Genomic DNA, 268,640 nt, shown 5'->3' on the forward strand with positions numbered 1-268,640 from the left:
GTCTCACTATCCTATGCTCCCACATAGGAGTTAATGCTGGCAGCAAGCCAAGCTGATCAGCATTGCAGGTAATTCAAGTCATTTAAATTCTGCTAGAGAATTTTTCGTCATCCTATCTATGATGCTGTATCTTAGCAACATATATAGGCCAGAGCAGTCAAAGAAAAGGAGGTGTTCTGTTAGGGGACAAAGTATGATATTTCAGTCCTGTTCTTACATTTCTTCTCAACTTACATTTAAGTCATTAGTAACGTGAGAAAACTGAAAGAGGAGGTGCCTGAGACCTCTACTCATCTTGGTGAGGGTTATGTTTTTTGGGATGGGATTTTTTGTCTGGTTAGTTGGGTTTTAATATTAATGACATCAATTAAGCTACTAAAAGTTCTCCAGGAAAAACTGGATAAAACTCACTGCCTGGAAGACTGCTGCCTGATGTAAAGCCAAACTGCTGCACCAGGGAGGCAGCAAGGTACTGGGGTTTTTTGTTGAAAATCATTCCTTATTGTACACATTGTTACCAGTTTCTAGCCAAGAGAGGTTCTAAGAGTGGCTTTAAAGAGGGCCTCATATTTCTGGAAGTCTGACATGTTGTGTCCCACCCTAGGTCACCTGCAAAGAGCCCCCAGACTGCTGTTCATAACTTTCCCAAATGGCAGCTGAGTAAGACTGACTAATAGTCAAAACAGGCAAGCTTTCACTATTGTATCTTGAGCAGGCTGGAGGTCTGCTGTGTGGGAGAAAGAAGCCTCTGTTTGCATTTACTTTTTATTTGGATGACCTTTGAGATGCTTAGCTTTTATGCGACAGCCTGGACTGAGCAGAAAAACACAGCTCAGGCACTTCCAGGTAGTTTGGATCCTACTACAGGAGTTTTAATTTTTCAATTCTGTCTGTTCCTGGCCACCTGCTTGCCAACAGAACCTGCCTATTTATTTTTACATCATTATTTTCTGCTAATAAAGTTGATTTTAAAACTATGAGAACCTAAAGTAATAGCTATAATAGCAGATTGGACTCTAACTGTCCCCCTCCTCCTGAAGTTTGCCTTTCAAATGTACAGAACTACAAACCACATCCAAGGCATGGCTGGATATTTATTACAGCATGCAAATGATCACTGATTCCAGGGCTGCATACAAGCTCAATGAAAAATTATTACTCATTTGCAATTATTCCAGGAAATCTTGAGTAGCTGCCAAAATAATAGAACAGCTGGATGAGAAGAGGGATAGGATCAGTTTAAGCTGGCACTCAGGCTAAAGAAACCCATGCAGTCACAGCCATGGGTGTCTAGAGGACTCAGCTTTATCCCACTGTGGAGCTGGTGCACAACAACACACATTGTTACATGCTAACAACATCTGCCCTGAAAATTAGTTACTCCTCCAGTCTCCATTGTAGAACACCAAGTGTTCTCCATTCTCATCATTCCACAGATGAGCAAAAACACCACCACATCAAAATCAGAACCATGATAGGTTTGTTAATCAAGACACTGTTGTTGATACTAACCCAGGTTAGAAATTATGTAAGTGGAGTTTATTACAAATGCTGTGACTGCACAAATAGATGTGGAGAGAGCTAAGGCTTAAGTCATAACTTATGATGCCTTAGGATCTCCCTGCATAAATCCTTTTTTCCTCATGCCTTTGCTCATTGATCTTTACCTTCTGGACCACCAAACTTTCATCTCCAGGTGTGTTATCAGCTAGCAGGTAATAGTAGGAGTGATTAAATAGGAGGTTGAAAAACTCATGTGAAACTTGCTCACTTCTAATGAACAACAGAGAAATAATTTGAGCTGTATTTAAGTGGTACAAAAGAAAAGTGCTTCTAAGGTAAGCATTAGAATCAAAATTACACCTAAGAGCAAAGCTCCTGGCTTAGCATTATAAAGCACATGCCAATAGACCAGGGAAACCTCTTTTCTTAAACTTCATCATAGGTCTATTAAGTTGCCTCTTCTGCTTTTAAAAGTGCATTCCATGGGCTCACTGGTCTGTGCATATTCCCAAAGTCTGGTGCTGTTGCTGGCAAAGCTTTATTATATTCCTACATTACATAGAGCACTGCGCAAATGCTAAACAAAAGAAAATGACATCCAACTGCTAACAAAGACATGTTTGGTATTCAGATTTCCCTCCTTTCCCATAGCCAAAGTGGCAGTCAGACAAAGGCTTCCTCTTAATCCCTGCGCATTGTGTGAAGCACAATTCAAACAATCACCAAATGGCATTAATCATGGCCTTCCATAGCTCTTTAACTAATATCTTTAAAGTTATCCTGCATGCTAAGTATAATTTTCAGCAGCTGAGAACTGTGAAACTGATACAGCCCTCGTCAGAATGCTAAAGGTACTGGCATTGCATTAAAACGACCTCCATACTCAATTTAACAGTTTCTATGCACAGACATCTTCAAGAAAAGTCAGAGGATTTCATGTTTTAATAGCTATGGCAGTACTTTATTCCCTCTGAAAAAAAAAAATATTAGTGTTCATGTTTATTAATGCCCAATACTCAAGGTCAAGAAGAACATTCATATGCCAGAAGCATTGCTTTGCAAGAGATCAAGATGCCAGAAAGTTATACTTGATCAACAGCAAGTGCCCAAGGGATTTGAATGGAAACATTTGGAAGTATTAAATCAATAGCTGTCAGGATTCCTCTATCTATAAATGCAGTTGGTTTTAGTAAACATGTGTTGAGTGGTTTTAATTCACCTAAGGAAAATATGTTGGAATTACAGTTTTTTATGTGTTTCTGGGACATGAGCTCACAAATTGCCAAAGAACTTTGGCACAATTAAAAGGAGCGAGAGTCAGACAGACACTTCAAACACTAGTCAGGGCAAACTTTGAATGTTTGCCAAGTGAAATGCAATTGATCAGGGTCTGTGCACTATTTACTACTGAGAGATGACAAAAATCTGTCTAAGGAATAATTACCGCAAGAGACAGCTGTGGGGTGGGACACAGCATTGGCCTCATATGATCTGCATACAAGAAGTCATTAATATAGAATTACATCTGAGATGCAGTATAGTCATAAGACTGAGGGACCTTCTCTCAGAGTTCCTTTTCTCCATCAAAATGAAACACAGAATGCTTCTATTATTCCAGAGGGTCAAAGTTATTCCCAAGGGCAAGAGCTAGTCAGCTATGTCATATTCTCCCTAGGGGTGCTGTGGAAACCCCTCAGGCTTGATGCAGACAAAGGAAAAAACAGAGAACAGTCCAGCATTGGCTGGTAGGTTGAGTAGATGATCTGACAGGTCTTTTCCATCTATAGTTTTCTTCTGTGGCTTCAATACTGAAGGCCCTGTGGACATCCACAGTGCTCTTGCTTTCCTGGAAGATTTAATAAAGATCTGGTTTTGAACTCAGAAATACAACTAATACAACTGAGCAAATTATTCTAGTATGGGGTGAGAGGCAACAAGAATGCCAGTGGGAACATGTCCCATCATGCTAGTTGGGTTTATTCTGGCCCTTAACACCAGGATCCCCTGAAGCACTTGCATCAATACATTCTAATTGCAATGGTTGTCAGCATGCTGCTTTACTTCAATGCAGGAAAACCCTGGTGCATTACCAGTTATTGTACTGTTTACTCAAGACAGTGTTTGGATTTATAAGTTCATGTGCCTGGCCTGGTCCTGAGACTTAGGTTCATTAGGAGATGCAGAAACTAATCTAGATATCCTCACTCAGCCACAAATGTGTCAGTATTTCTTCCCTACTCTTCACCTAGTCTGTGCCTACCAAAAACCTCTTCTCTATAGCACACCCACTTGGAAAGTTGATACAAGCTCACATAAGCTTCCTTGTCAGATTTATTCATCAGTCCAAAGACCAGACTTCCTACATTACCCGGTTTCCACTGGAACTTAAGGGGCAAACACAATTCCAATTCTACCTCAGAGTACAGCAGGAAGATTCACAATCTCTCCTGTCACCCAAAACTTGGTCACTTGCTTCTCCAGGGCAGATCCACCATAAGCTCTACGGCAGAACCACTTTGTGAGCAGTTTCTGACAGTCCCTGGAGCCGAGTTCCTCAGCCAGCAGTCAGATTTCCAACAGTTTGCAAAGCCAAAAGATATTTTCCCAATACAGTAACTAGATGAAATATAGTAGCATGTAGCCTACAGCAACCCAGATCTGAATCTAGAAATCTGGCCTTTGGAGGACTGGTGGTACCAGAGGAATATTCTGACTCAGCTGGAGCAGCTTCTCAGATCTGAAGGAAACTTTGCCCAGTGGGAACTCGGAGCAGGTCACAGCTCAGTTTCTCATGAGACTGGCCACATCTGTTCTCTTTTATGCAAGAGAAACACTTCATTAGGGGCCTATGTAACCTTCTGTTGGGCAATACTGGGCACTCCTGGTTCATCAAAAGATGAATCAGTGGGTTCCATTATTGCTTCATACCTCAACAGTAAAGTTTTGGGTGGGTTCTTGGACAAGGATCTTGGCTCTGAAAGACATGTTTGATATGGTAGCCTTGGACACAAACCATACAATAATTCAAGCACTTCTTACAAAGTGCATGTGTTTACTTACATCAATAAGCAAAAAATGAAAGCCAACACTTCTGCTATTGTATAAAATAAAATACCTCAACATTATTATATCTCTTGGAATTCAGAGGCACCTAGGCAGACAAACATACCCCTGCTAAGTGACTTAGGAAAATGTCTTAAAATCCAGACCTTTCCACACGCTGCGGAATGGCCCGGTGGAGAAACCTCCTCCAGAGCTGAAAGCTCTGTCAGGGTCCACCACAGGCCAGTATCCCTCATATTCAGTGAATCATACTGCACACACATGGAAGGCAGAACAGAATCTGGCACTTAGTAGCATTTAAGTTCCTCTTTTAAAAGGACATGTTGGTACCTTTTTGAATGTCTCTTATGAATTTAGCACTTTATTTCTTGGCTCTGTCACAATCCAGTTTACTCTCCAGAGTAAATTTGAAGTCTGAATGAGCAGCATTCTATTACCAATCAGTCACTCACTACAGTGAAAAGTTCTTGGTGCTGAAGTGGTTTTGTTTGTTCCCATTCTTGCCTTAATGTAATATAGCTGCTATGTTTTGTGCCCCAGAAAGCACCAAAGACTGTGGCTTCGCAGCTCTCTTTCCACTGAATGTCTCACACAGATGACACACCCTAGCAGTGCTGGGCCTGAGCTTGGGAACATCTGCCTTTTCCTAACCCCAGAGTTCCCACATAACTACATAATTCCCTGCTATCAAGTTACTGGGCTAGCCACAAATTGACTAATGCAATAGTCATCAAAGATCGGGAGGTTGGAGCATGAGTGCTTAAATTTCAGGGAAGGGTGATTTGTCCTTTAGTATCACTAGCACTTTATCAACACACAAATGAGAAAAAATCCCCATCTGCCAGCCATGAACAGTACAAAAAGAAAAGGGAATCTACATAGAGCCTTTAATTTGCAGTGAGGTACCCTAGACAGGGCCTTCCAAAATCCCCAGGTGTCTGTACCATGGGTGCTTCCCCAGCTGTGGGGAAAGGCCAAGAAGAGAAGAGCAGCTGGGCCTTGGCATTGCAGAGCTTTTCCTGCCTTACTGTGACTGAGGAATATCATCCTCAGAATGGATATCACCCCCTCTCCCTTAGTGTTTTCAGCATACAAACTAAACAGCAACAGCAGTCAAGAGCAATTCCTTTCCCCCCACATACCTCACTGATAAAATTAAACTTTCTTGAGAAATCTATTTAGTCTTAGAAAACGAAATTAGTCTTTTTCTAAGCGAGAAGGATCTTCTGAGTTGCTCCTTAAGCTTCACATGACTCTGGTTATTTCTCATAGTCTTTTAGTAACCAAACCAGCCCTAACCCACAAAGACAGACTGTGCTCCATCTATAACAACAGGTTAGATTAGAGGAAAACAGAACTTCTGACTTCAGTAGTTTAAAATCCTGGACACACTGATCATGCTCTTTTCACCGACTCCAAACACTCAGGAAGCAGGGGAATGAGAACAGGCTATAATTATTGGCTGCAGCTGTTTGCACCAGCCAGTCTCCTACCTTTAATTGCCACAGAATCATAGAATGCTTTGGGTTAGAAATTTAAAGATTGCCTAGTTCAAACCCCCTGCCATGGCCAAAGACACCTTCCACTAGACCAGGTTGCTCAGTGCCCCATCCAAAATTCCTCTGGGCAATGGTGTATACACCAGCATGAATATCTGGCAATAATCTGCAAACCACTGCAGAATAAAAGACAGTCTGAATTCATTAATGGGAAACTAGTGGGGAGAGTTCATTGAAAGTCTGCCTATGCTCTGCTAGAGCTGCTAATCCACTCTGTAGTAATCTGTTTTCTGAAAAGAGTTTTCTAAATGTTAAACCACAACATCTAAGCTAGAAAGTTATTTTACAATAGTTCATCCTTCTCTGGATATTGCAATACCAGCAGTCATTCATAATATTTGATTTGCATAGTAATCAGTGAGGAATGTAGTCCAAGAACTGTTTTTTCTCCAGCTAGCTGTTGTATCCACTACATTATTTTATCTTTTTCATATGAAAATGCTTATGATTTCATCTAGAATGAATTTATTGAGTCTGCAACCAAAACTCATCTTACTGGCACAGGTAAAAAAATTAATTTTGGAAGAGGTAATTATTTAACATCATTGGACTGCCACTCTCTGGGACAGAGAGGGTTTTTTTGCTTGAGGTGAGCAAATAAAGACATTAAGCTTCCCAAATCAGGCAGAGACAATACAACTACAAAGGTTTCATGTACTTACTGTGGACTTCATCGAATACGTTTTTCTTTTTAATCCTTCACTGTCTCATAGCTTGCAACCTCTAGCTTCTGAGCTACCACCAAGATACATTTCATATATCTGTTTACAAACCATTTAGTTATTTCAGCTCCTCGAGCTCCCAGTGCCACAAGCATAGCTCACCTTTTCCCACCCACGTATATATCCACCGATGGTAACTGTTCTGTCTTAATGCCTTGAAGATGAGACTAGAAAGGTAAACCAAGTTACAAAACATATTGTAGACACATAGTCTTCTTCTGCCAGCTCTGCAGAAGAGAATAAGCAAGGGCTGTTTGTTTTGTGCTTGTACCTGAACATGCAGTACAGAATTAATAAATTAGTTTACATTCCCATAATTCCTGAAAAGAAATTTGTCTTCATGCCACCTGCTTCTTCTGACCTGAAGGGACCAGATCCTGGGGGAAAGTGTGAAGGAATTCACATGCTAAGCTATGTGACATAGTTTTGGGCACTGTTTCATTCCTTACAGCATTGATTCTGATGCCATGTACTGTCAGGAATCTCTGAAATGACTGTAAAAGTCAGAAGGAAACTCTGTACATTCAAAGGAGGAAAAGGGGAAAAAAAAATACTGGGTTGATTTTCAGAATCCAACCTGATATGTATTTGGCTCTAAGTAAAAACCTCTATGGTATCACACCACAAAGTGGTTGAAGGACTTTTTTTTTTTTTTTTAAGAGATCTTTACAGCACTTTAGGGTGGGAATAAAGTAAGAAACAATTTTTCTAATTAGCTTCTATAATGAAAGGGAGGAGTGGAAAGCAACCTCTCATACAGCATTGAGATTGAAATTGTGTCAAGTCCTGTTCAGTGGAACTTTCTCCAGTGACTATTAGCCATGAGCTAACTTTAATACTCACTGTTGCTTTCTCTGTGTATGTACTTAAATGTCTTCTAGTAAAAGTGCAAAGCCCAAAGCCAGTGATCAGCATCAGCCAGACTGAAGCAAGAGCTAAATGTCAACCAGCTGCTGAGCTCATAAATGCCTTTCAGGAAAGAAGGCAGAGAAGGAGAGGCTGGATTAGTTACCACCCAAATGAAAACAAGCAGGATGAGCTTCACCTGTATTAGACTGCAGCAAATAGGAAGGAGCTGCTACTGAATGTCCTTGTGGGGCTTAGACCTGACTAAACCTTAGCTCTTCCTAGACACAAAAGTCTTGCCTTTAGGGTGCCAGACTGCTCTTATTTCAGATTTGAACTCCCACCCCAATGTTAGCATTGAAAGAGCTCTGTATATCAGAAATCCCACAGCACAGTTTAGAGATGAGCTCACATGTGATCAGTGGGAGGGCAACTCTAAAGTAGCTGTCAAAGAAAAAAATGTTGTTTAAATAAAAAAACTGGGAAAACCTTTCAGTCAGCTTAGCAAATAGAAAGGTATAGGAGAGTTGGCAAAACAAGAAACCAGTGGAATAGCTCTTACATAACAGCAATTAACTTCTTTAGTTGATCTTAATTGCTAATTTATGCAGGTAGATGGCAAAATATTGTCACTAGAGATCATGTGTGCAGGGGCGATAAGAAAGTGTAAGAGCAGGAGGCAGATAAATGGTTGTAAAAGAGTTGGAGAAAATATGACAGTGCCAGGCCCAGCTAATGAAACTGCCTGAATTTATAGCTGGATAAAATATGTTGTTATGGGTAATTTGGGTTCTCAAGTGACAGGTCAGGTCTGTGGAGTGGCAAGCACAGCATCATTATTGAAATAAGCATTGGCAAACTAGTCTGCCCTTATGTTCAATAACATTTAATTTTGTAAGCAATTCTAAATGACAGCAAGTGGCTGTTCAGTCAATTAAATGCACACACAGAAGTGACTCTGGAGGCTGGATTACAGGCACCGGGTCGAGGCATTACTGGGTGGGTGGGACATCTCTCTATCTCCATACATAAAAAAAAATTATTTTTGTGTTACTTATGCTCTGACCCTCCGGAAGCTCAGAGCAAAACTCCACTGACCTATGAAATTCTGCTTCTGAGCCAAAGTATCTGCACAGCACCTATCTCACACCCAGGCCTGTCGATACTGCCAAGTAATATTCTCATATCTATCTGAGTGCATCCATCTGAGCAGGACACAGGCTCAGCTAAGGAAGCACCAGGGCTCTTCTCTGCTCTTTGTTTTCCTCTCCTCTGCTGGAGCTGTGGATGGCTGTGTTGAACATGGGTGAGATCCCAGGGGCACTTTGAGGATTCAGGGTAAAATCTTGTTCCAGAGAAATCAATGGGAGTTTTGCCATTGACTTTGGTGGGGCCGGACTTCATTCATAAAGTGTTGACTGTTTTAATAGATTTACCAGCCCTGCAGGCAGCCCATGCAGAAGTGTAATAGATCTTGCACTCTTCCTTCTAGAAATGAATCCCCTGGCTCAGGCCAAGGTCTGCAGAGAGCGGCTTCCCTGTGCCAAGCCCTTCATCTGGGAAACCTACCAAGCCAGTAAGTTTACAGCTGAGTGGGACTGACTTGTGCGTCCACCACAGGAGCATGCTGCCCAGCTCTAGGAAAAGCCAGAAGTCCCACGGACATGTAGCCCAGGTGGTTCTGCCTCGCAGTGGGCTGGGCCCTCAAGCAGTAGCAGCAAGGGTGGACTTTGCCAGCTTGCACCGTGGCCAAGCTGGCCCTCAGCAGCCTCAGCACTAAGCTGGCTGAAGCCACCATCCAAGCCAGCAGATGCACAAGCGAAGGGATGGAGCCTGGCTTGTTCCAGGGCCAGGCCCCTGCTGCAGCAGCCATCACTGACCCTGTGCTAAAGCTGCAGAGAGGACTGTGGTCTGAGTGCTGCCTGCCATGTGTACTGCCCTGGCACGATGGCCACTTTATTTGAAAAGGAAAGAAGGAGAGAGGGAATCCTGCTCCATTGTCCTACTGCAAGTGGAAAAGGGCTGAACTAATTCAAACCAAACTCCCAAGAGAAACTCCTCCCAAGCAAAGACATTTTTCTGTCAAGTTTCAGCCCTGGGAGAATTTTTACAGCTGAGCTGTAAACTCTTGAAACAGAGGTTAAGGCCCTCACTGGCTCCAGGCTTCTAAAACAAGGAGCAGCAAAGAGCAATGGGCACTCTTTAATGTGTCAGAATGTGTCAGACTGATGGGAGGCTGGATGTACTGGGGAAAGGAGTGGGTTAATTACCATAATTGCCCAACAAACATTTCCTAATATTGTCACTTTTTACCCACAAGTTACAATTTCTGTTACTATAGAAGCAAGATGTTGATACTGGATTCATTTTCTGGGTTTTATTCCTTTTTGTCATTTTTCCCATGAACTAATAAGCCACAGTGGATTTGAGAGTATGAGCAAATGTGAACACTATACAAAGCACTTTTATGTTCTATTGACATTTTCTTCCCACCCTAATAATTTAGAGCTGTTAACAAAAAAAAAAAAAAAAAAAAAAGATCATCACTTTCATTTCCCATGTTTATGAAGGAAGAATTGTGAGTAATTTCCCATAGTTATTGTTTGCAGCACAACACATGGTCTCAATTACTGGGATAAGAAATATAGAGAGGGTATTGGTGAGGATAAATTATTTATCTGTGTGTTTCATTCAAAATTCATTTTCCATGCCATAGTTTATATTACTTTGATCAACATCATCTTTCTTATTTGACTTTATAAACATAATTCAACTGCTCTGATCAGGACCCTGGGTCATGAGAGATCAGTTTGCTGACATATCTCTGGATATAAGCACAGTGATCCTCCACCAAACCTACTTTCTGATAAAGGTATCTACCCAAGAAGGGCAGATGTGGACAAATCTAGAGTAATGGAACACAAAATCACCCTTGGATTTAACTTTTGTTCTCATTTCCAAATAAATAAAAAGTGACGACAGCTTGTGTCAGGATCCATCCCCACAAAGAACATAATTCCATGCAGTAATATCTATTTGATTTCTGGCCCTTGGAAGTCCTTCACTCGCCTTTGCATTACTGCCTTGAAAATGCCACTTCTGCATTAATGACCTGAGTGGTTGCAGGCCAGGGCTGAAGTCTCTGCATGGCAGCTGTGTCCAGGCAGCCTTGGGGCACTTGGCTCCTGCTGCTCAAGCAGAGACAGGTACCATAGACATGTGACTGTGCTGAACCAGCACATGCTATAAAGAGGCAGCTTTGGCACAGATCACAGCAGTTTGGGTGTGGCAGAATAAGTGGATTTATCATTCAGGGCTTGATTGTTGCAGTAGATTTGAAGAGTGTGTCTGGCTGGGACGGGCTGGTGGCACTGCTGAGACTGGCAGCAAATGATGTTTGGTTAATTGCAGATTTTGCAGGGTGGGGGTTCAACTGACACCAAAGACAGCATTACTTTCTTATTCTTTCACCCTGCCTTCCCAGCTCGTGCTCAAAGACAATGTTCAGCTGCTTCTCTTGTAGGACTGCACTTTGTTATACATGATACAGGACATGAGATATTTAATGCCAAGGGGGGTTGATGGGGAGGTCCCCCTGCATAAATCCTTGACCAGTTCTCTGTTTTTTAAATAAATTCCAGGCTGGTCTGTGGGGAACTCAAGACTGAGCTGTTCGTTAGCACAAATGAGCCCAACACAAATAGTTGGTCTTTTTGACCAGAGGGTTGTGCAACTCCACCAGACTTGGCCTTCAACCCAGGCCTGGCAGTCACATTGGGACCCACAATTTCCTCCATGGTTTTATCTGTGCTGCAGAAAACAATTCTGTTCCAGCATATTTTGGGATATAGAAGTGTGGAGTTTGCCTATGTATGGGTCACAACACAATCTGTAGTAAATTCAGTCTCCTAAATGACATAATCATATTATAGCACAAATGTGTAACAGAAAAATTCACACAGCTGGTTTTGTTGAAGAGTGAACTTTTGAATTACAGTTCTGCTTCCTGGTTCCTTACTATTGCCCTGAGCATATGTGTAGTGGGTTTTCTCAGCCTTTTTTTCCTCCCTTCCATTGCTGGGAGCTGCTTTCAGTCTTAAACCACGAAACACACAGATGGTACATGGTTTAAAGATGAAGACCAGATCTCTTCAGGACCTCCAGCCATGCTTCACTGAAACTCCTCCATGCCATACAGCAGCTCTCATGGCCTGAGACTCCACCTGGGATTCTCTAGATCTGGCCTCAGTTGTATCATGCCATAGTTGTACCCCAACAGTGGTAACTGTTGCTGATCTAAGACACAGCAGCATCTCACTTCTGTAGAGCTTTGATGGCAGAGTTCTACCAACAGAGGATCTCTGAGCTTTCCATCCTTTGTTCTGGCTACTTCTCCCCAGTACTGTGAGGACACTGAGATCTTGAAAAGGTACTGGGACATCTTTCTGGAAGCATATTTGAAAAACGGAGGCAAAAACATTATAGCAAAAAGCTTTCTGTGAAGGGGGTTTATGCCTTTGGCAAATACAATTAAACATATGGAGTGGGAAATCTGTTAAATTCTGTCTTGATCAGTTACCTTTTTATTTTCGATTCGGTAAATAAGGAATTATCTTTAAGGGCCTGTTAATCTGCACACAACCCTTGCTAAAGTCTCATTATTATCTGGATGTGATGGGCCTTCCTTGAGTTTTTCTCTTTGGTCCATTTGGTAACTTCTAACCAGCGAAAGCCCCGTGTACTGCTTTGCAGTCATTCCCAAAGTGCTGGTTGGCTCAGCAGCATCAGCCCCGGGGAAGCTTTGCATTAAGGCTGGCAGCCTTGTGCAGCTGAACAGCACAAAGGCAGATGGCTGGTGATGCACATCACAAAGTCTTCTGAGCAGCTGCCCTGCAGAGCCAGTGCTACTGCGTTGCTCATTCCCCTTCTCCTCTTCCAGTTTCCAGTTGTTTAAGCTTTGCACTGATGTGAATACAGACTGGTCCCTCCATATTCCTTGTCTGCTCTGCACTGACACCTTCCTCCTCTCTTTCTGCCCATCCCTTCTATCACAGGTTTCTCAAAGCAGCAGCAACTTGTGCTATCACTTCTTCTCTGGACACACCACTTATATTCTCAGTTCATATTCTGCCTGATTGTTGACTCGAGCTCCTGCTCAAATATTTTCCATCTACAGTTTATGTTTGATGCAAAATGAATTTTGTGATAAAGGAGTTTAGTTATGATACTTTTTTAATTTAAAGGCGACTTTGTATCAGAAGATTCCTTTTGTTTTTATGGTCTAAAGTCAAAACCAAAGTGAAACTCAGCCAAAGTGCCAAGATTTCCTGGTTACAGGTTGAAACCAGAGAAAGAGTCCATGGTGGGTATGGTTTCAACCTAAAACCATAAATCATTTTTATTCACCTAAAGTTCATTCCAAATTTACTCAAAACCTGGCCTAGATTTGTCTGAAACTTGGCCTATTATTGCTTGAAACTGAGCCCAGCTTCAGAGAGGTTCATGAACCTCCACAAACCTGGCCCAAGTCCTGAGTTTGTAATGAAACCCAAAACCAGGGGAGTTTCACCTGATTTGGGTTGGGTCATAGACATTTCTCACAGCTTTAGTATTTATTATGATTATAATAACAACACATTTATACAGAGCTGCAAGCATATGAAGAGAAGTCCAGACAGCTTTCCTACCTGTCCGAGCTCACCAGCTCAATCATGTACTGGACTGGAGCTACAGTCAAACTCAGCCCCAGATGGGCTGCTTAAAAAAATAATTTCTCCTGGGTTGTCAAAGACCCCCCCAAAAAAATCCCCCTGAAGCACCTCACACAGAAATGACAGGGATAAACAATCAACTTCCAAAGAAAACTAAGCAGTAGCCCTGTTTTCTGGGTTGGGTCATCCAGCAGCCTAAGAGATAAGCCAGGCAGGCTGGCAGAGCCCAGGTCCTGCTCACCAGCAGTGTCACTTTTGACTATCTCCATGCAGCCTGCTGGCCTGTATACTTACCCCAAATCTGTCTTGCAGTAAATTACCAAGAACTGACACTTTTTTTTCGTTTTTTTGTTTTTTTAAACTGGTGCGGCTGCACCTGCAGTGGCAGCATCCTGGGTGGGGTACCTATGGGAAGAGACTCTCCAAGGGCTCTGTGACAGGGCACAGGGTCATGCTCCTGGCCTTCTGAAGAGTGTGGGGAGTGGCCAGGGCTCCAGCAGGCTCCACCTGAGATGCATTTTAGTGTAGAGGGGCAGTTCCCATGGCTTTATGCCAGCTGGGGATGTCATGGCTGATGAGGCCCTGTGGCTTCTCGTCCTCTCCAGGGGACACCTCAGTACTTTGGAGTTGCTCCGGGCAGAATGATCATTGCCTGTGAGCTCTCCCAAACCAAAACATCTGGTTCTCAGTTCCTGTCCTGTAAAACAAGGATGACAAACACATCCCAACCTCACAAGGGTGTAGTGAGGAACATCCTGCAGCCCTGGGAGCCATAGCGAAGCTCATAAACAAACAAACCTGCAGATGTGAGAGCCAGGCCAGGGAGAGGCTGGGCCAGCACTGCTGCCACATGGAAAGGAAAGACCCCAAGAAGGGGGAAAAGCCCTCCCTGGGCACTTAACAAGGACTTAACCACAGCATGACTTTGGCCTGGAAGTACTGAGACACAGCATCTGTCTAGACTCTTCAGACAAAACCACTGACATTCTATGTGCACATAAGGGCACGCGTCTAAGCAGGCTGAGGACTCGGCTGCACACGAGCAAGCAGCAATGGCACACGCTGGACTGGCTGGCACCAGCACGGGGCTGCAGCCCAGCTTTGCCAGCACACTCCCACTGGTCAGGCAGCCTGGGCCTCCACACACACTTCCCATCACACAGCACAATAAAAATAATAAAGAGAGCCCAAAATACAAAAGCAAACACTTTGTTGACCTCTCTGGCCCCAAGGTTCCTCTCCTGACCTCAATGGGAAGCTCATAACTGAGAAATTGGCTGGGGCGTGATATTCCTCAAAAGCATTTGGTATGAGGGTGTGAAATACTTGGCAAGTTTTAAGGACAACAGAAGCACATTGTTGGAATTTATCAGAGCTGAAGTCATCGACATCTTCAATGTTTTTGCTGCTCAGAAAGAGGGTCTCATCTTCAGGCAAAGCAGAACACACAGCCTGCTCCAGAGGGATCAGACTTCAGTCTCCAGGAGCAGCACCAGCCTTGGTGAAGTGCTCACTGAATGGGGCTGCAAACAGAACCAGCCTGGCACCAGCAGTGCCTCTGCCTGCTCTGAGAACAGCCTGGGCACATTCCCTCTGCGGGGACAGCTGCTGACCCCTGCAGCACCCGCCTGGGGACCTGCAAGGGACAATTCAGAGGCACAAAGCACCAGGGCTCGTGCAGGACCAGCAGATGTTAATGAAGGAAAACATGCATTGGGATGCTTTGGGCCACTGAATTACTGCAGCATTCCGCCCTCTCCCTATTGCTTTTCCTCCTGTTCCTGCTCCACAATCATCCACATTTTCATTGGTGCAATTGATGGCATATTTTGCCCCAAATCACACCTGTCTGCTTGCTCTGCTTGAAGTTTTTATGGCATCCTGAAGCAGGACAATCCTGGAGGTTAATGTGACATCCCAGACCTGTGGTGCTGATGGGGTTTGCACACAGAGCCCTCCATGCACCTCTGTGTAACCACAGGAGCTCACACAGGGGCTGCACAGGTCTCTGCAGGCATCCAACACACTCAGGCCACAGGCAACAACTAGAAGCTGTGGGATTTTCTGAACACAAGGGGTTTAGCCAACTGCTATTGTGCCAAGATTGTGATAACATGAGGGCTTACTCTGGGCAAATACTCTGGTAGGACATTGCCAGCACAGATTTACTGGATTAATCTGGTGTACATCACATCTTGGCCTTAGCTTCTGGCCACTCCTGCAAGCAGAAAAGCTGCAAGATTTGCTCTTGGGAGAGAGTGAAGTAGCCAAGATCCTGGGCTCAGATATCCCAGTTTTTTTGAAGCTGGTGCGTCCCATTAGCTCCTGTCCTACCTGGCAAAAGGCAGCTGGGGGGCACTGAGATGGGTGCTCAGCTCCTGCAGCTCCAGCCTCATTCAATGCTGAACTCTGGCTTCCCTTCTGTAACTGCAAAGATAAGATTTTTTTCTCATCACAGTGAAGTAAGAGCAGCTCTCTCCTCTTCATCTGGTGCCCGCTCAGAAAGAAGCAGCACAACAGAAGCTGTTAACCCTGCTAATCTGGGCAGAGACCGTCAGATCCACAAGAGTACTGTGAGGCTTTAATGGTTCACATGGCCATTCCTTCACAGCCAACATCAACTTTTGAAAGTGGTGAGAAAGCTTTTGCAATGCCAGTGCCACCACCCCCAGCCTGGCCTAGAGCAGCAGGTTTGGTGCCTTGTGATGCACTTACCTGTCGTGGTGCTGCTGGCAGAGACTGGCAGTGCCAAGCCTGGGCCCAGGAAGGGACAGGCAGCTGCTGGACACAAACCGTGGCGTCTTGCTCTCCAAACAGCTCAGGCCTGTCTGTGCTGAGGAGTCTTGACCTGATTAGCTCTTCCAAAGCACAAAGCTGGACTTGAATCACAGCATAGAATATTTATCTTAGAGAAAACCTGAGTATGACCCTTCAAGACCTGCCATAAGAAAGCAAATACTTGGGGTTCTTTGAAAGCCAGCTTAAAAGAGAGACTGTGGAAACAGTGGTGTTCTGCCAAAATACACGTGGGCTGTCAAGTTTACAAGATACTGTTACAACACACAATAAGAGAATGATTTGCTGTGTACAGTAACAAGCCATCTTTGTTAAACTCTGTTAACCAAAAATTAGATTTATTATCCATGCAATCATCTATGCAGTCATATGCACAATCGCAGCGCAGGGAAGCCACACTTATTTCAAATAATTAAGCATTTTGCTATTTCCTTGAATTTGAAAAATATCCTTTAATTGCAAAAGGATACACATTTAGAAAGATCTCTACTTCAGTCTGTCTAGTGCTTAGAGTCATTCTGGGGTCCCACTATCAAATGAAATACAGCAGATTACTTCAAAATCACACTGGAAGTTAAAAGCCACTTTTAAATTGCAGGTTTCATGCTAGGTTATTGTGCAACCTTTGTGCTTCACTGAGACCCCAAGGAAGCTGCAGAAATTCAAACTAATGGAAATGATCATACACATACAGAAACTAAAACCAAGATGCAAAAATTGTATATTGGTTAAAAGGCACTGCTGCAAAGAGATAGATGAATAATGTACAAAAAGAGGATTTTTATGCGCAGATTGGGACAGCAAGACTGGGTTTTCCATTTTAAAATGACTAAAAGAGCTACTGTCAAAATTTCTTGTTTCTCAAGCATAAAAAAGGCAATTTGCAGAACTGTGTGGGCAACACTGGGGCTGCTGGAACACAGTCAAATAACCTTTGGCATCATAAGGTGTTACACAGAGCTTAAATGTAAACCAAATCTACTGGATAGACTCCTGTCAGGTCTTTCTGAAATCACCTTTCTCAGTTTCTCTCACTGTTTAGGGGCTGAGAAAAAATACTTAAATTGTGCACTTACCTATAAACTATACAATCATGCACACTGGCACTAAAAATCATTCCCAACATGCTGATATAAGAATGCCATTTACAACTGTAAAGTTCTGATTATATCTTGCCATAGTTATGCAACATGTGGAAAAAATACACTGTTCAACATTTTGGCACACTAATAAATAAAATCCAGACATGGTCTATTAAAAATATCAAAGTAATCCTGTGCACAAGCTTCTTTTTTATATAGTTATATTTGTTATGCAGAAGAAATCACAGAGAGCAATAATACAATTTGGGGTGAATTATAGGAGTACATTTCCCTTCCAAAGCTATTATAGCTCAATATATGTTCCCTCTATCATTTACAGCGCTGTCCCAGCAGCAGTTTAGCGCTTCTTTCTTCCAGATTTTATAGCATCACACCTCAGTACAATGTTCTGCTGCTGCTAAAAGATACACCATGGCATTTGCATATACAAGAACACCCACATCACTGAATAATTCACTTGATATTAAAATCCATCTACGACTTGTGATGGTTTCTGGTATTGGATTATTCCTCTGTTATCAGTCTTGGGTTATGTGACAGTAACTGCGGAATGGAGGTAAAAGAAAGGAGTACCTTAAGGCAGTTTTAGCAAACAAGACTTTACGCTTAACTGTGTTTTCTGTATAACAATTTAACGTCCACTTCTGCATGTTTTGGCTATCAGATTACTTATTGACAGGACTATTCAGGTCATGTCATTGGAAATGTTTTCATTTCCTTTCTGCAACCACACAGTTACTTGAGAGAAGTCCACTGCTGTTTGGATTTGTGAAGGTTTCTGTACTTCTTCTGTTCTGTCCTTGCATGAAGAATGAACAGCAGCAGGTCCTTCAAGGAGGAATCACCTGGACATACACACAGACACAAAGACAACCCTACTGACAACGCCTGAAGTGTAAGAATGAAGTTTATCACACTTTTAGCAAGAACACAAGGCCACAGAATAAACTAAAAAAAACCAAACTGTTTTATTGTGACATTTATGACATTGAACCCTTGTTGATATGAATGACTATGGGTACTCTTGACATGTTACAATATGTCATGGTGTAGGATGGCACTGATTGTCATCTGACTTTTGAGAATGTTTAATGGTCCCTACTGACCTCAGTGCATTTTGGCAAGTCACAGAAACTTTATCATCAGGTTTGTGTATACAGTTAAAAAGTAGTTGGTCTTATAAGCACCATTACAAACCCTCACATTAAGGGTATTATTAATCTAGTTTACAAATGCTTCATTGATAAAAATAGCATGATTACAGTATACACACACTTAATTTACATGTAATGTATTATAGGCATAACTGAGATAAACTACTGAGCTAACTTTGGTTGATTGAAGTATTTAGACTGAATAATGGCAATTTTGGCTTCTAAGTTGTGTAAATATTACAGTGCATTTATAAATCTAGGTTGAAAATTTACTAGCACCAAATGGATATCATAAATGGCTGACCTAGTAAGTTGTAGTTGGAGAAGCGAAGTTTAAGAATTACAAAAATAGAGCTGTCCATCAGTTGAAAGCACATTCTTGTACCTCTGCTGAAATGATGACGTGTCTCAGCATCAGTGGCCAACTTCCAATGATAAAAGTCCCAGTTTTCAAGATTCAGCATATCAGGTAGCTCAGCTACACATAAAAGCCTGAGAAAGTGGTAGTTTTGAGCTCATGTATTCATCCTGTACCTTGTTTATGTAATGATATGATAGTGCTCGTTCATACAAATGTACTCATGTAAGATTGTACCTATGATATGGAGAATCTGATTGGGAGAAATATTCAGTCCTACCTATCTATCTTTGGTTTAATTATTTGGTCTTTGGTTGATGAATTAATGAAGCAATATCTGAATTTTCATTTTCAGGTTATCTCCCAGCTCACCACTGAGGTAGTCTTTGTCATGTTTCGCTTCAAGCTGGTTAAGTTCCTTCTTTTTATAGAGTGGAATACTACTGATTTGTAATGAATAATTTCCAGGCACTGGCTTCTTCTTTGTGAAATGAAGGTAACTTATCCCGTCCTTCTTATTGATTCTAAAGAAACCATCTTCATTTCCGGAGTCAATTAAATATCGGTTATGGTTTGTCAGTGTTGTGAGGGCAGGGAGCAGTTCCAGGATTCGATCTTTGTTGCTGAGATCCGAGATGTTGATGGAGAAGATTGCTGCTTTCTCAATATCCCAGCTGGCAAGGCTGATTGGCGGCTCCAGCTCTTGCTGATCCTGCACAAGAACAAAGGATATCAGTTGGCTTTGTCAGAGAGCGTTTCAACACGTGTATGTGTTTCCTGCCCAGGTCCTTCATTGCTAATTAGACAATTTTAAAAACGAAGTTCTGTAACATCGTCTATCAAATTCACTCTTATGGGCCTAGGACTCCTCAGGATCAAGTACAGATTTTGTTACCACCCCTGTGTGGGTAAGAGGAGCCCAAGACAAGTGCTGGAAATTTCTGTGCACGGGCCTTACTGCCTGACAGATGAAGCCCCTCCATGCTGGGAGCCTGTGAGCAGCCTCCTGCAAAGAGAGCAAACAAGGCACACTCCTCCTGTCCGCCAAGGGAGCCACAGGCTGAGAGAACAACTGTGAAGGAGAGCAGGGTCTGTGAGGGAGCAACTGCATTTCAATGGGGATTTTCTGCTCTGCAGGATTCTCTTGGGTTAAGCATGGAGCCAGGGCAGCCTGCAGGTGCAGCAGAGTGCTGGAAAAGCAGCCTCACCCTTCACCTCTGACTGGCTGGTAACATTTCAGACAGCAGCACCAGCTGTAACATTTTCATTTGAAAAGCAAGGGAAGTTCTACATCACTTCTGAGGCAAAAACACTGCCTGACATCCAAACCTAGCTTTGGTCTACTTTAGGGTGTAGATATTTCCTGAGGGATTCTCTTGGGACACATCCTTCTGAGTCCAGCTTTCACAAGACAGTCACAAACTCTTTCCTCCCCAGAAAGGGTCAATTACCTCTGCTTCATTTGCAGTTTCATTAGTGCTCCTGCGCTTCCTTCCTCTCTTGGGATAGCCATTGATTTTACATTCATAACAAGCTTCTGGAGAGAGGGAGTTGTCATCTACTTCTCCACTGAGTGAAAGCTCTTGTCCTTGACCTCTGCCTAGCCCCACTCCAGAAACACAGTGTCTGAGGAAGGAAGAAATTCAAAATTAACTCCAGCGAGACATAGATCTTATCAAAAGCTGCATTTGGGGGACTGTAAGTACAAATAATTAAGCAATTATGTTGCATTCATTTCCTAGGAAAAATTTCTGCTAAAGTCAACAGACAAAATTCTCACTGAATCACAATGAGGCCAGTCTTTATTTCAAGAATCTGCCTTCATGGTTTTTTGCCCAAGAGAGACCCGCCAATATTTAACAGTCTTAAAAACACAGGCTTAAGCTCTGAGTTGTTGTTAGCAATTTCTGTTATCCAGCCTGGAACACATTTAAAGAGACCAATTTTCAACAACTGCTGAAAAATCTGAAAAGTAAGGTCTTTCATAATGCATCCCAAAGCTTTTAGTCACTTACAAAATTTAAACCACAATCTTTCTGCTTTCCATTTGGGTTTCTTGGTCCTATATGATGTACAGCCCTAACATGCCCACTGGGGCAAGGAAAAGTTGGTTTTATTGATAAAGTAGACATTTATTTTAAAAATAATAATTCAAAACATGGAATAATATGGAACATACAAGAACCTAAGAGCATGCAGAGTTGTTATTCCAACCAGCAGGTGAAACCACTTGTATAATGTGATTTCTTTTTGCAGCTGGCAGGGGGTGTTATTATGAATGTTTGTTTTGCTCTTCTTTAAGGAGACAAGTGAATTACAGAAAGGAGTGTGAGCTCCCAAGTGCCACACTCAGAGGACTTGGCAGGCTGCTGGGGTGTGCAGGAGAGGTGAAAGCAGTAGCTCAAAGTAGAGGATTGGGCCTGGTAGCCCTGGCCAACTTTCAGTTTCAAGCAATAAACCCCTCCCTTTCCATGGTTACATTCCCCGACCCCCCAAATCTCCAAAATCAGTAGGTGCATCCAACTCTTGAGCACCATCCCAACCCTATCCCTCTTTAATTGCTGACAATCCCCTGGTTCTGCTACTCCACGCTGCAAAGAAAGGAGTGGACTATGTTCCCTTGGTATCTGTTAGTTTAAAATGAGAATCCCTTACCCTTGTCCTATTCTGAAGTAACCAGGTGGACATCCACAGACGTAGCCACCTTCAGTGTTTGAACAACCGTAACTGCATGGGGCTTGTGCAGAACCGCATTCATTGATATCTTGGCAACCTCCACTAAACTGCTCATACTGAAATCCAGTAGGGCACATACATTTATAGCTTCCCAAAGTATTGTGGCAGGATGCTCCTCCACAAATGTGTGCACTGAGACATTCGTTTTCATCTGGAAAAGAAGCAGAATATACCATGTTAACTTTTACCCAGGTACAGTCCAGCCTATCCCTTGTACAGATCATGTCTGGCTGTGTGCGCTGTCACCTCAGATGGACACAGACAACTGGGCTTGTCCTTCCCTCTGGCTGGGGGAGTGGTCCCTGGGAGATGACTACAACCACACAACAGCAACACTGGGGCTACTCTACAGAGGGTGTTTCATGCTATGTCAGCTCATGCTCTGGAGAGCAGCAAAACAGAGAAATAACTTTTTTTCCAGAAATAACTGAGAAGAATTAAACTTTTTACAGCCAACAATCTGGTCCAGTAATCCCTTGTTCATAGTGCTATTCAACTTTAAAGGAGAAGGAGTAAGGAATCAAGCTCTGACACTTTTTCCAGGCAGCGAAAATTCCTCCCTACACACTTACATTTAAATATTAGACATAGGTAAGATATGGGAAGTAGTATAGTAAAAATAAAAGCAGCTGTAGATATAAAAGACTACTATATCCTGAACCAGTCCTTTTCCAAACTTCCTAAGGGTGGCACTGTAGGAGTTTGAGGTCAGTTCTGGCTTATTTACTGAAAATGGCCACTTTTTGAAATGAACCTGGTCTGATTTTTGATGTCTGATGTGGCAAATTGCTTTTAAAAGTTCTGAATATTATTGTTCCCTATTTTCTGTGATAAATGCATATGTACATTGTGGGTGTGTGCACACATAAGAAACTCCATTTGGGAAGTCCAGGGCAGCATCTCTGACCTCAACATCCAGGTTATAGGAGAATAAGTAGTAAGTCAGAGCATTATTGTCTTTTTCCAAACAATGTGGCTCTTTGTTCTTTGTTTAAAAGCAATGTCTCTGCTTCTTGCAGCCTGATTCACGATGTGGTGTACTGTGGAAGTGCCTGGCCAGGGGATGCAGTCACAGACAGCACAAGACATGGGAGGAACCAAAGCATTCTTCAGTGATTATCTAAATGTGTTGCAGCAACAAAAAAAAATCCCTGAACGATTCATTAAATAGGCTAAAAAAGACACAAACTGTTTGCAGAGTCGGGACTGCCAAGGAATATGAAGGAATTGTCACGGAAAAAGCTAGTACACGGATTCTTCCCCTGTGGTACACCCAGGAGATCCACATAAATATATTAAGAATATACAGTTACATACAGTACAATGTGAACATGTGGAGACCACCAGGTATTAAAACCTGGAGCTGAATTCTGTGTTCCCAGAGCCTGTAAGGGTTGCCATTAACTCAGAGTGATGTCTCAGTGTTTATCACACTTCACATCAACTATACCAACATCACAAACGCTTGTTTGGGCCACTGGAAGTTACTGCACCAAGAGCAGATATGCTCACTTCACCATGCTCCACAGCAGCAAGAAAGGGGACACTAGTGAGATTAGTTCCCAAATTTTGGGTGAGTGTCAGAAGAAAAAAAATATGAAGGAAAAAAAAAAACTTTTGGGACCCTCAGACTGCACAAGCACCTTTACACAGACAGCAGCAGGTTTGCTCAAATAGGACCTTTGTCCAAGCAGAGACCATTGCAGAGCTGAGTAAGATTTCCTTTGTTCAGATCACAAAATACATAAGTAACATGAATTTCCTCAAAGTCAATACAATCTCTAGCACCCTCAAGGAGAGTTTTGTCATTAAACACTTCTTGAACCAGGACATGGGCTACTGTGGGCTTCATATCCACTCTGCATTCACAGGAGACAACACATGTAATGAAACTCTGCTGAACTTTGCAAACCATAATCAGAAAAAGAAAGCATGGCAAAGTGCACCATTGCCCTTCACTTCTTGCTGCTAACAAAAGTAACATGCATTTTAAAGTATGAATTTACAAAAGTGACTTGCCAACACATTGGTTCCACTGGTAATGCTGGAGATATCCTTGTGGGCAGCTGCACCTGTATCCCCCGATTATATTTTGGCAGCCATGCTGACACCGGTGGTTGCCATCACATTCATCAACATCTAAAAGGGTGAAACAAACATTAAGTTTTTGGAGAGAAGCTTAAATTATGCTGTATTTGGAAAACACGTTACAAATCATCATATATATTTGTTTATCATATATATAGGTATATTTCAGGATCTTCCAAAAACCTGACCGCTTTGAGATTTGGATTTGTGGCTTCACAGCAAGTAATATAGGGCTGAAAACCATGTAAAGCTCTCACATTCAGCAAAAATTTTCAGTTTTTGCATTCTGCTATGCAGCAGACAGCAGAAAGCCATTTGTATAAGGGATCCCTAATGCCCTCCTAAAAGTCCCAGCTCCACAGCAGACAGACCTTTGCTTTTACCCAGACATCCAACCCCAAAATCCCAGGATACCTCTTTTCAAAACAACCCAAACTCTGTCCCAGGAGAAAGCTCTAAGGATCCAGAGGAATAAGTCTACAGCCCTTGAACTCTCTCTTTGGTAGGTCGCCTTGGAGATGCAAAACTTCCTGTCCTTGACTTCCTCAGAAATCCATGCAGGACTCAAAAGAGGTTCACTGAACTTAGGATATTTAAACTAAAAGATTCCAGGCTACATCTCCTCAGAAAATATCTGTCCGGCTCTTTAGAATCACATAATACATCCATTTTTTCTGGCCCATGGAGAGGAATACTGCCTTGTTGCTAAATTTCTGTAGCCCCCGCCTTGCTTCAACCTACACATGCTTACTCCTGTAGATTTTGGTGCTTACTCCATAGGTCCTTCCTTGGGTGACAGTATGGCTGAAAGAAGATTAAGGAAGAAAGAGAAGGCCAAGTTAAATGCACTGTGTTGTACCCACCTTCACAGCTCTGCCCAGTTTGATCAAGTGAGAAGCCACGCTGACACTCACAAACAAAACTTCCTGGTGTATTCTGGCAAATGCCCTTTGCCCCACAAATATTGATCTCAGTAGCACACTCGTTGTTGTCTGAGGGAAACCAAAGCTCAGTGTTAGTTTGTAGTTGTCACTTCAAAGCTGATGCTAATCATGGAAGGGTTGTGGCAGGAAGTAAAGGCACATCAGTAACACAAGTGCCCCATTGCCCTCCCAGGTTCTCCTTTGCATTACAGGACAGTTCAAATTCCCTCTTTTGAATTTGGAAACATAAAAGTAATAGGAATGGAAACTATTTTTTCACCAAGAATATGGAGTTTAATGTTTTGGTCTCCAAAAACCTCCAAATTCACACCAATACCATGGGATCATCAAAATGACACAGAAACAGGACCCAGCTTGCAGAGCAGAAAGTGTGATTTGCAGGAGGAAGCAGTTTAGTTTCACATTTCCATGTACCCAATGGGTATGTGTCCAGAGAACAACTGCAGAAATGTGTATTTCATAGCTGTTTCAAGAAGCCTTGACATGATTTCAATGAGCTACAAAAAGAGAAATAGAACTATTCTTTTGCTCAATGCCTAAGAAAGGGTAAGGCAAGAATTACAAAGTGGTGTTTTTACTGGCTGGTTCTTGTAAGTGAAAAACTCAAAGACAGATGATGAAAGCAAGGGAAGGCAGGAGGAAGGAGCCTCTTTGCATTTCTGGTGAGATTAGGATCAGAATCTGGCCTATTTCCACTTGGTTCCTCAGGAAGATGATTTTTCCTCCTTGCTACTTTGCTTCTGGAGAAAGGGTCAATAATAAATCCCAAATCTGTGTCTACCTTCCCACACCACCTACCAATGCAGGCTGTATGGTGCTGAGTGAATCCAGGAGGACATTTGCAAGTGAATCCCCCAATAGTGTTGACACAAAGGAACTGGCAGTTGTGCTGCTTTGTTGCACATTCATCAAGATCTAAAAAAAACCAAGAAAACATTTTCACTTATGCTCCCTGGACTCAGAAAGAAGTGGTTACAAATAAATAACAGCGAACAAACCCTTTAGAATTTACATCTCACTTTCCATGCTGGTTTCCAGTTCCTCTTACACGAAGCCCCACATTTAATGAATGGGAGTTTGGAGCAACACAGTGTCCATGCTCGCACTGAATTGCAGACACCACTCTCATCTGTCTGAAAGTTGCTGAGGTATAATAAATGCCTGCTCAGCCAATAAATGGGAAGTCACCATCTTCATGAGACCTGGCAGACTGGAAAATGGCCTTGCACTGAAGAACACTATTACTCCAGAAAAAATATTGAAATGCTAACAACAAAGTACGCTGTCGTTCTCCATGCCAAATTTGGAACTGCTGCTCTAACTTGTCAAATCTTAGTTACCAAGACACATAAATGCATGGAATTCTAATGAATATTCCAAAATCTCTCCTGCACTGATTTGCCTTATCCAGCATGCTGCAAAAGCAGTAAGTAAAAATTCTGTTGATGGTGTGCAATGCACTGCAGACCATGGTCATCTTTGCATCCAATAGGATTCATTTATCATTGAATTATACAGTTTAAACCAACAGGCTTACCAAAACAAGAACAATCATATATATTATTAATTATGAAATCTTTTAAGATCAGCTGCCATCCACCTGCAAAAATTCCTGCCCATCTGTTGTTCATCCAAATTAACAAGGAATTAACTGAAATATCAGCTCCATCCTGTGCAGGCCACTTCCACCGTCTTTAGTGGAAATACTCACACGAATCAAGGAGGCAGATTTGCATCATTTAAATGCCCTTGCAATTATTTTTGCCAGCGAAACACAGTTTCTGCACTAAATTCTTGTATTGATTCTTACCTTTGCAGCTTCTCCCATCTTCTTGCAGGATGTATCCTTTTGGACATGAACACTGGTAGCTCCCTTCTGTGTTTTTGCAGATGAAATTGCAAGGTTTTGGAGACTCATTGCATTCATTCAGATCTACAAGAAGCAAAACCAGATACCTCAGTGCTGGTAATCAAGATTTGTGATAATATTTTACAAAATGTTCAGGGTAGATCAGAAGGAAATCCAAATTCCCAAAGTATTAACGAGTGACATTTTATTTTCTCATTTCTCAAAATCTTTCTATTTCCTTCTTCAAGTCCACTCTTAGTAATAAACTTTATATACAAAGACTTCAATGAAAAACCTACCAATGCAAAGAGTGCCAGTGACATCTGTAGTATAGCCCAGATTGCAAAGACAATGATAAGTTCCCCTCTCATTGATGCACTCCCCATTGCGGCAGACGTCATGAATAACCTTGCACTCATCAATATCTGCAATTAAACGAGGGTTAGTTCTCAGTGGAACAAAACTGATTTTGTACAGCTTCAATAGATTCTTGTGACCTGACACAGAACCCACACCATACATAAAATACTTACATAAAATAGAGAAATATTGCATAGATTTAAGGAGAAATACTAGGTGGACATTACAGTGTTCAAATATGCAAAAAGGGAGTTTATAGTTTATCACTTAATTTGGCTTTGTGTAAGAGTTCATTTAATGAAAAGTACCTGCTCCACTGGATGTGTATCCTCGGCCATGAGGGCAAAGCTTCTTGAAGGCCACGGTGCCGGGGAAGGGACAGACCTCACAGTTCTGTCCCCAGCCTCGGCCACCGTCACAGCAGCATTCAGACTTGGTGACAGCATTCCTGTTGCTCGATCCGATTTGGCACATACTTTGTAAGACTTCAGTGAAGCAGTAGCCCTCCCTGTTGTCTGGAAGACAAATTGTGCATTACAGAGAATTCTTATGGTGAATTCCAGAGCGTCGTGAGATGTTGGGAATTTAGTCAGAAATGTAGCAGAAAGGGCATACTTCACCCTGAGACTGCAGAACTGAGAGTGAAAGACTACCAGCAGTAAGAACGAGAGAATGACATCTAAGGGAAACAAAGACAAGAAATTTAGCAAAAGGTAGAAGACAAGAAGTTACAATTTACTTATAAAAATGTATGTTTCTGTTTAAACCTAGAGAAAAATGACTGGCTGAAAATCAGGACCAAAGAAATGTCAGAGCAGTTCCTGGCTGACTGAAACCATGGAACAGTCAGCTTACACAACAAGTTACCCCAGCTGGACTGAGGCAGGGACATGGTGAGGATGGGAAAAAGGAACTTGCAAGAGGACACCCACATATGAAAGCCCCTTCCCAAAGGCAAGTAAATTCAAGAGTGTGCTTTCTCACCATACATTTCTAAGTTAAATTTCAGCCCTCATTGCTGCTACGCAAGTGACAGCTCATTCAGGCGTACACGGGGACTTACCAAGGCACTCGTCCTGGGTGTCGCTGACTGTGAATCCCTCATTGCACTCACACCTGTAACTCCCCACCGTGTTCACACAGCGGCCGTTCTCACAGAGCCCAGGTTTGGTCTGACATTCATTCTCATCTGCATTTTTGAAATTTTATGACAAAAATAAAGTCCATTATTAGATTAATGTAGGTAAGAGGTTGGTATGGAGTCCTTATGCTGTGCATTCTGCCTGGTTAAACTTCAGTTTTTTTCTTTTTCTTATATTTTTAAGTTTCCTTTATTCAATTCTCAGAGCAAAGATGGCCATCTAGCTCACAATTGTTACATATATTATATCTGCAGTACATTCCTCACTGGTTTTCAAAATTTTTCATAGTTACAGCTGCACTTCTGAATGCCATCCAAGGTTTAAAAAACATCAGATCTACTCTCATTCGTGCTAGCGGAGATAAACACCCTACAGCAACCAACCCAAATCGTCACCTTCTTCCCTCAGAGCCTTCAGCAGCAGTAGCAGCACAAACTGATTGGAAAGACACCCACACCCAGATTTTCTACTTACTGCCCACAGATGTGTACACTTGAACAGCAAAACCAAGTGTGTGCAGCACCAATAGATCCATTACACAAGCAGTTGTGCAATTCTACCCCTGAGTTTCTTAACACCTCATTAAATGCAATATTTTTAGCCCTGCTGAGGAACTGTGTATTTCAAGAGCTTCAACACTTCAGTGTCACCTACCTATACAGCCTTCCCCGTCTGGTCTGCGCTGATAACCAGGCCCACAGATACACATGTAGGTGCCAATTAGGTTTTTGCATTCCATCTGTTTTGAGTCACAGTCGTGAATTCCTTCTTCACACTCATTCTGATCTAAAACACAAGGTTTAGACTTTATTATATAGGGACATGATCCTGGAAATTCAGAATAGTTAAATTCTGACTTTGGAATCTCAATCATAATCAAACCCTACACATACATTTATTGTTCTAAACCAACCATAAAATATACTAGCCTTGAGCAAATTGATTTCTCCCAAATGCTCATTTTTAGGGCAAGACAAAACCACATCATCTGATATGACCTCACTTTAGGCAGATGTATAAATTTACTGGCAGGACGGGCCTAGTACAATCAAGTGCATAATGCAAACCATAGAATTTCATCCCGAATTCCTTCTGACTCAGTTACTTCCTGGGATTAAAACTCTGGCCCAATAGCGCAGTGAGTCAGAGCCCTGCCCCTGCAGGAACTGAAATCATTATCTCCTAACTGTGAGAGTCTGGTGGGAGCTTTACCTCTGCACATTCTCCGGTCCTCCCGCAGCACGTACCCCCCGGGGCACTTGCACTCGTAGGATCCAAAAGTGTTCACGCAGCGGAAGGCGCAGAGCAGAGGGTTCTGAATGCACTCATTGACATCTGCATTTGGAGCGACAAAGACCACGGGGGAAGGGAAACACTTGTGTAAAATTCAGCAGAACTGAGTGCACACGTTTTAGGTACAGGCAATGCCACAGATCTCAGTTTACTGAGGACTAGATTTTAATAGTTGGGGACCCTTGTTTCTACTCTTCATGAATTTCTGTAGAGAAGCAGGCACCAGACGCGCCAGGATGTTTGCACAGCTACCTGAAGTTTCAGTAAGTTCAACAGCAAGCAGCCAATGGAAATAATTTCCAGATCCAAGCTGCCAAAATACTTGCTCAGTTAAACTGTATCTTTTCCACAGCTAGGTTCAGGGGGTTTTGATTGGTTATTTAAATTTTACGTGCACAAATTCAGCTTCTTCATAAACTGAATTCCATAAAACAACTAGAAACATTATTTTGAAGTGCATTTACATACGGCCTGGACTACTTGAGTAATTACTGCTATACAGTGATGTTTTTGCACTCTGCTAGCTCCTCCTCTGCAATTTGAGCTTTTACCCAAATTCTACAAGGAAGTGAATGAAGCTCTAACTGTCTGTAAAAATAATGCAATCTGATGCAAAAATAGAAGCATTCTTTTGCATGGGCTTGCAAAGAAATAGATTGTAGCAGATAATTTAGGAACAGCTGTGTCAAGTCAGAGGACAGTGTCAGAACGTCCTAGGACATTCTCCTCACCCTGGATGTTACAGGAGGAGATGAATATTAAAAACCTCATACCATGTATGCAGAGATCCTTCCCCCAGTACAGCCTCTCAGTTTAAGGACTTCCACAGCCAAAAGCCACAACCAAACTATCAAGCTTAATCATCACTGATGGACTCCTACCTCAATTTGTACAATCTCTTTCTGGGTCAATTCACACTTGTGGCCTCTCTAATACTCTGCAGCAAAGGGTTCCACAACTTAAATAAGTACCATGCATATAATTATGTTTACTTTGGTTTGTTTAACATGGTCCCTCTATTTTTGGTCCTTTTACCACTTGTGGCTTTATAAAATCATATATCTCTTCAACCACATTTTCCACACTGAAAATTTCCAATTTATTTTCTGAGTGTCCTTTCTATACCTCTGATCTTCCTTACTTCTCTTTGTTCATTTTCAAATTTTAATTTTTGAAATGGGACACCAAAGCATGAAAAATATTCAACGTAGGGGTACCATGGTAATTGTTGAATACTGTATTTGTATTTCCTCATTTGTTCCCTGTTTCTTCCCTAACTCACTCAAGCAGCCCATTTCCTATCTTCATCATCCACAGTGAGTCCCTTCACTCAAGGAGGTAGGCAAAAACCACACACAGTAAGCAGCACTTCTGGGAACTGTTCTGAAGAGACTTCACCCCAACATGCTCCTCTCTGGGCAGTCCCTCAGTAGATACCACCTGAAAGTCTGGTCACCCCAGCTCCAGTCAGAAGAACATACTACAGTTTAAGGTGGATACAGGAAGGAGGAGCGCATTTTCCCATTTCAGATAAAGAGGTATTGTTCCAAGTGTCCATATTTTACTTTTAAAGCTGCTTTACTCCCCTCAGCAATTTTCAAAATCAGGGAACACCACTACAACAACAGCCCTTAGCACATGGGAGTCTCACCTTCACAGGTCATCATTGGCCCAGGCTCAAATCCTTCTACACACGTGCATTCAAAGCCTCCTATCACATTCCGGCAAGTTCCATTTCCACATGGGTTTCCAACAGCACATTCATCAGTATCTGAAAATTGTTAGACCAAGGCAAGAATACATGCTTATACTCAACCAAAATGATCAAAAATCTATGTTGTTGATGTACAACCAGAAAAACAGAAAATGCAAGAACTCACTTAAAGTACTGAATTAGAACCACAGACTCCCAGAATCATTTGGGATTGCTAGAGGTTATCTGGGTCAAACTCTCAGCCAGAGCAGGGCCAACTTGGAGCAGATTGCTCAGATACTGCCCTGGCAGGTTTTAAGCCCTAGCAGGGATGAAGACTCCACAATGTTACACTAAAACAACCCCACTGCTCCTTAATGCCATGCTTAGCAACTCAGGAGAACCCTTAAAATGGAAGCTGGAACAGCTATACTTACCCACGCATTCTGCTCCTTGTAGGATGTAACCATACGGACACTCACAGCGGAAAGACCCATCTGTGTTGATACACTGCCCAAATTTACAGTTATCAGGATCAAGGCACTCATCCACATCTTAACCAGAAATACAAACAACACAGTAAGTGCAACTGGCTTCATGTGCTTTTAGACTTCTCTCAAAGAACAAGTGTTCTGGCAAGAAATAATTCTTAGATCACAAAAAATACTAATATTTAAATTCTGACATATCAGGACTAGGGCACAGAATTTGTTTTGCAGGTCAGCTTTCAGAATGCAGAAAAGAAACTGATTCTAAATGTCAGATATAAACCTCTCTGACTGGGGCTACAGGGAGAGCAGCAGATATGAAAAGCAGTAGTCATCCAGTGCTCCTTAAATGCAAACTTTTGCCAATAAGACTGAAGTGCTGTTTGTCTTGGGAGAGAACAGAATGTACTGAAGTGATCTGGGAAACTGTGGTTTGCACTTCTGGAGGATTAAAACCATTTACTGTAAACAGGCTACACATATTGTAGAAGAAAAGACAAGCATGCTACGTGACATTAGATCCATTCTCTAGATCCTACGTAAGTTTCCTAGCTCTAACAGAAGTCTAATTTCTGATATTTGAGATATTCAAGCTGGAATTTGACATCAGTATGAAAAATTGGGGAAAAGGCTAGAAGTTCGTACAATTCATGGCTTTGGGAAACCTGCAGAGGTGCTATTCTCAATTGAAATGGAGAATGGCTTAATGGTGGAAAAGGAACACTGATGCAAAAGTGGCATCATGTGGTTCAGGCACTTACCCAGCCTTGCATCACCAGGTCCAACAAGGATGCCAATTCCAAATGGACAAATCTGTCTGAACGCCTCTGAAAAAAACCCATAAAAGTCAAACCATATGTTAAATTCTATCTGGGCAATCAGCATTCCACACAAACTACACAAAACCACTGCTTCCAGTTCATCCTCCTCATGTTCAGGTTCAGAAAAAAAGCATGCAAATGTATAAATTTATCACTTTACATTCATGCAAAAACTGTATGTTTGCTTTACATTTCATCCAATTGCCTGTAGGCTTATGTATAAAATCCCGTGAATAATTAGCAGTATTTAACTTCCTTAAGAAACAAATTAATGCATCTTTTCTATTTTAGGAGTATCAGTAGCAGTGACTGCATTTTTTTCTGTTGTAACAATAAAATTTCCTGCATTTTCTGAAGAAGGTATAATTTAATCCAGATTCGGCTATCTTAAAGCTATTTCTTTTTTAAAAGATGAGAAAAAGGGCCTTGATATCCTTCGGGAGAGTTTGGACTGTGAAAAATACATGTGCTGACACGTAAAGGAAATGCTGCAACATAAGCGGTGCTTTCCAACTGACTTTGGTTCACATGGTCCATGTCAATGGAATGAAACATGCACAGGCAATAGGCCTAGGAGGAATATTGCAACTGGCACTTCTAATTCTCTTTTCTAACCTCGGCTTTTGTGAGGATTTTCTGCAAAGCATCTACATGACTAATGAATGAAATGAACTGCAATCGTGTATTGCTGAAACCAGTAATGCTGTTAACCGCATTTGTCAGCACGAATTAAAGTCCGTTCAGCAAATTGCACGACGATGCTACAGAGGCCTGTTGAGTTGCTTGATGTCAAGTTACTCAGTCTTAAAAAGGATACTAACAGAGGAAAGTGTTTCTTTAGCAATGGTCCAGGCAAGCTTTCCTTCCTCAAGGCCTGCATTTTGTTATGTTCGCAAGTCATTCACATTGGTAAGCCTGCAAATTTACATTATCTTAATAACAAAATTCAGATGCAGATTTAGTTTAACTGTTTTATTTTAATTAGATTTCATGTTTATGGCACCTCTTCCTATACCTATTTACTATTAGAAGAATTCCGTCTTGTCTTGCAGTAATTGCTACTCAGAGCCTATCAAGGACCTACTTTGCTGCTTTCCACTTTCTGTATGTGATACCTCCATAGCAAAACAGCAAAACCCCAGCACCTAAACACTGTAAGAAATCTAAAAGCAAAGAAGGAATATGTTTGATATCTGACTTCCCAAGGGATGTGGATTTTAGACTGCAATGGTATCTACTTTACAGAGACCTATGACAATTACTAGGGTTAAACATCTTCAGAAAATTATTTTTCAAAATTCTTTCTAATAAGAATCCCAATCTCCCTTCAGGTCAGAGAGGCAGTACGGTAAGCTAGTCAATAACCCACCATCTGCTTCCTCTGGGCAGAGCTCACAGGGATCTCCCCATCCCTGCCCCTTTAAGGCACAGCAACATTCTTGTTTGGAATGGTTTCGGGACTTTGGCACAGAACACTTCCCATCTTCAAACTTGGTAAAGCAGTAGCTGACTCTCAGATCTGCATAGAGAAAAAAACTTGTTATGAGTAGTTAGGGTATCCTTGGCACAATTTTCACTTAGTGGTGTAAACTGCAAAATTACAGGATACCCCCCACCAAAACACCCAACTTCCATCTAGCTCTGTTAATAGGGAGTCTCATTGTCTCTGACTGTGGAAGGTTTGAATAAGGAGGGAAGCTCCCTACCACAGCAAAGAAAAGCTATGGGACAGTTTCCTTCTTCAGATATGGCAAAGCAAGGGTTTTTCTCTTTGGTCCAGCAGAAATGGAAGGGCTGTACTGTCCTCTTATCCTCACTCCTCTCTGAAAAAACTGAATATTGCTGCATGAATTTGTATTCTATTACTAGTTAGAATCACTCAAGTTAAGAGATTTTCATCAACTTGCAATGACAATATTGTGTAGTGCTAAAATGAGAGGCAATTCTCAACAGCCCTTTCTTTCCTCATTCTTCTGGAGGTACACACAAACAAAGCCAACTCTCCCTGTGGCACTACATTTTATTCCCTGAAGCCGGGTAACCAGGATGCTGGACAGAGCGAAGACCACGGACCACAAGCATCCAGGAGGCAGGGGGAGCTGGCAGCGGGACAGCAGCAGGGCAGTTACGGTCCACATGGAGCAGCTGCTCCGGCTGCAGCATAAATGCTGGGCAATGTCCAGGTTTTAACAAAGTCCTAGGTAATGGGAAGTTCTAAAAAACACTTTGTTTGGCCTGAGATACTCGAAAAAAGAACAGTCCTCTTTAGGGCATGGAGAGAAGCCCTTTTGAAGTTCATACACAAGTGTGCATTTTCCTCTGACATTGTGTGGAACAGTGGCCTACATTAAAAAAGTAGAAGACTGGGATGCATTCTTTTTTAGGATTTTGTTTCTTGGTGGGTTTTTGTGATTTTTTTTTTCTTTGTACCTGAAGAAAAGAAAACCCTCAGATTGAAGAAAGTACATTTATACAAGCAACATAAACACAGCTAAAACATGCTTTCTTGATGTTGGGTGAAGAAACTGTGCCAAAATGCATGGTGGTTTGAAGACTTGGATGAATGTTTACTGCAGGTTGGATTCATTTTTACCAAAACCACAATTTCATTTAGCCCACTGTGAAGTGAAGAACTCACTATGGTGTCAACAAGCATAACTGCTCTCTGCCAAGCAAAACTACAGAGGTCCTTATAAAGGTCTTACTCACCAGTGGTTCCCACTGTGCACAGTGTATAGGACATTTAATGCTGGATCTATTTCATCATTTCCAAAGCCTTTAAAGTAACTCTCTCCCCAGTTTGTTGCGCTTGTTCTTTATACACAAAATAAACTAACCTGTGGCTTTTAATTACTAGATATTCAGCTTTTAGTGCCCTTGTTTGGGCTCTGAACTGTGTATGCAGTAATCTGGAAGCCAAAAGACACTTCAGATTTCCCTAAGCAGATGGGTGCTTATTGTCAACACAAAACTGCTTGCAAATTTTTTCCAACAGTCTTTTTTTCCACCCACATTTGCAGAGAGGATCAGCATATAACAAGTGTTATGGTGAACATGGTAAGTTTTAAGCAGAGGCTTAAAACCAGAAATGCTGCCTTTAGTCTCCTGCCTGTAGTCATGCTCCATCTCTGTGTCTTGTTGCTGTCTACAAAGAGTCCAGGTAGCCCCAACATTTCTTCCAGGGGTGCAAGAAAGGATTTCAGGACAACATAATTTCTTTGCTTAACCTGGTGCATTTAACATTAACTTCAACGCTTTTATTGCAGTGTTCTGTATAATGAAAAACAGATGTTAGGGCAAGACAGAACCCGGCCCCAGCTACAGAATTATCATGTTTTCCCTATGAAAAACACTGTTTGAGTCCAGAGCCTTCTTGCTGTATTAGAAACAGCTTGCTAAAAAGGCTTCTATGAAACAGCAAACAAATTTTGAAATGCCAGAAAATAGGAATGAACTTACCTTGGCATCTCCTTCCTGTGGAAGACAGTACAAAGCCTTCTGGACACAGACATTTGAAACTGCCTGGAGTGTTGCTGCATGTGCCCAGGGCACAAATTTCTGGCTGTTCCACACACTCATCAATGTCTGTAAGAAAAGTAATTAAAGAGATGAGAAATAATAATATTTACACTGGCAGCTGTTCTACATAAAGGGCAATTTTATATCATCACTGACATCTATCATATTTGACAAAAAAGCCTAGAAAAAGAACAGAAAGAGGAAGAAGTAATCTAAGTGAAAAATCCACAGTTAGTTTTCAAATCCTCAGGCAGTGGGCAAACTTCAGCAATGTACCACCAAGGAAATAGCCTGAGATTATATTTTTCTAAGGTTCAGAGCAAGCAGTTCTGGTTCAAACAAAATTTGGTGAGACCTTTTCTAGGAAGTGAGAGACTTACTAGTGGCTACAGTTCAGAACTGTAGACTGCCACAAAAGTTTGAACATTACTCACATTTAAATGCAAAGGAAATAGGTAACAATTGTGAGCAGCTAAGAAAGAGACAGGAGGATTGTTCTGTACACACCTTCACACTTGTCATTCTGCAGGATGTATCCAGGAGGACAGATACATCTGAATGAGCCATCCAAGTTCTGACATGTGCCTGGTGAGCATTTTCCAGGCTCCAGTGCACACTCATTTATATCTAGAAGAAAAGAAAGAATTTATTTGAGGTAATTGCTGTTATCTCAATAAATCTCTGACTGAGACAACTTTAATTTTGATTCCATCAAACTGAAAGTGGAACTTTTCAGGTGCGGGAGAGGAGTCATCTTCTTGTCCTCTTATCATTGTTTCATTCTGGTAGGTACAATGATAGCAGTGTGACAGTTCTCTCTGACCCTACTGTTCCACTTACCATATCTGCTCAAAGTCTGTAATTTTTTTCAACCCTAAAAGAAAGCACTCACCAACACAAGTCCTTCCATCCAGAGCCACCTCATAGCCATCATTGCAGAGACACTGGAAGGACCCAATGGTGTTCACACACTGACCATTTCTGCAGAGCATTCCATTTCCACTTGCACACTCATCCACGTCTAAGAAAAATAACATTGAAATATGTCAGAAACATCGGCAACAATGGAAACCGGGTAGGTGAGATTTCTGTTTCCACCGTATCAACAAAGTAACTGATAACACAATCCCATTTCAAAAGCAAGTGAGAGGAAATTACTACATTATAAAATTGTCGGAGCAGGAGTAAAACCCAAATGCTCCTGTATCTTGCGCCAACATTCAAGCGGCTCTAGAAAAGTGAGCAGCGCATAATCAAAGAGGCCTTTTGAGAGTGACAAAATAGGCTTTTGTCTTTAATCACACAGATCATGCAAAAGAGAAGATGCTACTAATTATTAGAAGATGGTACTTTTATTAGGAGTAGAAAGTCTCAGGAGCACATGCCTGGGCTCAGCACTCCTCACCTATGCAGTCGTTGTTGTGGGAGAGGATGAAGCCCAGGTTGCAGCGGCAGTTGAAGGAGCCTATGGTGTTCCTGCAGGTTCCATTGCCGCAGGCATCTCTCTCGCACTCATTAATGTCTGCGAGGGAAGAGGAGAGAAATAATCCACTGCCAACAGACTGAATAGAAGGGAAAAGGATTGCCCTGTCTCCCAAAAAGAAGATTTTTCATAGGTTTACACTCTTGATATTGACATGTACAAAAATAATCAAGGGTCCAACAGTCATTTACTTTACTGTGGCTCCTATATCACCCTTCCCAAAGTAATTGTAAGCTAGCTTTAATTGTAAGCATTCTGAAATCTCAATTTGTTCATACAAGACACAACTGACAGCTGTAAATGGGTTAAATACAAAATTCCCTTGTTAATGAAGATGACTGCTTCTGAAAAAGGGTTTTTTCTGGCAAGAAATCTACCCTTCACTCACTCTATTAACAAGTAGGCCTTATACAACTGCTGCATTGCAATATTGATCTATTAAATTTCTAGCTGAAGGCAATAAGACAAGATGCTCCAGAAAATTCTAAGAAGAATGAAATATTTTCTTCAAAAATTAAAGCATTAGCAGTTCATCAGATAGAACATGTAATTTTAAAGGTTCACTCTACTTTAATGAGATGGTTTTCATTCAGTATCACCTTTTTATTATCTCTAATGACCAATTTTGCACCTTTGTCTTGTAAATAGCTCACAATCTCAGATATTGTAATGCAACTCCTCATTACAGAGAGGACAGACTTAGTAACTATTTTAATGGGAGCCTAAGTTCTGTTTAATTTGATATACTTGCCTATACACATTGTCCTGTCATCATTGGTTTTGAATCCATTGTGACAAATGCAGTAGAAACTTCCAACAGTGTCAATACATTGCCCATGGCTGCAGATATTGGGAATTTCTTGACATTCATTCCGATCTGAAAACAAAGAGGTGCAGTGAAAATTAAGGCTTCTAAACTACAAGGCTGGAAAGATGTATTAGCAGTAACCAAGACAGTATCCAGTGGATGGCCTAACTTAAAATAGTATTTTTAATTTATTAGTAACAAAAACATTACCAAGTAAATCCCAGAAAAGGGGCTTATTTGCATGTAAATTACCTCCTCCAGTATTTGTGGACCTGGAAAAAAATTTGCATAAAAATGATATTTAGAAAACTCAAATTCTTCCTGGAGGGAAAGCGTATCACCATGGCTTTGAAAAACAGAATTAATGACACGAGACTGGAAAGGGTCTGAGGGCTCTATGCTGACTGCAGGAGTTATGAAAGAGGCATATGAAGTACAGTTTGCATTCTTCTCATGAAAGCATCTGATTACATTTATCCACATTTGATTGTAACACAAATTGCATGATGAACTCATGGAAATCAACAGAACAGAAAGGGAGATGAACACCACACTTTCCTCACTAGGCTTACAGAGAGACAAAAGGCACTGGATTTATCAGCTCATCATGCAGAGAGAAAACAGGCACACGTAACATGTGTTGCTATATGGAGTCAGGGGATATTTTGTGTAATTCTGCAGAGGAGGAGAGCTCCCCTGCCAGCATGTGATTGCTGCCTTACAATAGCAGGGCATCTCTTATACTTGTTCAACAGCCAACTGCTTCCTGCTACTCTCGCTAGAAATGTTTTCAGGCAGAACCCAGGATTCTATAAATAGTAAATGAAATAAAATGTTAACAAACAAAATGTTTGCTCTCTGGCAAAGTTTTTTCCATGACAAATCAGAAACATCAGATGAGGTGTTTCTGTTGACCTCATCACCACCAAGAGCCGGTTTGATTCAACATCCTTCCTTCCTTCCTATGCTGCAGCTCCAAAATATGAGAACTGAGATGCTTGTATTAAAATTGATTAGGCTCTAGTACTCAGTAGTTTTCTTTTATATGAAATGTAAACCAAGCAGATGCGGTTTCTCAGCAAACCATCCGCGGGTCAGTGCAAAAGTCAGAGTCAAATTGTTCCTAATTGCAAAGAACTTCATGTATTAAATTTCTTTTTCCTGCCTCTCTTCTGCACTGTACTTGGCACAGGGACAATCAGCACATGAACAGTCCCGATAGCCCCATCCCCAGGACCTCTGTGCATCATGTGGGGCCCTGAGTAACTCTGGATGGGAGTGCGTTGAGGATCAAGCTCTCCCAATGTTATTGATGAAAGCACTGCTCATTGCAGTCTGAAGGAGGCAGAAGGAAAGTCAATGTTGTCTTAAGAACTCCTAGAGAGTCCAGAGACAAAAGAAAAACTGTGACTCTTCTGGTGCTTTGTGGGCAAATGAGAAATCATGTGAAAAACTAATTTTTGGGGAAAATTATTTCTTTTACCACAATAGAGAGCACCAGAAGAATGTTATCTTGGAGGTAAGATAAATGCAGTACTCCTATACTAGTGGCTGTGATAGATTGGGTTTGACTCAATAGCACATGAACTACCAGGGTGTGATCATTTTCTGTGCAGTAGCATGGCTGACCCAATCCTGCAAGGTGCTTGCCACTCCCTGCTCCCAGCAGAGTGGTTGGGAATTTCCTTCCTTTGCTGGATCACATACTTTATCAACCGCTTTTATTTTTACTCTAATTGTGTGACTTTATTTTCACCAAATATAAAGTAAGAGCAAAATACAGGGAAGTATTACTGCTTGTGCCAATTCATCTTTGGAATTGTAACCCATATCAGAACCTTCCCTTGCTCTTCCTGTACTGCTGTACTGAACCCTTAACAACAACAATTACATTAGGAACATATTGAATATTTACATGCCCCACTGCATAGCTTAACAAAGCAAAGTGTTAGTTCTCATAGTAGTGTTCTGATTTCCCCTACACCCTTTTCCCACAAGGATCACATGAAACAATGAAAAACTGCACTGCAGGGAAAAGTGCACTTCCTAAAGCTCAAGTACTCAGAAGCAAAAACCCAATGTTACTAACTTCCGTTGTAATTCTTATTTTGTTCAGAAATGTATCTAGTACATAATATTTACAGCAACTTGGCCCACTGCAGTCTTTAAAATCTCAGCAATTCTTCAAGTGAGCAGGATAACATGAATGTCTCTCTGGACTAAGATATCGTAAAAAAAGCAAAGAGATTAGAAAACAGCAGTCTGACTCACTGAGCATTTAAAAATAATGTTATGGGCCCTGTTTAAATCTCTATCAAGGTTAGGAAATTCAGCAATAAGTTTTTCAAGTTAGTTTCTGTATAAAAGCAAGCAGATATCAACAGAGGCTCCAGCAGCAAGCAGAGAATTATTTGTAAAAATAGAAGTGGAAAATAAATTGCTAAAACACATATAGAAAATCATAATGAAAATCAGGAAATACAGAAAGCTAGTGCATCAAATGGTCTTCCCTTCCTAGACATGACAAGGGCTAAAGAAAAATGCATGCATTTGGTGGGATAAAGTAAAAGACAAACACCTACTTAGGTTTTTAACTCCCACTTATACGTCCATGGGATGGGCCTGGAATTACCTCAATGTTTATGGGATGCCCTACAAGACTTTAAGAGAAGAGTTGTTGAAGCTCAGCTCTTCTCCTGAAATGCCAACTTTCTGGAGAGGAGAGATGTTTTTCCAAGCCCTTCAAGGTCCCCTGCTGCCTGCAGCCCTGGCAGGCACTCACCAGTGCAGCGCCCCGTGGACGTGAACCTGTAGCCGGGTTTGCAGTCACAGCGGTAGCTCCCGGCTGTGTTCACACACTCCGCGTTCTGCTGGCAAACAGGCCCATTCTGGCATTCATCAATATCTGTCAAGACAAAAGAGGAATTTGATTTTTATGGTAAGCTGGCAGTGGAAAGATCCCAAAACCGTATTTTTTTAGCCTAAAGGTATTAATAGCTTTCAACCACAAAGCTTTAGCAAAAAAAAATTTGACCAATTTTCCTTACTTCAGGTGCTGCAAAAGCAGAACTTTATCTCCCCAGAAATGTAACTGGTTTTCACTTAGAAGCAGCACATAAAGAAGCTTTCACTCAAAGCTCTCAATGCCTTGCCTGCAGCACCCATGTTGTCAGCAGTCATAACACACACTAGAGAATGATAGCAACTCATATGCTATCTTCAGTTTCTTCATTAAACTGACTAAGACAATGTTAGGCAATGTTTGAACTACAAAAAAACCCCATCTGTTTATATTTCTTACAAAAATACTTGTTCCATTAGAAAAAAAGTATTTTGGAATTTTAAAAATTGCGCTCATGATCTGACTCAAGACTACTATTTTTTTCTTGGCTTTACTGTCAATTGTGGAAAAAAAAACCAAAACAACAACATTTCTTCCCATGACTGCTGACTCATACGCCTTCAAGGCCTTAGATGTCTGACAGAAAATGTGGTATTTTCAATGCAAAAGAATTCAAAATGTCTGAATTAACTCAGACTTATTACACTGATACCAGTGTTTTCCCCTCATTAAGGATGCCTGCAAGGCTCTGATTTGGCAGTGTCTGAGTTGCCAGCTGGTGAAACACCATTCCTCTGAATAAGAGGAGCACTCTACCTTCGCAGATCAGGAGCTTGTCATTGTAGAAGAAACCCACAGGACACTCGCATCGGAAGCTGCCAACCATGTTTATACAGATCCCATTTTCACACACTCCAGGAATCTCTCTGCATTCATCAATATCTGCAAGAATAATTTACATTTTAATACTTGTATTGAGCACTTCATGGAATTTTCTGCTACAAAGTATGTCCTTATGCATTTAACCTTTAAGATAATTATCAAACCTGTAATGCAAGCATCAGAACATTCTCAACTGAACAGTGAGCGAGTCATTCCAGACTGTAGAAATTTAGGTGTTTCCTGCTTTCTCAGGTTCTGACTTTTCTCTGTACTGAAGCTATATTCTGCTACAGAGGAATACAGAGGAAGACACTCCTTCCTCCTGTCTCCCACCCACAGCCCTGATGAGCCTCATCACGTTCCCAAGTACCACAGTGGAGTCATCAGGAAGAGCCAAACAGAGAGACAATGGAAGTGTCTTTGGTTTAATGCAGAAGAGCATGACTGAGTGCAAACACTTATCAGACTTAGTTTTGCACTCTTTTACCCTAGTTAATCTGAAAAGACTTTCAGAGACTTATGTAACAGTTTGAAAGTGCCAGTGACAGGTAACATCTGAAGTGCTGCCAACATGCTATTAATTTGATTAAGCCAGGCAGCCAGGGTTTGCCAATGCTTTATATACACTCCAGTTAAGTAACTGATTTTGGCAGCAAAAAACCCAGCTGCTATTACAATTACATGTCTTGCGTATTAGGTCCATACACATCTTAATATTCTGACATGAGAGAGTTCAGAGACTCCTCCAAAGCCTCTGCCTTCAGTAAACATTGACACATGCACTTAGGTACACAGTCATAGAATATGGTGGGAAATCATCAGCTAATAGGAGTTTCCATCAGATAATGAATTTTTGTTTGTTTTGGTTTTTTGCGGTTTTTTTTTTGTTTTGTTTTGTTGTTTTGGTTTGTTTTTTTTTTTTTTTTTGGTTTGCTGCTGGATCCCACCCTTAATTTTCTACATTAGATTCTGTAATTTTGAGTCCTCTGATATACAGGATGAGTAAAACAGAACTAGTTCTGTTTCTGAAAAAAAACACCTGGAGTAACTATATGGAACTTTAATCCCAATAGAGAGTAACATCATTGGACTGTAGGCAAATATTAGAGGGTACAGAGAGCACTGGCCCTGCAGAGGGCTCTCCCTTGATCCTGTACCTGCAGGTGTAAGGGACATGAGTAACCCCTGTGCAAAGCAGCAGGCTGAGTGCTACAGCTTCTATCCCAAAGCAGCAGGGAGAGCTGTGATTTGCACTGCTGTGAGAAGCTCTGCGTGCATCAGTCTCAGCACAGGCCTGCACGCCCTGGCTGCACTGGTGGGCTCTGTGGGATGGCCCTTGTGTTTCCATTGGCTCCTGAACAGCACAGCTCTGCGCTGTGGCGGTGCAGACAGAGCAGCCTGCAACACCCCTGCACAAATGTCAAACACTGCAGCTGCAGCTTCTACCTGTGCATGTTATCAAGATCCAAGGGCTCCCTGCTGATGCTGATGAAGGGCCTAATTAGCTTGAGCAGACTCTGCAACAATCTGGACTAATGCTAATAGCTAGAAGGTGAAACTTTGTTCCAGTAAAAGACCTCATAAATAATAAATATTGTGCATTTCTGTAACCTCTTTAAAAATTACATTCTCCACTCTACTATTTTCATCTAACTAGCTAAACACTGCACCACAGCAACAGCTTCATGCTAAAGCATCTGATTACTGCCTATATGCCATCTCTGTTTGTTACAGGGTATATTATCTGCTTTTCATTTGCATTTTAGAGTAAATGAAAACAAAAGGGAGTCCCTTTAGGGATTTACTCAATTCCTTGTCCTAAAATTCCTCCTCCTCTCCCTCCTCTTGTTTTGCAATTTGTTACTCACAATTCAAATGTAACACACAATAACATATGTGAGAAATATTCCAGCTGAGCAGAAAAAAGGATTTTTGTGTCAAACCAATACCCAGGGGGACTGATGTGAAATGTCAGACTAAATCTTGCTTTAGTTTGAAGGAAAGACTCCCAGTTCCTCTCAGACCAAATACTGGTTGGCCTTACTCCCAGACCTCTCATTCCCAGTATCTGTGCCCTGTTCATGTAGGCCTGATCACAGTTTCTTTGGAGCTCTGTGTTGCCTTGATTACAAGCAGCTGTCACTGCTGCCAGCTAGGAGTAGCCAGGCACAAAGTTTGCACTTAAGTTGGACTTAAACAGAGGGCTGAACTCCATTACACTGTTTAATTGTTATTCCTCCCATGAAAAAAAACAACTGGGAAAACAAACCTCCCCTCTTCCCTGGGCAGAGGTAGCATGGAATTTAGTTCAAAACATAAATTACAGCTCACCAACTGGTAATCCTGTATAAATGTCAATGAAGAAGCCAGGCCTTTGACTTCCACAAAGTGTGGAGAATTCATCTGCAACAGGAAAGCAAAGCAATGATTAAAGCATTTGGAATTAATCAACAGTCAAAAATTCATCATATGCTCCGGCCAAGAAAGTTCTTCTACTCTTTCAGCACCTGCAGGGCCCACAGAGGTAGGCAGCCCCTTTCCCAAACCCATCATGTGAGTTCCCTTGGGTTCTCATCCAGTTGGGATCACACGCTTATTTTGCTCTGCTTATGCCTATCCCTTTGCATTACAGTGCTTGCACACAATTTCAGATCTGACTCTTAAAAACCTGAACTACAAGTTGGAAGTTAATCAAGTGTCTAGGAAGTTGTTCTTTAAGCAAACCACCTCAAACCAGAGTGGGATGTCCTGCAGTCTTACCCAGTGTGGAAGAGTCATGTATGCCCATACAATTAGCAGAGACACCCCTACATCTTACATTTGGCTGCTCAACACAAATCATTCTCAGAGCACACCAAGGTATCTCTGTAAGGCCCTGGCTGGCACAAAGGCCATTCATGGCAAACAGCAATCGAGGCAAAGCAGACCAGACCCCATATTTGTTAGAGCAATACCAATGAAATCTTGGTCAGTGCCTCAACCCTGGATCAACAAGCAGTTGCAAAGAGATGACTTAATTGATATAGAGCATGAAATCTCTGAGACAGTGAAACTGGCACGAGGTAGGCAAAACCCAGCAGCATGGACACAAACCACTCCACATACACCTTCATCGTGACTAAGGCTGATTATCTCCAGGACAAAGAGACAACTTATCCCTTCATTTTAGACACCCGAGAGCACAAAAAGACATAGCATCTCTAATAGTGTTACACTCCCTAATAGTAATTATGATGTTACCAAGGCCTTCAGATAGCTTTGCAATGCAAAAATGTACCTGTGCTCGGGATAGGACACTGTTCACAAGGCTTATTCCATGCACGTCCAATGTTGTAGGAACAGCAGCACATTTTCTTGGTCATATTGAAGAGCAGCTCACCATCACAGGTTTGATTGTCAGCATAGTAATTTCTATAACACAGACTTCTTCTCATATCTGTGAAAATGAAGAAAACCTCAGGCCAATGCAGTAGGCAGCTCTTAGGGAAGATGATCTCCCTGGCCCAATGCACTAAGATAAAGCTTTAAAGAAACCCCAGCACATACCCATGCAGTTGTTTCCTCCATTGACTTGCATGTAATCAGGAGGGCAGATGCAGGTGTAGTTCCCAACAGTATTGTAACACGTGCCAGGCCCACAAATGCCAGGTGTCTCACACTCATTCACATCTAGAAGAGAACAAACAGGCAGTGAGTGAGTGGCCACTGAAGCTTTCTTGCTGTGTTTCTGAGAACAAAAATGTCTCAGGAATGCCTGAGGTAGGAAGATACTGGTGGAGAAGAGCTGAAGGGGCTCTGAGGAAGGTCATGGTGGAGTGAAGCCACACAGAGAAGGAAGTGGCAGCACAAGTGGCCATGGAAAGCTCAGCTGTGAAGCAAACACGGGAGCCCTGATATGTCTGGATAGCTCCGAAACAGCAATTTGGATTTTGCATCTGTTGCACAAAAATAGTATTTGAGGATCTCCTCCATTCTGGATTCTTAGATCTGGAAAAGAACAAAAGCGGTTCCCTGTGGAGCTCTGACTGAGCATTGCCTGACTGGGGAAAGAGAACCACTTTCTCAACACAAGATGTCATATTTACTTCATCAAGAGACTAATTTAAAAAAATCTAACCAAAACCAACACAACGCCATCACCAAAACAGCTCAGTACCCAAAAGTTCAAAAATATTTCCCCAGCCTTAAAATTTTAGAGTATCTTTGACACACCACTCAGCATGTTGAGCAACATAGGCATAATGTGGATGAAGCACTTTGGTTTAGCCTTAATTTAGGGCCTGAATGTTTTGTATTTCCGCAGTGTTATGCACCTTACAGGCACTACATTAACATTATGAACAATCTGGAAGACTGAAGACAGCCTGGACAACAGGAAATTTTAGAATTTGATGGGTTGCTTAAGGTTTTATATCCAGTACACCTTGAGTGTGGCACACATACTTCTGACTGTGCTATGGAAAGGAAAATGTTTTGCAGTACAACCAGTATTTTCAGTTGACCATTGAATCAGCAGGAGTGAAAAAAGCAGTGGAAAAATACATGGACACACCTGTCCACCAGATTCATGGGGAAAGTTTGCTCTTTTATCTGACTGCTTATTCAATGCCTATTAGCAAACAGCTCTTTTTTTTAAAGCCAGTTAGCAAATTATGTTTTACTTATACAAAGAAATTGTTGGGTTTTCAGGTTTTGATCAAAATATGGAATTTTTTAAAAAAACTTGCATATATTTCAACATGGTCAAGAAGGAATTTTCGTACTCTTAATGCAAGATTGCAACTAGTTCAATTTTCCCACCCTAGAGCTTTAGACTCTTAGTCTGGTTATGCTCCTTTTAAAGAAAAGATTCATTCTCTGTATATTGATCTGTCATTATTTCCAAAGAATAAAGCAGAAGACTAGTTCAGGGAAAGTTCCATACCATCACACACTCGAGTCTCTTCATTCAAGTAGTATCCTGATGGACACTGACACTGGAAGCTACCAAATGTATTAATACACTTCCCTCCTTGGCAAAGTCCAGGTAGTTCTTGACATTCATCAATATCTGTCCAAACACATAAACATTTCATTAATATTTTTGATGGGAAAAAAAATACCCTCACTACAGAGTTTCACAATTTCAGACATGTAAATATAGGCAATTGCAAACATTACCTTCTAATATAACTGTAATAGGGTTTGGTCGGAATCCTTCTCCTCCAGGGCAAAGAACCTTATATTCAGCTGAAAACAAAACAGATTTATGAGCATATGACAGTAGAAACATTTTCAGCACAGTTGTTTTTGAAAACTGAACAGATTATTACAGATAATTTAAACGTAAATTTACAAACTAACCAGCTAGAGATGTTAGGTTTTACCCTGTAATATCATCTGTTATTCCATTTCATAATGTAGTTTTCAGTGTAACAGCAAACTCGCTCAGAAGAGATAATAATATTCTGACTAAATAATCTTTCTGAAAGACTAGTAAAGTTTTTGGTGAAGACCAGTGGAAGCCTGTCCCTTACATGTCCACAATAAATGCACACCAGTATTTGAGCTACCTGGCTAAATTAGGAAAAAACCCACCAAACACATTGCTGTGTTTAAGCCAGGAAATGCAGACTTACTTGTGTTCACCAGTGGGCAGTGCTCACAGGGAACTCCCCAGGCTTTGCCCAGGGAGCAGCAACAGGAGGCCTTGGAAACACCCACTCCAATCTCATTGCTGCAGAAGGTGCCACCATTATCTCCCCGAGTTTTGATGTCCAGGTAACAGTTGCCAGATCGTGTATCTGTTCACAACGCACATAATGACAAACACATCTTAACAGAGAGCAAAGCACAGCACATCCTCACAGAGTGAGGGATACTTACAGATGGTTCCTATTTCTTGCAGGACACCAGAGCAAGTAAGCTGTGTTACCCAGGGGGACCAAGCACTTCCCACTTAGATCGGTTGTTGATGCCCCATTCCTTGGCTTTTTTGGACTTTTCACAAAGTAGGAAATTTACTCATCAAGTCCAAGGGCATGTCAGCCAGGTTTTTTCTCATTTTCACTCACATTTTCCCTCACATTTGTACATGTTTCCAGTTCCAGATATCCACTGTTTTCTCCTCTACTTGAGATTTACAAGCAGGAAAGCATCTACTAAATGTTAGGAATTTCAAACACATTAAAATTTGAGAAGCATCCCTACACCCTCTTAAACAAACAAAACCAAAAAATATTAGGATTACTAAGCAGCTGGAGCCTAATACAAGAGCATTTCCATTGGTCATAAAGCTGCACCTAGCCAAATGCACTCAGTGCTCCAAGAGCATGGGTGGCTTCATGCCACAACTTCATTTGCCTGCCATCTTGGGGCCAACTGGATGCGGAATTAGGTTTGTTGAATTTTAAAATTGTCTCCTGCTTGCTGTAAACTATGGACAGCTCTAAGAAGCCCCAAGGGGTTGGTTCTGGCAGCGGGTCACTGCTGGCATGCTGCATCAGCTCTGGACATGCTCCTGCTGCCCTATTACAGCTGCTGAGCCAGGGGCAGTGGGATGGGAACTGAAGAGCCTGATTAAGCCCTTTCCCATGATCTGAGACTTTACTCCTACGCAGTCAGGAACTTCACTTGTAAATAGCACAGGGAACCAATGCATCGAACTTACCAACGCATCCAACTCGGGTGGGATTCAGCTCGAAATCAGGAGGGCACTCACAGGTGTAACTGCCAGCAGTGTTGATACACGTGCCACTGATGCAGGTTGTGGGATCTGCACATTCATTAACATCTGCAAGAAAAAAAACAGCATGTGGTGAGCAAATACTCAAGGATACTAAAAACCATTGATATATCATGTACCATATGCTGACTATCACAAATCCATTAGTTATAAGATACTGGTCTCCAGAAAGTTCTAAAGAATAAACAGGCATTCTAGAAGAACAGTAGTCTGAGATGAATTCATCATTTCATAGGGCAAAGAAAAAAAAGCACTTTTCCTGAAAAAATCAATCTATGAACAAGATTCACATAAAGTACTAAACAAAATACCTAAGGGGAAAATACAAGACAAGGCCATAGCTTACCATCCAGCACTGTACAAGGCACAACACATCTCTGCCAGAGGGGCTCTCTCTGATCTGTTTTTCCCCCTCTCAAGGGGATATCAGAGGTGAACAAAGAACAGTAAAGAGGAGCATAAAAAAGAATCCTGTGTTATACAGTCGGGAAGTCTGTATTTTCCTATATCCAGTTTGATTTGTAGAGCTTCTTAAAAGAATTTCCTAAGGAGCTGACTATGAAGATCACTGACAGAAGATCAAAAAGCATGTTCAAAGTCTTACCTGTGCAGTTACCACCACTTCTGTCCAGCTCATAGCCCACCTCACACTCGCATCGGAAGAGTCCAGGGAGGTTGTGACAAGTACCGTAGACACAGATGTTAGGAAGTGAGCACTCATCAATATCTGATTAAGGAACAGGAGGGGAAAAATAAGAGGTTTCCTTATCTTCTTGAGACACAGAGAACTGCAAACATTTTCAGCAGCATGGATCTGGAAGACAACAGCCTCCGCACACCATGTAAGACAAGAAAAAGTAACATGAAAGATTTATGTTGGAGCCATGGAATCTAATCCTTAATGATTTTTTTGGGAAAAAGGCTCCTTCCAATCCCTCTGGAATCTATGCCAGAAACTCTCCTAGCTTATTAGTGGGCTAATCTGACAAGCAGCAATATTAAACATAGCAGAAGACATGCCTTAATAAAATGAAGTTCATTACAAATCAGCAGTCATCTGCAGAAAGCTGGACACCAACAAGAGAAAAGCTTGTGCCCAAAGGTGAACTTCATGCTCATCTTTGGATTTCTGCATTTGACAGATGTAAAGTTTGGCAAGCAGACACTTCTGTGCCTTTTCTCCAAATCATGGAGTCACAATCAGTATTTACTGAATGCCACATGCACGACACAAAGAACAACTACTTTGATACAATAAAAAAGTGTGTGTTTACAAAGGACCTTAAAATACTGCACTTAGTGTACACATCTGAGACATGAAGGCAAGTCTGTTTTAGCAACAGGAGCTAGCCTCTAAAAAAGCTATTTAAACCTAGGTAAAAGGTTTGAAAGTAAATTGTTCCATGAAACATTATGAAACCTAATATTGATTTCGTTTAAGGAAAAACCCACTCTCAAATTATTTCACTTGGTAGATTTCTAAAAAAATACACAGAACACTTTTCAAGGGGAAAAAATCCTTTTTAAAGTGATGTACTTATGAACTCCATTAAATACCGGTTGCTATGAGTTATTACTATGTCAGATGATAAGGCTGCATCTTCTTGACTGACTTAACTGATTAGTGTTATATCAAATGAGGATTTCAAATGTTCAAATCAAGTATGTGACCTTAGTCATATTGGTAACATTTATTGTCTGATTGTCTTGAATCTTTGCACATGGAAAGTTCTCATGAACGAGTTGTAAACTGCTAACTGACAGCTGACTTTTGAAACTAAGCAAATAGTCACAAAGGATTTTATTTTATGTGTGGTCATATGGACTTTCTGCAAGGCTTCACACTCTGATTCTGCACCTCACAGGACCCTTCAAAGCATACTGGCTACCAGATCACTGTTTTTCAGCTTCATACACACCAATGTGAATGAAGTGAATGAAACCACTTTTTCTGTTGAATTGTTTTGAATAAAATGAAGAACTGGATATCAATGATCATGAAGAAATGGCAGCTATCAGTGCCATTTGGATCACAAATCAGACGCCAAAATAATGTATCATAAAATAGGCTTTGAAAAGCTATTCTTTTTATATACAGCAGGTAGATGAACATCTAGAGGTACATAATAAATCTATGAAGTGCAAAAAAAGCAAATACTATTAAAAAATTTCATGCAGTTCTCAATACAACCACAACGGCAAATAACTGTAAAAAATTGGAACATAAAATACTATTAAGGCAGAATCTGTTGAGTGTTGTTTAAAGCTTACAAAAAATTACCTTCACATGCTTTCCCATCTACACTTGGCAAAAATCCCATATCACATTCACAGCGATACCCTCCAGGGGCATTGAGGCACTGCCCATTTTCACAGAGATTCAAGTTTTCTGAGCATTCATCAAGGTCTGTAAAAGGAAGGGATATTGCAAGTTAGCAATAAAGATGGTTTTTTCACCAGCAATTGAGCTGAAGCATTCAGTGTTCCAAGCATTTTAAATATTCCACTATATCTGAACACGTGCAGAAGACCCTGCAATCTAGTTATGTGCAGAGGTTACTACATGTAACAGCTCTGTATATTCCTGAGATGTTGCAAATACAGTTTCTAATCAAAAGGAAAATCACAGGCACAGACTCCTAGAGTAGCTCCAGTTAATAACAATGGGAGGTAGTCACAGGGTCAAATTTAGACTCAGAATGAGCACGTGAAATTTATTATAGTTATTGTTTCTACTACAGCAAAGTCTAGAGGCAGTAATTGGGGAAAAAAAAAAAAAAGGAGGTTTACTAAGCAGTGAGCCAACATGGTAAGAGGCAGTTCTCCATGCCAAACATCAAAACACTGACAATAAGTGGCATGAAAAAAACTTCATCAAAACTAAACTGCAGGTTAACAGCTGATGAGAAAAACAGCCTGGCTACTGGACTTCACTCACCTTCAGACAGACCACAGCCCTTAGTCTCTAGATGAAATGTTACACATCACAAAAACACCTCCTTATTGCAACAGAGTCTGGCTGGCAGCGTGAATTTTGAAAAGTCCATGACTGGTAAATCAAAAATTGCCTACCCGGGGGAATGCTGCATACTGCATATTTTGGCAGAGGGCTTACAGAACATTTGAGTGCTCTAGTTTGAGTTTGAGACACCTTTTGAATTCACAAACAATAAGGTATCCAAATAAAAAGAAAAGTTCTACTGAATGCATAAACTCTGTAAGCACTCCATCTGAATGATGTAGCTTACAGACTCCTGGAAATCATCAGACAGGAAATTAACAAAGAGCACTGGGTTAGGAAGGCCACTGAGGAAACTGAATCAGATTCAAGATGAAATTATACTGAGAGAATTAAACAGAATTCCAAGGTCTGCTTAGAGTTTGGAATTATTCAAATTCAGCCTTAAACCTGATAATCGAGATTCTCAGATGCTCTAAAAACCTGCTGTAGTTGATAGAGTGCTGCTGATTTGCCCCAGCTGAAAACCTGGCCCACCAGCTGTGTGACATGGCTGTGCTCCAAACAGCGTCACCCTCTGCCGAGCATCCCCAGCCACACTGCAATCCTCAGTGCAGAAGCAGGGCTCCTCATGACTAAGCACACATGAGCTAATCTGTTCTTCAAAGCAGAAGACTGAAGTGTGGGTGGGAAACATCTCTCTAGCAAAGTTTTATAATCTCATTTACAGTTTATAAAATGAGGTTTCAGAAGCAGCTACTTCCTTCATTCTACATGCCAGCACTGCATCCTGACAGTAGCTCTCAGGATGATGGAGTAAAGAAGACAGACATCACACACTCACTTGTGGAAAGGACAAACATTTTTAGGCAATTTTGTGAAGTAATTTTGATGCATATGCCCTATTATTTAAGTATTAAGGTGAGTAGCAAATGGATTAGTTTACTAACTAGTCAAATTACATAATCAAACATTGTTTTAATAATTTTGCCATTCATTTCAACTAACAAGAAAAGCTTAATGAAAAACTGCATTTTATCAAGGGAAAAAAGGTGATTGATTTAGACTATGAAAAATATATAGTATTTCTTTTAATCTACGGCAACGTAGGCAAAAGAGAAGACAATCAATGGTGACATGTTAATGAAAATTTCAGATGTTTAAAAGCAGTTTTTGTGCATTGGATCACAGACTAACTTAGGCTGCATGGCACCACTGGAGTTCATCCTTTGCTCTCCTTAGACAGCTCACCTGTGCAAGTGAAACCATCCCCAGTGTAACCTTCTTTACACAGGCAGCGATAAGAGCCCATCGTGTTCTTGCAGTCAGCATGTGGGCTGCACATGTGGGTTCCATTGGAGCACTCATCCAGATCTTTAAAATAATAAACAAGGGGGAAAAACACAAACAAACAAACAAAAAAATAGTTGAAAGACCACACAAGAATACAAATTTTCAACAGTGTATGGCACACACAAGCTCCACTTTAAATAGTCTTCCATAATAAAGCCCACACATACGTGTGGCCATCTGACTGAAAAAGTGGGGTGGGGAACAGCTTATTTGCAGCCCATCAAAGAAGTCTGACAAGGGAACTGTGACTGAGGAAGCTCCAGGGCACTCAGTACTAAGGCCTGTACCTTGTTTTCACAGGGAGCACCAGGAGGTCCCTCACTGCCTCCCATCAACTGCCCTCAAGCACAAAGCATCTCTCTCCATGGTCCAGACTGTTCTCATTGTTTCAGAAGCCAAACACGAGATAATGCTGATTTCACAGTTACCATGGTGGAGAATTTGTCCTCCAACAGATCAAGTCAAATCAACCTAAAAAGTTCAATAACCATTTGCCTTCTCATTTTAAAGGTGCAGTATTGTTTTTTTCAGAATTGCCAGAATCCCACTGTGGTCTGACCTTACAAATAAATACAAATGCATAAGATCCTCACCTGTGCACTTGATGCCATTTCCAATCCAGCCAGGGCTGCAGCTACATTTGAAGCTTCCTGCTGTGTTTGTACATATGGCGTGTCTGTCGCAGTTATGGGCTCCAATTTCACACTCATTGATATCTGTAAACAGAGATGTTTGAGGAGCTCATGGAACACACTTTCTCATATCCAGATAACTGACACTAGAATTCTCAAGAAAGGCAACGTGAACATGAAAGCAAGCCTGCATTTCTTTACAACATGACACTTACAAAGGAAGCTGAAGACAAAATCACAAGCAGGAAAAGCAAAGAAAAGCAAAGAAAAGCAAAGAAGCATGTAGGACATTTCAAATATGCTGCCCCACTACCTGTTCCTCTGATAGGCATAAGAAGCAGTGCTTCTGCAGTTCACTCTAAAGTCTGTATTAAAGAAGGAAAACAGTAACTCAGAAGGGCCATCCTGCAGAGATGTGCAGAGTTTGCAGAGAGGGACTATATTGGTGGCTCCACATTGCAGAGTTTGCTAAAAAGTCTCAGAGGAAACTCTACTGCCCTGGGACTCCTGGAATGCAGCACTCCCACAGCCCCCAGTATCCGCACAGATGCTGATAAACACCAGCCAGGCACCACCAGCCAGCTGCCCCTAGGACTGTCCCCAGGCAGGGAATGAAGCAGGTTCAGCTTGGTCAGAGGCTGTGGGCAAGGTGAGGGACAGACAGTGCCACTGTGTTTACCAAGACAGCTGAGGAGCTCATCAGGCAGGCAGTTTATTAGGAACTCAGGAAACCTAATACAATGGGAAGAAGTCAGCATCCTTGGAGACACCAGGCAGCAAGTCATCCAATCTTCAACATACATGGTCATATCAGCACATTCTATTTCAGTACTTGCTATTTTCCCCTTATTTTCATTTTTGGGCATTCTCTGGAAATGTCAAGATATATACACTGCAAAATCCAAATTGAACTCCATATTTTCCGTCTCACAAAACTTTATTAATGCTCCATATAAGTAGTTGCAGAATGTATAAACTAAATGGCAAAGTTTTTAGAAATTACTACTGGTAACTGAAACAAAACTGGCAGGAATTTTCTTGCCTATCTGAGCTTTGGCTTTTACAGTATTTTCTGTAACTGAGCTATCAAACTGCATTTTACTTCCATGCAGGATGTAACTTACCTAGGGTTCACATCAAACCACTTAAAACTGATACCCATTTTTTTAGCCCTCCCAGGTGTCTTTGATGTTGCTGTAAGCCAAATCATCTCACTCTGTAGAACAGCTGATGGAAAGGGAAAACAAGCTCACAACTCTACATGATTCCACAGAAAAAAACCCAGCTCAGATCCTTCTCAAGAAGTTGATCAGGAAAAGCCATCAGCCATTAAATATGTAACAGCCTTTGGGATTTTCAGCCCCAAAATCATAGACTTGAATTTCCCTATGGTTTTACCTAAAAACAATTAGCTCCTTAAAGAGGGCAAGGTTGTGGAGCTAATGCAGAAACTGTGAAAATGCTTAACAGTTTCCTTTACAACACTTTCTTATGTTTTTCTGTCCACACTTCTATAGACAAAAGGCTGTGTCCTTTCACTGTGCCTTCTACACGTATTTTGCCTTTTCACAAAGGCAACGCATGACTTCAAGAAGTAGACGATGTCTGTCTATTATCCCCAAATGAAATACTCATGGCCAGAAAAGACCCAAACTGACTGCTGGTTGTGAGGGACGGGGTGTTCGTTTGGTAAGTTTTATGCTTGCTTGGGGTTTTTTGTTCTTGAGATTTTGGAGGGGTGGGAAGAGTCCATGTGATTTGGTTTTGAGGTGTTTTGTTTTGTTTAGTTTGTTTGTTGGTGGGTTGGCTTTTAATTTTTTGGAGTTTTTTTTAGTCTGTTGAAGTGGAATTTAATCCAATCTTACTTTTCTCAGTCTCTTTCTAGGCGAGGCATTGCTTTGACTCAAAACCCCAGACAAGAATATTGCCATAATCTGAATGCTGACTTCGAGATATGAATCTAAATCTGACAGCTGGAATCTACCATTAATGAATTTAAACTCCACCAACAGGCCTGAAAACATGCAAACGGACACTTTTTAAAACTTAAAAAAAGGGTCAGGAACAAATAATCTCAGAGCAGTGTTGCCTTAGCATGTGCAGAAACTCATATGAAGATAACATCACCCTAAACAGGAAACTTGTGTCTGTCAAAAAATCTTAAGGGTGGCCTGAAAAAAAAAGCAACTCATTTTGGCTTGGGGAAAGACTGGAAGGAATTTAGAGAGGTCAGCTACAGTATACACTGACATAAAAAAGCTGAGGCAAACACTCCCTATTTTAACCTTTACACGATTTTAAACCCCAAACTGTTAAACCACTGCTCACATTAAGACTCCACCGTATTTGATTTTTTGATGCTTTGAAACTTACAATCACAAGTTTCCTTATACCCTGCAGAGCACAACAAATCACCACAAAAAACCCCATCACCAGCAGAGAGGTTTCTGCCAAGAATTTTTTTAAACCACCAGCAAACACAAACAGAAACTTGCATGCAACAGCTACACCGCAATGAAGTCATGCTCAGGCTCAAATTTAAGAAAACCCAAGCCAAATTTTCCACTCTCCATAAAGTGACTGAGGACTCCATCCCTCCATGCACTGACCCACTGACACACTGTACCTGAGAATCCCCACTAACACCTCCCAGCGGAACAGCAGCACCACAACACTGGGGCCCTTGCAGTGGACATTTGTTCCCCATCAGCTGTTTGACACACACCCTAAAAAGCTTAGAAACTTTTTTGGGATGAAAGCTGGAAGAATGAATCTATATCCAAACACCAGTATTTATAATGGGATCAACTTTCTCAGCCATCAGCCTCTGAAATGTCATTCTACTTGCTTTGAATAAAAAAAAAAAAAAAAAGCTTTTCTCCAGTAAAACATTTCAATAGATTTCAATACTATTTTACCTGGGTAAAGATCAAATAGGGAATGCAACCTGTATTCTCTAATACCACCTCCCTTTAAAGGGACATTGCAGGGCTTATTTCCATGATGCATGGAAAGGTTTTTCAGATACTTAAATGAAAGCTGATTGAGGCATATGAAATACCATCACTGGCTTCATGCCAGATTTTACTTCTTTTCCCCTGTGTTTAACTCAGATGTTGTTTTGCTATAATCCCCATTCTCTCCTTTCATTGCACAGCTGAGTTATAAGTCTACATTTATTGCACTGCAATTATTTCCAAGGCAAAAGAGATCTCAGACCAAAAATGGTCCTGTGTTAATGGTGCACTGAAATCAGTGGAATTTATGCCTGCTTATACTGGAGCTTAATATGGATTTATGTTGCCATAAGTATTGAATTATGGCTTCACAGAATGAAACAGAAAGGAGAAGCTGAGCTCTGTAGGGGAAAAATTAACTCAATATCTTTAATAAAAGCACGAGTCCAGCCTGTTCTGTCTGCATGGCAGTACAAACAGTACTATACTCATCAAATACTCCAGCTATTTTCATTAAATTGTCTGAAGACAAAGGCATTACTCGGTCTGAGTAAAGGTATCATGACCCAAAGAGCACCCACGAGGACACTACTGAAGTCAGGGTTTCACACAATGATGGCCTATTCCCACTGACTTCATGGGGATTTTCACTAAAGAGTAAAGGAGTGAGTCACTGATTTATATCAACCTTCTCCTTCTGCCTCCAGCACGAGTCCGTGACAAGCCAAGGAAAATAAAGACATTCCAGTCAGAGACTGACACTGCATCCTCAGCCGGTCCCACTGTGCCCCAGTGCTGCTGCACACATGTTCTCAGCTTTGCAATTGCACAACTCCCATTTATACTAAGAGAGTTGTCTGCCTACAACAGATGAGAACACGCACGATAAATAATATGCAGGTCTGACATCATAACAATCCTAACCACTCTGGGGGAAAAAACCTGTCAGTCACCCTATTTTGTTGGCTCCTTCAGTTCTCTTCTTTGGACAAATATTATTTCTCTCAGGTCTTTAGCAATTAATAAAGTGCCTCTCCGATTAATCACAGTGGCACAAATTTTTAGGGCTCTCAATGTGTGTGCAGCAAAAATACACATCATATATACCTGTCACCCTTTGCACTATGCTTGCAAAATGTGGCAACCAAAGGGAAGAAACTGCTAGCCAATATCTGCACAACACATCCCTACTCAGTCTGTAAGCGGATCATTGAAGTTGGCCAGAGAGAAGAGTGGGAATAAGTCACTGTTTCCTCGCCTGTACTCTAGAAATATTCCTCTGCATTTGAACAGAATAAGAGTTGATAATTCACGTGTTCATTGCTGGGCATGAAATCCTCTAGGCACTCTGTGTACCTAGAGGTTAGGTACACTGGACTTCAATGGTCTATAAGGATCCTTAGCAAACCATAAATTTAATTCAGATTCCACCTATAAATCAGTACTGTTTGTCAGGAATTATGCAAATCCCTTAAGCATTTTCTGACTTTTACATTTTTTTGGCAGTCTCTGCATATCTGTGCATTTTATCGCACTGACGTTTCACTGGTATTTCAAGCCTGGGTCCCGCTCCCCAAGGGCCAGTCGTCTGGTGGAAGTCACAAGGCATTTCCTCCTCCTGGGTTGCTGCCCATGTAATCAGGCAGGAAAAACTAAGGCTTTTCAGAGGGAAAACACTGTGAATTTCAACGTGTAGCTCATACAAGTAAAAAAATATATGGAAAAAGTCCTCTATTCTGATCTTCCTAGATGTAAAATTGTTTTCTCTTTTGGAATCACTCTCAGATTTTATTCAGCATACTGTACTCTTGGAGTTTCACATGGGACAGTTCAGCTCTTGCCTGCTGTCCATCCTTACATCATCAGCACACTGAGGCACAGCGTGTTACTGCTGGACAGATGCCCACTGCCAATACACTCCTCCTGTAACACCCTCCTTTGGTGGGCAGCATCTCATTATCATTATCTTCTGGTATTTGGCCTGACACAGCCAGCTCCCAGATTCATGATGGCAAACATATGTTTCACTGGTACCAGAACTCTTTTGTGCCATCAAGCGTGAAGTACAATGTATTATTAATGGCCAGAAGCCATTAAAAATGGAGAGGAGAGCACATTATACAAGTCACAAAATATTATGGCTCTATTTTGGAGGGCAAATGACAGGCTCACCTCTTCCTTTCCCTATATCAGATGTCTAACCTCTCTAGAACCAAGTTCTTGTCAGCCATGCAGGTACACAGTGTGCACTCACTCCTCCTGTATCCACTAACACCATCATCACTGGAGACGTTCCACACCAAACCCTCCAAGCTCACAGCCCACACCAAGGCTGCAGCTGAATACCTTCCACCAGCCTTCCTCCACATGGCAACAGCACGGCCCTTGTGGAGTCAGAGCCTGGTCTCAGCCTTCCAGCTCCCTGAGCCTGCTGTGGGGAAATTCAGCTGACTTGTAACATACTTAGTTTTGATCTGTTGGCCACGTTGGGCAATTACTGCCCAAGTTCACCTCTTTCAGTTTGACTCTGTGAAGAGCACCCTAAACTTGTGCAAGCCCCCCTTCACCAAGAACCACCAGAGGGGCTGCACACATAGCCATAACTGCAAGGATGGATGGGAAAGAGTCAGAGAAGATTTTTTTTTTTCTCCATGAAAATATCAAAGCAAGTTTAAGGCTCTACATCAACAGTGAAATATTGCAGATTTACAGGCAGTAATTCAGAGTGGTGATGAATCACAAAATACAAATGCAAGTGCCAAAGCAGGATTTCATTTCTGCACAAGTACATGTATGCTTTATTGACAGAAAAAGTAGAGACAAGGTATTTGCCATAAAGCTGGGTGATCTGGAACTTGGGCAGGGGAAAATGCAGCAATCTTCTCTCCAGTGACTGCATATCATTGCCTGCCTAGGAAAATCTAAAATGAGCTGTTCTAAAGCCAGTATTATCACAGTTCGCCTTGTGAATGGAAATTAAACCATTCACAGCATTTAATGTCGGAAAGCTGCATCTACCACCTGTATTTTTGCATGGTATTTTAAAAATAGTATTTTTGTTACTAAACCCTGCCACATTCTTACTGAGAACCAAGGAGAGGGGAGAACTAGGGGAGCTAACATCTGTGTGGGATGGGAATGTAAGTGGGTGGATTCTGAATACTGTTAAATGATTGGGGGGAAAAAAACAAGTTTATTTGTTAAAATGGAAACACTCAGTAATGACAAGGGAGCTGAAATATTTAGACAAAATTGGAATAGAACCCAAAGGACATGATTTAGTTGTTCTCATGAAACAGAGGATCTCCCATTCAAAGTGCTGTACATGTTTTTGTAACTTTTTTTTTTTCTATGGGAATTCCTAAAAACTGTGGATGCTTTTGATCTGTCTGTAAGACAAGAACTGAATTCTGGGGTCAAGGTGCTGTTGGCAAGGTCCTTCCAGAAGAAGTATTGAAGGACACTCTCACAGTATGCAGTACCTGAGCTTGAAAACTTCAACTCTGCTCTAGTACAGTGCAAACAAGAAATGGGGAATTCAAGTTCTCCAGCAGTAAATCACACATTTTAAAAACCACAATGTGAGAACCTGCACAATGTAGTCACTATGGGATCTGTATCCAGTTTTTTCATTATGAAACCTAGAATCTAGAAATTTCCTGCTCTGCTTCCTGCTTTCTTATTTAAATTAAAAAAAATAATAAATTCATTATTTGAGTATGGTCCCATCTCAGTTGTATCAGCATAGCTGATACTTCACCTTTTTGTCTTAGACCACTGGGCTCTTTCATATTACTGAGTCTCTTTATAGTATCTGTTGGAATTAAGGTGTTCTGCTGTTTTTCCTGGTGAGTGTTCTGGAATACTGGCATGCAGACAAAAGCAACAGGAAAATTTAAAAATGTGTAAGGAGGTGGGAAGAGCCCTCAAGACAGACAGTGTCCATCCACAGGTCAGGGCTTGGCTGGGACAAGACTTAGACAGAGGGATTTCCTGGCCTCTCCTTTAACAAAAAAATATTGCTTGGGACATTTGCCACTACCTTGAATCACATGATGCCAAAATGGTGGCTATTCCCAGGCACTTCTCCAGAAGCCATACCTCAGATTCCTCCCCTGCCTCCACAACCTGTCTCTGTCTCTTGACTTCAACTCACTGCTTCGTCTTCCCTGCCTGCTCCTTAGGCTGGGACTGATAGCTGCACCATGTGTAACTGATCAGTGTGAGGGCTTTCAGGTCTGAAGTTCTGGATATCTTCATCTAATTTAGTACAGAAACAAAGAACACTGAAATGTTGGTCTACGGAGTACAATTAGGGATTTCTTGGATTTAGATCAGTTCCTATGTAGTCAAAGGCAGCTGTTACTAATGCACAATTCTTCATCCATAGTCCAATATGCAAAATACAACCCCAGCTCTCAGATTTTTCTGTGAGAGCTGTAAAAAACCAGCTTCATATATTTGGGGCACTAAAAAATAATATTATTAAATCTGTACAATAAGGGCAGACTAAGAATAAAAGTGTGTCTCAATGACATTGCCAGAAATGTGTTTACCCTATGTCTACATTTAAAATTATATTAAACATATGTTTGCATTCATATTTGGGCAAAGACTAAGAGTCTCAACACCTTGGCTTGAGACTCCAGCACTTGGATTATTAATATCATGCCCTCAGAGCCTGTATATTTGAATCTCATTTCTGTTTGCTGGCAATACATGAAATAAAGCAAATTCTGATACAGCTGATAGAATGTAGTTGTGCAACTGTAGTCGACACTTTGCAAAAACTGCAAATATATTTTAGCACATATTTCAAGCCATCTGTGTTTGCCAAATAATACTTTGAACAGATACCTGTTATTTGCTTGCATAGTATACAATTAACTAATCCACTGAGGTCCTCAGGAGTCTGTCAAGTTACAGAGAATGGCATTTGCTGTTCTCTTAGATGAGCAACTGTGCAGTAACACACCCAGTTCTCATCCCAATCTATACTCCACTCCTTTCAGAAGCAGCAGAATCAGGCTGAATGCTCTACCATGGAAGTTTAGCAGAACACAAGCTCAGCAGATTTGGATGAGAGGTAAAATAAGAGCACAAGTAAGTGAAAAGAAGCACAGTGAGAGGAGGTTCTAAACACCAGAAAAGCAGACAGAGTTTAAGTAAAAATTAATAATTAAGCTTTAAAACTTACCTGTGCAACCAGTTGTGCCTTTCTTGCCTGAATATCCCATATCACAGTGACAGATAAATGAGCCTTTTGTATTCTCACAGGTTCCACTCAGACAGATGTTTGGATGCAGATCACACTCATTAACATCTAAAAAAACACATTAATTAAGATTTATTAAATACAATTCTTAGAAAGTAACTGGAAAAATCTCTTTATATACGAATTTTGATACAAAAATAGGTCTAGATATGCAAAGGAAAAGCTGCTTATAGTAGTTATTCTTTACTTAGCACACAAGCACATATTTTGAGATCGGGTGTAACAGTGTTATATTACCATATCTGCATTAACATACCTTTAATGCCAACTTTTCCTAAAAATAGACACTAAGGTGCAGTACATTATCCAAAGAATGACTATACTATGATTATTGATAATTTCTACACCTATGTGTCTGTATATATTTATATACGCATGCATGCATGCATGATCTAGTTTTGTCAGACATTTCTCTCGAAATACACTCAAGATTTTAAATTAAAATGTGAAAATGTGGGTTTGGAGATACATTGTTTCACAACTCTGATCTACCAAGGTACAACACTTCAACATAGTTTTGTCTCAGAGACAAGTTTAAATCAGCACTAGTGATTTATCTTGCTAGAATTTTTCCGCAGCACCATCCACTTCCTTTCTGCAGGCACTCTTTTATCTAAGCTGCGTAAAAACCTCACTGGAAGAGGACCTAAAGATGCAATGCTATAGATCATGTCTGCACCCCAATCTACAGGGATATACAGAAGATTACATTTGCATTTGTGCAATAGGGCTGCTTCTCTGGTCAGGTGACAAAAATTAGGAGATAAGAGCAATACTCTTCAAATGTCATTGTCTGTCTACTTGGAAAGAGTGCCTTAATGAATATTTTTTCCGTGTTTAATGCAGATTGGAATATATGTACTTTCACTTACCTATGCAAGTCTTCATGTCTTCAGATGCCATGAATCCATCATAGCAGAGACACCTGTATTCTCCTGGGATGTTTGTACACTGGCCTCCATCACAGATGTTAGGATTGTCTTCACACTCATCAATATCTACAGGGGAAAATCAGATTAAAATATTTTACCTTTATCCAATTCAATGAACCATCATCATGCCAAGTAAGCATTTTCATTCTCTGATAAACATTGTGAAGATTGAATCCTTGTAAATAACTGAGCAGTACATTGCAAAATTGTCCTGATGAGTAAGCTCCTTGTCTCCAGCTAAAATCAGTGGCAAAACATTCCCTTCTGACTGACTCAAGTGGGAGGAACAGGAATCAACTTTTCCTTCAGAGAAAAGAACTCCAATGGAACCTTTGTCACACCACAAGGCCACATATTATTGGGCATTCTTGGATACAATCCATCATTGTTGAAATCAAGGGAAGCTCTGAAGTCAAATTCAGTGACAAAAATATCAAACTTTACAGATCTTAAAAAAGCCATCATACATGCAAAACACTTCCAGAGATCTCAAGGGTGGTGACAAACTGGAAACAGTTCAACTAATGATATGAATAATTACAGTACATACATTTATTTCACTAAGAGATTTTTATGGTCTTATTTAGCATTTCAGCTGACTGGCCAGGCCAGCCATATAGTTATATCCTCTAGGATGAAAAGTTGTTTTCTCAATAGATAAAATTGCCATCACTGATTGGAGCCAAGCTGCAGAAGCAGATACTTTATTATATTAAGGCAACCATGCTAAATTATGGAATCTTTCAGAGCCCCTGGGATTATGCTAGTGCTCCTTGTAAAAATCTCTAGAATCTTCCTGTGTCAGCACCAACACAGACCAACAAGAGCAAAAATCAGAATCTCTGCCTAGTGATACCATGGGAAAAAAATCAGCACAAAAAGGACAAGATTCAGGAATCCTCTCCAAGAGAAAGGGTGTAACTCATTATCAGAGCAGTCTATTGTGGATTGCAGTAATTATGCAGCTGCAGAAAATGAAGTCACATTAATTTAAAATATTTTGTTCATTATTCTTCTGTATTTCTAGCAGCTAGTGCTTGTGTGGATGCAGAATTTCTGCAAGGAAGAAGGCTGACCAGTCCCTGTTTATCTTAACAAGCAAATAATGCTGGCATGGACATAAGCCTGAAAATGTTAATTTGGAATGGAATTTGAATTAACATGCAAATTTAAGCTCTAGAAATGGGAATAATAACGACAGAAATAAAGAACTTTATTTACAAACCTGCCACTGTACCGATTTCACAGTTGAGGGAAAATCAGCTGACAAAGAACCTGTTGTTCCTCCTAATTGAGCTGATTATTTATGCATAACCTCACCAATTCAAACATGACCTACTACTGAACTGCAGAGCATTCTTACCAGGTCAATTATCAGGAAATACATTCTGTGATGGCTTCCAGCTTTGTGTGATGTTAAAGGTAAAAGACATGTTCACACACAGAGAAAACTGAAAATGTAAAATAGGTGTTTCACAATTGAAGGCCACAGTTCTATTTAATCCTGGACCATGCACAAACATCTAACAGTGTAAAACCAGGTATTTAGTGCCATGAAAGCAAACGTCACAAATTATTTTTATTCTTACTCCTTTGGGCAGAGGCAAATCTTTAGTATGTGGATTTTGAATCTTCACCAGAGGTTTACATACACAAATAACATCTTTTCAAGAGCAAGAAACAGTGTTTTCAATACTAATAGGGTAGTGAAGGTGACCCCTCACATCTCTGGATATTTTCTTAGATTTGACTTGACATCCAAAGACGTCTGGTGTTTCTGCTATTTAAACCTTTTTATATGTGGCTATAGCACTCTAGTCCTTATTAGAGGAGAGTATGAAAATGAATAGCTAATAGTTATTACAGCTGGCCTGTGAAGGAAATTCTATTTTTCAGAGTCAAGGCTGGATATGTAGAAATAGATATGGAGAAATTCACAAGTAAAGTAAGATTTGACTACAAATTTCTTTGGACGTGTTTAGGGTCAGGTTAACGTGTGGACAAACCACAGAGAATCCATCCCCTCCTCACAGCAAAGGCAGATGCTTGCATTTTGACTTTGAGAAAGAAAGATGATAGTTTCCCATTCCAAAATTTTAGTTTAACATGCAGGAAGATGTTGTAAATGAACGGTTCTGGGGTTAGAGATGTGTTTGGGTAGCAAAGGATAAGGGGGAGTAAAGACAGAACTGTTTCAAGCCAGCAGACTTGAGATCCCAAAGACTGTCCAAGTGCACATTTGGGTCATTTGGTCAGAGTCAAATCAAGAAGATGAAAACAGAGAAGTGACTCAGAGGCTCTGCTTCCCCCCTCCTCCCTTCCCTCTCATGTCACTCTAATCCTCTCACTGGGTTTAGATTCTGGCTGAGGCACAATTTCAATCAACTGGCTTTATTTTTGCATTAAAAAAGTGCCCCAAACATCAGTGTTTGGGCAGGTTTTTGTAAAAGCTTGCCTTTTCTAGAAACTTGAGCTAAAGCAAACTACTTCTAATCTAAATATTTTAGGTTTTCAGGGTCAATCAAATCTGCACTTTTTCTAGTTGAATTCTTTCTTTGAATGAGGGTCTGATACTTGCTGAAGGCTGGCTACTTTACACTTTTCTGATGGGGGAAAACTACATTTTGCTGTGCTTTAGGGCTCTTTTGTCTTCTGGAATGGTAGTGAGTAGCCTTAGGGTAATTGAGACCCTGGTTCAAGGTCTATAAATATTTACAAATTCTAAATGTGAGCACTCTATTAATCCAGTATAGAAAACTCTCCATTTGTTCAACTATAAAGGCAATTCTATTCCAAGGGATTAACCCTGTTATAATTCTCATGCTCTTCAAGGAGCTCTTGGATGGAATTGGCAAACAGCTGGCAAATATTCACATCTCATCAGACCAGTGGTTGTGAAGCAAGGAAGAGAAAAGTAGGGTAGAATTATCTTTCCAGTAACCTATGTGGAAATCACCAAGTACAATTCACTTCCTGGGATTATGACTCCCAGACTCCCAAAGGAGAACACCCGGCCATAAGAGAGCTCTGAAAATTTTCTCACAAACCCTTTTAAGAGTGCAAAAGACCTGTTTCCTAAGAATGATTCACACTATTCAGATTTTAATTTCTCTGCAACTCATTCAGCTCTGAATTAATGCAGCATACTTGCACTTGACTAAACAAAGAATTAAAAATAGGAATTTTCTTGCTAGCTTAAGAGCAGATACCACAAAACCACAGAACAGAGCAATCAGCTTCTTTTCTAGTGTCTCTGTATATCCTCTCTCCAACCTAACCATACAATACACACGCACAGTATTTTCGCTTCTGTTCATGATAGTTTTTTTAATGGTCTTCAACCTGTTTTGGATTTGGATCTACTATAATATCTTAAGGGGGAAAATTTATCTCCTACTGAAAAAAACAGAGATTTTTTTTATTAAAATCAGAATCAACTTGTACACTTTCCGAAATTATCAAGAACCAATTCCCTTCAAAGCACTTCTTTCTGCAGTTGCCCAATTCTGATATTTTGGAGATATTTACTTCAGAAAAAAGAACTTTGCTTTCCATTTATTTTCTCTTTTTAATAGTGTATTTATTACAATAGCTTTAACCTTTAAAAGAAGGTTCATTTTTAAACTATTGAAATGAACCCTTTAAGCAGAAAAGTTCCCAAAGTCTCCCTTACCAGTGCATGTCCTGTGGTCTGGCATGAGTGCAAAGCCTTGTTTACAGCTACATTCATAGCTGCCCTCCGAGTTTGTACAGAAGTCCTCACAGCCACCATTCATTATCTGGCACTCATCAATATCTAAAAAGGAGAAAATGACAGTTAAAACCCACAATACCTTTTACTTTAAAGCACACTTCAAGGACACACTTTGTGTCAGCTTTCCAGTACACCATCAATCCAGAATCTACACTTGGCGTTTGCACACTAACATTCAAGTGTTTGCAAAGGCAGGCACTGGGATGGATTCAGGCAAACCAGGGATGGAAAGAGATGATACCTGACTGCATACACAAATACTTCTGTGCTTCTCCTTCTACATATAGAAATAGCACTGAGTTACTACAGCATGAGGAGGGGCAACAAAGTTTTTGTAAAGATCAAGGTAAAAAACTTACTTGACAGAATTAAAGCCAGTGGATTTTTCCATGGCACAGTAGAAGGAAAGTATGCAATTGAACCACATGATTCTATTTCATGGTCCAGCAGGAATGATGATTTTAACTACATATATAACTAATCTAACAATTTACTCTCTCTTAATCATCAAGGTCTGAAGTCTTGGGACATTTAAAATAGTATGTGATTTTATGCATCATGATTGATTTGCTAGAGAAAATAATCTGTTACTCAGCTAAGTGTAGCACTGCCGTCACTTTATTCATTGCTCTCAAAAAAGGATGTGAGGGTTTTGGAGATTTTGCATACTATTTTGACAAACTGTAACAGGTTTTTTCATTCATGCTTAAAGATGACTTTGTATATCAACTAAACTGAAACAATTCTGTGTGTTTTATCTTCCCTGTTTGCTAGAGCTCTCGTGTAGATTTTGTCCTTACCGATACAGTATAGCTTGTCTGGTGTGGACTGATATCCAGGGTTGCAAGCACACTGATACTTTCCAATCAGGTTGACACAACGGCCATTTCGGCACAGGTTGGTGCTCAGCTCACATTCATTAATGTCTGTTGCAAAAGAAAAAGAGAAACACATTTTCCTCCTGAAAATGATACTAAAGCGAACACTGTAAATGCACAGCACAAGAGAGGTACAAAATGCTGCGCACAATCTTGATTTTGCCTGCTTGTCTCACCTACACATGCAGAGATATTTGGTGATATCTGATGGCCTGGAGGGCAATCACACCGAAAACTTCCCTCTGTGTTGATGCAGGTGCCACCTCGGCAGAGAAGGGGATTGCGCTGACACTCGTCGATGTCTGTGGGGAGAAAGGGAGACAAATCAGTGCAGGGCCAGCACGTCCTCACCACAGCACCATCTGCCTTCATCGACCCTGTAGCCTGTCCTAGAGCCACTCATCCCTTGCACCATAATACAGTTAGAGAAAGAAAATAAACTCAAAAAGGCTTCTTCTAAATTTTAATTTACCTTAACTTCAAAGTTCAGGGTGGAGTCCCACTTAGCAAAATGGGGACTGTGGGGACAAATTTAACATCCTAAATTCCTGTACCTTGCTTATATATGCTTATATATTGCAGAAGCAGCAAATTCACATTTAAGTTAGCTTTAATAGGGCTCACAAAATGAGAGACTTAAATCCAAGCACAATCAAACTTCCAAAAAAAAAAAACCCAAACCCAAAATAAACTATGCATAGCATACTAGCACACAGCATACATCTCAGGTCTATAAAAAAACATACCCATGCAGTTTTTCATCATCATAAATCCACTTTCATAGCCTTCAAAACATTCACACTCAAAGTCTCCAGGAGTATTGACACAGATGCCTTGGCCACAAAGATCAGGAGAGATGCGGCACTCATCGATATCTGTAAGACAAAACACATTCACAGCATTTTCAGAGGAGTTTCATTTTCCCTTTTCAATTCAAAGCTATGAGGGAGATATCCATGCAGATTACCTGTGCAGTTCCTCTCTTCAGAATCGAGGGCAAATCCACTGTCACATCTACACTTAAAACTGCCAATGGTATTTCTGCATTTTCCATGGGTACAAAGGCTGGGGAACATTTTGCATTCATTGATGTCTGAAAATGAGATAGTGTGGACATATGATGTTACCATTGCATACAAAAACAGAGCACAAAAGAGCAATACTGACATCAGAGCTCATCCTTTTTCATGGCGGTGACCCCTCCTTGTGGGAAAATCAGACTACACTACATAAACTGATACTGACTTCCCCCTAGCCAACAGTGTAGACACTCTGTGCTGTAACTGCCAAAAACACTTTCTGCTACAGAATGGTATTAGTCTCCCCTGTGTCCTGCAGGATCTGATCTGCAGCTCAGGAAGATTTCAGTGGACAGAGGATCAAGGCAAAAACAACCTTCAAAAGAAGCACTCTGTCTTCTGATTTCTGAGAAAGAAATGTGACTTCTATGAGTCACAGAAAATATAATGAGCATAAATAAAAGCATATGTCACTTTTCTTCATGGATAATTAATATCTTATTAACTGTTTATAAAAAAAAGGCTGAAACTAGCAACGGCAACTGTTGGACTCATATATTCCCCTCATTTCAGACTTCATAATGATTCGTTTTTGGGTAACTGCTAACATCGTCCAGCTTAACCTCACTGGTAATCCTGGAAAGACAGCTTTCAGCACATGGTTCTGGGATGTCACTGTGTGATTCCCATTTAATGCTGGAAGTTTACCAACCAGAGTCATAACACAACTTGGTTTACTGTAAATAAAATTCTCTGATTTGAGCCATCATCCTGGAAGCTATTTGCTCTACTCCAAGTAACTTCACAAGAAATTCCCCAAATTAATTACCATTTCTTTGTTGTATCACATTAGAATTAAAGCTATTGCACCCTTCACAAGTAAGGATTGCTCTTTCAATACATCCAAAGCTGACTGCACAGTCTGTTCCAGTTCTTGTACTATGAGATGCCAGGAAGCAAAGTCAGGCACAATTTAACCTCTCTAGTGAGAGACACAAATTCTGCGTTTTGAGGCTGCAGTATTATACGGTATTTAATGGTCTCTAACACAAACTAAATTGTCTTGTATTTTACTTGGGCTTCAGCTGCCATGTAATCTAATTGGATTTTCAAACGTGCCTTAGGGTGATTGAAGTGCCTATCACCAGAATTTTCAAATCCAGAGAAGCTGTCTGATGGAAGAGTAAAAGTAGAAGCCATCAGGATTTGCCAGCAATTAACCACAAATGGATGACATACCTTTAGAGAAAGGCTTCCCACTTATCTCTATCTTCGTGGAGAAGCCAGGTCCCCTTGGGCAAAGAGCTTCAAACTCAGGAGTTCCCCTGAGAGGACACTCCTCGCACTCGTAGCCCCAGGCTGCCCCCACAGAGCAGCAGCAGGCGTCCATGCGGTGCCGGCCGGGGATCTGGGCTGTGCACTGCTCGTCCTCGTGCTGCAGGTAGCAGCTCTCCAAGCGAATGTCTGTTGGACAATTTAACAGCATGTTGAGAAAGAAAGACAAAATGTAGTTTGCTGCAGGGGAATTTTTTTTTTTTCCAAAATCCCTTCACAGGACAGCTCGCTCCACGTATTTGTGGACTCAGAGGAGCATTCCAAGCTTACCGCGTAATTCCTAACAGTAAAATATCAATGCTGAACTCAGAAATTAACAGTTGAAGCAAGTTTAAAACTCCTGAAAAATGGTGCTCAACACCTGAAGTAAATTTTGGACCAGGAAAGGATTTTAAACATTCCAGCTTGCCATACTTACATAAGGCCTTTTAATTACTACAACTTATGCCCTGTTCAGAGGCAAATCTTGGGCATTACTGTCACAAATGGACAAGGGTGCTTTGGGTGGCAGCATACTAAACTTGGATATTCTGTTGCACACTCCATCAAGGGGCATGGTATGGCCAAGTCCCAGCCCACAACAGTGTGGCCTCCACTATTCCAGCCTTTGTGGAAGGCGGTTTCAGTGGGGCTGCAGATGAAGAGTGCTAAGAGCATGGATGATCCCTAGGGACTTGTCAGATGAACAATCAGGAACTAAACTGCTTTCACCAGCTAGCAGATGGTGATGGGCTTTAGCTACTGCCATTGGAACCTGCTCCTATTCCAGGTGAATTAAGTTCATGCCCCTGACTAATTCCATTTGAAAAATGGGCAAACATAATTGTCCTTTCTTGTTAGAAAACACGCAGTTCAACCACTGGTCACTGCATAGATCTGCTCTTCCCCAGGACACCTGTAAATGGGATTAACACCTACCAAGACAAGTCCGTCCAGAAGCATCTAAAGTCATTCCATTGGGGCACTGGCAAACAAATGACCCCAAGGTATTGACACACTGCCCATTTGTACAGACTCCAGGAAACACCTCACATTCATTAACATCTATTAAAGAAAAAAAACAGAAGTGAGTAAGAGTAATCACTAGCATGGTAGACATGAACAAATTAGCAAAAATATGATATGAAAAATAATAACATTGTAGTGTTTTTAGGATAAAATAAAAGAACACAGCAGTCTACGTGGTCTGGAAAAATTCAAAACATTTACAATTCACAAAGCAAGTCAGCCAGATCCAATGAATTACAGAAAACAACTGATGATCAGAAATAATACATGCTGCTATTAGCTATTCCTACATATACTGAATTTAAATTCAAAAGTAACAGAAAAGGGAGGGGTGTTTAAAAACTATACCCATTTCCATACTCACTGTGGGCCAGATATTTGAAGCAAATGGGCAAAGAAAGATTAAGGTAAGTTCAAAATGACATTATGCATTATTCCAACTAGATTCAGTATTTTTTTTAAGATTTTTGAAAATTTTCCCTATCTGCATGTCTGGAAACTACAATACAATTTGAAATCTGGCCCTATGTCCTTGTCAGCAATTAGCAACTTTATATATATTAAAATAACCTCCTTACAACTACACACAGAGTTTAATTGTGTTAAGTAAAAACTGTATTTCTATATGTAAAAGACAAATTTAGCATTTTTGGGTAAGGATAAATTGATTATATGCATTAGCTTGGCTTGAGCTTAAATAAATGTTTAGTAATCTAAGTGTGAGGTCGTCCCACCCATGTCATTTGTGGAAAGCATATGCTTCACAACTGCCTTTGGGAAAAAGCTTCCAACATTAAACATGCTCCAAGATGAAGCGTGACAATTTTTAGGACAGGAGAGGATAAAAACAAGAAATGGGAAAAAATGACTGGAAATCTGTAGGTGACTACTCATGTATAGAGTAACCAACAAGTGGGAAGGTTGGGCTGGTTAGGCCTCCAGACAAAACTCCTGGTGCAAAGAGACTGCATCTCTCAAACCTCATGGAGCACGATGGAGGATAAATGCTGGGGGGCAAATCAGTGGCCTCTGCCCTTGAACAGATATTGTAAATTGACTGGAAGGTATGAAGTAAAGCCAGTGGATTATTAGAAACCACTGAAACACTGTTCACAGCCTGTGAGCAATATTGCAGCTGACAACTCCAGGGCTCACCCATAAACGAGAGGAATGCTGCCAATTTCGTTTGCTTATTTCCTTGCACAAGATCTATTACTCATTTTACATGGGCTGTGTATGGGAGAACTGACTATCACCTTTTGGGAACTAAACTTACTTCTGTCTCTAACTTGCCAGTAAATTTCCTAGAGACCTTTCCCTGTCTTGAAAAATGCTTACATTGGTTGAAAACCAAGTAAGGCTTCAATAAGGTTACAAGGAAGGGAAACTACTCTGAAAAACCTGGGACTATCCAGGTCCCATAGAAATGAGAAAGATTAAAGCATGTAATAGATGTAATCTGATGTGCTGGAAAAGGAAATGCTGAAAACAATTATGTCTCTATCTTGGAAGGATAAACTTTCCATCCCGGTAGTGTTGAAAATGTTCTAAGACTTTCCTTGCAAAGAGAGATAGGTGGGCCCATTATTTTTTTTCTTTTCTTTCACTTAAGCACTTCACAAAGTGTTGCTGAGGTCAGATAAGTTATGTACAGTGGGTCTGCAGCACAGACGTGCCAAGGTATTCAGTCATCATTTGGAAAGCAAAGAGTATGTGTGAGGGTGTTCCTCTTTTTTTTTTTTTTAAGGGAAAAAAAACAATGTTTCTTTATGGAAGCTACATATGGGAGTAATTTTTAAAAAATATTTTAACTGCAGTGTCATGTCAGATGTTGTCAGTCAGGATGACCCACAGCAGTTTGAGACTCTCTGAGCTTCTGCATATTATGTAAATATGCAGTACTTTTCCAGGGGTTCAAATAATTCAAATAGAGATGAAATAGGGTGGGACCTTCAATTCTCACAGAATAGTATAGAGTCATCTCATACCAAGCAAAAACCTACATATTTAAAATATTAACCTTTTCTTTAACCAAAGTATAACTGTGTCCTGATGTTTTTGTGTTTGTTTGGTTTTTTATAGGACAGTGAAAATATGCTTTGGAATATGTAGGATTTCATATAATGTCGTATGGGAGAAAGCCAAGGTTAAGGAAAAAAAAAGAAAACTACTGTGAATGACAGCCTTCGAACATTCTTTTGCTAAAGCATTGTAATGGTTTATCACATCACTGTATTACTTATGCCATGTTTTGTAGTAGATATGACACATAATTTGTAAAAACAGGTTAGTCAGAATTTGAAAGGAGAGAGAGCCACCTCCTTATACTGGTAGACACTGTATTTGCAAGTATGTACTTTGAGATAAACTGTGAGTATGCAGGAATGTTAAACAAACTGAAACCAAATTCATCCCTGACGTAACTCTAATCAAGTCAATGAAACAACACAAGGTAAGAACTTGGCAGTGTTCCTCTATGCTAAATTAACCACTTAAATCAAAACACTGGCATCTTTTTATTCAAGCTCTGATTTATGTTAAGGCAATAATAAATACCTTCACACAATGTTCCTCTTATTCTTGAATATCCCTTTTGACATATTGGGTCTGTAAAACAAACAAAAGTGAAGTTTCAGAATACTACAGTCCAAAACTCACCATTAATTTATTGTGCAAAACTGATCATGTGAAACATTAACTAGTTTATTGCTTTGAGAAGCCTGAGTGCTTAGACAGCATCCCAGTATTTTCTGAGATAATAAAGAGATAAGATGAGGCAACTACATAAACTATATAGAGTGCGAGCCTTTATCCTCTTTTGCTTCCCATGTGTCTCAGCTAGCTAGCCTAAAAGTGGTTATGATTTCTGTTTCATTTGAACCAATTAATTCATTTCACTTGATCACAGCACATTACAGACCTATTTATCATGGATGAATGAGGATGAAATCTGTTAAGATACACAGAATGAAATTAACCAAAGATTTGAGCAAACTAGCAGCTTTAAACATATAGAAATAACAACCCACACACATTTCTGCATTCATCAGCTCATCTCTGGGTTCCCAGCTCAGTAAAATTATCAAACAAATATGCAGCGACCTCAACTCATTTTTTGATCAACTGTATGATTCTCCAGGTCATCAGTTAATCTACAGAGTATAATAACAAGGGCTACTCCCTCTCCTCCCTTTATTACCACACCAAAGATCCATTTGTTTCTAACATTTCCTTGGGATCTCTGGGGAACATTTATTGCTGCATTTATTGCTACATCGTTAGGAACTCCAAATCACTAATTATGACAAACCATGCTAAAGTTAAGGATGTCCCTTACAGACTGTAGGTGTGGTCCTTTCCCTTCAGTGCTTAAACTTGTAAAATATTTACTGTAAAATCCAGTTAGGATCTTCTGTAGCTACCTGCTACCTCTCAAAGATTAAGACTTCTCTTTTCTGGGACTGAATAAGGAATGACTGCTTGACAACAGAACAAGTAAAGTTATTTGTCTAGCCTGTGCCCAACTTCTACGACAATAATCTGGACCAACCTCAGAGGAGGAAAAGTCCCAGGTTCCTGAGGAAAATAAAGAGCATTACCTCGTTCACACGGTGTACATGGGCTTCCCCAAGCAGCACCTAGTGAGGAACAGCACTGGGACTTCAGAGTTGCTCCATTGATATTTATTTCACACCTTCCATTGACTATGTTCTGCCAACAGGTACCCTTGACAGTTTCTGTTCGGAAAAAACCAATATGTTTTCATGTAGATTCTCTAGCATTATGCATTACTGTATTTACAAACACATGTGAATTTAACCATAAAAAGAATCATCCTTTCATTATAATTTACCACATCAGAGCTAAATTTATTTTAAAAATTAATTTAACCTTCTCTATGCCGGACTATAGCCTGAAATCATCCCAGCACAGAGCTCTTGCAAATCCTAGTTTATACTTATTGTCCTTAACAGGGAGTATGTCAGTACCATTTAAGATTCGAGGCCCTGTATTGATTATGACTCAGATTAGGGGCACATGCAGAAGAATAGAGTAGATACGAACTCTTGCTCCATCTTCCATTATTTTACTAGATCCCCCAGTTGGGATATCTTCCCATATGGGGAGTGGCAGGAGATAGCTAAGGATCAGACAGCTGTAGTCCTACAGTTTTCCTCACTGACTAGAAAAGAGCTATAAATTACTGTCCAAACAGAACAGGCAAGAAAGGAAATTATGAGCCCACAGAGTATCTGAGGCACAGCATTGTCCATGGATGTTCTTGAGCTGGTCTGGACTGTGCATAACTTGTTCATGCTCCATCTCAAATACAAAATTCTTTCCAGAGAGCAGATCCTAATTAGAACACGTTCACCTTATTACAGGAGAAATTAAGAAGGTGAGCACAGACCTAGCATTTCTGTGTTGGTTAGAAAAAATTTTTAACCCTCTTTCAAATTTGACATGAAAGCACCCCAAGCTCCCAAGTGCACTTTATGCCTCTGTGGTAATGGCAAAACCAAGCACTTTGTAATGTTGATTCTGTTATGTTTTCCACTAAATTAATCTACGCAAGTTATTTTAAAGGATTTTCTTAAGCCCGTGTACAATGTTCCCATGTCATTGGACATTTTTAACCAGCAAATATAAAATCTTCAGAGGAATAAATACCTATGCAGATGGTTCTGGTTGGATCCAAAGTACTTTCAGGAGAACATTCACAAACAAAAGAACCTGGTGTGTTTTTGCACACTCCATTAACACAGGGGTTGGATTCACATTCATCAATATCTAGAAAAGAAACACACTGCTATTAGTCCCATAAACACATTGATACGTTAGAACAGTCTGTGGCTCAAAAAGAGCTCAAACCAGGAGCCCCTTTGGCTCTGTTCCTCACACAACAGACTTGTAAAGCTTGGTTCTTCTCACCCTTGGCACAGTGTGGGCTCACTGCCAGTAGTAAATAGGGAGAGAAAATACAGGCTATTCCATTAGGTTATCTAATCATTTCATTTTGGCTTTGTCCCTCCTTCCTCATTCTCCTTCTCCCCCGCAGAATTTATTTATGGTGATTTTTTTTTAGTTTTACACATTATATCCTCATGAAGGTTCAAAGTATTTCTGGCACAATCTGAGAACAATCCAAACGAATAAAACTAGGATGAAATGGTGTGTTGCCAATTACCTTCACATGTTTTTAGATCAGGAGTGTATACAAATCCCTTTGGACAGGTGCAGGTGAAACTTCCAGGGGTATTTCTGCATTGCCCATTGTCACAAAGCAGCATATTCAGTGCACATTCATCAATATCTACAATGAAAATAAAGAACTTTTTAAGAAATAAAACATTTCTGGAATAGAAGTCAGGACAGAATTTGCCTCCCAACAGCCACTTTTCAGAGGAGACAAATAGGGCAGGGGGATGTGGTGTGTGTGGAATATGAATACTGGATTTTTTTTGTAGAAACAGGTTTGCACAAGAGCTTGTACTTTCTTTCCTCACACATTCATAGTAAGTGACAGTCACATCACAGCTCAAAATAAAGCTGGGAATCACACTTTCATCCTGTCTTTCTTGTGGATTAGGTCTATGCAGTCTCTGAGTTGCTGCACAGCAGCACCCACAGCCATGAAAGAAACAAGGAGAGGATTGGTTTGAAAAGGTTTGCTGGTCATCCTAGTCTTTAAATCACCATTTTTTCCAAGCTAGCTCTTAACTGTCTTAGATGTTATAGTTAACAAGGCTAATGTAAGTCTACACTTGCTTCAGAGATGAAAAATTTAAATAGAATTGCTAGTGCTAAATTCAAGAACCCTGAGGAAATCTTTGGAAGAACTGTGGTCATTAGGCAGAAGTTGCAAGAAGGTGGCAATGGGCCATGAAGAGCAGGTGAAGACCAGGAGAGACCCAAAGAGCAGACGGGAACAATTGGCTAAGTCAGAGAGGCTTCAAAAAGTGTTGAGAGAAGTTGGGAAGACTCAGAGGGTCAGTGCAGCAGCTGGGAACAGCAAAAGTGCTAGGAAAAGAAGGGAGACTTGCAGAATAAAACAGACCATGTGGGAAGCTTCACAGGAGTTCAGAAAAATTGAGAGAGGGCCAGGTGGAACATTACGGGAGAATGGGAAACAGCTGTGATGCAGCATGGATGTGGGCTACAGCAGGGTGGGCTGGGGAGCATCTGGAAAACTCACAGATGGACTGGGAGAGAAGATGCCATCAGCTACAAGCAAACACTGGAATACGACATGGATAATTAAAGCCAAAGAAGCAAAAGGGAAAATGGAATTAATTACAGTGTGATTTTTATCTAAGAAAGATCAACTTTTTTTTTTTTTTTTTAAGATAGTGGATGGATAGTTTAGACTGGGATAACACCCATGACTTAAGCTATTTAGGCTTAAGTAGAGAATACAGAACCCAAATAAAATTATTACGTCAGCTGGAGATAATAGAAAGGAATTTAATAATTTTAAGGTGGTTCCAGAGCTGGATGAAAGAGAGACTGCAACTGGATATATTAAAAAAGAGAAAAATCATGATGAAGTGAGCATATTAGAAATGCTTTCGGGGATCAGACTTGGGACTGGTCCTATAAAATATTCTTTTTAATGCTGAAGTAAAAAAAATGAATTGAATCAAAAACTTTGGACAACACTAAGCTGTAAGTTATTACCAATACAAAGAATCAGGCAAGGCTAAATTAATCTTGACAACATAAACAAGAAAAATAAGATGAAATATAATCACTAATTTTCAAAACTTTGCAATTAGGGACCAATAACAATAACATGCTAGAAACCAGAACTCATCAGCTGAAGGCTAGTGAGCAAACTCTGGATGTAACTCCCAATTAGAGGTTGACTTTGATCCCACAGTATAACACATATTTGAGAAAAGACTAATGCACTCTAGAATCAGTTTAGGCAGGATATTCCATGGGGAAATGGAGAATTTCTGGCATGACTGTACAAGGCACTGGTCAGACTTCATCAGAACACTGTACACTGGACAGATCAGTCATGTTCAAGGGAAGGCTGCAGCCTCTTTTTACGAAAAGAATGGAAGTATAGATTCGGATAGTTCAGCCAACAGAGTTTGAGAAAGGATATGATGATTCTTTATAAATTTTGAGGATAAGACATTTCATACCAATGCAGTTTTTCCCAGTTGAGTCTACTTCATATCCAGGGTCACAATAACATTTGTATGTTCCATGCAGATTCTCGCACCTCCCATTTGGACAGAGATCAGGATCCAATAAGCACTCATTAATATCTACATAAACGTAAAAAAACCCAAACATCAGAGCAGCAGTTGTTGAGGGCTTGTAGGGGTTAATTCTCCAAACTAGAAAAACACAGCTTCAATACATTAACACTGGCTGCTCCATATTTATAATTATGTAGTTCTGATTATGAAATTCACACCTAAATATTCACAACTCAAGAAAAAAAAAGCATCTGTTTATCATTGGTTTACCTCTAGCCCATGGTCATTTAGGAAACTTTCAACTGGAGGCAAGAACTGGGATTTTAAACCAGAGATCAGAGATTAGATTTAGAGAGGCCCATGTACTAATACTCCCCGTATCTCCTGATTCATAGCATTTCCAGATGGCATCACTTGCCAAAGCATTAATATCCCTCCTTTCTGAGTGCTTTTCCCTATCTACTGCCAGCAATTCTACTAGTGAGCATTGGCTGACTTAAGAGTTTGCTGTTTCACAGTTCTGTGACTGCAAAAGTGTAATCATTTCCTCCTTCTCTGTGGTTAAACAAACCCTGACCTATTTTGACAGATGAAAACATGAGTAAGCTCAGTTTTCAATATGGCTTTATTCTTCAGGATGATTTCACCTGAAATATGCAAATATGACTTGCACAGAAAGTCATGTAGGTAACGACACTTCCCATAAATTTGTCATTATTTTATAATGGCACTTAGATACACTCCATCATGTAAACCACAGAGGCCCCACTGGTGAAATGGCATGATTCTGAAACTCCATGCTCCATTCCTTTTACCCTAAGCCCTTCTCACATTCTCTTCTGTCACCATCCTCACCAGCACCGCTAAAAAATCAAAGATATCAAGGTAACGTTTTCAGACAAAAGTGTTACATATAAATTTGAATTACATTAGGTGATCTTACCATTTCCTCCTGCAGTCATGCCAGTTCCACTGCTACACAGAGCCTGATATTCAGCTGGAAAGAATATTAAAAAACTTACTGGAATATTCTTTCTTAGCTCATTGCTTTCAGCATCACCATTTACAGTATGGCAATTAATTATTCGAAAGAAGTAACATGCCTTCCAATTCTTATGAAAACATTAATAACCTCACAGTATTCTGAACCTGTGAAATATTTTAGCAGATTCAGGGTCTGAATCTGTTCATGAAGATGGATGAGTAAAAATTTCACATGATGAACCGTGGCATTTAAGAATAGACATAAATTTCATGCTGGTCCTCCTACACAAATGAACCATAACGTATTCATAGCAAGATTCTCCAGAACTTTACGTCCAAGTCCTTGCCCAAGGTACATGTTCAAAGAGATCAGGAAACAGAACATTTTTTCCTATAAATCTGCCCCATATTTAACTCCATTTAGCAGGAGTGTCTTCATGAGTCCACAGTAGATCAAGGATATCTTATTCTTAAAAGTAAATAAAATTAAAATATGTGTCTAAGCTTCTCAAATTTCCCACTTTCTGCTGGGTTCAAGTTTTTCCTTTGAGTTCAGGACAATTAATAGCATGAACTGAGAGCCAGCTCAGCATTAATTATTGCCATATTCATTAATTAAACTAAACTGCACATTTGTCTGTGCATTGACTACCCAAAGGTAAGCTACCTCAGGTCACTTGAAGGGTATAGCAGTCATGCAGCAAACATCTGACTGGCAGGTGTACATAAGGATTTGAACCTATAAATTAATCAAGATTTTTCCATTAAAAACTGGAGTTAAAAATTGTATTTTTTGTTATCTACATCTACCAAAATATGGTTTGTTGTCTGAAAATGTCCTGTTTGTTTTTAATGTGCATAAAAAATCTGGGGTCAGATATTGTAATTTACTGTTCCTTTAAAAAATTATCTCCTGTAGTCTTAAAACACATAAAAAATAAAAGATTGCTCAAAATATGTTACATATTATACAACAATGTAACCTCCTGATTTAAGTTGCAATGCTAATATAAAACTTTCTCCTACCTTTCTAAAAATATTTTATCAACAGAATTCCTAAAGGAGAAGATTTACCAATGAACACGCCATACCTGAGTTTTGTGCTGGGCAGGGCTGGCAAGGCTCTCCAAAGGCATAGTCCGTGCTGGCACAGCAGCATTCTGACTTGGTAACTGCACCTGTTAATGGTCTCACACATTGTCCTCTCTTGTAGCCACCGTAGCACGTGCTGCGCATATGTGTATCTGAGGGAAGAAATCTCTCTTAATCCTGCCATAGCCAACTATCCTGCCATAAATTATAACAAGTATTAAATGTAGCTCGGGTGTCATAAACACCATAAAACGGCTGCCAAAACAAAGTATCTTTCACTGTTTCCCTCTGCTTTGCAGCCACCTATACACCCCCCTCTACTTGGGACAGGAAGTTCTTCTTCCTCACTCTCCCAAGAATTAAGGCATACAAACTGCATTTAATAACTCAACATGCATTGGTGACCTACTAGGCAAACAGTCAGTTCCTAATCTTGAGAAGCTGTGGGGAAAATGGACAAAGTCTTTGCTCTTTCTCTGCTTGTAAAAAACCCAAGGAAAAGTAATTAATGCTATGCCAGTACACAAGACTTCATATGTTTCTGTTTTCAGGTCCTGGGGTGATTTTTCTCTTTAAGATCTGGCCCATAAATGGCTTTCACAAATATTAGTATTTTCTAATCAAACACTGAGCTTGTACAGAAATGGGCAGAAAATTGGGTACATCCCACATTAAAAAGAGGTGACAGAGTAATAACATCTTTAAGCTCAGTGAAAAATGAAGAATTTTACATTGACAGAAACAGGGCAAATTCTCACCAACTCAGAACTGATGCAGCACTAGGCACCTCTGCTCTGTACAGTCTACCTGACCTTGTGATTTGACCCACACTTTTTTTCTCTTTAAATAAAAAGAAAATTAACACAGAGCAAAATGGGCTATTATAGTAAATATTCCAGAGCTATTAGTATCCACCATAATTACTACCCACCATTCCACAAAAAAATGGTGAATTCTACATTCAGACTTGATCTGTCCATCAGTCTAGCAGTAATGTCTTAACCTTGGTTAACTGAGACTCCATTAAGTTTGTCTTACCAACACAGACACGTCCATCCAGTCCTACTGCAAGGCCAGGGAAGCATTCACATCTGAAGGAACCATCAGTGTTCACACAGCGCCCGTTCATGCATATTCCATCTGTCTCACACTCATTGATGTCTGTTGGAGAATAGAATGAGTTTTATTAGAAGTTAAACTACAAAGTGTTCAATGCCTGGCTGAAACTTGCATTTGTGCAGTTTATTTTCAATATATTCTATAGAAAAATATCAAGGTAAATGGAGAATAGTTCAAGTAAAGATTTTGTTAGGAATAATGATGAATTCGTTCTTTGCAATAGAATAAGAAAATGCCAAATTCAGGATAAATAAACAGAACAAAATTATTTTGCTCTCCTTGGTGAATAAAAGGGACTACATTTTCCTAACTGGTTCCCAAGAGGTACATGTTCCAATTTAGGAGTCATTCAGGCAAAATCATAATTGGAGGAAGAAGGAAACTGTGGCTGCTAAGACAAAGGACTTATGTAGTATATAACAGGGCATTCTCTTTCCCTATTACCAGTTCATGCTGTAAGAAATCAGTCCAAATAGCAAATTCAATCTTTCATCTCCCCACAAGGTGCCTTCACAGGCCACCAAAGAATTTCCTTTCCACCTGCTGCACATCTGAACCTCCCTAGTCAGCCCCTGACCGCAGTCGCTGTCTCTCTGGTGATCTGCATGACAATTGCGTTTTCCTATCAGATGCTCATTACAGCCCATTTAATAAACTTTCATTGAACAGACTGCACTCCAGCCTTGAAAAGAATTCATTAATGATTGGAGCCCTGAGCAATTGCCTGGCACAAGCAATCTTTACCCATCTTTACCCAACAATGGCACATTGGACAAAAAGGCCCAGAGCAATGAAACACAGGAATGAAACGTTATAATAAGCTATCACAAAGAGATGTTCAATTCATAAAAAAACTATATAGGCTGTGTATCCTGCTAATAGTAAGATCATTCTCTAGATGCAGACAGCATAGTATCATTTTAGAAGTGATAAAGAAAAGGAGTGTTATAAATATTGTTTGGAAGTATGTATAACCTCTATAAAATAATTACTTCGTAACAATTCTCCATACTATATACAGGAGATGGTGTGTGTGAAAATTTCCTTTTTTCTGACCTTAAAAGGGCAAATTGAGAGTGAAACACCTCTGTGTTTTACTTAGTTTGTGTTGTTTGGCATAAAAAACGGCTTGTATGATCCAAGATTCCTTTTTCAAACTGCATTTTAAAATAAAAGCTATATTTAAGTACATGGGCTCAAATAATTTTTACTTCATCCTGCAATTTCTTTTGGTCTGTTTCAGACACATCTTAAATGTTTTTCCATTTTTCCCACTTTAAATTTAGACCTTACTCAGTGCAGGTAAAAACGGAGTTGGGATTCAAAATAAGTCCATGCTATTTAATGGTGTAGACAGTTATTTTGGTAAACAACACTGAACTCCTATGAGCAAAAAAAAAAAGGAAAAAAGCTTTCCTTTTTTAAGGTTATTTATAGAAACAGAAAGGGAAAATTACTTCTTTCCCATTTCCTGTAGTTCATATTTTAGAAAAGATTTTGTAAGCTAGTAAAGGGTGAAATGTTTTTGAAATGAAATCTGTTTTCTTTTGTACTGAGTTATACATGTGTTGGAAGTACTGGATTTTTTAAAGCTAAAGTGGGTGGTGGCACTTAAAATCGTGCAAGTTAGCTGAAAACCTGGTTCCTGTAAAGATGGGTAACAAGCCTCTGCTTTTACCAGGCTTGAGATTTCACAGAGTAAATCAGCTTCACCCATAGGAATAAAGTCCATATTTCTAACCTTGAGAAAGCTCTGCTGTCTTCTGTGGTAAAAGTCACCATTTGGACAATTCAAAATATACTCAACCTGGTTCTGGAAAACTAATGGATTAATTCTCCATGTTCAGTGAGTTTTGCCTTTTCTGCTTAGCTTGCTTAGTATGCTAGCTGGGTACACAAAGTCCTCTAATTTTAAGCAGGAAAAATTTACTCAGACTACTAAACTACCATTTTCAATTGTCTTGCAATGGCTTTTAATTTGGGGAATTCCTGTTTGATCTAAAGATTAAACAATATATGGAACAGAAATAATGCTTCAAACTTCTGTATGCCTGAGAGAAATGTTTCTGAAAAATCAAGCAAATCATCATTGAAAGAAGCTAATGGTGAATAAATTTAGCATGTCTTGTATTTCAGGGAATATACAAGACTATGGTGTAACTTTTTTTTTTTGGCATGTTACTTCAGAAAGTGTAAGTGGAATTTTTTACCAGACAGCCAAGCATATGCCCTGTACTTATACTTAAATTCCAATTTTATGGAACTAAGCGTTAATTATATTATCCCCATCTTTGGGTTAGAAGCCTTCTTAACAGCTGAAAACTCAGAGTGCATCAAATGAGACAGTCACAGAAGCAAAGAGTTGCACTTTTCCATTCCTTTGTTGACCCCCTAGTTAGGCAAAAACACATGTTCAACTCCCTATCAAAATTGCTCAGGCAGGAAACAAATTTGCTGCAGAAATGCCAGTTTGTGCATTCACTCCCTGCACATCCAACCACTGCCTTAGAGTTTTTTAGCAATGGGAAACAAAGATACGTGGACCTCCTTCTTGCTCGCTCCAAATATCACTTATTGCAACAAACCGAGTCTTTTTATGCTCTAAACCTCACCAAAACAGGCAGGCACTGGCTGTCTGTCACTGTGGTGTGGCTGTTCACACATCCCTTTACCCAGCCAGCTCCTGACCACGTGCTGTCCTCACATCTTGCCAATCCCTGCCCATGCACGAGGTGACCACACACCAGCCATGCAACCCATTCTCTGCTTATATGACCTGGTTTCTACCTCGCTGTGAGCTGAACCTTCCCCAGAGTGCTTTCTGTTGCTTACCAGAAGTGAACAGGATTTCTTATCTAGCACAGAGTTTCAGCCTGCGTAAGATATTAATGCGTACACTTGACAAACAAATTCAGGATATGCAGTGTCAACAATGAGTGTTTCAAAGACTTGTAGTTCTGTAGGACACAAGTTATATACTCTGCATATTTGGCACGTACAAAAAGGACTCAATAAGTACAAACATCAAAATGTACAGGAGAAGACATTATTAAAGATCAAATTTTTAAAAATTTAGTAACATGACTGGAGAGAACTGTGTTCCTCTAAATACTGAAGACCTGGGAATTGTTTCATGATACTTTGGGCAAATGGAAGAAAGGAGACAAATATGAAGATAGTAAAAAGCGTAATTTGGATGTCCAGGTTTCAAAATCTGGTTTGATTTTGACCCAGTAATAACTTTAACATGTAATAAATGTTAGCTTGCTCATCCATAAAGAACAAGGTTTACTGTAAGTGCTGAAAAGCAGTGGGAGAAATCCTCCTTTTTACTATAAGATTTGTTCCAACTTTCAGTAGGAATCAGTTGAGTTCTCTGCAATTTTGGATATTTTTCAAATATTCCTCCTTTGATGCAGAGAAGTAACATTTCTCTAGGGCCAGAAACTCCTTTTTCACTGCATCTGTACTCCTAGCCAGAAGGCACATAACAGAGGCCAAACATATTTGTGTTTTAAGTAGTCAGGTAGAGTTACCATCTTCTTGAATGGCATTTCAGGGAACAGACTGATGTAGTTCTCAAAAAATTAAAAAGATAGATAGATATATATATATATAGATATAGATATATATATAGATATAGATATAGATATATAGATATATAGATATATAGATATATTCAAGGCAAAAATCAAGAGAAGCACTTGGGCTCAGCTGAGCTTGCCTCCATGAGTCACATCCCTGTTAATGACACAGAGAGCAGCCAGTGATCTCTGGGAACACAACTGGCTGATGTGCCATGACCTGATGGGCATTGAAGTCTCACTAACATCCCACACAGAGCAGGTGGAAAATAAGCTTTGGCAAAGCAGACACATCCCATTTGGAAAACAGGTAAGATTGGAAATAAATGCCATTGCTTTAAGTGTGTGAAGGCTGCAGCCAACACAGCCAGCAGCTGTTAGGCTAAGGAGACACTTGTGTGGTAATGCACAATATTTCATTTGTGAAACTAAAGAACATCCCAACCAAAGCAACCCTTTCACAAAGCCAGAATGGGATCATCTCTTTAAATTTACCTTATTCCCTCACCTGAAGGCTGGGTAGCACTGTCCTGCATCCCAAGTGCAAAAAGTATTAAATTCAAGAGGTTTCAGATATTTTACATGTTTTATTGTCCTGATTTTGATCTATAATCTGTTTTAGACTGGTACAGTGTTCAATAAGCAAAAGGATTCAAACTAATTCACCTTTCATGCCACTAACTCTCAAAACCAAATTATTCAAACATTTACTTTTGGTATTGGTCCACAAGATGTGACGTTTTTTAAAAATTTGCTGAAGTGTAATGAAGCACTTCTTCTGCCTTGATTCAAAGAGCTAAAAGATTTTTAATTTTTCAAAAGAAAAACACAAGTAACTTGGCCCACCACTTGTTTATTCTTTGACTTCTGCCTTGTGCCCTGTAAAATGTGTTAAACCATGAAGATTTATATAGACAAAATTTCCATTTCCTGATGGGACAGAAGAAAACTCTAATGACATAACTAGCAACCAGGAGGCTGCAGTGTCTCCCACAGGAGTTATTGCTGAGCTAGTGCAGCAAATGGAAAAGACAATCTTGCTGTGGTGGTCAAGTCTGCATCTTGGTCATACCAAGTGCTGGGCACGCCTCAGAGATACTGTATTGACTAGGAGCACTCAGACAGGAATGGGGGAAAAGCCCAAAAAACGCAACAAGCCAGGATGTTTGGGTGGCCAAAGGCAGAACTTTCAAAGGTCAAACACAAAACGTGAGATATACTGGAACCAATCTGCAGAAGACACCATAGGCAAAAAACCCCTGAGTTTAAGTAGGTCAGTTCATGTAGTCCTTGTTCAAGAATATTTCCCACTGGCTGGTTGGGGTGGTTGCTCAACAATGTGGAGAAGACTGAGTACCGTCTTTCACAATGACAAATAATTCCAGCTGATTAAAAAAGTCTATCTGCTCAGAATTCTGCCTAGTGTTCCCAAAAATCACTGTAAAGAAATAAGGTTATTCTTGAAGCTACCCAGAGAGACAGGACTCCCAAGTTCTGGGAACCCATAATTTATTGTGCTTACCTGTGCAATAGCGTCCATCAGATGCTAATTGGAACCCTGGTTTACAAATGCATTTAAAACTGCCATCTTCATTGATGCACATCCCATTGAGGCAAATGTTCCTGATGCTGCATTCATCCATATCTGAAAATGTACGTGATAGACATAATGCTCATAAAGTTCAAGCAGAAGAACTCTTACTGGTTATAACCAAAAGACAAACCTTAATTTTTCTTTTAGTTGCCAGAGCTATAATGATAATCAGAAACATATGATGGGACATACTGCACTGTCCTAGAGGATGTGTCAAAGCAGTGACTCCATTTTTCATAATGAATCATTAACATAAAAAGGAATAAATCCAAAAAAAGCAAAGAGAACAAAAAACTGATGAGAAACTGGACAGCTTTAGAACTTCCATTTGGTAAAAGCCATCAAGAAGCGGGAAAGGATGTAATTAAAGAGGGTTTGCAATCTTAATCTAAATAGAAGCTAGGTTAGAAGCAGCCTCCTGTTTGGAATGTAAATACAATTTTATGTTACTACGAAGACCTGAAGGGAGAGGAGTGAACATTTGGGTTTGGAGCGAAAACTTTTGTAACCTCCAGTGGAGAAGTCTAAGATTTATAGTATGGGAGAACTCTCAGCATTGTGCTCAAGCATGAATTCTGTGGGCACTACCAACCTCAACTTCCATTTAAAATAAAACCTGCCCCTTTCCTGCATTCAGCATGACAGGCCATAGAGGAGGGTATTTACTAATTAGAGCTTCATAAAAGCATTATTCAGCCTCTGACCTAACGGGATATCATGCAGAATTCAAATAGGAAAAGTAGGAAAAGGTGGAGGTCTCAGACAATGTTATTCTGAACCCTGCACAGTTACTCACAAAACGGGAAAGAAAGGAAAAAAAAAAAAAAAGGGCAAGTACAGAGAATTGAATTCTGTGCTTTTATATCCTCTCAGTCTTTACTTTGTCCTGGCACAGAGAGAGCAGTTTCGGATGTTACATCCAAAAAAAAAATCAGTAGTATTTACCACTTCCATCTGAAGAACTACACACAGTTACATTAAGATATGGCACAATGCCATGGTCTTTACTGATTAGTGTGTGTGCCTACAACACAATGCATTACAATTTCAGAGATGAAACTGTTTCATAAGTGGATGCAACAGACATTCTGGCAGCACACGCAATGGAATTAAAAATGTTATACCAGACTGCCGATGTCCTGGTTTTTATTACTATTAGCACATGGTATTTGGTGGGAAAGGAAGAAATCAGAATAGGGAGTTTTTTCCTGAATAGTCTAATATCCAAATATATTTAGTCAATGTACTTCCACAATAAGATATTTTAAAAGCAGCTTATGGTGCTAAACTGTATCTAAAAAAGAGTCAGGAAAAATAGTCTTAAAATGTCTGTCTCTACCAAGGATTAACAGAATCACTACTAGCACATAAAATCACTGGATCATAATGACATTACAATATATTCAGAATCGTGCTATTTTCCTTAATATTGCAGCTGTCTTGGACAGAAATTACACTTCTAGACATAGTGTGTTTTCTTTTTACTTACAGGCTAAGTCAGACAAAAATAATTTATGATTTTTAAAAAAAAATCATGTATCTATCCCAACCAGGAATTTTGGCATTGAGTCTTTGAGCTGAATCACTGAGATAATATTCTGCCAAAAATGTTTCTAAGAACAGTGCTTGAAATTCTTTTAACGTATGAATATATCATTGGAAACCCTCCCAAGGGCCTTGGGAAGCATGATAAAGAACATTCTTCTTTTTTTCCCCTTTACTAAAGGTCTGGGAGGTAGGAACACATCAATTATGTTTACAAATTTTTGTTAAAACTATTTTTATAGGTCAGACCAGCCTGCATCTACGTAAACCACATTGCTAGTCACCCAGTAAGATCCCATAAAGCATGCTGTTAAACACACAGTAAAATCAGGCAGCATGTGACTTGTGCTATGTTTTAAAAAGTACCACTCCCATCAAAGAAACTGCATTTGGTGATAGTGGTATGTGCTATTTCTCCTGCTGGACAGACATCCCATTGAGGATTGCCAAGCCAAGGCTCCAGAACTGGCTGCAAAAGACATTTTACTTGCCCTCCCAGATACAGCAAAAGGTATTTGGACATCCGACTCCTTGTTCCTTCCCCTCCCCCCTCCAGGGGGTCTTTTCTTTTTCATTGATGTGAATAACCTCTTGCAACTGTAGTTACTGATATGGAATAACTTCAGAAAAGTCTTACCTTCACAGTTTTTCCCATCAACTGCCACTTGAAAACCAGCATTACACACACAGTGAAAACTGCCATCAGTATTTATGCATCGTCCATTATTGCAGATACGACCATTCTGTAAGCATTCATCGATGTCTGAAAGACAACCGGAAAGCAAAATAACATTTTGGGGGATTCTTTTTTGTACTCAGGAGGCATTTTCCCATTTTCCCTTCCTCTAGTTTTTTAAATTTACATGGAAACTGTATTCACCTGAAAAATTATGTATTTTGATTTCTGTAACTGAACATTATGGGGGAAGAAAATGCTTGAAATTTCAAGTTGCTGTGAAAGAATTTCAGTGAACATTACAATGCAGCTTTCTCAAACAAGAATCAAAACTTTTGGTGGTTTTTTTTTCATTTCTTGCTCATCATGAAAATATTTTTATTGAACTTTAGCTTGACAGTACCTAACTACTTCAGGAAAGATGGGGAAAAGCTTGGCTTTTGCCACTGCTTTGTAAGGTAACAGGAAAGTTTAAGACTTTCCCACCTCAGAAGAATTTCTCCTGCTTACTTTGTATTTGAAACATCAGATCCTCATTCCCCTCTCTCTGCAGGAGGTTCTTGGCAAGTGCTTTGGAGGACCTGAAGAGTGATATCACACGAAGCTGGCAGCTCTCCCTCTCCTCCAAAGGAGGGGAGAGGAGATGCTGAGACAGACTGTCTAGACATTTTTCAGATTGCTCAGTATTCTCCATCAAGGCCTGGACCATCTCCCAGAGATTCCTGCACACAGGGGACTCTGCTCATAGAGAGCACAACCAGCCCATGCAGACCTGCCTATCCTGCACCCACGCTTCCCAAATACCCTGGGAGTGCCCTTTCCCAAGCCCTTTCTGTGGAAATGCATTGCTGCACTTTAGGAAGAAGTGGAGCACAGGGTGTCCTCCCAAATGCCCCTGCTCTCTGGACACTTAGGCTGGGGGAGCTGATGTGTCTTGAAATTGTGAACCTTTACTAGCCTTCTTATAGCAGCATGGTAGTCCTGTGAAGAGTCTAAGAAATCCCTGAAAATCAGTGTTTTGCAAGCAAGCAACCAGGCCAGCAGAGGCACGAGCCACTCGGTGACCAGCCACTGCAGCAGCAGCAGCAGCTTGCAGCCCTCCACCAAAAGCTTGATAAACCTCATTTGATAAACAAGCATCATCAAGTAGCAATGCATAAATGTGAGTTTCCTCTCTGCTCAGTCTCTTTTCCAGCCCTTGAGTGCACCCATGTCTGGCTTCACCTACTCCACCAGCTTTCTTCCTTAGGACAGGCAGAAATGCATCTCAAGGCCTTTTAATTTTTAGAGCTCATTAGGTTTTGCATGTTTATGCACCTGACTCTATTTAAATGTGTTGAAAATTATTAGTGAATCTTACTCTTCTGTACACAGACACTGCTGATCAGAGTCCCACCACTAGTCTGACATTTCTAATTTTCAAATGAAATAGTATCACCATTTTTTTCTTCCCAGAGAAACTTGCAAAAAATCAAAGCCCTCTCTCTCAATGAAATATCCAAAACTGCTGTCATCTCCCTGTAAGACCGGACCTCCTCTCGTCAGAAATGCTGAGCAGATTACAGTAAGCATGTAGCTATTAAAGCACACATTCATAGCTAATCATCATAAAATTTCACCTTTTTTTGAGGTCCATTTCATATCCTCTCTTCGGCAATTGAGACTCATTTTCTGTTCAGATCATTAATCACAATGTGACTTTATTCACCTATGTCTCCAATTAAGATATTAAATCAGCCAAGCTCCTACTAGAATTATAAGGAATCCTAAGAAGGGATGAATCAGTAGCTTGCAATACAGACTGCAATGTTTAGTCACCACAGTCATAATGCAGAGAAATCCCTCCCCTGGAACCTCAGAGCAAGGAACAGATAAACATCTGGTCATTATGGAGACTCCGTTTTTCAAGGGGAGACGTAAGGAATATGTTTCCAAAAGCACATCAGCACAGACACATTTGTGCATGCAAAAAAATAAAATCTCAACATCCAAAACAGTCATGCAAAGTAATTCTACAGCAAATGCTGATTTTGGCAGGCACCAGTGCTATATGTACATTTTGCCAAATACACCCCTCTAACCTTGTTCTTTTCCCTACACTCATCCTAAAAATTCCTTTAGAAAACCAAGATTCTGCACATCACAGCACTTTCTGCTCTGGCTGTCAAGCAAGCACAGCTCCCATAGATTGGAAAGGAACTGCTAAGTGACCACACTTAAATGCCATTAAGCTACTGGGCTTCTGACAACCATGTGTTTGTGTAATGAATCAGTCAAATTAAAAGCGTGTGACAAAAATGACTCATGAGTGAATTCATCACGGCTGAGACTCCCCTTCAGCACTCCCTCACCACCAGTCAGCTGAACTATGAAGATGCTTCCACAACACAGCTGCTTGGCAGCAGTTAGATCAAATACTCCCCAGCAACATGCAGCAGTGGTGCTGGCTGTGCATGACCTCCTGGACTGGAGAGCAAGCTTCTATACCACAAACACCTTTCTGATTCACAAAAGGAAGGAAAGAAATGCACACTAAGGTAACTTTCTTCTGGCTTTTTAGAAACTTTCTGATTCAGACTGAGTGCATGTTCTGCACCCTGCACTCAGTGCAGGAAGCAAAATATGACTCTGAGCATTCAAACATCCTGTTTCATTTAAATGCTTCATTTCTTATGGAATATCAAAGCAATCATCTATTCTTCTGCCAGAAATCTCTCATTATGCCTTAATTATAAAGGACTGCATCCATCTACCTTGACAGTTGAATCCCTACCCCAATCTGGGAGTGACAAAACCCTGACAGAGGGTTTGATGACTGCTGAGGAGTTATATGGTCCCACTCCCATAGGAAGACAAGATGAAGACCATCAGGACTGCAGTCGAGTCAGATATTCAAAATAGCTACAATGAGAATTCTGAGGCTCCCCCATCTAGACTTACCCAGTGCTCCACTCACTACTTTTCCATATCTAACTTTTCATTGCTGTAATTTAAGTTTAGTTCTTTCTCTGGCAGTGAGTAGAGACAACACTCTGGGAGTGTAACCTTATATTTACCCACTGGAAGTTTTATCTTTCCCCCCAACTTCCTTAGTCTTATAAACACAAAGGGTTTCTCCAAAGAGGGATGTTTAATTGTCCTGGAGATCTTCAAGAAGCAACAGAAAACAATGTCTTAATATAAAAAAAAAAAAAAAACCACAACCACAACAAAACATACCTCTTCTATTTCAAAGCCATAAATAGTGCCAAGATCATTTTAGCACAAGGCAAAATGTCTTTTCTCATAACCCAGACTGTGAACAGCCAGCTCCTGCAGGTCAGTCATTTCTAGTGCTCTATCTGAATTCTTTTTTTTTTTTCCAACTCTTATATTTGACTCATCCGTTAAATTTGGCTTGAAAACTATTCTCCCTCCTGATATGTAGACAACAGCAAATGTGGCTATATGCCCATTACCTCGGCACTCCGTTCTGGTCGCTGTGCTCTGATACCCAATACGACACTGGCAGATGTAGGACCCTTGGGTGTTCACACAGTCTCCACCAATGCATGGATTCCTTTCACATTCATCAATATCTGTGGAACACAGACAATACAATTTTATTACCACACCGGGGGAAAGTTATTTTTGCCTGCAGGAGTATTTCATAATTCTGTACTTGGAGAAATAGTGCCCTTCAATCCGTGAGAAAAGGGGACATCATTGAGATCCCACAAAAAGATCCCATGTTTTAAGATAAACAGGAGCTGGGAAAAATGAATTTTCAGTAAGATATTGCACGTGTGAGAGGTAGAGACCTTAATACCACATCTCCGCATTCCTAGCTCCACTGAAGATTTTAATAGAACCAAAGTCTTGCCTGTAAGAGACAGTTAATCCTTGCTTCTATCATTGAGCTCTTGCTGAGTTCCAAACTTAAAGGTCTCAAGAGTCCTACAAGATACTGCTCATGAGCTTAGAGAATAACTGTAGATCTTACTAAGCCTAAGTTTATGATTTTTTTTTAACAATAGGACATTGCATACTCAAAAAGCTGGTAGTATTTTAAAGAGGTCGTTTTCAATAACAAATAAACACATTACAGTCAGAGGTTAGCAAAATAAGAAATCCTTGCTTCTGTATAATTTTGTTATAATACTTGTTAAATACTGTTTTAAAGGCAAAATTGTTGTAAAAATAAGTTTGCCATTGAAATCAATCAGTTCTTCAAAGTCTCTTTACTGGGGTTTTGTTTTTTGGAGGTGGGGCTCTTCTATTTAAGAACTCAGTTATTACATTGTGTGGAGAAGAATGCTTTTTTTCTCCAAAATGAAATTCCCCTCTGTGATTTACAGCAGAAAACCACATACCAAGGCATTCCTCTCTACCATGCAGTTGGAATCCTTTGTTGCACTCGCAGCGGTAGCTCCCGGGAGTGGGAATACAACGTCCATTACGGCAGAGATGTCGGAATGCTTGGCAATAGTCAGTTAAGTTCACCGGCAAGATCGCTGAAATAACAGCAGTTGGAAAAATATTTTAATAGTTCATCATAATAGCTTCTGATAATCTACAACTTGAGCAGGATTTTCCATTAAAAATCAACATTTACCTTCTATTGTACTGTGAATTACACAGTGAATTGGGAGAGAGAAAATGGCACTTCGACTCTTAGAGATTTGTTTGAAAACAGCTAACAACCACAGAAATTTTCATTGAGGCAAGTCTGGTTGTGTTTTTATCTTTTGTCCTGCCAAAAAGGACCATGTCTGCTCATACCAAGAAGTAAAGTGGGTGTGTGGCACTGCAGGGACTCTACTAAAAGCCTGGAGTAGCAAAGCGCAGGCAGACTGGGTCATTATTTTCACTTTCCCAGATAGCAGTGAGGAGGGCAGGGATAACCCTGGGAATATGCCTATACTGTCTTTGGCAGGCAGGCATGAGCTGGCTCTGTCCCTGCTACCAGCTGACCAGAAGCTGTGCAGCTACGTCAGTGCAGTGTCAGCCTGAGCTAAAATACTTTGCCTCTTAGACTTATTAGCTCAGCTTGGTGCTGAATCAAGACTAAATAGTTTCAGCTGGTGCCAGCGCAAGCAGAGACTGCTTGCATCTGCATGGAGCTTGGGCAAAATCAGCTCCTGTTTACTAGTAAAAAAGTATGTGGCTATGCCAAATGATTTTAGGTGGCACATGCCTACTCCAGAGGACATGGGCATGTAGTAAATTCTCTGAGCAAAGACAGAAAAAGGACTATATTATATTGGTAATCCGCTCTGGCTTCTTTCTTATTTTAGCGAAAACTAACCCATCCATGTGTATCACTAAAATAGTTCTTTCTGAGCCCTGGGTCAGTCTCAGTGTCCAGCAGAGTAGTTTTTTGATCAGTACATTTCCTACCTGGCCAATTGCAAGTGAGGAAAACGACCTGAAAGAAGTTGCTTTCTCTCAGACAAGCTCTTTAATGTAAATATCTTTCACAACCTAGTCAAAGAGCCATTCATACTGCGCAGTGCTGACATGTAGCAAAGTTCACAACAGCCTTAAAATAACAGCAATATAACTACTATAATACATGAGCCACAGTACAGACAATGAGACTGGAATTTTTGAAACCTATCTTCAGAGAAAACACTACTAATGAGATAGGTATCTTGCCATAAGGTACATGGTAGGCAGGCTCTGATTAAAGGGATATCCAGCACCTCCATATCCACATAAAGTAAGTAAAAGACACCAACATCTGAAGGGAGCACACTGCTCCTGCTAAATTCATGTTTTTAAAGAAGCTAAATGCATATGGTGCAAGGAGAGGTTATTTCTTTCTCTCTTACGATGAATCGGTGGAGCCCGAGATGGATAGATGATTTCTGGATGTGGAGGAGGGAAAACTCCAGGAATGTGTGGTGGAGGGATGATGTCAGGACGGGCCGGAGGAAGGTCAGGTCTTGCTGGCAGCATAGCAGCTATTGTGCACAGTTTACGATACTCATCTGAAACATGAAAACATGAATGCTGTTTTAGACTCTTGCAGCCTGTTCTATTTAATCCAACTCTCCCCCTATTTGCAGTGTTTCAGATTAGCAAGAACAAACCTTAAATAATCTGGAAAATGTGAGCCTATATGTTTTCTTCATAGTAACAAGCTTTGTTCTCTGAATTGAGTCATTAATCCGCAGAATCTCAACACTACTTGTCAGAAGACTGCCAGTAAAAGGTAACAGAACTGACATTCTAGACATAAAATTGAACAGTGAGGTAGGGACCTGATCCTAATCTACGTAGTCCTCTTTCAAGCAAAAATCTTTGGTGAACTTAGTGTGAAGTTTACCTAAAGAAGGACTTCTGGATTTGATCCCAAGTTAATTTAATAGAAAGCTTGCCACAGAGTTAGAAAAATACTGAACAGGGAAAAAAGCCCAGTTTCAACTGGGTTTTTTAAAGGTTAACCTCCTAAAACAAAGAAATACAAATATAAGCAATGAGGCAAAACCAATTAGAGAATGAATACACTAACACTATTTCCCTGTGAAAATTACATTTGCCAGTAAAAGCAGAAACCAAATAAGGTGCAGTCTAAGCAGTGTAGCCAAAGAGAAACCAATTCAGATTCACAGATATTCATCCTTTTCCAGATGATGTGAAAATGATCTATTTTGCTGTAAGCACAGTCTATGCTGAGTGTGTTGCATTCTCCTATTTTTATTAGTGGCATCTGCCCTACTGCCCCACTTTTCCTCCTGCCCACGGCTCTTTTGTCTTTAGAGTGTGGGTTTGGAACTTGCGATCCAAAAAATGCACACAGAGTATCACAATTAAAGACCACATTCCAGCTGACCTAATTCATGTTCACAATTTGTGTGCACACAAGTAGTTATTTGTGCAGCCAGTATCTTTGAACTCCAAAATTTGAAGTCTGTGGAACAACAGGGAAGAGGAATTATATTGGGGGGGGGAGGGGGGGGAATCTAGAGAGTAATGAATTCCTGAAAAAAATATCAAAAATGAGAACAGAAAAATAAAGCAAATGTTGGGAGAACTAAACTGGATATTTCAGCCTTCAACACTTTCATCATATCTGCTTCCACCTGTAAAACATATTAGAAGTTCTTCCTGAATCACAGAGGATTTGTTAAACAAACATCATAGCCTAAAGTTCTGCTTTTTTTGATTATAATGTTTGCATTTATTGAATGCTGTTGGGTGATCAGTTTGTATCATGTGTCACTGCATTTCACTCTATTGTTCCTTCTAGTCCTTAAATAGTGTCAACGGTAAACCCTGTTATTCCACATAAACAATTCCCGCTGTGGTAGAAAAAAATACAGTGCAAGCCTTTTTTATTGCAACTTTAATTTCCATGTGTAATTTCTAGCAATTTTGTAGCTACAATTTTGTAGTAGCAACTGGGTCTTCTGCTGACATTTAAAATGCAACTACTAAGTTACATTATACAGCTAGTGCTCCCCTTTACATTGCAGTAAATTTCCATTTCAGAGTTAAAGACGCTTTGGGCCACTGACAGCTCTAAATTCCTTGTCTTGTTTTCTCAGGATACGCTAAGTAAGGAATAACTGAACTTGATTAAACAATGACAGCAATACCTTAAACGCATGTAAAGCTTTTCAAAGAAATTCAAAGCACTTTTTAAAAGAGTAATTTATAGTCTCAATTTATATCTCAGGTCAGAAGCAAAACCAAAAAAGAAGTGGCATGTAACCATGATCTGGAAGACCTTGCATGGATTTATGAGTCAGGAAGTCCTGGGTTCTAGCTCCTTCTCCATGACGTCTCAGTCTGCAACTTTGGCCAAATTACTTTACTTTTCCACCCAGTTTATTCACCAGTTAGATATGAATAATTAGAAAGTATTTGAAGAAAGCAAGAACTGTGTTAAGACTGAAAAATTTCTCCTTGTCTTCCTATTTCAGATGGTTATCAATAGAGTGCACTGTGTTTTTAGCATTATTCCAGCCAGTTTTAAACTTCCAACATGCTTAAATATTATTAATAAGACAGTGACAGAAACAGAAAGTCTTCCAACAGTTTGGATTCTAGATTTCTGGTCCAGTATTATGCAGTTTCACTCAAAGGATTAAAAACAAGAATAATAAAAACTCCCATATATGAGCTCTGACAATTTCTTCAGAGTTACACTGCTATAGTGTTACAATCCCATTCCTTCATAAACTCTGCACCTCCCTTAACCTCCTCCCATAAATTCTTAAATTTCTTGTATTCTCCTTTTCTAAAGCATTTTATTAAGTCCCCAGTCCTAAACAACCTCAAAATCATCTTCCCTCCACTCCCTCATACTTAGTTTAACAGTCTGCTCACCATCTTCTCTCAATTCAAGTGATACATTATCTGAGGATTTCAATACACAAGGAGGCAATAAAGAAAAGCACATTTTGGTAGCAGAGAGAAATCATCTGTGTCAAATGTCAGGAAATATATGGCACCTCAGCAAGCTTGTCATGAGGAAGGAAATCCCAGTTTCCCAATGAGAATAAAAATGCAGATGCAATAGGGATGTATTAGAAGGGTCTAGAGAAAGTAATTTGATCTTGAAGAGGATGTTGAAAACAGGAGCAGGTTAAATCAGAATAACTTGGCTACAAAACACTAATTAGCAACAAATAATTCTTTCTGTCTGCTCGCCCTCCTGAGGTCGTGAGCAATTTTCCTTAGGAGTCTTTTAGCAGGGGAGTTGGACTAAACAATCTGCCAAGGTGCCCTTCAGCCTCAACTGTTCTGTGTAGTTCTTTAATGAAAACATTACAGCTAAAAAAACAATGAAAAGAAATCACTGCTAATTCAGTGTTCAGGCATGCTGATAGGAGTTCAGGTGGGTCCATACCGGTGGATCTGATGGGGCACATTTCCGGAGCAGCAGTGGGAGCCGGAGCCCAGCAGCGGCCGCTGTCACAGCAGCACTGCATCTTGGACTGAGGCTGCGGCAGCTGATTGCCACAGCGCCCGTTGCTCAGCGTGGAGAAGCAGAATCCAGGGCGCACGTCTGCCAAGAGAAGGAAATGGATGGGTGACCATCAGTTTGATGAGGAATGTGAAAAGGTCCCATTTTTCTGGAGTGATTTGCATTATCAATGATACAGCCCTTGCAGCACTACAAGAATCAGAAAAATAAAAAATCTACACAATATCTGGGCTGCTTTGGACTCAGATGCAACGTTTGAGAAAGCCACAGTGAAATCCGGAGCAGCAATGCATTAACAGAGGCAAAATGCAGTCAAAACATATATTCAGTATATAACAACATATGCTTCCATGGCCCTAAAGAAAAATTGCAGTGGCATCTCTATTAAAGATAGTACAAGATTAATTAAGTCTTGATTTGAAAGCACTGAGGCACAGCAATAAATTCACAGCATTGCAGCTCACAAAGCATTAGTTCATTTTCCATTAGTCATGGCTTCCTCAGCTGAAGCACATAGTGATTTGACAAGATATAGGCTTGCAGGCAAGAAAGAGCAACACAATTTTAACTGGTGCAATCACATTGTTGTTTATGGAGATCTGTTGGCTTCCAGTCTGAAAAGGGTAAGCATGTGTTGTACAAAGAATGTCCTGTACCCAGATTTTATATACTCAACTCTGTGTTATGTTGTTAGACATAGCTCAGCTTAGAGGAGGACAAGAAAATGTGGATGGGATTAAAAAAAATCATAAAAAATAATCTCGGGATACCATCTGAAGCTTTGAGGAATTGTTTCACAATATGTCACATCATGTCAAACTCAATATAAGCTGTAATGTGATTTGACACTGCATGATAAACCAGACCAAGTTTGTTTCTAAAATATACAAATACTTGCTGTCAAAATGTAGTGGAAAAAGTTGCAGATCTAGTCTTACAAGAGCAGACATCATTCCCTAAAGAAACAGTACCTCAATTATCCAGGATATCCACCAGGGCATGGTGGATTCATCTGTCTAGTGTCAGTGCTTTTCAGAATTTACTAGCTACAGAAGTGGACATAAAAAAAAGCAGGTGAGTTTCTTACTATTTTGAGGAAATTGACATATAGTGATTTGTTGTGAGAGTCTGTGATAGTTCTGCCTTATATTAGCTGGAACCCTAAACATGGATATTACTGACAGTACAGCTAAAAGACTCAGTTGGCCTTTATTCTCAAACTTTATCTACATCACTCATACTATCATATGATGGAAATCTGAAACAGAGAACAAAACTGGTTCTCCATTTTCTCCTGGTGCCCAGCTAAACTGCCACACATATTTACTCCTTGATCTAACCTCTTAAAAATCAAATAGAACTCCTTGGAGTTGAAACTGTTCTCAGTACCCCTGGAGAGATTTTCAGTTGCTTGGTGTGATGGTGGGGTGTATGGGAAGAAGGAAGTAATCTAACAGACCTTATCATCATCTTTCATAATTCATCTTTCTTCATTTTGGTCAGTACCAAGTTTTGAAACATTTAAGAGCAGTAATGGAAAGTGGAAAAGGAATCTACATGGGATCTGTGCAAGTACACAATGTGCCATGAAGAGATAAGCACATAGAAAACAGCTTTATCTACCTACAGGCATAAGAGTGCATTCAGAAGCCACATCATTTTCAGAAAAAAAAAAGCCGGTGAGTTTATGAGAAAAATACCAGATCTTTCCATATTCTCAATCAGAAGTTATTATTTTTACTTTTTTCTCCCCTTTCCTTTTCTGTTCCAAATGGTAAAAAAACACCAAGCAGGACAAGAAGAGCAGGAAATAACTTTTATCTGTTTCAGTTTTTAGTATTTATTGTTTTTACTAAAAATTACAGTCTTCTGAAAAGGCAAAAATTCACTGGGAGAATAAATTTCAATAGAAATGTGTCTCTCAAAAGGAAAAAATGTAAAAAAAAAAGGCCATCAAGAAGCAACACAGACCAAACAAATTTATGCCAGTTGGAAGTATGGGCTAGGAACTTTCTTCACTGTACTCTTCATGCTCTTGGGATGAAATGCCCTGCTCTTGTTTCTGCTCTTCAGTTCTAGGAGATACTATCTTTGCTTTGCCTATTCTTATTTTTAAAGTTTGTAATAATGGAGCTCCTGGTACATCCTTTGGATATTTGGCCCCAGTGCTGCTGAGTTTGAGTCCCCTAAGGGATACATTTCTCAGAAGCATTTCCTCCTCTCTAACACAGCAGACACGTCCAGCTAACACTTTTCACTTAAGACAGGCATGTTGTAATTAAATCAAGATTAAATGTTTTGCCCAGCACTACCACAGATCTGGGCTCTGTCCCTGTGAATATGGCAAGTATGAGTCTGCATGTTAGACAAGAATTCAAAGTATCTGCAGACAATTGATAGTGCTTCCCATCTAGCACATTTTGCCTTGAACACAAAGCCAAAATTTCAATGGTGGCTCATAGTCTGGCATATTGTTTATCATACCTTGTCATCACTTAAAACTCCAATTCTTTAGCTGAATTACTTCAGCCTACAAATACAGGGGGTAAAAATGCTGAGAAACTGCAGAAATATGACATGGGTGTGAATGTTGGGCAGTCCTGACTGAGTGGTGACCATAAAAAGTAAAAAGCAAGTTGTGCATGTCTAGAAAATTTTTATTACAGAAAGGTAAATCTTGCTCACAAATATTAAGTATGGGCAGCAATCAATGATTTAACGATCCATAGCAATTTAGAAGCTGTTAATCTGAAGCAATAGAGGCAATTCCTATTGGCATTTTAAGTGTACAGTATGTATCAAATCTACAGAAAAGTTATTCTTGATGATAGAAGAAAAGCAGTTTATTTCTTACAACCTGCAGAAATTGAATGGCACCATTCAAAATGAATCATAACCTGAACTACTTCCAGATCTCTTGGGAAAGTTAGTATTATTTGGTACTGATCTCTGTGAAGTTTGTGATTCCTTCCAATTTTTTTCCAAAATTATTTCCTACCAAAGGCACTAAACACAGGATGTTGTCTTGGTTCCTAGTGCTGGCACTATGTAAGAGCCTTTAAAAAAATATGCTAAAACTGAGGAAATAAACCTTTCATTTGATTTTTGCCCAAAATTCAGCACTGGCACTGAAAAAAATAAATTACCGCACAAAAACGAGAAAAAAATTAATTAACTACTAGACCTGCCCCGGAGCAGGCTGTATGCTTCCGAGAAGCATTAACTTCACTGTTCTTTCAGGGCCTTGGCACTACAGTGGCAATCATTTCATTCACAAAGTTCTTTGGTTCTCGCTCCAGCCTTTGGAAGATGGGCTCTGCTCTACCACAGTGAAAGCCTGAGAGAACAGCTCTGCCAAATCATCAACATCATAAAAGCACAAAAAAAGTCCCATACTCAGTTTATTACATTACTTCCTTTAATGACAAAGACCTGCATTAAGGTTATAGCAGTTGGAATGTGAATATGCTTTTCTAAATGAGTGCTGAATATTAAATGAACTAAATTAAAGACAAACATGAGAGCAACAATACCAAGGAGACCTTTAAACAAGTTCTAAGTCAACAAATATGACATAACAAAAAAACTGCAGTAGAAAAAGAAAAGAGAAGGTCTCAATGAAGAAGCAAAGAAGAAATATCCTGCAAATGGAAAATTCATTTCAGAATACATATACAGGCACGTGATGTGCTTCTATATAAAAGAAGGATTTCAAGTCCACAAGTTGAAATACCTTTCTGACATATTGTTACCCATTTTAGATAGTCATAAATTTTTATAACACCTATTGTCCTATTATTCACAGGACTCTACTTACCTATGCATTTTAAGCCATCGGGAGCTGTATAAAACCCTGGAGGACACTTGCAGAAGTAACTGCTAACTGTGTTTGAACACTCTCCTCCATCACAAATTCCAGGAATGGTGCTACATTCATCGATATCTTTAAGACAAAAAGAGATGCAGGGGCAGGTTGGCTAAATTAGTTTTGGCACAAGAAAAGGTATTTTATAATTAGTAGTAATATTCAAATTCAGGGCATAATCAGTAGTTTTGAATTAGCGTCTTTCATTAGGCATCTTTTAAACAGAATGAAAGCGAACCTAAAAAATATTTTATCTGCAAATTGAAAACACAGTATCTGTAAATTGCAAAAGTTTTACTGCTTAATAATGATGGATGAAAATCTTAAAACTGCGGAGATTTACTAACTCTAAGAAAATTGTAACTCATCCAGTCTGAATTCTGTGTACTAGAATCAAGAAAACTGTGTTGGGACCTGAGTGCAAACTGTATAATGACCACAGTGACCAGGAGCTTAACTGTTATCTCCAGCAGCAGAGCATCTCGTGGTACCACACTGAGGCACTGGCTCAATACAGACTCACAGGGACATGTACCACCCACTGAACTGCCTGATCTTCTTATTGCCCTCGGGTTTTTCCCCACACAAAAGCACTGAGCAACTAGGTATTGTTCAGCTAATGCAACCTGACAGGATTACAGCTCATACCACAATGACTGCAGGTAACAAATATTATCTTTCCTGACTTTCTCCACTAAATCAGTGTTCTGAAGTTTCAACAGGTTTCTAGAGTGTAACCAAAATATCCGCTGCAGAAACCAGGCAGCATCTATAATTCCCCCTACATTTTGTCAGTGATTTTAAAATAAAGTTTCGATACCATGATTATCTTCACTAACAAATCTCAATTCATATACTGAATCATCATCATAGATACAATGTAGAAAATTTTTCAAAGTCTGCAGGAAAAAACACCAAATTCTTACAACTCATCAGAGCTGCACAGAGGGAACTTGAAGGGTTTCTTCCACAGCTAGTTTATATAATCTACAGCTATGTGAATAACGACCTATGTCAGCCCCAAGTGTTCCTTAATTACCACCAGTAGCCTGCCTGTGATGTGTAGTTACTTCCCCCTTGGTTTCCAGTGACTGTCTTAAGGCAGCTGTATTTAATTAGCACTGCCCACATCTCCTAGGAACCTGAATTTCTGCTGGGCTTAAAATCAGCTAACTCTTTTCCACAGTACCTACAAGAAGAATCAGCCAAACAGAGCAGAAATGGAGGTTATTCTCTAGACTGATCAATGACATCTGCTTGTCACGGCCACCTACAATCACCCAGTTGCTCTCCTGACAGGGAGCATCCAGTTAGAAATAACAGCATCACAGGACTCTACCCAACCTCTCCTCCAGAGATCTACGAAAAGACAGACACATGACTGTAATAATGATTTCACCAACCACAAAAATTTCTGAGATGAAATACTGCAACACCACCCAACACACTAAGGCAAGGAGTGCATAATACTGTAGTCATTAAAAAGGACTGGAAGAGTTTAAATGTAACGCCTAAACTGGAATTTGGCCCCAACAGATGGGGGAACACCCAAAGTCTCACAGGACCGTTAAGGAGCATTTTAGCAAGCAGAAAGGATCTCAGTTCTACTTCTTCTGTGAAGACAGTAATATAAAAACTAACAACTCCTGGTCTCCTAGGTACAGCATGGGATGCTCTAATATTTTGTGGCCCCTTGCCTTTGCAGGAAAGTAGTGGAGAGACTGAGATGGCACACAGATAACCCAAGTTTGCAGACTCAGCCATCCTAAGTGGAGCAGGGCCCTGTGTCCCCTGTGCACACATTGTTCCCCAGCATCTTGCTAGTTGTCCTGATGTGGGTCACATTCCACACTTGGGTGTGTGAGAGGGGTGTGACTTTTTGTTCACTGCTACTTCGAGAATGTTGCCAGAGCCTCAAGTCCGAGTGCCCTGGGAGCACTGCTAAGAGACTTCTGGCTTCTGCTCCAAGATTATACACCACAGGAGTCCCACAAGCCTCAGTGACAAAAAATGTGGAAATTGAATTTTGGTCTGAATAAAGCCCTTAATTAACAGAGAAAAATGCAATCGTAAATGGATCCGATTCAAGCATTTTCTGACTCAAATTCACCAATGTTTATCTTAAAGTCAGTGTTGCCACTGTTTATATAGAGTCCGACCTTTTTAAAAGCAAAATCATCACTCTTTATTATAAGGTTGAGCCTAACCCAAACAGTATTTCACTGTTTATATCAGTGTTGACATCCATATAAGCAACACTGTCGTTAAGTATGCGAGTTTTACAAAGGTAAGTATACTTGAAGTACTCGCAGACTTAAATGTCACTCCAGGAAAAATTACTCCCCCAGTCACCACAAAGAATAGAATTTACCTCAGCACTAATGCAAATAGAAAAGAAGTGCTTATATCAAGCAGTGAAATAAAGCAGCAGTTAAAATACAGATTTCCACTTGCTATGGTAACAAGAGAACCTTGGCCAACCTCCCTCATTTTCCATCTTGTTGACGGTCTACCTGTCCTTGGTGATTGCTATTATGTTCTTACTTTAATAGAGATCCCCTGAAAAAACAGTACTGGTAATTCAGCAGGTAGCTTCCAGTTAAGCTAAGTCAGTGACCAAGGACATTTTACAACTGCTAGAAGTCCTACTTGCTAAATAGGAAGCTAAACCAAGCAAACAATCCAATGCTATTCACTATGTATCAGAATTAACTACAGTTAATTACTGTAAACCAAACAACTAGTCTTATATTGTCATATAAAATTCAAAAGATAATTTAGAAAGAACAAGATGGGTAGGCTGTTGTAGCATGATCATGCTCTTAAATGTTATGTTTCTATCTTATTTCACTGGTATAAAGGTGGTATTTTTCATTCTCTGAATTGTATTAATACCTACACATCTTCAACTATAATTGCTTGGTACATACATTCAAAAATCAACAGGTATGAATTTGAAGAAGGAAAAATGCATCTCATCTTTGCAGCCAGATGATCAGTGCAAAGGGATTTCACAAATGGGGCAGGAAATTTGTGGCAGGATTTGGGAACACAGCAGCTTATACCAGGCTCTTGAGTCTAGTTCCTTAACTGTTAGCAAGTGCAGGCTCTGGTGGTGGTGGTTGTTTGGGGCTTTTTGTTCTTTGGTTGTTGTTTGGAGTTTGTTTTTCAAATGATTCAGCAATTGAATAATACCATCAAAATGTTTATGACATGTAGCCTACAGCTCTCAGCTTTTCATGTATTAATACTTAACAAGGCACATGTTCAGTCTCTCCTATTCACCACATTCCTGGTACTTCATCCACAGAAGGAAACACTTGCAATGTTGTTCTATTCTAAATGTAGGTTACATTCTGCCAAAATCATTGGCAGGCAATATGTAAACCATGCTGTGTACAAGCTCTTCTGAAATTGCTCTCCCTAACCTGCAAATAAATTATGAAGTTTTGCCTAAAATAGCAATTTTTCCTTTGAAAGAGTAATTCATAATGCTTCTAAAATGACTAAAAAGTTTTGAGTGCTTCTTAAACAGCACTTGATGCAAGAAAGGATGGTGAATGCACACCTTTCTCTCACAAATACTTCTATTGTACTGAAAGTTAGCACCTCAAAATCACTAGCCATTCTGAAATCACATGAAACTTGTCTACTCAAGTTAATTTCAGTTTAATGACTGCAAGTAGAATCAGTAGCAAGAGTTCAAACATTATCTAGACTTCACTGTAAACACAAATAATAATGTGCAACTAACACATTTTAGTACTATGTTCCTTATGCACTCAAAATTCTCTTAAAGCAAAGGAGACATCTATGCTTGATTATTATATTAGAAAAAAAAAAAACACTATCAAATGACAGTAAAAAAATCATGATTCCATAATTACACACTGCAAATTTCCACAGTAATATCTAGCACCTGCTGTACCCTCAAGTTAGGACGAATAACAAGTGAAGATAAAATGTTTGTCCTTCTGTAACACATGCAACTGTAATGTAAACTGAATCGAGAGCACAATCCAGCAGTCTTCACACAGCAGTGTCAAACTCCCACTTATGTCAAATACGGTTCACCTGAGTAGGTAGGAATGTATTGAATCTCCCAGTCATACACTCCTTTTGGTCAAAAGATTCACAAAGAAACATGTGCTTCAAGCATTTCTAAAGCAACATATCAGTTAGAAAGTATTTTTAATGTTCTAATGCTTAATGTTAGATGTACCTTCAAGTCTGAAATGTTACGTGAAAGAAAAGGCTATAGAAGTTGCAGGGCCAATATTTAACGTTCTCTGGTTTGGGAGAAAGGGCCCCTATTTCTATTTGTTGTGAATAATGCTACCTGCACACTCAAGGCAAAAGAGACAATAAGTTTGTTACAAACTCTTAAACAAAGTTGCTCCTCCAAAAGAAGAATCTCCCCCTTCTACTTCCAGCAGAAAGTTCTACAAGTTCTTACCGTCACATTTTTGTGTTACTTCATTAAACTTGTGTCCAGCTGGGCATTTGCACTCAAAAGATCCAACAGTATTAATGCAATTTCCCCCTTGACAGATCCCAGGGATGGCTTGGCATTCATCCACATCTACGATATAAAAAAGGAAAACACATCCACTTCTATTTCATTTCTCAAGAACAGCCATAATAATTTGTCTACACAGAAATCAAATATGCCTAAATCCGTTCACCCACCATAATATTATGATACTTGCTTGGGAAGACAGACACTAATTTTGTAATTACTCTATGCAAAGTATGATTAAGTACAGTACTCTAAATATTTTCTGCAAGAAATCACATGGTTATTATTGTTACAGACATTAAATATCAAACTGCTATTGCTTTGTTTTTCCAAAACATCTGGGGAATGGTGTGCAGAAGACACAGCCTGCCAGAACTCAAGTTTCTTTGAAGTGTCTAAAGCTGGTCACCCAAAATCACTTGCCCCGTCAAAAATCTTGGCAACTCCATACAGTGCTTAGGCCACCATCACAGAGGAGCAGTTGCACTGTGCATGGAGGGGGCCTCACGGAGAGACACAGCAACTGCAGAGTCATTTCTGATGGAAATCATTAACTTGACACTCCAGCAAGATCAGCACCAATGACATTAGACTGTGGCTGGGATTTGACTCAAAAAGTGTCATAGCCATATTTGATGTCTCAGGAGGAATTATTAATGACCTGCTTAGACACACATAAATTTGAGAAGTTTCTCCCTTTTATTTTTCTTTCTTTGTCTTTCATTCTCTCACCGAGGAAAATGAAACAACAAAGATGATATCACTGGCTAGGTAGTAAGCTCAAGACAAACATTTTCAAGAGGCCCCAGTTTCTGGCCTCACAATTATTTTAGCACAACAACATGTGTGTCGTCACTTAGCTGCAGAAGTGTTGCTATGGCTTAATAACAGCTAGAGAAAAGAGGCTGAAGAAGGCGGAGGAGTGGCATTGCAACAGGACACTGGGGAAGTCTGGCTCACAGTCCCCAGGGGCAGCCCTGTCTCTGCTGCTCAGGGATTCCCTCAGAAGCACAGAGTACTCCGCTCTCCAATCCAAATGCTCATGCTACCCCCATCTCCTCAGGAGAACCAGCTGCTGGCTGCTAAAAACTGGTTGCTTGAGTTCTTGGGCCGCACACTGACATAGGTTTCAATGCAGGGACACAAGCTGAAGGAGATGATGCCTTCCAATCTCTCTTTATAAATCCCAGAGAGACAGTTGTAATGTGTCTTAAAGTCTGAAAAGCAAAGTATTATGTCTGTACAAAAGGCTAAGAGGCAATTTTCCTGGGAGACACAGGTAGGAAGTCTCAGGAATGCCAAGAAGCATATCCGCACCACATGGCAAAGTGTTATGTAAAGATCCTGGGGTGAACCAATCCAGGTTGGGGGTGCAGCAGCAGCAGCAAGGCAGAGCTGCCCCTGAGGGAACCGCTGTGCTGGGAGGTCACAGAACCAGCACAGCCTCAGCAGCCTCGACTCAGCCACATTGCTGCTGGGACTCGAGCTACAGCAATGGGCTCTGCTTTAGTAACAGCAATCAGCCAGACTTCACGGCACTGCACTGATGTAAAAAAACTTCAAAAACTCAAGAAACAGAAGTCATGCTTCTGAGTCACAGTGTCTGTTTCAAAATCCTACCTTTTCGGTTTATTTTTCTTCTTTGTATCTTTAAAAATCTCAGCTGTGATATTAATTTAACTTTCAGCCAAAGTCAAACTTTGGGCAGTGATACACTATTTACTTCTGAAAATAACCTTACCCTCACTATTTCTTTACTTTTTTTAGTTCACAACACAATAATAATGATCCTCTTTCCTCTTCAGAGAACATGGATTTTTTTTTAACCTGTTTTCCTTTATTTAGATTGAATACGGATATGAAATCCCTGAAATGTCTTCAATCTGAATGGATGTTACCTGATTTCAAAAGGAATTAGTACAATTGCATGAAAAATAAAGCTAATTTGTGATTCCATAAAAGATCTGTTGAAATTAGAAATACAATACTTAAGAAGGGAAAACTGGAAAACGCAAATCAAACATACTGGGTCAAAACTGCCTTGGCACCACATACAGATCAGCATCAATGTAGCTGCTTGCTAAGAAATGTGCAGTAAGCAGAAATATCCTTATTCCAACTGCACAAACCCATTGGAGAGTTCACTACAGCTTTCCCATGACACAAACAGGAGGGATATAACTAGGTGTGGCATAAGTTCAGGGGTGTGGGCCACATATTTATGTACACAAGCTTTCAAAAGTGTCCAGAACCTCAGTTCAGATTCCTGCACAATTTAGTCCTGACCTTTACAGTGAGAGGGGGAACAGAATCACTGAGGTCAAAATATGGGCACATCATACAGTGCACACAACCATGTTGTCCATCTTGAAGTTCATCATGTCTGTCTGCAGACACCAGCCATGACTTGGCCTGTAACAGAGGGTATCTACATTTTTAATGCAATGGAATGCCTTGAAGTCCCTTCATAGGAATTTCATGATTATATAAAATTACTCATAGATTTTTAATCTTTATCTTCCCTATTTTCAAAAATATTGTAACCTAGTAGAAAATGTTAGACAGATTGAAATAAACTGGCCCCAAAGATATGGTGCTGGGAATGTATAATCCACATCAGTTTAATACATAGCTGCCCCTGTTAACTTTCTCCTGTTTCCTGCCAGACATCCAGACAATAAAAGAATTTATACAGCTGGAAGTATTAGAATAAAAGCCAAAAGCAGTGTAAGGACTTTCTATGGTGAGGCATTCTCTGAAAGAAGTAAGCGACATCTGGGTGGATTTTATGATTTGAAACAAATGCAAACGCATTTCCAAAATTGTATAAAACATATAATAAGGCATTACAAATGGCACGACAGGCACTTTTCTCCAGGTCAAAGCAGTGTAGCTCAAGAGGTAAGACATCCAAGATGAACCCAAATTACACAACTTTTAGCTAAAAAATCTCACACCAGATAACTGGGGCATTATTGCCACAGACTGATGTTTTGAGTACTCTCTGAGAGCAGAACAAATTCCTCCACGGAACGATCGAGTGGTACACTCAGAAAAACACCATTACAGAACCAAGGGAAAGCGCTGCTGGCAGTGAGAAATTCATTAAGATGCTGGCTGCTCTCACATGACCTGAGTTACTAATGTACTCACTTGAACATCAGGCACTCACTGAATCATGAAGTAATGCATCTGACAGTGTTTTTCCATTCTTCACACATATAGCTGAGAATGGCTTAGGACAGGTTACTCACAGCAGTGTAACCCAATTAAGATTAATCCAGTAACAATTTCAGCAGCTTTTGGGGAAGCTTTGCTGCTAACTTACCTTGACAGGCCCCCGTTCGAATGTTCGGAATGAAGCCTCGGCGGCAGGGATGCGGCTGGGCAGGACACATTTCACAGGGATGCCCCCACGCTCTCCCAACAGTGGCACAGCACAGGGTTTTTGTGCACACAATTCCACTGAGCTGGCCCTGGCACATCTGGTTGGTTACCAAAGTGAAGCAAGGGCCGGTCCTGTAATCTGTGCCAAAAACAGGAAATCTGATCAGCATCACCATAAAAATACACAACAAAACTCTTAATAAAGCAAAACAACAGCACATTTAGGCAATTCTTTTTCAGACAAATTGCCCACCGACCCAACAATTTATGTTAGAAACGTTCTACGGGGGATTTTTTTTCTCTCTCTTTAATTCAAATCCACTGGAAACAAATTGTGACTATTTTTCCAGGAATATTAGATCTGTAGGTCCCCTTTGCTGCTTCATTTAATCACTCATAATATTCTTCCCAGGGTCTTTTCATCAGTTTCTTTTAACTATTCAGTGCATTATTTAAAAGAATACTGATAAAAGAGTTAGGATGTTTATTTCCACAAGTTGGATGGTCGTTCTCAAATGAGGCTCAAGGGAAGCAAATACAGACTACAGAAAGCTTTCTGAGGACAGTTTTCACTGCTATTCAGGCATATGCCATACCAGATACGTGGGCAAGCTTTGCCTACAGCTCAGTGGAGGGCATGTGGAACACATCTGCTTTGATTTGTTTACGGTAGGACAGGCCACAGCCAACAGATAGAATCAAACTAAGATGTTAATAAAACACTACTAGGCTTCCTTTTGTTCCATCCTCCAAGGGCAAAAAACAAACAGTGGTACTGCCAACTCCTGCTGTCTCCTGTACATCCGGGATGCACACTCCAGTTAATTCTTCACAAGCAATTCTAAAAAGCTTTTTTTGTTACGGTGCACCAGGACAGAGTCCAGCATCCTGTAAGCACAGCCAGCAAATTATGAACCTGTTGTTTGTTTGTGCTGAAGTGGTTACCAGCTACCTCATCCAAGGTCACTAAGTAGTCCACACTGCCTTAGAGTCATGTCATTATAAATTCCTCCAATTTTCATGCCACATCCAAACTTGGTTAACAATAATAGGCTTTCACTAAACCAGTGTTAAATAAGGCAGAAGTGAGAATGGATATCTTTCCCACCTGCTCTATCTCCCCACACCAGATGCACCCTGAAAGCCTATCGTGTAATTAATCTTTGTGCCAGCCAGAGATGCTGTGTCCATATGCTGTAATTCTAATAAGTTATCAAGCCATTCTGATACAATTAATAAAATGGCTTACAGAAAGCCTGTAAGGCAAACAATAATGCTATACTGCTACTGTTATCTTCATCAATTAACATGATGGTATCAGAAAGGATATTGAGTTAGATCGAAGGACCTTTCTCTGATGAACTTGTACTAAATGACACCAAATGCCATTTATTCTTCAATACCTAGGTATCACTCCAGTAACTGCCATTCTATCTTTTGTCTGTTTAACACACCTATAATCACTCAGATATTCTCTCTTCCTTTTAAAATACTGGATCAACAACAACTTTCTTTCAGCCTCTGGAAACTTGTCTTGTATTTCCAGCTCCATGGCAAATTAACCTGTTAATTCATTAGCTAATTGAACTCATTAGCTATTTTCAGGCTCCCTGGTTAGCTGGACTAGCTGTACAAAAATACGTAAATCCAATTCCTGCTATTTAATTTCAGCCTTAAAGATTTCAAGTACAAAATTCCTGTCCTATCCCCTCCAAACAGTACAGCTACATTTACCAAACAGTTCTCCCACCCTTCTCTAGCAGTTCCATCAGCCTCATCATGAAATGAGTCAGAATCTCTGATAACATCTCTCTTGCCCTGGATTACTTAATTCCTTATCATTGTCTTAACTTTCTTTGGCTTGGTATTTCTTATTGCGTCCCTTCATTTCCCATACGAATTTTCTACACTACAGCTTCTATTAGGTTTTTCTCTATTTTAAAGCTTTTCTGTAACTGCTTGAATTTTCCCAGGTTTTTGTCAATACCTACATTGCCTTCTTCCTCATTTCTCATTCAAGAAATGCAGCTTTGGAAACATGCAGTATAAATGCAATTATTACCAGCTTTATCTTATTCCTTCAACGCAGAAGTTAATAGAAATAAATCATGATCAATTATACCTACCAAAGTAAAAAATTATTTCCCAGATCAGTTTTTCATCCTCGATCAAAATAAGAATATGTGCTTTACTCTATGCAAAACTCCCAATGTTGTAATTCCAAATATCAAAATGAGACAACAATTTCCTTAGAAATGCCATAGTTTTATGTTGGCAACAGGAAATCTTCCGAGTACCTCCCCAGAATGAAATCCCCCATTGTAGATTGTCCCTCTGCTGTTTATATATAGATGGTTTTAAAAGGAGTCATTTTGTTCTCCGTCGCAGTGGGAGCACACGTCAGACAGTAGTGAATAACCCATCTTGTGTTTTATGGTAGGACATGAATGGATCAGCATTTACAATTGTTTACTTTCAAGCTATAAATGACTTAGCAGTGGCTAATATGTCTTAGAAATATGGTGAACCCAATGAAGTTAACTTCATAATCGTGCAAATCCTTCCACAAGGTCTCAGTAACAAGGCGTGGGTCAAATAGGCAGTCAAGTTCAGCTCCTATTTGTTATTATTCAAGTTCATAACACTTTATTATGGTGAATTACAGACTCTATTTTCACCAAATATTTCACCTTGATAAATTTTATTCTTAAAACTCTGTTTTCTTCTAAATACAGCTTTGCTTCTATTTTCTCAAATACAGTCATCCATATTTGCACAAGATTTTTTCTTCTCTGCTCTTAATGGAAAATTCTGAAAGTCAGAAAATCCATATGAAAAAGATCATTTGAATGTACACGCCAGCCTAAGGCCACAGAGAAATCCACACATCAATCCCTTTTTTTTATACAGAGCCCAAATAAAAAGAGCTTTAAAATTGAAGTGTTTTAAACAGTGAGTATACGATTTTTTTTATTTATTCCAAGATGAAGGCCTACAAGAAGAAGATGAAATTCTACTAACATGGTGACAAAATGGAAAGAGGATATGAGCTTAAAACCCCAATCGTTCTTTTGTAGCATCAAAGTTTCCTTATACATTCATGTTATTTGTGATTATTCAAACTACTTCAATAAGTAAAGCTCAAACACAAGGTACCAGTGACCAGTCAGGAGGTGGGAAGAGAGAAAGAAGGAAAATATACCCCGAAAAGCTATTACACAATTTGTTTCGGTTGTTTGGGGTTTTGGGTTTTTTTCTCAGGGATAACTTCAGTTTAACTGAAGAATGTTGAGGGTTGAAAGTATTTTAGTAAAATTGTTCAAGATATGTGACTGGTAATTCAAGTCTTTTGAGTCACTCTTGATGCAAATTTCAGCATGTGCAACTGGCCTTCAGTAAGGCAGTAGCCACCATTATCCAACAATTTGATCTGCTTCTTTGCATACTTCTTAGCTATTTTGATAAGGAATAATTCCACAGGGAGCTTAAGACAACTCAGAAGATGGTAGAAACTGTAAAACCACACTAAGTTCCTATACTGTCAAGAAGAGCAAGAGGGCAATAGAATGACACCGGTTTACACCACGCAACAATTCATCTTATTATTCCACAGGAAAGAATCAAGCTGCATTTTGATCTAGAGCTCATTCCTGTTTCAGTCAAAATCATCAAGTAATTTCAGTTATCTTCTCAAAAGATCCTTTATATTCCTAAAAGCAGCAGAGAGGCTACTGAAATATGTAGTCCTGGCAGGCTTTGATCAAAACCAAGCACAGCAATAAACAAAAATTGTTCCAAATAATTCTGAACAGCACCAAAGAGACTACAAGCACCAGCATAGTGCAAGACTTCTGACCCCAGACACACATCTTAAGCTCCTAGTTCACAATAACTTCTGCTTAGTTTCAAGCACAATATAGTTCTTAACGTAAAAATGAAGTTTAAAAACATTGCAAACTAATGGAACCAGGATTAAACAATTATGCTAGTGCAAGGAGGCAGGATAAAATTTGGTCCCTCGATCCTCTAGGATTCACTATAAATATCTTAAAAAGAGTTCTTGATGTTTCAAATTAACAGCCTGATTTTGCAAACTGATAACCACCTGTTAAGGGAGGTTGACAGACTCCTTCACCTCTCTTAAAATAAATGACAATTGAACGAGTGCAAAGGTCAAAGCACGAGACTAGCAAGCCAGCATTTATCTGATCATGATCAAGATCTCATTACAGAAAACAGGAAAAAGCCATCTCTTGCCATCACAGAAAAATGGCTAATGATAAAATGAGCAGAGCAAAGTTTTTCCAGCTCTCTGCACACAGCATGCACAGCTTACACAATACCCTGGGCTGCAGCACTGCCTGAGCAGCACATCCAGCTCCTCTGAGCTGTTAGCACCTCACAGGGGAAAATTCATCATGAACCCCCAAACACAGCCAAGACTGCTGTGCAACTGAAACCCCCTCGGCAACCCAAACCAGCAACTTCCCCTTTCTTGACTACAGGAGCAAAGGAAAGGGAAAGAAAGGAATATTCCATTATCATATAAATAATGAAAGAAAGGTCAGAAAGGGCTCTAAGGCAAGTGAAGTACCTTAAAGCTGATCATTAGTACAACATTTTCCTGCCTAGCAGCACTTTTGTTTCTGCTGTTTGGAGGCTTGTTTGAGTTTTTTCACCAGCTGGGGATAAAAGAGGAACATTGGAAGAGAGACTGCACAAGGCAGAAACACCATCTCATCTCTGCACAGTGCTCGGCTGCCCAGGTGTGACCCACTGCACTTGGCAGCCTATGCCACACATCAGGAAAGGGAGTCACAGTCACTTGAACCTGAGAATGCTCCTTTGGAACCTGATCCCACACAGCCAAGGAACACACAAACAACTCCACTGTCAATGGAAACATACAGCATCCATCACTGTACGTTTCACTGTACTTCAGTCATTTCACTCTCTTCACAGAAGGTAGCAATACACTTGAAGATGATGGAGAAAACTCACAAAGTGCCTCATTTCAGAAGGCAGGATGTGCTGTGTGTGAAATGAGACTTTTTGCAGTAAAATTCAAAGAATTGCAAAGAGTCTTGGCACCGACAGAAGAAAACAGCATGACCAAGGTAACCGTAGCAGTGAGCATCACCATAGCACACAGTTACAGAACACAAAGGTTTAGCAATTCAGGTGTAATTTCAAAATCAAAGTGATTCTAGGCATTTTAGGACAGACAAAAATCTCCTGTTAAGGACAGAGAGATCAAACAGAAGGCTCTACATACATGAACCTCATAAAAAATTAATGCAAATTTCTGTGTGTCACTGTACAAAGGAAATAGGCAACAGCAATGAGCTTGTAACTCCATCTTCACTTGCAAAATTTTCCTGTCAGTTGCTTGTAGACTTGAAATTATATTGAAATTATATTTTGCATACAAGACCTTATGACGTTCAAGTGCTGGTAGAAAAGTAAATGACCATGCTCAGGGATGACCATGGGGTAACTACCATTTGCTTCCATCTTTTCTAATAGAGAACACGCCTCACATCTCAATTCACAGACCAAATCAAGACCAGACCCCGACGCATTCCCAAGTTAGTTCAATAAACTGACTTACAACTATTTAAAAACTCAGACACAATAATGCTCTGTCCACAGGTGACGCTGAAAGGCCAGTTGATAAATGCATTCAATCACAACACACTTTTCTTTCCACACAGGCCATTTCCTTAAATAATTACTCACTGTTAAGCACTCCCTGTCCTCTCCTCCCCCCAGCCAGACACCATTACTCACCCCAGTCAGATCCCAATGTGTCATCACTGGAAAGTACATGGCAAAGATATCAGAGGGCGTTCAGAAGGAAAGAAAACAAAACTCTGTAAATATTTAAAAACTTATTTCCTATGATGTCTGACACTTCTTACCAATGAGGTTTGGTAAGTTTGGACGTGGTATGTGAAGAAATTATCATCATGCCACTTCTGTCTGCTCCCTTCCAGTGCCAGAGATGGTTTCACATATAAGCAAGACCATTTCCCAGCTGCTTCAGTGCACAGTGCAGCACTGAGCTTAAATAGCTGAGATTTAACACTGGCTAGTGCTAAGATGTCACTGGAACTAGGGACTCGGAATGCAACATTCAGGCACTGTTTCTGGCAGGGATATAAACCTGGCAGCAGAAATGTCTCAAACTACTACAGCTGTGCTGTGGACAGATCACAGCTCCAAGTTGCTTCTCACTATTTTCACAAGAGTAAAAAATATCCATGGAAGCATATCTAACATTGGTACCATAACTCTTTATTCTGTATTAGGCAGCCAAAAAGTTAGTTACTGCCCCATACAACCCAACCCCAGGAATATTACCCTTTAATTCATTAATCTGATGACCCCATTTCTTCATGTCTTCCTCACCTTTGCTTGTTGCAAATTGTTCTCATATATTGACTTGCTGGCAGACTTCAGCCTAAATTTATTTTCCATTCTGTAAGCTGCTTCACAAATCCATTTCTGCACAGATGATTTGTTTAACACATCTATCTAGCAAATATTATCTAGTCTTCCTAGGATACTGGTTAAAGAACAGGACTTTGAATTCATAGCTTACTAATAGTATGAGACTAACATTATCACTTACATTTCATGCACAGAACAATTCAGGCTATTTTATAAAGTATGTTGGCAATCTATTTTCCAGAACAAATATACAACTATTTTCATGCCAATTTTGTTCTTGCAACTGACCCAGTTCTCAAAGTCTGTAGCTGAAAAGTAATAACATTACAGTAATAAAATAAAAAAATAGTGCTCAAAAATTATTATTACAGAATTGGAGTGATTTGTTGCACACATTTTAATCCAACACGCAGACTAAGCATTTCACCAAAATCAAAGCCTTAGCTCTGTTGTTCCCAATTATGTGCAGCAGCAATCCAAATACAGAAAATTGTTACCACATTTTATTCTTTTCCATGATGAAGAAAACAGTAAGCAACGCAGCTAAATGTAGAATAACTTCTCATTTCTGAATAGTCAGTTACCTGACAAACTCTAGTCTACCCTACTTTGCTATATAAGCTACAAATGACCATGTCTTTGCAGATTTTAATTTTTTCCAATTTCTTTCACAGGCTAGCAATAATTAAATAAAATTCTGACTTGATTTTCATCTCCCTTTTAGCTAAAAAGTACCTAGTCTTAGAGACATATTTCTTGTCAAGACCAGATGATTATTAAGGAGAATGGATTCAACTACAGAACTTTGCAAGTTTCACTTAAAAAGAACAAGTTGGCTGAAGTTTATCACTATTTTTTCAAGAGTGTTCTTAGGAGTGCCACATTGTAGAAACTCTCTTTACATACCACTAAGTATTAACTATTAACAGGCAAAGCTAGTAGACGAGCTCCGGGTATTTTTTTTCTCTTTGGCCTCAAAAGCCACTGACTAAAGTAACTAAGACTATCCAAAAGTAGTGCAAACTGTTTAAGAAAAATAGATCCTAATGACTTACAGAATATTACATAGAGCAGCATCCAAAGAGAGGGAAAAATGCTTTCAGACAATGCAATATGTACAATTTAAAGAGATACTGCTCACATTTACAAATGAGACAGAGTGGTACAATACACTAGAAATAACATTTTCTTTTCTAAAATATAAATGCTCCTCTGCAGTGCCACAAAACAGAACGCAATTGCAGAGTACTGGAATGAAACTCACCCCAGAACTGAAAACTGGTTATAAATAAAAAGGGGAGGTGTGAGGGAGAGGGGGAACTGATTTTCAGTGCTGAAGCTCAGTGAAACCCAGCAGAAGTAAAGATACAGCAGGAATGAAGTCGACTTGCTTTCAGTGTGGGAAGGGAGTAAATGTAGTAATGATGGTTTGGGTGTTGCAATGACATGTTAACTTAATGACACATACACAAATAGTTTTGGTGGTCCTAACCGAACTCTGAAGTCCTTGCAGCTCTTTAACAAGGTGATTAGAACAATCAATATCTTACTCCTTTACAGGAATCATTGAACTTGTCTGAAGCAAGTTCCCTTTTTCCCCATAATCAAAAAAGATCAGCAGTCCTGAGAAACTATAATGGTGAAAACCTTCCACTGAATGAAAGGAAGAGGCAAACAGATTGTATCCTTGTAAAGACTCTTCTCCACATGGCAGACAGCTCCCTGGCCAAATTTCTTCAACCAGACACTCACTCAAGTTTTTGTACTCTCATATACATGTATTTTTGTGACATGATTTTAGTTACAATAGACTTGATATGATGTCAATCATTTTTTTTTTACTAGCCTAAAGACTTCAGAATAACTAATACTGTTCTTCTTGCATAAGGCTGTAACACAGAGTTTTATATTTTATACAGGAAGCTAAAAAGACATGAAAACTATTTGAAAAACAGTGACAACACAGAGTATTTGATTTTTACAGAAATATTTTAACAATTATTTCATTTCATGGTTGCACAATAACCCACCAAAAAATCTCAGGAAGTGTTAAAAGTGTAAGTCAACAATGTACAAAAATTGCTTCAGACACTAATACCTCACCTCTAACTCTATGGTGAAACACATCAACTACTTAATGGAAATACCAGGCAACCTTCTGTGTTACAGGAACAGATTCCTCCCTCAATGAAACTGTGGCATAACTGTGTGTAGACCAGTGTAATCATGATCAGAATCTGGATCATTTTGCATAACCACATATATGGGATTTGCATTAAGACTGTGGTCCAAAAATAAACACAGCAGTAACATGCACTATTTAACTCTGAATAAGCTTGAGGTATCTCTGTTGAAATGTTATAGAATACATGCCATAACTCTAGAATTATCAAATGTAATCAATTTCTATTACTAGAAGTAAAAAACCAAGAAGATAAATGATCCAATCTTGATTCACAAGTTTTCAACTAAGCAAGTGTAATTTTATTAAATGTTATACCCACCAATATGAAGTATATGAGATGCTAATACATGTGTTTCATTACTCAAATTATTGTTTAAGGCCTTCTGCTGTCATTCCCGTCTTCACTGATCACTTGGTTGAAGGAACCTTCTTTGCTTAGCACTAATGGGTGGATGTCCCTCAGGGTCAGTAAACGATCAGCCTCAAGTGACTGAGGACCATCACATCTTTAATCTAAGATTACTGAAAATATTTATGACAACTGTCAGTTGAACTCTTTGTAAAACCAAATCGAAAGTCTGATTTTTCCAAGCAGCGAGAGAGTACAGAATAATAAGTATCTTAAAATGGGAAGGATGGGGAGGGGAAGGGATATTAATCCACAGACAATTCTCAAACTGAGGGTCAAGTTCTCTTCTTGCTGCAGCAGGAGAGAAGAGCAAAAGGTCTTTACTGACTCCTGTTAGTAATGAAGAGCACTTTTTGGTTCTTTAACTTAAGGTATTAGTTAAGAACAACTACAGGTTTTTCCAAAAGACTTTGAATTACCATGAATACTCTAGATAAAAAGCTTTGTGCATTTACTGAAATTGTAAGCAACTCCACATTCTCAGCATATTGTTTAACACTTTTAAAGTTTTTAATAGCATCTGTGTTGATGCCTTTGGCCTTTTTTCACTCATCACACTTGCTCTGTATACACCATTTTAGTCTAATAGATATTGCAAATCTATTTTTACTTCAGCACTGGAAACTGGCATCTCTTCTACTTGTTCAAGTGAATGTCAGGTCCTAAGATTTCATTTGCCTCCACATGTGGGACAAATCATTAAAACTTGGAAACAGTCACCAGTCTGTCTTCAACAAGAACATTCAAGATCTAAGACCACTGTCCTAGCGGGTTTTTTTTCCTCTCTGTTAGACAGAACTGCTTGGTGCTGTGGGTGCACAGACATGACATCCAGTATGAAGCCCAGGTGCCAGTTACAAGGGAAAGGTTAGAGTCACTGACTTTGATGAGAGAACCATCGTTCAGTGGGGGAATCCCATTGTCTGTGACAGCACAAACACTCCCTCAGATAGAAAACAGCCAGTGTTTGGGGGGTATTGGGGAAGACAGAACCCATCCAGCTTCAGAGGCCTCTTGTCAAAAGCTGGGCCACAGTGGCTCAACTGAAAGTGACACTCTCCAGTTGCATTTTACTAATTATGTGCTTACAAGGAACAGCATGAGAATCCTGGAAACTGTCACGTGTACGGAATGGTCCATTACACTCATCACCAATTTGAGTAATTTCTCATCATTTATTTTAGAAAACAAGGTCTCTCTCACCTTCATGCTGCATAAATCCCACCAAAGTTCATTTTTTTTCCATGGCAATCACTGAAATTTATCTGTGTAAATGCACACAACATCCGGGATTAATGGTTTCAAATAATGGAAGTCATAAAGAGGTGCTGCAGAACATACATGGGGCCAGTGAGAACTAGGTAAGCAATTTTTATTTGGGGGATGTGAGAGAAAGGAACCAGGAGTTCAGCAAAACAAGCCAGGTGTCTGCGAATTACTAATTAGTGTACTGAGGGGAACAAACAAGCTCTGGCCTGTTCTTTGTAGACTACCACACACTAATGCTGATTTCATGCCCAAAATGGGAGACCCCAGTTGAAGAAGGGGGATGGTTATATATGCACATATATTCACCCATAGTTGCACTTCTTTTATCCTCTTCCATTCAGGGTACAGATTCAAGCTGAAGTTTTGTTACACTCTGGCTACACAGAGATGTTCCAAAAGATAAGCAAATACTCCACATAATAGGAATCACTCAGATTTAGGTCAGCAAACTGCAAGCCTCACTAACTCCCAACACAGAAATACTTAACCTTTGCATAACACTGGAGTGTTAGCCTGTCATGCGACCCGAGCCTCCCTCTCTGAGCTTACACCGCATGGTGCAACACCCTGCACAGCCTGGCCAGGCCACGCATCACTGCTAATGCAGCATGATGGATGAGTAGCACCAGAATCTAAAACATATGAAAATCACAGCGCCACAGACAACAGAAGGCCTTTAAACACATTTTTCCATTCTTAAAAATCATTGAAATGTCCTGAATAGAAGTACAGTCTTTATAAATTTAATTAACTATGTTATTTATCGATAAAACAGTAATTTATGTAAATTTTACAAAGCCCTAACAGGCTTTGCTTCTGTTTACAGATAAAAGTATCTGCAGAAACTGCTGCTGATCCAGATGCCTGTCTAATACATAATACTTCACAGCCTTGCAAAATGCTGTGTATTAAAGGTTGGAAACTGCTTTTTGGCCTACTTTCTACACTGACATACTGAAAAGGAGGGAGAGTCTTGTGGTTGAGACAGTTGGCTGGGACTGAGATGACCTGGGTTCAGTTTCAGACTCTGCTACAGACTCCCAGTACATCCTTACACAAGTGACCTAATCTCCCTGTATATTAGCTCCCCACATGGAACGTGGGGCTGCCAATACTTCTGGATGCTGGTGGGGCTTTTTCCTCTTCAGACTACACAAGCTTTGGGATACAGACTTGTATGTTTTCTGAATGATAAAGGAAGCCTTAAGCTGAGTTCAGGCCTCTTGGCATTACTCTAATAAAATGAGAAAAAAAATCCTTCATGTAAAGTTTTTGTGTTATGACTCTTCAAGTTTTCATGGTTGGTTGGGTTTGGAGTTTTTTTCTTTTTTGGAGGGGGGATGTTGTGGTGTTTTATGGGGATTTTTAATGTTCAATTAATTGTCAGTTTCTAGTAAAAGATGAGAGGAATTCAGTCCTGAGATCTTCTGTGCTGGGTGAGTGCAACAGCAGCAGAACACATTCCATGGAGGAACTCATGCACAATCAATTAGGTCGTCTAATTAATTTTCCAACTCAATAAATGCTATGAACTTTTTTTTTCAGAAATATATCTATACACAAGTGTAAAAGCAATCCAAAAACTTTAAAAAATCTTAGAATAGAAGGACTGATGATATTCACTTGAAGGGAATGGGCTGCTACATGGGAGCAATGTCCTCTCACAGGGGATTCATATTTCTTTCATGAAAGGAGAAAACACATATGGGGGGTTTAAGAGTATTTTCCCATTGACAAGATTGTGTAGTTACCATTAGAGACTGACTTGTTAATCAGTATTTAGAGTAATTTATAATATTAGTTTAGCCCATAATTAGGGAGAATAAAAACATGTGGAGAGAAAAAGACACATCTAAAAATAGGTTTGAATCAAATAGAGACAAAAAATGTAGCTATTTACAGGGGGTTTACCACATATTACATCAGGTGTGCTACAGCATCTAACAACAGGTATTCTCTAGTTTTAACTCAGATAAAACTTAAATCAGCATCATCTAGAACCATGTCTGAATAAGGACTCTGGAACAAAGACTGAAACAAGCAGGAGAAGAATAGCCACAGAATTTTTTGCCTTCTCTCACAGGGTCTTACAGCAGCAAATTTTCAACAGCCATGAATTTTCTCTGCACTTCCTTTCCCACCATTGTGATCACCCAGAAGTCCTTATTCCACACTAACATAATGAAGTGTTTGTGGGACCAGAGTTATAATTGTGATGTCTGGATTAAAACAGTGAGTTGTGACATTTCTAAGAGTCCTAAGGGAGATGACAGTGAATTATAGAGAATACACAGATACTTGATAATCCACAGTTATGGGAAAAAAAGGCACAGAGGCACAACAAAGTGCTTCAGCTGGGGTTTTACTATGGGAGTTTCTATGGAAGCACAGACTAGATTTATACAGAACTTATAAAACTACCCATAATAAATAAAAAGTGATAAACATTACAGTTTGTCCAACCCGTAACACAATTCAGAGTTCTGTTAGTAACTGTTTCAAACAATATGGCTGCTAGATCAGATGAACAGACAGGAGACAGCAAGCTCTGGGAAAGATACATACTGCTTGTAGGTAGGGGAAAGCAGGAGCAAAAAGCCTTCAGGGAACAAGTATGAAGGAAACAAGGATACAAAGAAGCAAAACAGTGAAAGACCAGAGGGAGGAAAAACAGGAAGGCAGCAAAGACAGTATGGATCAAAGCAAATCTAAGAAATGAGTGGGAGGCACAGAGACAAGGAGAGATGAACAGTGGAAGCCAGCAGACACCATGTGTAAGAAGGAGAGAAAAGGGAAGGGAAGGGAAGGGAAAGGAAAGGCTGGCCAGCCCGAGAGCTTCACCAGCAGACCAGGAGAGGGAAGTTTGCCAGGACAGGCCAGCCAGCTAACTAGGTAAAAATGAGGGCCAGAGAGCAGTCAGGCAGCCAAAGGCATCCAGGAGAGGACCCTGTGTGTGGAGCAGGGTGGGTGCAGTCCCAGCTGCACCCAGGAGCTGGGCTACCCTCAGCAAGCACCACACGTGGCAGGGGGAACGGGCAGGAGCAGCACTCAGCCCTGTGCTCCAAGAACAGCAGTGAGCAAGAAGCAAAAAGACGCCTGAGAACATCCCAGTGATACAGTGAGCATCTCACTGACACATCTGGCTATGCACTCTGAAATACTATCCACTAGGATCTCTGGGTGGCCAAATGTGAATAAAAAATGACTACACAAATTGCAGGTATTAACCATCCATTTTCCCAAAAGGCATTTTCCCCACATTTGTGGAGCTGATGTCCGTATTTTTTTTCTACTTTGATACTTACAAGACGACAAAGTACAAATTATGTACCCCAACATCATTTTTATAACTAAATGTCATAATCCTAAATCAAGAAAAACAAACACCAGGCCAGTGATTAATGAGAATACAATATAAAAAAGGTGCTACAAACCACACAAAGAATGGCCTAATCTAGCAGTGACAACATACTGCTTATCTGTTCAATTAGGCAGCTCCTATCTATCCATCTCAAAGAATTAAAATTAACTGTATTGAATAAGAAAAATATTGGAAGCTGTTACTAAAGGATTTCTATTAGATAGCGAAAAACCTTGTGCTATCTTTGAAGGTTTTTTTTTTACACTGAAAGAACAATAATTGAAGAACTGAGTGGATTAGAATAAACCATGATAAGGTCTAACTGTGTTCCTATCTTCAGAGCTAAAATTTATTTTTTAAAAAAAAGAGCAGTAATGTGTGTGTGTGCATGTACATATATATATATATGTATATATTTTTTCATATATATGTGTGTATATATTTTATACATATACACACATGTGAATGTATATATATATATATATGGAAATTATTTCTGAGAAGAACAAGCTTCATTTCACAGTCAAAACAAACAGTTAAGTGCATCCTGTTCATTTTTTTCTCCCCGAAAAGTTTTCCTGGTGTAACTCAGCATCATACAAAGCAGGTACTTAAACCAACGAGTGATCCTGTCAAGGGATCAGGACTCAGAGAAAGAACGGAAGGAGCTGATCGAGGTGTAGGCAGTGTCTCAAAGTTTACCTTACCTTCTGGAGATAGGACCTGCTCCAACCACCAAAAGTCCTGAGTATGTTTTTCCCTTTAACTTCAATGGGCTTTGAATGAAGTATCAAGCCATCAGGAAGCCAGTGATCCATTTAATTCCCTTACCCTCAAACCAAAAGAGATTCACAGCTGAGACAAGATGATACTTTAGGTATTAAAAATCAAATTCTGCTTGGGACCAAGTGCAAGAGAGCAGTACCTGCCAGGGAGCACCTTGGGCTTCTCACAACTGGTAAGAGGAGGGAGGGGAAGGGAAGCAAGGAGGGAAGAGGGAGCACTCTTCTACTGCTGGGGAACAGTGAAGAGTTACAAGGGGGAAGCATACAGAGTGCAGCATAATGCAGCTTAAAGTTCCTCTGCAGGAGCTCTGGCATCTGCCTAAGCTTCAAGGTTTAGCAATTGCAATGTCAATTTAAATTTGTATCTAAAAATATAGGTAATATTTTCATTTTTAGCAGAATGGGCACATGTAGCAATCTAGGTGGTCATCAATACATCTGTGATTCTCTTCCAGTAATGTTAGTGGAACAACAGACTGTTCTTCATGGTGTCTAAAGTTTCAGCTGCTTGTAAACCAGTACTGTGGGAAAATTTTTAGGTGGCTTTAAAAAAATTCTCGTAAAACAGTAGAAAGCTCATAATTTAAGACACTTCAGTGGAAGAGAAAACTTCCTCCTGATTATCAGAAATATTTTGCACTATATCCAAAAGGCAAGTAGGATTTCCTCCAGAAATGTCTTTTATCCACATCATTCTCATCAGGAAAGTGTCTGAATATCTGTTTTAATAATTAAGTTTCAGGTTTCAACTACCCTTGTGATAAATAACATTCATTGGAGAAAAATGTTTTCAGAGCATCAAATAGTTTAGTCTTATAAAATAGAATAAGCTTGTGGTGGTTAAACTACCCTTACATAAGAACATTTTATTAGTGTGTGAATATACGATTAGCTTAAGTCATAAAGATCTTTAGCCCACAAGTGTGAAATGAGATAACCACTGGATTGGAACTCTTGCCTGGCAGCATGCTGATCTCTTTCTTCCTCCCATTTCATTTAATTAGAAACTTGAAATTGGATCAGCAACTTTTAAACAGCTGATTAAAAGCCCTGTTCACAAAAGCGATCTTGGTTATTTTTCACATGAGCATCAGGCTCTGCAGGGCAGTAAATCTGTTGTGATATCATTCCTCTTTGGAAGAGGTGTGGAGAATCACTGGCATCTTGGGTAGGGCATCTGCACCTCTGCATCAACATCCCCCAACGCAAACCACACACAATACTGACTATTTGAATAAAAACAACAAACATAAGAAAAAAATACACAAGGACATCATCTCAGCAAAAAAGGGAGGTCCAAGACTCTTCCACATCTGCTCAAAATTGAGTATAACCTAAATCCTACTAAAATGCAAACATCTTCTTTAGATTTAAAAGGGCTACTTATGCTTCATCAGAGGTTACTGAAGGACACATATACAAATATGTCTAGGTGTTAATGAATGTTCATTAACACACTTGCATTCTAAAAGCACTTCAGAAATGAAAATATCACATGAAAGACTGTGTATGTAGCACATAAGCCCAAAAGGAACAGTGTATTGTAAAACTGAAAGAGGCTGTACTGATTTTCATTGCTATTTACTAGAATATTTCTCATTTATCATCTTGAAATCCCTAGCTGCAGTTAAATAAACACCATTACATATAACGGTATTTTCTATCCACTATAACAACAATCTTCACTAAAACATTATTCATATTTGTGGCTTATGCATGTAAGCACTTTTATCCAAAATCACTGATCAATAGTATTGTGCAGTAGCACAGAACAGATCTAATGGTTTTCTCAACAACCTTATTGAAATTGGCTGACAAGATCTGATCAGGTCTCTCTGACTCCTGATTCAAAGCCACTTAGGTCTTTGGGCATCTGTTTATTTTATGGGAGAATGTTTTGGATCACTTCAAGAGTGACCGTGAAGTTTCATCCAGTTTCCATTTCATTCACTTCTCCAAACAATGTCAAGTCTTCTACCTTTGGATTTAAAGTACTGCCTGAATGTCTGAATATAAAACTCATCCAGGCGTAAGGGGGTGTGTGTGTGTGTGTCTGTGTCTGTGTCTGTGTGTGTGTGAAATGCATGTATAATCTACCCTCTGGACATAGCAGAGCTGGCTGTAGAATAAACACAAGCCAATTCCCACAACAGTTTTGGCAATAGTTTACACTAAGTGGCAAATCATTACTACTTTAGATGTTCATTGAAATGCCAGCCATCTTGAACTTTTTTGGTATTTCTTGGGATGCAACGGGCAGTTGCCTAGAAATTTTGTATGTGGTATTTGATGCCAAATCATCGTGTAACATTTTGTAAGATTACCTAAATATTTGTGAACAAAGAATAAAAATTATATATGCATATGCACAAGCCCCATCTAATTTGTTTAAATAATTTCAGACACTAAAAAACTCAACTCTCATATCAAGAATTCCTTCAGCAGACAAACATGATGCAGTCTCTCAGTAGTGGGAGATGTCAAAAGGAGCTCCTGTAAGCCGCACTCCACACAACTCCCACTGAAGTGTCAAAACTGTCTTAAGTCTTCTCAGTAAATCTCTCCTCCATTATGCTGAATTCAAAGGAAGTGTATCTATTCATTCACTAATTTCAAAGAGGACCAGGATACCAGTCCTACTGTTTGAGGGATAGTCAAATCATAGATGCAAAGGCTTGCTGCTGCTGCAGAGTAACAAAGAGAAATTCCTCCCAGCTTGAACTGAAATGGACATCAACAACGTAGGCTGCAGGAAGTTGTTATTTCTACTCAAAATTCTAAACAGCTGTTTTCAAGGCAGCCTAAAAGATTTTTCAATGTTTGGATTCAACTCAAGAGTTTTATCTAATGCATACTTTGTATTTGAGTATTTGTTGAATTAGAAATTTAATAGAGCAGCTGAGTATTTTAAAATCTTTTGGAAGATGTGAAAAAGGGATGTGAACTCTAGCACGCCCTGTAAAACATAAATTTCTTACCAAAAGAATATGTTATTCATGTGCTCTGTACATTAGGTCAATTATTACTCACTTTCTTTGGAGAATCACCAAATGCCTCCACCCTTTATAACAGAGCACTGTAATCAACTGTAGTAAGAATAGCAGAATTATTTTAATACACACCGGTGGCTCCGGCCTGAGCTCAAGAAGTCTTGAACAGTAAGAGATTAAGATGGATTTGCCACCACCTTTCCTTTTTAAGAGGGAAAGAAATTAATGTTTCGTTGTACACCTTTGCAAATAATTTCAATAGCACATAAATAGGGAAAAAATTATAAAAACGAATGCTTTAAATTTTGCCTCCAGTTTAAACACTTCTGTTATTTAATGACAAATTCCATAAACAATATGATACCAAAACTTCTTCCACAGCACTTCTTTCATTTCCGCTAGCCCAGTTTAACCTTTCATCTTCCTTGCACTCAGCAGCTGTACAAAGCACTTTTTTTGTACTGACATCAGCAAGTGACTGAAGTGCTAGTGCTAGATTTAAAATGCCTTCTAAAACCAGGACTTTTTGTATTGAATTTGGAACCAAGTTTGATACAACTTGTACTGTTAGTTTAACATAGTATCACCTTTCACGGAGCCCTATCTGTTGGGTTCCTGCTGGGACTTGAGAACTGAAATAGCACAAGGTTTAATGCATGGCACTTCATTTTGTCTAGCCTGGCTCAGGCCAAGAGAAGCATTTCAAATTATTTAGATAACCACACAGATTAAATACTCAGCAAGATAGCTTGCTAAGTCATTCATCATTTGCCATTCCTGGCCTGTGCTTGTGTCTAGCAATGTTTTTACTAGAAGAGCCATTCAGATGAATGGAATGCACATCTCCACTGGGTCTCCCCTGCCCAAGCAGCAGTCTAAACATCTCAACCTGCCTCCAAAGCTCCTTTCCCAAGATATGTGAAAACTGTCTGGCTAGATCCTCTCTGTCTTCATCTTCCTGCCTGTCTTCCCTTCTCACCTGTTTCTCTTGCTGTTGCTTTATGAGCCCCTATAACTCTACCAAATTTCAGTGTATTAAAACATTACCCTCTTCTTAATTCAATGCCCCCAAAAGTTCACAAATCGTCCTCTTATTACTCTTCAACTCAACTCTAGAATCAAGTAACTGGAATTAGTTCACACCATGTGGTGTAATTCAATTTCAGACATAACATCTGCATCATTGAGCTATATCTTATCTTAAAGGTTATTATAGCTGAAGTAACTTAACATCAACTCCCCTTTCACAGAGATGGCTCACTCACCTTTTTTTTCACTGCAGATCTTCTGGCCTTTGAAGCTTGTGGCTTGGAAGTAATTTTTGACCCTGTGGCTTCTTCTGAAGCCTGTACTAATCCAACTGTAAAGTTGCCATACTTGCATTTTACAAATCTCTCCAAGTTACCACCCATACTGTCCCACCAGGACATGGAGATTCTCATAAAGGCTTTCATCATATCCCAGCAGGACAATTATACTTCATTGCTTGCTGGTTTTACTATTACCTCTTATAAACATTTCAAGTCCAAGCAGCGATCTGTCACTGTGCTGCTCAACTGAGCTAAGACATCTGGACAATCCAGCTGAGAGACCAGTCCAATGGCTCTTGAAGAAACAGTTCAAGGTGTGTCTCACTTTAAGAGTCACCTTAATTGCACTTTGAAGAAAGTGCACAGCATGCTCTTTCCACTGTATGTTTACCACTTTTTTTCTAGCTGCAGTTCTCAAAAACACAAGCAAACAGGAGCTGTTGAGGTTCTAAAATCTCCCCTCACTGAGAGACCCAGCTGCTCCCTAAATCAGGTGAAATTAACAAGTACTTAATAGGTCTCCCCAGCTTTTTGTATTAACTGACAAGCAGGTAACGACAATTAGTGTCAAGTGCAAACAGGAAAACTCCCCTGACAGTGTGTCTGTAGTTATTAGTATTACTCGGATTTAAAACCATTCCCTATTCCACAGCCCACGAACCACCATGGTTTTGTCAGCTTATTCTTTATTTTTAAACCAACTGTCCCATTTTTAAAATTTTATCAGGCAAGTACATTAGAAATCATTAGCATAACGTGTGCTTCCATTTCACAGCCTCAATCAATCACTGTCACATGACAAACACTCTCTGGATATCAGAACACACAAATAAGAAAAAAACGCAGAAGATCAGGAATTATGAACACTTTTACAACGTTAGCACCGGATCTTCATTAAATAGCTAATAGATCTGAATGGTACAGCTGGAGGTGTTACAAATCACAGACTAAGTGACATTTTAGCACATTTTCCAGAGACTGACGGAACACAGTCCTGGGCAATCTGCTTCAACTGATCCTGCTTGAGCAGGGGAGTTGGACTAGGGGATCTCAAGAGGTCCCTTCCACCCTAAGCAATTCTGTAAGCTGAAATACAGTTAGAAATTACCCTCTCTCTCTCCCTGTAATTCTTACAGTTCTATTTTTAAAATAATGTAAATATACCGTTTGATAGGTAGGAGTTACCCCACTAATCAGCAGATATGCATTTTGGTGTGCTGTCTGTTTTTGCTGGAGACAAACTGACTTTCCAAACCTTGCTGAAAATTCAGCTATCAGTAGATTCAATGGAGCAATTGTAAGTAATGGGACACAAGATAAAAGGACCTAGAGCAAAAACTGAGGGCTTAATCTTGAGACCAAAGAGGACTATGAGGTCCCTCTGCATACAGAAATAAGGAATATGATTAGTCTAGTAAAATATCACTGAACTTATAACCACTGCTACAGTGCCAGCAAGGTCACCTCTGGCTTTGTCCCATGCTGTGTGCAGTGGTGCAGGATGAAAGCATCAGCCACCACTTCCCCGAGGAGGCAACAACTGTGAGCATATAGGTTTCTCCTCAGCTCCTGCTTCCCTCTGACTGTCAGCACCTCTGTGTCAGAATAAAAAGCCCTAGAGGGTCACAGAAGACCATTCATACCAAGGAATAAGGAGCAAACCAGGACACTTGGCAATCACTGGGTAAACTTTGCAAAAAACATAAACATTGGGGGGGATCATTATAAAACATGACCCAGATCACTTGGTAAGCCAGGCTTAGTCGAGTTAAATGCTTTTTAAAAATTGAGTCACACACTAAATTAAACATTCAGGGATAAGTAAAACAGAGCAGAGACCACTCTTTCAGAATGGGAGACCTGTAATTTGAAATACACCACCATGGAAAGAAATGAAGGCTATGGCACAGCAGACTCAGCTCCATTACCCTACCTGTGCTAGTTTAGCTTGGGTAATGCCTGCAACAGATACAAAATAAATGTATAAGATCACAATCAAAACTCAGCGGCTTAAAAGGGTTCACATTCTTAAAAATATAAACCCACATGTATATATGTGCAAACACACATGCACTTTTAATAACTTTCGTGCTTTTTAAAAATTACTTATCCCTAGCCTTTGCACGTCTTCTTCCTACAGGGAAGGGAAAGACTGAATCTTGGTTTCTTTATGTAGCAAAATTTCACCTTTTTCCAAAAGAAATTTCTTCTGGATAAAGAATGCAAAGCCAGGCTCTATTTTACAGCATAGCAGAATCTGGAGAGTGATATTTCTCTCAGGGCTCCTTTCTTTTCAGACCTTATTTAGGCCTCTTTTCTTTTCCTACAGCATTTCTCTAAAGCGCCAAACTGTACAAGCTATCACGAAAAAAAAAATAAAAACTACTCAGTCATTATTCATGAACCTCTCAAGGGCAACTGGAAGTGAGAATGTGCCTGTCCTTAGAGCAGCTCTTAGGTAGCTGTTTCCCACAATTTTTTGCAGCTTTTATGCTGATACAGGGTAGATCTCTTTATAAATCTAACAGTTTACTTTAGAAAAGTTTTCTTTTTACAGAGATTTCAACAACTCTGTTACAAATACCTAGCAAAAAAAGTACATGTGTCAAAACAGTTACCGTGACCACTTTGAGCACCTCTGCTCAAGATGCATTTTCATTAGGATTTTGCAACTGACCTACATAAAAGAATTGTTTTACTTGGAAATGCCTTTGTCAGTTTGTCCTTTCATTAGGTTAGATCTATGTTTTAAAATAGATTTATTTTCTTTGTTAGAGCTGGCCATCAAGAAAGCTTTAGATCATTTGTAAAAACAAAGAAAAAAAAGGAAGTCACAAACTCAACTGAGGCATCATGCATACTGATACTTGTTTCTGTGGCAACTCTAATAAAAATTCTCAGCTTACCAGCCCAACAAGAAAAAAAAAGCTATGAATGGGTGATTCATAAGGAAAACATTTGTTTTCACTGTAACAAATGAGAGGATTTCAGGTAGCAGTGCTTTCTTATATCAAAACATATTGCAGCCCAGGAAAGAAGGAGTAGTTTTCTCCATAAACAGCTAAACAGGCATTGTTAGGCAAGTTCTCAGCTGCATTTACTCATTCCCTATATTATGTCCAACCCCAGGAGTCACCATTTCAAAGCCACCTTTTCTTTGGAAAGTTCCCTGAGAAATCAGTTGTGCCCAGCTTTTTTTTTTTTTCCCCTTAAGTTTGGGCTGAAATTAGAAAAATGGACCTGGTACAATGGTACAAAAAGGGGAAGACCAGACCTAGGACGTGCATTCTCAAGGCCTCAAGTGTCACACCATGCTGCAATGACAAGCAATATCAAAAAATGCTGATTCAACCTTTCAGCACGCACACACACAAAAAAAATTTGACTCTTGTGATACAACACATGAGAGGGATTCTTTCCAATTCTCCCTGGAACACTGCAGAGCACAGATCTGGCAGTGCAGGCCATTCAGGGAAGCTACAGCTTTCAACTGTCTGCACTGTATAGAACTTATAGAACTTGTAGATATATATCTAAGTTATGTCTGTATGATCTGCATGTAACACCCCATAATCAAACAAACACAGGTATCTCTCTGTGTAGACATCTCTCATCATCTTCTACAAAGCCTCTCCTCCACAGATCTCCACTCTTCATTTCTCAAGACACTGCAAGGCAGATGGCAAGAACCACATGCAGGCAAAGCCAGTACAAGGTCCAGCCTGGCTGCAGGGAGAGCTGAACCCGATTTCTTGCACAGCAAACAGGAGACAGAGGCTGCCAGCAAAGGTGGAGGTAGGAGTCAGGTTCAACAATAAAGCTGTTTGCAGTACCAGAATCATCTTGTGACCCTCCTGTGAGCTCTTTCAATGTCCTACATACAGGAATCAAATCTTACAGACTAGAACAATGGAGCTATTTCATTCAAATGTTTTTATAATTTATACCAAATCTAGATTCCATAATTTGTGATTAAATTTGTATGCATCTCCACCGCTAGACCAAAATCAAAGCAAAGTCCAAACAATACTTTACTGCACATCTAAAGGTCAGTGTCCTTAGCAGCCAATCAGGAAGGCATGGAAATATAAAAAGGTCTGCCAAATAGCTGAATGAAAACTTTAGACTTGTTCGACTGAAATCAAAAATCAATTTGGAACAAAACATAAATGTTCAGCTTCATGTACAAAAGCTGGAGTCCTCACATCTCACAAGAGACCTAAGCCATATGTACTTAATCATTTATGGATCTTGATTAAGCTTATAAGCATATATCTGAAGAAACGTTTTAAAACTTGCTATGTGATATTTTAAGACACACAAAGCATAGAGCAAGCAACAAAGGACCAGTTATGGGGTGTACATGCAAGTACCAGAACAATGGATAAAAGCCTTCCTATACACAAGACCCCTAAAAATGCTTTTTGGCATCCAGTAACAGACTGAGCTGAGTCCTGAGTTCTGATCCAGAGATTCTATTGATTATATTGCTGAGCTGCAAAAAAAGCTGCGGCTTATTTTAAGAATTGAAAACCTCATCCGGTTATCTCAACCTCTTTTATACAAAAGATAATCCAAATGAATTTCTGTTCTAAAACTGAAAGACATCAAGGGTGACAATGTATACTGAAATTATTTTAAAGTCAGTAAAACATCACTCTGTGACTAAATATATTGATCTTCAGTCTGAAGCCATTTTTCATAACTTTTCAGGGGGGAAAAATATGTGCAAAAGTCCTTATGGCAGGCCTTCAAGTTTAGCCATCCTTCAGTTTGCTGTTGTAACATGGTACATGCATTCATGTTACAGGGCTGCAGAAACTACATGTCTATGTCAACAGATGTGTTTCTTGGAAGAAAGCAACAGAAATCAAGTTTATTCAAATGTTTGCCAGCTACCATATGCTGCAATACTACTTTAAATGCAACATAAGGCATTGGGAACATACTTTTACTGCTATCTACACTTTGTTATTTACTTTCCATTTAGACTAAATACCAGAGACGGGGCACACTAAGGGGTGCAGTGTCCTCTTTGTAAAAACATTCTACCCGTTGTAGTATTTAGAAAGAAAAAAAAATATACAGAGCCCTACATTACTCTTGACCGCTTTCAGCAGCTGCACTTTCATAGGGAGGCTCTGGGAAAGATATTTTTACATATGGCATTAATTCTGGGAACTTTTAATAATGGCCAAATATAATTAAAAATTATGCAAAAATTCCTGCCATGAAGAGAGCAGTACAGAAACGACTCTGTTTGAAGAAAAAGCAATCATTTGCTCATATAAAAAAAACAAAACAAACGTGGTAAATTTTTAATATTTGAACTACATCAGGCCCAATTCTGCTCCTACGTGAAGCGAGTGGCAAAACTCCAGAATGCAGCAGGATTGAGCCCCTGATGTTGTCACAAGCATTCAAATAAACAAACAGGGCTGTAACACATTCTAAGCTTCCACTGTGCTCCTCTAAATGACTCCAGACAAAAAAAGAAAAGCACATTTCATTGCATTTCTGCAATACAAGGATAACAACAATGTACAGCCTTCTATTATATAGAATTCATCCTCTTAAAGTATTATCACCTAAATGTCTAAAGAGAAACAGTTTCAAAGAGTCAAGAAAGTCTTTGTGTACAAATTTGTAGACAGCTCTACCAAATCTGATAGGGTTCTTTGATCTTCCTGAGCTCCTAACATCAATTTTTCCTCTGGATTTTCATAAAGTGCAGGATACAGGGATGTTTTCACATAACCCAAACGTGGGCATCTCCCACAGCCAGCTAAATCCCCTAGGCTCTTTTACAGACGATAGAAAGAACTGTTGATGTTCTGAATCATCCTCAGGGGAACATAAGCTAAGTCTCTGCTCTCAGTCTCTTCAGCAACTTTAAAAGAAACTGCAGAATCTGTAACTCACTCAAGTTATTCAGCATTAACACTAAAATGGCATAAAGATGGCATCCAGTTTTTAACCAGTGGGAGAAATTTTGCTTTGCTCACATCTTCATTTTCTGCTACCTGTGATTTCATTAATAATATGACTACTGATAAACTAAAAGCTGAGTGCACCTCTCAGATCTTAACTGACTCTGAAAGCTTAGGCCAAAATCCAGCAAGGCCCTTAAGCACTCACATAATTTGAGGCATATTGACATCCTGGGTTTGAATTTAAAGGAATGTCAAAGCTCATCACTGGCCCACTGCCAGAGAACTCAGCACCTTCCTAAAAGAAGTCCCTGAAGTTCAATTTTTAACTGAGACAATATCTGTAAAACATTTTCCTTCCTGGACTGTGTATTTCAAATGTGTCTTAATGGCTGTAGGAAGCATTCCCAACTCAACTACACTTTTCCTGTTGAGTTTCTGTCAAGTCCACCTTTTTGAACACTACTCCACAGAAAAGCCAGGTCTGTTGTTTTATGACACGGCTGCATATACTTGACAGTACGTCCAGGCAGCTTCTCCCACTCTGGAAAGGAGCCAAACACCGCACACAACAGCTCAGGAGTCCATGATACATCCGTACCACTTGCAGCACAACAAAGTTATCAATCCAGCTCTGGTGAAGCCTGTCTCTCCAGTGACATGGCATACACTCCCACGACATGAAGAAGAGCTCCACGGATAAAAGTGAATCTCAAAATTGCTTATGCTCATGTTTATAGTGCTTTACACTAAGATTAACACTTCTAAGACATATAAAAAAGCAATTTCTGTCCCAAAACTGTCCAAGGCCCACTGCTACCCTCTCAAACAATGACTGAATAAATACATAGAAATATTCATGCCACAAATTTGATGGAGTTTGCTGCACTGTGGAAGCAGTGGGTCTTTCACCAGATAAAGCCCTTGACTACACAGAAGTCTTGCAGATCTTCACTAACACTCACATGGATGACATTTACTGAGGTAATGTATGGAAAAACTACTTAAAACAGTGGACATAGAATTACAAAACTTGTCTCTGCGTCTTAAAAACTGAATCCAATTTTGTTCCAACCACCTGCAATATTTTACGTGTTTTCCCTGTCGGATTACTAGAATAACCCCACATGTTCGGTTGCCTCGACACTGTTTTATTCAAGTCAGTTCTAAGTTATGACATGTGCAGGAAAGGCTGGAATATTCTTTGGTGTGTGACATATGTGCCACAAACACTCTTTGACTGTTACTGTTAGTTGATGCTTGTAAGAAAAGCACTGGGTGATACACAGCAGTAAATTACTTCCATAACTGCTAGTTTGTGGGATGGCATAACCTAGAAGTCAAACCACAGCCAAACAGATGGAGAATGTGTATGCCACAAAACTGTATCACTTCTCATTACGTTTATATCCAGAAATGGTGTTTTCAAAACAATCTGCTTCTCCTGCTTCTGCCAGAAATGGCACAGTTGAAGACACTATTTCTCTTGAGTATTTTCCTTTCCTCCCCTCCATGCACCGAGATCCTTTGGTTTTGTTGTTTTGTTTCCTCCCCTCTTTCTTTTCTTTCTAATAAACACACAATTTTACTCTACAAGGCATGAATCTTGTCAATTTACTGGCTAACATCCACTCACGTGTACATCAGAAGCCCACCAGGGAGTGTCAAATCCACAGAACTTTCCAAAGCTAGATTCAAAATATGGACCTCTTACTTAGCTGACAGCTGTGTAAAATCACAAGCAGCCAGACAACTCCCCAGTGACTACACAGGTGCATGTGCTGAACAAGGCAAGTTATTCTAAAACCAAGATTAGTTTATACTTGAAAAGTTATCTTCAGAAAAATTTTTTCTCATGGCATAATGTGATTCCGAGACTAAAAACCACCACACCCTTTTTAAGAGGAGGGGAACATATTAGCTCAACTAGGTAGAGAGGCTGCAGGGAATCTGTGAAAGCAGCCAAATTTCAGAAGTTTTCTGGGAAGATATGACAATCATTTGGCCTCAGCACAGCAAGCAAGCATTAACCACGAATACTACAGCTCACTAATGTCTATTTTCTCTTTTATTGATAACTTTTATTGTTTAAATCAAACACGTGTTTTAAGTAAAAAACTGCCATGGACAAGGCATGTAAGTTACAGATTTCCACCTCAATTGTGCTCAACAGCATGCATGTAATTTCAGCACAGCTTGACTTGGCTCAAATGGCTCTGTGCCACCAGTTTCTCACTCCACCCACCACCAGGAAGGAGCCCTGAGGGACAGGACTGAAGCTGTTCAGCCTAGAAACTTGCTCTAATGATGTGGAGTCAAACTGGTCTCAGATCAGGCAACACAGAAATAGCACTGAACAATCTGAACAATCTTCTTCTGAACTTACACTTTACACCTCCTCACCAGACTGGAGGCTCAAAAGCTTCACCCATGAAGAACAAGCAGTAATTTCTTGGAATTCCAAATCTTTGCAGTAATATTCCATGCATTCTCACCTATAAGTATTTACTCTTTACAAACTTAGGAACTTAAACCTAATTGCCCATTCCTCTTACTCCTCTCCAGCAGTGAGATCCCATGACTCAGAATTGAGCTACTTTTCAATCCTTGGACAAAACTCAACATTGGTCTGAACTACTTTTATAACATCTGAGTGGACAACTGGCAAGACTTCACACAGTGCCAATACAGCAATTTTATCTGCTGTAGAGAGTGCAGGAAATACCTGATTCACCCTACCATCAGTTTAAGCACAGGAAAAAAAAAACCAAACCTTTAGTCTCCTCAGAGTTGTTCTTTATCACCACCTATGCTGCCCACATAAAAAAGCCAACTGTTACCGCTCCAGGTGCAGCACTGACAGCAGAGATAACTGACAACACTCACTGACAGAAATTTCATGTGCTAAGCTCATCCTCTGCATGGAAGCCCAAAATCAGATTAGTAATGTCTATTCTGTCCCAGGTTCATAGACATGTAACACAACCTGTTCTATGAACAGAATGTATGAATTTCCCACTACACAAACCAATTGCTCTGAAAAATTAAAATTTTTTTTTGCATTTTTATAAAACTCAACAGGATTATACCTAAACATCGTCCACTATACTGCTCAAAAATGAGACAGTAAATTGGTTTAATAACCCTGAAAAAATCCACATACCATATAAGGCAGCTGGTATCATTGTGTTTTAATTTGAAGATTATCACTATGGATATACAACTAAAAAGCTAAAATTGAAAACAATAAATCTGTACAAAATGGAAAAGAGTATTGAATAAACTCTGCAAAAGAAAACATAGCAAAGACAGAGGCAAGATGCTACTTATCACATATATCAAATTTAAAGACCTTTTCTGATGACTTAGAAACTGAAGCTTGAGCAAAAGCACACAAACTTTCCTTTGCCACCTCTTCCACTGGAGTGTTTTCATGACCAAAAAAGTAAACAGTTCTATCTGTGTTTCATCCTGGCCTCTATCCTTAATAAGTTCACATACTTCTAAAAATGCCACTTAAAATTTATTTTCCATCTTGAGACCAACAAAAACAAACACAACCAATTCAGCTATACAATACAACAGGTAATGGCCCAACAACCCTCTGGTTAGAGGTGCTGGAACACAGTCATTCCCCCTGATTTAGAGCACATACCTCTCTCACACTGGGGTCCAGTGAAGCCATACGTGCATGCACATCGATTTGGAGCTACGCATCTCCCTCCGTTTAGACATCCATTTTCACAGACAGCTGGATCAAAGGGAAGGCAAGAGTGATCATTATTGAGCAGTTCTCAGAAACACATGAAGGTACGTATCTGGCCAACTCAGGAATACTGGTAAAAATGGTAAACATAACAAGATACCAAACTCTTTTCCTAGAATCTACTTAATGACTTTTTACTACTTCCTGGCCTCACTAGTACCATGATCTTATCTTTTCAAGGGAGCATAACACAAATACAGGAACAACCACAGCTCTTCTGACCTCTCAGAGCCTTCCTCTTCGGGATAGCTGGATAAACCCATAACTTCAAAAAATACCTTTCAAACTTGAAACAAATAAACACTGATAGAAATTGCAGACAGAAGATGCAGAGGAGTATTTCATCTCTAAATCTTCAACTGTATTTGTTCCTCCTGTAATAATCCAGTATTAAAAGGTTGTTTGCTGGTGTTAAATAAATAATGCTATTAACTAGGATAGCAAAATTTAATCAATATCAATTCCATATTAATTCAATATACTCTTCCTCTGTATCATGTTGTCACTAGCTTAAGAACTCAGATTTTTAATAATAAACTCCGAAAGAAATTACTCTCAGAAATAATCAGAAAATGCAACATGCACACGAGAAAGGAGATTTTAAATACAATTTGATGTTCATTGAGTAATGTTATTCTTTGTTCCATTTCACATTCACTTCAGTAGAAAGAAGATTTCCATTTATCCACTTTTATCCACTTGATATTTCACAGTGAAGGCAGAAATACAATTCTTAATCCTTTCACCATGTGATCCTCCTCCAGATTATTAGGGTAAATTCCTGGTCCTACTGAAGTTCATGTAAAGTGTGCCATTGATTTTGACAGAGCACAAAAGGTTTTCATTAAATGAGCTAAACACATTTTCTGTGTCAGACCAATACTTCACTAGATAGCAACATGACAGCCTTGGTTAAAAGCAGTGTCTATATCCTTATTTGAATTACTTCACAGCATTCCAGCCAAGAAGAACAAGAGAGCACCAGAGTCAATTTGGGAGAGATTTCAAGCAGCAGATCCAGGAATGCTTTTGGCTAAGGACTGATTGAGGAAATAAAAAAATCTGTCGATCGACTCTAATAAGACAACATCAAAATTTCTAAAGCATACTATCTGTGTCTGATGCAAACACTGAAATGAAGACTTTGGATTAAAAATCCTAATTTTTTCTATAAAATGAAAACTGAATGCCATGTAAAATTGAGATGTATGACCCACTGCTCTAGCAGGTGAGAAGTCCTGGAGGTCAACGGGAATCATGGCAGTGTGAGAACTACAGGATCAAGTTATATCCAATTATTATGAAGTCACATGATGTTTATTTTAATCTTGATCAGTAAGAATTCATTCAGCAATCATTACAAAGTCATGTGTTTTTCTGTAAATTTCACTATGCCTGATCAAAAACAAGCTCAACAGCAGCTGAAATTTAGTGCTAAAGAGTGTCCAATCCACACATCCCAGAATCACTTCACAGTATCTACATTCCTAGAAGTGTACTCACGCTGTCCACAGTGTGTTCCTGTGTATCCCTTCTGACAGAGGCAATGGTCATCACTGCAGCTACCTCCATTCATGCACCGGATGTTACAGTGTTGGACTTGAAAGGAAAAAAAGATTTTCCTCAGTTAAATCAAACCAGTCAGAAACACTACTGTTTGCTAAAATACTTTTTTTTTTTTTTTTTTTTTTTTTTTTTTTGCGGGGGCATTGATTCTGTGAACCAGAAAGTATCAGAAGTCAAGAATGCACATTTAGGACAGATACTTAAAATGGCACTACAAAACACAATATAGATTTACAGTTCCTAAGGAATGTAAGACATGGTGCGGAATTTGATGCACCCTCTCATTCACAAGAAGTCAAAGGCATTTCATATGAGCATAAATCCTCAAGATTCCTTTCCTGGTTTGCAATTACAAGAAAAAAGCCTTCAACAAGGGAAAAGAACTGAACTTCTAGCAGACAGCACCATTAGAAGAAGAGTCTTATCATCTGGGAAGTGGGGGAGGGAAGTATTAAAAGGAAGCATATAGGGAAGCTCCTGAAGACAGCCATGTTCTGCCAACACAAGCAACACCAGAAGCTGACCTAGCCAAGCAGGACTTCTTGCACAACAAGGAGAAATAACAGAGTGATTTCTTTCTGTGTGCCAACTGTGGGCTCACCCTACCAGTAGAGCTGCTGTGCTTGGGCGCTGCAGAGCTCACAGACAGCACTTCCCCAGAGCCAACAACCTCTCGTTCCCAAGGCCAGAGGCAGAGGAGCAGCACACTCTCCTCCAGCTGCAGCCCTGCCACTTATAATGGTTAACAGGCAGCTTGAGCCCCATGACAGTAAAACATGTCTCTGATACATTTTTCTAGTAATAAGGATAAATATATTTCTTAAGTAGATGTTGGGAGCACCCAAAAGTATGTCAGGCTCTTCATCAGGCATAGAGAAGCGGGCAAGTCTCCCAACAAAGCCAAGTCCTTACAGGTCCTGCTGTCCAACACAGCTGTGAACTGGGGCCTGCACTCCAGTAAGCAGCTGGGAAATGGTTTTCCTCTTAACAGGAACCACATGAAAGGCTCCTCCCCAGATAGGATTACAGTCTGATCAGCATTTCAGTAGATTGTGATGGAGCACTGGATACCTACACCATGCTGACTGAAAAATGGAAACTGCATGTCCCATCAGAGCCTGCAGCTAACAGGTGCCATGCCAAACAAAGAATTTTTCATCTCACACAAAACCCTTAGGCATCATTTGGCTTTTACTCAGAAGTATGTGAATAGATTTTTTTTTTCAAGAAGAAATAATAATTTTAACTGTACTGCTTTCTATGAATCCACAAAACAGAAGTAAAACATACACCTGGAGAAAGAATTTAAAGCAATCTGCATTTAAAACACTACTAACCATAATTCTTCAATTATAAAAGCAAAAATTGTGTATTACATTTCTCATGTGTCTAATAGTTATCTTTGTTCTGCTTTGGATGTACTTCAGTACTTCAAGCAACAAAAATGTACCAACATTCCTCAATAAAAAGTAAAATTGTCTGCAAATACAGAGTGAGTATCTGGTGAAGATTTTTGGACAATGTCCTAAGTAGGTCAGAAAAAGGTGTGTAGTTACTTTAAAATGTGTAGTTCAACTCAGCTTTATACAATCTTAGAAAAACAGAGGGGATTACAAAAAGCATAGGAAATGATATCATCTGTCAAGCAGGGAAGGAACTTAAAAACCACAAACTGATTTCAATTAGAGCAAGCTATGCCAAGAGCTAATTTCCATTCCCACATGAAGACCAAAGCCATTTAAGTAGTTTGAACTACATTTGAGATAAAAAGGTTAACAGTAGCTTAAATGATGATTTTCATATTATCTGTTCATGTACAAATAAAGTATATTTCCTCATTTTGGGATACACACACAAATGTTCCATAACTAGTCCTACTGCTTCTTAAAAGAACTTCTCTAAGGTAAAATATTTCTTCCTCCTTTTAAAACTGAAATCATTATGGGAGACTGCTGGAACACCCAGTCATCCTTACTAAAATGAGCCACTTAAATCAGTGAACATTCTCACCCATTACCAGGCAAGAGGATCACTGACATACAGTCAGTAAACTAATTACTTATTTTCTGCTCTCTTTTGTGGGAATGTTGAAAAGAGCACTTCCAAAATCATACAGACTATTCTGTAATATTATCCTTCCAAAAGTTTACAGAAACACATTCAAAGGCTGTCTGGAGCTCAGATGATGATTTTAAAAATGCATTTTTGAAAACTAGCACAATACTGCAGGTCCAGGTTCTCTTTTCCCAGCTATATCAACAATTCCATTAATGTCAGTGGAGATATTCCGGTAAATGAAACAACCTGTTCCAGGATACCACACTGACAGAGATTTAAAAAAAAAAGGCACAGGAATTACCATAAGGCTGGTAAACGAATGCATGTAGCTTTGCCTTATCTTGGCATGCAGAGGAAATGTTAACATTAATAAAGGGTTGCTTTTAATCAATTATTGTTCCTTTTCACATCCAATGTGTAAACTGTCTGCACTGGAAACGTCTGAAGTCAAAACAGGAATAACTGCAGGAACACAGCTTCATAAGCCTGCAAAAGAGCCAGCAAGACCATACATATCCACACAGGCTTTATGTGTGGGCGATAGTCGTGTTTTTTTATCAAAGTGCTGCCCTCTTAAGCATTACAGATCCTGACTCTTTAAATAAATACCCAGCAAAACTGAGTAAAGACTTCATCACACCCAGAGCACTACCACAACCACAACCGCTCATGAAACGTGCAGGAGCTCACCAAGCAGACGAAAGGTAGCACACGTGCTATCTACTCTGCGATCCCAAACCACGAAATGGGAGGTGTGAGGGTCTGCAATCCTCGGGTGGGAAAACCAGCGGAGCCGCTGGCCCGGCGGCCCAGGCTGAGGCGCGGCAGGGCAGCCAGCGGGCACCGCGGGAGAGGCCGGCTCTGGCCTCGGTGCCCCTGCCGAGGAAACGCGCCCAGCCCCGGCCGTGCATGACGCAGGGCTTTGCCTTCCAGGAGCTGTAAACAAGGAATGACGGCCTCATCGCATCCCAGATGCTCGGCGTGCTTTCTCTGTCAAGTGACTGACTCAGGAGACAGATGGCAGCTAGGGCCAAGGCAGGACACGAGCCTGCTGCCCCACAACCCCGCACAAGGCATAGACAAAACCCCCAGTACCCTCAAAAACTCTGGGAACATTCGAAATTCAAGACCTTATACCACCTCTGACAGTAGCAGAATATAAGGCAAGGGGCTGAGCTCCAGTTTTTATTGCCATTGAGCAGACACCTCCCACTGCACCAGCGTGGGGTCCCAGGGCACGGAGCCCAGGCCCAGGCCCAGGCCCAGGCCCAGACCACAGGCAAGTCTCCGAGGAAGACTCCGGGCGGGAAGTGTCTGAGGGAGGAGCGCAGTGCTCGGCCATGCCTCTGATGCCGCTGGCAGGGAGCGGAGCAGGCCCTGCTCTGGACACCAACACTTGTCTCCACAGCCCTCAACCTGAGCACCCACCACAGCTGCCTCTGTCACACCTCGCTTCCTTCAGGGACAGCCCCATCAGCAAATGCCTTCCCCGTCTCAGCCAGCCAAAACCATTCTGACTACCGGAGCAAAACCAGGGGCTCGGCTCAGAGACAGACCTGACCCATAACCCTGGGGACAGCCTGACACCCTCCTCCTTGTTGCCCCCTGCTCCCACAGGGGCAGAGCAGCAGCTCCAACACTGGGCAGGATCACAAAGCATGAATGGAGCACAAAGCAGAGCCAGGCTGCAGCACCGACAGACACAGAGGCAGCAGGCACAGCCCGGGTGCTGTGGGGACGGCAGTGAAGCCGCTGCCGCCGCAGAGCTGGCAGAGCACAGAGCACATCTCCCACAGCACGGAGTGCTGCACATCTCCACACAGGTGCAGCCGCCGCATCAGAGCACCCACGCACTACAGCCAGCAGCAGGGAGGCCTCCACACTTGGCAATCGTATCTCAAGCCTGCTGTAAGCACACCCCAAAATTCTCTAATTACACAGAAACAACCACTACTCAGCCAGCAAGTTTACTGATGTCACTAAAATCCGTGCTGAGAAAACCACCGGTTGATCTTTTCAACCACAAATCAGATTCCTAAAGCTGACTCTTAACCAGAAAAGCTACAGCAACTGACCTGCATAAGAATCAAACTTGGAGGCTTTGTTCTGCTCTCAAATCCACATGCTTTCCAATCTGCATCAAATACTTTATTTCATGAGACAACCAGAGTATAAGAGTCACTGTCAATTCAGTTTCTGCCTATGAATGTACCTGCTAGAAAATCCATGCCCACTACTGAGCCTTTAAGTACTAAAGACACACATAGCTTAAAATATACAAAGGACATCTCAGACACATCTCATATATCAGAAGATATACACTTAATTCTGAGAAATGGCATTTTCACTCATATCTGCTATTTTTATTTTGCATGGAACAAACTTATCATTTACATTTGATTTTTAATAATTTTAATTAGTTTTTTCTTATTTTTAAAATACATAATTAAAATAAGGTTTAATGAAAAGAAAAAAATTATGTAAGGCCCACTCGTTCCTGCCAATGGTGCCAAAACATGTAACAGATACAGGGATGTATCTCTCTTTCTGTGCCCTGAAGGGTACTTGGGAGAAGGTCATACCTTCCTTTACTGGCTTACAGGACTATGGCATAAGCACCTGGTAAAACAGTAGCTGCAAACCCAGGCGGGAACACACCACCACACACATTTGTGCAGCATTTTGCACCCTTCCCTTCCTCCAGTACTTTCTGGGAACTCCACAGTTCCACATCTTCCTCATGCTGTTCTCTCCCTAACATACATCACAGGAGCATGAGATGAGTTGAACTACAAAGAACAATATTTACCATTTTAGTACATGCCATTCCATTACGTTCTGCAGTTGCTAATGTTTTTCCACTGTTACTGCATAAAAAGGATGCTAAAACCACAAACTGAAATAGTCAGTTATGTCGGAAAACGCTTATCAACCAGGAAAGCAAAAAAAATGGCAAAGTAAAAATACAGAAGCAAAGCAGACCACACACTGAGTCTCAAAAGATATTCAGAACTAAAAGGATGACCACTTTGCATAATATTACAGACCTCAGCTGACTGCTAAAGTCTGTAATATTATGCAAAATTCTCATCCCCCCCGACTTCTGTTAATACGTTGTTCAGATAGTTACAGGCATTTGTGGGAATCAGTCTCCCCCAAATTTCTTTCCAGAAACTTCACATGTCATTAAAAACCTTAATCTTTTATATTCTAAGAGACAAAAACCGTGTTCAAATGAGAACACAGAGTACTTTACAGTTGGCATCTCAGATATAAATCCTACTCTATATCAAACACTCAACTGATGTTTAGCCACTGAGTTCTCTGTTCACTGAATGAATTTAATTTTACTTATTTTTCCCTGGTTCTGAGGAACCTTCCCTGAAAACCTGAAATACAAACATTTCCAGGAAAAGTCATCTCTCTGAAAAGTTTCATTTTCAAAGCATCTTTGTTTTCCTGATGAAAAGCTGTTCCACTTAAAAACTTCGAGCAACTCTGTACCTCTAGTACCTACAGAAGTGTCACCTGAAGAAAGTCAGCAGTATTAGATTCAGAAGATATGTACTGAGCCTGGCAAGGAAATGCTCTAAAGCACGTAGGCCTAGATATTAACATACAGCATACATAATGTCTGGTTTATCTGAAGAAAATTCCAAAGCATGTCAAGTTCAGCCAATTGTCAAGAGTTGTCTCTCTATCATTACAACTTTTGTGGTATACGTGCTCATGTCTATCAGTGAACAGAGATAAGGTATTTTCCAGAAAACAAGGAAGACTGGAATTAGTGTTACAAAGTGGCAAATTAAAATAGCTTCCAATAAGACTGATTTGGGTTTGATTTGGCAAAAAGAAAAGCATCTCCAATAGCCAGTCTCTGAGTCATTCTTCAGTTTCATCACAGAAAGCTACACTTCTCTTCCTGTGGTAAAAGTATGTCTGGTGACTCAGAGGTTATTTGTCTAAAATACTGACCACTGAACTATTTTACATACCTTAGTAGCTTCACAGACTCAAAAGAGCAATATCAGAGCTACAGAAGAAATACTTACTTGATTTTGAACCACAGGAGGGGGCTATCTGACCATTTGGGCATGTGCACATGTTTGGTCTAGAGCAAAATCCATCCCCACAGGAATGTCTGCAGATTGCTATTAAGAAAACATAAATGTCTTTAAAATATGTCTCAAAAACCTCAAACATAAAAAAACACCTGATAGAAAATTCAGTACCATAACATAAATACCCACAAACTCATTAAACTGCATACAACAGATCCCAAAACTGTTCCTCCTGTTCATCTTCCTCTTTATAGGGAGCAGCTAAAACCTAGACCTTCTCCATTTGCTACGAAAAGAACATGTCACAGGCCACACTAGATATGGGGAGATTTCCTTGGAAAAGTCAAACTATTGTCCATTTTACCAGACCTTCTTGGAGGAAGGATGGCACTGAGGTAGCAACATAATGCTTCATTTATTTCTGCACCACACAGAGACAAGAGCAATAATTCCCATCTGACAGCAGGCTGCTGCAGGATCTCTGGAGGGATTCTTATCAGCATTGGGCAAAGTGCCTTTAGGAGTTATTTCTGGTACACTATTCTACTGCACATGAATATGTATATAGCACTATGATGTATGCATATATTTATATCCCTGCGTATATCTTTCAGGGGTATGGTCCAAAGAAGTGGAGAAAATGCACTTGCTGGCCTGATGCTGTTGCCTCCTTCCATTAACTTAAATAGATTAACATATTCCACTCCTTCCCGAGAGTTCACACACCCCTTGGAACCCTTTACCACAGACTTAAACAGAACACGTGGATGAGATTAATCTTTTGTTAAATACTGGCATCACGTCACTGTGTTGTAGCCCATGAAACTTTGTATATTAGCTTAATATATTTGAAATGGTAAAGCAATCATGTACAGCTACTACTGAAAACATACAGAAACACATTTCAGTTCTGGTATACGATTAAAAACCATCCTGAGACATGGAACGACAAAGATAAACATCAATCGTAACACACTAGAATAACTTACGGACTATGCATTGGTTTCCACCAGGTAACGTTTTCCATCCAGGGCAGCAGTAGGCATTGTAACGGGATCCACACACATTTGGTCTGGGGAAAAAAAAAAAAAAAGGATAAGGATGAATTATTATTTTTTTTGTGTTTTAACAGTATATTTAGTATGTTTTAACAGTAGAGGCATAAAATGGAAAAGGTAAATCACTGCAATTTGGTTTCAATAATTAAATTTAGAAGTGTTGCATGTTTTTCACCTGTAGTTGTTGGGGTTTTTAGGTAACATACACGGTTTTAAATTAAAGATTACCTTACAAGCACAAAATCAAATCAGTAACATCTGAACAACAGGAATAGAATGGGGAAACCTTGTCTCGCAACACTCCATACCTGAAGAAGTAACCATCCAGGTTTTTTGAGCAAAACTCACACTTAAAGAAAAAAAATGAGAGATTCCATCCAGCATCATTACTAAGCACAAATTAAATCTAGTGCTCTTTGAGTGGTAATTTTTAATCTTCCTGTTGCTTTCTCTTCTTTACTCTAAAGCACTATTACTGTTCCCTGTTTTGTCCATGAACAAAACTATGTAAGTGTGAGTGAAACATGCCAACAAGAACATCAGCTAAATAAATGAGTCAAAATATGTTAAATCTTCATTAGGAAAAATTACTTACTACCAACAATAAACAAGGATGTGGGTGCATGTAGTGACAGGGTCCTATGAAATGAGTCTGAGGGGCCTACTGCCCTCCTTAAATGATGTATCAACAGGAATTTTTCTTTCCAACTCATTCCTCTCATCTACATTTACCCTGTCAAATAAGTTTATTACTAGAGTTTACAATGAAAGCTGACAGGACATGACACTATTCCTATCATGACTTTATTGATAAAAATAGAAAAGTTGAAATTATTCTATTCCTCATACATAATAGATTTTTTAAATCTACCTCGTCCTATTTATTTAATGCATCTATCCATGCAAATAAAGCTAGTAAGAATACCTTCAAAAATGGGAACATGTGCCTTCTTTTGTTTTACTCTTCATAATCTTAGCAGAGGAAAATTTTACAAGCTCTATTAATATTGTGAGCAATTACTCAATAGATTAATGCAGCTAGAAACTTCCTAGGAACTTCTATATTTAAATATTGTATACAGATTAGAGACAGATTTAAATATTCACTGGTTTAGGAAGGGTTCTTAATTATTATTTTGTCCTTGGTCTTTCAGAAAGTTCTTCATTGCTAGTATTGCAGTGTCTAAGTAAACAATAGTTACTTCATATGGTGAGGCAACTTAAGACAAACAATCTCAATATATATAAACATTTCTTTATGCATGTTTTCTAACTAACAGAAGTTATATACTGTATTTGTTTAGGGATATACATTACTAGTGCAATTTCAAGTATTCTGATTACACCAATTTCAGTGACACTTATTCTTTCCAACCACGGCCAGAAACTACTTAAGTCAAAGCAACCACTACCATTACCTTCCACTGGTTCTGGATAATTACAAAATACTAACTGAGGTGAATGTAAGCAACACAATTGGACTTGTTGCAGGGTCATTTTCGCTTCCTGCAACTGGTGTTACAGACTCAAAGCCTTATTCATTTAATTCCAATGTATTCAGTTTTAGTAATGTCAGCTACTTCCCTGCAGGGCTATAAGCATGTAACTTTCCTAGAGTTCCCTATTCATCAATGCCAAATGTTGCTCCACAATCATCTGCCAAGTAAGACTGGCAAGCAGACAAGTGGGATTGCTTTTCACCTTCTCCAGTCAGAAGAAATAATGGAACTTATTAAGACAGATAGAATGGGTTTGTTGCTACCTGTTACAACCTACGGGCATAAACCACCCATTTCCGATTCCAGTTGGTGATGATCTATAGAAGGCTGACCATAAAGTGATGTTTATATACTCTGTCAAAGTTCAATCTCAGCAAGTATGTGGCTTTGGGGACCATCTGGTCCACGTTAAGAGCCAGGAGCAGATTTCTGTGTCACAGAGAAACCTGGTTTTAAAAATCTTCTTCCAAAATGGGACTCCAGGAAACCTAGATGTGCCAGCAATCAGGAAGTCAGAGACCCTGAGAGGCTTGAAGCTGTCCACAGGCTAAGCTAAGTCACACACCCAGGAGGCTCCAACTCTGGTGCAGCGTGCTTAGCTTTTAAAAAAAAAAAAAAAAAAAAGTCATCAAACTGTACTTCCATGGAACAGTTTGAGGCTGACAAGTGCATTTTCCAGTGGAACACTTTTTCGTCAGAAAGCTGATGTCTAACTTATAAAAGAAACCTATATTAAAGCCTGAATGCTGCTTCTTTGAGACAGAGGGAGGGTTCTTAAATCATGCATATTTGTAAAATGACTTTGAAAATAATTAATTTTGAAGGTTAAATTCATTGATATTTATAAGGTGATCAGACACTATAGTAATAAATCCTCATAAATAAATAAAGTATCCAAGGCAATAATAAATAAGTTACCTCATGTAAAATCATGGAAACCATCAATCAAATTGTAAAGGCTCTATCAGGGCATTTATTTTAAACAGTTACCCACTTTGTGTTAAATATGGTACATTTTTCTGCTGATATTATAAGCTATGAATACTAAAGAAGTGTTTTATATTCTTATAAAACTTTTTTCCTGAACAGCACTAGAAACAGAATTCAGTTATAAAATCTGTTTTTTAATGATAGAACAAGCAAAAAAGTATCTATACACCCTCAAACCACCTAGAGTACCTTCCTTTCACTCCAAAGCCCAGAGAAGGAATAGAGAATCTCAGAACAAAGCTGTTACCATTGCAATTAAAAATAAAAAAAATCTTTCATTTCATTTTAGAGATTTTAGAGTCACTTAACAAATTTGTAAAGTATAGAAGGATTTCTGCAATGGTATGGTGCTCAGAGACAGGATGGCTGATGCCCAGAGTTTCACCAAAGATGTCCAAAGTAAACAAAATATTATGTCTTTGATTAATGATACGCAAGTAGAAATTCAGTAGCAAAGTGAGTTGAATTATCAAAAGTCATTAGACATGAGTCATCAACTAGAAAAATCTTGGAGCAGCAGAGAGAAAACGGTTCATCTGGAAATTCCAATAACTAACATTTGAGAGGGACAGATTTGCATAGATATTGACAGCACCTGCATGCACCAAAGTAGAAGATTCTTCTTCAGACGCAGCCACAGGGGCCCTGCACCCCGTGCCGAAGTAAAGCCGTGCCCGGTCCTTTCCCAGCGCGTGGGGAATGAGCCGGGCAGAGCTGCGGCCTCGGCTCCCAGAGGTGGCCACGCGTGGTCCTGCGCCGGTCAGCGCGGCGCTGCAGCACAGCCGCCGACTGTCACAGCCTCTCCTTTCTCCAGGGGCAAAACCGATGTCACCCATGGAAAGGACAGACTGGGTCTGCCCCTCCCTGCCTTCCAGAGCCCTGACTCAGCAGGGATGTGTGGCTGCCCGCCTCCCCCGACCTGCGGCCATTCCCCAGGTACTGCGGGTGGGTTGGTGGAGCGGGCACACAGAGGTAAAAAAATGAGAAGCAAATCATGCTAAGCTTGGCAGACTCTTCTCATCAGGAAACGAGGGTACGTGACAGCCAGAGAAGTGAGGGAGACGTTCAAAAGCCCTGTGTGAAGGCGGGCAGCAGCGAACACCCAGCCCGGGAATGGCAGGGACACCGCTGGCATAGGGACTGTCCTGTCCGGGGTGCCGGCAGAGGCACGATCGGAGCCCCGTGCTGCAGCCTGCCAGGGGGGAGGGCTAACTCTCTCCATCCCCACTCTGCCCTGACTGTGACCCCTCGAGGAAGTTACAGCCCTCTCCGGAAGAAAGCATTGCCCATCTGCAACTCCCATGGGAGGAAGAGTTTCTGGCACTGCTGTGAGCGACGCTTCAGGCAGAAATTTTGTCAGCAGCGCTGCCATGCACCGGCCAACGCTGGCGTAATCCGCGCTGAATCAAACCCAAAGCACGGGTCTCAAATAAATTAGACAGAGACCAGACAGAGTGGGCAGAGAGCAGCTGAGAGAGCAAGAGAAACAGCTGACCACCAATTAGAGAGCTGGCATGCAGGGATACTGGAAAGGGTTTCTCATCGCTCCCCCAACTCGTTTTTCCTCTCCCTAGGAAAACACAGGGGGATTCCTCCTTGCAAGAGAACGTTTCATGGACAAGTTCTATTAACTATTTGGCTACGGTGGTTAGCATATGACCCAGTTTTCTGGCAGAAAAATACAATTTAAAGCAATATCATCAGCCAGTGGTTGTTTATAGAGAAAGCTTTGCCTATTTTTCTTCTTATGTGGGTAACTCTGGTAGCTGCTAAAACTGTACCCAGAACTATTTGCTGATCATTTCCACATAAAATTGGAGTGATGTTTCCATGCTTGCACTGGGGAGTTAGAAAGAATGACAAACTGCACCTGAAAAAATGGAAGACTGGTCTTTAAAATGTGCTTTTTAAGGCTCCAGAATGTGGTGATGAATAGATTTTACAAGTAGGTTTCAAGAGAGACAAAATCAGATCTACACTTTTTGCTGTAAATCAGCTTTATGTACCTACCTAAACTTCTCAGTGTCTCAGAATAAATACTAAATGCACAGACTGGCACAGCTCTGCTGACTCCACTGGAGTTTTACTCAGCTTTTCCACAGAATCAAGAACTTCCATCGCCAGATATAGTCCAAACTTTAGTGGACACAGCCATGAGCAACCTGATTTAAGTTCACCCTGCTCTGAGTGGGGGTTGGACCATATGGCCTTCCAAGATCCCCTCCCCGCTTAAATGACAGAAGCCAAGTATGCATAAATTAGAAGTCGGTATCTAAAGCACCTCCTTTAGCTGTGCTGGCACTTACTCCCTCCTCCAAGCAGTGAGCAAAGCAGAGCTGGGAAGGGAAGATCTGGAAGTGGGATGCAGCAGTAACAGCTGCAGCACATGACGGGCAGCAACCCTGACACACCACGGTGCGTCAAGCCCCAAGGAAGAAGCCTGGTTATGCTTCCAACTGACCACTTTCAGCAAGTACACCCACAAATTGAAAAACTTAATTGTACATCAGATAGAGCCAAAAACACAGACACAGGTCTGCATTTAGCATGCATAAGGCTCATTTCCAGTTATCTCAAGTAGTTTAAACGGGGGTTTATTTTCTGTTGTTTAGCTAGATATTACAAAAATGGAATGTTTTTATCACTGCGCCCCTTTTAACCATTCAGTGAAGATCATGAAGAGAAATCCTGAAGCTACTTATTTCAATTATATAAAAGGAAAACCTACGAAACTACACTAGACTCTGGGACAAACACAAAATTTAGCTTCTATTATACTAAGAAGCATGCACTTTTTAGCAAAGTATATTTTTTTTACATGCAAAGGATTGCATCTGATGTACTCATTTTTACACTGCAATAAGTAAGCCTGTGCCATGCAGAGAGCCTAATATGATAACTATTTCTCACTCTGACAGTAAGGATACCGCTGTCCCAAAATCCTGGCTCAGTTCAACTAAAAAAATAACACGCTGAGCAGCTCTACGGGTATCTTTGGCTCTGGCCTATGTGCAAGTCAAGAGTTCAAAATGACATGCAAGTTTCCTGCAGCAACATTGAACACTTTTCTAACCCTAACCTCCATCACACTGTGACAGCGAAATACAGCAATCCAACAACAGCATTGACATTAAGAGAATTCTTCCGCACTTGCTCTGAAAATCCAGCCCTGTCTTTTGCAGGGACACGCTCATCTAACCTGACAGCCAGGCATTGTTCTCATTCATAGCCAGGGACAGACGCGTTTCTGGCATGTTCTCCTTCATTGTTCCACTTGAGAATGTCAACGGGTCCAGTTCAAAACCCATCTACATGGCTGTATAAGACACATAAAGTACAAGTACGTCACCACAAGGAACTGTCTGCCGGGCCAGACAAGTGCAGTGGATAAACAGGAAGGATCCATCAGGTACTTTTTTTTAAAACACACACACACACAAAAAACCAAACTAAAAGGATATATTCAGAGGACAAGAAGTCTTTTCTGTCTGGCAGCACTAAAAACATCCCATGGGAAATGGATGTAACTGTGGGCTAAGGCAATGCTTAACGGTCCAGATGTCACTTCCAAGAGGGGAACGGGGAAAGATCATTTCACATCTCCAGGTCTACTCCCCACACTCACCACATGCCCACTAATGGTTACTGAGGAGGCAAACCTCTAACAGTTTCCCAAGGGAAAGCACCCAGGGAGCTCAGGACTTCCACCAGCCCATGCCCAAGCTGAACAGCAGCACAAGGGCTGGTGTGGGGCACGCTGGCTAAACAAACCCAAGGCCAGCCAGCTCCTTGTTGAGGCTTCTCTGGAGGCTGCAGGCTGTGCTGGTGCCAGCCACCATCCTCCCCATGGAGGACACCCAGTCCTTTAGGGAATCTCTTGTACCTGACACTTGCATTAATACCATCGGAGAATGCCCTTAGGTGTTAAGCAATGCTATTAATTTGTGTATTAAGTGCTCTCCCTTAGGCTATAGAAGATTTATTTTAGGAAAGTTATCAGTATTTCTCCTTCTCCCTTCACTACACACTATTCTACCCTTCCAGTCTCTACTTGCTGTGACAGTGATTCCACATTTTCAAAAGGCCAGTTACCTGCACATCTGCCATAAGGAAAGAAGAAAACCCTGTTGATATAGATCCCACTGTTTAAGTTCAACTTGTCCCTAGCAGACATTGGTAATTGACTCTGTACACAGGGAAGAGAAAAAGATGAATTATTAGTGGGAAAAACAAAGAAGAGACAGGAAAATAATATTCCTGAAAGGAAACAAATTTTAGTTTGCAATCTCAGCTGAACATCACTGGATATTCTGATGTCCTCCAGCAAAATATGAGAGAGAGGGAAGCTTGAAAAAGAGGATGAAAATGATTAAGACAGTAGACAAAAGAACTGTGGCTTTCATTTGGTATTTCTGAGGCTATAATGGTCATGAATCATTTCATAAAATGAGAAGTAGAAAGGAAAACAACAGATTCTCCAGCAAGTCAACATTGAAAATATTTTTCCAGATAAAAGCTAGACCTCCTTCATACTTCAGTGAAGATCTATAAGCAAAACCAGAAGGCAGAGGTTTTAATTTAACAGGCTATATTTTACATCCCAATGTACCTTCCAAAGAAGAGCCCAACTTTACTGAACTGTCACAAAAAACCAAACGATTTTCCTCATGCTTCTATCTGCACACCAGCCTTAGCATGAATGAGGCTGTTCAGTAGGTCTGAAATCCTTTTAAAAAGGTTACATAAATAAAACTAGGTGGGAAAGTCAGAATGGATGAGAAAACAACCAAAGGAGAAATGTAAGACTGAAAAGCTACAAATATATTTCCCAGCACAGTGCAATGGTTAATCAGAAACACTCCAGGCCACAATTGCTCCATTCTACAAAAATATTTACTGAGTCTGGGGAGCAAGACCAAAGTGACAGACATGCCTCTATATTCTCTTCATCTTTAGGGTTCAGCAGAGAGATGAAGAAGAAGAATGAGATGGGAGTCACTCTTATTGCAAAACAAAAAAGTTAATGATTCATTTCTTACTAATTTCATATCTGCACATTCAAAGATCTCAGGGTCCTAAAATCTTATTTGAGATGGCCAGTGGCAGACACTATTACCCAGTGTCTACCACATTTCTACCAAGAGGAAATTTTCCTAGTGATTCATACAGCTAAATATTTGGGGTCTTTTATTTTGGGTAATACTGTTCTAACGATCACGGGTTGCTCAGTCCATGAACATATTTAAAGTGACCCTTGTCAAAAACTGTATTGAAGTTCATACACTAAATATTCAAGTTTGCAGGATGAAAGAGGAATGACAGAGACTGTCCCAAGTGAGCAGCAATGCTGAGCAACACACCACGGGAAAGAAAAACAAACATACAGGGAAACAGAAGCTGTAATCTTATTTGATAAGGACAATTGTAAGTGAAGCTGACAGATGGACTGTTCCTGCCAAGCTCTGACCCAGAGATTCTCCCTTTGCTCCAAGATCAACTGAGAGCAGCCCTATGCTTACTTCAAGCCTGCATCCTCAAGCACAGCTCCAAAGGTTCTGACACCAGTTGTGACACTGCACATAGAGCAGAACTTATCCAGTGACCAAGGCGAACAGACCCAGGTGATACAGAATCTGATGAACAACTTGTGGAACCACCACTGAACACAAAATGTATCCTGTGCTGGCTAACAACAGGGGAGAAGTCTACTTTTTTAAAACTTAAGTAGGTTCTTGATTGAGGAGAGTGCAGCTATGCCTATCCAGAGTTTCTTCTGTCTCCTTGATACAATTCTCTCAGGAAACCTGCACTGCAAACTGCAAATTACTGCACCCTGCTCCAAGAAGACACACTTTCTGCAGGTGCTGTTCTTTCCCCAACCCTTTACGCCTCCAGTTTCTCAAGACAGCACACCCCTGTCAATAAAAGTTCAATTAAACAAACTGAAATCAGAAAGTCTCCAGAAAGACACCACCACACACAAGATTAGACAACTGCATAACAAATCCACAGAAGAAAATGATTACTGGGAACACAAAGAAAGAAACAAAGTACTATCCATGACATCCCTTGTGCTCTGAGTAAAGACTGTGGGATTAATCTGCTTCTAACCTGCCAAGCAATTAAGTCATAGCAACAATCAGCCTTAAAAGACCCCTCAGGATGTACCTTCCTGCAACAGGACACAAAGTGACAATCCTGATGTGAAATACACAAAGTGAAATACACCACAGGCCAGCTGCGACTGGTCCTGCAGCATCTGGGGCAATGTATCAGGCCAGTCTGATACAGACAAAAGCTAAGCAGACAAAAATGAATAAATAGATAAATGAGGAAAGGAATTACATCCAGTCTTGCCTTCCTGTTCAACATGTCACCTTGGCACAGTGATGCAGGGTCACTGGAAATCTGCTTCATCTTAAGTCTCCCAGGCTGATTTTACATTTCCAAAACAATCTTGTTTCACACAGTACATCAAGAATGCTGCTACCTGTTTATTGCAGCCTTTTTCCTCTGCTTGCTCTGTTTATGACCTATTACCATCAAATGGCAAGAAAGTAATTATCTAATGTATTTTAGGAGAGGCACATGGCACTTCAAAACCATTTGTGTCCTGCTACAATATACTATGAAAAAGATCACAGAGAGGAAGACTGGCTAAGCTGTCAGTAAGAGAATCACATGAGCCTCAGAGCCTCCTACTGAAAGGGAGACTCCAACAATATTCACCAAGAGTTTTAACCACAGGTTGCACTGACATGCCCAAAATGAATAAAGTCCTAATTCTGCCCTACAAACTACACAGGCTCAGAAGTCTATCCCCAAAACTAATAAACCAAAATTCGGATTAAGGCTGTGCCTTCTGTCCAAATGACATAATTTTGATATCTAAATGGAGACTACAAGGCTACAAAGCCCTGAAGATTATTTACTTTTTTCTGTTTTTCTCCTGCTCCACAAAGTCACACCTACATCAAATCACATCATACCAAAAGAGAGGAAACACATATAGGAGACACAGTGCCACTATCTATGAACTTATTTCACCCCAGAACTAGATTTCCAAGGATTATATAATAACAAAAGAACAGCACCACAATCACTGGCAAATACATTCAGAGAGGTGCAGAACATTAACACTATGTGTAGTTGCCAAGGACAACCTCAGTTGTCCACACTAGGATATGCTGGAAGAGAAGTTCTTCATCCTCCATGTAAGTTTTACCCCACAGGCACAGAGGACTGGAAGGAAGCCAGCCATGCCACCTGGAAGCCAGGTGAGTGCTCCAGCACATCAGATATTACAGCAACCTGCATGTATTTTTAATTAAGTTTTTTATTTCCAAGTACTCAGGCTGCCTCCTGCTTGCAGAGTGGCATTGACAAGGTGCGGCAACAGCAGCTGCCCAGAGGTGTGCAGGCCACAAGTGGCAAGAAAAATCTTTGAGGTTTCTCAGTATAAACAAATATTTACCAGTACAGAAAGTCTGCTTTTCTTCAGCAGGCTTTTAGTGGTAAAGATTGATTTAAAACAAAAACCAGAAGCCCTAATTATATAGCTAAACACTAGAATTAAGTTATAGATTTATAAGATTATTCTATTTCAGGGAGCACTGATGCATAAAAAAGGGTCCAACCTTTAAAAATGCAGCCAAGTTTACTCAAGGAAGTGTATCAGTAAACCTGTGGTCTTCATTTGAGATAACCAAAAGAAGTTGGTCCAAAAAGCTCAATCCTCTCTTGAATACCTTTAATCCAAGACTTTTTTGAATCCTTTTGTAGCCAACTATGCTGTTCTGCAATATTTGCTATCATTTCAACTTAATAAAAGCAAAGAAATTAAATCATTCTTGCACAAATACATTTAATTAGTCTCCTAATTAGAAACATGTCAGAATTCAGCTATCTTGAAGAAATTTCAGTTCTTTCAAAATTTCTGCTATTTGTTAAGCAAATCATTGCATTCCCTGGCCATTATACTGAGAAGAGAATGATAAACATGACAAACATTGCTTAAAATGTTATTAAGAACTGACTGATACTCATTAGTGTTTGAAGTCATCTAGCATCATCAGAAAATGAGAAATCCTAAGTAATTTTAAGATCCCAGCACATAAATACACACTGAATTAGGCCAAACACAGATGGCATTAAAAGGACTTCACCTCTTATGTCTCCAAAGCAGGATTGATTCGAACTACATGAGCAGCAAGTGTAACGTCTTAAAATGAGAACCTAAGAGGCACCTTCAAATAATTTATAATTATTAAAATCAAAATATGCTTCTAGAATCACATTATACATTCAGACAGCTCATTGCCATAAACAATGAGGCAAAGGTCACACAAATGAAAGCAAACATCTCCTGCAGTCAACAGCTTGCAGTAAAAAATGTTAAGTAGAAAAAATCATGAGAACTGTAACAGATCTTAAGCTTCTTCGTTTTAACATACAAGACCAGTATTCACACACAGACTAACCTCAATACTTTCCAATACTAGAAGACTTCCAATAGTCATTATAATCAAACACACAAAATGACTAAAGTGTAAAAGAGTTTTCTCTAAAAATGTATCCCCGTGTGCCTTACAATCAGAGCAAGAGTTCATTTCAAAATGAAAAGAAAGTCAACTGCAATAACATGGAAATAAAGTTTCCCAGCATCTGTTATGACTTGTATTACAATTAACAGATTCCCAAATGTATTTGTACTGATGAACAAGTTAAAAAAATACTATGTCTTCTTGTAAAATCATATTTTTAGTGCTTTAGTCCTCCAATTACAATGAATAATGTATGTACAGTTCCTGTACATTCAAAATATGTTTTCCATCTGTCTTTCCAAATTCGTTCCAACCTTGTCTGTTAAAATGACAATTATTTTTATTCACATTGTATAGTACTGTACCACACCTAAGAAAGTGCTCACAACTTCTAAACTGGAAATATCCAGCAGGATTCACCCAATCATGATCAAAATTACTGTCCTCCAAGCAATTTGGGGACTCTATACTCAACCTCAAATCAGGGTTGCAAAAGAAGGTCTAACAAGAAACCAAACTAATAATTTATTTTGTTTTTTTCTCGGTTCATCTGGCAAATTATTACATCCTTGTTAAGAATCAGCTTTCCAGGAGCACTCATTCATATCGGTAATATTCAAAAAAACTGACCAAGATACAGAATAACTAAAATTTATGTTGACATTATCTCTAGATTTGCAGATTACTAAGCAGATCCATAACTCATAGATAATATACAATAAAAAGAAGAATTATTGCAAAGGACATAAAATATGGTAGGCTTCTGTCACATATAAGAATTAACTCATAAGATTAAAAACTTACCCAACCCCTTTTAGATTCCAAAAACAATTAACACTTGAAATACCATCCTTGGATGTATTATTATTATGTCTAAACAGCACAGTTTAGAGTGACAGTTACACACACCAAAGAAATTCTATCCTCAGCTAACGAGCCTCGAACTTCCACCAGGTCAGCACAGTGTGCTAGATGGCATATTCTGTGGAAATGTGGGCAAAAAATGGTGTTCATCAGTTTGATATTAACTCAGAATCCTATAACAACAAAGATTATTAAAGCACCCTAAAGAATACAGGCACTTTCCAATAAATGTTTTTCCTCATCATCTTTTATTGCTTGCAATTGATCCCTCAAGCTTTACTGCACATCCTTCTCTCCTCCTAGATTTTGTCACATCTACTTTGGATCTGCTTTGTCCAACTATTTCTTTTGTGAAAAAGGTATAAGGAAATTAAATAAGAGAGTTTGAGCCTATAAAATCAGATCCATGAGAAATAATGCTGACAGCTTGCATCCAATTTTACAGCACATAGATCTAAAAACATAAACCTTTATCAATCAGGCAAGCATTAAAAAACCCAAGATTCTAAATCCAAATATAGGTAAAAAGTACTACAGAATTACGAGGAAGTTAGCAAGAAATTAAAGCATATTCATCAAGGCCTCTAACAATAAAGTTGTAATAGCTCCTTTTTGAGAAAATGGGGGGCAAAAAAAGCAAATATCTTGCATCCCATTCCAGAAGCATAACTATTTTAACAGAATTTTTGTTACATTTCTCCGATGTCTGACAACAAAAAATGTGGCTATGGGCTGAAAAGGCACATTGGATCACCTGAGAAAGGAAACTTCTTTTTTATTACTTTATTACAAACTTTTCACCTTCAATGAACTAGATTTTCAACTGCACATGCACGCAATGCCTTTCAGCTGACTTCACAACTATTTTTGCACTGGAAAGGTGTTCCATTAGAATGGGGAAAAGTTTGCCTGACACAGATTTAGCCTTTTAAAAAGACCTCTCCCCTAAGCATGCACCACAATGTTTTCTAAGAAATTAAACTCTTGCATGCTTGGGCTCACTCATACTAGTACTACACAGACAGTCCATATGAGAGCAAGACGGACATCACAAAAGGCTCAAGGTGGAGATGAGAGAGGACAGCTGATGGAAAGGGCATGCTGTGGGCTCCAGGCACCGCCGTTATTCTGCTTTATGCAAAGCAGAAGCGCGGGATGCGGGAGGAATGCACAAGCCCGCAGTGCGCCTTTATCTAAGGCCTTCCTAGGAGATAAATTAGCGACCTCCGCGCTGCTGGGGCTCATCCTCACGAAGCATCGCCCACCCAGAGGTGAAGCGGGGCTGGAGGTCGCAGAGGGCCCAGCACCCAGCCCGGCGGGGGGAGCTGGGAGGGTGCCGGGGCTCCCTCGGCGCGCCCCCAGCCCTGCGGAGCTGCAAGCGGCGTGCGGCGCCCCCCAGCCCGAAGCGTTCCTAGTATGGGCAGCCCCAAGGGGGCTCGGGGAGGTCCCGCACCCCCAGAGCTCGCCCCGCCAAGGGGTTCTGGCTATAGACACACACACAAACGCGGGCAGATGTGCTCCGGCTGCCCGGCCCGAGCCGCGGCAGCCCGGGAGGGGCCGGGGCCGGCCCCACACCTACCCTTTGAGCGCGTCGTGCCCGCCGCCGTGCCCTCGCCTCTTGGCCCGGCTGGACCGGCTCTCCTTGGCGCTCACCCCCTCGGTGTGCCCGGCGGCGGCGGCACTACCAGCCTGGGACGCCCACAGCACGGCAACTCCCAGGGCGATCCCCAGCAGCCGCCCCCGCCACATCGCGTCCCCCGAGCCCTCGGGCTGCGAGCGGCCGCTGCCTCCTCTCCGCTGCCGAAGACTGCCGGTCCCCGGCGCCCTGTCTCCGACCGGCCTCTCCAATGGGAGCTGCGAGGGAGAAATGAGGACGAAGGGGAGTTAGTGACCGAGGAAAAGCGGCCGCGGCCACCCCGCGCCCCCCGCCGCCTGCCCCCGCGCCCCGGCGCCGTCGGCCCCCGGCCAGCCCGGCGCTATCGCGCCGGCGAGAGGCGGCGGCCGCGGGGGATGGCGAGGGGCTGCCCGGGGCCGCGCGGGCTCTGCCTCCCCTTCAGCAGCATCCGCGGGGGCTCCCGCACCAGCCGCGGACAGACCGCGGCCGCCGCCACCGCTCCCGAAGCCGCTCCGGGGCTGGAAGTATCCCCTGGGCACGAACCCTCCCGGCTCCCCGAGCCGGGCACCGCTAGAGCCGCAGCGGCCGGAGCGCCGCGGGCAGGAGCCCCGCGCCCAGCCCGCCCGCCCCGGGAGAACCCGCTGCGAGGGACGCGCACCCGCTGGAGCCGCCGCCGCCGGCTGCCGTTCCCGCTGCTGTTCCAGCTGCGGCCGCTGCACCCGCCGCTAATCCAGCTGCGGTTCCAGCTGCCCCCTCCCTCCTCCTCCTCCTTTTTCCCCTCCTCTCTCCCCCCCCTCTGCTCTTCAAGTATCGCCCGCCCAACCCTTTCTCGCGAGAGAGAGGGGAATAAAAATGTTCCCCCCACCCCCGAGCCGCCAACCGGGGGCTCCCGGCGGTGTCCGAGTGGCTCCTGGCCATCCGCGCCGTGGGTCACCTGCGGCCGGCCCGGGGCTGGCGGGATTCTCGGCCCCGAGAGGCTTCCCGGGAGCCGCGGGAAGCGTGCGGTGCTGCCCGGGAGGACGCGGCGCTGCCGCTCCCTCCGCTCCGGAGGCAGCTGCGGCCAGGCAGCGCTGCCAGCTCCGGTTACCCCGCGGGTCCCCGGCTCACACGGCGGCAGAGGCATCAGCGGCTGGGGCAGCCTTAACGCTGAGCCAAGTGTGTCAGACAGGAGTGGAGAGAACCGAAGAAGTGCACGACTCTGCCTCCGTCTAAATGCATATAGATATGTATATGTAGAGGTATCTACTGCCTAGAGGTGCAGCATATTGCATCTGTAGCTTATGAAAAAATAACATAAAGGTATCTGTTTCCCTTATAAGGAAAAATAGCATCGATGGTGGCTTTACTGGAGAGGCAGCTGCAGAATGAATAATGTGCTTTCTAGTAACTAACATGGCACAGACACCAAGGCACCGAACTCTTCTGTACCTACTCCTAAATCTCCACAGCCAGCTCCAGAACAAATGCCTGCCTCATCCTTCTCAAGGAAAGAAAGCCTTACAGTATTTGTGGTTTAAATCAAAAACAGCAAACCACCACCAGCATCTGAAAAGTAGAAAGTTTTTATACTGAAATAATTGAGCAGGGAACACAACACAGTTAACAGGGTTCAAGCCCAGATTCTGTATGCTCCTATCAAGTAACTCTCTGTATCAGGATTTTCCTATTTCAACATACACAGGAAATAAAATTTAAAAAAAAAAATAAAAACACCACCGCCACCAATTAGACTGAAAGTAAATTATACGCATGCATTCTTCTGCTGCTCACATATAAATACTTTGGCAGAAATGTTGGATTTCATAATTTGCAGGTATTTTCCTTTTTTTGTTAGTTTCAGGCAGGCACTGATGGTTAGTGGTTCTGTATTATTACATTGATGTTGCCTATGCTCAGCTGCACAGTTTCATAAGCAAGCAGCTGACCAGGCACAGCAGCTGCCAAACCACCCTGCCCAAAGATAAATGCATAGTGTATTCTGCCACTAAAACAGTATCAGGAAAAAAAGGAAGCAGTGTGTGAGATTTCCTGGTACCAATCTGCTTACAGCTGAACTGCAATGGTGACACAAGATATGACAGATGCTAGTTGAAATATACAGCTTGAATCAGTTTAGAGTAGTTTACATATAACATATATAAATATACATTGTCCTTCTAAACATACATAGAAGCATTTAAACTATGTACTAATCACAATAGCAGCTTTCTAATCCTTTTGGCTGATTTTTATCATCAAGAAAAGTATTAAATTCTGCAAATTACAAAACAGTCGTTTGATTTTGACCATTTCAATGTCACTTAACAGTTTAGTGTTAAGACTTCCAGGTAGTGAGTATATGGTAAAATGTTGATGTGAAATACTATGAGATACTGGCCCAAGAAAGAAGTAATGGGTTAGACAGTATGCCATTTCAGTGTGCCTGAACAAGGCTCAAGACAGTAGCAGCCCACACTTTATACAACTATTTTGTAACTTGTACAAAATGAACTAATTAACTTCAATTCTGCAAGCAAAGTATTACTGATTTGCAGTTTCCACCACAGAAATAGAAGTTAGGGGTTGTGATTAATGAGAAAGGTTGATTTTTCTGTTACAATCCAGTTGGATAAATAGGAATTTGATTTTTCAAATTTTTTTTTGTCTGACACATAAGCATAGAAAGATTAAGTACTTTTTATGGCTATGCTGGTTGAAGAGACAATATAGCATTGCCTAAAGACTTTCTTTTGCAGTGTCAAATAAAAATTTGCTCAAAACCAAAAAGAGATGAGGATAAAGGTGGTAGTAATTATTCCTTCTATTAAGAAATTCAGGACATACAGTACATTGATATCCAGACCTCTTCCTTCACTATCATCCATCCATACAGCAAAATCTGAACATTTAGTTAACATAGAAGTTAAAGTGAACCTGCAAAAATGTCACCAGATATTTACTAGTTATGTTTATAACGTGAAGACAGAATTCACCAGTAAACAAAAGTGAGTTATGAAAGGAATTCTGTCCAACATTCCTTTGGTTTCAACATTTTCTGTTTCAACCGCTTTAATTTCGTGGATGAGCTACCAGAAAAATATCTAGTCTGTGTCACAGGTTAATGGGGTGACTTTCTCATATCTTCTAGCCCATTTTATGATGTATTTTTTGGTATCTTGCATGGTTGCAGAAATGTGGATTACACTATATGAAGTAATGTTACATGATATGTGGGCTGGAAGTTCATTAATCTAGTGAAATATGTAGCGCATCATCAACTTCTGGTGTGTCATTTTAAAGAATATGCTTATACATTAGAAGTACTTACATTGTTGACAACTTTAAAATGGTGCCCACCTTGGTTCTCAAACCACTAGAAAAATACACTGTCACAAGCCAAAGACCTAAAACAACTGCTCTCTGCTGCTGAACAGAGCTACTAATAAGGGTCATCCACACTCTTTCCCACAGCCACTTGAGTCTCTGCAAACATTTGGACTTTGAAGAACATCTAGCAAAATAGATTTCTATATGGCCTCCAAAACACTTGTCAGCCACTTAAAGTTTCACTTAAGGAGAAAAAAAAAACAAGGCAACTAAGGAGCAATTCTGATGATCCAGCTGATCACCATTTCCTGGGACAAACAGAAAGATGAACTCTCAGATTAACCAAGATCCAGAAACCCAATGATATTTGAGTTCCTTGATCAAACCATGGAATCAAACCCAAAAATAAAAGACACCAGGAACAAGACATACAACATCATTGCTACATGCATAGTGGAATTTTCCTTAACATTTAAGCAACTTCTTTTCCACAATGCTCATTCTTCCAGGTGATTTTGAGCATCTTACAGGTGTATTTTGGAGGATATAGATGGCATGGATTGTGGTGGCAGAGCCCAAAATCAGGCCAGGATAATTACAGGTAGATTGATTATAAGTAGGAGAGATAGAAAAGACAAAGACTACACTTTTCAGTTGGGTATCACCTGGGAAACAATGACCCTCAATATTTACATAACTTCACACACACTTTAAATCAAGTCCACCACATTCCTGTAGTAAGACATCCTACTTGCTACCCATGCCTTAGTGCACCTCCCTGTGCTTATCACCATCATGTACATAAATCATTTTACACGGTGCCCAAACTATTAACATGTAACTGATCCTCAGAGACAGACTTACTTGTCCTGCTGTTTGGTTCACATAAAAACACTGAACTGAAATTTTCATTGCTGGTGATCTTTGTGCTCAGCAGCAGAGATGCAAAGCACAGATGTCCCTCCTTGCTGGCCTTTGGCTGGCCAGTCCTCTTCATCTTACTCAAACACTCCTTCGTCTCCTCCTGAAGGACAATTAGCAGAACAGCCATATTTCAGGCAAACTATAAAAAATCTTCAGGCAAATAAAAAAATCTTATCACAGAAATACTATGATAAGTTGGGAGGTCATTTCATAAACTTTTTCTTTATTTCAATTTGTATGAACTTCTGCAATAATTGCATTTTTTAATCTGTACATTTACTCTAACCCAAGTGAGCAAAAATAAGTATGTCCATCTTACATATTTCTTTATTAAGAGGACCTTTATTATGCCAATGAAAACAAATAGTGTGGGAAAGTTTTGGTGTGTGTATTTTTTTAAGTACATTAGAAGCACAAACAGTAATTATATCCAGACAACCAATTAACTGGTTTAAATCTAAAAAAATAAAATAAAAAAACTAGGTAACTCAAAATAAAGCACATCAATTTTTCTTAATGCTGTTGGGTCAGACAAGCTGTGATCAGTAGCTGTGGAATCCATTATTAATAGATTAGGGGACATGTTTCACCCAAGACTTTTACTTAATTATTACAAATGGCTTAATTGAAGTTTTCATCTGTCAGCAGAGTTTACAGTGATATAGAAGGAAATCCAACCTACATTAACATATAATTTCATAATTTGTGATACTGTGCAAAGTGTGGTTATAAGAAATATGAAAGGAAATAAAAAGTTCTTTCTTGGCTTAGACATTAGGGGCCTATTGTGCTTCTGTGGATATTAAAATATTTTATCTCAGTTGTATTACATTCAGAACACATCTCTCCTATTTATGCCTCTATGGAACATTTTAACACAGATCTTACGTTGTTCTAAACAAAATAACACCTTTAATTTACAAGAAGAAGGCAAATTTTTATATCGCCCAATGAAAAACCATACATTTCTTTTTACTAAGATCTGAATGAAACAGATATTCCTTCTACTCTAAAGTACCTGGATTCCTCAGTATCAGTGACAAAGAAAGTACAAGGAAATTCAAGAGAGGCCCTAAATCAGACATCCCCTTCTCAGTATTTTTCTTAGCAATGTTCTCTACCCCATTCAAAGTTGTTTTTGTTTCTAAAACTAGATCTCATTATAAATCAATCCTTACCCAGTAAGGGTGAAACTTATCACACATCTCCATTTGCTGAAGGCAGATCCATTATCAGAGTTATTCCTTAGGGGGTCCTAAAGAAAAGAACTAAACCAGAAGAAATCCGATGACTTCTATTCTATCTTCCAGGTAGGGGCAGCACAATCTATTTTTGTAAGACTAGTGTTGAATCAAAATACAACTAAAATACAATGGAATTTTATTTTGAATCCCAATCTAATATACATACAGTGATGTATTTAATTCTACGTGTACTGCTAGAAAACCTATCTTAACAATAGCAATTGCTTCTTGGATTTAAAAATAAGAATTTTAATCCACCCTCTGTGCAAGAAAAGGAAATACTACTACTTTCTGTCAGCCAATAACCCTGTCAAATTTAATGGGAATTTTGCCACAGTAACAGTTGCAAGCCGAGCTTCCTCAGTCTTACATTTGTCCCCAATGACCTCTTAAATCCCACCTGTAAATTCAGAAGCAAAGTGAAACAGCTTTCATGGCTTAGCATGAAATGCCAACTGATGGGTGAATTTTCAGGCTAAAACGTTGAGCAAAATGGATATAGCTTTTTGATCCAAATTAATACATTCCAAGTGGGTGGAAATCAGTAACCAAGAGCCTCTTCTTGAAACTGATTTATGCAGAGCTCCCTACTGACTCCAACAAAGACAGCTGAATCAGGCCCTACATTCCTTCAAACACTGTCAGCAAGGGATTGGGTGTCTCTGCCTCTGTTTTCCATCCTAGTGTTCCTCTGGTTATGTGATGTCTCGGTTGATAGGGAGTTGCCCCATGATGCAGTTGAAATAATAAAATAGGTAATAAGAGACCAGGGATTAAACTCTGAACCCACCACATTCCATTTGCAAGGCCCTTCCTTTGAGAAATAACACTATGAGAGCATTGCGTACAGCTCTCATACAATCAATGATGAGTTTAAATAGGAAGGGGCTTGTGAAAGTCCTTCAGTCCAGTTCCCTGTTCAGAGCAGGACCAACTTAAGAACGGGCTGGTCAGGGTCTATGCAGATGAGTTCCGAATATCTCCAAGGATGGACACCCCACTTTTCTGGAGTGACCTACTCCATTGTTTCACAACCCTTGCTGTGAAAAATTTTTCTTAACACTTAGTAGGAATTTCCCTTCCCTGAAATTTGTGCCTGCTCTTCATCCTACCACTGCTCATCACCCACAGGAGTTGGGCTCTATCTCCTCTGTACCCTGAAGACAGCAGGAAGATCCTCTCTAACCTGTGCTTTTTAAGTTTGGATGAACCCTCTGCTCAGAGAGCATTGCTTTAGCCCCTCACCATGTTGGTGTCCTCTGCCAGGCTTGCTCCAGGTGTCACTGGCTTTTGGGTTTAGGGGTGAATGTGGATTTTCTGTGCCAGGGTGCCCAGAGTTGGATACAGTAGTGCAGATGCAGTTTCTAAAGTACCAAGAGAGGTAAAGGATCACTTCCCTGCATCGCCTGGTTGCACTCCCATAACACAGCCCATGTGCAGTTGGCCGCCTCTGCTGCAAGAGCACCACTGACTCACGGAGGAAAGGGATGAGTCTGTGGCCAGTAAAGAGTTCGGAACAGCTCTGATCTGCACTTTCCTTTATTCAGTAACTTTCAAAAGGCTGACTTCATTTCCTCAGGTTTTCTAGATACCAGTAAACTGAGACAAACTCATCTAGAGTCTGTGATTTCTTACCGGGTATAAAATCATTTGGGGATTTCCCTCCCACTTCATCTGTTGGAAGTATTAAAATGCACTTACTGAAGATCACTGGGCATTATTTTATCAGGTTCACAAGTTTCAGCAGCCAGCCTGCATTGCCTCAAAATGTCCATCCAGATGGAAGGTCTTTATACACCACACTGGATAGAAAATGATCCATTTATTAATACATACATCTTTAATATATTGCATTGTGCACTTCCAGTGTAGTTACTTGGGTAAATTCAGCCCAGAGACATCAATGGGAAACTTCCTATTAACTCACAGAGTATTCTGTTTCAGTTTTAGCCCCTTCTCATTTACATATTGGCTCAGCTCATGGCAAACTGATCAATTTGCGGTATATAGATGCTTCATAGCTATTTTTTAGGATAAAATCAGGTTGCCTTTACTTATAAGGAAATAGGAAATAAAAATTACAGTTAATTAAAAAATATATTCATTTTACCAGCAGCCAAATTAAGTAAAAGAAGCTATTTGAGGAGGAAGTTGCAATAGATTCCACATACTGTGGCTCAAAGTGGGAATGAGAAGGGACAAGAAGAAAGCTCTGTATGTTTTTTGGAGTTGAAAACCCTTTTTTTCTCTCCTACAGAAAATTAAGAAACAGGGATAGAGTTAAAATCTATTCCTTAGAACACTTGAAATGAGAGTAATTTTTACTAGCTTCTAGGACAAATTATTCAGATTATGTTTAAATGGGGGAAGAAATTCCAACAATAAAAAATTTTTTTTCAGCTTTTTTTGAAAAACAGAATTACTGCCTCTAGAATGTCCCTAATGGTTTACAAATTATCAACACCAGGTCCACCCAAAATTGTTATTACTGTGCTGAATGGGGTGGAGTTCAGAAGAGATTGTGCTGCTACATTTCTTTTTTAAAGAGTCAGATTTTGACACTTTACAAATTTGAAATAAAGATGTTGAACACTTTTTCTAGCTTTGTGAACTCCTTTCATTACCAAGAAAAATACCACATAACTTCAGACAAATAAGAATGAAGGTTGAACAGGCACAGAGTCAGCAGAGGAAATGTCATTTGAAACCCATGAGGGAGAGCCATGGAAAAATACAGAAGATGCTTGGGAAAAAGGACATCTCTATCTATCTATCTATAGATATATGGTTATATATTAAGGCTGACTTTTCCCACTCCTGTTCATCAGTAAAAGGAAGGAAGTGTAATTTTATGGCTGAAAACTGGATGATGTAAATAAGGAGATTCATGGTGCCTTTTCAAGATAAGGAAATCTTTCAGAGGCTCCAGTCTGGACACATTTTATGATAAACTATTGGGAAAACAGAGTTTCCCTGCGCTGCAATGATCTGGAGAAGCTTCCCTTGGCACCACAAGCCTAGTTCAAGCCCAAGATATCTTTTTTTCCTCTCCACTTACTTCAGTGGAGCTCACAGCATGCCCTGACTTCAGTGTGGTGAATGCTATTCCATCAGTTAAGCTAAGCTAGAGCAGTGAAATTTCTGAAAAGAGCCTATTACATGGATTTGAAAGCTTTATGGAGAACAAGAAACAATTCCTTCCATACAACTGGCTACAAAGTCTTTCCTCCTCTTCAAAGTATTCAATCCTCTGCATTCATTGGTCTGTACATGAGGCTCTTTACCTACTTAGGCTTTTGTCACAAACAGTGAACTAACAACAAAAAGCCTGTACAGTCTTGCTGACTAAATATTCAGAGTCCTGCAGAGTGAAAATACAAAGCGAAATTCCAGAAGTGTTCTCTAAACCAAGGAATAACTGCTTTTTGAATTTACTCAAACTTGTAAAAAGTAAGTCTTCAGAATTCACATATGTGTCATGTTCTAATACACATGTTCAGGAGTGTCAAATTCAGAGCTAAATGTCTTATAAAAACAACTGTACCATTATATCAGTTCAGCGGATCACTGATATGCATGTGCCAACAATAGTCACTCCCCACGGAATCCTGAAAAAGTTGTTTCTTCTAGGGCAGCTCAGCATTTGAAATCTAACTATTATTTTCTGTGTTATTTCTTTTTGTTTGGCTTCCACCTTTCCCCCTATCACAAACTCCATGTTAAGGACAGTTGACTTAGGCAAGCCTGGTAGCTACTTACCCTGCTTTGACAGGTTTGTTTCACAAGCTGTCCTTCCCCTTCCTGCAGTCAAAAACTATATAATACCATTTGCAAGTAAAAAATAAAGGAAAGAATAAAGTTTAAACATTTTAAATTGAATATTATCAATTATGCCACCGGCCTTGCCCATAATATGGGAGATGTTAGTCCTGTGCTTGAACAAATCCCATGCTGCATAAGAGAGTTCTTCTAGCACATTTGGAACTAAATTGTGTTAACTGTGATTGAAGGACCAGAGTAGAAAGAAAACCTGAGGAATTTCTTCCATTCATGAAGAATGCAGGTGGGATGTAGCCCAGGAAGATGCTGCAGAGTACAAGAGAGTGTTAATCTGCAAATCCCAGCTATAAACCCATTGGAATCTGCACTGCTCAGCCCTGCTCCTGAGCTATCAGCAGACAGCTGCTGGGTGTAGAACCTGCTGTTCTTCAGATAATCAGCAAAATACGTTCCACAGTTACCAGCACTTCTGCAAGAATGCATTCAGCAGTGTGGTGATTTAATTTATAAGGTTGTTCATACTCCAGAAGCTCTCGGAAAGCCCCAGTAGGACTGCCCTATTGCAGTGTGTGAACAGGACAGAAAGCAAGCTCCAGACATCTGGTCACTGCCTTTGACACCAGGTCTAGGCAAGGTGCAGCAGCACTGGAAAGTCATTTGGACAGCAAGGCAGAAACATGTGCAGGAAGAAGCCCATCTCTTGGGTTACTCCAGAACTTCATTTGCCAAAACAGGATCTTACAGCTTTAGGATAGGGCCTCTTACACAGTTATTTTAAGACCTGTTTTCCTTATCAACAGTCTCATTCTTCTCAAACTACAAAAAGGGAAGAGAGTAATTATTAAGGATGGCAAAATGTGTCTCATGATTAGGGATTTTAGCAAGTATTTATCAGTTATATTCAGAGATTTGTGGAGGTCACTGAGCACTGGAACTGTTGTGCCATAGAGGTTGTGGAGTTGCCATTCTTGGAGATATTCCAAATCCTGGGCACCTGGCTCTAGGTGACTCTGCTTATTCAGTGCATGTGGGACCAGAAGACCTCCAGAGCTCCAGATTCCACTGGAATCTATTCAATCACTCCTCTTTGATACTTCTATGGGGCACAGCGTTTCAATAGATTTTCTGTTTCGGAAACCCACAGTCACTGAGTTTGAATTCATACTGGCCAAGTTCCCTGTTCTCCTAAGCACACGAACCCTGCAGTCCTACTTTGACTCACGTGTTAAGCTGTGTTAAGCTCTTAAATAACTACATCTGCTCCTTGGAGGAAGGTACTAGAGCATATGCCTGGAATTTCAATGTTATGGGACTACTACACAGACTGGATGCAGAGAGCTAACAAATGGAACCCACAAAGAATAACAGCCACACCACCAAAGGAGGCAGGGAAAGGTGTCAGTGTGCTGAAGCTGCAGTGCTGGGTTGGGCCCACGTGCAGAGCTGGCAGGTGACAGGCAGGGTGCCCAAGCAGCAGCAGATCCTGCCCTCCTCAGGCCCACACACTGCCCGAGGAAGGCCCTGCCAGCTCATCGAGTAAAGCAACTTCTGCACCAGCTGCCTGCCTGTGTGCTTTTTACAGCTATACAGATGATTTTATTTCAACACTGCATGTCTTACCTGCTTCCTACATGTGTCTATGTGAATGATTTTGATTTAGTTTGACTGTTGACACTGCTGTTCAAGAGAAGAGTTAAGAACAAGTTAAAGTCCCTGGCTGATGAATTGGTCACAGCTTCCCACAGGGACTGCTCAGACATCCGCAATGATAAATAGAGTCAAAGCCTCTACTGGCTCAGCTCATGTTTATTAGAACTATCTGCTAATGACCTAAAGGGAACAATCTTGAGAAGTGTAGGAAATACTTTCCCCAGCTATTGGTTACTGTAGCATGCACCGCTGACACAGGCAAATAATCTCGTGTAAGAGCACTGCAGGAAGACAGGAGTTACGTTTTATGAAGGATTTTACTTTTCACATTTGGTTTCCTTCCAGTTTGGAAGGAAACAGAGATACTTAAGTTTTCCACAAAAGAAAAATCACGTGGAAAAAAGGCCGGATTTGGATCTCCTAAACTGTTTCATTTCAATTTTGACTTTTTAGAGCTGCAGAAGTTGACAAACCAAGGCTCATTTTAAAACAAAAGGTTCCAGTCAAAGAGTGTTAAAATGTTTTGATTCTTGGAATGTTTCCATTTTTCTCCCATAACTAAGTATGAAGACAAACACAATTCTGTGAAGTACTTTAGAAGAACGGTATTTTTTCAAATGGAAAATTGACAATATTTTCTTTATTGGCACTATACTAATTTTATTCCCTTTTATTTTCTTCAAAATATTAATCCAAAGCATTCTAGAAGAAAACAGAAATGCTTCTTGTGGGAAGTTTGAAAAGAGCAACTAACTTCTGAAAAGTGAATCCTCTATCTGCATTTTTCTTTATACCCTCTGCCTAAGCAGAAACAGATGATAAGTCTCTTAGTAGTTACCCTATCTTCTCCAAGGACATTAACAAGTAATTTCTGTTTAAAATACAGACTCCAGGAAGCAAAGGAAGAGTTAGACACGAACACTACCCATTAACTGTTGCTAAATGTAGCTTGTGCTGCACACCTGGATTACAACATCAGTAACTTGAGCAACAAACCAGGGATATACAGGGAAAGAAAAAGTTTCCGTTCTGATCCTGTAGGTTCTTGCCTGTTTTCCACCTCGTGAAATCTGCATAGTATGCAAAATGGCCAACTGGCAAGTTTAAAGGAGGAACCCAGTCATCTGACAGGCTCCTTATGTCCCACAGTTCCACAGACCCAAACACTGTTAGACACACACCAAAACCTGGCATGTGCCACAGAACACACAGAGAGCAGCACTGCAGTTAGGACTGGGCTCTGCTGCTGTTTCTACAGACCTGGCTGCAGTTTAAGTCACTATGACATTGACACCAACACCCCCTGTGAATGCCTTTGAGGGCAGAGAAAAGAAACCTTTACTACATAGCTTTGAGATTTTTCTGCACATACAGGTTTTAAAGCTGAGGGTACAGTTTGGCCTTCAATTAAAGTCAACATATAAAGAACAATTTCACTTAGAGAGCTACATTGGCAAGAACCCCAATCCCTGAAGAGGTTTCTCTATAGAAAGAGAAGAGGAGCAAAAAGAAGGAGAAGTTACCAGAAGACTTTTGTTTTTTACAGAATACTAACAACTGTCCTTAAACGTATGGTGATGAAGTGTTACATAAACGTACGTGTGGTATGAGACCACTAGAGGGGAGTAAAGTAACTTACAAGTGAATGTTTCCTCTACTCGGTTTTGCTGTACAAATTGCATTTGCACATGGTAATTAACAGCTATAGTAAAGCCAGAGTATTAAAGAATTGCATTTGCTTAACATTCTAAGCAAAGTTGATTAGATAATTACAGGATTTCTGTACCATTGTCCCCTCTCACTAGGCTGCAGGCTGACAGGGAACATTCATCATCTGGATGAAGCCAGAACACCAGGGATGGAATTCAGCCAGAACATTTGGCAATAGACATGGATTTCTTTACTTGTATTCAGATTTTAAAAGAAGCAATGTTACGTGATGGAAACAGACTCATTTTATCAAGTGTGAAAAAGGCATTGGGCTCAAAAGCTTGCTTGGTAGGTAAGCATGTACAAGAAAGAAATGAAGAACCTTGGTTCTCACACAGATCACCATCAAAGTCTACACAAGAGTGAAATATTTACCCAAGCAACAAGAAGAGAGAGGAGCATGATTAATTTGGAAGTGCAGAGTACTCTGCATCAGAATGCTGGGTGAAATGTCACTACAGCTGCAAGTAATGTGCTCCTGTATCACTGCCAGGTTGCCATCGTCTCCATTGTAAGCCATCCACACTGTGGGAGACAGGACTGCAGTGAATCTGCACAAAAGAGAAAAATAAATTTCAATGGGAAATCTTAGCAACTCCCACAGAACAAAGGGAAACATGAGAACAGAGTTCCAACAGCAGAAGAATAACTTTGACAGCAATTTTAAGGATGAATGACTGAAATATATATATATATATGTGTGTGTGTGTGTGACTGTGTATCTCAATACTTCCGGGAAGTGTAGCCAGCTTGAGACTTTATGGGAAAAGGGACATGATACAGTAGTAAGTAGACCTTGAAACGTCAGAGGAAAGTTCCAACTATAAAGTAAAGTAAGAGTTAGGGGCCAAAGGAGATTTGAAATTGCAAAGGTGGTAAGTAAAGCCTGGGAATGCAAGCAAGCCAGAGACCTTGTTAGTTGCATATCCACAGGTTACACTTAGGGAACTTGAATTTAATCACAGCAGTCTTGAAAGGCTTTCACAATCTGATAAGAGTATTTTGCAAAGATTGTAGTTATTCTGCAGAACAGACAACTGGCTGAACCAGACTGAAAACCATCAAGCATTGTAAGACCAATCTGTTTGGTCTAATTCCTTTCTATTTATCATTTGCTGTCCTGTATTAAAACTGCAAGATAAATCAGACAAAGGAAATCTAGGGAACAAAAATACAGCAAAGAAAAGAATACCAGTAGCATTCTGCTACTTTGGGGTGTTGCTAAAGAAAGTTTAAGTTAAATAGTTCCAAACTGCAACATTACTAGAATTAATTAATTGCTTCATTCTTTCCTACTGACATTGGAAGGAGGAGGGCTGAGGAACACTTTTGACTAGGAGCTGTTGATTCTTGGGCTAAAGATCATCTTGCACCTTAAACTTTACTCACCAGGGAATGATTGCTGCTGTTTTGATGTAGATCTTTGCTCTTGGCCTCTACTGCTGATTTTCATTAAGCAAAACCTAAAATCCTTGGCAGCTCTGGAGCTCTCTGGAGTTGTCACTGCAACAAGACACACAGTAAGCATTAGGCGAGCAAGTATTTAACTGAATCTTTACCTACCTTCACATTCTCACATACATTTCAGTTTTGGTCCCTGAAGTCGCCCAATTGGACACAACTGAAACAGCAAGACAAGAGTAGTCAGTCAAGTGGAAGGTCCCTCCTCATCGGTGTGGCCCCAGCTTCTAAATTAAACATGTAGGATCAGTAAATATTTCACTCTGCATTGAAAACACTGAGCTTTTAAACACAGGGAATTTGTTAAAAGCTGTGGAAATTGACAGTAAGGGTTACGCACACAACACTGGACAAGGCAACAGAAATAAAATGTGCTGCAAAGAGTTACGTTGTCAAATTTTAAAAGCAGTTTGCACATTATCACTGAGTGTGGCATTTGGGGGAGCAACTACAGAGAAGCTCTTGAACCCATCTCAGATGGAATATTTGGAAAAGTTCCATTTGGTCCACAGCAATGAGATGATGGGCCCTCAGCTGCTGCCTGAATGGTCAGGGATGTCCTACAGGATAGCTGGATGTTTACTTCTACAGATCAAATCTGTAAGCTGCGTTGGCTTCTGAACTTGTCCAAGGATTGAATCAATCTGATGTATTGGCCTAAACACTTGTATAAGTACCTCTCACACAGGACTAAATGCGCTTTTTTTCACCCTGTGGAATTCGGGAAAATGTTTAAGCTAACCAGAAACAGCCACTCATCATCGGAAAAAAAAAAAAGGAAAAAATCCTCCACTTGGGGCTTAGAGGACAGCTAGTAAAAACTTTCCTTTGCAGACAAGGCCACAGCTATTTCCTCAGCTAAGAGCTTGGAATTTGGCCCTTGAACTTAACCACGGCCCGTGTTTGTTTAGGCACCAGCGGTCTCTCATGGCCTCGGTTTGCTCCCACCGACGATGACAAACCCCACCTCACTAAAGAGGAAGTGGGGTTGGATTTATGGGCAACATGAAAGCCACCAAGAAATTCAGAAGTCTCTCAATTAGAGTGCCTGTGAAAGTCGCAAGTCACCACCCAGGCCTGCGTACCAAGAGCTGAAATGCATTCTACCTGGCCAGTTGTCCTGGAATATAAACACGCAGGACATTTTTGTAAAGGAAGTTAAACACATTTGTCTTCAGAATCTGTACTATTTTCCTCTTACAATTCAAAAGATTCTCAAGCTGAACTGTGATGTTCAACTCCAAAAGACCAAATAGGCAACCTTAACAAATAAGCAGTTCCATGTTACATATGAAAGGCATACAAAACGTCCTTGAGAGCACAGTCAGACTTTCTTCTTCTAGCATCACAGAACAATAGCAAGCAAAACCTTTTTGCTCACAACTCCCATATTACTGTGGCTGTGAATTGCTGGCCCATAACTATTAAGTGCAACAAGTAGGATTTAATCATCCCCTGCCTAAGCAAACAGCAAAATCCTCTGCTTGTCACAGGATCGCTGGAAATGAAATGCCATCCCAAAGAAAGGAAAAAGTCTAGGAAAACAGATACATTTTGAAATTCTCTTTAAAATGTGAGCAGGCCTTTAAAATAGGAGATTTCTAAGCATCAGCAGGGCAAATTACTACATCTTCAGTTTACCCTGATAACCTATACTAATTAAGAAACACCTACAGAATATGGTCATTCTAATTGATACCTTTCTTATGCCCAGTATGAGCTATTTTTTTGCTGCATCAAAGGAAAGAATAATTGAAATGTAATTTGATATGATAATTTAATGGAAAAATGCAAGCATATTTGCTTTTGTTGTGGGAACACAAACAGAGGGTTACAGGAGGTCCCTCAAAACGGAAAAGTCAATTAACATACTAACTTCAAACAAACCCCAAAACATCTCTCATTACACTCTGAAGGAATTTTGATAACCATTTAAAAAATGACAAGTTACAGTAGCTTGGTTTTAGATAAACACTGCACACTAAATTGAATATAAAAATAGATTCTATTTAATAAATTTGTATCTAGTGCACTATAAACATTTATGAAAGTGTTATTACAAAGGTAAATAAAAGTCTGCAGTAACATTTCATACGACTTGATAAAACTTGTTAGTGTAACATTGATCACAAAATGGACACAGTAAAAGAGGTTTTCCTCAATCATCAAACTTTTATTTAAACATCAAGTTAATTTTTTTCCTTCAAAAAAGGACTGCTTGTATTGGTTCAAGTTAGAGCGGACTAATTAAAAACCACTATCTTGCTGAGAATGGGGATCCCACACCATTTTTCTCCGAGCATTTGTTGCAGCATTTTCCTACATTTGAATTTGATGTTGCATTGAGTTGTGGGACAGATGACTTTGATTTGTCAAGAGTTGAGGAATGAAGTATGCTCTGGGTTTGTAATCTTCTGGCCTCTACTGTAAACTTTCGTGCTGCTTTTTGTACTGAGAATCTTGCCACTGCCAGTAGAAATGTCTCTCCAAGAACTAGCATTTTCATCTGCAGGGGAAAATGACCTGATGTGAGAAAACTCTTCACAGTACACAGTCTCTGCTTGAACATGAGTGTTGGCTTTTTGTCGAGGATAAAAGAGAGGCATTTCACCACAATCCAGAAGCAAGCTTCCATTCCCAGAACTCCATTCACTGCTGCTTCCTTCATCTCTTTCTGGAGTGTCCTTAAAATCAAATTCCTGAGTTCTCTTAGTTTTCCATTTCCCACATGATTGGATACATTTATCTTCTTTCAAGCCTGTTCCGCCATTCTTGCTCTTCAGCATATGATGAGTTGGCCCAGAGCTTGTGTGGCCACTTGTAACACTGGGTACTTGCATATTTTGTAGTGTTCCTTGGCCAGCAGAGGGAGGACCAACACCAATACTTGCAGCACACCAAGGTCCTTTGTCTATATTTGCAACGGGGCCATATTTTTCTCTTCTTCCATCTTCATTTGGATAACATTCTGGTAGAACACCTCTAGAAGCACCATCCAGATTTTGAGAATTATTCCTGTTCTGAATATCTGAAATTACTGTATCACAAAGCCCAAGTTGAGGTTTGGTCCGTGTTGCATCAAACTGCTGTCTTAAGTCACGTGGAACACACTTCTGGACAACTTTATCAGTGGCTTTTTCAGTACTGCTCACACAACATGATTTGCCTTCCATCTGGTGTGACCTAGTCCGAAGCACACAATCTCTTTGGGAGCACTCACCTCCAGGATCAGAATTTAAACGTAGAGCTAGGAGAGAAGGGAAAGAGATAGATAATTGGAGATAATGTTAATACTGGAAGAAAAGCATTTTCATTACTACATGCATTAATTAAATCAATATGATCAAGAAGGACCACAAAATCCAGCACACCTGGGCGGGCAGATTTGCGCTGAGGAACGTGTCGAAGAGGCGTTTCCAGTCCTTTAGCCATTGTAGCAAGTTTACTGGCAGCATCCATTATTTTCTTTTCAGCTCTGTCAAGAATTGTAGAACACGGGGGGGAAAAAAACCGAAACAAAACCAAAAACAAGTTTAAGGGTAATTCAACTCTACATTTTACTTCAAGGCAATGTTACTGAGAGTCAGAGAATACTGAAAGGACAGCGTGCCAGGCAGCTCAGCAGTGACCTGGCACCAAAACGTGCAGCCTGGCAAGACTTCAGGCCAGACATTGTTTGCTCCAAGGTGGACAAACACCAGACTAATATCCACACACCTCTTGCACAGCCACCAGTCATTTCCAAACATACTAGAACTCACCCTTCATGTTTGCCATTATCAGTGAGCAGTTGTTGAAGGCATGTCAAGTAGTATTTGCGCATTTTCCGTGCTGTCTCTTGGCGCTCTCTTAAAACCTCCACTTTAATCATTTCAGCAGCTCGTTCCTTGCTTTCACGGATGTAACAAAGCATATCACCTAAAACACACACTTCATTAGTACCAGTTCTTCCCCACAGGGAGGAAAAAGCCAACACCACAAACTGGGATTGTCTAGCAGACCTGGAACAAGTCGGCATGGACATGGATTTACCTGCCAACATTCCACCAAATCCTCATGCCAGTTGTTGCCTACTGGATGAATGTCAGGGCAAACCACAGCAGGTCAATATGAAGCATCAGAGAGGAATTCACTCATCTAATTCTGCATCTTAAGCAGCCACAGGAATTTGAGAGGAATGTTAGCTGGTAAAATATGGGTCTAGAAACTTTTCAATGGCCATGCAACTAGAATTACCTGCTGCACTCAGGTAAGACCTGGTGCTACACTTAATCCTTTCTCCTCACCCAGAAGGTTGCTGACTAAGCCAGAAGGCAGGATACAGCACAAGAGAAAAGCAGATTTTCTCTCAGGACAAGCTGCAGGCTAGGTAGGTTTTCTTCTGGAGAAACAAGATCAGTTCTCAAAATACACTTTACCACTTTAAAAGACATACTACAGTACAACAAAGCAAGGATGGTAAAACAAGGTTTGGCCAACACAATTACATGTTAAATTTAGGGCGACAATTCCATTTCTCACAGTCACTCTAGTAAGATGGAAAAATTTACTTCTCATGTGATTTGATTGTCAAGATTCCTGTCCAAGCTGGCTAAAGGAAGAAGCAACAAATTAATTTGCTTTCCTCCCCTAAATTTTTAGCTAAGACTTTAGTACTTACATTTAATCTTGCTCAAAGCTTTAATGTAGTGAGCACGCATTTCTTCCAGACCTTTCACAGAGTCAGAGGATGCACAAGGTTTTGAGATGCCTCCCCTTGACAGTGACCTGAAATACATACACATCACACTGCAAAAAAAAAAAAAAGCAACTTATGTCTTCCCAAATAAGAAATCATTTTATTTAGTTTTTTAAATACCTTGGTGATGATCCCTGGTCTTTCAGTTTGGTCTTCACCTCAGAGTTTTCTGCAATTAGAGCTCCTGGAACCATTTCATTTTCTATTAAAAAAAGATGAACCATAATTCACTCCATTTCTCTAAATTCAAGTTCAAGACATGTTTATGTAATAACTGCTCCCTCTGGTACAAGAGCTCAATGTCCCAAGACATCATTAGTTGCAGTAACAAGCAGATAGGAATCGATCCCAACACACTCAATGAAGTCTGAATATAAAAATCATCTCATACAGCAATTAAATAAGCTTAAAGCCCGCATATGCCATCACTAACACTAAACTGAGATATCAAGCACATTTGGAGAGAAAGGACAGGATGAAAAATAACAAGGGTGGTTTTGACAAACATTGAAAAAGAATTATTAATTTGTGGGTTAGCAACCATGCCTTCAAGATATAAAGGCATGGTTGGTTTTGTTGTTCTGTTGTGGTGAGGGGGTTTTTTTGTTTGTTTTGAGGTTAATAACCAAAACCCCAGTCTCCACTGAAAATTAAAAGATCAAACAGATAAGAGAATCAAAGTTGTCTTTAGGTGATTAACAATCCTGACCTTGGATTTGCTCTGACTTAGTTTCATATTCCTACACAGCAAGCTGAAGATGTTTGTGGGCCATCTCCAGCTCTTTTCAAGTCCTGGCACACAGTCTCTCTTTTTTCAAGCTCCTGGCAGCAGCATTTGCAGCACAAATCTTCCTGAGACACAAGCTTGCTTTTTGTACATTTCTGACTTGCAACAGTAATTGCTAGAAGTTATACATCAAAATGGGACCAAAAAAAAGAATCAAGCCCAAACTATTTTCAGTGTTCCACTCAGTTCTCTTCTCACTGGAAAGTGTGCAATATTTTACCCCAATTAAGCTAATCACAAGAGGCTGTTCCAGAAGGTGCAGCAGCATCTATCAACTCATACAGCCCTCACAGCCTCAATGCACTTCCATCACTGATGATCTGAGTTCTCCAGTCAGCAAAAAGACTTGCAGGTTAAATGCTTTTAAAATTTTCTTAGGGGTTTTTTTTTTAAACAAACTGCCAAGCAGGGTCTTTTGAAGTCAGCTGAAGGAAACTGTCCCAGCTGGAAAGCCTCACACATGTCTGAGCCTGGTTAAGGGACACACAAAGACTGGGCTCCTTCCAGGACAGCGATGGCTGCTCCCCACAGCCAGGCCAGGGCGCTCTAGAGACAGGAGCACTGCAGTGCTGCTATTGTTCTGTGTTAATAGACTGTTCGTTATGTTGGTGTTGAAGAAATTCAAGCCACACTACAGGCACAGAGCCAAAAACTCTCTTGGGTTTTGTTGCTTTATGTTTTTCAGTTGCGCAAGAACTCAAACTAAACAGAAAGCCCCAGAGACATCTGTCCCTCCCATGAAGTTTTCTCCCATCTACACTGGCTCCAGTTTTGCCATAGTACACACGACAGCCTTGGGAAGAGCTACAGTGCTAAAGTACATACCAGGCACAGGGACTGGGGGGAAAGGGAAGAAGGAGAAAAACAAAAAAGGAGAGAAACACCACCCAGGGATTCACATTTTTTTCAACTACATTCTTGACCAAAAGAACCAGAGAAGACGACTACCATGCCAGGTCAAGCAAGTTCTTAAAACAATAGTATCTTTTACATGAATGCAGGACTCCTTGTCTTGTGCAATGCCAAGAGCAAGCAGTATAATTCAATCTTCGAAGCTCCAATCTAGTATTACCCACTTACAAAACATAGTTTAGACCATGCCCTGCATATCATGGCCAACACTGCCTTGCATGTGAACTGTTACATACTCCAAAAGTTTTACTGCTAACAACCCCTAAAGAATACACACACCTCTAGCAGATGAGACAGCTATTTCTTTCCTCCTGAAGAATGGCTTTAAAAACCAGAAAGCCACTAGCATTTGATAAAATTAACCCTCAAAGCCTAGCATTAAATCAGTAAACTGGAGACCAGTGCCATTTGTTGCAGTTTGTGACTTTAACTTAGTTTATGCAATATTAAACAACCTTGCAGTCAGAAGAACTCTATCTTCCTCTATCATCCAAATATTTACTAATCAACTAACTTTGCATTGGGGTTATCAATAGGACATTGACTATTAAACACTGCTACTAACAAGCTTAATTTGATGATATGCAATCTGCCAGATTAAGATCAAACCCAACACCTTTGTTTGTTCCAGCTTCCTGCAAGGGTGTCTGTCTTCTCAGTCTCCTTTGTACTTCTGCTTGGTGTCCAACATTGCACACAGGGGATCTTGCCACATCCCCAGTGTTTCCTGCACCATGTTGTGGGTAAGGGCATGATTCTTCATTTGCATTACTGACTAGCTCTTCGTATTTCTGCAATGGAAAAACACATCCTGAAAACCCAACACAGCAAAGTAAGTCTTCCACACCACAACCAACCCTGGCCACCAAGTAGCTTTAGAAATTTTAACACAGGCACTTTTAAACCTGCAGTAGAACTACAGATTACAAGTCAAATCGTGAAGAAAACATCTATTCCATGATAGAGAAGTTTTATTTAGCATAAATCATTGCAACAGCGCTGCCTGATTATCTTGAGTATTGTTTGGAAACGTCAGTAGCCCTTAACGTTGCAGAACTATACCCTGTCTTTGAAAAGCTGAAGATAACTGGCTTTTTAAAGAGAAAAAAACATTGCTAGGAAATTAAAAATAATGCACTAGATAGGGTGGTTCAGGCCAACCAGTGTTTTGAGATTCAAAGGCATATTAAACAGTTTACCAAGAGACATTTCATTTCCGCTGCAGAAGGTGCATAAGGCACAGGAATGAAGCTCCTGATTCTCTTTGCCATTGTGGATATGACTTGTGACATGAAAACATTTAAGGCCCACTTGCTGAGCAGAAATACATTGGCACTAAAGAAATGGTAACATCCCATCTTCTCTGTCCTATTCTCAGATAATTCCCCAGCTACTAAATGCTGGTTGGCAGTGGCATTTCCGGTGGAATGCTCCCCACAACAAAAAACTTATTACAAGCATAAGCACTGCAAGAAGAGGAATCTGCTAAAACAACAGAAACAAAGGCTTTGGGACACAATTTGACTCAGCCCCAAACTCCTCTAGAAGAGGGTAAGACATCTTTCCTCATTTGGGCAGGCACACTGAAAAAGATTTCCTAGAGGCACAATAAAATAGGCAAGACTCTTATTCCCAGGACAGAACTGACTAACTGACAAACTGACCTACTGCAGGCAATTTGCAAAAAGGATTTACTGGTTTCATCTTTATTTGTATAAAGACAAGGGGAAAAAAAGCATAACATGATCCACAATCACTATCCAATCACAACTGCAGACTGGATTTTGCAGCTATGCAAAAATCTGAGGCGGGCTCTGTCATTACAGCCCATCTAAGAGATTACAAGGATCCTTCAACAGGCTCCCAATCTTAAGCAGGTGGATAAATCTCCTTAATTTACAAGTCTTTGCATAAATGACATTCCTAACCTTTCTCTTCTTTAAAGACTGAAGATGTCAAAGCTACATCCTTTCCCTTTTCACTTGCTCATAGTAAATTTAGCCTCCTTTTAGTTTTGGAGTACACTTATCAAAGAACACAACTGTTGAATTTTCTGTTTCTCACAGTTACATGGGTATTTCACAGGAGAAAGCAGGCCTGACTGACTTCTCAAGTCCCTTGTCTGATTGGCAGTTAGAATTTACGGAACTATTACCTCTTTCCATTCTTGCTCTTTCTTTTCCAGAATTGTGCAGATTGTGGTTCTATAGGCCTTTTGTAAACAAGCCTTTAGTTTGCCTTTGCCTTGACTGGCTAATTGAACACGAGAGTCAAAACACTTGTCCTTCCAACAATGTTTACTCTGTGTGCACTTGACTAGTTCTTCATGAATTTCACTCAACAAATACTCCAGCTCAACCAGAATCTTCTCCTCATATTGATTAATTTCATCCTGCAGTCTCTTGGCTTCCTGAGCCTCCCATTCTCGCTGCTTTTGATCTAGTAACATCTTTATTTCTGCTTCTTTCTGAATGGAGAGATCATTCTTCTGCTTTGCAAGGTCCTCCTTTGCTGTTGCAAGGACCTCCTTAATTCTGTTTCTATGATCATCTAAGAACAACTGGTAGTCTCTCTCATTCTGCTCTTGTATCTGCAGAATTTCTTCTTGCTTTTCTTTGTTCCACTGCATGCGGGCCTTTGCTACTTCTGCTTTGACAGCTGCAGGGATTTCTTCTTTCTTTAGCTCCAATTCCCTCCTCAGAGAAATTATCTGTTCTTCAAGTTCTTTAACTCTTAGTCCAGATCTCTCTGTGCTTTCATATTCTTTCTTCCATTTCTCTTCGGCTGCTGAGAGAACCAGCGCTAACTGGCAAAAACACAACACAGTCATTAGAAATATATACACACATTCACAGATACACAAAATATAATTCTGAGTCATTATAAATCTATTGGAGATCTTTCCAATTTTTTAAATAAAAATTAAACCTATATAGGCGAAAAAAAAGGGTGTGGAGCAGAGTACACAAGAAAGTGTGACTCCTTAGTGACTCCCTGTGCCTATGTCTACGTTCATTCCTCAGTAATATATGGGATTTGGAAGACTTAACTGTTTATCAACACACATATAGTAGTATTTAGGGCTACCTGCTTTGCTGTAGTCTTTTGGTGTTCCTTTTCCCATTTTTCTTTTTCTATCTTTAAATTTAGTTTGTACTCCTGCAGCCACTTGGCATGAGCCTGGGTTAAAGCTGAGTCTACCTTTAAACAGATAAAAAATCTGCTTCAGTAGGTAGGTACACTGAATACATTGTTATTATTACTTTCACGTAACAGTGCAAGAACAAACTTCAGTTTGGATTGCCTGCATTTACAGAAATCAAAAGAATCAGACCAGCGGCAATTCATGCATTTCTTGATGCAAAAATTATGCCAAAATTAAAAATACTAAATTTATTTTTAACAAAATGGTATAAAATCTGAATCAGTGTTGCTCAGTTCTGTTCAAAACTCCTGCAAAACTTATTTAACAGTGTGAAAAACAAACCATATGCTACAGTTTTTTCAGAACTTTTTTAAGAATTCTATTTCTAATACAGCAAATAATACTGAACTTAAGAGGAAGTTAGTGGAGGAGTCCACTTTTTTTTTTTTTTTTTTTTAAGGTGACTAAATTGGACACAGCAGTTTCACAGACTCCAGGCAGACAGAACAATTATTTGTTACCTGGCTGGCAAGATTTTTACAGTATTTATTTTCCAGTTCTAATTCAAATTCTTTTAAGGCCTCTTCAGAGGCTGTATTTTCTTTCAGAGCCTTCTGGATCTGCAGCCTCTGGTCTTCAATAGTCCCTTCTAACTCTTGGGTTGAAACTTCATCCACAACTGTAACTTGGTCAGTTTGGCAGCTGCAGTCATTACATTCAACTACAGTTCTTCTCATTTCTTCCAGCCTACTTTGCCACTCTCTTTCTAATTTGGCAAAGACTTGTTCTTTATTCTAAGGGAAAAAATATTTTTTAAGAAAATCTCCCCAGTGTCTAAATAAATAGATTTCATTTGTGTTTAGCAAATGAAACATTGTTCACACCAATGATCCTCCTTAACAGAAGAACAAAACCATGCACAGAGAGGAGTTTGGTGGCTCTTCAGAGCTTTTTTTCTACGGTATAGGATACACAAAGGATTTCTATATGATACCTGAGTGAAACAACAGAAAGCATAACCTTCACTCAAGCATCAAGGTGGAAAACTCCAGCATATTACCAGCTGTGACATTCAGGGTATTCTCTTTGTTACTTTGCAAGATCTAGGTTTTGGGTTTCTTTAAAAATATGGAACATATATAATACCTAATGACTTCTTCAGAGGCTTTTAAATGACAGATCCTTAACAGCCACTTCCAATGGCAGAATAACAGCACATAAATCTAAAGTTCTGTTTCTGAAAATAAACAAAACAAATTGAAATTCCCTGATCTAAGTTTCACACCTCTTTTTCTTCCTTTTCCCAGTGAACTCTGGCTAATGCAACTTCCTCTTGAACTTGCTGGGTTTTTTCTTCCAGCCACTGCTTCCTTGCTTCTATCATAGACCTGATGTGTTCCTCTTCAAGCTCAGTCCTCAGAAGTTTAAGGGAGGCTTCTTTTTCTTCTAGTAGCTGTTTCTTGAGCTAGACCAAAAATAAATAAATAAACAACAACTGCTCTGGTACAAAGTGATGAGAACGCACGAGACACATGATTAACTCTCTAGAGGCTGTGCACTGATCTTACTGACGACACCTAGACAAGAGATTCAACTCTCAACAAAGATGTTTCAAGATATTATGTCAGAGGTTATTATGGGCTATTGCTGTAAGTTTTTGTATCAAGCATCTTTACTCCCCTCATACTTTGAGCTGCACCTCTTTACTGTACTTGCTTACCCAGATAGTTGATCTACTTCAGTCATTGCACACTGATATCTTCAGAAATGCAAAGTTTTTAATCAAATCAGTCTGAATTCATTACTATAAAAAAACACAGTATTTTTTGGATCAGTTTTATATAGGGACAAGCAAACTTGTACCATCATTCAGGGTTTTTTGAAAAGGTCTGTGAATGCAAAAGCTCATACTACTGACTAAGCATCCTCAGAAGTCAGAATTATGGAAGTTCACTACATGAAAACAAACAGCTATTGGAAAGTGTTACTTCTACAATATTTTAAAGCCCAGGAGACAACACCAGCTTAATTTGAAAACCATTAAGGCATATGCATGAGCTTTCTGATACAGCTGGCATCCCTTCCAAGTAGGTTCTGCAAACATTTACATAATTAAACACACTTATTAACATTGCATCTTGAAAACAGTGTGAAATTATGTGGTTTAAAGGCATTTCCATTTGTACCTTCTCTTCCTTCAGCTGCTGCTCTTGTTGAAATTTCTGTCTTAAAGTAGTTTCCAAGGTGTCCTTCTCCCGACAAACTCCAATGTAACATTCCTTCACCACAGTAATCTCTTTGTTCAGCTCCTCTATATTATCCCTTCAAAGGACAGATTAGTTATTATCAGTTGGCCTCATAAGACAGCAAGCCAGTCTTAAAATAAGCGTAACTAGCAGTGAAGGTCAGACAGGAAACATGAAAGTTTCAGTAAAAATGGAAATAATGGTAAGTCTTACTTTAACTGCGAGATTGTCTCTTCAGAAGTTTGAACAAGCTGCTGCTTTTCCACAGCAAACCTCTCCATCAGCTCTTTCTCAAAGTGCGCTTTGGTGTCCTCATGATGTTGCTGATAAGTTCTTTCACACCTACAATTCCAAGAAAGGAAAAATAACTACTTGATTTCAACTACCTAGGTTCAACTTTTCTATAAGAAAATACCTTTCTAACATTGACCTCCTCTTGTACCTGATAGCTGGAACAAGATTATGTGTGCAGGATGAAAACCCACAAATAAAACTAAGTGAACAGACTCACCTGTCAATGGCTTCTTGCTTATCATGATCAAAATCCTGAACCATCTTTCTCATCTGACAACAGAGGTCTTGATTTAAGCTTTTCAGTTTTTCCTCATTTTCCTTCAGTTCCTCAATGGTTGAAGCATGGGCCTGCACAAACAAGGGTCAAGTAATATGGGGGTATAAGAACCTTTTCTAATCACAGGTTTTAGCACAGGGTGGGGCTTTTTTGTGATTTTTTTTTTTGTCCTGTAGTGGTAAGCAGCATCTCTATCTTACCTCAGCTTCACGTATCAAAGCTTCGTTGGCCTTTTTGAGTCTCAGAACTTCTTCCTTTAGATTATCAGAAGCATCCTTCAAATTTGTGATGGGCTAAAAATAAATAAAATTAAAGATTATATCTTGAAAGATATAAATGATTTAGCAGTTAATGCTTTAAAAAGTTAAGAGTTGTTGAATAAAAATTGTACTTAAAAAAATAAAAAAGCCAGAAAATTATTGCACTGCAAGATCATAGTATCACTGCTATTCTAGATGAATTCTTGAAACTCAGTATGATGAAACTTTGGAGAAGCACACGCTCAGTGTTGTGTTTGCAAGCTGAGTGACAACAGTCATCCAACAGAGAGCACACTTCTCCCATACAGTGCATGCCTATCCCACACCCAGGTCACCATTTACAGATACTGCAAGTGTGATCAGAGTAGAGAGGAAAGGCAATAATGGGGTGAAGAGAGACGCAATATCAAGGAGAGTCCTTGCTGATCAAATTACACTGTGAAGGCTTTCTGAAGGCAATCTGTTAAATGTCCTGTTTGTATAATCTAATGGTACTATCAGCCCTCCTGGAGAAATTACAAGGCCTGTTTGGCTAAAGAAAAGCATCTTTTTCCAATGAAATTTACTTCTAACAAAAGTAGGACAGACACTAAGCACTTTCAAGCATATTAAGTCATCATATTAGGACTCACTTAATAATTCACATGCTGCTCAGATTCTGCTATTCACTTCTTTTCAACCAAAGATACAAATCCAGAGTTGCTATGAATACTCAGCTATGCAAAAATTTTTATCTATTCCCATAAGAAGTTTAAATGTTGGTTTTGTTCACCAAAAACCAGGAATACTTGACTTTTAAAGAAGTATAAAAGAACAAACCTCTGAATCTCTTGATGCTTTTTCTGCTTTCAACTGCTTGTATTCCTCTAGTGTCTTCTGGCAATCTTTAAGACTATTTTGTAGTTGAGTAATCTGGTTTCTCTTCATCTTATTACTGCTTAATAAACGTTCCAGCTCAGCTTTTAATTCTACAATAATTTCATCTTTAGAGAGTTCTTTATCCATGTCTCTGTTCTGTACTGCACTATCAGGAAAGACATAACCAGTTCAGTATTTAAAAGACAAAACACATTTATCTGAAAGGCAGTGGTAGCAAAGAGAAGAGCAACTAATGCTCTCAGAAATACTAGCATATCTAAGATGCAATAGTAAAAGATAAGAGGACATGAATATCAAAGCTTTTTCATCAAGCTGTAATTAATTTACAGAGAACTTGTTAATTCAGCTGTTTCCTCAAAAGATTCATTCTCACACCATGTGAAGAGTTTTGAAACAACTCAACTGGTTGATGTAAAAGACAGCTTTAGCTTTAAGCAACTATGTGGAGACTTTCAGGAAAAAAAGTATCCATGAATATAATTCATACAATTAAAGACAGAGCAATGTAGTCCCTAAAAAATCTGAAGACCTATTAAATAGCAATTAGGCAACCAATTTATGGTATTAGTACAGTTTTTCTGTGTTGATCCAGTAGAACCCTCTTTTTACACCTAACTTGCATAATTTCTTGAGAATTTAAAATTTTTCTTTCAATAAGAATCACTCAATACCTGCAGAATCTTGGCTTCTTCCCCGTGATTTTTTTAATTCCCAGTTCTACATAGGAGTCACCCAGGCTCATATGTCGCTCTCCACCTGCATCATTCAAAAATACTCCAAGCTTGGCAGCAGATTCATACAAAGCTATTTCTTCTTTCAGTTCCATTAATTCTTCCTGAAAGGAAAAGACAGAAAAAAAAATTACACTGACCAGAGAAACTCCAAGCCAACATATCAGGCTCATGATAATTCTTCCAAAGAAAACAAATACATGGAGCTCTTCCTTCTAAATATAGTTATATTTAGCTGTATTTAGTTGAATTGTCTAGCATTAACTTACTTATACTTTCATTTTTCATTTCTGATACCTCTAGCAAAGCATATACTAAAACTACAAATTTTTTAAAATATACAAGAAATATTCCCTATTGTTCTTGTTACAGTCCATCTATGGAGTATTATTTCTTTTGCTCTTCTGCATTCCTGCAGTCCTTGTATAGCAAAACAGATGACAACAGAAAAGTACATACCTGGAGAAACAGCTATTAGACTAATACTTAGCAGGATTCATAGTTTCCAAGGTAACAGATTTAAATCAACTATATGAACTGAATTGGAAACACAGACTTCCACTCATGCTTTACAGAGGACTTTCTGCCATTCCCTTTTGCTGACAAAAGTTAAATTTCAGAACATGGTATCTCCTCATTAAATTAAGAGGCTCCCCGCACACTGAATTTACATTTATATTTTTTTTCCAAAAGGAGGTCGGACAGAAGCATGAGATCAGATTTGTGCCAATACAATTGCCCCATTGTGTTTTAATCGGTGGGGAGGGAGGAAGTCCAATATTCAACACTGGGAGAGGAAGTAGTAAAGATGATGTACTTGTTTTCCTCAAAAATTTGAAGTGTTTCAACCACCAACCTCTTAGTTATAATGCCCCCATCAAATGAAAGCATAAAATATTCAATAAAATTGACCTGCAAAGCCTTGTTCATGTTGTTGCTTATCATCTGTGCAGACTGAGCTTGTTGCAATTGAAACCGTAACTGATTTGTCTCCTGCATTGAGCCTATTGTAGAAAAGGGAGGAAAAGAGAAAATCATAAATATGCAAGAAAGTCTACACAATCTGAAGAAAGATCTCTGTTAAAAATAACAATATTGATTCTGGCAATAGGCATTACTGTTTCTGTTTCCTTGAGCTTGCTAGCAGCTACTAAATACATTACTATCAAAGACTTCAATGTGTGAAGGTAGGCAAAAGTCAAACACACAAGCTGCAAAACATTTCACAATCTATTTCTATGATACAGGTTTCCAAGAATCAGCCTCCAGCTCCCAAAACAATTCTTCTCAGTCAGACTTGAATTTAGAATAGCAATTCAAGTTGAGCACCTTAATACAAAATTAAGTAACTTGCATCCAAACCCTGTTTAGTATCAAACGAAGTTTATACACATGCAGCACAAAATACATAAGAAAACACTTTAATCACTGTTGTTTGGGGTTTGGAGATGGTGTTTACTTTTATTTCTATTTGGTTTTTGCATCTCAGTCTGGACTTAGCTTTAAGTTGGACTAATCCACTGCACAGGAAACGGCCTAGAGCAGAATTAGCTTGATGTTGATTCCACTTCCATAGAAACATCAATATGCAATTTCATATTTAGAAAAACTGAAGACATTTCTGCAAGGAAAGGTAATAGTGTGAGTAAAAGGCTGACCTGTTTGCAGTAAATTTGCACATTGCTTCTGGCTTTCTTCTAGGCTTCTTGTCAGTCGATTTATTATTTCAGTTTTTTCACATTTGGTTTCTTCCAGCAATTTTTCAAGTTGCTTAACATGTTCTCCTAGATTTTTGCAAAGTTCTTTCTAGAAAGAGAGTATTTTTACTATTTTTACAAACATTTAGCCATCTAGAACAGTTTCAGATACAGATAAAGTCAATATATACAGGATAAAGGAGAAAAATAATTAATCTTACACCTAAATGGGTAGAGGACAGTTAAATCAATCACAGATCAAACACTATCCTTTGCTGACAAGTGACCTCTTACAGCATCAAAGCTCAGTTTTCACTGGGAGGCAGTAATTGTACTCATATGTAAACATACATGGATGAGAATCATTTCATATTTCCTAGAGCAGTTACTTTCCAGCACATCAGATTATCTCCTGTAATTAATCACATACACTTAAAAATCCAGCCTTCATATTATATCAAGCCAGAGCTTAAGTCAGTTTATTTTAACTGAGTTTAAGCCAAGCTAGCAAGTGCCAATACTCAGTAAAAGAGGAACTGTAGTTTCTTTTTTCACTGGATATACAAAGCAGACATTTATATGGCATTACTTAGTTACCTACACAGACCTGGCAAGCACGGTGCCTTGTATTTACACCTTTTGACTTTTCTGTCTTCTCCCAAAACACAGGAGAGCTCCCTCTTTAAACACCCCAAACATGCTCCCATGTATTTTACAGTAGAGACAAAGTTGTATATTCTGTTGTGGCAATAACAGACAAAAATGTAGCAGTGCATTTTGTTTAGAAGGAAGTACCAGTTACCTTTCCAAGTATACAACTCATCTATTTCTACATGTTGAGACAAGAATCACAGAAATTTAATTTTATTTTCTTTATGTGAAATACAAGGAAAATTTATTAAGATCTGCCTGGAATACTTTGCTTGAATATTACTAATAGTGGAATTGATTCTTATGACATATCAAGCAGAATAATTTCAGTAAGCTCTACAACCACATGACACAATCTATATCAAACTCCATCTTAAAGGCAGCCTTTTACTCCTCCTCTACTTTTAAATCCTTACTTCTAAAATAAAGTCATTGTTGAGTGGTTAGTTGTCCCTCAGCATTTTGAGACCAAATCGTGCTAACAGACTGCTCAATAAAAAGCTTTTTTTGTTTTTTCTTGCCAGAATATCACATTATTTCTTTATTAGTCCTTTTCTTTCCCAGAGTTATTTGCAGAACTCTTTCAAAAAAAGACTGTGCACAGAAGGAAAGCTCAGGAGAGCAACTAAGAGAATGAATTCCTGCCTCCTCTGCAAACTCACAATTTGAACTTGCAACTGCCTGGAGATGTTTATGAAAACATAACACACAGGCTTCATCACGCTGAGACTTTCCTTTCCATTTTCTTAGCAGCTTCCAGAAGGAGTTACTAGAATTGTAGGTCAAGAAATGCAGTTTGGTAAACACAGGGAGCTCTACAGTCACTCCAATACGATACTCAGCATCCTAAAATAATTTCTCACCTGCTCTAGGAGTGCAGATTGTGTAGTATCAAGTTTCTGCTCTAATGACAATACTTGCTGTTCATACTTCTGCTTGAGTGCAGAAATAACGGCCTCATGTTGTTCTCTGGCTCGCTGGAGGGCATCTGATCGCTGAAGTTCTAACAGCTGCTTCTGCAAGCTTTCCATGGCCACCTCTGCCACTTTGGATTGCTTCAGCATCTGTAGGAACAGTATTACAGTAGTTCCTAGTTACATACATGTCATTGTTGCTCCAATATTCTGTACATCGGTTCAATTATTTTTGTGCAAGAGCTGCCACAAGTCCTCAGATAATGCCTGTGTCTTCATACACAGTATTTTCAACCAATGAAACCTATCCATCAGTCAAGTATTTAGCTTTTGCAAAGATCATGACCAGCATTTCAAGAGACTAGCACTTCTGTTTAGTGCAAATGCACCACACATTTAACTGTAGAGGTCTTCCAAAATAAACAGTCTAAAAATATTTACAGTACCTGCTCCTCATTGGTAGTAAGAGTCTGAATTTGAGCTTCAAGGGCCTTGATTTGACCTTCAAGATGCAGTTCCCGTTCCTTTCCATTCTGATAGAGTTTCTGAGACTCATGAAGACTAAGAGCCAAACCATCCTTTTCATCTGAAGAAAGAGACATCATTGTGTGAGAACCACGGCCAACCACCCAAGAACTTCATGCAACACAACTGTTGAGTACACGCTCTACAGAACCATTCACTCTGTCTCCTACTATAGTCAACAGGAGAAGACTGAACAAAAACATTCAGTCTCCATCTAGCAGCCACTGTCTCCTCCTGGCAGCAGAGAGCACTCCAATAGACTGTCTCCAGTAGGGTACAAGGTACAAGCCCTATCCTGGCAGCAGGAGGACCTCACATCCTCCCTTACACCATTTAAAAGGAGAGTCCTCTGGAGGAACAGCCAAGACAGCCAAATGGTTGACAGTTTCTCTCTCCTTTGCTTCTTTTCCATACTAAAAACTATAGTCTTAATTCTCTACGTTTATTACCTTTTTTTTCTGTTCCCATAAGAAATGGGAAACTAAAACAATCATCAGTCTCCAGCACAGATTTTATAATTTTTGAAAGAGATTTTCTCTCCATAGAGTCTATGAAATAGCCTGTTAAACCAGACAGCACAAAAATCAAACAAAAAAACCCCCCATAGATATCCACTTCTCCTGTTGGGATTTGGGTGTTTTGCTTTTGACTTTTTACCCCTGACTTTTAAAAGACTACTTGGGCAAACTTCTCACTTTTCCATATATTTGTGATGCCTGACACATGGAGACTCTGGAAAACAACAGTGGTCTTGAAAATACAGTAAAAGTTAAGACAGTTGTGCAGTCAGGCACCAATCCAGAGATTTTTACTCAGAAAAAATGTTTGGGAGAAGAGGGTTAGGCACACATAGACCCAACTCAAGTTTAGAAGTATGATAAATACTTATAGAAGTGTCTTCAAAGACACTTTCTAAATCAATCTCAGCATTAAAAAGTTGCTAGATACGAATAAAATCTAAGAATTAGAACAAAAAAATTTACCTTTGACCATTGAAAGCTGATGATTCAAAAACCTCATCTGCTGTGCACTCTTTTCTAGCTTTTCATTAAGTTCTTCCAGTTGTCTTTCCCTTGCTTTATTTAGAACTTGGAGTTGAAGAATCTGCATATTTTCTGAAGAATCTGCCAAATTTCAAACAGCATGCAGACAAGTCAGCACAGATACCAAGAAAGTCATTGCTGTAATTCCTGTTCCAATTTTTTTTTTTTTTTATAGTTCCAAGTTCATTCCTGGTGCACAAAATCTATTTTTTAATCCACATTTGATTCACATCACACAAATTGTTCTGGTAGCAATGGCTGAAGGATTGTGCAAACTACCATTCCAACCTAACAGCAAGCCCAGATAAAAGTTTACATGCTGTGAAATCACAGACCTGTGGTCACTACAAATTTACAACCTGTCTAACAAAGTAGTTCTGTCATTTGCAGTGTATCTAACAGAAAAGCCCAACACAGCATCACTCAGAGTGCACTTCCTAAGGTACAGTGAGTCGTTATTTTCCAATATTACGGAAGGAGGCAAAGCATCAACAAAGTTTGACACTAAGCCATCAGAAATCATTTTTCAGTTTCATCAGTCAAAACTACATTTTCAATGCTGAAACTCACCTACCCTGAGCAAAAACAGATAATTTCTAGATATCAAGGATTATATACTTCAACATACTTTTAGTTGTCCTCTTAATGAGAAACTACTAAAATCAACATGTTTTCTATCACTGATTTCCAGTGAACTTTTTACCCAAGTTTATTTCAAGTCAAAGCACCAAACACTTACTTTCATCATTGGCCAAGAATTCACGTTGCAAATCTTCAAACATTTCATTTCTTCTGTTTCCTTCTTGGATTCCTGGAATATTTTGATGAATGCCATTTTGGTATGGTTTATAAGTCACTTTGTAAGATTCTGGTGATTGGCCATTGACAACATCAGATGCAACAAACTGCTGTTGTGACAATATATACATAGGAGGAAATAAATTAAAATCACAACTGTAATCTTGCTCAGTGAAAATATTTTTCAATATTACAGGTTGACATAAAGAAGAGTTCTAATAGCTCTTTATTTTCAGGCTCCAATCCAGCACACTATTTAAGCATGGTGGAACTTTTCATGAAAGCTTCCACCTTAGAAAAGTGGTGAAGTGTTAACATAAATAGAGTCAGCACACACCTAAGTGAATCACATTCATTCTACCTCATGGAATTCTACCAAGGCAACAGGAGAAAGAAAAAAAAATCATAACATGAACATATGAAAATTCAGTTATTAACGTCTCATTTTTTTAAATAGGCTACAGAAGCCTCCCATCACTGTTTGAACCGATTGTAAGAGACTGAAGGCATTTAGAAATATTACCACCAATAGCTAAAGACCTGTGCAAATTTTCCAAGAGACAGAAAAATGTGTCAGCTTCTAAAATACCTTAAGATGTTCCTTTGGATCATCTGAAAAATTTATTATTTTATTTTGCTGATTGTTTAATTCTGGTTTATGGCCATTTGTATAAGGCCTGAAGTTTTCAGGAAGATGATACACATTGGTCTCTTGGTAGCAACTCGGAGAGTTAAACCCATCTCTACCAAGAAACACATCATCAGGACCATCTTGGCCATCCTGGCCACAGTAATCTTCTTTAACATCATATAAATGTTTCTTCTCTTCATCATTATGTAGGCCATTCCAATTCTTCCCATGTTTTTCAACATGATCAGTTTGCTGGTCACACAAGAATTGTTCAGGGTATAGATTTTGTCCTTGTGCATAGCCCTATGAATGGACATGAGGTTTAGAATTGCTCTCTTAAAACTCAGATGTCACCCCACCACCCTCCTTTTTCTGAGGTTACCAGCCCTAAAGTTAGAAATACTTTGAATTAATTCCAAAGCACATCCCCTATATGTATTTCTCTAATGAATTTAAACAATATTTAGCATGTTATTGTGAACAAGCAGTAATTACATCCCTGCTCATACAAGCTTACATTTGGAGGATCATTTATCAATGGATGATCATTCCACCTTCCATCAATCTTCCCAGGCTCATGTGACCTAGGGAGACACAAGCAGCTTAACTATGTGCTAATAACTTCAGGAAACAAACAAACAAACAAACAAACAAACCATTTTTCTGAAATTAAGGCACATCTAGTTTACTGCAAATTGCACTACAGCTCCCCTTTTACTTGGATTGCTTTTACACACCTCGTGTGCTCTATTCTTGAAAGCACAACGTAAATAATAAAAAAAAGATGGTGCCAAATGCCTTACTGCTCCTCAGCCTCCTGAATGCTACAGTCTGAGTAACTGGAGAGTTGGTCTCCACTGTCCTCCAGCATATCATGGGGAAGGTCTGTCAACAACTGTTGCAACTGAAACAGAACAAACAACATTCATTACATGCTCTTCAGTAAAATCAACACAAGTTCAGCCCAAAAACAGTGGCAAAGTAGGCCACTTGCACAAAATCCTGGTTTTCCTCATCCAAGGAAGAATTCACAACACTGGAACTCACAAAGAGACTTATACTACAGAATGCTTACTAGACCAGAGTACCAACCAAAGCATTTTTCTGCCAAACTCTTGTTAAGGAAAGAGCTGCACCGGAAAGGGGTAAGGGAAGTGCTACCTGGAAGATGTGCCCCAGAATAGACTAATTTCAAAGAATGATCTGCAAACTGATCATGCCAGGGTTTCTCCTCTCTAAGTTCCAGGCAAGAGAAGTAGTGGACATTCAAAACATGCTCTTTCTAAGAAGTCTGGATGGAAATCCAGATAAGAACTTGCCAGTCAATATCACTATGTTCAAGAAGTCATCACTGCAATGATTAGTGCTCTGCTCTGGACCAAGCAACTGGACACAGAGAAAAACACCACAACTAAAACACACCTGAACCTTACTCCTTATGCTTTTCAAGAGTGGCAGTCTGCACCCCCTTTTGTTCTTATCAGACTACATAAATCTTTTTCTTTCTTTCTAAGCACTGAAAAGGTAAGAAGAAGCTAAATTCACAAGCCTTCAGATTAAATTACTTAGTTCTTTTTCACCTCTTGTTCTCTTGCATAATCTTCTTGGTCATAGTCTTCGTCTTCGTGTTGAGTTTGTAGAGCTCCACTATCAAAGTCAAGGGACATTGTTTTCTAATATTGACTTTGCAGATCCAGCAAAACCTACCACAGGACAGGAAAACATCACATGTGAGTAAAACACAAGAGGAAACAAAAAGCACCACCCTCATCACCTGAATTACTTAGCACAAAAATATCATTTTTTAAATAGTCATTGCACATTACTTACTTGTTTCTCACATGTCCAAGCCTACTCACTTCCAAGAATTTAGCATTTAAAACAAGTATTTGGGCTTTTCATAGGCTGACATTATATAATTTCTAAAGTTCACTTACTTATTTTCTGCAAGTTCTAGCACTGTACAATGTACATATGATGTGATTCATGAAGACAGCTATGTACAATTCTACACCTTGCTTTGTAGTCTTCTAGAGACTAAGTACATTTTGTATAAAAAACTGAAATCCCTGTGCATTTGGATAACAGCTCCAAAAGGAAAAATAGGAAACGTATCACAGAAATCTGAAAAGCATCACATCAGTTCCAGATTCCACTACTTAAGGAAGAGAGACTTGACTGCCAAGGGCTTGTCAGCACAGAGCGGTGTGTTCTCATAAAGCTACTTTGTATAAGTGCTGGTCCGCCTTTGGTTACAAGATAAACTACTCCCTGTTCAAGAGACACTTGTTTGGGCACACAGGTGTAGTACATACAGAGGTCTTCACTTGGTATTATGTAACATCACAAGAGCATTATTTCCAAGTTAAAAGTCACTTCATCACGTTTAAAGGATCTTCTTGCCCACTGCTGTCCAAGGAAACTCTCCAAAGGAGCTGGCAGGAGGGCCTCACAACGCAGCTCCTGCCTCTGTGCACCCACTCTCACAGAAGGCTCTGAGGCACTCCCTTCCCCCACACCGCATCAGCTGTACACGACCACCGGCCCTGTCCCCTTTCCTTAGGGCCCTCCCCAGCCTCGGGAGCGAAGGCAGCTGGACGAGGGTGCACAGCCGTCAGAGCCGTGACCAGCCCCGGACAGCCGGACCCGGACGGGCCGGGTCAGCTCCAGAGGCGCGGGGCGAGCTCGGCCGCCGCCACCTCCGCCCTCTCAGACGGCGGCGGAAGCGATGCTGTCGTTGTTCAGTGCACCTCCCGCGGGGCCTCCAGGGCCGGAGTCGGCGGCAAAGCACGGCCCGAACAGCGAAACCCACCTGAGGCGCCAGGGCCACCCGTCCTCCACAACCACTACCACCACGGGCCCGCCGCTCTTCCGCATCACACCCGCCCCGCGACCGCCGCGCTGATTGACAGCGCCGAGCACCAACCGGCGACCAGAACCGCCCAGAGCCGCGCTGAGTGACAGCCCCAGACACCAACCGGAGACCAGAGCCCGCCCAACTGCGCCGCAGGACCGGCCCACCCCCGCTGATTGTTTGAAAGCAGGCGCGCATGGTCGCGGGAACGCGCCCGGCGAGCTGATTGGCCAAGCAGACGACCAATGGCAGTGTGAGTTCTCGGGGGCGGGGTCTCCGCGGGCGGGCAGCGGCGCCATCTCGCAGCGGGACGTGGCGGTCGCCTGGCAACGCGCGGCCGCGGGGTGACGTCACGGGCCCGCCAGCTGCTCCTCACGACAGTGTCACGATAGCGCCGAGGGGATGCGCGGGAACCTCTCCTGTCCGAGCGCCTTCCCCAGGCAGCCTTCGCTTGGGTGCTCGGGAACCCGCTCTGCTGCGGGAGCTTACCCTCTTGAAAGAATGAAACGTCCTCAGAAGGAACAAGATTTCTTGCGCAGAGTCACGGCAGGAAGCAATTCCGACGAGGAGTTGGTTCCGTTTGTAACAGCCCCACCTGGTGCCTCGCCCTCAGCCCGGACAGCGGGAAAGGACCCCGGGGCAGAGACGTGTGGGTCGTTTGTTAGAGGATTTTTATTGATGGGAGCGAACAGTTCATGTGTTTCAGTGAAATCTGTAGAAGTTTGAAAAGGAACGAACATGCTATGTCTAGTAAATGTGACATTGTGGGCGAAATCAGCCATTTTTCCCAGAGGATTCTAGTAACCATTCGAACAGAGATTAACCAATTCTCATCGTTTTCAAAGGTATTAAATGACATAAACAAGAACAAAAAAAGGCCTTAAATGTGTCTGACAATTCATATGGAGTTTCTCAAGAGCACTATTTTGGAAACTTTCTAAAATTCAGACAACTGTTTTTAGCATGATTATTTCTAAGACTTCCAGAGAGGAGCAGACACTACTTTACATGAGACAGCTGGGCCACAAAAGCAGGATTAGTAGCTGAAATGAAGGCATGTAAATGCTAAAACCCAAAACCTAAGGATGAATGTAGTTTATTCTAGGAAAATGCATGGATGTGTTGTGTTTGATTTTATCTGTAATGAGTTGGATTATGTGCTTTCACATCAAAAGATTTTGATATACTTCTGTATTGCACTAGCACCCAATTATCTCCCTTTCCTTCCTTTTTACTTCACATTTCTGCTTCAGACACTTAAAAAATATGCAGGAGCATCAGAACAAAGATTCAGGTCTTATAAACTTTTTACATTCGTGATATTCAAAGAGAGAGACACAGACTGCATTATACTGTGATCCAAACATCACACACTGGCTCTGGCTGTTCTTATTCACTGGTAAGGTGAAAACTGATGAAGTGAAAAAAGTCCCTGAGTCAGCATCTTGACTGGCAAAGTCAAAAAACTTTGATCTCATACTATCACAGCTCCAAATGCTATTATTTAAGTCCTGAGTAACTTTCATTTGTACTAAAAAAAGAGGCAGAGTTCTGCACATTTTCCTTCTATGACTTGTCATAAAACTCAGCTTTGATGCAAAAATCGAAACAGCAGGTCTTTCTCTCCACTTGACATGCCACAGAAGTGGCTGGGTTTGCTTCATTGCTTGCTCCGCAGTCATATCAAGCACGTTCCGAAGTTTGACAAGATGTGAGAATAGAAAGGATATTATGCAGGGGGTTGATATCCCGGTTACAGTTTCTTGCCAGCTGTCCTTGCTGTGGCACAAAGCTCCAGCATGAACTCTTGCTGGAGGCCTTCACAGGTGAGCACCTTGCATGGGATAGAATGGGCATAAGTTTGGGCTGCTAGCCCTGACGGCTCAGGGTATCAAAAATGCCAGACAATTAGCAAGGAAATCAACTACTAATGTTTTAAAGCTTCTCACTGCTTCAGTATATGGAATTGAGTAGTTTAATCATATTATTATCAAAGAATTAACTGTATTTTTATGGCTATTAGCTGAGGATAAAAATACAGATGTTTTCTAGTAGGCTCTAAGCGTGGTCTCTACATTATATTTTCCCCTCCAAGGAAGCTTGTCTTCTATAATTTTATAAGACCTCTCCTCTTGTTTACTAGAGCTCATACTACACTGTCCCATTTACCATGAACACTGGCAAACAGAATGTATTTTTTTATGGTCAATATTTCCAGCAACTGCTGAACTCCACAACAATTGTCTGCCTTAGAAACTGAGCCGGTGGGCTGGGAGACAGAGAGAATTATCTGTTCATGCCAGAGGACATTGCTTGTCTTAAAGGCACAATTTCCCTCAGGCCATCACCTCGACTACCAGTTCATACCCCAAAGCTCCCCTGCCTTTCTTCAGTCACTTATTAAATCACTGTCTCTTCAACAGGAAGCCAAATAAATCACTGTTCACTCTGAATATAGGATTGTTCATGTTTAGAGTATTTATTGTGGCAAAACAATGAATAGATTTCTTTTAAAAGATTTTTCCATGTTCAGGAACAAAGGGACTCTACGTGAAGGGGGGAAAACTATCTTGTTTTGGAAAGAACACTGAATAAGGACACATGCAAAGTTCCAACATCTTTTAAATAGTTTTCTCCCAAAATGTATCATTAGTTCTGTTCAGCTTTCTAGCTTGTAAACAACTATGTAATCAATGAAAATATATTTAGCCTACCTTTAAAAAGATGTTTCCAGTATTAATTGATAATAATAGTAAAATCATATGCAAGGCAAAAATATTAAGATCTAGCATGCTTGTCCCTTAACAAGTTCTATTCCAAAATTATATTACATATATTAATTTCAACTTTGTAAATGTTCATAATCTCAAATCTTTGAGTAGTCAGACAGTGACAAAAAATTATTAAGAAACTGGACCACCTTTCTGTATTGTGAATGCCATTCATTTCAAATGTTACTTGCTAGTAAAGTGCTGTTACAAGCAAAATGAAATCGTTAGTGTCTATTGAAAGATGACATTTTAGTAATATTCAAATTGTACTTGTTTTTGGCAAATAGTTAAAAGCTTAGACATGTTTGTTTAACCACCCAAAACTAATTCAGTATAAATAATATTGGTTTCAATAATTCTATGCTAAAAGGCACATACTAATGTTCCAGCAGTTCTTTCAAGTGAGCTTTTGTATGTAGAGTTTTAATTGTGCTTTTAAATAGTTACTGATTCAGTATGACCTTGAAAGTGACATTTGTGCATGTCTAAAATACCTTCTCACAAATGAATCTCACATTCTGAAGGTGTAATTTTGTTAAGATTAAGATTATATGTATCTATATAACTATGCTTGTTGATCTCTATAGATCTACATAGATATACGCATATACATATATTCATACATACACACACAAAAGGGCTTCTTCTGGAACAGCAGCAGAAAGTGCAGTCTGTACTTTTTTGACTTGTCTTCATAATAGAAAGTTCAGGTATGAATTGTCTTGGGATTTGTGAGATCCAAGGGATTATTTGTGATATTGCATGTGTCCCATATTATTCTCTTTCCTTACAGGCTGCTTCAAGCTCACTTCACTTCCAGAAGAGATGATTGGCAAATTATTTTCCATGTGATACTGAATAAGATGACCCACACTATCAAATATATGGTCTTTGGTTCTCACCTAGTGGAAGAAGCAAAATAATATATTTAAGGTTAGATCGTGCTTATAACTGGTTGGACATGAGCCTAATGCATTAAAGTCAAAAGGCACTTAAGCCACTGAACTCACTTGAGCAGGATCATTAGGCTGTAGACAACAATTCAGACCTATCCTTTAACCCACCATTAGCTCACATGAAAAGTAGCAGAAAAGCAAAGAGACTCTATGTCAAATTGAGCTGATTCTGCCCAGGGGAATGAAATAACCTTTTTTTTTCCTCCACAGAAGGGAGATATTTTTCCCTAAATGCCATTGAGGATTACTTTTCTCATTTACTCTCTCAGAAATGTCACTCAAGACTGCTCTTCTAACCCTGAGCAGAAGAAATTAAAATTGAAGTGACAACAAATCTTTTCTGTATCCAGAAATTCATAATTAAGGATAGGGTTAATTTTTCTAGCACTAACACTTCAAAGGATGTGTTAAGTGTATACAGTGATTACCAGCACCTGGACTAACAGTATTTAAGTTCCTCAGTGCTGCTTCCATGGTACTTCAGTGCTTATAAGTTGTTGAACTTTCAAACCTACTGGAGCCGCTGGCTATATTTAAATTAACCAGGATGGAATCAAATCTGCTCCACTTCATGGAATGCACCCATGCACTTTGACTGAAATATCTGAACAGCACTGGAATTTCATTATATGAAATATTCATACCTTGCCCTCAGGATCCACCAAGAGTAGATGCTTTGCCTGCCCTCCCTGAAGTCCACTGAGGACATACTGACCAGGTGACGTTGTGCTCTCTCGTACCAGAAAATCCCCATCATTGACTAAGAGGCTCTCTGCTGCTTTCCTGTTCAATTTGCCATGGTAACAATCTTCATTCTTTAGCTGTTGCTTTATTTGTGGCAGAACACAGAGACCAGCTGTGTTGCTTGTGGCACTCTGCTGAACAGGTTCCGGTAACTCTAAAATGAAATGAAAGGGAATGTATTGGACACTTCACCTAAAACTTCATCTTAAAAGGATGAAATCCAATATTTTTAATAGCTTTTTAAAAATTGAAATGATTCAGTCTTGAAGCTGTGATCAAACCAACCTTACAGACTGTAAGAATATGCACACATGAATGCTCACGACCCTCCAGTGCATTAGGCAAGATTATCACACCACCTCTTCCCCTACCTTAGATGGGAAAGCCTTTGGTCGCTAGGCAACAGGGATTAGAAACAGGAATTTCTCTGATGCTGTACTGGTTTGGGGTTATATTTCTTTGTATGAAAAAGTCAAATTTTCCATGTAAAACCAAGATTTTTGTTGGCTTTTTGGCTTTTTTTTCCCCCCCTTATAATCTTGTTTTTCTGTCTTCCTTAACAAGCTCTGAAGATTGTCACAGACCATTGGGAGAGTCATGTTGAGTGGCTCCAGCTATGTGCAGGAATGTAAGACAACATAGCCAATCTAGCCAGAAGGGAAGGATTACAGCATGATGCATTTGCTGTTAAAAAACCGAACAATTACCAAATGTACTAAAAAAACTGGGTGGTTTGGGATATAGCCAGTCAGACTGCAAATGATTCACAGGCAGGATTCTTCTAAGGAAAATAAGAGGATACCACTTCTTCAATGGAATTGTGCAACCTAAGGCTCCTCAGGATATAGGCAGCTCCTTTTAGTGCATGATACAGTCCCAAGTTGGAAGTGTCTCAATGGTCACAGATTTCTTTATTGTGTTTCCTTTATTGTCCAGTCCTTTTTCCACTTTCTTGTGTGGATCATTTCTGACAGAGAAAACACTCAGTGGGAAACCATAAAAGGCAAGGCTAATAAAGTATATTCAATAATAAGGACAATCAGTAGCAACTATATAATCATTTAATGGATATCCACCACTTTGAGTCCATAAATCAAGTTTTGACATACATTTAATTGATACCACAGATCAAATAGTTTGATTTAGAAATTATTGGATGAGGTTCAATGGTCATTTATGGAAGAACGGAGAAAACACAGTCACAATAACCCCACTTTATTCTTCCATGCTCCTGCCTGTGAAGCAAAGGCATCTGAGGCCAGTTCCACCTTAGAGTGATTGAGACCTTGAACATACAGGAGAACCCTCTTCCTTGAGGCAATGTGCAGTCCCAAGCTCAGAACATCCTAGAGACTCGCTTTTAAATACCTGTGGCACTCTATTCATTGTCATCAATCAACTACAGAAGATGAAAGGTTACTCTGCTTGTTTACCATCACTACTTTTGCTCTTTAATCCCCTTTCTCTTGAATCTAACAAGGGAAAAGAACAACCAGGATAGATTTCTTCCCCCCACCTTTTCTGTATTTCTTATGGGAAACCCAAGTCTTTCTCCATGCAGAGAGATGAGAAGCCCCCCTCCTTCCAGTGCTTAGACAGGAATGGCATTGCAATGGGAACCTACTGGCCTGGCGCAGAGGGCTCCCAGGGATCTGTGCTGCTGCTGGACCTCGGGCTGCACAGGCCGCAGACTGCAGGGACTGAGTGTTGATGTAACATGGATCATCAAAGAGATCTGCTTTGTAGGCAGGTTTCAATGAGGTTGCCTCTTTTGTTGTCTTCTGTGATCTCTCATCACAATTACCTGCAATTAGTATATAGTATGCACAGATTTGCTTTTTTTAAACTCAGCTTTAAGTAACTGTAAAAGCTGAAATAGGAACGATGTTCTTCTTTATAGCCCACTAAAGTAATTCAGAAGGAAAAGAAAAATGCATATGAACTTATTTTTCCATACATCTAGAAGGCATGAGGTCCAAAATGAATTAGAATGAAGTTTTCAGAAATGTTCTGGACTGGTTCAGTTCTGCTCCAGTCAATGTCAGCAGTGAACCCCCCACGGACTGGAAAGAAATTAATACATATGCCTCCACAGAAACAAAACCCATATATGTTATTTGTTGCAAAACCTTTTCCTTCCCCTCTGCACCACAAAAAGAGCTTGTGGGAAGCTGAGCCATTCTTTCTCTTGCTGTTCTAGTGGAGAAAGGAGAGATGGAGGAGATTGGTGCTTTGAGGCTTGGCCTGGAGAGCCAAAACCACATCTGTCAGGTTAGGATCCAAGCCTAGGAACAGGCTAACAGAATATCCCCTGCAGGGTATGAAAATAATAGCACTTCAGCTAGCCAAATAGCAGGCATATTTTTGCTCTTCAACAAACGTTTTATTCATAGATCTATTCATTCACTCTTTTATTTGTTCACCCTCTCTTTGTAGAAACCATTTGATTCTCCTTTCCTTGAATTGGAAATAACACAAGAAACTGAAGTATCCCCTGCAGACAATGTAATGGATCACTTCAGAGCTGTGCAGGTGGAAATTCAGAAAGGACCTCATTGTGCAGTGAAGGAAAGGAGCTGAGGAAATGCGCTCAGGGCATCAGCTGTGGCAAAGGAAGTCCAGAAAGGGATGGAGGCTGATGATCTCCTGGGGTCCCTGAGAGCAAGTTTTGCTAAAGGCAAATTGATCTTGGACACAAAGCTGCCTAGAGGCAGAGGAAGGACACAGTCACACTGAGAAACCAGGGATGCTGGAACCAAGGGGCCAGGCTCTGTTGGAACAACTCCATGCTGATACTTTGGATCTCATTGAGCATTTGTAGGAAAAGGGATATATTCAGAGACTGATAAGTAATGAAGTATCTTCCTTTTTCAAATGGTATCAAGAAAGGGAATAAAACAACAAAGAGTATGAAAGAGAATAAAAAAAAAAACAAAGAGCTACTGTACAGTATCATGAGAAGTAAAATGAGTAAGTCTGCCAGCAGACATGAAGATAGATTAGTGGCCTTTAGAAAAGCTGTAAGGCTTTTTTGTCTGCCCTTCGTCTAGGGAACTAAAAATGACCCACTAAGCAGAACACTTTTCACCATTGTATTGAAAGCCAAGGGGCAGCTCTTCCAGGCAGCCTGCCCTGACTAATTCTGCATATGCATGAGAAGGAAAAGAGAGTACATACCCACAGTTTTGTTTTCTTCTGGACAATTTTCATATATATTGATGAAGGTTGGGCTGCCTGTCTGCAGAAAAAAATTTGAAATCGGTCACATAAAGTAGTCCCCTAGAAAAACTCAGATAACTTCAAAACATCCATGCATTAGTTAATAGACATACAGTTAATTTAACATGTTCTATACAAAAAAATTTCCATCTCCTCAAATAATATTTCACACTGATACTCTTCTTTCTTCAGATCTCATGTCTGGACTCCAACCTCAAATAACTGCTGAGTTAAGGATCTAATGTTTAGTATATATACAGTATAACTCCTAGGTAAGAAACCTCAGATTTCCTTATAAATGTCCCTCATAAAATCAGCTACAGGTATCATGGTTTGAAAGTGATATGGTTACTAAATTCTCTGAGCAGCACTGAAAGAGAAAGGAAAACGAAAAAGTAATACCCCATGGGAAAAAGGTATTTGTATTTATGTGCAGGCAAACTCCTTGCAACAACACTGCTGAGAATCAAGAGCAAACTCTGGATATAGTAAAACATTTTTAGAATTAGAGAACTGTTGGGGAGGTGGGGACCTGATATGCAGAGTATTGTTCATGTTAGCAAAAAAATGGATGGAGCACAGGAACACGCAGCAGCCTGGGAGCAGTTGACACCAAACAAAAATAACACTTGGGAGCAGCAACTTTTTAGACAGAGCCACGTGGATTCCAGCAGGCACATCTGAGTGTGCTCCCTCTGAGAAGTGGTGGTGCCTTCTTTCCTGTGTGGGGAAAGGATGGTGCTCCCAAGGCCTTGCTCAGCAGGCTCTGAAATCTATGCAGACAGTCTGAACTTGGCTTGTTTTACTCCCTGACTGGTTTTTATTTCCCACTATTCCACACAAGAGCCACAGATATCTTTTGCTGATTTAACAGACCTTCTTGAAACAATCCAAGAGTAATGAATATTGTATATATATTGCAATCAGTCAATGTTGTATGTATAAGTTGTAGAGCATAATGGACAGGATGAAATATTTATTAGATCACAGAATCAGGAGCCAGGAGGTCCCAGATTTTGCAGATGTTCTCTCCAACAAGACATTTAAATTGGTATCTATTTTCTTCTCAGAGCTAATGAGTGAACAAGGGAATATTACTTGGTCTCCTGAAAGTACTCTAAGGACAAACCAGTTAATATTCAGAAAGTGCTTTGGGATTCAATTATGTACTAAGCATCATTAAATCTAGCCTAAAAAAAACCATTTCCCAGGATAATCAGGACCTGGTTCTGATGTTAATGCCATGCTTTAACACCACAGAAACATTTTATTATTCATTCCCATAATTGGCAGCGAATATTTATCCCAGCAGAAGCTGTACTTACTGAGCAATACTGCTTTTTGCACTGGACAGGACACTTAGCCCTTTGGTCTGTCTGCACTTTCATTCGCATGTCTAACACTCCACCCGTGGGAGGCTCCTTCCCTGGAATTTCGTTGTAATATTCATGATCCTCCCTCTCCTGTGAATTCCCAGCTGATCCATTAGCATTTGCTGCCTCGCTGAAAAATATACGGGGGAAAAAAATGAAGCTTCTGATGTAATCAATTGCTTTCGAGTGTAGGCAAACATCCCCAGCGTCTGCACAATGCACAATACACAGATCCACCATATGGAGGCTGTAAAGGGCTTTGGGCCGGAACTTTCAGGGCTGTTTGTTTTTCCAGTTACTTCTTCCTGATTAAAAATAGTCACGACAGTTTGGGGTAAAGGGAGGTACAGTCATTTCATTAGCACCAGGCAGCCCAGATGTATTTTCAAGTCAAAGAAAAGGTAAGAGGCAACAACTGAAACTTTAAAGAATTCAAATACATTGTTCATTAAGGTATCCAAAATGTTGACCATAAAAGTAATTCTTGTGGTTTCTTGAGTGAACTCTATAAATTTAGAGATTGCTGAGGGGCAGCCAGACTTCAGGAGAAAAACTAAAACCTCATGGCATTTAGTCAGACAAGCCTGCAACACTTTTAGAAAAATCAAATATTGCTAAAAAGAAAAAAAGAAGGAGCTCTCCTCAGTGGCATTTACCCTGATTTTAATAACCACAATCAATATTCTTCTTCAGCTTGAAGGGAACACTGAATGACATGACAAAGAGCACAGAATGGGGTTTTTTTGAGCTAAACCAGAATGATGATAGTTTAAATGTACAGCTGATACACTGCAAAACAACTAGGTGCTTCCTGTACTGTCTCCGGTCCCAAAATAAAAAAAAAACTCATCTCAATCTTACTTCTCTGATTAACAAGAGTATAATTGGATAAAAGGCCATGAGCAGGAAAGAGATAAAGTTCAAGTAGTTGATTATGTGATATGCAGTGCAAGTATTTGATTATGTGATTCATAGTAGTTTGCAAGGGAGTGACTCATTCACACAGCAATATCCGACTCCTCTGCCCGAGGACCGTTCTCCGAGGCTGGCTGTGGGTTATGCTCAAGGAGGAAATCTAATTACCCTCTTCCATTTCTCCCTGCTCCTAGGCTACTTGTGACATAACCTAGCAGGGTTTCATAGGAAAGAAAGCCTTCTTCTCTGGTTATCTTCCCCAGGAGAAACAGAGCAGTTTCAGCAGTGGAATGGCAAGAACAACCATATACATTGAAATAAATATAAACTGGAGTTTCATTTAAGTAATAAAACCAGCTCTGCTGTGATGCATTAGGTCCTGTTCCAGTGACACTGCCTGTTCAGGACTCCTGTGCTCAGGGTGCAGGTAAGCAGTGCCACAGCTTTACCTACTCTTGAGAAGTTGCAGGCAATCAAATTTGGTGTTACAGTAAAAAGAAGCCTGAGAAAAATAGGCATGGCTAATCTGTGAGGAGAGCCATAAATTAGAGCAAGAATTGTGTCCCCAGTGCAGTGGAAGAAGGGTAATTGAAATGGGGAATTGTGGTCCAGAAACTAATCTAGGCCCTGTATTTCGGGCAATGTGCAGAGGACAGGGCTTCACACTTTAACATGCCAGGTGGTGGCTGTGTTTATTTCAGTTCATGATGCTGATGTAAGTCATGCCAGGTGAAAACTGAGGCTGCTGCCAGGACACGAGCAGAACAGCAGAAAGGTGAATTAAAATGGCTTTTCTCCCCACCACACACTTTCCACAGCTGCCGCAAGCTTAAACTTGGCACAGGTCAGGACTGAGCTCAGTCTCTGTGTGTGTATGTGTGTCTGCTATTTATAGACCTGAACTTTCTTGGGCAGAGTAATTTGAACATTTGTTCAACTTGCATGACTTAAAATAAGGCCGCTTTGTCTAAGGAACAATACAGCTTAATTCTGTGTTCAGCACCTGTACAAATGTCGCAAAAATCAATGGAGTTCACTGGAATGAGCTAATTTTGGTATCTTATATGCTGCACATTCAGGCATATATTAGAATTATCCTATGTCCAGAAAGCATATTCAAAGCATCTTACTTATGGATCACTCTTTGTAGTGTATTGTTTTCCTGAAAAGTGCTAAAGAGAAGGAAACTGCCAGTTAAGTGACTGAGAATGTGCTGACCTTTCATTAGATGTAACCAGGCTAGATGGGTTCTTCAGGTACTGTCTGAACCGGAGCTCAAAAGCCTGTCCTATGGTGTTGATCACCTCCTGTGCCATCCCATTGGGACATTCCAGGATGTGGCATGCTGAAAGGAGACACCTTACTTTAATTAAGTGAATGCAGTTTATACCAGAAAGTAGAGACTCAAGCTATATTGCTTATGGCAGATAAACAAGGCTCCTACCCCTTCATGGAGCCAGCAGCTTGTACAGCTTTAGTCTGACCTGCAGATTGCCACTTCATTGCACAAAGAACATGGCATTTAAAGCCACAGCCTGCATACTATTACCCCATACGTACAGCAAATCCAGAAATTGTACAGAATATTGAGCTGTTCAGTAGCTTCCTTATTTTAAAACTCAAACAATTCCTTCTTAAATAAAAATAAAGCAGTCACATAAACACACATAAAAACTGGAAACTCGTTTCAATACCTCTCTGATTAACAGGGTCTTTTGCTACATATGCCACGTAGTCTGTTGTATCCTACAGGAAAGAAGACAACAAATGTTCTGAACATTGTAATTATGAACAAAACTACCACCACAGCACAGCAATTGCATATAGACAGATACATTTTTAGCTTTAAAATGCACGCTTCTTTCAGGGAAAAACAACCACAGGTACTAGCAAAGTGAGCCAAGGAAAACATCAGTGACACACCGGTGGATATCAACACAGTAATTGTCCCATATTCTTTTTCTTCTAAAAAATGCACTAGACCATTTGGCATTCTTTGGGTCTTTAATAAACCATGTATTCAATTCCAGCTCTGCAACAGGAGTAGAAACAAAACTGGTGCCTCACCAGCAGGTAGCGCTGCTCCTTCCACTGCTCCCATGGAGCTCGCAGCCTTTCCTGTGTAACACATCAGGGCTGTGTGACTCCTGGTCACAGCTTTTGGCTGGGACAGTCCTTACCAGAATCAGTGGAAGATAAAATAGTGCTAATATACTGCAAAGAACAAGTTTCCAATGTTCCCAATTTATAGCAATAAGATTGAGTTTTGAAGTTTCTCATCTTAGAGAAAATTAAACTTTAAAATTACACAGAATAAAATGGGTATCTGATCTCAATTGCTCCTGCCCAATTTTAGTCTGGCTGCAATCAGGTTAAATTACCCTGGATCTCAAAGCTGCTGCTGAGATCAGACAACCTCAGTATAATCAGTTTTCTGTTTGTGATTCTCTTTCTAGCCAGCAGTGAAATAATCCTCTTTTTCTAGTCAAACTGAAAAGGGAACTGGAATAGAAAAATTAACATTTCTAATGATACCGCAAAAGCAAAGAGTGGCTCGATAATTCAGTGTTATAGTCAAATTGGTGAGGTAATGAATAACATTCTTTTAATTATTAAAGATACATTTTGTTATTTTGGATCTTGAAGGTGCGACAGGGAAAATGCAATTCACAGCTTAAAGGCATGGCTCTCTTGAGAGAAGATGCAATCAGCTGGCAGGAAACAGGGCCCCATTTGCAATATGCACAAGAACAATCATTTAATAATTCACAATGAATGACACAAGAGGCAGGTCTTAGGGCCAGCAGAACTTGTCCTAGATAGATATATATAGATAGATCGATAGATAGATATTTAAATCTCTCAAGTTAATATCATTAAAACAAAGCAAGCTAAATATTTCTTATGCATCTAGTGAACTCAATTTCCTTTCTTTTCCTTTCAAGTTTTTCTTTTAGTTCATAAATATTTTAGGATAGGTATTTTAAAATAAATCAGATCTAGGGAGTGACTAGAAACTAAAGTAACTGGAGCAGTACCTGCTGTTTTTTATGTCTTTTTAATATTTATGTAGATGTCTGGATGATTTTGCTTTAAAACAAAGCCAGAATAGACTTAATTATCAGGCAGAATAGTGCTACTCCTTCACAGCCCAGAGCAACACTGAACTTCACTTAGACCCTGAATGTGGGGCAGGTGGAAAGACAGGTCCTGTGGAAGCTATCTCCCATTTTAAATATAAACGGAATTTTGAAAAAAATTACCTGAAAAAGACAACAAAATTGCCCCTTCTGTGAAGGGCCACTAGATTTATAGTTACCACTGATGAGCAATACCTCTAGTTTTCATATCCTCCCAGTAAGAAGTGTCAGCAGCTGCTCCACCAAGCCCATTTCCAGCAGCACATCTGTGTGCATGCACATCTCTTGCTGGCCCTGCCATTAAAGAAACCCAGCCCTGTGTAGCCTCTGAAATCTGAAGTCACTGTGCAAGATCAGTGCAGGCTAATAATATAAAAAACACTAAGAAAAGGTAAATCATACTAAGGAATTATGTGTCCAACGCAGATTGATGACATTTCCTGCTTACAATCATTGCAGTAAAGAGCTTGGAATAGAATTAAAAACCTTTGACTTGAAAACATCCATGACTGCATGCCTGTGGCACTAGGAAGAACAGCCCTGTCTGCAGGAAGAAGGTGGTTATGCCACATCTGTCTCATAGGAGCTGCTTGCTTGAGTCAAAATGAATCTAAAAATTTAGAGATGCCAGTGCTGATGGCTTTTATGACAGATGTTGGATCACAGGGACCAATGAACTAATCAGTTCCTATGTTCATATTCTTATTTTTAGATCCCCAAGTCAGAGGGCTTTTGAATGGACTGAAGTTCACTGATGGGCAACAGAAAAGTTAACTGTATGTATCTATTAAAAATGCACTGAGTCACTATTCCACATTTCCTTTTCAATGTCAGTCCCCCAGTTTTCTTGTATTACTGGTCCTGATCCAGAAGTGCAGTGTACTCAGTGCTTGTGGAAGGAAGGGATGAAGCAAAGTATTTGCAGGTAATATTGTTATGTGAGTTCATTATAATTGCAGAAGTATATTTTATAAATCAATACTTACTGGGTCACCTCCAGAAGCAAATGAGATGGACTGCATGTGGTGATTGGCAATAATCTGAAAAGCATAATAGACTAATTAAACATGCTCTTGGGCCACACATTAGAAGACATCAGAACATAAGTCTTCATAGAACAAGCATGTAAATTGGTAACAATCCCATTTATTAATTTATGCATGTATCATTTAGAAAGGAAGGAGATAAAAATAGGAATATTTTTGAGACTGCCCATTCGTGTTTAGCAATGTCTAGATCCCTGAGTAATCTTCCTTAAAGGGTCTTCAGAATTAATTCAACCACCAACTTCTAACTGTACCCAAAAGGAAGGGAAACCTGGTGTCTTAATCCCCTTGTGGAACAGATGTGCAATGGACAGGAGACCTCTGCACTACAGACCAACTCCTAAGGGCTCCTTGATGCTCAGCATGGCACCAGCTCAGTGCAGCATTCCTCAGGGCCAGTGAGCCGAAATGACTCCCTGATATTCCCCTGCTCCAGCCTGGAGCAAAACCTGCTGCTGGTCCAGGGTGAGATCACTCAGGGCTGATACCAACATCCGAGGGAGGAATTAGGTGGGCAGGACAAAGAACCTTATCATATCTGCCAAGAAGGAAGGGAGCATAGCCCAGTTCCAAGCAAACCCAGGCTCTCAGGAACACACCTCAATGGAGCCTAGAGACTTCACACAGTATAACTGATTGTACACTTGTACTATCCAGCTGTAAAATATGAAGGACAGCAAAGCCGAGCTCTGACTTAATATCTATATCAATTTTTTTTTTCCTCCTAGGACTTGTCAGAAACTACAGTCAGGACTAGTCCCTTGTTTATTAGGCATGTTACAGGCAAACACACCCAGAGAAACAGTTTACCAAGTGCTCAAGGATCCCTCCCCATGGAACACACCATCATGAACAAAAAGGACCTGTGCTGTATGTCAATTTCTCCAAAGTGCTTTCATTTTTAAATTCAGAGGTGTCATGTAATTCAGCTTCACCAGGCATGCACAGGTCTGCTAAAGGGTGCTGCTTTCCCTTTGGAGGGCACAGCCTTCCCTCAGAAGCCACAAAGGAGGAGAAAACTGTAGCATGGAGAAAAGGACACTGTTACATGTATCCTACCTGCTGTGTGTCAGCATTAATCAAAGTGAGGCTGCTTGTTGAAATGGTCAGCTTTATATTCATGCCAGAAAACTGAAGATTGCTTTTGCCAAGTACAGAAGACAGAAACTTCACTGGAGGCTTTGAACAAAGAAACAAAAGAAAGAGGCTGTCAGCCCAGTCTGTGAGGGGCAGAAGCATATCAAAGTCAAGGAGCTTTTACGGTATCTTATTGAGACTTTCAATGGAGCAAGGATAATGGCTTGATCAAACGCAAATAGATCTTCTAACAAACATCAGCTCTGAATGCAATACTGCTAGGAATGGGTTTTATGTCAATAATGGAAAAAAAAAAGTTTTAAATAAAAATCCCAGTGAGCTAAATGTTATAGCTGGCTCAGTAATTCAGAACGTGCAATTTTCTTTCTGAGCTCTTCTTTGTTTACGGAGGATGAAGTGTTTCTGGGTAAAGCAAGAAATTCTCTCATGTATTCTTTTTTCAGGGGCAAGTTCATTCCTCTTGAGCTCCACAGTTACAGAAGAAAATCAGTAAGTTCTGCTGGACACAACTCAACAGTAACCAGTGATGTTGCCCCTCATTGCATCCCAGTTACTTAATAAAATACTAACACTGCCATTTCAGTTGTTTCATTTTTTGTATATTTAAATAAGCAGCAGATAAACTTCCAAAAAAAAAAAAATCCAATTTCAATAATTTAGTAGTCAAAGCCTAAAACTTGTAAAGCACCACGCACTGCAAGGGGTGGTAGGAGCAGGAACTGGGCAAAGCATTAATTCTGAGAAAAATTAAGTAGGGCATAGCCTTAGCCCCAAACCAAACAGGCTAAACACCCTGCTACCAGCACTTCCATGTTATCCAGGCTGAGTTCAGATGGGTTAATATGCCCTAATTCCAGCATGGACTGAAGCCTGTTAGGGAATCATGTATCCAGCTTATCAAAAGCAGATATAGAAAAATAATTGCTGAGCTAAAACAGGATTTACCTTCCGCTTTTTTATAGCTCCATTTGTACCCGACACAGCTTCACACAGTCGGCTTATTGCTTCCCTGCAAATAAAAAATACAGCACCAACTGTTGGATCATTTCACATGCACCATCTGTAACAGAGCCAGCAACCCTGCAATTTATTGTTATCGGCCCACTTATAAACTCTTAAATCTTCTGGAAGGTCTTTCACGGTTGTTTTTCTTTCTTCCTTCCTCCTACCATTAAAAAGAAAAAAACAACCCAATAGGACTGTTTAACAAAATACAGTGATTCAGCAGCCTGGTTTGGATTGATTCTTTTTCCTCATCAAACACATCAGTTTTGCCTTATGAAAATTTCTTTAATAAAAAAACCATTCAAATGTAACTAACCACAAGACAAACTACCTAATACCTTCAAAGCCTTTTTTCTCAGTATGGCTGATAGGTCTCTTGCTTGACAGGAGGGGCTCCTCCCTGCTTAGTCCTTCCTATTTAGCACAGCAGGTATATGCCAAGTGAGCCCAGCTGGGTGCTCTGATTGACTTTCTGTGGTTTGGGATTTATGTTCCAAAAAAAAAAACAAAACCCCAAAAAACCAAAATAACACCCCCCTCAAAAAAAACCCAAAAAACCAGAACCGAAACCAAAAACCATGATAACCCAAACAACAGTGTGGAGGGGTGGCGATGTATAATCAGCTTCTCCAGTTCTTTTCAGTGCTATCAGTCCATATTTTTCCATCTCTGGTAGGAATTTCCCAAACTAGACCTTCCCTCTAGCCACCCATTCCCCTCTGCAGGTTCCTCTCAGTTCAGACAGCAGAAGGGTAAGGCATAAAGCACACACAGTGCTCATTTCTAGATCAAAGATAAATCACACACAAGATAACTGAGTGCTGTGCTGTGCCTATTTTCCACACTTGAACAAGGCAAATTCTGGCCTTTGCTCAGGCAAGTGACTGGTTTGGACATAGAGTGCAGCACTGACGGCCCTGGTCAAGGTTAGCACAGCAGCTGGGGGAAAAACCTTTCTGCTGGCAGTTACAGGCCTTTCCTCACTGATACTTACTGCTTTGAAGTCAACAGGAAAATGGTGCCTTACTGGGCTGGGATGTGCTCAGCAAGTTTCCATAACCTTGCCTGGACATCCCAGTTGGAGCCACAGCCCCGGCGTCTCCCAGCTGCCCTGGCCCTGTGCCACAGGGCCTGTCATCTTCTCAGCCTTAGGGTCCCATATTGGGCACTTCAAGCCTCAGCCTTTCTCTTGTGGCTGAATTCAGACTTATCTTCCAAGGCTGGGATTTTGTTTGGTTCTAAAGGGGAAGGGAGTTTGTTTAATTATTTGTTTGTATCATTGAATTATTATCCAAAGAGCTAATCAGGAAACGAGCTGGTTGGGAAACTTTATCTGTTTCCAGATCCCAGCGTGTGTGTGGGAAGAAAACACCACTGGCTTTCACCTCCTGAGAAATTTTTGGTTCAGAAGGGCTGAAAAGTATCAGGGGACCACACAATGACAAGAGGCTCCAGCCAGGTACATCCCATGAAGCAGAGATGCCCAGTGAGGAGTGTGGTCCCCCAGGACCCTGCAGATGGGAGAGGAAGCAAAGCCAGCCCAGCTCTGGTGAACCCCAGCACTGCTGCTCAGTGCCCCACACACTGCCACACCAGTGGGCTGTGTGCTTGAAGATCAGTGGTATACATTGAGCCTTCCTGCCAGGGAACGCCCTGAGAAATTCAACCTGGATGCTGTCAAATGAATGGAGACCTCAGCCACAGCAAATATAATTAATATTTTCTGAGTGAAAACAGCAGGGAAGTAAAGGAGCCTCATTGTGGGCTGTACAAGATGGGTCAGAAACCCACCCTTTTAAACACTGACCCCTCTTAGCATTTAAAAGCAAAGTTCTTCCCCCTACACAACTGAAAAGGTGTTTTAAAGCAAATTCCTGATACCCTTCTTGGTTAGCTCCTGTCTTATTTGGCTGTTACCAAGAGGAAGGCAAAACATTAAAAAAAAAAAAAAAAATAGAGGAAGCCATCCTGCAGGATGATCTTGCAGATTCCAATAATCAACTTGGAAAATGAGAACTCATCTTCTCATTCAATATTAAAGGAAATTAAAATCAGAGCCAAGACATTAAGGCTACTTGGAGCCTTCAAGTCTAGCCTTACCTAGAAAGAAAACCAGATACAGAACAAATTGGAAAAACAGGCCAGTTGTCTCTTTTGGTGACAAATGAGTTCTTGCACATGTCAGGCAGTTCATGTGAAATCAAGAGTTGTAGGCAGAGTTGCCAGCCACAGAGATTGTTCTTGTACAAGCCAGTGGCTGCCCACTTCACCATGCTCTTAACCAACTGTCCAGTAAAAAGGAACCAAAAAGTAGCAAACCATTTCTACTTAATAGTTTCTACTACCTCTCTTTGTCAGGGGAAATAGTCGTACAGACATTTCTTGCTGCATGCCTCTGGGTGATTTTCCAAGCGATCTAACAAAACTTTACAAATATTATTTTAAAGGTGTGAAAAGCAGGAGTTTGGTAACACCTGCTGCTACAACTGAACACTTCCTACCTGCAGTCATTTCCACAAACTAAAAACTGCACCATACACTAGGAAGAAAAGAAACTCGGGATGCACTCATGATAAACTGAAATGAGTGACCCATTTTTGGCACCCATAAGCCCTTAAACCAGCTTCTTTTCTTTTCTTTTCTTTTCTTTTCTTTTCTTTTCTTTTCTTTTCTTTTCTTTTCTTTTCTTTTCTTTTCTTTTCTTTTCTTTTCTTTTCTTTTCTTTTCTTTTCTTTTCTTTTCTTCTTTTTTTCTTTTTTTTTTTTCTTTTTTTTTTCTTTTTTTTTTTTTCCCAAGACCTGCTCAGGAGTACGGTCCACAGGTTTTCTCTGGATCTGCAGCCCTGGAGTGAAACCTGTGGCAGACACAGCTCCTGCTGCTCCCAGAGCGTGCCCATGTGGGAGAGCGCCTGTGGGCAGTAACACTAAGGCACTTTGTTTATTGTTCCCCCAAAAGGAGAATAAAAGACGAAAGATGGGCTGATGTAAGCAAGCAAGCATGCTGTTGAGGATTTGCTTTTAAGCATCTAGGGCCCTGCCTACACTATGTAACAGAAAGGGATTATGTGGCTCAACAAAGTTGAAATTAATCTTCCAAACAAAGTCAGCCTTCTTCCAGCAGCCCTCCCTGGCTGCACATTTCAGACACCCCTCACTGCCTGACCACTTTTGAGTTTGCAAGTTAATGCCCCAATCCAAGATACAGAATCGTTTTTCCCAGAAATGCCCAAATTTGATGACTAATAACCAGATTGATTTAACAGAAGTGGGAAATGTGTAAGAGGAAAAGAGCTGAAGGGCTGGACAAGAGAAGCACACATCAGGGTCCAGCAAAGGCAGGACCTGCCACAGAAGATGGGTGACAAGCCAAACACATCTGGCATCCAGAGCAGCAAACACAGGCTAACCTGTGCAAAAAAAATACGAAGACCCTCAAGCAGAAGAATCCGTTATGCTTATTGTTATTTTTGGTGTTGCTTTTGTCATCTACAGGGAGTTTGAGATCACAGATTTCTGCAAAGTGGGAGGGATGTCCCTAAGAACAAGTCAGGTATGGGCAGGCAACAGCAGAGAGCTGGAAAACTTGCAGTGGAATCTCCTCTGCCAACCTCCTCACCCCACAGCCACCGAGGGTAAATAGCACCTCAGTGCCTGGCCCTTCTCTTGCTGCACTGTGGTCATTTGGCCACACAGCACCTCTGCATCCCGTGGTCATTCATAGCACCAGAGAGGCCACTTGCTGCCTTCCCTGACCATGTACCGGCCAAGCAACTGAAAATGCAAGCCCAGCAAGAAAACAGAAAGTAAATCCTCATGTTCATATCTTTAGACTCCTCATCACATTTCGGCAAATGTGAGTTTGTTGATCTTTCCAACATTCATGAGGTAGGTAAATAATATCTTCAGTTTTAGATACCATGAGATAACTAAGAATGCACATACACATAAAGCAAGGCAGGGCACAGACATAGCTAGAGACCCTTTCTACATCACTTTAAAAGAGAAGATACCTCTTTGTTTAGTGAAATGCCATCAAAGTAAAAATATTTTTTACCCCAATTCAGATAACAGGCATGGTTAAAATGGGATAATTTCCAGCAGCTCCTTGGTTGGTGCATTGTGCATGTGTCTATAAACTTACTCCCCCGAGAGAACAATGGGGGAATAATCAATGTTATCTTTGCTCCAGTCAGCTTGTCATCGATCGAACTTTAAAGTCTGCATGTGTGAGCTCAGCACTCCAGCATTTGGTTTGCAAACAGTTTAAGTTTTGAATTTCTCATGCACAAAAGAGCCTGTTAAGGTCAGCAGTGGAATTTTTTTTAGGTGATGGAAATATTTCCATTGTTAAGTTTTGACATAGTTCTGCTTAACAAAACCTTACTATCTGGCCCTATTTTAAGTTGGCAAGCTCTTGTCATGCAGTAATTCATATTCATTATTTCCAGACAAACCATCCAAAGCTCTGTTCTGTCAGCACAGCAGCACACACACCTCTTGCAAACAGGAGATAACCTCGCCCTCTGGCTGAGCTGTGAAGAACACAGTGGCCTGGGCTGGGTGCATTACATGGCTTTCCTTGGTCTGTAAAGGATTTGCCTGAGGGAAGTATATTGCTATCTCAGGCACTTCTTCATACACACATGCAGGAACTGGGTGAATGTGTGCTTATACCAGTTATAAATGTCAACAACTGCTGGTTTTGAGTATAAAACAAGAAAGACAGCTTTCAAGTGAAGTCTATAGGCATTTAAGGACTCATGGTTTTCAGTTCCTTTCAGCTGGTACGTCTGGGAGCCAACAGGTATAAATGTAACACTAATCCCTTCATCTTGTTTTCCTTCCTTCATGGCTTTTTGGATACAAACTTGAGGAAACAAAACAGCATCTGAAAATCTCCCTCCAGCAGGATGAGCTGGGCAGGCACAGGAAGCCTCAACCACATCCCTGGCATCCTCAGCACAAACTATGCCAGAAAAACAGCTGAGAGGACAAGGGATCATGTCTAAGGCCAGGTCAAGATAACCTGCACCCACCCACCTCTCCAAAAAGCTGTTGGGTGGCTGCTGGGGCTGCCTGGCCGGGCACTAGTCCTGACTGCTGGACTGTGAGCACATCGCAGCACCACGCAGCACTCAGATCTGGATAGAGGGTGGTTGTTTTGAAAACTCAAACACTCCTGCACTGCCAGACTTACAAGAATAAATGTAAAAATAAAATTGTGCTTTTCTATTTCTGACAGGACATTTCAGCCACTCCACAGGCGTGGGGGTACAAACAATCTACACCCAGAAACTGGCATCAATCTGCAACAGAAGTTGCAAAGTTCTCAAAAGACCACAAAATATTTCATGTTTTAACCACATCCTCAGTTTTATCTGAGAATGAAATATTAACCTTTTTCTGATTTGCAGCCTAAAACCTTGGGCTTGCAGTACAGATGGAAACATATTTCAACATGTTTTCCTTGTGACTCCCCTTCCAGCTGAGCCTGGTCTTGCTGCAGATGGGGTCAAGCGATGTCGTACATCTGATAAAAATTCCTTAGATGACCTTGCTGGGCCGAGGTGCTGATGGCCCTCTCTGCCTCAGTGGGAAGCAGCGTGGCAGAGAGACCTGCGAGGATCCTGGCTGTCCACCTTGGCCACGGCACCCACAGGCAGAGCAGCACCAGAGGATATCCCCAGTGCCTTGGCAGAGCTGTGCAGGCAGCGCTGAGCCACGTGCACAGCCCGGCTGCTGCCGGTCCCCAGCTGCCTGGGGCTGTCTGCTCTGTGCTGCCACTGCAGGGGGAGGCTCTCTGAGCAAGAACTGGGAGAGAAATTACATCTGTGCCTGAAACAATTCATTTTCCAATGCAAATAGCCTATTGTAACGATCAAATAATTCAAATCATCACTTAGGAAAAGACAAAACAAAACATGCAAACTCCTATTCAGAATTGTCTCAGAGCTTGGCACGCACCCTCAGCTTCATATAAAAATTAGCACTCAGGCTTTTCATTCTTGGTCTGAATCTCAGTTTTATACCACCTACCTTGTGACTTGTGTTCGTGTGCCAAAGTCCAGGGATCTCATTGACTGCAGCACTTCAATACAGCCCATGTACTGTGGACAACAGACAGAGAAAAGGGAGGACTGTTAATATCTGGTACACAAGTAAGAGGCGGATCACAGGAGGAAGCAAATGTGATTATTGTCCACTAAGTTTATGCAGAACCACAGTCTAAATGGAAAATCAAATCAGCCATCCTAAAGCTGCTTCCTAAATAGATCTTGTTTTACTAAAAGTGTAGAGAAGAGCAATAAAGATACCAATGGCTTAAACACCATAGCACCAAAAGAAAAGAAAAAGGCAAAGCACTCTGGGGACACAAAATCCAATTATTCCTTTTTTCTCCATTTCTGCTTACTCTCACTTATTCGCCTGTGACACTGTGCTGTGAGGAATACATGAGGAAATACTGGAGAGAACAGAGCCCTCAGGAAGAGAGAGGCTCTGGAAGCCCCTCAAGAGCAATGCACTCAGAGCCCCCATGCAGAAGGGCTGAGTGTCCCTTCAGAGAGTAGGAGGCATTACAGGCCACGATGAAAACCACTGGCTCCACACTGCTACATGTCTGATGACAAATAACCTCTGCAGATGATGAAAGATGTGAAGTAGCAATTCCAGCTCATAGCAACAGCTCTTAAGAGCCTACACTATAAACTGACCTGCTTTAAATTAAAGGCTGACTACCACACTTCTGTTGTATGGGACAGAGCTGGGGTTTTTTTCTGTAATCATTTGGGATTTGTATAAGACTAATTCTCAGAAATATCAAGGGTGGGATGGCATATCCCCAACCATATCTTACTAATCCTTCAGCATTTCTATGGATGTCCATCTCTCTGTTGTTGAAGCAGTCTGATCTCTTTATTTCATCAGGCTGGCACAGGTCTGAGTCTCTCATTTTTCCTCTTGGGACCATCCTGCAGTGCTCACACTGCAGTGCCCGAGGGCTGCAGTCACAGCCTGCCTGTGCAGACCTCTCCTGCAGGAAGTCAAAGCCTCTGGGACACAGAGACAACTTGGAAAACCCAGGAGGGGACATGCATACTCTGTCCCCTTGTCTGAGCCGATGGAGGAAGAATTCTGTATCAGAGGAAGGTACCATATTTAGTTCCTCTGCCTCACTTTGCCTGTAAATCAATTTTTCTGCTGGGCCATTCAGAGAGGGTTGGGTTTAGGTATCTGTTTCAGCTTTGGAGACTTTCAGAAATTAGTGTGTGAAAAAGGGAATGTTATATGTGCAGTCAGGGATTCCACAACAATTGTATTATCCAATTTTCTTTCTTTCCAGATAGCAATGTAACCCTTGGGAGAACTCCAGAATTAGGTCAGAGACCTGGAAGGACATCAATAAGAATCTGAAAGGTTGGCAGAACTGCTTCCCTAATGAACATTTAATGACTTTGAGAGCTATCTGCCTTGTTAAAGATATTCCTGCTTAACAGGAACAAAGCAAATGTGGAAAATATGTCTAGAGCCTCAGCTTGTAGCACAGCAACGACCTCTGATCCTACAGTATAAGGTCAAGCATCCTGTGAGCTGGTTGGCTGCTCCTCTCTCCTTGAAAAAAGAAAAATTTAGAGGAGTAGGTAAGTCATATGCTGACAAGTGAATCCCCATTGCATCCTGAACAGATGCGTGGGAAGCTACTCTAAGCAAAGATGAAAAATCAATATTAGGTTTTTGCATAAGTGACCCTGAGTGAAGCTGAACTTATCAATGATTCACAAAAGACCTTTCTTTTTTTTTTTTCCCCCTTTAAAAGCCTGAGTAGGGAAGTGCATTAACATGGCACCTCACTGCATCTCTCATTTATTTTAGCTGTCGTTGGTTATTTGAACTGGCACAGTTAGTAATGGCTGAACCTTCACTTCACTGTACAAGGGTACAGAGAACCAGCAGAGCCTTGGGCAGGGGGGTGAGGTGGGGCTGGGGCAGAGCAAGTCAGTCACAGAGCCTGGGAGAAGCCTATGGAGCACACAAAAGGACAATGGAATGCCAGAAGCCTATTCAAGAAAACAAAAGACACTCTCCAAGGAAGAAAAAAATTAACAATAAAAAAAATATTAACCCCTCCATAGCGAAATATGAGAAGCAGCACAACCAATGCACGAGAGGGAGGGGAAGGCAGGGGAGAAGAATAGTGTTTGTCTCAGAGGCATCTGCATCCAAGCTCCAGTTCAGGTGGTGCCCCTACTCCCTGTCCTGTACACCCCAAACAGCACCTCCCAGGAAAACCTAATGGGCTTCTCTGGTGATGCAGGGTAAAGGCCAGCTACATCTTTCCTGCTGCAGGGAAGGTTAAACTAAAGCATGAGCAGGGCAGGAACCACAGGTGCCTGGGAGAGGAAGACACAGCAGCCCATAGCTCTTGCTCCAGCGCAAGTTTTCACCAGGTGCTTTTGTGAAAACCAGGTCGAAAGGTGGTGTCCAAGCAGAGGCATCTTCTGAAGCCCAGAGAGAGGCAAGGCCCAGTTCACTGAGCTGCTAGGCAAGCTGGGGGAAGCTGGACACAGGCCCTGGGGTGCACTAAGCAGCCTGGGGCAACAAGCACAGATGTAACTGCAGAATTCAGCTACCTATAGAAAAATAAAACAGCAACAGTGAAGCAAGCCAAGTGCTAAAGACCTGACATCGCTAATGAAAGCGGATGCTGAACCCACTGATCTGTCAGCAGCAGGATGGAGAGCTCTTGCCAAGACAAGCAGCAGCTCTTAGGAAGGAAAGGAAAGACTCACTGGCCCCTGCTGGAAAGGGAAAGGCTCCACTAATGGCAACATGTGCAGAGATATCCCACCTGCCTGCAAAGGGCTGGGGAGAGCACTGGCACCAGGAACTGCCTTGGCCCTTGGTGTTTGAGTACAGAGGGGGACCTGGGGCTGGCTTGCATTTCCCCACACCACCAGGATGGCAGGGAGGTGGTGGGAGAAAACAGCAGTTATTGAAGATGCACACACCTTTTCACATCTATTTACATGAGATGACAGAAAGTGACTGCAAACGGGATGAGGGACTGTGTGGGAGGAGATGTGAAGGCACCAGGCAGGGCCCATGTGAATAAGCAGCACGTGGCAGGACAATGCGGAGTGCCAGGCTCAGGAACCTGCTGTGAGATTTCTCTGCTTTCACCCTAGCAGGAAGGTGAAGTGCTGTCTTCCCTCCACGGACAGCACCAGGAGCCAGCCAGGGATGTGGGGAAGGAGCAAAGCATGATTACTGTAGTTTTGGTAGGGAAGCTTTCTCAGCCCTTCCTTGGATGCTGTCTGTGGTAGCCTTGGGGTTAGAGAGTCACTGTGTCCACTGGAAAGCAGAGACCACCAGAGCTCCTCTGGCAGTGCCACTGCTCCTGCCAGCACACAGACTCCACTGTGCCACTTAGCTCAGCTGCTCATCCTGCCTCACACAGCAGGATTTACTGGGCTGGGGTAAGTGCTCCGTGACACTGTGAGTAGCCACCAGTCAGGCAACTAATGAAGAACTGTGGTGCAGGTTTGCGTCCTGCAGCCTGAACCACACTGGTCTCCTCCAGCTAACACCAACCCCATCCAGATCCAAAAGCAAAGCCAGCAGAACCTCTCCCATCCCTCACAGGAAGCAGAGAGGCCAAGGCAGCCCACAGCAGCACTGCACGCCACTGCAGACGTGGGTGGTACCCCCAGGGCACCTGTGAGACAGCAAAAAATCCAGGCAGAACCAGCTAGAAAACAGACTAGATACCTTCAAGGATGAAAAGAGCCCATTAAAGATCATTAAGCACAAACCCACCCCCTCCCAGTGCTAGCCTAACTCTCCTCATGTGCTTGCCCTGCTCTCATGTTTCCCCCTGCAGCAGCAGTGGTGCAGACAGACAGACAGACAGACAGGCCCTCGGTCTGTCCCACTCCTCATTCCCACGCAGCACAGCCTCTTCCCTAAGGGCAGCAAGCCAGGACTCTTTGTGAAGAAAAATAGCTTTTGATAAATGAAATTTTTTCTGGGAAAGTCTGACCCTTTCATTCACAGGTTTTCAATTTTTAAATTTATCCTCAGGGAAGAAAAAAAAAAAAAGGAAAAAATCATAAATACAGACATACAGAAATATTTTCATTTTCTTTTTAGTTTTGTTTTCTGAAAAACCACTTTCCGCAGCACTGCACTCAGGCCAGGGCTCTAACAGAATTGTTCCCAATCCACCCTGTCCCCGTTCTCCGGCTGTGATCAAGCAAATGGCCTGGAAACACGCAGGTTCCTGTGAGAGTCGATTCCCCAGCGAGGCGCGTGTGCCCCGCAGGCGATGCCGGTGCCGAGGCACATTCCCGTGGGACGAGGCGCGCACCGGCGGGCGCTGCAGGGCTGCCCTAACCCCAAACCCCAAACGCCAAACGCCAAACGCCAAACGCCAAACGCCAAACCCCAAACCCCAAACGCCAAACGCCAAACGCCAAACGCCAAACGCCAAACGCCAAACGCCAAACCCCGGGCCCGGCACAGCCAGCGCCGCCCCGGCACCCCCGGCTCATGATTCACAGCTGCGGCTCTGAAGCCATGAATCACCGGAGCCCATCTCCTTCCTGCGAGAGCCCCGGCTGTGCACACGCGTGTGGTTCTTTATTTACGACGGGCGATGCAGAGCAGCTCTCCGGGTGCCGTGTCAGAGTGCTGCGCGCCGGGGAAGCGGCTGCAGCTGAAATGCCACAATATCTCCCCGTCCGGAACGAGGGAGAGGCACTGGTGGCAACCTGAGGGTTGCTCTGGACCCGCTTCCCCACAGAGAGGCCGGGAGGGACTGCTCCAGGCTGACCTGTCGCATCCTCCACGGACAACAGCAGGACTGTGCGGGGCACTGGTGCTCACGTGTGTTTCAGGGTGCAGTTCATGTAATTCTGAACTACCACGTTAGAAATGGTCAGGCTCCTTTTAATCTAGAGACATGTAACTGATTATAGACGTGTGTGATGGCATATATGCATTCACCATCAAACCACTAGCAGAGGATCAACCTGTACATTGGTAAAAGCCCTTTAAGACAAAGGATGTTGGCTGCAAACAACCTTTGTCATATTATTATAAAGTATAATGGTATTGTAATGAAATATCTGGCAATAGTATTTCATTTTCATATTTTAGTTAAATAGCACATTTTTTAAACCAATCATCTTTCAAAGACTCATGCTTTGATTTAAGCTCAGGTACAGAGCCAGTACCTCCATGTTAGGTCCAGTAAACATCATCCTGCTATTCTCAGAGAAACCACTGATGCAGGACAGTGCTGAGAGACAGATCTTATCCTCCTTCTCAGCAGCAGCCACATCCCTGGCACTCCCCAACAAGCAAGAGTGAGGATGGCAAGTGCCTCTTGGAATATTCCTCAGGCTGTCACTGCCATAACAAACACCAGCAGGAAAGATGAGTGCCATGGCCACTATGGGTACCATTGAGAGACAACCCCAGCTCCAGATGGGCAGCACTGTGGGAAGGTTTGTAGCAGGTAGAATGTGAGCAAGGACATGGTAAATATCCCTCTTGTAAAGCCTGCAGCAATCTGTGTACAAAGTATATTTTGAAACACAACAGTGTGAGAGTCAGAGCAGTCCAGGCTCCTCTTAAAATGTTAATATTTAGGCTCTTTTTTATTTGCACGAGCATTTTGGGGGATTAGGTGCTGTTACAGGTCTCAGCTTCCTCACCAGGCCCGGCTGACATATGGCTGTGACACAGGTGCCCTGTCACCACCAGTCACACCCGGCCACATGCAATGAGCCCAGCATTACCTCTTTTTAAAATAGAGGTAAAATTTTTTAAAAAGATAATTTCTGCCTCACTCCAGTCCACAGGGGACAGCTTCTACCCTGTGGCATTTCTTTAATTCACCACATTATTGCCTTTCTAAAATAACTGTAGATCCTCTCCATGTAACTCCTGAAGCCTCCTCAGACTCTGATTAGGCTGTTAGGCCAAAGATCTCTGGCAGCAGCAGTCCCAATAACATAGACCTGACCTGCCTCCTTAAAGGCTCTTTATGGAGATCCCAACAATCCCATACCCCAACAGGGCACGAGAAGCTGCATGGGGAGAATGAGGGCCTCCAAACACACAGGAGGGAGGCCAAGGGCCAGGGTGAGAGGGTAAGCATTGGAAGAAGCTCCAAATGCCCAGCCCTTGGTCTCTTGGCCCCACTTTGCCTTCAGGTGAGACCATCCCTCTGCACCACAGTGCTGCCATGCTGCAGCCCTGGCCACTTCCCAGCCCATCTGAGGCTTCATCACCAGCTCCTGAAGAAGTCTGGTGGTCTCTGGGGAAATGAGTACCTTGCTCATCTCCTCTGATGCTGAAATGCTCAAACCCCCATGCTACTTATTCACCAATCTGCTTGTTATTACTGAAAGGGCTAGTTGAAATAAACACCAAGAGTTTGGCCAGGACATGTCAGCAATGTTCTTGCAGCTCTTCTTCGACTAGCTCCTGCAGGCCCACAGCCATGGGAGCAATATGACCAGGAAGATGAAGGGAAAAAACATCTCCCTGTTGTGTTGTGAGGCTCCTGCCAGTGAACCCCCTTCTGAGATACTGCCCACGAAAGGAAGACCAGCAGAAAACCATGCTGGAAGTACAACCTGGGCAGTGCCTGCCTCACAGCCTCCCTGACAAATACATCAGCAGCATGGGCCAGAATGCACCTAATGCCTGGAGTTGCTCTGTGAGGGATGGGAAGCCCTTTCATGGGCCTCCTTTTCCCTCCAACATGCAGATTAACCCATTTTAGTTACAGTTCAGCAGCATTCCTCAGAAAGTCTACAGATAGTCCTTTGGAACTGGATGCTGTATTACCTCTGGAAGCGGCTGGGGTTCTTTTAGTTCCCTCAGTTCAATGCCACAGCCCTACATACACCAGAAGACAGGAAATACAGGGGAGAATTCAGTGGTTTGGGGCATGGACTCTAGAGATGAGAAAATGGAGGTCACCCAGCAGCCAAATGAGCTGTTTGCTTTGTCAGAGAATGGCAGCCCAAGGAGAAGTACTCACCCGCACGCTGTAGGTGGTTCCTGGCTCCTGGCTGTAGGTGCTTTCACTGCCCTGTGCCGGGCCCCTGTCCTGCCTGCCCACGGGAGTGCCCTCCTCAGCTCCCCGCACAGCGCTGTCACCCGCTGCCTTTGGGGCCAGGACCAGCCTGTCCAGGTCGGGCTGGGGGTACGAGGCCGACAGGCAGCTGATCTCAGGCGAGGTTGGGCTGCTCGGGATGGTGACACACTCTGTGAGTTTAATTCTGGGCACCTCTTTCGTTCCCAAGCAGAAGCTCTTCAGGCCCGGCAGATTTGAAGGGTTGGCAAGTTTAAGGTTGGCCATCCGGGGGATCAGCGTGCACAGCGTGGTGCAGGTGTCCTGTGGCCCCAAGGAGACATCTTCTGTCAGTAAATTGGGTGTCGAAGAATGGGAAGAGGAGGAAGAACCTTTGATATTTAAAGACGTGTTTTGTGTACTTTCATCTAGGGAGGTTATGGAATCATTCCTGAATCGGCTGTACTTAGCCCTGTGCAGCATTCCTGGATGTCTGAGTAACCCTACATACAGGACGTGTCCACCGAGGCTCTGCTGGCTGCGTTCTCTCATAGCCTTGGCAGGTCTGTAACCTGCAATATTCTTGCATAAATTTGCTCTTGTAGATAAATTATATGGAAATGAAGCAAGTCAAACAATTTTCAAAACAGAAACCTACTGGATGTTTTTGCTGACTCCCTCTTGAATGGTTTATTTTCCTCAATGAACAAGGCTTAAAACTGCATGGACATCTGGCATTTTGTAAGCAGAAATAAAAGCAGCATACAGGAAAGCACATCGGTGGTAAAGCAGCTTAAGCTGGAGAACCACTATCCAAACCTGCCTTCCTGCCTGCCTCAAGCCAGGCACTAAATCCCACCTAGCTCTGAAGACTCATAGCTGTAGCATCAATAATTGCGGAGTCCTGGCTGCAGCGAAATCTCAAGCCTATTCCACACAAAGCAGAGCAAGACAGCTACAAGCCCGAACGTATTTTCAGACCGGCACGAACCCGGTAAGGTGCTCGGCTCTCTGCACTTCCACCGCCGCTGCCCCAGAGGCGAAGAGCATCCCTGCGCTGCAGCTCCTGCCCCGCCGTCAGGCACAGACCCAGGATCCTTCGAAAAACACCGAGCAGCGTCGGTCTCGCTAATTCCTGCCGGAAAGTCCTTCAGCACCATAATAATCCCGAAACAACCGAATATTCCTGCGGCTCCGGGGCCGCTTCCCGCAGCGCCGCGGGGCAGCAGCTCCGCAGCGCCCGGGCCGCCCCCGCCGCAGCCCGGCCGCCGCCGCCGCCGCCGGTTTTATGAATGAAGTTTTTGTGAATGGGCTCGGCGCGTGCGGGCGGGCAGCGCCGTGAATGGCGCTCGGCGCGCGGCCGCGGCCCGGCGGCCCCCGGGGGGCGCCTCGCAGCCAATCGCCGCCCGCCGCCGGCTCACGCGCCCTCCGCGCGCGGGGAGCGGGGGGGGCGGGGGGAGAGGGGGCGCGAGGGACCCTCGGGGTGGTGTCCAAAATGCCCCGAAATGCCCCGAAATCCCCCCGAAATCCCCCCGAAATCCCCGTTCTGCGGCCGTTCCTCCTGCGCGGCGGCGCAGGCAGAGCCAAGGGGCTGGGCCCAGCCGGAGCCGGGGCTGCGGTGCCTCCCAGGCTGCCCGGGCGGCCCCAGGGAAAGGGCAGCCTTGTTCCGGCGCTCCCTGCCCGGCAGCTCAGCTCCAGCCCCGGGGGGAACCCCCCCCTCAGGCAACGCGGCTACCTCAGGCAGCGAAAGAAGCAGGACGGGTTTATTTTACTCACTGAAAACGTCAGGGCCCCCAGCACGAGTTACCTCGGCTCCGTGTGGGGCTTCGACACCTGGGGCAGCGTGGCGGGAAGAGAAATTCAGCCCCACGGGGGTCGGGCCAGGAGAGGAAAACCTCGGGGCCTCGCTTCCCTCCCTCAGCTGAGGCGTTTTCTCTCGCTAGATTTTCCATGTTGAGTTCACCTTCCTCACGCTCACAGTGGTGCCGGCCTCATCCCCTGCTGGCGTTCAGGGCTGTGAATCAGCTGCTGGTGCATGAGGGGAGGCCGCGCTGCCCATCGCCCTGCCCGCGACAGGCGGAGGAAACGACAGCTTCTCTGTCACAGGGAGAGAGCTCATCACAGCCATTCCATGTTCTTACCTCGTGTATGAAAACTGGAATTAATCCTAAAGATGCAATGGTTCCTACAGGAAGGTATGGGGGGGAAAAAGCCAGTCTAGACTCTTTTAGTGAAATATGGTTCAAAGAGGAAGTGGTTGCTTTGAAACAACCCATTTTGGTGAGGATGGCTCAGACTGCTCACAAAATCAAACCCAAAGGCAAACCTGGACCCGCCGCAAGTTACAAAGAATGACTAATTTCTCATGAAGCTTTAATGATGGCTTTGAGCGCAAAAGAACAGAAAATTTCAGAAGTGATTAGCAGCACTATTGATTGCACATAAAGCACAGAAACTCCCTTAGCATGAATGTTTTTCTTTCATTTCAATACCACGTTGGAACATGACATCAGCATGGTTGGAAGGAAAACTGGGATGGAGAGGCCATGGGGCCCACGCTGGTGAGGAGGAGGGCGTGGAGGGGAGTGCGACTGTGCTCCCCATGAAGGGGACAATGAGGGCCAGCATTCAGGGAGATGCTGATGCCCCAGGTTTCTGTATTGAGGAACATCCCAAATTTGTCCTTTTTTTACTGCCACAAAAAACATTCAAACAGACAAGCCGAATTTCCTCATTATGCAAGATCAGCCTTACCATCCTTCCCACCTTTTCCCTGAGCACACAGCAAGGGTCTTCTTGCTTTACAGCAGTCCCTTGGCATAAATGGCAGCACCGGGAAAACATGACTTGGTAACCAGGACACCTCCCCATGCCTTAGGTAAGACTAATTCATGGCTGTGGGCTGCTTCTGTCCCATGGCGGTCCTCATCTCCTGAGCCTGCCTGCCTGCTGATTCTTCCTCAGGAGACAATCTGATCCTTCTTTACCTGTGTGAGCCACAAAATGGGCAGGTGGGGTCCCTGCTGGGCCTGCAGGAGATGCAATCCCCTCCACATCCCACTGCAGCTAACAAGAGCTGTCAGGTGAAGAGGGTTGATGGGGCGGGCTTTAAACCTGTGTGGTGGAAGGGGACATTTTCAAGGAAAAGAAATAACAGTGCAACAGCCTGTTCTTCACTAAATACCCATGAGCTTTGTCTTGAGGCCTGCATGGCAGCAGCATCTGCTGCCCCATGGCCAAAGCCTTGGTGCCCTCTCAAGGTGCTCGGGGGGCTTCTCCAGAGAGGCAAGGGAGGCTGGTACGTTGATCACACTTGCTGGTGCCTGTGAGCAGAGAAATGCTGATTACAGTGTGGGAGGTGAAGAATAGCTGTTGCTTTACTGCAGGTTCCAGAGAAAAATGCAATTGTGACAAGCTCTGTTTTCAGCAGTGATCAAGAAATACAAGCTCAAGAGCAGAACCCCCTTGGACAATGCTGCAAAGAGCAGCATTGTCCAAGCAATACCAGCCATTGTGGGGAGGGAGATGAGGGAAAAGAAAAATGCCATGCCTTTATAAATCAAAAAGCTTTTTTTTCTCAAGGCTAAAAACAAGATTTCTGTTTAAGATACTGGGAAATCAGCCTCTAACCAGCACAGAGAACAAAGCTCCTTTAAGCATTGGCGAAACTGAGCCCACAGCCTTATCTAAAAGGAGCCTGTGTTTCGTGCTCACAGCTCGAGTTCCCTGTTGCTCACTGTGGTCAGGGCTCCCCACCCTCCAGCTCCCTGCCCTCCCCTGCTGCTGCCCCAGCAGGACACAGGGAAAAATCATTTTACCCCTCACATGGCTGCTGACAAAGGGCTGTGCCACGCGTGTTTTCTCAAGCGATATGGGAATGCCCTAACAGTGCACAGTTAAGAGCTGAAGCCCCCCTCAGTCACTGTTGCCCTTCACACCCCAACCTTCCATCACACCCCAAACAGTCTCTCAGCCTCTAACATGCTGCATGAGGAACTGCTGTGAGCTGCCCCCAGTCAGGTACTGTCGGAGGGGACAGGAGCTTTGGCAGGTGTAACCACAGTGGTGGGGCAGCACCATAACTTAGGAGCAGTTAACCAGCTACAGCCACTTCTAGCACCCCTCTGGAAGAGCTGCAGAGCAGGAGGCAGGACAGCAGCAGCCACGTCTCCAGCATCACCACAGCCGCCGATCCGGCAGGCAGCAGCAGTGCCGGCCTGGAGCCTCAGGCACCCTTGGGAGCGGCCCCATTTCAGATCTGGGGCTGCGGGGTCACGGCTCGAGCAGACATTTAGTGCCAGCGCCCCACCCTCCCCTCGCCTGCAGGGGCCAGGGCAGGGCACACAGCGCTCGCTGCGGACAGGAGAGTTCACGGCGAGTTGGGCACTAATTGAGAGGAGAGGAGAGGAGAGGAGAGGAGGCAGCTCAGCAGTCTCCCACCGGGAGTGTGGGGGCAGCACGGGAGAAAAGCTGTCACCCACCTGCATCTTGCAGGAGCCCCGAGGAAGCCATTATGTGCTGCTTGCAACCAGTACAACAGAGCTTGGCCTTTCTGTTAGAAGATGGAGTAAACAAGGGACTTTTTCCCCTTTATAAATAGCAACAGCAGAGTTCACTCATGCTGAGGTGCACCAAGCCGATGTGCCTTCCTTCCTCATTGACACGCCTGACTGACCCTGGCAGAAATCAGCAAATTGTTACAGAATTACAGGAAAATTCCGTGGCAGGTATCAACATGGTGGCAGCTACCTCTGGAAAGCCTGAAGCAGCTTATTCCCACTAGAGAAAGTCACACACAGAAACTGTTTTATTTCAATTGAGAGAAATTTATTTTCCCACGTGTTGAATCATTCTCACTGTTTTATCTCCTCTCTGTTGTTCTGAATGAGATAAAACCAGATGTATTTGACAACTGCAGCCCCTCCTACTTTCCAGGAGAGTCAGAGAGGGTTTGCTTGGGCTAAAACCACAGGAATCAGAGCTACTGGGTTTGAGGAGGACAAAGGCAGGGTCCTAGATACAAAAATCAGAGATTAGACTATCAGTGTTTTTCTTCTAGCTAATCCCAGAAGTCACGTTCTAGAGGGAAAAAGTCAATTTGCACTTTCCCTTCTCGGGCACCAAGCTGTGTTTAGCTCAACCCAATTTCACCACTCACAGCAACATTGCTCTTTCCAAAACTGCAGCTCTAAGACAGCAGAAGTGCAGCGGGACAAGGCAGCAGAAGGCAGGGCTGCTCCACCTCGGCAAAGCTCCCACCCTTGCAGCTGAGCAGGATGGATGGAAGCAGCGAGCCTGCTGTGCAACAGGGCTGAGCTGGACGTGCTCCATGCCCTCTGTGTTTATATCCCCTTTGCCTGGCAGGACTACCACCTCCTCCTTCAAACACTGCTGGACTTCGTGGTGTTTTCCCCCAGGACAGTCCCAGAGCTCAGGGGAAGAGAAACGAGATGGTGAGTCCTGTGCAAAAGCCCAAAATTCATTGCTCAAGAGCCAGCAGAGAGCCAGTCCTTGCAGCACTGGGGGAAAGCAGCCGTCAAAGATCAAGAGGCGAGAGCTGAACATGGGAGGAGGGCACAGCATGGGGGACCTGTGCTACAGCTGTCCTGTCTCCAAGGTGGATGGTGCCAACCTGTGCACATTCAACAAGGATGTACTCAAAACAGAAGAGCTAGTGACAGCTGCTGCAAGCTGTCAGAAAACATCACACTGCCCTAACCACTGCTTTTTGAAAGGATCTGCAGACTGAGAGCCCAAACATATATTCAGCAGCACTTGCTGGGCTCCCTCAGCACTGCTTTGCTCATGAGCAAAACCCAGCATCACCTGGCATCTGGTGTACCACAAAGTCTTCAAAGTAAGAACAGATTAAGAGTCTAGTGACTGGATCCAGCTCTGAGCACAGCCCACAGCAGGAGGAATAAAAAGACAAATTTCAGCTTAAAGTAGCCTAAAGCTTTCTCTCAGCAGAGTTACCTACCAGATGAAACAAGTTACAGCAAGAGCATCACCAAACCACTGTCAGCACCAAAGGAAGTTGGGAGCAGTCATGCTTCAGCAGCATCACAGGGCTTGGTATCCTTGTGGTAGCAGGCAGGGAACCATCATTCCCTGCAATTATCTTTAAAGCTGTATTTTTGTAGGGCAATTCACTAGCCCATACTAGAAAACCTGTCCCACAACAGGGTTGATCTTCTCCCAGTGTCTCCTTAGGTGTGCAGAGGAGACCCAAGGAAACGCTGAACGAAGTACCCTTGTTCAGCATCTGCCACTTCTATACTTGGATGATTGCCTTTAACTTGGGAAAATCAGAAAGCAAACCTTGACATGGGGGCTCCTCCAATCACTTCTTTTTGTTAATTTGCTCTCTTCCTCTACAGTTAACATTCCCCCACAAGGAAAGCTTTCCAAGAGCTACTTCTTGCCTTTTTTTTTTTTTTTCCCCCAAACATCCTCACCTCTCCAGTGCTTACGTATTTGTCAATACAATTAATGGCAGAAGGGACACACAGCTACAGACAGGAAGTCCCCAAGAGCTTGAAACAGCACTCTTGGGCAGAATCCATCTGAATACATAGCCTTCCCTTGCAGGAAAAGCACTGTAAGGAGTTTAATGCTCTAAATATGTATTTAGTGTTCTTTACCCTGAGAGATGCCACTTAACAGGGAAACTTTCACTACAATTTTTTTGAAAACTGTACAGAACCTCAAAATGTTTCAAAAGAGTGACAACATTTATAACTCAGCAAGAAATGAGTAACTTACTACAGCAGTACAAAGCCTTATAGAGGCATGAAGTTGTTTTAACTTTGGCGTGGACACACATTAACTTTCCCTGTACACGCAGGCTGAATTGCTGTGGGTGTGAGCAGTGCTGCTGCAGCCTCCAGAGCCTCCAGGGGAAGCCAAGGAGAAACACAGCTCCACACAGGTAACTGTGGGACATGCAGTTTATTTCATGCCCATTTCCCTTTGCAGAAGAACAAGTCTGTTATCGGCATTACATGATGATTAAATTCCTCACTACTCACTAAGGCTGTATCCCTGGAAAACACCACAGGAGAGAGCTGGGAGTTCTCATGGTGCCCAGGCAGACTCCCCACACTCCTGCCTCACGTGGGAGCTCCCCAGGCTCCGTGGAAAACTCCTTCAACAACTCAGAGCACACCCGGGCTGCAGCTGGGGCCAGGAAGTGCATTCCAGCTTAGCTTCCCTGCATCTGCTAACTCATAAAAGACCCCCCAAGGTAAACAGCCTGCAGCTGGCATCAGCTCCTGTGGGGTGGGTTGGTTTTGCCCAGTTGTGCTTTAAAAAAAACCCACAACAATAAACAACAACAACAACAACAAATTAGTAAAGCCCTGTGTTTATTCATAATGATCCTAAAAATCTAAAAAGCAAGTCCAAGGAGCTGTCATTTTTGCTTAGTGCAGTTTGACTTACTGGGGTCTTTCCACACATTGTGGACACGGATTCAGCAAATTCCAGCCCTAGCCCTATAAACCAGGCTGCTGTGGGAGCGCAGGCAGGGCCAGGGCTGCCTGAAGGAATTCAGCAGGAGCAATTCCTCTTCTTGTGGAGCTTTTTTTGGTATGTGCAGAAGTGCAAAGCACCATTTAAAAACTCACCAGAGGCAAGGAAATTTGCTCAACATTAGTGTTTCTTAAATGGTGAAGAAATGAAGAGGGAGAAGAAAATTCAGTTTGTAAAGGCATGAGGATAACTAATTCTTGTCATTTCCGTAGCACATGTCACACTGTGCCACCCACTTTGTTTTGTACTTTCCAAAACTTGTATCAGGTTGAGAAGACAGAGGCTGAAGCCAGATACGAGGAGTAATTCTGACTGCAAGTCATAGAACCTCCAAAGTGAGGTTTGTAATAGAAGCGCTTCCACCAGAAGCCAACTGCAATAGCAGAACTGAAACATGAAGTTAAGGTACATAAAAGAAACTTCAAAATCACAGGACAAAGCTTCGTCCTTTTTTGAACTGCTATAAATATTTTCACACTTGGGAGTTGCAAAACCAGTTAATGATACTGTTACAGGTCACTGTTACTGCCACAGAGGCAGGAGGAGTTAAAGAGGGGACAACATGCAGAGAACTTCACCTTCCTTTCCACAGGTGACTTAACGCATAACTCCAACAATAAGGGCAAGACAACTGAAATTCTCATCCAGCAGAGTACCAGAGAAATCCCAGCTTTTGGAGGTACCTGTGCTTATCCTTGCTCATTTCCCCTTAAGTAAAACATTATTTCCAACTCAATGTTCTGGACCTGCTTCAGTCCCAGGGTCTCTGGAGAAGGATGGGTTTTTCTATCTAGTATTTTCCTGGTCAGTGACACAGCGGGTGACACCAGAGGGCTGGGACCCCTGTGAAAAGCCCTCTGCTAATGCTGCTCTTGGCTTCAGCCACTCCCCCGCTGTGGCTGGGGGGCCCAGCCGCCTGCACGGGCTGTCACCCGAGTGCCACCACACAGCTCCTCCACCCTGTGGCCGCAGGGTGACACAGACCTGCCCCAGCACCTGCGGCGCCAGGGCAGCCCTTGCCAATCAACTCAGCACCAAACAGTCGTGAACAAACACAGCACTGTAATAAAGCCATAAATTTCTACAATCATTTTTATTAGTTATGGAAGAACCCCCACTAGTATTTACATAGTGCAAAAAAGCTGTTATTACTCCAAAAAGTATGGTAGACAGAACAGTTATCCTTCATACAGCAAAAAAGAAATGGAACAAACCCCTTCATATTGTATTTTATAATGGTTTTTCTACTGCTTTAACCTAAGTATTACTATAAATTTTAAGACATTAAAGATTAAACAGCTTTCCATATTAGAATCTATTTAAAAAGTAAATTATATGAACTATTTATGAACATTTAGAACGTGGGCTGTGCCAACTGGGTTTCTACTTTCAGCATTACCATTCATTGGTGAGGAAGTTTTGGGCTAGACATTCTCGTGTTTCCTTGTGTGCGGCAGGGTGAGTGGAAACCCCCCATTCCTGGCTTCTATGGCTTGTTTCTGCTGGGTTTTGTTCTGTTAACAAATTGCCATGTCTAATTTTTAAATGGCTGACACTGAAATCAGCTCAACAGTTTCACTAGTTGGCACAACTTCACAAGAAATACTTAATGACAGTTTCAGCAACAGCAGCTTTTCAAACAATAATACTTTTTTACATACATATTTAAAGTAACATTATTAAAATTTAAGCTTGTGTTAAAGAACTGGACAGAACCACATCGTGTAAGCTCCCACCCACCCATAAAGACACCTCTTAGCTTTACCAAAAGAACACCAACAAGTGCATTACTGAACATTTTCTATAATGAATTTTTAAAACACAGGTCAATACTCTGTCACTGTTTAGCTCCAATCCTACAACAGCCTGCACACAACTTAAGCAGATAAACAGGCCACCAATTTAAGCCAGTGGCACTAACACTCTGAAGTATGTGTGAGCAGGATCAGGGCCTTAGCCTTAATCAGACATTGCTACTTTGTCCAGCTAAAGACAGAAGTTCTTCAGAATTTTCCCTTTTAAAGATTTGTAATCCATGTTTTATTATTGACAGAGATACCTAAGAGTATTTATATAAATAGGTTGTATACATAGCCACCTCTATCAGTTTTAAAGATCCCTACCCCTACCACAGATACATTATTTTTGATTTTACCAGATAAAGTATGTGGTGAAATCATTTCTATAAACAATGCCTTAAGAAAAGTAGATTTGTTTCCCGAATAATTATTTTCACAACAAAAATATCTATACACCTATAACTACAGAAACATCTTTCCATGGGGACAGTAACAACCTGTATAAACTGCACACTTTTACACTGAAATAGAAATTCAACTACTTTTTAAAAAAATCATGGTATTGTAGAACATTTCTATGCTTTCTTCTTAAATTCTGTTGATAATAGAACCAAAATTACCACAGTGAGATACTCTCCTTAAGTGCTTCAAGTGGCAAGGAACTTCCCTAATTTCAGATGCAAATGGATCACTCCCAAAGGAATTGCAATTTCATTCTTACAGTTATTGCTTATTCCCAGCTTATCAAAAAGGAAGCACTAAACCCAGTTTTCTTTACTCAGTTTCAGTTTGCTCCCCTAAGGGTGATCTGCCACATTTTAAAAAGAGACTAGTTCCTTATTTGCTGGCAAATTGAGAGATAATTGTAAGTGCTGTATCACTTTCAAGAACTCTATTAAACTTGTAGCAAAATTGCAGTTAAATAGCGGGCTGAATATTACAAGACTTCTTTGATATAAATGTCAGAAAATTTTAAAATGACAGTCCAAGTTCAGAAAAGACATATAAAAAGAAGCGCCTTTGATGTTAATACTTCAAGATCAAAAGTTATTTGAATCACTGGCACTGGAAAAGCAAAAGGAGAAACTACAAACACCTTTGTTTTCTGATGTTCTGGCAAAGTTTTGCCCTCAGTGTATGCACTGATCTCACCTGTGCCGAGATGTGCTTACACATCCAAGGGCGAGTTTTGCTTGTCAGCAGTTCAAACACCTGTCATGTCCTAAAGCAAAAACTCTTAAAACATACAGACAGTAGAAATCTGCCATAGGGACAGTAAAAGGTTTAACATTCAGGAGGCATCATTCCTTAGTCTTTGTTTTCCTATGAAATGCCTGTTCTAACACCTAGGAAGATTACACTAAGGAGCTAAGAACATGACAGTTGTCATAGCAGCTCTCTACACTGCTTATCTACATAGCATTTGCTATGCCTATAGCTATCAAAGCATTATTTACATAATACACAGTTTCTATTATTCTCATTAGCATCCAAAAACCCAGGGCTAGATGACTTCTAAACCTGGAGTCTTATTTTCCCAGTGCAACTTAAAACACCAGCATCACTACTGCTATAAACATTGGTCCCATGTTCCTAAGTGTGACTGAACGCCCAACTCAGCTAACTTCAGTTTCCTGTGGTTTTCAGCCTACCCAGAGGCTTTTCATGCATTTTGATACAAGTGATCAAGAAAAACCAAGTGAAATTAAAAGAAACGTGTTTGCTATGAAAGTGTTATTCACGTGAGTTACTCCTTGGCTACTCCTGCAGTGAAGCTCCTGCTGCTGGCAGTTTCAGTATTTCCCTTGCCAATACCAGACAAAGATGGAAAACAGACTCCTGACGTGCAAGGTTTAGATACACACTCCATCCTCAGTCTGAAACAAATTCCTCATCAGTTAATGCATTTCACTTCAGTATTCAGAACAGAACATGGAACAATTTTCTAGCAACAGGTATGTTTCAGGGCGGGCATATTTTTGTTTCTTTTATCTCTATACCACTGAAATACTTCCCCAAACTACAGGACACTTCCTCATTTCCTGGAGTAACTACTTTCTTCTCTATCTAGAGGTCAACTCCTAAAGCTGTTACAACTGCAAGAAGAGACAAAGAAGCCACATTTTCAGCAGGAGTTCTTAAGATCCATCCTGGCCAAGATCACAGCATGCAGGTGAATGCGGAGATAGCCACCACATCGTTCACACTTGCTGTTAAAGGATTACTCTTGCTTTTTGCAGTGTTATGCAGAATACAATATGCAAAACAGCATTCCTGAGGTAAGTGACAGGAGAGAGAGGAAGTCATCAGTTTACTAAAAGCCCTGAATAGGGATTATGGTTAATGAGTCACTTAGTGTGGTTTGGCAGACAGCAACTGCAGAGAGAATGGGGAATTTTTGTTTTCTTTCCTGGCTTTTTTTCTTTAATGCAATATTTCTACCTTGTAAAGAAAACCTGCAAAACATTAATTACACCCCTCTGGTTTAAAGTTTTTCTGGAATCAAAGTTATTATATCTTATTGTAACCATCTCAGCTATCAGCAGCTTTTTAATGATGCATTCACCAAGATCAAGTAAAAAGCTGCATCTATCTTAGCATAAGAATCACACACAATTTCTCCACTATTTAATTCTCATTAAGATTGCAAATGGCTTTTTCTAGCTTTTCATGAAAGAGAATCATAGTTTTCCTTTTATTTCTAGACAGTACTAGAAAGTCACGGCCAAGTACACTGACAGGCCTAGTATTACACCATACCACCAACATGAATTATTGGTAATTTGTAGGTTACCTGTTTGAAAATAAGCTTGAGAGTCACAACTTGAAAGAATTTTGCTTAAAACTGGTCAGTTACAAGATGTTTCCTTTTACAAAAGATCAAATGAATGCTTACTGACAACTTTTCCACACAGTTTCTAATCTGGGAAATCAATACTGATTAAGACCTATGCTAGTTTTTAAATCAAAAAAGTAACAGACAGCTACAAAAATATCGTTGTGAATTAAATACATGTATTAAATGTTTAACAGTGCAAAATGTTGAGATGAAGCATATGGAATAATGGCTGCAACCTTTACAACAGTTAGTTTTAATATAATTTCTAAAAAGTTCCTGAGTTCCTGCTTATTTTTACGGCATATAGATGGAATCTGTGAGTTCTTTATTCAAAGAACTGCAGATGGTGGGTTTATGTTGAGTGTTACTTGCGTGCTTGTCATTTGTCCATTCCTCCCCATCAGTGATGGGATCAGCCTGCTCTGAAGTCTCTATTTCTTCCTCTTCACTTTGTTCTGCATTGTCTTCTTCAGCACCACTAAGGGTCTTCCCGAGCTGCAGCGTCTCCATAGTTCTCTGGGTCTCTGAAACCCAAGATTCAATTCTGCTATTAAGCTGAACTTCTACAGAAATTGGTTCATGGGTATAATCCTCATCGTCGTCGTCTTCCTCTTCCTCCTCCTCTTCCAGCATTCCTGGCACGAGAGTGCTGGTGGTACTGGTCATGGAGGAATTCAGAAGGTCTCGGCAGCTGCCATCCAAGGATCCTGTTTCTGTACTCTGCTGTGAGGCCCATTCCAGATTGTCATCTGGTTTCACCTCATCTTTGTCACCTGGGGTGGATTTTCCGTGATTTGTTGCTGAGGTAGCGCCAGTTGTAGCCAGAGGTGGTTGTTTATTAAGAGTGGTTTTTTCCATTTGGCCATTACCAGCTTTTTCTGGTACTGCAGCCTTGCACGCGAATTCTCTCTCATTTTCAGAGGTTTCTAACCCATCGGATGTTTCCACCATATTTCTCCAGTTCGTTTCTACAAATTTTGAAAGAAGTTTAAGTAGGAAACATTAACTCCTTGTCTATAAAAATATTTCTCCTGAGCATGCAATAACAGCCTAAATAGCAAAATAAGCTAAAAATATTAATATTCTATGCTTTCTAGGAAAATTTCTACTAGAAAAAAAGAGGAAGAAGGGAAAAGGAGAGACAACAGAAAAAGCTGTGAATTACTTTAGGTTTCTACAGTACCCTACAGCAGACATTACAAAGTTGAAAGTCTGTGCCACTTAGCTTCCTGTGTAAACACCAAATGTAGCACAGAGTAGAGTAAGAGTAGTCAAAAAGGTTACTCTCAAGTATAAATTAAAAGAAAATTGCCACCATCTTAAGTCATTCATTTAATGATTCCTTATAAAATATTTAACTCCTGAAATGAATTCAAGATTCCACAAAAGAATTCACTAAAAAGGCAGCATTCTCTTTAATTCACTGTCAGACCAAAAAAAAAAAGAAAAAAGAAAAAAAAAAAAAAGAAAAAAGCAAAAAGAAGGCGCAGCTTTTGACCTCTAACAAATAGTCTTCCTTTTATATTCCTTTTCATCTGGGCTTAAGCAACTGGATAAATAAATTTGCCTTTTTTTTCTCACAGTAGAATCACTCACTGCCATCTCAAGTTTAAAAATTTAAGCTACATGTCCCATCTTCAGAGACCTCCTATTTTAGTTCCTGCTGTCATCAGCTCTTCCTCTGTCTTATAATCAATTCTGCACTATCAGTTTCAAAACAGTTCAATAAAACTGGAGAATCAACCTCCACTGATGTTAGATATCTATAACGCTTCTGAGCATTAGAAATTATTATTTTCTATATAGTTCTGAGAAAAAAAAGTATTTATGAAATTAACTGAAGACTAACTGGTCTTTTCTTACCCCCAGATATTGTAGAATACTGTAAATTAAGAAGAAGGATGGCATCTTTAGCCACATTTCACAACAAACAGCATTTGGAAAACCCCAGCTTCTATTTACAAAGGTAAATTTAACCTACTTACCATATTCTTTCTCATTGACCTCAGATATGGGTTCAGAAATAACACTACAGAATGAGATGGCACTTGCTGCAGAAGGGTTACGAGAATGACCCATGTGATGTGGGGCCTTCTTGACATTCTTCAAGGCTTCTTCTGCCTGCTCCTGTTCCATTGCAGCCACCATGTCCCTGTAGGCTTTCCTGGCCTCTTCAGTCAGGGATACCAGCTTATTAAACAGATCCTAAGTACAAAGGCAGTTTAATCAGCAGTAATTCTTACTAATAGTTTTCACTTTACTCCTTTCAGTCCAAGGTATACCATAAGCCTCAAGATTAACATCAAATACCTCAACTTCAAGAACTAGTTCTTCTCCGTATTAAATAATAAAAACACCACCCCGGGTTTATGCTACTTTGAGGAGGTGGACATACTTTAGGACACTGTTTTTCTTACATTCTTAAATCTTCCAGAGAATTTCAGACTACAGTTTGAGTCTGTTTAAAAGCTACAACGAGATGCTGTGATCAAAGCATTGCCACAGTCTCTCAGTACCATAAAAACTGAATTTCAAAGAAAAGACACGGTAACAGAGATGACATCAGGGTCATCAAAGGTGTATTACGCATGCTCTTGATGCCAATTCAGTCCTTTACTACGTAATTGTTTACTCCAGCCACTTACGTGATTGGAATTACTCACCTCAGCACCTGAGTAGTTGAAGATACCCACAACACTGACAGGAACCAGCTTGTTCACACAGCGGCCAAGAGCCTTGCGGCCAAGAGCAAAAACAAATGGAATTTCTTGTTCCCGTGCCATGGCTATTACATTATATAGAGCCTCATCCAGTCCACCTTGAAGAAAGCAATTTTAAACAGCTATCTAGTCACTTGAAGTCATTATATGGCATGATACAACTCTCTAAACCACTTTAATGCAGTCAGTCAGTAAAACTTCAATACACACATCAGCAGCCCCTATGTCCCAGAGGATAACACACAATACATTTCAAGTGCAGTGAATGAGTACAGATGAAGGTGATATTATTCTGTATTCCCTACTAGTCCTACACACAAACCAGAGTTTCACAGGTCTTTTCTTAAGCAGAGCTTTGCTATTCTCCTATCTCAGGAAGCCTCTGTTTATACTTCTGGTTGTGGCAAAGTGTGTTGGCTGGCTAACTAACAACTCACATTCCTCTTAAGGAATTCTCCTAAACAGCACCCAGAGCTCAGGACTCTGCAAGGTGTATTGAACACAGAATGAAGTAACACACAGTAAATTTTGATTCTACAATATCTACTTTTCTTTAACCTCTTCAATGAACGAGTTTCTTCCAGACTGGAGTAGAAAAGAATAATGTGGAATGGCAATTACCCAGTTGGAGTCTGGAAGTGCTACATCATGCACAGTAACAAATGCTTCTAACCTTGCTAATTAACACATCTAATCAGCACAAGAGAACTGAAAAGAGCCAAGTGCACCACTTGTTTTTATCATTTATACCTTTTGACTGAATTTTTTCGCAGTTGGGGGATATGATGACACACTTGATCTTGTTGAGTTTCATGTGCTTGGTAACCTCACGCAACCCCATAACGAGTCTTCTCCTCGCTTTAGCTCTCGTGGGATCCTTTTGGTAAATCCGCTCCTGGAAGCTGACAAGCTCTTGCAATAGGAGAGTCACACACTCATCTATTTCTTTACTTAGAACTTGGTTACAGTATCTGTCAATTCAAAACAACATTGACAAGTATCAGCATTGCTACTTCACAAATATTAGCATAACTAACGTTTCACCTGGCCCTTTTGCAAATGAAAATAATTTTACTTCCTCAGAACAGCTAACTTTTCCTAAAGTCATTAAAAGGATTTAGAAATCAGACTGCAAATTGTAAGTTAAAAATACATCCTTAAAATATTTGTATTTGTAGTAATATCCCTTACTTCAATAAGCCAATCAAAAATAATAATAAAAACACAAACAAACACTGCAATAAGTGCCTCAATTTTCTTTTGCTTAATTTAGTACATTATAAAGATACATTAATAAAAAAGCCCTAACACATTAAGAGGTACTATTACAGTATTTTAAGCATTCTTAAGTACTCCTTCCTTTCCCATCCAAAGCATACATAGCCTTCCTTCAAAAATATTTTTCAGCGAATACTCCCACCTTGCTTATTTGCTGTGACAACCAAAGAAAGTCTCAAGTGAGTATGTGTGCATGAATACACACGTGTGTACAAACACAAGCAATCCATTTAGGGGGAAAAAAATACTTGCAGAACCTTCTATTTCTGAAATGTTCATTAAGCTCTTAAATCTACTAAAACTACCCACGCTAAAACACAAGAGTGACTGAAGTGCAAGCCTTGAATTTATACTAATAAAGCAAAACTCTTACTCTCTGAATCTCTTGCTGTGAATTTTGGTTATTGCAGAAGATGCCATTGGACTTCCTATTCCAGAACTAGCAGGTGAACCCTGGGACACTGGGGTCATGCAGTATGGAGAATTCTGACTTGCTGGAGAGAGTGAAGTATCACTAGGCATACTCAGACCAGTTTCTGAAAGGCAATTTTTAAACATTATAGAACACAAATATGGGCTTTTTTATGTAAAAGAAACAGAACCACACTTCTCTTATCACTCCCTTACTTGGTCCAAAGTCCATTTTGAAAACACTAAGTGTTCTAGAAGGGTAGGGGAAAGGGGAGAAAAACTGAACACACATCCACCACTCAGCATGGACTGGATAAACAAGCAATATTTGAATATTCATTAAAAATATCTTCAGCCTTTCTTTGGGTAATTAAAAAAAACAGAAGAAAAAACCTGTTTAAATGTTATTACTCCTTCCAATAATTCCTTACTATTTATATATATAAAATATTCAACTAAGTTATTCCTAGAATGTCTAGGATTTTCCCACTCTAGTCAGACAGATCATTCAGAAGGAAAAAGTTCAGAAGCAGTCTATGTGGGATCCTGACAGACACCTTCCTTCCCCCACCGCCCCAAACATGTTGGAGACATTGAAAATTCTCTGGAGTTTCTCAATTGCTCAGGGCTGCTGCTGCTGAAAACTGACAATCCAGACACTGCAGCTGATTGGCATGTTCAACAAACTGGAAAACCCTATTTACAGTTTGCAACTTCTATATCTGGATACCTTTCAGTATGTTCATCATTATAAAGTACTGTGATCGACACAGCATGGTTAACAAGAGGTCACATTCTGCTTGCTTATTAAAAATACTATCAACTCAGACGTGTGGTGGGAACAGCCACTTGAGATGATAACTAAAATGCTGTATCGAGATCATCTCCTGAGAACCCACAGTGTACTACTGAGCCTTCCACAACTGAGAGACAGACAAGGTATTTCAGAGGAGGGTTTCAATTGCTAGTAATTCATACAGTCAAAAAAAGCTAAAAGATAACATCAATAAATCGTGTGGTATAAGAAGATTAACACAGAATATGAAAATAAGAAGATTAGTACACCTGAGGGGGAGTAATGGGTGTCTAGAGATATAGAGACCAACCTTCCTGAGAGGCCAGCTCCTGAGACTGGTCAGCAGCCAAGTTTAAATGAGCCTCTTTCTGTTCATCAGAACCCAGAAGGCTGTGGTCAGCTGATAAACGGCCTTTCTTCTCTTCTCTCTCTTTCAAAATAATCTAGAAACAAAACCAAGAGCTGTCAGCATCTGAAAATTAGGAGATGCCTGTAAAGAAAAACATCCCTTTCACTGAACATAACACAAAGTTAAGCAAGTTGTTTTGAACCTTCCTACTCATGCCAGGATAGAAACCCTGGAAATCATTTCAAGTTTCCTCTTTGATCACAAAGAATGTTTCACTGCAGCATTTTACAGATTGTACACTCAATACTCACACACTTCTACATAAATAGTACTTTCAAGAGTTTAAGTACTTTCCCAGCTTCCTTTCTGATACATAACATTCACTTACTAACAATTCCTCATCCCCATGCCTGTAAAAGAATACCTTATGCAGGCATACTAGTCATGTTTATGAAGCACTTCAATAAAGACAATCCCTTCTATAAAAGAAAGTGCAGAGGTAAGCAGCCATAGGTATACGGGTATTACTATAATGTTTAATAGCAACAACATAAAAGCCTTGACAACAAAGAACTTAGAGAACTTTTCTGAACAGGTGAATTCCTCTAATTCAGATCACAGGCAGGTCAGAAAAAGGCCTGCATTTTTAGGGCTCACTTTTCAGTATTTTACCTTCTGATCCCCATACATATATACTTCATTCCTTCTGCACATACCTAATTTATGACTGCCTAAATATAGATAGATACAAGCAATTGATTATTTCTAAGTTTACTCAAAACTTGTGGGTTTGCTTCAAGTTCTTTTTCCTACTCCTTTTTATAAAGATGGGTAAAGTAAGGTTAGCATACTACATTGCACTACAGACTAGGAATCAGCCACATGTAAAAAGTATGGAAGCTTGCCCATGTGTCCCAGTGCCTGTAGTTAAAAAAAAACCAACACCCTTGCAATCTGTATTGAGATACATTTTTATTAACTTCAACTCATTATGCAGATATGTAAGTTATGTTATATGTCCAGACCCAAAGGAGAGGGCATCAGTTTAGCAGGAACTGGAGGCAGAAGCTCATTAACTCCCATGCCCTATGCTCACAGGAACTAGACCTCAACGAGGAAAATAACAGGTTGTTATTTTATTATTTTTGAACTATGAGTGTGGGTCACTCAGAACACTCCGAGGTTGGCACATTTACCTTTTTAAGTGCAGTAGGGCGTTTCAGTTTTGCAATCTCTCTCTCTTTTCCTCTTTTCACTTTTGGGGCAGTCGAATCCAAAGGATTAAGGCAACCCATAGATGGCTGTCCCTTTGTTAAGGACTTTCTGCTGGCAGATTCTTTGGTATGAAAGGGAGCAGCACTGCCAACTAAATACAAGACAGATATTAGTTTCACCAAAAGACTTGTCAGTTTTATTTCAACACTGTTTTCAGAATTTCCACTGATGAATTCTCTAAGTAGATTTTCCTTCCTTGGAAAAAAAGCAGTTCATAATGACAGGAAAATTACATCATCAGATATTGTTGCTTCCAGATGGTTTTAAGCTTTCTTCAACTAAGCCTCATGTTTTAGGAAACTGTGGATTCCAGGAATTATTTTAATAAATGGGAAGGGGTCTCTTCTCAAATGACTATACATAGCTTTATTAGTTAGATGACTATGTTAAGATAAATCAGAAGTATTTATCCAAACATTGATTTTCAGTTGTTAAAGACTTGAATAGTTGACAGGACAAAACAGATGAGAGAGTGCAACATGTAGTTAAGTGGATCTTTTGCCAGAAAGAATAAAATAAGTGCTGTCTCCAGTGGAAATGCCAACAGTTCTTTGCTGAGCTTTGTTTGATATAACCTTGCCAACTTGAATAAATGTTTGAACACTGCTGAAATTCAAAGCAGGTAAAGAAACCAACACACAGAAGGAAAATGGTAGCTATGTGCATAACGATGGACACTAGGCTACATACAAGAGCTTGGGAATCAGACTGGGGGGTTATAATAAGTAATTACAAAAATGTCAATTCTGCATTTGGCAGCAAGTATTAAAAAAGCTAACGTAATGTTGCGTTGATGCAGACATAGCAAAACAGCATAATTGTATACATTCATGATGGAACTATAACCTAATATTCTGTGTATGCCTGTGTATGGGACGTTATGGATGGTAAAAGCATAACATAGAAACAATGGGCAGTTTAAGAGATAAATTTGATTTGAGAACGCCTTGGGTCAGGAGACCTTGAACCCTAAACAGCAGAAATGGGGAGAAGATCCTAGGGACATAGCCCTCCATATAACAATCATAGGTATCCTCTCTTTCAAAGAGTACTTTAAAATATCTTCAGTAGGTGTTCCTTTCATGTATTCATTTCAGCACTGTGTTTCTCTCAGGACACAAATCCCGAGTTTTGAATAGCAGGTCTTCTAAAAAGACATTTGGCCTCAGTTCTGTATGGATTTTCACCATTGTGTACTGCAGCTCAGAGGGTGACAGCACAGGTAATTTATTGAGAAATACATTAAAAATAAGCTTTCCAGGTTTTTATCATGGTTACATTCAAAAACTGAAACTTGACAGAAAGAAAAACATCTAAGATGTTCAGATCAATCACATTCATGTTGGCACAAAATGTATTTAGCCACTGCCAGGCAGATTAGAAATACCTGTGTATGAGAGAGGCCTGGTGTTGGTGATCTGACGAGCTTTCATTGCCTGCTGCTGCTTTTCAAGAGCTGCTAACATGTCCCCCAAATCCAACTGAACAGGGGTCTTGCTCTTCTTTCCAGCTGCTTTTGATAAAGCCTCCTACAACAGGAACATGGCAGACAATAAATACAAAGAAACAGTGCCTGCAACATTCTTTACAAAGAGATTCCTGCTATTAGAGAGTCAGAGGAGCAACAGGTAACTGAACCTCCTCTTGACCAAGGGCTGTGGGTGGGCAGGGTGCTACACACCTGAAGTTTTTTCTGTTCCATGCTTATCTCTGAATACTCTTGAGCTGTTGCAAGTGCTGCAGCCAAGGCCTTCTTCTTCTGACTTTTTGCACGCTTTGGTACAGAGGTTGTAATGGGAATTGGAGTTTGGACTATATTGATTGGAGAATTCTCTGGTAAGTCATCCAACTAGAATTTTAAACAAAATACAAAACACCCCACAGTTAAAAGAGCTTTCTCTCCAGACCTCCAAATATGAGGCATTTCAGAAACCAAATCACCCAAGGCCTTGATTATGTCAGTTAGGTAATTAAAGCTAGATGACACAAGTTAATAAAACTTACTTATATTTCATTTTTGTATGGGAAAGCTATTCTATTTAGCTCCAATTATGGCTTTAGAAGGTTGTCCAGTGTGATTACTAAATAAAGCATTTCCCCCTCCCCAAGATTTCACATAGGACTTGACTTTCCTGGAAAGCAGCCAAATAGATTAAACAGTCTATAAGCACAGTTCTGCAACTAAATATTTAAGTAGACCACATACTAAAAAAAGTACCTTTCCAAAAACTGCCTCCACAGCCTTAAAGCAGATTCAGTCTGAACTTAAAGAAACTACACAAACTGTAATTATTTTGAAAAACTGATACCATTACTACATATTAATATCAATTTAGATTTAACAATTTTAAGAGATGTCTGCATGAAAGTACCATGATGTAGCAGTCCCAACTTGAGATAGTCTGTGATACTGAGTGTCTGTAACATGTACCTTACAATCTCATTAGCAGAGAAAAATCCTGAAGTTTTTTTCTTTAAGACGAGTTCCCTGCACCACTTATTTTACCTGGCATTTCTTTAGCATCCAAGGCTGGTAACAAACCCCAAGATCATCACAATTATTGCAATGTAAGTCTTGTAGCAGAGATTCATAGAAGAATTACAAAACTGAATAGTCTCAAAAGACAACGCTTTGCAAAAGAAAATAATTACTTACTACTTTGGGTGAGATCTTTTGCTGGATGCTACTACTTTTGCTGCTGCCATTGTCACTATTCAGCTCTGGGAATTCATCTTCATCCTAAAACAATACAGAAATTAAGAATAAAAAGGATGGAACCAAAGTCACCTGAGGAGCATCAACTGAAACTGCTTAAGGTAGAAAAACAAATTGAATCCCTGAGTCCCACGTAAGCTAGAAAGGATTAAGTGACACTAACGGAAAATAATGAAAAATTAGGAAAGAATTTCTGTATCCATATAGTATTTTCTTAAAAAGAAAAAATTACTTTTTTACACAAAAATATCCTGTTACAATTAGAGGAGATAAACCAGCAAACACACTAATTTCTACTCACAAGTGAACAGAAAAAGTTACTTGAAGGCTGCTTATTTCATCTCTCAACCACAGTGTTCTAAATTACGGTGCTTTACACAACACCCAAATACAAATCTTTTTCTGTACACAATTAAAAGATCATCTAATAAGTTAGTGACCTTGACTGTACACCTCTTGGAACCAGAGGTTTTGTAACTTCCCTTTGAGAACATCACTTATTCCACACACAGCTGGCATTGCTACTAAGCAACTGTTTTCATCCAACAGTACCTCAAAATACAGAGGTTCAGGACTCTGCTCTGCTCTGCCTGCCTGGCTTGTAGCTAAAGGTTTTTCGTGTCGTTTCTGCAAACTCTGCCTTCTTTCTGAAGATGTGCTGTTGGCTCTGCATCTGAAACCAGACTGAAAGAAACATATGTGATAGGCATTTTGTAATTTCAATTTTTCAAGCTATGTATGGGCATGCACAAGCCTGCTAATTCGAAACTAGGTACAGTTTTTAAAGGATTAATTGCGTTTTGGTGCTCTGATTTTTTTTGGTGGGGCTTTCTGGTGGGTTTTTTGGTTGTCTTTTTCTTTAAAGCCTGCACAAAAATTCTACAGACAGTACCAGATTATTCCTCCCCTTCAAGACAATTCATCTTTAAATTCATAACTTAAATAAAAATGTTTCTTTTGGCCAAACAAGAAGAAACTCAGGGGCTGCTGGTGACTAACTGCCATAAACCCTGAGGAACTGTCTGTAACCATATTCACTGCAAAGAACCTTCTCCTACTTCATAATTATTCTGCATGCAGTTACTGGCTTTTCAACACATTTTTTATGACAATGCACATGCACACAGCTCTCTAAAGGCCAGAGACAGCAGAATATGGTATAAGCATTCTTCTGTTTATTATATGACAGGTTGGTGGAAACCATGTGCAAGACTGGTTGGCAAAAACAAGTGGATGACTTGAATTTCACATTGATACTTACCTATTTCTCAAGAAAATTTCCTACAGACCTAATACCAATTTAGTTTCAACAGAAAATAGTTTCTAGGACAACTCTGCCTTGAGGTACAGTGAATTTGGCTGAGGCAACCTCATTTAAAACTTTTTGTGCCAGCTTTGTTTTTAAATATCTAAAATAACTGCCAGATTCAGAGTCTAAACGGTGACTGGATGAGAGAAAGTCTGGTTCTTCCTATTCTCCCAATGCCATAAACTAACAATAGTGGCTTCTAAAGCCTCTGATTTGACAACAGGTTATAAAAAGATTCAGAACTGCTACACTGCCAGATTACAAGCATCCACAAGCTTCTTCCTATAATAAACCCACAGTTACCAAACAGGAAGATTCAAGACAATTTAACAATTCCATCTAAAAACCTAAACGGGCCAAGCTGGCTCACATATGTTTGCACAAACAGGCACGTTTATACAAAGCTCCCACTTGGAGCTCAGATTTCTTGTCTGCAATACCAGAGTTCAAGCAAAACCTATGTTTAAACAAAGGGAAATGTTCTAGCCTTCTTTGTACCTTCTCTGGACCACCTGCCCAAATAAAATCTCTCAAAATTAGGAAGGCCATCTTCTTCTTTCTCCCCACATATGAATTACAGAAACCCTGTCCCACAAAAAGATATTCAAGCTTTAGCATAAAAGAATTTTAAGCCATTAAGCAATAATAAAAATGCCCCAAAACAGTATGCTAATGTAAATTTTAAAAAGAAAGTTTTGAAGACAACAGGAGTGAGAAGACAGGATTCTAGTTCACCACCACCTCAGAATCTTTCTTTAGAAAGTTTGAGAATTTTTTTTTTTCTTCTAAAGTGTGAATGGGTCAAAAATTGAACTAACTTTTCTACACCCACACTATCATCACTTCACAGGTTGCTTTGTATGTGCAATGTTCTTCCTAGGTAAATACACATAAAGCACAGGCTATAGGCAGAAGACTGTCACAGACATTAAATTACACACATATATATATATGATACAGAGCTAGCTCAAAACCCATACCAGTTAGAAATGTGCAAATGTGCAACTAGACTTTAAGACTGAGTTTTTATATTGTTTATATTAAGTATTTTTGTATGTTAATTTTATAATTCCCTCTGAACTCCTTATTTTCCTATATTATAAAAAGCCACAAACACTTCAACTGAGAACCACTGACAGCATACCTGCGGATTATTTCTTTGCTCAGCTTGTCGTCCACCTCTAGAAAAGGTTGGAGTTTTTTCAATCCAAGGTTTTTTTTGAGTTGCTTGGGAATTTACATTAGTCCAACCTATACCAGCTGAAAGAGAAGTGCCATCTATGAAAAACTGATCTAGTATCCGGAACATATCATAATGATTCATATGCCAGCAGAGCCAGGAACACAATCCTGATACAAATCAAGTTCTTGGAGAAAGCCTATTCTACTGCAACAACACTTCCGTAGCTATTTTTAGATGTTGGCAGAGTCACCTTTACGGAACACTCAAAGCTGCCAAGAATCGATCACCACAAAGCAGTAAGAAAGGAAATCTCAGGTTCACATCCATACCAATTTCTATTCAGTCATAAACAGCAGTCCCTGGCATTACCTACAACTACCAGGCTAATCAAACTGTTTGTTCATGACATATGTAAACCTTCTAAAAAGTATCAGTGCTTCTGAAATAAAGAATGAGAACTCCTTGGCTCTGTTACTACCCAGGTATGAACTGCAGCCCAAAAGGGTAATGAAGCCTGAGGACAAACTAAACAGGAGCACAGTTTTGTCTGAATGTTTCCACTGGAGTCTCTAGCTTTTTTTAACCCATTAAAGACAGGCAGCTGTTAATAAATTATTAGTGATGGCTATACACTTGTTCATTCAGTAAGTAACAAGTGTCCTAGTGGAGGTGGTTGGAAATCACAGTAAAGATACATCCTCAAAAGTATCTAATCATTTAGAGCACCATGCTGGAGTAGATTAAGAGGTATGTAAAGCAAAAATAGAAATGCAACCCTGCCAAATTTTAAATATCTCACCAGTAAAGGCAATGCTTACTTGTATTTATCGATGGTTCTACAACCTAAAAAGGAAAAAAAAAGCAATTATTTTAGTATTTTCATTAGTCTGTGGGCTACAAATATAGTTAAGTTACTCAGTTACGTTTACATACATTCATTGCACAAGAATCTGCATTTCTGGAAGCCATAGCTGCAGCCTGGTTATTGCCATGCTTAGGACTGCAATAGCCACTGTCACTGTCGATGTCGGCCTCGCTGGCGCCCTGCTCGCTGGAGGACTCGGCCGCGGGGTGAGACGTTCTCCTGCGCCGGCCCTTCGACTTCCAGAGCATGGCCGAGGCACTCTCAGAAAGGGACTTGTTGGCTATGTCCGAAGGAAAGTCTGCAAGAAACAATAAAAACAAAATTACTTGCACAGGAATTGTTAACAGGTGTGAAAAAGCTACAGAACATAAAAACAAATTTTAAAAGTCAGTCTTTGTACTAAACCAGCATTGAATTTAGATTACGTCTAGGTCCAACTGTTATTGATAACCAATTCCTTCAAGAGTTAGCAAAGTCTCTGCAAGAGTACCATGTCACTGCAACATTGCATGGCGACATACTGAGTAGGTATCTGCAACCATCACCACCTTTTCTTTACTGTCCTTTTGAGCTGCTAAGACTTCTCTTAAAAGCTGCATCTAAATCAGGTCCACCCTCTTTAGAAAAGATGACAACTGACATGTAGTTCTAATTATTTCATACACCCAGAACTTAAAAAACAAATTACCTGTTTGCTGCGATGCATCAACCAACAAAACAATCTTTGATCTGTTCTCAGGACCTGATGAACTGGTCTCCTTCTGAGTGGCAACATTTTTCACTGGAGGACGTTTACTTTTTATGTGCATCTGTAACTGCTGTTGCTGTTTTCAAACATTGCCACACACACAAAAAAAGTTGACAAAAAATGAGATATATGCTTCCCGTGCAAGGACATTTTCTTTATACGGTTCTACATATCCTAGTCAAAAGCAGACTTACTTTTTGAATGACTGGTCCCCTGTTACTGCTTCTGCTCCGCTGAGTGGACAAGGGGAAGTGGACCTGGCCTGATGGGCTGGGACGCTCAGTGCACTCTGCAGTAACAGTACTCACAGCATTTGCTGTTTGAAAGGGTGCAGGATAGGGCGTAGGGAAAGGATGATAGAAACCCATGACTTGAGCACATGGTGCTGGCATCAGCTGATAGTAAGTATATTCTGTAGAAACAGGTGGCTGCGCAGATATTATAGGATAAGCAAGGTATGGTCCTGCAGGATTTGGGCTGGGTTGCTGCCATCTGATGTCATTGTTATATAATGGAAATTGTCTATTAAAAAAAAAAAAAAAAAGGAAAGAAAACTGCTCAGTAAGTCTTATCCCTCTCAAAGAAAATTCAGACCTTTATTACTCCTTCAAAAACAACAGTTCTATTATAAAAAGCTCCTAAACTCAACCTATTTTAACTATTTATGTGAATAAATCTGGATACAGCTACACATAATACTGAATCAGCTACATGGCACCATGCCATGGTTCACCACGTACCATGTTTTACTATGGCAGGACCCAAGCTGGACACCCAAAGCTTTGCTTCATTCAGAGAAGCATCAGAGATTCAGATAAAAAAACCTCCTGACTGCCCTAGAAGATCAAAAAGCACAGCAGGCGACTTTGGGAGGGATTTGTACCAGACTTTCATAGTCAGGAAAAAAAAAAGAATATAAATGGAGAAAAGCAAAGGGAAGAAAATAGGTAAAAGACTGAGGACAAAAAAAAAAAACTTCCTCCTCATACACGAAGGGTTAAATATGATGAACAAAAAAGCTGAATACACAGCCCACAATCACTGACTCGCCTCAAGCCGACAAGTTTCAATGCATTTAAAAACAGATCATCTTCTATGTAGATCACAACCACTGATTACCTGTTGGATTGATTTTCCTGTACAAATGGATAGCAAGTGATCAGGTAGCTGGGGATTGGAGTTGGTTCCATGCCATTAATTCCTCCGCTGTCGTTAGGAAGCGCCATTGGGATCATTAGTGTTTCTGGACCCTTCTTCTGAGGAATAAATGGTTCTACTTCAGCTGACAGCTTGACATTCTTAAGAGAAAAGAAAGTAAGTCTTCATTAATTACAATCATAAATTGCTTGGGAAAATTTAGATTCATGAAGTTGTACGCAAAGTACCACGAACAGCAGGCAAATGGATGACAAGGCTACAGGATTTCTGCAGTAAACCAAGAGACATGGAAAACAGTTGGCAAGTGCTTACTGCACCCTTCCAATCAATGCAGGGTGTAATACAGATCACTAACATTTAGCATTTGTGTTAACCTTTACAAGTGCAATGCAAACACTAATTAATTTAAAAGGTACTGAAGCCCAGATCTTGCAGAGGATATATGAGTTGGAGCACAGAACAAAACCAAATTAGCACTGTATGTGGAGCACTGTTGTGTAGGCTCTCAGAAGTGAAACCAACATATGGAAGATGTAGTAATGCCTGGCCTGCTCTATAAAACTGACCATGTTTCTAGGCAATTATAAAAAAGACTCTTCAGCACTAAACCATGTGCAAAAAGATGATGCACCACAGAAGAACCCTCCCCACAAATTCTATGTGCAAAACTCGAACGCACTTTAAAGTGTTAAGATTGTGATTAAAGGCTGCCATGAAGCAGGCTTAGTTTTAAACTGTGCTTTCAAAGAAAAGTATCTCCCCAATCCTGAAGATGTCCTCAGTTTAAGACGGTTTTGCTCACATTTTTGGTTTTGTACAACATATCTTCATCACCTCCAGAACATCCACATGAGCTGAAACAGTTAAATGGGAGCTCCGAAAGTACCATAGCAAGTAGTCCCACACCCAGCACACACTTCTCACTCCATGCCTTTGCTGTGTCACATCCACAGTCCATCCAGAGACAGCCTTTCCACCCAATACCTGAATCTCCAGGTCCCCAAAACTTATTCTACTTAAATAAAATCCCATATTGGTTTAGCAGCATGGGAGTGGAAGAGGTGGGAAAGGCAAGTCCAAAAATTTATTTGAAAATACAGTTGTCCCAATGAAAAAAGTATGTCTTTCAAACTGACAAGACACACTGTTCTTGGCAGGAAAGTGTTTTTTAATGGCTATTCTGAAAACACTTATGGCTATGATATGGACATAAAGATATAGATGGAATACAATATATGGAAGGATGTCCCATCCCTTGGCATCAAGGCCAGCTTGAATGGGGCTTTGAGTAATCTGATGTAATGGAAGGTGTCCCTGCACACGGCAGGGGTTTGGAACCAAGTGATTTTTAAGGTCTGTTCCAATGCAGGGCAGTCTGATTCTATAAGCACAGACACACAAGTATCACTCCTGCTGTGCAACAAGGTCTGCATTACAGCAGAACAATCACCTTCATATCAATTAAATGCATTTCTTTATCATTAATGATGCCTTGTTTACTCCAATACAGTCAACAAATGATTAATAAAGCAATTAAGGGAGGCTTTAGGGCTCAAGGAGAGGGTGAACATTCCTTTCTTCTACAGTAACTCTTCTAATTCCTGAAGTTCCATTCAGAGGAAAAGCTGTGGGGCAGCAGCGCCAAACTGGTGCAACACAAACCAAACCCAGCTCTACCCAGAGCTTCCTCTTCAGCCTCGGGCACATCCCTCGTGACTCACCTACCCCCCTGCAAAGCTCCAAGGCATTCTCCTCAAGGCAAGAGAAAAACTTCTCATAATTTTTAAGTGTTTATGTACAGTGAACACATAGTAAGTACCAGAAATACCAACACTGAAATCCCTCCCTGAAAGCTAAGAGGGTTTTTTCTATGCTATTTCAAGACTGTGAGGCAAAAATAATTGCTTAAGAATAGATTCGCTTATGGGCTGGCCTACAGAGTTAGATCAGAGATTATTCTGAATTGGAAGATACCCACAAGATCATCGAGTCCAGCTCTTAAATGAATGACCCATATGGGGATTGTACCCACAACCTCGGTATCACGAGCACCCTGCTCTAACCCACTGAGCAATGGAAACATTAAAGGAACACACCAAGGCTGCCCCATCCACGCAAGAACACGCAACAGTAAAACTAGCATGAGTGCTTGATAAATGTGGTATTCCTAAGGAAACACTGAAAACTGTCAAACAACTATTCCTAACCTGCTGGTCACTGTCCCACCACAACATGCCAAGTGAACTTTCGCCAAGATACTAAAAATAAACTCCAGTACTGGCTCAGAAAACAGTCAAAACATTCTATTTGTCATTCATGTTGAGACCAGAGTTCCCGTTTTAAGGATCTTTCCTATGTGGCTGTCTGCTCTTTCCCTTATTTGGGAGATTTACATGAAAATACAAAAATCATTCTTTATTGACAAGTCTCTTGCAGAATGGTGTCATGACAATGATGTTTGTGATATCGTACTACACCATCACTCATTCTTAGGATTATGAGAGAACAGCCTTTCACATCAGATATTAAAAACAGACCTGTAACTGATCCAAGCAGGAAGCGAGTGATTCCCACCTGCTGCAAGGGTGCCAGAGCAAAATATTTCCTGTCAATTCTCAAAGATAATCCCTACCTTACTTTTACATCCAAGGTAGATTGAATAAAATCTGACTTATTTAAATCTGTCCAGCAAAAAAAAGGGTATGTTGAGGTTTTTGTCTGTTTGTTTTAAATTTATTTTAAAAATCTCCACAAGATTCAACACCCTTATAATGTAATTTTATGATTTTAGGAAAATAATTCACATTATTCTGATTGGTTTTATTAGGTTCAAATAATGCAGACATAGCCAAACTAGAAAGACGGCTTTAATTCTTCCTTTCCTGTTGCCCAGTCTCTTATGCAGGTTATGATTACTATTGCTATGACAGAGCAATTGCCTGATATATTTAATTATCATTTTCTGTACAGCTCAAAACAAGTTTAGCTTACCTGTAATGGTAAAATAAAGATACAGCAGATCTTGTGATCATAAACACATATGAGTGCATTTGAAAGTTAAATCCTTTTTTTGCCTACAGACCTTGGGGTGCGTCTGTTATTTAAAGGAATCAAAACTGCATTTCACACACCTCTTACATGCATTATAGCTTAAACCTTTCTCTAGCGCAGTTCAGTGTGCACCCACAGGTTTGGTTGGTTTATGCCAGCTGGGTTCTTTTAAACCTTCCAAGAAACTTATTTTGGCAAAGGATTTAGGAAAGGAAAACTTCTGGTTTCAGATTTTGCATTTTGTTCTGTATTGCACATACACATATATACGCCAACTCATCAAAACAGCAACTGAAAACTTAGAAACCTCAAAAGGTTTTGAAAAACTTAGAAACCTCAAAAGTTTTTGAAACACTCAAAAGGTGTTTCAAAATCATTCTGCAAGCATAATACATCCAATCCTCACATAACTTACACATTTCATTAGACAACAAGGCCCCATTTTCACTTTGGGGTAGAAAACAGAAAGCCAGCTCAAGTTCAGTTTATCCATCAAACTAAATTAACTTCAACATATTGCTTCCTTAGAGCATTTTACCTTAGTCTTTCAAAAATACTTCAAGATTTCTGTGCTTCACAAGCTGTGTCTTCAGAAGAGGGCAGTAAACTTGTCAAACTTAAAGCAAAAAGGGGAAAAAAAAATGTACTAAGTCAGGTCAGACTGCTAACCAAATCAAAAACATCAAGCAAATTAACTCTCCAGAGTGGTTCTCCAGACATCTCAGCACATTTCACAGATGGCCAGTGGTTTCACTGGGCAAGTGAGGGAAACAAAAGATCAACACTAAGTAATTTGTCCAAAATTATCTTCGATCTTTTTAGGGCTATAGATGTCTCAGCTAGGGGGAAATGTTGGTGACAAGATAGACAGCAAAGTAACTCCACTTTTTGATAAACGGCCTTCTACCTTCATAGTGTAAAGAGAAAAATTGAAACAAGGAAAAAAAAGAACCATCAATCAATTTACTATAAAGTAAAGGTGCTGCTAATTTCTCTTGCATTGGACAAGCAGAAGGTATCTCCTGCTGGAACTTGTTTTTAATTCCAACAGGAAAGGCTCCTTTGGTGAGCTACAGAAACAACAATACCAAAGCAGCAGTTTGGTGGTGGGTTTGGTTTTTTAAGTACTGACATGCTTAAGACTCAGTGGAAAATGCAACCAATAACAAATGAAGTAAACTACAGAACACAAGACAAGCTCCTTTTTGTTTCAGAAGCAATCAAAAAGTGCATAAAACCAAGTGCATGCAAATATATGTGAACACAATTCCTCAGAGATTTCACCCACACAGTACAAATGGAGTGCCAAGTGCACATGAGCAGCACAAACAGGACTGATCATGCCACTGGTTTGTAACCACAGACAAGAAAGATTTGTCAAACACAAAAAGATTTGGGAGAAGGCTGCTGCACTTTCCCTAATCCTTACAACACAGCTCTTGTGATACAAGCTTATGCTTTAACTTCTCTCACAGTATTGAGATTTACTCTAACCCACATCCTCTAAAACAAATCAGCATTTGGCCACTACCATCAGTAAACACAAAACACTAAGTGTGGTTTGATCACGCCATCAAAAAGCAAACACTGAAAATACTGCAAGACTTATTTTTGACTGCAACTTTGTCATGTTTATTCAACCTTCCATATCACAAAGCCAAACAAGGCTTTCTTGAAATCAACCTTTGATAACCAAACTCAATTCTAAATATAAATTTAAGTCATGCTGAAACATCAGATTTTCAATCAGCTGCCTATTAATGGAAACACACCCCTACAAAAGGAACCAAGATTTAGACAGAAGCTTCTTTTGTAGATACCCCTAGTTTCAATTTACAAAACGTTTTGCAGTAGCTCATTACATATTTCAGTCCAACAATTACAAGTCTTTCAAGACAGCATATATACTGAAGAGCTCCTTTGTTTCCTATATAAAAGCTACTGTAGTCATCAACAGCTGCAAAGACAGAAGATGACACAAGCAGGAACAGACTGGTAAACTTTGTCCTATAGTTATAACACTGTACTTTTAATCTTAGAAAAGTTTTTGTTCATTGTAGCCTAATGTCATTCAGCATTTTCCATTAAATAGGATCTCTGTCATCCTGCTCTCAGAGGAGAACGCTTAGATATCAATCTCACCATTTACAGGGTGAGAAAATAGACAGATGCCACATCTCAGAGGCCTATAATAAAATCAGCTGCTTTACTGTCTCAAGGTCTGGAAACAAGAAGTCTCATCCCAGAGTAAAATAAAAAACATAGCTAAAATTTTTGGGCTGTCTTTTTTTTTTTTTTTTAAGAAAAATAACCCTGTTTTTGAATTCTGGATTCCATCATTTAAACGCCCGTGTTAGTAGTAAGGCGAGTCACAGTTCACCTATTTTAAGATAAACTTTACAAATATGGAAGTCATTGTTTCTATAATTAGTTGCTTCTAAGTGGCAGATACCTCGGGAATGGTAAATATGCAGTCCAACTGGAAACACCAGCAGCAGGCCATTTAACTAAGCACAGAATTTAACCTTCCCTATTTACATTTAACATAGTGATTTCAACACAGCACTTAAAGCAAATATACTATGAAGTGAGTCTTTCCCTTTTCCCTGAAGCTCATAAAAAGGCATAAAAAGGGAATCGAGCAAAATTCTCTTCCCTTTCAAAGGATTAAGTATAACGACCAGAACATAAAAGCTAAATATTTAACATTTTTACCTATATGTAGAAAACAAGGAAGTGGCACAACACGACAAGTTGGCATATTTAAACTCAAAGCCAGAATATTATAAGAAACAAAGGGGAAAACTAAAATTTAATACTTACATTTAAACTAAGCTTGTCCAAAGACAAAAAAAAAACTACCAAAAGGATCCTCTTCACTTACCTACTTTACTTAGCACTTAACAGTAAAAACTTCTAAACTCATGCTGTCCAAGTGTAGCAGTAATATTTCAGTGCTTTGTAGACAGTGTACTAAAAGGATTAATCCAAACTATTTATACATAGCAGTTTCCTGATCTCCACACACGAATCGATGATAAATAATTTTGTGCTCAAACATTTAAGATATTCATGGAATCACATCAATAACACTGGTAATAATAACATCAAGACAACACCAAACTCACAAAATCCAAAACTGTTCTGCACTTTCAAGATTCCAAAGCAAGCGATGTGCAAACAGGACAGGAAGCCAGACATTTTCTAGTTTGCCTCAGTTGAAAAATCTGCCATGGGTAAGAAACACTGAAGGAAACTGGACAGGATAAAAGAGCACAAAACATTGATCTAGATCTACTTCCACGGCAACCATATTATGAAGCCACCTGTTGAGTGGTCAAGAATAGCAGAGGCAAGCAGAACAGGCTGCCTTTAAGCAACACTAACAAAACACAGGTCACTGATTTTGCAACTTCACCTGATTTCTCAACTGTACTACAGGAACCAACTATCTTAGTCACAGGGCAAGACAAAAGTATAAGACTGAGAAAAATCAAAGCACAGCACTACCTTTGAAAGGGGAAGTTGTTTCTCTTTAGTTTTCTATCATATTCTGCTTAAACAGAAAGAGCATCAGAGGTCATCTGCTGAGTTTTCTCTCTTGTAGAAAAATAACCCACACTTAACTGCTGAAACACATGCACTTTTTAATGGGAACAATTTTGGTTTGGTGTAGACAGAAGTAAACTTACACACCCACTACAAAAATTACAACTACTCCTATCATAAAAGAATTGCTTTAAGCAGCTTTATCGTTTTCATCTATGTCAGCTGCCAAAATACCACTGAGCATATTATAACAAGTCATATAAGAATTGAGGTAACAGAAACCTTAAAGGCAATCCAAAAGGAACATCTTTTTTATCAATTAGGCGTCCAAATGATCTTGTGACAATAAATTTCATACTGACTCACTAAGCCAACACCACAAAACTCTGTTTATCCATCAAAAACATTTGTGATCTTCCTTTACTCTTGAAATACCACACTAACACAGTACAATAGTCCCAGCTGCTCATGCTCTTAATTCCACAGTAGTTACTCCTATAAGCACATACAGTTACTATACTGTGCCTGAAAGAGCATTCTGAGGAGAGAATGAGTACCGCTAACACACATTTGCAGCTTTGATACTCATTTATCAGATGTCATGCAGTACAGGCACAGAAAAAAGGCCAAATAGAGAAAAAATGAAATGGCTCCCAGAACTGATGCAACCTTACCAAACACTTACACTGGTAACAATGATTACATTCAATTCTTACAGCACAAAAGGTTCAAACCCAGAGCATCCAGAGTCTCCTAATCAAGATGCTACTGTATAATGAGCAGACAAAAGCAACAAGACTGTTGAATCATTTTAGAAACTCATCAGGTATTAATTATTTGTCTGCCTAGAAGCCTTACTAGGGGATAAGGAACTAACAGGACCAGATATGCTGCAAACATAATAAACAGGACAATTCCTGTTTCAGAGTTTAACTACACCTTCAAGTTGAAATACTGCACTTAGTTAAGACAATCACTCAGAGTCAACACTTTGTACTGTAAATAACGTAACAACCCTGTTTTCATGAACTGTTTTGACAGATGAAAAGAGAATGGTTTGATAAGGACGTGTGTGTGAGCCTCCAGTACTGAAGAGCTCAAACAACAAGAAATAAATATTTCAAAAGTGTACTGCAGTACTAATTACAGATGAAATAAAGAGTGAAAAACCCCAGCACACCAAAATCCAAGATTTTAAAGCAAAAAGTAAAACAGATTGAACTAATGTAAACTTTACAGAATAACATCAGGTTTTCTACACGAAGGCAAATAAAAAGCACAAAAAATTAAAATCATTATCACACCACAAAGCCCAGGAAGAAAGCCACAGTGGGAGCCATACTGCAATAAGACACACTGTTCACAAGCTTCCTTAAATATACGTACAGAATGAAAAGTAGTGTATCTTTAGAGTCATTAAAGCATTATTAGTCATTATCTACTTGGCTACAGGAACCTGTGTTATTTTATTCCTTAACCCTACAATCAGAACCCCTGGAGATGCCAAAGCTGAAAACTAGGAAACAAAGAGCAGCAAATCACCAATTTTCAACACATTCTGCTGAAACAGAAGCTTAGAAGTAATATCAGGCTCTAACAGATGACATCATTCATTTCAGATACATCTTTTAGAAGTACCTCCTGATGATGAAATGTTTTATTGCAAATATGTAATAATCATACACAATCTTAAGTCCCTGCTTCTGTTTCTTCATACCTACATTTTAAAAGCTCTTAAAAATAATGCAAACTAATTACGTCGCAAAGCCAAGTTTAAAACGGAAGAAAAAAAAATCCAGCGACCTGTAGAATTAGTGAGCTACACCCACTGAGCTCTGAGGAGACCATCAGCTGTGTCCTATCACTGAAAACTCCAACCCAACCGTGACATTTGCAGGATTTCGACAACAGTGATACCTCACTTGTGTTGCTAAGTTCTCAAAAAAACCTGCTTCTTTCTCAAGACACCAAGTCTCTACTAATGACCAGGGAGGCTTAAACTACATGTCACTTACTGCAATACTTCCCTAAGACCGCAACAAAGCCTGAAGGAACAGGGGGAGAAGAACCGAATTCCGAATTCCCAGGGGAGCCGCTCCCGGGTTCCCGGTTCCCCCGGAGAGCCGGGCCGGGCGCGGCCTGACGCCTCCCGCCCGGAGAGGGGAGAGGACGGCGCCGGGGCCTCACACCGAGCTCCGGCTCCCGGGCCCGAGAACGCCCCGCCGGCCCCTCCCGAGGGCCGCTCTGGGCCGGGCCGGGGCGCGGCCCCTCACGGCCGGTCCCGGCGCCCCCCGCCCCGCAGGCCGCGAGCCGCGCCCCGCCCTGCCGTGCCCTGCCGTGCCCTGCCGTGCCTGCCCGCCGCTCGGCCGCTGCCACGGCCCTACCGGGGCTGACACGGCCGGGCCCGCTCCGCTCCCCGCCCTCACCGCCGCCCCTCCCGCCGCGGCTGCTGGCGGTCCCTTCGCACCTTGTCCGCTTTGTCCATGGCTCCAGCTGCGCCGGGCGGCGGCTCTAATGAGGGCGGCGGAGGGCCCGGGCCGCCTCCTCCATGGCGCTGCTTCCCCTACCGCGCTCCGCACACGCCCGGAGCGGCGCCGGCCCCGCTCGCGGTTATCACGGGAACCGGGACCGGCTACGCCACGGCCGGGGCGGGACGGGCGGCGGGGAGGGACCAGCTGGGACGGAAGCCGGGCGGGCTCAGGCCGGGAACGCCTTCGCTCCCCCCCCGCGGCGGGCGTTCCCCTCCCGCGTTCCGGCCGCCCGAAAACAAGCGAGGCCGTGTCACAAACGTTGCGGAAACCCGCGGGAGTAAGCGCGGAGAGCCCTGTTCCCCCCGCCCGGGGCCGTTCCGCCTGCGGCGAGCGAGGGCGGCAGGTGCGCTGCGGGCCCGTCTGCTCGCGGGCGGCGCCGGGGGAGGCTCAGGCCCACGGTGTCCTTGAAATTATCTGGAACAGCGAGGGGAAAAAAAAATCCAAAAAGACCGCTGTGATTTATTTAGAGGCAGAATTCTAAAAATGTCGCACCAGCGTCTGGAGTGGAGGGCTGGGCTGTGGAGCGAGTCCCGTGTGTGCAGGGACTGGGGCGGCAGCAAAGCAGGGAGATTCTGAGACGAGAGGTTCGGCACAGCTTATGTGACGTTCTTTTATTTTTCTTTCTTTTCGTTCATTTGCTGCCCCGCTTTTAACGTGTAGTTAATTATGCGTAACGCCAGCGAAATCCGTGAGACCGCGTTCACGCCGAGCCTGCAGAATGGGAAAGGCATGCAGGAGCCGGTGCGGCGTAACAACACACGATCCCGTGCTGCTGTTCTGCAGGGGATGTCCCCGCAGTTCATTACGCTAATAGCCCTGCTGCCTTGGCTTTAATGGAAATGAGGCATGATTTATTTACAACTTGGTTGATTCATGGCAAGGGGGAAAAAAAAAACAAAACAACCAAAAAACCGCAGAACTAGACTAAGTACCTTTGTGAAAGAAATACACAGAAGCTATCCCAGATCAGACTCTTGAGCACTTCCAGGTGAAATACATTCTACATGTATTACGTATTAATACATGAGTCAGTTTCCTGCCTGATAGATGTTCTTTTGAGGAATAAATGGCTTGCTTCTTAAAAGAATCAAGTAAGAAAGCCCGGATCTGAATTTGTCAGCAGTAAAAGCTATCAAGAATGTCTTGACAGAGCAATCTTGCTATAGCTGCCTAAATTGAACCTTTATTTTGTAATTATTTAATCTTTCCACATTTATGTTCATGATACCATGTAACAATTTTTCCTATGTTATAAAAATTTTATTTCTTGGATAAACCCATATAATCCCTTTGTAGTTTCAAAGGAGTTGCTCTTGGACATTAACACTTCATATATAACATATGGGATTATGAAGAGGGCTATTGCATTGCACAGCAAGATCTCATCTTGCAAACAGATGACACGAACAGAGGATTGGGCAGACTATCGCTGCCTTCTGTGCTACTCCATCTACAGCAGCAGGATCACCGTCTGAAAGTGTAGCTTTTGCCTAGATGTCTGCAACATGACGTATGTTCTGCGATTCAAGTTTTCATGAGGTCACAGTACACAAAATCATAGGTCCCATTGAGCATATGGGAAAGAGAGTGGGCCAGGTTGTAATCCCAATAAAATTTAACTTTCAGGTTTTTACTGACTTCAGTGAGGACAGCGTTTTATTACCAGTGAAGAGAGCAGGAGAGCTGCTGCAGTGTCCTGATGCAGAAAGCTCATCTGAGCTGGAGAAGCTGCAGCAGTTGTATGCTTTATGTGCACTTCTGGATCCCAGCACTTTTCTTGACAAGACTAAATGGTCAGCAGAACTCATGTAAATGTTTATAATACTGGGAAGCCATTTCAAGGTGGTAGGACAGACTAATTTGAGGTTATGAGGTTATGTTCCCAGAGGCTTTTACACAATAAGATTTGTTATTTCAACAGAAGAAGTCACGAAAGTAAAACTGGGTATTAAGCTGGTTGTACACAGAGCTTTCAGCTGATGCAATGGAACAGCATTTCATCAGTAACTGATGAACTTAAATATGAGATGGAAATCTACAGATAAATAATTATGAAACATAAGCTACCTAAACTTCATCTCACTTAAATAAGAAATCTCTACTGAGAAAAATTTATTTTGTTCCCAGTCGTTGAATGTGTTTTGCTTATTTGTATGAAATTAGGTTGATTTATTTCAAACTTACTCACTTTTCATGTCCAAGTAATGTGGGAGAACTTGCCTGACTGGACAGAAAACTGAAAAAACTCCACTAAACAGCTAGAACAATTGTCTTCTTGTATTAGCACACCAGTGTTTCAGTATGGAATGCAACTTAATTTGTTCAAATTGATGCTGACCATGGAATATATGTTATGACATTTGCTTAAGATAGTTGCTGTGTTTTTAAAAAATAATGACTCATTATGGCAAGGCTGTCCGTTATGAAATTCTTCTTTTGTTCCCAAGATACATACCAACAGAAAGGTCACACTTGAAAGGACTGTTATGCACACTCAACAGGAATGTCTAAGATCTAAATTGGGCAGTGATTAAACAGACATCAGATCTACATAAATCTATACAATATACATAATACAGAAAGTCATGTTGGGTGACCTGAGTGGCCACTCAGGTGAAAAAAACTCTCCCATAAAATTTAACTGTGTTATCACTAAAAAGAAAAACAAACCAAAGCTCTCAGAACCAGTTAAGTTAGATCCTCTATCCACAGCTATCACAGATATGCCAGGGTATCTGGTTACAACATCATCTTGATCAAGACTTGTGTAAGAGAACTTGACAGTGTCACAGTTCTCTTAAGGAAGCCATCAAAAAATTCTAAAAACTCTGCTGAATTTTAAAACACTTGATAGCTGCACATGGTTGAATTTGAACACCCTTGGCAGCTGATTTTGAATACTCAACTGTAAGGGTCACTGGCAGTTTGTAAACAATTATTGCTACTACTTTGCTGCAACTCAGGCTAAGTGAATAGTTAGTAAGCAGAAATGATGGTTGAACTGCAGGTGCTGACTGCAATTTTGCTACTAAGTTTTTTGCCTTATTGCTGCATCTTCTGGGTAGTGGAGATACCTTTCCTGAACACAATGGAGGACACAGATCAAATGAAGAAGAAAATCTAGGTCGACACAAAAATAAAAAAATGGGAGTCTAAACCAAAATATCCCAGCAATATGGAAAATCACTTGGTAATGATTGTGTTCAGAATTCAAGTCACAAGATTACAAGCAAATCTAAACAGCACATGTGGGGCTACTCACACCCTTACTTGCATGGGTTCTGTTTACATCTAGTGGGTACAAAGTCCTATGAAACACAAGGATGGGATTACACACATATCACTGAAGTCAAGGCAGCTTCTTCTATGAAAAGCTTGAACATATGTGTAGGCTTAATGGCACTGGCATGGAAGCATGAAATGAGGGTTGCTCAGTAACACCTTCTGCCTGAGGTCCAGGCAGGCTCACACTGAGCTCCACGCCAGAGGCCCCACCTGAACAGGGACTGCAGCAGCACTAGTGGGGCTGGAGGCTGCCATGGTGAGCAAGTGGAAAAGGCAGCAGGAACAAAACAGACTCCAAAATGACGCTTTTACTGGCCTGGGACTAAAATCTTCAGCATAATTACTGAAAAAGACAAGTACAGAAAGCAAAGTTTATCTTGGCAAATGAAACTGTCTCTGGCGATGTGACATGTGGTGTCCTGCACAGGCAGACACAGCAGGGAACAGGACTGGAACCAAAGTGGGAAGGTGAGCTGGGAACGACTCCAGGAACCTGAGAATCACGATTCCAACAGCGATTACTACCTGGCAGCAGCCAGAGTGAGCCCAGCACTCCCACCAAGAGCAGCTGCAGAGAGGCAGCAGAGCCAGCCAGGACAGAACTGCCATGCAACTCTTCCTAACACAGCCAGCAAGGGATTAGCCTTTACTCTTGCTGTAATGCTTACACATATTACATCTAAAATTTAGCACTACATATGCAATTATTCTATCAAAGATAGTTTGCAATCGACCTTACCACACAGTTAGGGGCATTTAAGATGGTGATAATCCTTTCTTAATATCTTAATTAACACTTACATATTTGTCTAGCTTGTAATGTAGTTTACCTAGTTCACTAACCTGGTTCTAAAATACATTTTTAGCACTTAGAAAGTAATAAAGTAACAGCTACACTTTTACATTTCAAATCCGTATTACCATCTATATATGGAAATTTAGTTCTGTGTTTAGGCTGTATTTTTGAGAAAGCAAGGGGTACTGTCCAAAGTGATGTCACTTTACTCCATACATACACAGATCCTATTCAAATTAATTCACTATCTCTCAAAGAAAAAAAATATGAAAATACAATCTTCAATTAGACATAATGTTTTACAGTTGATAACTCCTGAGTAATTACAAAACCAGAGTTTATATACAGACTAAAATTCAAAAAAAATCATTTTATTATTCTGCTGGGTGTATTTCAGCTGCCTTGCCGTTTTTCTGGGGTTTGTTGTTGTTGTTGTTCAATGTATTTTCTGGGCTTTTTTAAAGGAAAAGGAAATGAAATTGGTTTCAGATCAAATCCCTTAGGACTTTGAGATGCACAAAGAATACATTCCTTCAAAGTATGTTTGATTAAAAATAATAGTAAAAATCTAAAATGCAGACAGAGCACCCACATCCTCCCAGATTTGCCTGTTGTTCAGTTTTAATGCATAAACTGCCAGCAACTCCAAAGAAGGGTTTATATATACACAGCTTAATCACTGTTGTAATCTTACATAAGATTACAACAGCTATTAAAATGTTCTTTTGCAAACAGTGTTATGGTAACTAGCTAAAATGCCAGTTTGTCTTGTACCAGCAGCAACAAGAGGTGTACAAAAACACCCAAGAAGTCGTGACAAGTGTGGGTCTGACAACTAATAACAATTGCAGAAATTTAATGATTGGACCCAAGACTGAAATGCAGTGAGTCTGCTTACCATGTCTCAATCAACCTGCAGTGCAATGGTGTTTCTTGAAAGAAAAAAAAAAAAAATCATTCACCCTCTTCCTTCAAGTGCTGGTTCACTTTTCCTGAGGAGACAGAAATGAGATCAGAACCAGATCTACCAGGGACTGTAGGTGGGCTATAGCAGCTATTGGTGATTTCTGCTGCAGTTGTATGACAACAGAGCTCCCTCAGTATTTCCCCAGAGAAAATCTTAATCTTCCAGGTTATGAATTCTGAGAACTCAGAAAAGGGGTAGAATCCCTTAGGGATTATATAAATCTTCCTTATGTGCCTAGAGCACAGATGCTAAGGCACTGTACACACAGTAAGAGCTGATGTACGCCAAAACACACAACCAGAGGTAGACTGAACCTTTTTCTGTCTAAAAACATTGCTAGCCCTCACTGTTGAGAGTGACAGTCCTTCAGTAGTTGGACTAATCCTACAATTAGTCCTTGAGAACAAAAAGATAGAACAAGGGAACTAGATTGACATGACAAGATTTACTGCAGTATTCCCATTTCCTTCTTGAAAAAAATCCAAAAATGCCAAAATGCTTCCCCAGCAGACATAGCTGGGATGGAAAAGGTTACATCAGGTACAACAGACAAAGTCAAGAAGAATTTATTTTCAGTGATTTTAAGTTTATGGACAGTTCTCTTTTCCCCCCTTCTTTAGAAGAGAGGACTTGTTCCTTCCCACAGAAAGGGTGGTGGGAAATGGCAGAGAGGGAAAACCTACTCAAACAGATCGCTGTCACTGTCCCCTGTCTCCATGGGAAGGAGAACCATGAAACAGCTGTGACAATCCCTTGTCCCCCTGTCCACGGGAGGAAGAATCTTGCAAGATTTGCTATCCAAAATAAAGTCTCTGGCTCTGTAGGTAAGGGTCCCAATGACTGTGCACTGTTGTTAAGTTCACATCACCAGGTAT

The 268,640-nt window shown here is 40.7% G+C and overlaps 4 protein-coding genes and 1 long non-coding RNA gene across 17 annotated transcripts; all 5 read right to left on the bottom strand.

Annotated features, from left to right (window-relative positions):
- Positions 1-3,104: 3,104 nt before the first annotated feature.
- LOC136296747 (uncharacterized) lies at positions 3,105-7,771 on the bottom strand. The gene is made up of 3 exons (XR_010722997.1): positions 7,691-7,771; positions 6,950-7,074; positions 3,105-3,349 (listed from the first exon to the last, which is right to left on the bottom strand). It is a non-coding gene; the product is annotated as an uncharacterized lncRNA (long non-coding RNA).
- A 10,476-nt stretch (positions 7,772-18,247) lies between these two features.
- FBN1 (fibrillin 1) lies at positions 18,248-160,555 on the bottom strand. 3 transcript variants are annotated; one of them, XM_066196683.1, is made up of 66 exons: positions 160,456-160,555; positions 159,762-160,036; positions 146,218-146,300; positions 145,220-145,318; positions 139,047-139,142; positions 137,433-137,528; positions 109,027-109,224; positions 105,636-105,761; positions 101,132-101,257; positions 97,237-97,395; positions 94,211-94,369; positions 92,750-92,890; positions 91,856-91,975; positions 88,359-88,484; positions 86,105-86,227; positions 80,918-81,040; positions 79,879-80,031; positions 78,747-78,800; positions 77,744-77,869; positions 75,778-75,903; positions 75,261-75,380; positions 74,189-74,326; positions 73,146-73,196; positions 70,500-70,625; positions 69,486-69,710; positions 68,195-68,320; positions 67,974-68,102; positions 67,404-67,529; positions 67,150-67,275; positions 66,269-66,391; positions 62,536-62,661; positions 61,586-61,711; positions 53,393-53,515; positions 52,698-52,820; positions 50,769-50,894; positions 49,092-49,214; positions 48,413-48,535; positions 47,382-47,546; positions 46,924-46,992; positions 46,688-46,813; positions 45,310-45,432; positions 45,041-45,199; positions 44,095-44,166; positions 41,698-41,823; positions 40,822-40,944; positions 37,983-38,108; positions 37,154-37,270; positions 36,641-36,769; positions 36,256-36,375; positions 35,689-35,814; positions 33,599-33,748; positions 32,170-32,235; positions 31,358-31,474; positions 30,879-30,998; positions 29,147-29,269; positions 28,589-28,720; positions 27,856-27,981; positions 27,101-27,307; positions 26,732-26,857; positions 26,394-26,516; positions 25,382-25,498; positions 24,503-24,631; positions 23,571-23,690; positions 21,471-21,702; positions 20,267-20,441; positions 18,248-19,527 (listed from the first exon to the last, which is right to left on the bottom strand). In XM_066196683.1, the coding sequence occupies exons 2-66, from the start codon at positions 159,929-159,931 to the stop codon at positions 19,138-19,140; spliced, it is 8,598 nt and encodes a 2,865-aa protein (XP_066052780.1). In that variant the 5' UTR covers positions 159,932-160,036; positions 160,456-160,555; the 3' UTR covers positions 18,248-19,137. The 3 variants fall into 3 exon arrangements, with proteins under 3 accessions (XP_066052780.1, XP_066052781.1, XP_066052782.1); XM_066196684.1 differs by lacking the exons at positions 18,248-19,527; positions 20,267-20,441; positions 21,471-21,702; ... (3 more) ...; positions 26,394-26,516; positions 26,732-26,857 and adding an exon at positions 27,408-27,471 and having other exon boundaries at positions 27,191-27,307; XM_066196685.1 differs by lacking the exons at positions 18,248-19,527; positions 20,267-20,441; positions 21,471-21,702; ... (32 more) ...; positions 62,536-62,661; positions 66,269-66,391 and having other exon boundaries at positions 67,168-67,275; positions 67,408-67,529.
- A 15,303-nt stretch (positions 160,556-175,858) lies between these two features.
- CEP152 (centrosomal protein 152) lies at positions 175,859-197,287 on the bottom strand. 8 transcript variants are annotated; one of them, XM_066196178.1, is made up of 27 exons: positions 197,213-197,287; positions 195,981-196,103; positions 195,204-195,304; positions 194,918-194,984; positions 194,359-194,703; positions 193,711-193,879; positions 192,912-193,052; positions 191,850-191,989; positions 191,353-191,553; positions 189,800-189,947; positions 189,054-189,145; positions 188,082-188,245; positions 187,351-187,555; positions 186,472-186,564; positions 186,212-186,342; positions 185,914-186,042; positions 185,641-185,776; positions 184,740-184,919; positions 183,976-184,248; positions 183,397-183,510; positions 182,465-183,115; positions 180,926-181,100; positions 178,731-178,812; positions 178,533-178,627; positions 177,634-177,790; positions 177,244-177,347; positions 175,859-177,119 (listed from the first exon to the last, which is right to left on the bottom strand). In XM_066196178.1, exons 2-27 carry the CDS (start codon positions 196,065-196,067, stop codon positions 176,245-176,247), a joined length of 5,055 nt encoding a protein of 1,684 aa, XP_066052275.1. In that variant the 5' UTR covers positions 196,068-196,103; positions 197,213-197,287; the 3' UTR covers positions 175,859-176,244. The 8 variants fall into 8 exon arrangements, with proteins under 8 accessions (XP_066052275.1, XP_066052274.1, XP_066052273.1 ...); XM_066196177.1 differs by having other exon boundaries at positions 178,533-178,639; XM_066196176.1 differs by having other exon boundaries at positions 178,533-178,660.
- A 2,422-nt stretch (positions 197,288-199,709) lies between these two features.
- Positions 199,710-227,853, bottom strand: SHC4 (SHC adaptor protein 4). Of its 2 annotated transcripts, XM_066196426.1 has the most exons (13): positions 227,599-227,853; positions 226,575-226,931; positions 219,557-219,627; positions 213,462-213,525; positions 212,478-212,597; positions 211,359-211,412; positions 208,927-208,978; positions 208,451-208,577; positions 206,270-206,447; positions 204,903-204,963; positions 203,350-203,529; positions 201,626-201,879; positions 199,710-200,927 (listed from the first exon to the last, which is right to left on the bottom strand). In XM_066196426.1, the coding sequence occupies exons 2-13, from the start codon at positions 226,893-226,895 to the stop codon at positions 200,772-200,774; spliced, it is 1,638 nt and encodes a 545-aa protein (XP_066052523.1). In that variant the 5' UTR covers positions 226,896-226,931; positions 227,599-227,853; the 3' UTR covers positions 199,710-200,771. The 2 variants fall into 2 exon arrangements, with proteins under 2 accessions (XP_066052523.1, XP_066052522.1); XM_066196425.1 differs by lacking the exon at positions 227,599-227,853 and having other exon boundaries at positions 226,575-227,586.
- A 7,361-nt stretch (positions 227,854-235,214) lies between these two features.
- SECISBP2L (SECIS binding protein 2 like) lies at positions 235,215-262,833 on the bottom strand. Of its 3 annotated transcripts, none has more exons than XM_066195951.1 (18): positions 262,654-262,833; positions 253,548-253,726; positions 252,623-252,950; positions 252,369-252,504; positions 251,749-251,978; positions 251,634-251,658; positions 250,777-250,892; positions 248,876-249,007; positions 248,264-248,347; positions 247,289-247,456; positions 246,995-247,136; positions 245,529-245,698; positions 244,294-244,426; positions 243,150-243,312; positions 242,249-242,469; positions 241,442-241,596; positions 240,764-240,983; positions 235,215-239,746 (listed from the first exon to the last, which is right to left on the bottom strand). In XM_066195951.1, exons 1-18 carry the CDS (start codon positions 262,669-262,671, stop codon positions 239,073-239,075), a joined length of 3,294 nt encoding a protein of 1,097 aa, XP_066052048.1. In that variant the 5' UTR covers positions 262,672-262,833; the 3' UTR covers positions 235,215-239,072. The 3 variants fall into 3 exon arrangements, with proteins under 3 accessions (XP_066052048.1, XP_066052049.1, XP_066052050.1); XM_066195952.1 differs by lacking the exon at positions 262,654-262,833 and adding an exon at positions 262,202-262,285; XM_066195953.1 differs by lacking the exon at positions 248,876-249,007.
- Between the last annotated feature and the right edge of the window lie 5,807 nt (positions 262,834-268,640).

This window comes from Chamaea fasciata, unplaced genomic scaffold, assembly GCF_029207755.1.
Source record: "Chamaea fasciata isolate MVZ Bird 193981 ecotype frontalis unplaced genomic scaffold, bChaFas1.0.hap1 SCAF_14, whole genome shotgun sequence".
NCBI classification, from domain to species: Eukaryota; Metazoa; Chordata; class Aves; order Passeriformes; family Sylviidae; genus Chamaea; species Chamaea fasciata.

What these genes read in the sequence shown, in the direction of transcription:
- CEP152 (XM_066196176.1), bottom strand. Translation starts at nt 196,067, where the DNA reads ATGTCCCTTGACTTTGATAGTGGAGCTCTACAAACTCAACACGAAGAC. An exon ending in ACATGAACAAGGCTTTGCAG is followed by an intron (nt 188,246 to 189,053) that starts GTCAATTTTATT and finishes TTTTCCTTTCAG; the next exon opens with GAAGAATTAATGGAACTGAA. An exon ending in AAGCATCAAGAGATTCAGAG is followed by an intron (nt 186,565 to 187,350) that starts GTTTGTTCTTTT and finishes ATTTATTTTTAG; the next exon opens with CCCATCACAAATTTGAAGGA.
- FBN1 (XM_066196683.1), bottom strand. Translation starts at nt 159,931, where the DNA reads ATGTGGCGGGGGCGGCTGCTGGGGATCGCCCTGGGAGTTGCCGTGCTG. An exon ending in CATGACTGCAGGAGGAAATG is followed by an intron (nt 77,870 to 78,746) that starts GTAAGATCACCT and finishes ACGTTTATGTAG; the next exon opens with ATATTAATGAGTGCTTATTG. An exon ending in GATGATGAAAAACTGCATGG is followed by an intron (nt 67,530 to 67,973) that starts GTATGTTTTTTT and finishes TTCTCCCCACAG; the next exon opens with ACATCGACGAGTGTCAGCGC.
- SECISBP2L (XM_066195951.1), bottom strand. An exon ending in GCCCTACTGCACTTAAAAAG is followed by an intron (nt 244,427 to 245,528) that starts GTAAATGTGCCA and finishes TTTTGTTTCTAG; the next exon opens with ATTATTTTGAAAGAGAGAGA. An exon ending in GGTCAATGAGAAAGAATATG is followed by an intron (nt 239,747 to 240,763) that starts GTAAGTAGGTTA and finishes CAAAATTTGTAG; the next exon opens with AAACGAACTGGAGAAATATG.
- SHC4 (XM_066196425.1), bottom strand. Translation starts at nt 227,159, where the DNA reads ATGAGAGAACGCAGCCAGCAGAGCCTCGGTGGACACGTCCTGTATGTA. An exon ending in GAGCTATAAAAAAGCGGAAG is followed by an intron (nt 212,598 to 213,461) that starts GTAAATCCTGTT and finishes CTTTGTTCAAAG; the next exon opens with CCTCCAGTGAAGTTTCTGTC. An exon ending in TTAATGCTGACACACAGCAG is followed by an intron (nt 211,413 to 212,477) that starts GTAGGATACATG and finishes TATGCTTTTCAG; the next exon opens with ATTATTGCCAATCACCACAT.